We start from the raw sequence: 270919 nt of genomic DNA on the forward strand, positions 1-270919 counted from the left end.
TTTGGGGCAGGTCTGGGAAGTGTTTCTACAGTGCTAAGGAACTAGTTGATAATTTTGTTTAAAAGAAAAGAAAAACTGGGGGGGGAGGGGGGAGATTGCTTTAAAAAAGTCATAGGAACACTGGCAAAACACGAATCTGGAGTGTCCTCTTTTCAGAGCATGTCATGTGAGGTCCTTGGGACCAGACATATCACAATGCTGACTCACAATTATGCCACCTTTTCAGAGAAAAAAAATAATAATGTAGCAATGTATGTAAATATATCTGCAAATTCGAGAGGATGCGTGACTGGCATCTATTCCTTCAGTATAAACAGCATTTGCCCACATTACAGTTCAAGCTGCCTCCTTGTTGAAATAATTTATAAGAAACCTGAAACACAAGATGACTTGGGGAACGGAGGTTAACCCGAGTTTAAAGCAAGATACAATTCTTTAATGCTGGATAGTAGAGAAGTGGAGTACTTATGCCCAAATGCATATCAGCTCACAGGGGCACAGCTACAGACACCCAGTTCAGTATCACCAAGCAAGTTCTGCACTGGGCAGTACATGTCTACAGGGGCCGCAGGATTATACTGTAGAAAGCAGCTACTGCCCTTCTTCCTCCTGCTCTTTTTCTGTGTTCAGCTGGACACAGCTGCGGAGAAGACGACTACATACACCCCAGGGAAGCATCTCTGAAACTGCACAGCCTGGAGCCTGCACCCACCAGGTCACGATGACTGGCACTCTCACCCTGCTCTGAGTACACACCCATTCTTCACACGCTTACACCAGTGTGAATCAGAAATGCAACCTACTTGAAGCCTAAGGCATTGTGCTAGCATGAACATGGTGTGGCAGGAGAGCACGCAGTGCAGGAGGGGAAGAAGAGGCTGTGCCTCTGCCCCACAGGCAACCCCCATGGTGCCTGCAGCTGCGCTGCCTGGGGGGGCAAGCCCAAGGGCTCCCACGCAGCTGGGCAAGGCAGACCCCACTTCAGATACTGGTGTCAGAGAGCCCCAACAGTGGCATCAGCCATTCGTTTCCATGATCACTGTTTTTTTGTTTGAGAAACACTTTTTCTTCAAAGCACTATACAGCAAGATTTTATAAACCGCAGCTCTGGGACTAGGGGATCTCTTTGGTCATAGTAGCAGTGACAGAATACAAATGTGTCAACTTCCCTGAGAGCAATTCAGGTACCAGCAAAGGAAAATTTCTGCCGGTGTGCCGGCTTATTTATTCCCCTTCCCCCCTCTTTTTTTTGTTAGCACAACAGAACAGACTGTTGTTGAACAGAATGATATTATATGATATAACATGCTACAATAAGCAGTCTGCAAAGAAAAGCATCTTTGCTTTAGAAGACCACTTCCAAATTGTGTAAGATGTAGCAGTGGATGTGCAGGAGCAGATTAGCCACTGGGAGAGAAAACCAGCCCACTTCACTTATAAACTCAAATTACAAATATACCTTTCATCATTTTATCTGATGTTTGTATATACACACACAAAAGCCTCACAGTAAACTGGCATGCAAAACCTACTATTAAATATACCAGCACTCAGAAAATAATATTTCAGGCCATGGAACAAAGAAGAAAAAAATCAGCAACTAGAATGAGGAGAAACAAGCCCAGTTTCCTAAAGCCTGTCTCATTTCAGCCTTCCCCGAGAGCAGCAGGGACAGACGCCATCTCCTGCTCCTGGAACCTGCTGAGCTCAGCAAGGCTGTTCAGAGAACACCACTGCCCTGATTTGGGTGATATCAGTCACAGAGAAAATAGTTAAGTGCTGTTATGGGCACTACAATCAGGTTGGTCTGCAAAAGCAAAGGGAAAATGTCCCATTACCAGCTGTCCCAATTAAAGCGGGGCTCGCCAGAAGCAAGCAACCAGTTCCCAGTTGTACAAGACACCAAAAAAGAAGGGGGTGAAGTTCAGTGAAGCTGAACTGCAAACACAGAGGAGACCCTGCAGAGTTTGTGGGTCTGCTCATGGGCAGCACCAGGGATTTGTTGCTCATTCTCACCCCACCCCAAGAGAGTCTGCTCCTACATTATGTATTAGGGATATGTCAAAACTCTGTGTGTGCCGAAGGCAACTAGGCCTCCAGATAATCGACAGCAGTGGACTGGCACTCCTTGGAATTAATGCAGCTGAACAAGGGCTTTGTTGAAATGAGAAAGCCTAAAAGAGATTTACTCAGATCAAGATTTAAGCTTTGTCAGACATGTTCACCATGGCTCAGAGCTGCCCAGACAAATTGCAGTCAGCAGGTAGCTGTGGTGATTAGAGAGAGGGAAGAGCGGGAAAACAAACCCAAAGAACAAGCAAACAAAAAACAAACAGGAGTTTGAAAGTGACAGCCTCACACTGATGGTGTATTCACACCGAGCAGCTGGGTCAGGCAGCGCAGGACGCCTGTCCCCACTTTGCCCAGCCAGACCCACTGAGGACCCCTTTTGCCAGGCCTTGGTGACAGAGCCTCCAAGATGCTGTCAAAGCAAGAGGAGGACGTATGGATTTCACTCACAGCCATCTCTGGTTTCAGGTCTCACCTTTCTGCCAGCCAGAAAAGCGGCTCAGTGACCCAGCTTTGCAAGGTTATCTGCATTTCCAGGGCCTATCTTCTGTCTCAAGTGAGGATGGGTTGCAGGACACAGCCTTCATTTTAGCTTCACATCAAAAATACTACTACTGACAGTTTCCCATAGGTAAGCAAGAACACCCTTGAACACAGGAGAACCTCACCACCGACCCCATGACTCTGCCCAAGTAATTTTTAGGAAATTGCTTTCCTTTAGTCTACGCCCAACAGCATTCAATTTAAAACGCTGATGGATCTGATAGTGAGGTCCACAGCCCAGCTCCTGCTGAAGCCATTGCAGAGTATCTAGCCTGGAGTTCCCACCAAATTTCTCCATTCTGAGGTTCATTTCAGCTGCTTCCCAGTCTGCTTCCCCCATCCTCCTGGTCTGAGCAGGCAACAGAAATTCCCAGCAGGGCAGGGAAGTGACACATGGAGACGTGCAGCAGTCGCTCTGCTACCCAGAGGTAGGCTGAGGCATCCCTTGCAGGACAACAAGCAGAACAGGAGGGGATGCCTCACTTGCCTCTGCAATATTTCAACTCTCTCATTGTGATCAACCACTCTCCCGTCAGCCTTCCAAGCCCCCTGCTTGGGAGCCCAGTCGCTGCCTCACACAACGAGGCACCCTGCCTGCCAGCTTGAAGAGGACCTCTCCTAATTAGCAACACTGCACATGGAGCACACTGTACCTGTAATGGCTTAAACCTCACAAGACTACATTTTAATTATGACTGTATTAGCACAGAATCAGTTGCCTAATCAAACTTAAATTAAATGCACATTTAGCAATTTTCATGCTAGCATTCCCAGAAACGTGATACTTGCGCAATGAATTATTTATTTTGTATAGATCTCCAGTATTTTTTAAGAACAAAACCAGCAAACCAACACTCCAGGAAGGTAGGTAAATAAATTAACACCACTTTTCTGAGTGACAATCTTCCCTACTGTCTGGGCTGCCATACACTTAGAGCTCTCACAGCAAAATGAATAAAAAGCATTCAAAACCTGTCAACCAAATTACAGTGTGCATTTCCAGTGTAAACAGGGATGGAAGGATTCTTTTATTAACAACAGCCTACAGGTAATATTTACTTTGTTTGCAAGGTTGGAGCTCCAGAGGCAGACTTGCTGCTGCAGCAGCTGCACTAGATATTTCCCTAGTTATCCAAAGATAGGATAACCACTAGATATCCAAAAATAGGTATTTCCCTGTTAGTAGGTGAGTTTAAAGCTCATGAAAGCCACTGTCTAAAATGATAGAATGACAATGGTAGTAGCCAGGTATTCTGCTCAGTGCACCATAAGCTGCTTTCAAGGACATGCCCTCATCTGTGCACTGATCAGTGCCCCCACCCAGCAAAACAGCTAACCTAGAGCTGAACAATAAGCAGGTATGTAAATCCCATTGATTTCTAGTGAATTTTAGGAAAGATCATCTGAAAGTTTAATCAAGTTGACCAGGAAATTTGGTTACATAGGTCCAGATTTGGCAAAATATCTAAGTGACTGAACAGGGCTAGAATTAAGCATGTGCTTCAGGTTATGCATATAGACAGTGCTTTGCAAGGCTGAGTATTTTACACCTCTGTGCAAATCTCTGCTTGTCTTTATTCCAGCTTACCTAATAAGCCAGTATGATAGGACTTACTGGGCTGTTACGAAGCATGAATAATATTGTTTAACACATCAGATCCCACAATAAAACGTGATACGAGCACAAACTATTGCTGTAACAACATAGCATTACACTATAGAACAAGTGTCATTAGAGTTATACACAAGAATTTTATTTTAATGCTGTGTGGTTTTCTACTGAGTCCATTAATGATCAGCCATTATAGTAATAGTAAATTACCTTTTACAGTACTTAAGTTTTTCATGTTATAAGCAGTAGTCAAAATTTAACAGAAGCGACAGGTTGAATTCCCAGTAACAGCTAAATTTTGTACATTGGCTGCTTTTGACAAACAGCAGCACAGAAAAAAAGAAATCAATGTAGTAAAGCTTCCACTGGAAATAAAATGATCTTATTTCAGTTATCCATCACAATTCCCACTGAAATCATTAAGAATGAGGGGACCAGAGAAATATGTAACAGGATCTTGGCAAAAGCACAAGGGGATACTTTCTCCAAGCCCTTAAAGCTGTATAGCCCTTTCTGAAGCTTCATAAGGTATGTTTTAATACTTAATGTTGATGCCAATCAAATTCCATTGTCTGTGATTGAAAGTCTGGGTCCAAAGCTATAATTTCCCCTAATGTACCAAATCATTAGTCAAAGTCCACTGTTGAAATTTTTTTTAACGTTTGGAGTTAGTTTCAGATAAGAATGATTCAGATTTTGAAGATCTTCCCTTAAACAAAACCCACACACGTATATGACAGATGGTGTTAGACACATAACACATAGCCTATAGTAGCTTAGCTATATATATCTTATATTTGCATAATTTTATAGATAAGAATAGGTTGCATCACTTGTACAGTTAGTCACAAGTCTGGCAGGGGACCTGAAAGCTACAGAAAACTTGGACAAACAGCTCACAAGTGCCTGGTGTCAGGAGATTCCCAGGCACCAGAGGTTTGCATCTGGCTTCCTCTCTTTATATCCCAAGTTTTTGGAAGCCGGTTTCCAGCAAGTCACAATGATAATTCATAGTTATAACGCAACTGCCAGCTGACAGTCTCCAAGCAAAACGGTGCAATCTGGGTTACTGCTAGAGAGGAGCTGGGATAGTGGCCTGGTTTCAGTGCCTCATTTAGATCATCCTAAAGCCCTAAACATGCAATCTCCTGATCAACACTTATCCTTAGTTTTTCCTTGAAAGCCTCTGGGTCACATACAGACTAAGCCCAGTACCTGAGTCCAAAGGGAGGGGTGAGGCAGAGTAAATAGGACATGAATTTGGTTAACGGAGCAAAGATCCCACGCTCCCTGTAAGTGGAAGCAGCTGAAATCACATCTTGACTCATTGTCACTGTCAATAATTAAATAACGCACATTTTTGAAGACTGACATGCATATTTGACTTTCAGCTTTGTCATTTGTTTGAAAAAAAATCAGTAATACTAAAAGACATTGTTCCACAGAGCAGAAAGTTAGGCTATACCACTTCCCATGTGAATTTGGTTCTTCGTAATTGGATAAGCTTGGCCTGCTTTTAAAAATCTGCTTAAAGGTTTGCAGATTCCTTAAAGGTTGTTCAAAAAAACAGAAGAATATGCTAGTCCTCGGTAAGTGCAGCACTGGGAACAGGGGGTACAAGAGGATTGATTCCATTATTCACAAACTAAGAGAGGTAGAAGACGACTCATGAAAAAGGGACGTTCACTAATTTAGTGCACCTAATCTTCTGGACGGTTGGTAAACACCTAAAGGAAATTTAGAATTCAATATTAAATAAGACCGCTATTCCCAGAGTAAATAATAGATAAGTCTCTTAATGCATCGGAAAACCCATTCCAATCTTTTGCAGCTGTGTCCTTTGATATGGGCAAACAACAAATACAGTGGGACAAATCTCTCCTAGTGCACCTCTACTGGTATCAGAGATCAGTGTGACCTATAGTATTTAAGTGGGGGTTACCCTAACACGAACTCACTCATAAGCCTGATTCCAATCCATTTTTAAGGAACGCAGAGGCTGAAGCAGATGTCACTGACATTAGCGTCAGGCTCGGTAACTGAGTCATTACATTTGATACAGGATCTACTTATATCCCAGCTAAGGTTAACTGGAACATGTGGTTACCTGTCAGATGGATTTTGTTACACAAATAACAGTCATGCCTTCCAAACCATAGCAGTGAGATATGCCACCTCCATCATCTGTAGAAGTCAGATGGACAGCTACAGCATTAAAACTAGCATTAAAATCAACGTTCAATGAAAGCAAAGTTTAAAATGCACTCCTCTACTTGTTCTCTAACCAAAGTCTGTGCACAGAAGTATTTGAGAAATACCTGCCATTTCCCTGTCCAAAGGGGATTCATTTTAGTGCTAGTGGTACACTGCTATATTGCTGTACACTAGAGGTGCTTCATACTAGTAGAACAAAGATTTCTCTTGATTTATTAGTTAAAATTGAAGTTACTCCCCTAATCAGCATGTTTTCCCCTGCAAATACTGAGTGCAGGCTACTCTATTACTTTGTTTCTTGTGGTTTTCCTTTTTTTGAATCATCTCAACTCCTGCAGCTTGTACAGGTTGAGTCAGTAAGCAAGGTCCAAAATCCCCGACCAGCACAGCTGCACCAGCTAAAGCCAGTGCACCAAAAATTATTTGTGCATTGTCTTCAAGTGAATTCAATGTGCAGTTTTGCCGGTATAGAGCTATTCCTGGGATCACGGTTGGAATAGTAGAGAAGCATTCCCATTTTTGTAAAGTACTCCTACCTACACATGGCCTTGCAATATAAAAATGCTTAGAAGGAAAACCATTGCTGGATATAATGAAGCTTCAGGGGATTGAATTTAAATATGTAAAAAAGCAGTCTGAATGTCAGACTAAAATATCTAGTAGGAAGTAGGGTAGCTTCACTATCGAGACTTTCTTTAGTAAACCTGCATGTGTCTGTCAGACACACACATTATTGAGCAACCATGCATAGAAATTGCCATGAATATTTACCAATATTTGTCTGGACTAAAGGATCAGATCTTGTCCATACAATACAATCACACTCTTCAAATACTGGAAAAGTAGAAAAGTTTCTAGAGGTATTAAAACAAGGCTGGATAGGATGTTGGTAAATACATGGAGCTATTCTACAATCAACTCAACCTAGACCACAGCTTCCATTCCTATGCAGTATTTTGGCGGACAGATTAGCTGTCAGTGGCCTGAGCTAGAGCTTTGCTCTACCCTGCATGTCCAAACATCTTAGCAAGATCCTTATGAAAGGCTCTTTCATCTTTACCTACGCAAGGCTGTTCATTATGTACTTGCATCCCCATGAAACCACACTGTGCTGGTGAATCATTTTGTTGGACTGCTAAGACCCAGGCAGTCGCATCCCATGATAGAGGGCGATGCAAGTCACTTGGCCATGAACGTAATCTCCTTACTGCTGAAGGGATGGAGGGAGTAAAGCACTGAAGCTTTTGAAATGCAATTAAAAACGTGTTGTCTTCCAAATGACTGCATGATCTTAGAATGGTTCTGGGAGCATTTAAAAGAAGCTGTGCCCCATAAAAACAAGACCACGAACTACAACAAACTTGAAAAATATTAATGAGGAATTGTCTAATTAAAGTTAATTTGTCTGGCTTAATTAGTGGACTGTTAGATATTTGTTTGTAAAGCTTTGTAGATATGAGACGTCTTCAGTACTGAGTACGGTTCATACAGTTACTACCGAGACTAATCCCAAAATGCTTAACCAGGACTCAAGCTCAACAGGCACATGTGGTTATATAAAAATCTCCTTTAAAAAAAATTAGTTTCTAGCTGGGAAGAGGCCTCAGGTAATGGCCAAATGCTGAAAAATCTGAAGGAAGAAACCCTGTAAAATCGCTATATATATAATGTGCATATTTGTATTTTAAACCAAATTTGTGATTTCCTTAGAGTACCTAATGCTGAGAACAAAAAAATTGTATATGATCCAAAAGCATTCAACAATTTTGAATGGCTTTCTTAACATGTACTAAAAGACATTGCTGAAGGATGCATGCCAGCACCACAGACTGCTGGACACAGATTTCTTTGTTGCACGTATGGCTTCTCTCATATAGCACTTTGGATTGGATATTAGTATAGGGAGCATAGAAAGAGACTGTCATATGTTAGATCCTGTGCAAAAAGTAATATCATATCCCTCTGTAAATCTAATTATCTGACTGGGCTTCCCAAAGAGGACTCCAACTTTTATTGCGTTACAGAAAAGGCACGATTGCCACCACTGCCACTATTGCAATGCTACTTTTGAGCAGACAGGCACAACATGGAGATCACCCCCTGAATGCTATCATTCTCATTGCTTTAGTCCAGGCTGTTTTAACAACACCAGAAAATGTTTTATTCATATTCATAATAAAGCTTTAGAAGAATGCACATTTCACTTGTGTTACTGGCTAAGTGACTGTATTATGCATCCTAGTTTTCAATGACAGCCAATTGGTAGAGCCTGAATTTGAGCAAACAAGCTCAGAAGGGTTTCCAATCAAAGGACTCAGTTCTACAGGGGAACGACCTCCATCAATATACTCTTAACTTGGGTTCTTTTATCACTAAGACAACAGAGGGGCTGAATTTGACCCTGGTGAAGCAACTTAACAACACAAGAGGCAAAAAAGCAACTGTAATTCTCTGCCTTGAAACTCCCTAAGCCCATGCGTACTCTGACAGCACAGAGGAAGAAGAATATGCTTTAGGTGCTACTGTGCTTCAGAAGTCCCAGAGCTGCTACAACAGCCTCTCTGGAATTCTTTCCACGGGAAAGAGAGATCAACACTTCATTGTTCTTCTGGATTACATTGACACTTGGCAGGCTAAAAACTTACAAAGGTTAGTCCAAACTGTTCTGTGCAGGATGCAAAAAAAAGTAATCAAAGGCTTGATTGTCTAATTGAATGAGTAAGTGTGAGTGGATGGTTGCACCCTACCCTACGGGCAATAATTCAGACTAGCCAACATGCTTTTCAGATTTTGGGGTTGTGAAATACATACAAAAACACTTGGAAACTGATGCTATCATGGTCCCCAGTACATTTGTAAAAGGCACCATAAGGTATTCACAACAACAGAGATTGGTCACAAAGAACTTTTTTCCCTCATCATATAGTCCTGTGGAACAGTGCTTAATTTCACCTGTAAGTTAGATGAACCTGCATGGGAGCCCAGCTCCCAGAGATATGTCCAGTGGGACAAGGAAGAATTAAGTTCAAAAGATCTGCTCTACATAGCTCATCAACAGAACATGATCAGTCTAGGAGGAAAACCCAGATGTAATTGTAGGTTAGGTACCTCTGATCTGGTTCAACATGTGCAATTAAAATATGCACCACAATATCTTTCATTTTGCTAATCTTACAGATACTATCTCCATTCTGATCACCATTCTGAGGATCAAATTTGGTCTTCCAAGGAAATAAGTGTGCCTACTGGACACGAATATGGACCATGCTGGAAAGATCACTCCCACCTCCCTCACCCGTAGGCACTGAAGGAATAAATCCAGAACTTTCTGTTTCCTGGCGATCTGTTGTTTTTCATCCCAAGAAAGGCACTAGCATAGCAATTGTTCAATGTGCTTACAGACTGGTAGCTTTCCTTTCCATTGCATTTAATGCTAAATGCTTCAAAGGTTTCTAGGAAAAGAAGCTGTCAACGTTCTATCAAATGTTCAGAACTATGCACTCTTTACCCCAAATATTCATCTTTTGCTCATTCAGGTTTTCTTTATTAGTCCCAAATGAAGTCTTACTGACTTTGAAAATACTGCTCCTTTAGCCCAGAAACACTTGTCAGACTCCTGTCCATCCCTTGAGAGATATTTCCAAAAAGAAGCATCTTAGGCACAAAGGAAGACACCATCTAGCTACGCTTAGATCCTCCACCCAGCTCCTAAGAAATTCCTGTACACCATTCCCTGCCTTCCAGTCATTTCAACAAGCCTTTTTATTTGATTTTCAGAGAGAAGTTGGGACATGAGCTAATCAATGTTATGCTCAAGGTAAAAGCATCAGAGACCTAATCTATATAACCTACTGAAAACAGCACGGACACTTCCCAACATTGATGGCAGTGAGCTGTCTGGATGTCACATGAGAGTAGTTGAGGAAAAAAAACCAACCCACAAATGAACAAACCTTAACATTAAGGCTCTCTCCCATGACAAGGCAACCATCTCTGAATATGAAGCCTGGCCATCACCCAAAGAAAAGGTTTGTGTCACCAGTGTGACAGAAGGTGCTATAGGGTGTCCTGCAATGGACAACTTTTCCAAGAAAGTTCAAGCACCCTTGAGGTAGAAACATCTTCTCCACACATTTCCTCCATTAGTCTTAAACCAACAATAGCCAGAAATCCCATGATGGCATCTTATGGTATAAGGCTGATAACCTACTGTAACCTCTGTCTTGCCCTTAAAGCAGTGTTCACAACTTCCCAAAATAGAGCATGTGAGCAGATGTTTGGGAGAAAAGAAAGCAAACATCTGTCCTGCTAGAAATGTAAATCCTCCATACCCACCGCCTGCCACTCTGCAGCTTGGCACCCATCCACTCTCAACTCCTGCAGCACGTGGGCGGACACAGGGAACAGCCCGATCCCCATGTGACAGCAATCAGCTCCACACTGGATTTTGGGTAATGCATAGCATTAGGCACAGCCCAATATCACTAGTGCAAACCCAGGCTGGCATCCACGTTATCGGATCTAAGCAAACAGGCTTGAGGTTAGCTGGATGTCCTAGCTATGTTTACCAAAAGGACTTTTTAATTAAAAGGAGATAAACTGCTTGATCGTATGATGCCACGTCCACATGTGAACCATGCGTGTACGTGTGATTCTGCTCAGTTGCTTGTGACATGAAATAAAGCTGAACAAGTGCAAGAAGTCATGGGAGTACCAGAAGGAAAATCCTAGCTGTTACTTTAATTGAAAGTGTGCTTGTTTGCCATGTTCTCTGCTGGCAGCGCGAGCATTTTAAATAAAACATGACCAGTAATTTATTTAGCAAGCAAGTCTTTGAAAAGTTCTTTTGCACAGCTCTTACTAATTTATGCTACACAAAATTAACTCTCCTTTCGCCCCACGTATCCATATGCTTGAAGTGACTGGGGGCAAGATCCACATTAAATATTGCTCTAAAATACAACATTTGGACACCTTTCCAATTCTGTTCCAGCCATTTGCCTGCCTCAAAGAGCTTCAGAAAAAATACAACCCAGTCAAGATTCACTCCCTTGCTCCCAAGATTCAGTTTGATTCTTATCCCAGGCAGTGCTTTTTCTTCAGGAATATACATTATTCATTCTACATATTATGGTGCTGATCAAGTGACTGCAGTGCATAGACAGCTCTATGCAATCAGTACAGCTCCAGGTGTACATCTGAAATAAGGTGAAAGATTTTATGCTGTATACACAAAGTATTTACACATGCACAGACACAAAGTACATGCCAGTATCAGATAACCCACCACACTAAAGGACAGAGTTCCTGTGACTACTCGGAAACATTGCTGTGAAGTTTAGCCACAGTTCGGGGGGGGGGTTGCACTGCCAGAGTGGTTTAAAGTAGATATTGAATCTCAGTTTCAGTCGCTCCCTCTTCCCACACATGTGGGGAAGCACACATATATTTGTGTGTACACAATTTCATATATGTGTGTCCACATACATGTATATATGTATAAAATGCGTTCATACAAGACAAGTATACACACACACAATGTTTGTATACACATAATTTTCCCTGAAAAAAAAGTAATAATTGTGAGGAGGAAAAAAAAAAAAAAAACCTACAAAAATCAACCCACAATATTTTGTAAGTCCAAAGTAGTCAGTTTATCCTTCCTCAAAATGGCACCAACTTCCAAGATAATTACCACAATTGACCAGCAATTTCTTTGGCATTTACAGCCTGGCTCATCTTCCATTTTTATTTTCTATCCTGCCTACATTATTATCGAAATATATCCAGCCCCTCTTGTGCTGAGGAGGAACCTTCATATTTTGAAAAATTTATGATAATTTTATGCAATAATAGGGTTAAGTCATTACAACTTAACCTTACTGAAACTTAAAAGACGCACAATTTATTTGTGTACCCTGAAGCCTTGGTATAACAGCAATAGCTGTTTACAGCTTCAGAAAGTTAATTTTAATCATGGCAGTTTTTCAACTATTTAGTAGAACTTCAGGAACTTCATGCTTTCTTTCACCAAAGTGTCTCAAGTTTGGTCAGCTACAAGTGTCAAAGTGATGATAAAAATATGTGTGAGTATATATACACACACACACGATATATTTATATATTTTATATACTATAAAATACTATATTTGTTTATATAGTTATTATACAGTAATATTTATAAACTGTGTCTCACTTTTTGTAGCATTCCTTTTCAGATCGCATTTTAGGAATGGGTAAGAGCCGATTATTTGGATTTGTGTTTGTTCTAGCATATTTAATAGAAATCTTAGGAGCAGGTTGTAAGTAAACTGAAAACAGCAATTTATAAAATTATAAACAATAATATGGTTTAAAGTCAGAACTGCCACCAAGAAGAGCTCTTCAAGATTTGGACTCACCTCCCACCTCTCATGTCAGTGCAGACCATGGTATTCATGTCAAGAAAAGCAACTTTCTAAATACTTAAATTTTAGGCAGAGTTCAAATTGGGTAGAGAACTGTAAAGACCTGAGAAAAAAGAAACCCATTGAGCCCTAAGTCTTATTGCAAGTAAACCATCTCTCTCATACAACTTCCTATTTTGTTGGGAAAAGTCAATTTGTTTAAGCCAATTTCAAAGGAGTATGTATCTCATTGAAATGCTTTTTCTTCTATAAACACTCTAAAATTTTCAAGTTTCATGTAAAAGATGCATAGTTGTGAACACTGCATTTATTCTTAACCATGCTCTTTCTGATACTTCTCTTATGTGAAGAGGAGGCAGTTAGTGTACCAATACAGCACAGCTGATTGCCGCTACAAGTCATTTCAGTATAAGGTAGTTTAACTGGAGGAAAATCAGGTCTGGGGATGTTCAAGCAAACCATCAAATCCAGAAAGACCAGCTGGTGAGAACAGCACGTGAATGCCTTCTTGAACATTACTGAAATTTAAAATTATCATTAATTATATTTAGAAAACAATTTGATAGGCAAAGACAGTATGGGTTTTCAGAATCATGTAAATGAAGATCTCACTCAAATAGAGTCTTGATGAAACCAAGAGGCAATTTTAGGACCTAAATCAACTAAAAGGAAGCTTCATTCTCACTGCAGGGATGTCTTTGAGTTTCCCACTGCACAAATAAAGGCTGTACAGCCACCTAGCTGAGAATGCTTAACACAGGTCAGCTCTTCATGAACAGGAGCTGCTAACAAGCCAGCTCAGACAGGTGCTTAACTACCAAAAGCACGACAACAGCTCCATCTGAATTAAGCCTGCTCTTGGAAAGATTTGCTCATCTTCTTCCATACGAGGATGCATTAAGCCCCTCTCACTCTGCAGCACTCAGTGGACAACATCTACATGTGTTCCATAGCTCACTGGCTCTGACCACGCTACCAGTTCTCACAATTTGAGTCTGTGCTACAGCTACATCATTTCCAAACGGGATAGGCAGCACTGAGCCATGGTGAAATAGATTTTGAGCCAGCTGCACTTGATTATTAGCCTGGGTGTCAACATGAAACATTATTTCTCCTAAAAATCTTTATTAGCAAACACAAGCATACTAAATATTTAAGGCACAGTTACATGATCTATTGCTTAAAGTGCAAAAAGAAAGCAGTACACTAGTCTGTTGAACATACAGCTTGGTTCAGCTTAAAGGATCATTGAGTAACAATCAAGATACAGCAGTGCTGGGCACTGGTTATTCCACAGCACAGCAGAGATCATGTTTAACAATAATGAAACAAGGAGGCCCATCATTTTTGTGGCTTCAATTTTATTGTCTTCAATAGCTATTTATGGGGTAGTGGTTGTGGAGAACAGGGTTCAGCTGTACTTGAAAGAAGCTGTGCAAAGCCTGGTTTAGGAAAGATTAAATCTCATTGCAATCTCCCCAGCCTAGCCAGGTGCAACTCCACTGAAATCTTTATAGCTGTGTAGCATAAAACTAGCACAGAGATCAGCAGTAAGGACCACATTTAGAAATTATGATGGAAAGAGGAGGTAAGAAAAACATCATCCGTCTCTTCTGAAGAATCTGTTTGTAAAATCAGGTGGTTTTTACACTGTAAAACAAGTAGTTATCAACTCAAAATGCTATATTTAAAATGCAGTGTTATTTTAGACATATTTTATTTCTGAAGTTGGTGGAGATGGAATAAGAAGGGAGAAATTCTTGGATCTGTACCTCCCCCAGACATTCGAGTGCCCAAAATATGCACTACTTTGTTATTTGATTCCATGGCAGCAACCATTGCTTTTCCACAGCTACCGTGTTCATGGGCAGCAAAATCCCTTGGTTCCCTCCAAACATCCAGCTGTCACCCTTGTACCACTGATACTCAGAAAATAAACCTACTTCATTGTGCCCATATTGATTTTGTACAGCTAGAACATCTTTGGGATACAGAGTCTACAACTCAAATAAAGATGATCTGATTAACTCTGCAATTTTACTTATTGCTACTAGATCCCTTTTTTCTTCTTAACGGGATTATTGATTTAGGGTTTATAGCAACTCAAATGTAACAACAAGACATGCTGTGCACAGAGATAAAGCAAAGAAAGAAGCATTCACTTTTAACAAGGAGGACAAAACAATACTTCTGAGCATATAAATGAAGATAGCACAGCTGTTAAAATAATTGATTTGTCATGCATCTTCTTGTAAAACCCAGGGATGCATATACTTGGTGGTGGTCCAAGGGATAGACAGTAGCTTTCACCTGATACAGCAGGACCTCCCTCTCTGAACATGCTTCTGTCTTCCCCAAGACGGGTGGCTAGTCCTGGTTAGATGCAGCCATGGAGAGAGGCCTGGCAGGGAGGAAGGATGCAAGAACTGCCTGTGGACTAAGCGTGAGTGCCTTAGTTTGGACAGCAGAGTCCCCCCTGATTTACACCAGCACAGGGAGTACAGGCCAGTCACCTTCCCTATCCCATAAATCAGATTTGTAGAAAATCTGAGACTTAACAAATAAATGCATATGTAAGAAAAACATACCCATATTTAGCAGTCAACATTATTATTATTGACCCTTGAATTGTTATTTTTTAAATAAATACACACAGTAGCACTTTAACACAACTGCCTCTGGAGTAAGGGACAACAACCAGATAGTACACATTGTGGGGGTAGGAAATGCAGCAGAACACCACAAGTTGTCCTCCTCGGTGGAGATACTCTGCAGAATAGTTACTCTACGTAGAACTTGCACTGTTTTGCAGAGAAAAAATCCGGGCTGGTCCTTCAAGGGGGGGGGAGAAAAAAAAAAAAACCAAAACCCTATACTGGACTTGATTCACTTTCTTCTCCCCCTCATACTGCTGTGATTCATAGAGAAAGGGGGGGGGGGGGGGGGCGATAAAAACTTGAAAATCATGCATTTACCCTAACAAAATACCAGTATCCAGTCCAATTCTACAGTTAAGGACATGCTGAAGTGTTTCCCTGAATTAAGCTGGGGCTATTTACTGGAGATGTAAAGTAATCCTTCTATTTCAACTCCCACGAAAGACAAAGTTAACATGTACATCACGAGAGTTTAAAAAAATGGATAGAAAAGTTCAGAGATATTAAAGAGGAATTCATTGCTAAAACCTGAGCTTGCTGCAGAAGTCTCAACAGAATGTTAATGTCAAGAACTACCTATTTGTAGGGAAACAGTATATGCTCTATTGAACAGTCTAAGAGATCTAACCCTGAAATAAAGGCGGGGGGGAGAGTGGGGAAGAGGGAAAGTGAAAGTGAACACGTATTGATCAGCTCCAGGGGAAGTGCTGGGAGGAAAGACCACACACACAAATTAGGCAGCTGAAGACTACGGGGATTTCAATTTTAAGATATTTATTGTACCACTTTGTAGTTTCAATTAAAGTCCATGTTAAATGAATTAAGAGCGGGGGAAGCAACAGATCTCCAAAAGTAGATGTCTACAGGGAACTATCAGCAAACGACTGTATGTTCCACATGGATTCATACCAAGCCTGGCATACTCACCACTGTCATTTATGATATTGAAATAAACATATATTCTACTAGCAGTGAACTTACAGACTACACAAAGGACAACACAGTAGTAAATAAGGATGGAAAGAGGCCAATAGAGTGGCCTGGATGGCTTAATAGATTGGGCTCTTTCTGACAAAATAGGCTTTAATAGAGCCAAGTCACAAAGCTATATGTCTAGGAACAACAAGCATTCAGCATGAGAAATTGCATCCTAGAAAGCAGACTGAATAAAGGATTTGGACAACATAAAGAACAAGCAATTTGTTAGGCATTCCCAGTGGCAAAGCTATCTAATATCATCCTTGAATATATGAATCCAAAACCAGCGTCTGGGAGCAGAGATGATATTTGACTTCTCTACAGGGCATTGGCAATAACCAATATCTGCTTCAGACCTGATGTTGAAGAAAGACTCATGATAGCAGAAAAAAAAGCCACAAAAGTGTTAAGGGCTGCAAGAAATACCCCAAATTGCTCCTAGTTGTTTATGCAACAGGCAGAAGATGGCAAGCAAGAAAGGTACCTAAGAGATAAGCATAACAAGGACCAACAAGTGAAACCTGAAGCCAGACAAAAATCAAATCAGGAAAAAAAGGTCTACTGTCTTAACCTTGAGAGAATTGACTGGAATACACTGCAAAGGGAAAAGTGGATTCAGTGCCTGCTGACATCTTCAGACCACTTTCTAGGGAATCCATTTTATAGAACAGATTACAGGCTCAGTAGAGAAATAACTGGGACCTGTGAGGGTCTACAGAGCTTGTTACTTGGAAGATGTTTCAAGCTGAGAATTGCAATTTACTTTTCTTTGGTAACTGTTGAGAATAAGGAGTTTTTATATTCCTGTGCTACAGTTTTCAGGAGTACACAACGTGCAGTAAGGAATGTAGCCCTTCAGACTGCTTCCTCTGCCTATAATGGCTCAAATCCACTCCACCTCATGTTAGGCACCTTCCGTATCGCCGAAGTTAAGAACATACTCAGAATTGCCAGTCTCGGGAAAAGAAAGTAGTTTCCAAATAACAGCTCAAATCTTAAAGGCATCTTCAGCACATCTCTCTTCCACCCGTTAAGGAGAGTTTCTATGACGACTACATTATTAACTTAGATCCCTTAAGAAGAACTGGTTCTAATGCTAACTACCTGCAGGGGACTAAAAGGATGCTTCACTGTGCCCCAGGCCACTGGGCCATGCTTGGGCCAGGCTGATGACCTCACTAAGATTTTTGTAGCTGCAACTTTCTTCTAAGCCTTTTTTTAACTGAAGTCAAATACTTCTGTTTCATTTTTAACCCTTGTGCAATGACATCTTTTCCTCCACAGTGCACCCCTCTGCATTATTAATTTGAACACAAGACAGTGTCTGCTATTAAAAATTTCATAATAAATATTATTGCCAAGTGCTGATGAGCAGATGTTAAGCAGCATTTAAAGATTACAGGACCAAGGTAGGTCAAGTTATTTTAGTTCTCTCTGGACTCTAGAAAGCTCTTTTAAGCTGATTTTATGATGAACCCGATTGCCTGCTTTCATTACTAGAAATTCACCATATCTAATCCCCTTGTTTCACGTAGCAGAGCATGCTGAGTGACACGAGTGTTTCTCTTCATTCAGTTTAATCAACCAGCTGCAGTTGCATTCAATCACCTTTACTGGAAAATGAGCCTTCACTCACTATCGCTTCATCTAGAGAATAAATTGGTATGCACAAGGAGACCAGGACTACCAATGACTGTACTGCAATGTTGATTCAGACCTATAATAATAATCTGTTTGCATCAGGGACCCAGGATACACGTAAACAGTTTGTGTAAGCCCAAAAATAATGGGCAATAATGCAAACTAATTCAGCTTGAAGCTGAACGGAGCAGTACACTATCTGAATGCCAGTTTTTTAGGTGGAGCATCTGATTAAAGCTAGTAAGAACTCACTTTAGCTTTATGAGGCTGTTTGTCCTGTCAATAGTCAGAGGGCAGAGAGGGGGCACCCTCCAAAGGACAACTGAGCAAAGCAGGCAGCAAACTCACTGGATATAGCTCTCTGGAGGATCCCCAAAACACACATCCTTTCCGTTTGGAAGTTAACTTCTGTGACCTGCACCAAAAAATCTGTTTCAGGGTGGACTGCATGTGCAGTCCTTGAACATGTCCTGCTCAAGGACTGTTACTGACTTCCTCCTTCCTACTGTTAGTCTGTGTGTAGCTTTCTCCTAGGTCAAGTTCTTACCACCTGCTGTGGTTAAAGACTATAATGACACAACTAGCTTAAATGAGGAGGGAAAGAAAAAGCAGAAACAGATACCACTATCGTGACTTTTGTACCAATAGGAAGTGTCAGGGTAACAAAGTTTTCCAGAAGTCACAAAACCTTTGGACAGATAAATCTGGTCTTTGAGGAGCTGTTACACTGAGATTTGGAAACCTCACCCACTTGCTCTAATGGAAGCAATCAACAGTCACAATGAAGTTTCCTTTCTCCCATCCTCTATGTGTTTGAGAGGAAGACAGACATCAAACCCAAATTGCGCGCATTAAAGTATGACCTCTGCAACAATTATGACAGCAAAATATAGAGCAGACCGGAGCTTAATGGCTCTATTAAGTATTTTTTATCTCCTAAGGGACTGTTTCAGAAACACAGCTGAACTCAGAGGCACGGGCTTTGATTTCTTTCCCCCACCCTTCCAATTCAGAAAATAATTTAAATTCCAGGAGTGCTAAATTGACCTTGCACTCTCCTCTGCTTGCTTGCTAATTAGAGTTTAACAAGTGGTGCTTCCAGCCCTTCATAGCACATCCAGAACAGAAAGTGATGCAAATGTGAACTGATAGGATCAGAGAGCTTTACCCTACCATCAATTTCTACATAAATCCAGATGAGACATCAACAGGAATTTTGCAGACAGGGAATGGCCCAAAGCCAAGATGAAAGCGGCACTAATAAATCTTACTGCAGTCATGTTGTTCTGTTACACTTCCATCCTTTTTGAGGTTTAAAATATTACAGCAATTCCCATCTGGGGCAAGGCCCAGAATGTAATTTCATTCTCTTCTAACACTTTCAGCTGACAAGACTGTCAACAGGCAAGTTTCAGTCAGTGAAACCAACATAGCTTCAGTGACCCAGGAACATTTACATCTTCAGAGATAAACTATGCATTAGCAAATACAATATACCTTAGCATAGCTCTTAATTAAATTGAATTGCAGTTGTCACTTCGGCATTGATAATGCAACATATTACAGCGATTTTTCTAGGAAGAAAGCGAGGCTCTCTAAAAATCCCCCACCAGTCTTGATTTTCTGCTCCAGCTGGATTTTCAAAGTCCTACTTGGAATTCACTCACCTTGTTATACGATATCCTTGTAGACTGTTCTTAGAGGTATAATTTGATTAAACAAACATTTATGGGGTTTTGTTTTGAATTTGTATTTTTCAAAGCCAAAAAGCATACAGACATATTTTAATAATGTCTGAAATGCTGCTCAGAATACAGTCAAATAACAAAGAGCTCATGTAACTAGATTTGTGCCATGCACAGCATTGCTAATCCAAGAAGATGCAGAGGTATCAAAGGGATGCTGAGGAATCGCCACAGGAATGTTTCAGAATCCAGTAGTGTCTGTCAGCTGTTCAAGACACGCAGTTTATATACAGTTGTCACCAACAGCCTTTGCTGCTTAGGAGGGCAAGGAGAAGATAGTGCTGTAGAACAGTTTTCTGGGAGTTTTTCCCCCGTAACAACAAGACCTTATTGGAAGTTTAAAAAAAAATAGGATGCAGTATGTTGCATATTGCATAGACTCCAGTGCACAGGGGCACTATATCCAAAGTCCACTAAAGCTGATGGATGGTTCCCAAAGCTTTAGCAGATTCCTGATCAGCCTGTCATACAGTCAATTCCCTGCCTTTCTGAACTGTAGCATACACCGTCTGCTAGTTCCAGATGGTTTTTAGTAGTGAAGAATCATTTCTCCATACCACTAAAAAAATAAAAATAGCTGAAGAGTCTTTATTGCTAACAGCCCCAGAAGTGCACAAGAACCATTTGCAAGTCTGACATGGGTTTCTACAGCAACCCATGTTCACCTTGGCATTTAATTCAGACTGCTCTAGAGCACTCCTGTCAGCATCTGGAAAAAGAAATTATTGTATTTCCAGTAATGAAAAGGGATTTGATACACACACACACCCCCCACAGGACAGCAGGATGAAAATAAGCATATCTGAAGCCAGTTCATGCAGTCCAGCCTCCCAAAATACAAACTTGACTTTTAGGCAAGGGGAAGATGGTTCTTTCTGTATCTACAATGACCACAACAAAGAGACATTATTTCCAACTTCTACTGCTGAATTCAGAGACAACTTTCCCCTTACCACACATACTGCAATGGTCACAGTCTCCTTCCACTTCTCCCCTCAAGTGGTTTATGCTGTTTCACCCTCTTCCCTGTCCTCCTTCAAGTGCAAGAAGTCTGCTACAATGAACAGGGAAAAATAACTAAAGAGAACTGCTACTTCTTAGCTCAATGAATGCCATTGAAGTTTGCATCCTTCAACTGAAAAACAAGTATATGAATGACCAGCCTTTGAATTCAAGCACTGAATGGAAAACCAGGACCCAATCCAAGAGATGTTAGTAAGATTCTGCTATTACTTATTACAATGAAGGTAGATTATTTTTATTTTTAGTCCCCACCCTCAGCTGCAGGGAACTTCCCCCCAAGGGCTGGTGCAGGGGGGAGAGAATGAGGAGACAAAGAAAACCCCAATGCAACCCACCCACCAAAGAGGTTACCCCAAGATTTACTAAGCAAATGCCAAGCTTCATCCAGTTTCCCACAGAAACAATCAAGGAAGGAAACAAAGTTAATATTTTAATTAAAACAATAAATCAACCACCTTCTCTTGTTTTCTGAAATGGCTTGATATAAATTGTCATCTACAATATTTTTGCCATATCATAAAAGAGACTTGCTCATTTGGCAGTGATATTTATTGTGCCTAGCAAATGCTAGCACGTTCTCCCCTTTAACACATATAACCCATCTCTAAAGACTAGTCTTCTCACTATCCTCAAAATTACTGAGTGGAAATAAAAAAAAAAAAAAGGGACATAATAGACTCCAGTGATTCAGAGTAACCCACTCCAGCTTGTGTTTTTAAAAATAGCTTTAAAGTCACACCAGATTTTTTTGTTTCATTTTTACCAGCATGCTCAGACTTGTCTCAAAGAGTTTCTTGTTCTTCTCCCATTCAAGTCTATGGAAATTTTGCCTTCAGTATAATCAGAAAAGGAAATTCAGTCATATTCATTTCTCCAGGGTAAAGTAACCAGAAAGACATTAAGGGCATAGCCTAGTGCGGGCACCACTATACATGTCTGCAAAGTCACTTTACAGTGATCCTTTTTCAAACTCTGCCCATGGTGCCGTACAGAACAGATCTCACTAAATTTCTGGGACCTAAACGACACCACATGCCAATTCAGCTCGCAGATTTGCTCAGGATCAGAAGATTAAAACCATGGCTACAGGCCTCAACAGGTCAGCCTTGCAGCACCCTGTATCTTCATCTCTCTGAAAATCCCAGCCCCAGTCTCCAGAAGTGAGCTCCTAACATCTTACCTCTGAACCATTAGATGGCAACCTGAGGTCTAAGAATCATATACCTGCCCCTTCCACTCCCCAAAGGTTGTAAAATTTGGCCCTTGAATGTTTGCACGGGTGTCATGCTGTAGTGATCTGCAGTCAGCCCACTCACATCAACAGAGCTATGTTTGATTTGCACTGAGGCAGCTGAGGAAGCCTGTACTCTTCAATAGGTTGCTCTGTTTTGTACATCCTACTTCCACTTGTGCGCACAAAGCCCTGCCAGCCTTCAGGCAATTCCCAGAACAAATAGGCTGGTTTCTATTTTCAGCAGGAGCCACTGTCATTGCTTGGACTCATGTCAAGGCAATATTTTTCTCATGCTTTTTCCAAATCCCAAGCGTAGGAAAAAAAAGAAAGACATTATCCTCTATGTAACCTGTTCAAACTGATGTGCCAGGTCTTAAATTAACAAGCGAGAGCTGCATTCTGTCCCAAATACTTTGTTTAAAGCTCTTCCAAGCTGACCTGTGCAGTCAGTGGTGCCTGAGTAACCATAGCAGCATATTTGAACAATGCCAAATACTTGTGAACAGACACAAAAATTCAAGAGGTGGAACACACTAAGCGTGGATCTTGGTAAAAAGCAGAACAGCCACTAGAAAAAGCACCGGAGCTGCTGATGAACATGAGAGTGGAGTTAGATCTGCTGTTTACCGAGACCAAAACGAGAGTCACGATGGGTGAGCAAAAGTGCTAGTACAGCCTCAGAATTAAGATGACAGCACAGATACATACAAGTAAAATTGGCAACCAAACCAGCTCTGGAAGCCTCCTGAATTGTCTAGATATCTGTGACCACCACAGCTACCCAACTAGCAAGTTCTGATCGCTTCCTTGCAAAAGCCTTGTCGGTGCTAGTTTTCCACTTGACAAGAGCCCCCAACAGGCCAGAAGTCCGAAGCACATATTGACAGTTGTTTTCCAGTTACATTAAATTATACTCAATGCAGAGAGGTATTTACCTACTGCAACTATCCCTGGAGCTGGAAGTAGCTCCAAGACCTTAGAAGCTTTAAAAAAGCTAATTAATGCACTGCCATAAATAATTTGATCTCTTAGGAGGATATGTAGTCTCTACACAGTAAGTAACAGCTTTCTTTAATGGAACAAAAACGACGATTTGCCAATGCATATCTGTATTTTATTATAGGTGTTTAGCAACCATTTATAATTTGCCATAAAGGAGAAAAGGGAAAAAGAGAAACCCTAGCCTAAAACACAGCACATTCCTGCAAGATACACCATCCCTGGAAAGCAAATCTAGGTCTGTCCTGTTTTGTCAGACACAAACACCTCCCGCAGGGAAATCTCACACAAAATTAAGAGTCAGTGCAGATCATTTCTCCCAGACCCTTTTGCAGTTGCAGAGGCAGAAGAAGGCTGCACAGGACAATCTCTTCCCAGCTCTGCACCAGACAGGAGGCAACTGCCTGCTCTGTGCCCTCTGAAATTGGAGGAAAACCAACTGCCTCCTGTTGCAGAAAAAACAGCTATGTCTGGGACCACAGCACGATGGCATGGCAGGCTTCCCACTGCAAATCAGCAGCAAACACCAAGTATAATAATAAAAAAAAAAGTTATAAATCACCTGCTTAGCTAGTGTTGTTACCCAGAAGGTTTTAGCATACTCTTTTTAACACGTGAGGTTGCCCTTTAAATAGGTTTCTTTTTGTCTGGTGAGGTCAGGAGAGCAATATTTTGTTGTGGAGATAAGCCTAGGTGAACAACCCTGTTGCAGTAGCATAAGGATTTTAAGTTACTCATAAGCTGGTTCAAGTGTTTTGAAAGATACAAAGTAAAAGAGCATCTAGTACCTTAAAAACCACCTAAACCCTCCTAAGAAACAGTCATTCAGTTACCTTTCTGAATACTTATTCTTAATAAGCACTCCAGAGCTGCTGGTGAGAACAGCTTAGTGATCTAAAAACCAGGGCAAACCTCTTGCAAATGTCTTTTAGTACAGAAGAAAAGCACACACCGTGCCACAGACGCTCAAGACCGCCCTTTGCAAAGTAAGTTCTGCTCCCTGTGATTCAGTACAAGCTGACCGGTAGCAAGAGAACAAGTGGGTACCACAGAGAAGACTGCTCAGCATCCCTCACGTGGCAGGAGCACCTGGGAACAGCACGGCGAGGAGCTAAACTGCTTGGACAAATGTGTGCTGGGAGCCACCTCAGGTGAAACGCCAAAGCATCTTTGATAAATAAAACAATTTCTCTCAGTGGCATCAAGCCATCAGGGAGCTTCTGTATTTGAAGCTTTGCCAAAACATCAGCTCAGCCCTCCTGTGGAGAAAGAAACAGACCTTTGAACTCCTTGTGCTAATTTATACTTTTCTAAATGCAGCCTTTTAGAAATGGCTATAGCCAGGGGTGCAATTAATTCAATTCTTTCCAGAAGATTTTTAGCTCTGTGAAACTCATGTATTATTTATGCCTCACAACTAAACCATGAATATTATCAAGGTCCAGCTTTTTCTTTGTAGGGGGAAGAAAAAAAAAAAAAAAAAAAAGATGTTTTGGTGAATAACTCTGGAAAAATCCCACACCACCTTCAAAACCCCCAGATTCCCTGGCTACCAATAGAGACCTTTTATTTCTGCAGTAAGTTTGATGGTACCTGACTCTCTCCATCAGCAGGTCTCTATTTCACTGGGGTCCTTGCTGTGCCTAGCCTCAGATTCCTACAGCGGCATCAAGGGAACATCATCTGTAGTAAAAGCCTCAGCCAGGCCATTTTCTTCTGTATCTACACTCCTAGCAAGATTCAGGTCCCCCCAAGAATGATGCAATAGAAGAAGGCTGATCTTCCCTCCCAACCTGGATAACTGAAATCAGCTGGAGGAAGAACCCTTATACACAGAGATAAGTGCCATCAGCAAACAAGAAATAAGTCTACTCTGTAGTTATATAAACAATTTTTTAGAACAACAGTTATCCTGATTGAGAAAGTGCCAGCTTTAAACACCTAATACAAAGCATCAGCTTTGCAACTGCCCTGCATTTCGCCTTTAGGAAAGGCCTGAGGGAAACCAGCTCTCTGGAGCAAAACAGAATCAGCTTCTCCCTGGCAGTCTCACATATTCGAACACTGTAGAGCTTTACTGGCAAGAATTTCTGTGGTCTTCCTTGCATTTGAGACCTAAACTAACAGTTTAATGAGCAGACACCACCCAGCAGCAAGTCACCTGCAGGAGGGAGTTGGTCTCCCGTTCACAATGGGATCCCAGAGGTGGTCCTTCTCCCCTCAGCAACATTTGGCTCTAGTTAGACAGCAAGCATGTAGCTGAAGCCTTCAAGCAAATACCAAACATATGCTACATTTTCTAATGGCCAGCCAGTTAGTCAAAAAAACTTGTCTTTGAAGAAACATAACCTGGATTTAAACACATCAAATGCTAGATCCTTTGTTGCTCAACAGCCATTAAATGCATCAAGTATACATAAACAGAACAATGCAATACAGAAGGTGACTGAACAGCATTCACACCCAAGAAATCATCTGGAGACCTAGCCAGCTCACAGCTCCCAACAGGTTGACTTGTTAGGATCACTGATACTGCTTTTAGGAGTCCTAGCTCCGTCTGTTTTTAAACAGAAACAGATTTTCTAGAAATCTGCATTACTGCACGTTCCAAGTGCTGCAGCTGTCAGTCAGCTTTCCGTAAGTTATTACTTCTGTGTATTCAGAGCAGTTTGGGAACTGAAGGTTGTCTTGTCAGTTCCACACTCCATAAACAGTATAGATGCTGGAATACGGTAATATTTACTCCTGTTTTGCCATCTGCTTATATATGCATATAAAACATGTGACTCCCAGAATGTGGAGCAGCAGAATAACAGCCGTAGCTTTTCATCGCAAGATAAAGCTACAAAAATCAATACACATCTTTTCTTTTTAATGAAAAAGGTACTATTGCACAAAAGAAAGAAGAACATATATAGTAAAAAACCCCTTTGCAACAGAATATATACTCCTTAGCTTTGGCTTTTACTAAAGAGTCAGTGTCTAAAAAAAAAAAAAAAAAACCCAACCCCCCCCTCCAAGTCCCTATCATCTTGGTTACGTAATCAGTAATAGCACAAACAAACCCAAAACCAGACACTAAGTTGTTTATATCTAGAAGAAAAGATCCATCCTAGCTCTAGGTCAGGTTGCAACATGATGAATGTCCCCAAACACCCTCTCACCTGAGCACCTTGACATACCTTAGAAATAAAACAACTTTTAGTATTGATTTCCACACTGAAGAGAAGTTCTGTTACACTCCTCCCTCACACAGCCTAAGCAGAACCAGAGGAAGAAAGCAGCCAGCCGCTCAGGAACAACAGCCCCCAGACCAGGTGGTCTCACTGTGCACAAAACAAAGCAATTAGAGCCCCCACCCACAAACACCTCCCCTGTGCAGGTAGGGCTTCTTACTCAGGTGTTTATTGTTAAAGTCAGTGCTAAAGACAGACCTCAGATTGGGAGTGTGTTTAAATCACTCTCTAAATAAAGATCAACATGGCCAATTGAAGTGTAAAGACCCTCTGCTTCCCTCAACCAACAAATCAATCCAAACACTGACTTAGTGTTTAAAACAATAGACCACGTCCACACACAGGCTCCTAGCAATACAGGAAAGTGTCCAAGACAATTTCACCATTGCACCTTGTAAGAACAGAGTGAAATATGCAAAAGCTATTTCCTGAAAGGGCAGACCTCAGCACAGATAACTAGACACTTCAGTTTATTTTGAAAAAAGCTGATACAGAAAGGTGGATTGACTGGAGGGCTGATGCCTCTGCTGGTCTCCAGCCCATGTGAGATGAGAATTTTGCACTCTCCCTGATCTTAGGACACAGATTCTTTGGATATTGAGGGGTTTTGGTTGGTTTGGGTTTTGTTTTTTCTTAGGGCAGGGGAAGTACTGTTGTGGATGGGGGGCTGGGGGTGCCTGTGTTAAGGCCAATCAGAATGAGAATATTTGAAATTGAGTTGTGTTATGTTTCATAGAAACCTCAAACTCTCCATGGCCAGAGAAGGATGTCAGAGCTGGATAAACATTTCCACCCCAGCTGGCTGTTCTCTTACAGAGTGCTATCAACTCGTTTACCGAGCAGAGCATTCGGTTAACTGTCAGGCACCATGGACAGCGCACTGTACAACTCGCACTGGTGTAGTGCTGCTGCTGTTGCATTTCAACAAGTCACCTCACTGTTGAGCAGTTCTTTTCACACTGGTTTCAGACACTTAAGTTGCCTACCACCAGTACTTTCAACCCAGAAGAGGTCATACTTTCAGTTTCTCACAACTGCAAAAATAAATATGAACATACGTTCTGTGTCTCATCCTGCTCCAGTGAAACAGCTGTATCCCAGGCAGGAGGCAGGTCTCAACCTGAGCTTCAGACACCCCACCGCATCCAAATGTGGAAACCTCTCCCCAGTTAAGGTTACACACACACCTAAGCCCCTTTTGGTTGAAGATTGTGATTTAAGACATTTAGGGAATAAAGATAACTTCTTACAGGACTGTACTTCTACCAGTCTAGAGAGACAGTGGCTGAACTCATAGCAGCTACGAAAGAGAACATTCAGTGTCTTGTGTGACTATAAAGGAATTAAAAGACTCATTTTACAGTCCATTTTAATTAAAAGTTCATTATAAGAATTTTCTTTTAAGAACAGCATACTACATATTAATGGAAATATGTAACTTTATCCTACAAATGGGACTGTCACCATATTATCGTTACAATTCAAACATATGAAAAATAAAATGATATTTAGCTTTATAAATTCCCCCTTCCCCCCTCTCCCCCTTTAAATCCTTTTTCTTTTAAATAACAAAAGTATTAACTCTTTCCTGGTACAGTGCATTTTCTATCTGCGAGCCACAAACCAAGTAGTCACATCAATGCCAAGGAAATAGCAACATTGTTTGCAAAATATTGAGAGAAAATGATAAAAAAATATAGTAGTCAGCCCAGTGCTTACAGAAGAGACAGTCAACAAGAATTGAAAAAACAGCACATTTTCATATTACATAGGACCATTATAATGACATAGAAAACAGCGCAGAAGAATTATGCTGGAAAAATATATAGTGATTCTCAGCAAGCAGAACCTGAACTTTGGCACTTGCTCATAAAAAGGCCTTTCAAAGCAAAACAAAATGGAAATTCACTTAATCACAGCTTATATATTTAAAAAAATAAAGACATTGACTAAAGCAAGAGAAACAGTAGAGAAAAGTTTACAAGCCAGGTCACTACAAGTTCAGTACATTCAGCCTACAGAAAATACAAATACAATCTTTCATCCATCCATCTACGCTGGGATCCTGGCTAGTGAAAGACAGGCTTTGGGACAGAACCTTACCTGAAGCATCTCTATTTCAATGCTGATTACACAGCCCTTTCTTCAAATCGAACTAGAATAGCATGTCTCAAATACATTGCCTCCTTATCATAAAATAAGGATTTCTAATCTGCAAATTAAAAAGCAAGACCCTTGCACTCAGACAGTGGCTGTTCTGCTCTACTCATAGTTGCACCATAACCACTGTAGTGTAAGGATTAAGTGATTTCTTTAAAAAGGGCTAAAAAAGAATGGCTTCAATTCAAAGGGGAGACGATAGACTGGAAGGAAGGATTCACATTTAGCCTTAAGTTAATCTTAGCGCTTTGTCAGCGCTGCACATTATCAAAAGGACTACTATAGTTAACAAGTGCACAGCTGTTCCCCCTCCCTGACAGAAGAACTGACGTACTAAACTTGGGCCTAACGGAAAGGCTGCTGCAGGCCAAAGCATATTTTTGGATCAGGCCATAAGAAAGCCAGGGCTGCTCTAGCCAAGAAGTGCTTCTTCCATTGTCAGGCTCAATGCCCCAAACTAGCAGCTATCTTTGCACTGAGGCAGTTGACTCAATTTTTTTATTCTTTTGAAGAGTTAAGATTGGGCAAGGGAAGAGAGGAAAACAAGTGGTTTAGATTGCACAGAAGATTGTCCTACTAAAGGGGGCACTTGAATGGGAAACAATTGCAGCTATAAATCTAGCAGACGCTCTTCACATGTCTCCACAGGCCATTTAGTAGCACCTCCAAACACATCAACGTTGTTATCAACCCAGGGTATGATGTTGCCAGGCATGTTGGTAGAGCAGTTAGCAATATTCATGATGTCTTCAGCTTTTAAGACCCTGTCCCATATATTGAACTGGCTCATCTCCCCAACGAAGGCTTGAGTTGCATCAAATCTTCCTCCTACTGTGTCCTTTAGGCACACAAGAGTTAGGATTAGATGAGAAGGTTATTTCAGCATTTTCTTCTTCAAACTTGAAGACCCTCCCCCCCAGCCACACTGCTAGAAGGAGGTGCAGAGTTAGGTCAGAGACACAAACAACTTCAAGTTTCTAGAAGGGCTACTCTGAACAAGATGTTCTATGGAGCAGTTAAAAGCTCCAATCTGAAATGTGTCAAAACTATTCAAAGCAAACAGTAGTTACTGTATACTATCACACAAAGGCTATATGTAACTAACCCCGCCCCCAAGCAGTAAAGCAGGAAGGCAGCTTTAAATATCGAGGCTAATTTAAGAGCCATTTTGCAAGCTTGGCACAGGACAACTTCAGCAAGAACTGCAAAGATGTGTAAGATTACTCCAAAAGCTTTACGGCTATAGATTAAACTGTAACTGCAGCCCTTGACCAATTGTCTGCAGGGCCTATAAGATGCGATCTTTGGATCGAAATACACAGCCTTCTTCTGGTTGTACCAAATGACTAACTCAAACTGCTACAGCATAAGCCTAAAAGTGTTTTGCTTGCTCCATCCACTACTCAAGGACAGAAATCACACATTTTGTGCAATCACATTAAACATGAAACTGATAGCATAGGATAGAACCAAGCATAGTACAGGCAAATAGCATGAGAGAGTTACAGAAAACCTGCCAGCCACTTAATAGTGAGCTGGAGCATCTGCTATGCAGAGTGTATTAGGATTCTGAATTTACCATTCTGTCATTTATATCATGGGTAAGTATCTACTAAAATCAGTATCAGGAGAAAACTAATTTTTCATTGCCCCATTGTGAACCTGGGAATCCTGGAGAAAGGCTATTTCCTGCTACTCATTACAATTTTTTTTTTTTTTAGTATAATCATAAAAAGAACAGGTAGAGAAAAAAAAATGTGAAGAGCCACACAATTCATAGGCAATAGCTTAAGGAGATGTTAACTAGAAGAGTGAGATTCAAAATCTTTTGGGGTTTTTTTTTCAATATTCAAAAAGGACTTAACCTCATGAATGCTTTCTGTTGGCAGTACTAATATTCAAACTTTATTAGCATTTGCATTAGGAGAGTTATTTACCTACAGCTTTAATTAGAAACCAAATGTCTGATTTAGAGTTCGTCCCTTTGACTTCACACTCATCTTCAAAGTAGACATCAAATTCTGAATGAGTAACAGACTCCACTATTCTAAAAATGTGTTACATACCAGAAAAGCTGCAGAATTCAGTCTGGAGGGAGTTCTCCATAGCAGGCCAAATTATAAAAGATCCTGATATACCCACAAGCACTCCAGTGCCCATAGTTGTTGGTCCCCTCGCCCCCATACACACACTTTTCTTGGTCTATTCCAGGGCTCGAGGACTAACATTCTTACCATTCTTGGGATAAAGAGGAAAGGAAGGGGGGGAACCAGTAAACTGCTAAGGGGGACAGTCAATTTGGCTTCAATTAAAAAAATTAAAACAAATCAAAGCAATTATACTTGGTCCACTTTCAGCAAGCTCCTTTTTGACTACTCATACAACAGCGCTAGCCAATTCTGTCCTTTTCTATAACTTCAGTGGCCACATTGCTAGTTACCCACAATCTAGCTCAAAGGATTTAATTTAAGGCATTATTCAGATTACTGACAAAGTTGCATGCTGTAGCATTAAGAGCAGGAATAGGAATAGCTGCAACATGAATATTCAGAATATTTAATAAATTATACAAAATATACCAATGTGTGATTGCATTAAGTATTTGTTGCTTTGTTTTAATCTTTCTGACACTGTGTACACAACAGGACCAAGTGTTTAACAAAGAAATTTTCTCAGAGCTGCTGCTTGTTTGGGGAGTTTTGACTTTTTTATTTTTTTTAAACCCTGGAGCACACTGTCATTCACTCACCTGTTCCTGACCCAGAATCAAGACACCTCCAGGTTTAATTGGGTGCCACGGAGCAAGATTCTCACCAGTGCCAAGCTTCTCTCCATCCTGAAAAGCCTCCCACATTCCATCTCTGGTTGTCCATGTTATACAGATATGATGCCATTTTCCATCGCTAATGAAGAGAGGGAGCTGGGCAACCTACAAAAAACAGAGAGTAACGCATGTTGCAAACCAAGTCTACCAGTTCAAGCACAACATTTAAAAAGGGACAGTATTTACTCTGTCCTCAGAAGCAGAAACTTCAGAGGCAGAAGTTAGTCCACATCTTTCTACTTTGTCCCAGCTCTCCTGTATACAGGAATACAGCCATGCTTTTCATTCTAGATGTGAGCCTTTGTTTCATCTAGAATCAAGTGACACAAGTACCAGAGTCTAAGCTGCTATCAATCCACTGATCCTGCATATTAATCTGTGGCATTTGTTGTTTAAATCTCAGCGCTTAGTCCTAACTTTCCATCCAGTGCTCATGTTAAGTTTCTCTTAAAATCTGGGGTTTGCCTGCACCATTTGCAGTAACAACTCTGACAAATGGATCCGCCTGCTTCCAGTAAAACTTGTGGAACTGTTATGTAGGGCTCCAAATAAAGACGAATTATGCTCCTTTAGGTATTTGATCTGAAAACTTACTCAACTCAACATAAAGACACAAATGCAGTGGGCTGTGGAGCAGCTGTGATGTGGGAGAAAGAAAAGCCTCACAGAACATTAATGGTACTGACATAACACTGAAGAAAAAAGTTATTGCTAAAGATAAGCAGACTCGAGTTTCCTTCTCTTCCACAAACCATTAAAAATAATCGGCTTTTCACTTTTATTGATTTGGGAGGATGATAGAACTGTTAAAAGTCCTTAACTAGCCACATGATTGAACCACCTGAGTTCTGCTGTAGATCTGTAAACACCTGATCCCTCAGAGAGCAGCGAGTTACTAGGAGACCTAACTGAAGGTGGGGAGAAAGGAAGTATTTATAATCTGTTTTAATGCCAAGTTGCAACAGGTTTTCCTCAAGCATCATTCTGAAGCTTGTCAGAAACCATCAGTGGTATGAAGTAGTGTGAGACAGTTGTTTCTTTTTGTATTTAAAGTCTGAAAAAATTGTATTTAAACTGATGTTCAGTCACTAAGCATAACAAAACCAGTCACAATTACATGCCTTTTGCTCAGTCTTCTGCAGAATTCATTTTAACATATCCGAACTTCTAGGATTAGAAAGACAGAAATACTGCAGCTGGCTTAGATCTCACAGGTTTTGCAATAGTGTGGCTTCAAATATTGCTTCTGTTTCATAAAAAAACCAAGAAGCCAAGATCTGCTTGTAAATTCCAAGGACATGCATAAGTGTGTGCACATCTACATGTCATGCTTCGTCTCAACACACAAATATATGTACCATTTGACTTTGTTTTGAGTACTCTTATGAACTTGCAACAAAAAGATGGACAACAACAGACAAGTAGATACCACCATCTCGAATGCCCAGAGCTGGCTTCTCTCAGAGAGAATGAAAGAGTTACTAGAGAGGTACCAAGGGTTCGGGCCTTATTCCGATTATGTAGACAATAAAGAAGAGTTAGTCAATTCTCACCTTGTCATTAATTAGCAGTTCAATTGGATTATTCCCCCATTCTATGAGGACAATTTCATTAGCCTGCCCAGGAACAGCATATGAGAATGGAGTGCCAATTCCAGGAGAAGCACTTGATCTCAACCACAAGCATACAGTAAAAGCATACAGCTCTGGCAGAGTCTTCTTGATCTTCCCATATAAGTAGTTTGTGCGAAGAGGAAGGGAGACTTTGAATTCATCAGGTGACTTAAATGCACTGTTACCTAGAATTACATTGAAGAAAAACCTTTAACATTAAGCAAAACAATGTACTTGTAATTCAGTTTAAGAAACAATACAATTGATATTGAGAATCTTTGGAATTTTAATCACTTTAGAGAGGTACACAAAAAAATATATTGAAGTCGTATTACTGAATGTTGATTTTGCAGCACAGAAAAATACAACCAGATTTTATACACATCATGCTAATTACTTAGTGTATTTTTCCCGCTCATTTAGAGCAAAAGTATAGATGGCAGACAACTAACGAGAGGCTGTTAAATATTTTCTTTCTTCATTGCTTAGCTCATGGCTGGAGACCTGCCTATTTCAAACAATTCAAACCGTTTTAAAAGATATTTACTGTTACTAAACATGGATTCTCTGGTATGCTCATTATTAAAGCATCACAGTGCTTCAAAAACAGTATTTCTTTTCCTACTAGTGCTACACAGGGAGCTAGCAGCAGCATCCCCATTTTACAGATAGCAGGCTGAGAAACAGGTTGATGCTCTCATTTTGGCTGGCCAATCTGAAATAAGAAAAAGCTGGCATATTCCAGAAAGCAGAGTTAAATTCAGTAGAACTGGTTTCTGTCCCATAGAAAAATCAGGAGGAGATCTGAACAAAAACATAAAGCTGAAGTTCAAAGTGACCTGAAGAAAAATGCAATATAAAGTTATGAACTATGAAAACATTAGACATTTGTTTTCATATAAAAGCAGAAATTATTATTTAGCTTTTTCTAAAAGATGTGATAAAAACCAGTGAGATATTCCACAGAGATGTTTATGAAATTGAGAACTCGGGACCAAAAACTTTCTAAAGTTGCAATACTCTGTATTATACAGTTTGTGTATACTTTTGATGTAGTTGCTTACAAGTAATTTTCTAGAATTAAATACTAAGAAGAGAGAAATCCCACACTGTGCCACAAAATAACACCCCACAGTTCTGTAGTAGAGTGTCACCCTCAACCTTTTAGCAACCTGTTCTTCTGAGTCGCACTCATTTCCTTTACTCACATTCCTGAAACAAATTCAATCCCCTTGCCAAACTTCACATTCCAATCCAAATGAAGAGCTGTTGTCACAAAAGGTTGCCACAATTCTCATATATAATTTTTAAATCATTGGCATTCTCTCAGTTCCCATTCTCAGAAGCAACTGAAGTGTTTTGACTGCATTTTTCACAGAACGAGGGGGTGGAAGAAGAAAAAGCTTGTCTGATGCTTGCATCTGTCTTGATGAACTTACAGACCAAAAACTGAAATATCCTAAATTCTAAGCAAAAAAAACCCCAGGGTCTTAGGGCTAATGTTGAGCAACCTCCACTAGGCTGGTACAGCCAATCTCACATATAAAAAAGAAACATACTCCATTAAGAGCATTAGTCACTCTGTGAAAGAACTTAAGGAAGCAATAATGGGTTGGAAAAGAACAAACAATATTCATCTTTTTTATATTTTTCAGTTTGTTCTCGTGACTTGAAAACATTCACAACTCCAAATAACAAGATCCTCCTGTTCTGGGCAATGGGCACATGCACAGGATAAGACAATCCGTCTCCTAAAAAATCTGAATTATTTTTGGACTAGATGGGCAAGAAATAGTTATTCCCTTTCAGAGATGGACAAAATAGATTTAGACATAGCAAATGACCTGTTCATGTCTCCAGCAAAGCTAGGAATCACATTTAAGTCCAGGGACTATTAGTTGCAAGATCATTCTTTCACCCAGTCCTGCTTTTTAATGCATCATCTACTGCTGTTCATGGAGACAACCAGTGAAGGAATTACCAGAACTTTGGGAATCACAACAGTTGTACAAACTTCAAGCTCTTCTGCCCCACTGGTAACTAAAGACAGCTGTCACAACTACAGATAAAGAAATCCAAAGTTCATAGTGTCACCTTATAAGGTTAGTTTTTTTACTCCATTTATTTAGTCTCAGGACAAGGAGCTTATGACACTCTAGTTAGTTGTCAGGAAGAGATGCTAAACAATACGGCATTTAAAATAAAAGCACAATAGAAATACTATTTTCAAAAGAGGTCAGATCACTTCAAATATTGTCTGCATTTAATCTACAAAATCATTAAGTTCTTAGATCATTATTACCCTCACTTTGATTTGACAGAGGAACCAAAGGCACAGAACAGCTAAGCTGCACTGTAATGAAGAGAGCAAATTACACAACTAAAAGAAAGCCTGTGCCTTGGTTCCTGGCCCAAATTCTTCACCTCCCTGAAGACTTAAGACAGCCCTCTCTCCCCACACGAAAAATAAAGGTGGGGACAGGCTATTTTTAACCTAACTAAATTACACATTGTTGTTCTCCCACCACTCCCCTTCTCTTTCTGATGACTTGCTGATACGAGTTACATCTTTCACGGACAAGGACTAGCAATACTTGCCACATAGGACATTAACAGGCCACTAATTCTCCAGAACTTTAGTTGCAGTTTAGGTTTTATCTTGGCTCTCAGGAAATACTAAATGACAGAGCCAGTAGAAGATCTCTTCTTCCTCCTTCCCTTTTCCCCCCCTTCACACTTTTTAAATGAAAAAAATAGATACAATATTACACAAATGGATCCATTAGGCTGCATTTTAAAATTCATGAGATATGTATGTTTGCACCATTGTGAAAGCATGTCCATTAAGCTGCTTTTAAGCAGAGAGCCTATTCACCTTGGAAAATCATTTAAAGATTGGGCAGTGATATTTACTTGTACTCTAGTCCTACACAGTCCGCTCCGTAGGTGTATATAGTCAATACAGAAAGGTAGTTCTGTTCTTTAGCTCACTTCCATGGGCATTTGTAATTCAAATAAACAGACTCTACTCAAGCATGGAGATCTCAGTAATAATTAATCTAAGTATCTGAATAAATGACTAGGATTAAAAGAGTGTCCCCCAGTGGCACCATGTGTAATCTGCTGTAAACTCTGACGGCTATACGCTTGGGATAGAACACAATTCAATTATTTGCAGTTACCCAAAGTCATAACCAGTAACAAAAGGAAAGACCACCAGCAATACTTGCAAAGCAGCAGGAAATGGTTCTGGTATAAAATGCCATTCACTACATCAAAGACAGTTGTGCTAATTAAATTTAGCCCATATGATTTTCAGTCCAAATAAAAGAAAAGCAGCTCTACTTAGATGTGTATTTGACATTATCTAAGTATTTACCTGACATCAATGTCATACTTCTTCCTATTTCCACTTGCCTCCTTATAGATCTTTCCATCCCAGAAACACTAAGAGTTTCATCCTAACCACCCACATACGCCAAATTAAGAGACAGGAAGCCAAAGCCATGCAGAGGCCTGTCATGCAGGAAGCCTGTGACAAAAGGAAAAAGGGAATACAAGTATTTGCACTGTCACCTACTATTTAGTCCAGCACCTTAACTGTCTTTCCCTCAAGGCCCACATTTAGACTACTGCACTAGAAGGATGGAGTACACAAAATTAATCAGCATGGGGAAGCATTTAGATTTTGTGCAGATTACCTTTTTCTAATTCAGACACTCTTTCTAGCAATGCATTCAAGGCTGTCTCTGTCTTCTGCCGATGGGCTGACGTCTCATTATGAAGCAAAGACTTTTCATCCTCAAGCTCAGCCACTTTGCTCAGAAGTTGGCGTTCCAGGTCTCCAAGCCTCCGTTGAAGCATCTCTCGAAGGTCATTAGGCAGTGCTGCATATGACACATTGCCTCGGAGTTGGTGCTTTAGGGGAAACAAGAAGAAAAAGAGATTGTCATTTCTAAATCACAAACTGTGAAATACAGATATGCTCCTGATTCAAAGGGAAGAAAGCAAGATCACCGAGTTCTCCAGCAAGTACAAAAGAGGCATTGCTTTTTAGCACTTGTCATGTTCAGTGCTTTTATCAGCACTGTAGCTAAACAGACCCTGAAACAAAAGGGCACTTTTGTCAGAGGCTTCCAGCGTTTCATATGAAGGAGTCTTCATACATTTAAGTTCAATAAAATCAATGTAGGGAGCCAGGTCTGATGCACTTCCATTAGTATGGGTACATGTGGCACATAAGCCAATTTTTGCTTTACTTACTGCAAGTGACATTGCCAACGTAAGTAAACAGAAAAACTATTATTTCTTTTTAAATAAAAGATTAAGCTACTTGGAAAGCAAATTTACCAAATGAAAGTTTCCTCAGTTTTGATTTGCAGAGTAAGGAAGTCAGATGCTCTTTAGATCAACTGTTAAGTATTAGCCAGTGAAAGTATTTTTATTTAAACTACAAAAAAGAAAAAAGCCCCACGCTCCTTCTCAAATAACACTGGTATCTTTAAGGATACTAAGAAACCAACGGTTCCACCTACCATATTATTCTAGTGGAGTTTCTCTTCTACAACTCTAAGAAAATGCCTCAAAAAGACAGCAACACTAATAAAAGGATGTCACACTACCAGATCATTCAAAACTGCACTTGAAAAGCAGTCCAGAGTGTTTAGACCTCACAGAATAACCTTTAGGAAGTTACTCGCCATCCTCACATTACCACTGACTGTTTGGAGGACATGCATGTAGCTCTCAGGGTGTGGAAAGCAAAACAACATCCAGCATGATTCCTGTGGGAATACTCTCTATAAAATATTTCCATGAGGGCCACTCAACCATGGGCACTGTCCTAAGGCTCATGGAAATCACTTATCGGTGGGCTTGGACCAAATCCCCTTCTATTCACAGGCATACAGAATCAGGTTCTTTTTATTCTATGTCAGCTCTAAATACATCATCTTATCTTCACAATCTGCCCAACGCAATCTCCTCATTACCACTGGTCTGTTCAGCACCATATGCCAAGGTCTTACTGTCCAAGACGTCAGCTTTATACCTCAAACCCCATGAGGTCACATTCCCAGAAAGAGAGATTTAGACATATTAATACAGAAACTAAGCTGGTGACAAGCAGGAAAACCGTAATCTCCCCCCACGCAGTGGAAGAACACATTCACAGAGGAGCCCTTCAGGTTTTTTCACCATTAAAGCGAGCAGATAAATCATCAAAAAAACAAGACAAGCCAACCAAGCAACTCACTCCCAGGGCTTGGCCAGTTTGGATTTATCTCCACAAAGATTAAGCGCACTAGTTGTGTCCACCCAGCGGTCCAAAGCCACTGTTATACATTAAGTCGTTCCAAGTTTCTACACGGGTGGGCAGGGAGGCTGGCCCACCCCGCGCCCTGGCCCTACCTCCAGGCTCTCCAGCCGGTCCTTCAGGGTCTGCATGGTGCGGCTCAGCTGGTCGATGACCTGCGCCGGGTCCCGCGGCAGGTCGCCCATAGTGTCCTTGCCCTTGCCCAGCTCGTTCTTCCACGTCCCCGTGGCGGACTTGCCGTCGGCGCTCTCGCAGCGGCTCAGCTTGCCGGTGAGCTCCCGGATGGCCTCCCGCTGGCTCCCGATGGTCTCTTTCTGCTGCAGGACGGTCTCCCGCAGCTGCAGCACCGTGGCTTTCAGCTCCTCCTCGGGGGGCAGCGCGCCGCCCTGCATGGGCACCGGGGGCAGCGGGCAGCCCGCGCCGGCGGCGTCCAGCGGCAGCGAGGTGCACACGAAGCGGCTCCCCGGCGGGCTCTCCCGGTCCCCCGCCGCCGACCCCCGGCAGCCCGCGGCTACGGCGAGCAGGAGCCCGGCGACCACAGGCAACATCCCGGCTGGTGAGCGGGGCGACGGCTCGGAGGGGACGCCGGGGCGGGGGCGGAGCCGCCCGCCGCGCTGACAGGAGGCCGGTGCCGGTGGTGCCGCCGCCCCGTCCCGCCACGCTCCTCACGCCGCTCCCGCGTTCGCCGCCGGCCCGCGGCTTTTATAGGCAGGGCGGGCGCGTGGCGGGGGGGGGCGCCGGGCTCGCGCCGCGCGCGCTGGTTGGCTGCAGCCGGCGCTGACGCCGCGCGGTCCCGGGGGCCGAGGCTGTGCGGGGGGGGACCCGGCCGGACGGGACCGGCTGGCAGCGGGGCGGCGCGGCGCGGCGCGGGCAGCGCGTGGGGCGGCGCGGGGGGCAGCGGCGGGCGATGGCGGCGAGGTGGTGGCCGGGGCGCAGCGCTCGGCCCCGCGGCGGTGACGCCCCGTCTTGCCGGGTGACCCAGGCTGGAGGGCAGCCTCGGAGGTCTCCACACCAGCCTGCTGCTCACAGCAGCGTCAGCCGCAGTCGGACCGGGTGGCTCAGGGCTTTGCCCAGTCGGGTCCTGGAAACCGCCAGGGATGGGAGCTGCACAGCCTCCCTGCGCAGCCCGTGTCTCTGGTCCAGTGTCCCCACGGGGAAAAAGCTTCTCCCTGTGTCCAGCCTGAACCTCTCTTGCTTCAACTTACACCCGTTGTCCCTTGTCCTCCCACCACGCACCACGGTGAAGAGCCTGGCTCCATCTCAATTATCTCCTCCGCTGAATTCGCTCCAGCTGGTCAGCTGTCAATGTCTTTCTTGTATTGGGGGGGGGGGGGGTGTCAAAACTGGACATAGTATCTCGATGTGATCGAACCAGTGCCGAGCAAAGGGGATCACCACTTCCCCTCGACCGACTGGCTACGCTCCTGCTAATGCAGCCTGGGATACCGTTGGCCTGGGCCAGCTAGCTCTTTGAGCTAAAAGATAATGCCGTCACAAAAACGAGATACGGTTCAAGTTATAGATCAGCATTCAAATTTATGATGGAGGGGAAAGGGACAGGGACATTTCAAGAAGCAGCCTCAGAAATTTTTGTAGACTACCGTAAGACTATTGTTGGACCGTAAGACCATTGTGGTTTTAGCTATATTGTTCATGGTATTCAATATTTTTAATGCTGATCACAGTTACTTTAAATTTATAATTCGTGAAGGCTTGTATATTTTTCCAAGTGCCATACAAACATCAACTGAACAGTTCTTGCAAATTTCTTACAGATATGCAATGAAAACTGTTACCTCTACTGGAAAAATAGAGAAACAATTTCCTTATGCATCAGCAGAGGCTGCTCTTAGGACTCTCAAACCTTTGAGTAGAATTTCAGATTTTTAGAAAGTTTATATATGGAAATTAAAGACATTTCACCATAGGGTGAGTAGCTTTTACTATGAAATACATAACTTTTTTAATAATAATGAATAAATATAAGGAATAAAGAACACGTAATTGAAAAGATTTTTAGCTTTTTTCCGGTCAACATGTGAATTGCTTTGTTACAGAATGAGTTAGCAAGTTTCAAGGAGTGTGTATCACAGTGACAGTTAAATCTGATTGTTTCGTGAAGTCCAGTTTATTTGTTCAACTCCTCCAGCAATGTCCTGTTTGAAAGTCCTGTTAGTCAAAGCCGACTGCAGACGCTGTTAAGCCACGCAAGTGAAAGATGCAGCTCATATTGCTTATTCAATTCTCTTATTGAGAGAACACAGAGGACAGACGGAGTTCAATAAGCGACCAGAAGCTCCGATTTCTGTCTGATCTCCTTTTGTCTGGAAACCCGGCCTCAAGAGACTGTACTACTTCCTGGTTGCATGGAAAAGAAGTACCCACTCAAGTACAGAGGCTCTGACTAATTCCTGGTTAGACATTTAACTCCCATTGAAATCAACAGGACATCATGGCTTAATCATTTTGCTGATTAAAATTCTGGATGCTGCAATGAGGAGGACCACGCAAGTACACTAGGAACATCTCATCTGTCAACACAGTGTCTTTCCAGTCCACATCATAAGTCCAAGAAATATTAGAGCCTACATGCAATAATGTACCAAAATTTTTGCTCTACATGTAAGATTATTCAGTCACATCTGTATCACATTATAGCTCATTTCTCCTGAATGTTATGTGAAGCAGTATGAAAAAACTTAATAAAATAATTGTAAAATGCTGGGTTTGCCTGTCCTTAAGGCCTGTCACCCTACTGCAGGACAACGCTAGTCTATTGCTTTTATACAGCTTGATTCCATCCTCTATAATATGAATTGTGATGGTACCCTATGAAAATAACCTCACGTTACTTAAAAATAAACTTCAAAATTCTGATCCCAATTTTAAAACCCACTTTACAATTCCGAGCTGTTCCCAAACAGATTTTGACTCAATGCATGACAGTGATAAAGGCATTGCTTCTTTTTAAATTCAAGCAACGTATAGCTTGAAGGCTTTGCTTAATTATAGATAGATTTTTGTCATAATCTCTTATTCAGCCAAGCTGAGAAGTAATACAAGCAGCAGCAAGCAATAAACATCTGACTTCCAAAGTTCTGTAAGGTATATGGTGGTAGATTGCTCATGACAACGGAAGTATTGTCCTTTATTACTATACTGTTTCTTTTTGACAGGGGAGGTCAGTAAAACAGGAAAGAATCCCAACAAAGACACTCAGAAATGTCAGTTACTGCACAATGGAGGCATAAATGCGGAGGAAGGGTGGACGGACATGGAGAAAGGCAGGTACTATCCATCATCCTTCTTAACATCCTTAATATTTTTCTATGGTACTTCAGTGCTTTAAAAAAAAAAAAAACAAACAACATGAATTACCCCACTTTACCCCACTTCCAGATTCTGAGACTTAAATTAATGCATGTAATAATTTATTGAAACACTGTTTGTGACTGTAGCCAGTGTTTTTTCATGTTGAAGGCCATATCAATCTTCATTTTGAGTGACTAGCACGCAGCAGTACATTATCATAAATAATAAATCATAAATCATTAAAAAATTGAGAAAGTCTATCATTTTTACACCAATATATTACATGTTAAGGCATAAGCAAGCTGAATACTTGATAATTTGAGATGTTTAAAAAAGGAGGGTTTTTTTTCCTTATGACTAAGATGAACACTTCATAGGCACAGTGATTATATTTCACTGTAGCATAAAAGTTGATTGGGGTAGAGGGGGAAGCACAGCGAGTACAGATAACTTACTATTGCATTTGAGAGGTTTTTAAAACTTCCTGGCTCTGTGGCTGTCAGGCAGCCTAGCATGTCTGCAGCCCCAAGAATGGATTTTTAATTTTTAATTTAACTTTGACAGCTTCTACTGCCTTCAAAAGGGCTTTATTCTCTTTGGAAACAGCATTTGCATGCTAGCTGCTCTCTGTCTTTATCTTTGATGCGCAACTGTAATATCTAATACTGGAACTTCAATATGTATGTAAAATGCATTGGGATTCTCAATAATACAAAGTTTTTGTGTTTAGGATGAAGGTCTGGAATTCAGGAGATCTGAGATAAAACTTTGCTAACACGCTTCTGTCTGGCCACTATCACTAACACAATCTTGCAAAAACTTCTAAATAAATTAGGAAACTATGCCTCATTTTTAAAGCCTAGCTTAAGCATATGAAAGGCAGTGTGCAAGTGACTTTAGATGAAAGATAGGCTTCTTATTTTTTTTTATACTTTGAATTTGTTCCACTCATTATTGTCCAGATGTTCAGTGAAATATTGGCCTAATTATCTGAAAGGCTCAACTTAGCCTAGACCTACAGATCCAGGTTTAGATCCTTTTTATAGGTGACTTAGAAATTCAGGTCTTATTGTAATGGAAGTTAAGCATTTAACTGCCTAGTGAAATTTTCAAAAGTGCTAACTGTCCAGCTTTGTCAGTAAGTATGTAAATTTTACAGCCTGGCCCTAGGGACATTTGAAAAAATTATCTTTAATTTCTCTGCACCTCATTTCTCTGTTTATAAAATGAACACATTATTCCCTTTCCTCTCTAGCCTTTCTCAGATTATAAACTCTCACCAGGTAGAAATTGTCTATTCCTGTATGTCTGCGCATCACAATGGGACATAGTCTCACCTGATGCTTACTATTTATATCAGAGTAGTGTTTATATGAGCTAGGTTATACTAGTTTATCCATTTGCTTCTAAGAAAATGCTACTTGGGCTGCCATTTACAACTCCCAGAAGTTAAAAAAAAAATAATAATAATTTGAGTAGTTCCTTAAGCATGTATCACTTTGTCAAGAAAGACCAATTTCACTTGCATTATAACAAGTCTAGCAAAACTATAGAACTATTCACCAGCAATGAAGCCTGAAATTATGAACTTCGTTCAGTATCCTTCTTAACATGTTTGCTCAAGTAATCAGATATGAACAGACTCTTTACTTAATCTTTAATATCTACTTCTGACTGCATAAAAGTCTCCTGGCTACTGATTAGAGATGTGCCCCAAAACTGAACTCCAAAGTTTTCACGCATGTTTCAAGAAACTTGGTATCGGGCAAGTGTTAGTATCAGGAAATTTAGGGGGGAAGAGAGGCAATTAACCAGTTACAGGAAAAGACGTATGAAACTCGGGTTTGCCTATAGAAGTTAAAAGTCACAGCATCCAGCGACATTGCAGCATGAGGATTTTGTTCAACATACTTTAGATGTTCTTAATATTCCCATCTTATATAGCTTTTATGGATAAAATACAGATAGAATATTAGAAGAAACCAATCGTTAAGAGATATACTCCCTTTTTCTTTCCATATCCTAGTGTTCTATGAAAATCATAAATGAAAAATACATTCCCTTTTAAGTCAACAGGATTTTTGCCATTGATCTGAATAAATTCAGGCTTTCTCTAGATCATCTAAATGATAGATTACTTTTCTGAGAATTGTTAATTAGGATGATCTTCCTTCTAGCAGAAGGAAAACGGAACTTACTGTAGAGGTATTCACTGTAAAAACTAACTTTGCCAGAGAGATTCACTGCCGGAACTTTCAAAGAACATCAGATACTTAAAAGAGAACTTACTGCCTCCAGCATTCCCATATGCTGCTGGTGACTAAAGGACAGGAATAGGAAGCTTTTCCAGGAATACACACAAGCTGCCTCTCACCCTGATACTAATCACCAAGCAGCAAAACAGCGGGTCAGCCACTGCAGGACCTATTATCTTCCTGGTACTCTACAGACATTTAGCCCAAACTGCCAGGCTTAGAAATACATTTGAGAAGTGAAATAGGTTACTAGCATGGAGAACCAACGCTGAGACCTTCACCTTTATTACTCAATCCTTATTAATGATATCTCCCTGAAGTTGGAAGAATTTTGCCCAATTCTGAGTGCAATACAAAACACAGAATTTGGCTAGAGATATGCAAAATACATGTCAATATATTTTAAAGTCTGCATATATATAAAATGTATTGCAATGCATCCAATGCTTTTACATGTTCAGAACTAGATATTTATTACCTAAGTTTCTTTTCAAAACTCTTAGTCCACTTAGATTTGATGTTTTTGCAAAATAAGATGCTACTGTGAAAAGACCTAATATTGCACTTCTTTCTGTAGCAAGTGAGATGCATTTCCTCTCTACGAACTCCATTAGCACCACTTCCCGCATGCACTATAGCTTGCAGTGCAGTAGCTGTGATACACAGTTACTAAACTCCATTGCAGGTGTCTCAGTGCTTTGCACAGGAGCAGGACAAATTACCTCCCGTTACATCTCCAAATACTGCAGTATGGATAATTATTACATCCACACTTGCACCTGCCTTTGGTGGGCTTCTGGAGTCAATAAGCTTATGGGAGTCCCTTGAAATCCTTTTAGTCCTACAAACTTTAAAGTCCAGTAGCAGGTGAATAGGTTCCCTGTTGCTGGCTGGGAAATTGTGTCCTTTGACCAGATGGCCGACTGTCATTATGGTATTGGAGAGTTCTGTTTTCTTTCTGTGGTACAGTTACATAAACCACAAATACATGTTTGTATCAGTCATTTATATTACTGCATGTGTGTACTAGATGCACGCACACATTCACATATATATGTTAAATTAAATATATTTTTGAAGTCACCACACCAGAAATACTTGGATTTAGAGCTAGAATTCACAGAATAGAATGTAATGTACCCGCCTTGTGACAAAGCAAGAAAGAAAAGAATACATGAGAAATTAGAAATCCAGGACAAAAGGCAGAACAACTTTCAGTGCCTTTCCATTAGAGAACATTACTACAGAAGAAGCTCAGTCTTTCATGTAGGTGAGTTAGTTTTTCAATTCTGTCAGAAGTGGAGTGATAACCTTGAGTTCTCCCTACAGGGATTTCCCTCCTCCTTTCACTATTTTTGTGTCTCATTCTGTGGCTGACAATTAGAAATGCTATTATGTCTTGACCCATACGACATGTGAAATGCCAAAGCACCTCGTGTTCTGAAATGATGTTAAGTCACCTCAATAGCTTTCATCTCAAGTTCTAATGAGCGTGACAAAGTAACAATCCATGGAGAGGCTCCGTAGAGTTCTGGTTGGCCAAGAAAAAAAAAGTAATTATCTGTGGAGATAGTTTTTCCAAGAAACTAGAATGCGCACAGATGGAAGAAGATTGACACAAGAAAATTACAAAATAAAGGGTTATGTAATTTCAGCTAAGGATTCTGCACCAAGTATGTTTCAGACAAAACACCTGGAGCCAGGCTGTAGATTTGATAGTCAACCTGGAGATTAGTTTGTTTACACTGGCAGTTAGATTGCGAAGTATTTTGGCTTTACGGTAATCAATAGCAGCTCCACTATTGACCTGTGTAGGGTATTTCATCCCCTGGCTCTGGTAAGGTTATTTGCACTAAGAGGTACTTGTGTGTGAGAAGAGTTAACCAGCCCAAATCTTTTCAGATTATAATTGTCAAAAATGCATTTACTTGTCATTGTACTAACTCTATTTGGCCAGGCTGCAATCATATTTCCAGAGGGGTAGATCTAAATAAACTTATTTGATTTTAATGCTCATAACAGATTTACCTTAGCCTTCCTGCCACTTGCCAAGTTCCATTTTGATTTAACCTGTTATCTTTTCATCATTTAAGATGACAAGATCTTTGGGGAAGTGATTGTCCATTTTCTATGTGTTTTGTAGTACTCAGCTAACTCCCCACTAACATCAATTACAAATATTCAATATTGTAATGGTATTACCCTCATCTATATTTTCATTATCTAAGATCTGAATTCACTGGTAATTTTATATTTAATTGCTTTCTTCAGTGTCTTTCACACATACTGCCATCACGCAATGATGTCACAGACTAAATTTCTTTCTTTGCAGACCAATGGATGTTCATTAGAAAACATATACCAAAATAGCAGTAATGCAATGAAAAAATTTTCAATACTTTGCATTTAAGTGGTTAGCAATATTTTAAGTATTATGAAATGAACGGCATTAAGGTAATTCATTTGTGAAACAGATCCTGCTTCAATGTTTTCATTCTATAATGCATGTAAAAAATTTGCAGTTGCAAATCACATAGATTTCATTTTCAAATAAAATGGAAAATATTTTGCCCATAAATTCTTAATCTTCAGCCTGTGAAAAATATCCTGGACTATGAAAGAGCATGTTCTACAGCTGCTGTGCCTCAGCCAGTCTGAACAAAGGCCTAATGAGTTTGTGAATAGTGTGAAAAAATCACTGATTGTCTGACTAGCTGACTGTAGGGCAGGAAAAAATCCTATTTGTCTAGGTTTGATTGAAACTTGAGTTAACTGTCAGTGCCCACACAAACCGGAAAAATAGGATTAGAGGCCAAAGAGATATTAACAGTAGACATGTTGTACATCTGCTTTGACAGATGATTTTCACACTTCACAGGTTTAACTAAAGATCACTTTCGCAGCAGTTCTTATGAAGCTAAACCCCTTCTAAATGAAATGATTAAAAAACAACTGAAGATTAAAGTATCAAAATCTAAGCTCTCATAAAACTATCTAAAATGTTAACAGTAATTGTAAACAAAGATAAAGTAGAGCACTTACATACAAATTTTCAAAATAATTAGATGTCTATACATCAAAATCCAGTCAATCTGTTTGTACAATGCTAAGAGCCTTAGTCATCTATTTATTTCACTAACTCCATGAATCATTAAGCATACACCAAACTAATTTCTATCTGTGATTATGGAAGTACAATATGATTTCATAGGCTGTTAAAATTGTAAGGATGATACTGAAAGAATCACCTTAGCTTCTTTGTGCTTGTAAAATGACTGCAACCAGATACCTTCCAAAAATTATGACTTGAAGTTATCCAGCACATGCGAGCTTATGTATGATGCTGTTTTAGTCTGGATCAGTGGCAAATAATTCAATACAGAGCCATTGAGTTACCACAGTCAAATAAATCAAGGAATTTATTTTCTGTTGTTTGATCTGATAAAGGCTTAGTGTCGGAGCTGTTCAAATCCAAAGGTGTAAGTTCAAATCCTGATCCTGGGTTGTGTGCCAAAGACCACACTCAGTCAGAGCAGTGGTAAAAGAGTACTTAGCCGTTTGAGCTGGGAAGTCAAAGGCACCAGGCACAGTAGTGTGCCACAAGTTACAGATGTGCCTAGCTTGATGTGCCATCACTATGCTGTGAAGAGATGAGTGAAATTCTTAAAACCAGTGGAGACTTTGGAATCTCTTCCCTAATATATGAAGAAATGGCAAATATTTATTTTTCTGCAAGAATATTCTTAATGTTTTTATAAGTGCCACAAACATTAAGCTGCAATAATATTTACTGATTTGCATCCACATTTAATTTTTAGTGTCATCCTGTCATACTTACATAAAACATTGTTTGTGAATGAAAGCCTCTAAAGGGAATATTCTAAAAATAAAGGGAAAAGTAAAGGGAATATTCTTAAAATCTTGTCTGACTTACTTGCCACTGGGCTACAACTCAGAGTTGCGCTTTATGACATACTGCATTGGGTTCAATCACCAAGCCTGTTCCTCCATTTTCCAAGCTAGAAGATAGAGTTAATGCAACAGTGATGAAACTAATTGCTGGGAAAACTAAACATCTTCTCTTCTAATGATTAAGTAACTCTTGTTAGAGGTTGTAATATTTCTGCTTAGTCAGAAAGATAGTTCAAGTGTGGAATTAGTTATTGGTAACTGTTTTTTTCTTTTTCTCCTAGATAGATTTGATACAAGCTCTTGATGCGTAGGATCTACAAAGATAAAGTAAACCAGAATGAGAACAAGTGTAAGCGCTGCTCCAGAGCAAGGCAGAGGGAGGGAGCTCTTATGAATGAGGTTCATTACCAAATCAGATTTGCTCCACAGTTTCCCTCCAATTGCAGTAAAGGCAAGATTGTATATCATTGCTGACTGCAGCACTGGGACTCTTGAATAACTAGCTTGATCTTTATAGTAAGTGTAACTTTGATACAGAAAGGATTGCTGAGCAGCAACCAGAGGGCTCCAGATTATGACAAGTAGATTATTCCAGTAAGAACCACTTAAAAAGCAACTGCCATCAAGACTTTTATCTACAGCACAGTTCTTTGTGCCTGCTAAGAAGGTTGGGCTAAATTTATGAGATATTTAGTAACATACCACAGAAATACCACAGCTCAAAATCCAGAGTCTTAACAGGTGTACGCTCTCACTTCAACATTATTCTCCCGCGCCACAGTTTTCATTATTGCAGACGTTTATTTTCAATTTGATTGAAAATCATGAGTACTGCCAAATGGGATACTAATGTCTAGAGGAACTATGTAAAAACGGGAGGTGTATTTATCTCTCAACTGTACTCATTCAAACTCAGTGAATACTCACATGAGTATGAGTCCCTGAGTTAGCATACCATAAGTCACAATGCCGTAGGATAGAGCTGCCTAGTCTAAGGCCAACTCAGCAATCCGTGTACTTAAGCTGAAATCATAGGTTAGATCTTTTAGTAAGATACATTGTTTTATAATATGGTTTATTTACCTAGTGCTATTCATTCAGAAGCACTCCAGTCTTCTAAAAATAACTCAATATATTGTATATATTTCTCAACAGACATTGAATGAACTTAAACACACATCATAAGAAAAGCAGGGTAGCTCCAAGCTCAATTGGGCAAAAGAAAGAGTCCCTAATTTGTCTGAAGATAGCCTGGAGTATCTGGAAGCATTTGTTGAGAGAGGTTTAAAAATTCAAGTACTATTTAAAAATCACACCTGAGAAAATTATTTTGGAATAATCTGTTTCACAGGATACAAGCTGATGTATACTAGGTGCATTACTGAACTGTCAGAAAGTACTGAACATACTGCAGTGGCAGCCTCTAATTAATCCATTGAGTACCATTAATCCAACTGCTGATGTGTATGTTTTGCTTGCATAACAAATACTTTGGAAACAGCACCTTGCATTTGAGCATAATGATGTGTCCTGGTTTTGGCCAGGACAGAATTAATTTTCTTCCTAGTAGCTGGTATAGTGTTGTGTTTTGGATTTAGTATGAGAATAATGTTGATAACACACTGATGTTTTTAGTTGTTGCTAAGTAGTGTTTATACTAACTCAAGGACTTTGCAGCTTCTCATGCCCAGCCAGCAAGAAGGCTGGAGGGGCACAAGAAGCTGGGAGGGGACACAGCCAGGACAGCTGACCCAAACTGGCCAAAGGGATATTCCATACTATATGATGTCATGCCTAGTATATAAACTGGGGGGAAGGCTGGCCGGAGGCCGCTGCTTGGGAACAGACTGGGCATCAGTCAGCAAGTGGTGAGCAATTGCATTGTGCATCACTTGTTTTGTATATTCTAATTCTTTTATTATTATTATTGTCATTTTATTATTTTCTTATTTTTCTGTCCTATTAAACTGTCTTTATCTCAACCCATGAGTTTTACTTTTTTCCTATTCTCTTCCCATCCCACTGGGTGGGGGGAGTGAGCGAGCGGCTGCGTGGTGCTTAGTTGCCAGCTGGGGTTAAACCACGACATGATGTGACTGCATGAGATACCTGGTATAATTTTAATAGGGCATGTTTATATTTGAAAGCCAATATATACGATCTTAAGGGGGCATATATTTTGCACATTAGCTTTCTGGAGAACAATTTTCCACATTTAATTGAAACCCCTTTATACTTCTGTTAATTTGTTAACTCTTCTATGCACAAGTCTTATCTGGAATTCACGTTCTACTCGTGATTTCTTTCTTCCTGACTATTCACTGGTCTCATGCAGTATCATTTATCTGTCAGCTCTCCTCATCCCCACTGACTTATTCGTGGGTCATTTTTAGAATTTTCTTGCAAGTTTTTAACATTGTAAATTTGACTCATCTGACTTAAATCTTCAAAGATAGGTTTTCTTTTTCTTGTTGACAGGATGCAATTTATAACATCGAATCTTCCGTGTGGATTCTGTATCTTATCGAGACTATTGTTGTGCTTACAAAGGTTATGCTGTAATTTTTTTGGTGAACATTCCCACTCATAAATCCTGTTGTCTAGAATATTTATATAAAGCAAATGCAAGAGGCACCAACATGGCTAAAATAAATTCAACTCAACATTCAAACAAACAGTCGCAAAACACATTTGTTTAAAATTTACTCAGCTGCATGTGAGATTTCTGAAGCATGTTAAATTTCTTTATAGTGAAGTCACTACACCTCATTGTTTAAATAACTTACAAATTTTAATTATTTCCCTTACTAAAGCTGTATTTCAGTAACCTAACCAGTCCAAGTATGTCCCTGGTTAAAGTTGTATCAATAACACCTCTGTGTGCTATGTTTGAATAAGCTGTAAGCATATTAAGACATTATTTTATGTGGCATTTGTAATATATTATGGACATAGATCAAAGCAGCAAAGGTTTTAGCCTCATCAATGAAGCCTCAAAGGAACAGTTATGGTATAACTACATGGTCTCAACCAGATGTAATTATTTGGGCTAAAAGACAAAAAAGCCCACAATGTATTCCACGTATTAATTCTCAAGTCCATTGCTGTAGGGTTTGAGTGCATTCAGGAAATCATTTCCTGAACCAGAAGTAAAGGGCCACAAATAAAATCTATCAAGGAGTCCTTGTTTTGATGCAAAAATACATTTTATCCTTCAATTTCAATTAAAATTATTCCCTTGAGAACCCCACCTTAAGAGGGAGATTCAGGATGTCAGATACTTGTTGCTTCCAAAAATTAGTTTTACAAGTGAAGAAAATTAAATGTTTGAAAAGTAAGCTAGAACAAGAAGGAATGTATGTCATTTACGGGAGACCAGATCCTTTTATCATTTACACTTGTGTCAGGATGAGAAATTCTACTTTGTCACCAGCTTTATATCAGTTCTGAAGAAGCCCAAAGTGAAACTAAATATAACACACTAAATTTCAGTATAAAAATATAACCCTCTTTGCCTAGAACACTATTGTGATTCCACATCATTTGCAGGATTTTATAGTTGGATGAATTTAACTGTACATAACTTTTGACATAAGAAAGCATTCTGACTTACTGCTTTGGTCTTCAGTAAGCATAGCTCCATTGACTTCATTTTCAGCAATCAGTTCGCTAACTTTCCTCCGTAAAATGAACGGATGGTTTTATTTGGGTTGGTTTGGTCTGCAGAACTAAATAATCAGTTTCTTATACCCCTGTGGATAAAATCAAAGTCCTCTCTAGTCAATGAGAGGGTGATTAGGGCTTTGAGCGTACAGATAAGCTTATTACAGCAGACATGGAATCTGGTCCCAGTAACAGTTGTAGAATCTACTCATGCACTTATAACACTTGATAGGTGTTCATCTAATCTGCTGCCAGGGACTGAAGCCAAATGTAGATCAGACGTTTTCCTATTATTTAAAACTTTAAGTACATATTAGTAATCTAATTACTATCTACTTAATGGCAGTGGGACAGCCTATTAGTCTATGCAAAAGGTGTCTGTATAGAAGAAAATCTAGCAGTTTTCCTTTAAAAATATTTAAAGAAATTAAATTGTTCAATTGCCAAACATGGCTGATCTCCAAAGGTCAGTAAGGATCCTGGTTCTGCCTCTGGCTCTGTACTACCTTAATAATGTGTTCTTGCGGCTCTGTCCTAGGTCCTAGGAAGGTTGCTCAATAGTTATCCTTCCACAGACTTGCTTTGATAGCTTTCAAAAACATTTACATTTTTATGTATTTAATAAAAGTATTTTTCAAAATATCTGAGTGGAGACAGACAAAAGAAAATGTGCATAAAACTCTCCTTGATGGTGCCTTTCTTTCAAAGATTGAAGAATGTGTACAATTATAATTCCACGTGGAGCTACAGAAAGCTAATGACTGAGACCTATCAGACTGTATTTTAAAAGTACCCAGAGTGTGAAGAAAATCCAAAAAGGGAAAGGACAAAAAATTTGGGAATGAACTATCTAGCATACAAGCACATCTCAGAAAGCAGTCAAGTAACATCTGCTTTTGAATGGTCAAATGGTAGGAATTCACAGAGAGCCAGCAAGTAATTCAGTTACTTGGAGAAGTAGTCTTAATGTAGAGAGGTACGTGCTATCCTGGAGGAGAACTGGGAGGTGACTCAACTACACTTCTCTGCTTCTAGTTTTTCATTCTCTAACTGCAGGAAATATTATAAAAACTATGATGTCCAGATTACTGACCTCACAAAAAAAGAACATCCATGTAGTAGCAGCAAAAAAGCTGCCAAGGTCTATTAAGTGGGTTGAACAGAGTAGTATATTCCCTCATCCCCACCAATTTTCTAGCTGTTTGGGCTGCGCACGATAGCCTGTTATACATGCCCTGTACAGTCACTGTATGACTAAACAATATCTGTCTTAACACCCCCATTTTTAAGCTAAATTCCCACAACTAGAAGCACTCAGTCACTTGTATACTGCACTGATATAAATCAAGATTTACAGGTCTTACTTTCCATTTCCAAATATGCCTCTGAGATATCCTCGTAGCATTTAAAAGGTGTTTTTTCACTGTACACTTATTAGCATATTATGAAGGAAATAATTAGCATATCAAATGCTGGAGATCAATTAGCTGCCAACGCACCAGTCCAGACACAAGCGCCTGACACTTGTAATAAAATCAAAGCCAAGCTGGCCAAATGCTGCTGCTAATTCAGTATGGCTTCTCAGAACAGAAGCAGTAAATGTTCATTCATTACCCTCTGCACCAACAGTGCAGAAGCTGATTATCATCTGCTTCCATTTACTGCTACTGCTGAGCCAAATCCTAAATGAGTTCACAGATTCAGTGACTATTCTTTTATTGTCCATGTCTATTGACTGTGTGTTTTTATTCCACAATTGCCACTTGGTTCCAGTAACTCCTGCACTTACTCTTGAGCTCTCTTCAGATATGGCTCAGGAGCTGTCTACTTCTCCAGACCTCCCCATGCTGGAAAACAGAAAGCTCCCGTAGAGAGAGAGGGATGCGCTCCTGGTGCACAATACAGTTCAGCTGCAAAAGTTCTGCTGTGTCAAGACTCTTTGAGGTTTTGAAGGAGTCTGAAGAGGATTTAACTCATGATGATGAAACAGGGCCAGGACACTGCACTGCACAAAGTAGAGATCAAATACATTTGCCCTAAAAAGAAGCACAAGAAATTGTGAGAGCTGCAATGCCTTGGTGAGCTGAGAATGAACAGCCTGAGGCAATACATGTCCAGAGAGCAGCAAATACAGCAAAACAGCAGCTAAGCACCTCATTCTGCAGTCTAAGTATGACCAATTTCTCATGAGATTTTCCTATACCTAAAAAAGAGAGAAGGAAGCCTTTTCTTTTACAGGAAATTTAATCAAATCAGAGATCAAATCTCTGCTCTGAATTCACCATACTGTTGTATATCAAATGCCTTCTGACAGCTAAGATTCTTCATTCATCACTGAAGCTTTGCCTTCTTTGAAAAACTTCTTGCACTTTTGCCTTAAGCACACTTCCAGTGATACAGATGGCTCAAATACCCATTTACTTCTGTAGGACAATAATCTTTAATGTGCCATTATCAAATTTCTATCTGCAGATACTATTTAATACGGAGTCATATTATATGACCATGCATTCAGGAAATGAAGGTGACTGACTGGAATTTCATCCATGTGTTAAAGCAGACACAATTCAGGAAAGAAACTGCAGACAGTGGTTTAGCAATATATTTAGTCACATTAAAAAGGGAAAACCATGCAAAAGCTAAAGCTTGGTATGACTTGATTACTTTATGACTTCCACAAAATATTCTCCAACACACAGCATTTTTCTCCTACCTCTCTTCACTTCATCCAAAGAATAAACAGCAGTTCAGCACAAAAACTTATCCTTGGTTTTATATGCTTTGTTTTGAACTATATCTCAACAGGATGCTGACAGACAATAAATACTAGCTTCTAGTCCTCAACTGGAACTTCTTTCTGAAAAGACTGGTTATACAAATTGACTACTTTGGGAAAATAATTCTGTTTTCACTCTTTATTAACATGTGCAATGCCCATGTTTTTATTTTTATATGCTGCAGACCCACCATACCATCTTATGTATATTCAGTATTATGTACTGATACGACTACTATGAAATATAAAGATGAGTTACTTCCGCCGTTGACCAACTCTCAGATCTACGGAAAGAAAGTATACTACAATAGTTGCCAAGAAAATCCAAGGTTAACTCCATCTTTGCTCCTAAGATTTCACTTTGTGGTTTTCTGATAGGCATTACCTTTTTCACTGTTAGAAAAGTCAGTGTTTGTCTCCTAAGTGATAGCTGGAACCTTATAAAGACTCATACTGTGATTTTCAAAGGAATTTATGAAGGATAGCTAATTTATACTTTTGTCTTGTGCCTAAGATATACTAACATGAACCTTATACATTAAGGAAGCCAAACTGGAGGAGATAAAGGACTCCTAAAGGAACAGAAGTCAGTGCCACAACACGTCTTCAATTATTTGTATGGTTAGAAATGTTGGGGGCGGGGGGGGAGGGAAGGGATGCATTTTGATTTCACTTACTATTGTCATTAGTGTGGATTTAATGTAATAATTATAACTCAGGTAAGATAAATTCACAAACATTACCCTAGTAAGAAAACACATAAATATATTGATAATTTAGACATTTTGAACAAAATCATCTATTATTTCTCAAGAACTGAAAAACTCCTAAACATCTGCACTGAGCTCATACAAAATACTACAAATTGCTAAGAATTCCCTGAATATTCATTTCATTTGTTTGTGTTTAATTTGCAGCATATGATGTTTTATGCTAGTAATGATATAAAATCAACAGTTATGAACACAGATAAAGACCTTCACGAAATCTAGCAGAAAGTGTAGTACTATGTAACAATGTAATCCATTTAAAAGCAAAAAAAAACCCAACAAACTGGCATCATTTCAAAAACGTAAAGTGCTCTGTACAGCTGGAAGAAGCATTTATTATTTATACTCTGGAGGCTTTCCATTCACATCTACCAACATGTTTACCATTTGGAATGAAGATGAATTAGCAAGGCAACAGCCAAAGATGATTTTTTTTTTTTCTCCAATAAACTTCAAATCCAGTAATATTCAGGCTAGCCATTCACATTCTTCCTCTCTAGTGACTGACAGAGATATGAGGGGCTTATTAAGATACGCTTGGATCAAAGTGGTAGATGCTATGTCACACTATAATTTCTGGATTTGGATTGATATATATCTGAGGTTAAATGCTAGAAATACATTTAAGCTTGCCAAGGCAGGCTGGTGTCATGAATAATGTATGGCATTCTACAACAGAGAAGCCACCATAAAGCCTTTTACTTCTTTCCATTTAACTGCTGGTCCAACATACAGAGCATGGACTTTTCACACAAAAACCTGTCTGGGGTTTTTGGCTGTGGACACATGGCAAGTGACTGTTCAGAGCACCATTCTGTCTAAGTCAACAGTATAAAAAGTTATCAAACTTGCAGAAAACTACACAGTTGATTTTAAAAGCTGCCTGCATAATTTGTATTATGTTATACTTTTATCAGACGCAGCAATAAAATACATGCACTGCAACTATGGATGTACTCAGATGCACAGAAAATAAAGTTTCAACAAATTGTTGAGAACCATTCAACTATCTCTCAGTGGAGATAATGGCTGCTGAAAAGCACTTGTCATCTAAACTAGTTAATCTTCACCTTATCTCACACTGTAAAAACGCAAATTCTCCTGTGACCCTTAAGACAGTACTGGAATACCCCAACTTCTATAAAAGAAGTTTATAGTATTTGGAACAATTTCTGCATATACATCTCAAACTGCAATCAAAACAGCCTTGCCACAGTTGCTTCCCAACCAGTGATGAGCCTCTGCTTCCCAGGCACTTTACTTTTGACCTTAAAGCTCCCTGAACACTTAGAGCTTCTCCTCTGTGCCTGGCTCGAATTACCCACTCTGAGCAGTTCTAAACACTCGTTTGCTGAGAGGTCTAATCTCAGGGTATGTTCAAGACATCCTGTGGCCAGGATAATACAGAGTTGGTAAGTTTTTCTTCTAAGATACAGGTGCTTATGTTGATATGTGTATTTTAATAATAGCCTGGAGATCAGAAAACTCTTCCAAGTAGTGGGAGACCTAGATTCAATTTCGTCATTAGCCTGAAAGGCTGCAAACCACATCTCCCACCATCCCAGGAAAAGCTTCCACGCCGTGACTGTTCTGGAGAGCAGGCAGCCTCCTCCTTTCCTGTACAGCAATTGCTCTGCTACGCAGAAAGGATGCAGGATTCACAGATGAAAGTGAAAAAGCAAACGTAATGCTATTATTCACATAAATTATTGAATAGAAATCTAAAACTATTTTACCATTGGCTATTTATCGTGCACAGCCAAACTATGTGCCAGTTAGTATCAGCTGGAGGAACAAAGCAACTATCTCACAACTAATAACATGCCAGAGCCAGTACCCAGTCCCAGCTTCAGCCAACACTATATGATCAAATTATTGTCAATAGATACCAACGAAGAGATCCTACTAATGGTGTTGAAGCTTCTAACTTGACAGCAATCTGCCTCCACAAAATCAAAATGCATATACAAAACATGCTGAGTGGGTATGAGAAAGTATCTGTTTACTGATTACTACTGAATAAATTAAAAAAAAAAGTAATTGCCCTGTCATGTTCTAGTTTTGATGTACTTCGGAAAAAAATTTTCAGCCTTCAGGGAGGGGGAAAAAATTCACTTAATAAGGTATGGTTTCCCCGAATCTGATAAACACAATCCCAAAGCATCTCTTAAAAAAGTCAGAGCCTGTACTTTAGAGATATCTATGCTCCTGGCAAAATACCAAATTATACTTAGCTGGAAAGCAAAATCTACACTGGGCATCAGAGACTAACTTAAAGATGTAACTGAAATCCTTCCTTAGGAAAAAAAAAAAGGAAAGATGTGTTATAAAGAGAGAACACTCTGTGTTTGGCTTCATTAGTGCTCCGAAACAATTACCCCTCCATCGCATGAACAGTGGATGAAAAAGACTGCCTCCAAATATAATATGCTATCAGAAAGTGTCTGTAGCTCACATTGTCTATCTAAAAGGGCTCAGGGTGCAGGAAAAGGGAGCTCTTTCCAAAGTCATTACTCCCTCACTGCTGCAGACAAGGAGAAATAGCCCAGAGGAAGAGAGTCGGTGGACCTTGATCCCATCAGCAGCACACCATTACCAGCAGACAAGCTACAATGAAGGAGTAACCTGTAACACTGAATAAGCCCAGTGCAGATGATTGGTTTGCTCTGCAGAAAACAGTGAGCTAGCAAAGAACTGCAACTGTGAGAGACAAGTTTGCATCTTCAGCCTGCTTCTGGAATAGCAAATCTGTGTGTAGCACCATGCCTCAGAGCTGAGCAGGCCAGCTGGTACGTGGAATGGTCTCACTTGGTGCACCCATCATCTCCCCTCCATGCACATGGACTTCCTTCCTCACACACTACTTCTATGTATATCCACACACAGATTTTCATTCACTAGAACAGAACAGCTACCCTAACCAGATGTGATGCACTTCAGATAAAAACAGCTCAGTCCAGTTAATTGAAAAAAGAGGCTCGTCATGGTTCTGTTCATAGTTCACACCATAAGAAGGTAAGGTAGTTCACAACATTAAGATCAGGCCTTTACGTACTTAATCCAAGCTAACAGTGAACTGTCACTGAAAAGGTGGTCCTGTGCTGCCCTTGCCACATGCACAATCATCCCCCAGATGTTGTACAGTCACCTCCTGTAAGGGATGCAAGAGCAATGCACAGATAAAGACAGAAAATGGGGGAGAATGTTTGGGAGCAGCTTGCAGTTACATCACTTTAAATGTAACACTGAGCTGCGCTCCTAAAACCCTGGTGAACCCTTGGATATACTTTACAGACTTTTTAGCATTTGCTTTATTAGTACATAATAATAAAAAAACCAAACCATTTTAAAACAAACCAATTGTAATAGATGTGACTTCCTTCCAAATTGCTTATAAACACTGGCCTTAAAAGCAGAAGGACCAACTCAGTAAAAATCACACAGAGCATGACTTACGATCTCACAAACTAAGCAGGATCATCCTTGAAAAGTTCATAGATGTGTAGAAGACCACAGAAGAAAAAAATCACAGGGCTGTAAGAACTGGCTGTGTCAATGAAGTATGGCTCTTCCCTCTGTCAGATCCACACCAATCGCTGGCTGGAACAGTTATCTTTCAAACGGCACATCGAGTTCAAGTCATTACAAATACCACAGGACCTTTTACTGAACCAGAAACTAGCAAACTGTGTTATGCTCATGATCTCGATGCAGTTCTTAGGTGAGTTGTTAGGGGAAAGCACATGGACATACATTTGTGTGTATGTGTGAAGACAGGCTTCTTTTACTGATAAATAAACTGGGGAGAAAAAAAAAAAAATCAACTTTGGCACTGAACTGGGTTCCCTAGTCTCTAGTCCAGCAAGCATAAAGACAAAGCATTGAATATTCTGGACATCCTCGAGTATAAAAGAAAGATATATATTCACATTAGGATGGATGTAAGCATTTTGACAGATGCTGAATGATTAATACACATCAATATATAGCTGGGTCCCAAGGGTGGAGGTAAGGAGACAGCATCTGGTTGGCTACCTGCGGGGACTGTGGGGCTGTTAGGAGTTAACTTCTAACCTGGGGAATAAGTTATGAGCCAAAGTTTTCTAAAATATAGACAATGGAGGGAAGTACCCAGGTTAGAAGACTAAAGACAAGTTAAAGTAAGAATGCTTGAAATTGGAAATAACTATATAAAAACAGGACAACGACAAGTCAGAACATGGACAGCACCTTCTTTAAATAATCTTAAAAAAGAGATTAGAGCTTAATAAAGCTGAAATAGTAAACAACAAATAAGAATCAATTTAAACTCCTCTATCTGATTTAAGTAATACTACTGCAAGTTCTTTATACTGCATTATGCAAACTTCTTTCCATTGATCCGATAAATCAGATTAAATGTTTCTAAGCACTTCCCAAGCTGAAACTGAGGTCACGCACAAGATTATTCTCTACAACTCAAATGACTATTGCATTACAATAAGTCAAAGCAATGCAGTGGGGGTATGAACAAGGATATGTATTCACTAATGTTGGATCAAAATATTAATGTTAGGATGGATGTTGATTACAGGTTTCCAACAATCCAGTTTTATTATACCTTTGTGAAAAACACTGTGCCTCAAAACTTAGTAAAACCTTCTATGGTACCAAACCAAAAGCTGTCCCAAGGAGGACTTTGCAGTGGAAGATTTCTTCAATATTAGATGTCTCCTGCATTGTGCTGTGCAGGAAGTGAACATGGAATAGACAGCTGGGAAAAGTATTCCTAAAACCTGTAATCCCTATATGGGACTTCTGACAATAGTACAAGTTACAACAGTCTTCTTGTCAGAGGACAAAAGGTTCAACACTAGAATAGCTTCAGGATCACGGGCTGGACTGTAATTTAAAGCTTCCTTGTGTAACCTCTCAGGAGTGCTGAGCAGAGTTCACAGATCAATCCATTGAGGGTCCCACTACAGCTATGCTCACGTCTGGCACAATAATAGATGCCGAGGTTTTAGCAGCTCTATGTACAATATTTCTCACTAGTGAAGAAAGGTAATTGATTTTCCAGCTCAAGGATTTTTTACTCATCTATAGGAAAGAATACAGTACGTAAGGAACTTTTGCATGTTTCAAACGTTCATTTCAACCACTGTTGACAATCCAGAAGCACAAGTATATAATGCCAGGTTTCTTCCTCTTCTTCTCTAGATTTTGTTTTCATTGCCTATAAAAAGGCACCCTAACAATTAAGATTATGGCAACATAAACCTCCAACATTACTATTAAAAATCTATTAATCCATTAATATTCAAATCTATTCAAAAGGGAAAGAAACAGCTCACATTGCTCTGAGAGCCCAGTTGAATAGGTATGCTTTGCTGCTTTTAAAAAAGTCACAAGATTGTTATGGCACCTCCAAAGAAGCAACAAGTTCCAAGGACTAGAGCACTATCGGCGAACCCCCACCAATAATCCTTTCCTAGTCAAACTTACTAATGCCGAATCCAATTCAATTCTCTCCACTGTTGCAGAATGTCATCAGGAGACAGATAGCATCTTAGACATGTCTCAAGATATTTTTTTTTCCTGTTTATTCAATTTCAGAAAACAGATATACTTCCCTTAGAATAAATCTATCCTGGAAAAATCCATAGGACTAAAAGAATTTCATTGTTTTGTCAATATTTCAAAAGAGTAAATAGTGTGACTGCTATGAGTCATCCACCTCAATATTGATTTCAAAGAAAATCATGCAATATCTGATTAAAAATTATTACTTACTCTTAAAGGATTAATTATATTTTATAGTACTCAACAGGTTTTGGGGGAAGATAAGTCTTGTCAGATCAAATACTCCCACTAACAAATGACAGAAAGTGTTAACAACATATTTCTGAACATGTTTTAAGCTTTGAACTCAATACCACACAAGTTTCTGATTCTGAGAGACAAGAATACTTGGAAGTTATATAGCAGTATCAAATTGGAAAATACTTTCTTGATACTACATTTCTTAATAAGTAGTTATCAATTATTTAAGGTGAAAAGCTACCTAGAGGACTGATTCTCAGCCCATGACATAATGTATTCTTTGACTACAAATATAAAATTAAAGCTGATAATGTTTGCAAAAGAAATAAGAACGGATAGAATGGAAAAGAGTGAACAATAACACAACAATACAGTTTGCTTGGTAAACTGGACTCAAAAGGTTCTTCTAAACAGCCAAATACAAGGCTTGCAATGTCAAAATTAAACTCTGTAATTCCTGACTCTTAAAAGGGCCTAAAGAATTGTCAACAGTAACTATATGAATACGAGCTACCAATTCGCAAGTTGAACCAATAGCTGAAATTTATGATCTGTGGTTTTGTAGAGAAGCATATTTGATGGTCATTATTCTAATGTTACTACTTGCAAAATCTGTAAGTAACAAGTGCTACAGAAATCATTTGTGCTGAGTTTCCCCCATGAAATCTTATAATATATTACATCAGTCATAATGCTGCTGCTGCCGTTATTGACAGATTTGTAAATTGGAGTTCGTTCTTTAATGTTTTTGCAATTCTAACTTTGATACCTGGAGCATATCAGGAAAAAATCTATAGTAGACAGCTATGGGCTTGTCAAATTTCTCACATTTGATTTAAAACAAAGCTGCAGTGGGTTCGATCAACGATGTGCTATGCTGATCCTGGACACAATTATTAACAACTTCACTAGCATTTATATAAATAAACTTTCACAATTTTTCAAGTAAAATTACAAACCTGTAATAACAGAAACTTATAGGAGCCAAGTCAATGTCAGCTTACTTCACTGTATTTCATGGCTACACAGAACTCATACATCACTTCTTTGTAAACACTCTGTTGGCCTTGATGCAGTATGGCTTCTCACAGTACAAAAATAAAAACCTTTTTAATTATCACAATGAGAGGCAGAAGTAAGGAAAAACAACGCTATTCATTAAACCTTCCCTAATTAATTTTTTCCAGGTTTTTTTTTACCCATTAAAGTACAACATAAAAGCTCAGTATAACTATTACTATTATTCAATTTTAAGATTACCAAAGAAGAAAATGTTGCAGAATTTGTATCAGATTGAAGAAAGGATGCACAGCTATTTTTTGACACATTTATGGCATAAATAGAAAGAAACACAGATTAAAAGACAAAGCTCTGCAATTTGCGATTGTAAAACAGAGATGGATTGAAGAATTACGAAAAAAAAGTGCTTTCAAACCCTGAAGATTGTGGTTTGGAAGCATCTTTCTGGTAATACTTCATATTATAGCAGGTACTTGTAAAAATGATACAAAGCAAGTCTGTTCTTTTTCCTGGACACAGGATACAATGTACAGCAGTAATGTTTAAAAAGCAGATCAGAGTATTCTCATCTTCCATTTTAGGAAAAGGCTAAAGGGATTTGTTTGCCTCCGATGGCATCTCCACTTTTTCTAATTCTATTAACTGAGCTCTGCCAGAAATGATATATAACATAAGCTCACTTACGAGGGGTAAACACTTGTCTTTGTAATAATGCAGCATACACAATGTGCCAGGTATTTTCAAAGCATTTTCTCAGGCACATCACTTCTACCAAATTCCACCTCACCCTTTTTTCTGATTCTGTATGTTTCTCAGGATCAAAGGCAAACCATGACTATTTTCTGCACAGTACACAAAACTGTTCACTCAGGAGCATTGCCGAAGGTTATGAAAGAGTGTCTTCATTAAGTGGAAAAACAAACACACTGTTCAGCTCCTTTCTTTTCTCTGTAACCAGATTATAATGGTTAATTTTGTTAAGAACTGATTTCTAAAATAGTGGTGTTATCGCTGTCACATGATAAACAAAGACGGTGCAAGGTAGAGTGGATGGGAGAGGATACTGTCAGTAAGGCTCAGTATACTCTGTAGAGCTTGGAAACATGAGTAATAATTGAGTAATGCTTTCTCGGACAGAGCAAAATATACTTCCCAACAGCTGGAATCACTGAAGTTTTGCAGCATGTTTCACACACCCACTTCTGCTGAAGGATATTTAAGAAATACTTCTACTAAGTTCTAAAAATAAATAGCTTAAATTCTGAGTTTACAGCAAAAGATTTTAAGAAAAGAGTACCAGAGCACACTTCACACTGATATCAATAACAAACATTTAAATCCCATCGAATTCCAGAAAATACTGAAGCATTTCTTTCATTTGAGTAGTTTAAATGAACATATAAAACGCATGTAAAAAAGCATACAGGAGGAGATTCTTAAATGGTTTCCTGACAAAGGAAATGATCTTCAACTCAGAAATAAAAACTAAATTCCAGAATAGGTATAATTATACATTGAATGTGAAAGTTTAACCTCAAAGAGAAACCATTTTCAATCTGTAAAAAAGAAAATTGATCCAATCCAATTGCAAGGTATTAAAAAAAATTAGACAATAAGCAATCCAAAGTTTAAAAAGACAAAATGATCACAAGAACCATTTGTCTGAAGGTATTCTCATGCAACGAGAAGCAATATTTCAAAGTAGATAAATAAGAACAGGATGAGGTTTTATTAGAACAAGTATGTTGAACACTAACTCCTAGCAAGAAAATTATAGAACAGCATCCTGTAACACTTATATTTTTGCCAGGATCAATTGGGATCTTCAAGCAGCTTTGTACAGCTACCCTTACTTTCACTTAGTAAACTAAAACACAGAAAATGAGGTGAAATGCCAAACCACTCAGGAGAGCCAGGACTCGTGACCTCTGGTTTAGTTTAGTAACCAAACCCTCAATTACGCTGCCTTCCAACATTTCTTACAAAGCAGTAACAAAGGGCTTTAAGAGGCTTCTGATGTTCAGTCTCTCTGAAGAGAGTTCATCAAGAGAATAGCTTTTATTTTTAGAAGTATGAACATCTGTAACAGGCTTAATAATACAAAGTATCTCACAAAATTACTGTATTTTTATTGCATGTTGGTATCCAGTGCTAACATTGATACTAGAAAACATTCCTTCTTTACATATTACTTTTTCTTCTTGTATTTCCACTTCTTCATTATCACAATGTACCATATTTCTAGAAAGCATCAATTCCTAAACTAAAAACAGTATCGTAAAATATACCTAATAAAAAGTCCCTGGCAACTGAATAAAAATTGAGTTTTAAGAGTCTACACTAAAATTATTATGGAACAATTTTATTCCTAAAAACAATAACACCAAGAATTTTTTTTTTTAATTCCAAAATCCTGTAGTTAGATTATGTTCAGTTGATTATTTTGATTGATAAGGAAACTGTAACCCATGAAAATATTAATCTCATGAACTAAAAAAAAAAAAAAAAGAAAAAACTGTATGGCATTAATCTCATAAAGAGATTCTAAATTATACATTTTATTATCCTACAGAGATTTATACTCCCATTATCTCTTACACCCACATAAGATAAAGCAAGTGTAAATCTGTCTTTCTCCATGCAGGGAATTTCTTAATGCTGTAATAGAGAAATGATTATTCTATCTGCACATTTCATAACACTGTTTTCTTAACAACCAGAAGCACTCTCATTTAATATTAAGACAGATGTTTTGACTGATAGCAACTATGGATATGTGCTGAAAATAAAAATGAAAAACCCATATGAATAAATACTGAAATGTACATTAATCCTTATTCTAAGGGTGATCTTCCACCACCAAGTAAGATGCTTGGCCAAGATTTCCTCTAAGTTTTTGCAACAGCTGAAGGGATTACTTTTTTATGCAACTTTTATAAATTACATTTACTCAAATTGCAAAACATCCAATTCTTTCTTCTTCTGTTAATTGTACATAGGGTAGGGCCATCACATCTATGCCAATTTACACTCAAACAACAGAAGTACAGGCTGATTGCATCTAAACTTAGGCACAATTTTTAACAATGCGAATGGTATGAGAAGAAATTTTTGTAAATATGTCAAATTTGTGTTTGATATATTTTCCTGTATCATCCCACAATATGACATACATCATCAATTCAGCTGCGATGGGCTTCTGACTGAAAAGTTAGCTGCCATCCATTTGCCTGTGGTAACTACTTGCTCAAACTATTAAAAAATTTCAGCTGTCACGATATTCCCTGGAGAACAAGGTGGTGTCTTGGGTAGACACAGTCAAGACTTCTGGGTCATTATAGATTAAATTCATACTGTGACAGAGATTTAATGGGTAAGCCAGTTTAACCATTAGAAAATAATACGAAGAACTCCTAAAAAATTCTTCATTGGTATTGGAAATAGTTGTAGGAATATTATAATAAAACAGCAATATTCATAATTTGAAACATCCTAGGTTTCTTTCAATAGCACTAAAAGGACATTCTTTGTTCTGTAACACTTGTTAAATTCGCAAATTGCATAGTAACTGAAATGTAATTAATGGAGATGTACCGCAACATGGTTATACATGCCATTTTACAAATGTACGTTACAGGTTTTTATATCAACTAACGTTTTCATGCAAGAGAGCAGAGTTTAATGAATTGCAAAACCGTGTACTTGAAGATGCAGTAACACACCTCAGAGAATACTCTCATCTTGATGCTTGAGAAGGTTTGCATACAAAACAGTACTCCTCAAAATGAAAATATAAAACTCTGGCTTCTCAAGTAAAAATTATAATTCACAGACTGAATTTTTCATTGAAGCTGAGATGCACCCCATATAGCTAGGAGAAGAGGGGGCACATTCCCTCCTCTATCCACTAATCCCACAGCCATCTCAGACCCAGTGCAATAAAGGAGAGCTTTAGGGATGCTCTACATTATGCCAGCCCCCCAGGTCATTCTGGCAGGTTACAATCACCTGTGCCCAACAATACTCTAGCCAAATGCTTTTCAGTACCTCTCCAATGAAGTAATCCCCTGTTCTAGTTCTATGTCTCCCCAGGATAGTCTTCCACAGGGAAATCCCCAACCATCTGGTTAGCTCAGCTTTCAACTAGCTTTGATCCAACAAAGCGGTTCAAAGCAGTAAGGAAAAAAAAAAGATAGATATGCCTCTCAGTATTTTGCATATATTGAACCAGATTCTGATCCTAGTTTGATTAATGTAAATCCAGAAGAACTTCACCGAAGACAGGGATACAGGTCAGGGAACATTATTTTGCTCTTCTGTCCAATATTAAGCACAGCTGTTTTTTAAGTAAACAAAGAAAATACCACCTCTGTGCAAAAAATATTCAGGTCCTATAAATCAGCTAAGCTTCACTGAAGTCAATTGAGTTATGAAAATCTACATCAACTACAGATTTTCTCCAGTATGTAATGAATAGTGTTCTGTTTGCTCCCCTGGGTCTCAGCTCAGGCTCTCTATGAATACAACTGGATTTTTTTTCCAAAATGAGCATCAACACATTTTCTCCTGAGTCACATATTCTTAGCTTCTATACACTGCACATTGCCAAGATGACTAAAAAAGCTTTAAAAAGTAATTAAATATTTTTTCAATAAAAAACATCAATGACACGATTTTCTTATACAACTTAGAAAACTCACCTCGTTTTATTGCTGTTTATTGTACCAGAATGCTAAAAAAGCAACTTGCTGTAGAAAATAGATCTCAGGATAATATACAGTACTAAATAATATGACAAAGGAAACTTTGAGACAGAACAAACAGCACCTCTGAAAAGGCCACATGAAATGATGTGGTATGACAGATTTCAGTCAGGAATTATAAGGAACATGATACCAATAAAGTTATGATGAAAAAATTAAGAGTCTGAACACATGTAACTAACTGTGGTCTTGGAACCAAAGTTGTTCTTACATTAATTTTACGGACTGAAATTTATGTACAAATATTTGGATTTCAGAAGGAAAATAGATTAAGATCTCCTCCATTAATATGGAGGATGTACTACATAACAGAGTCCTGAAGTTGGAAGCTTGTTTTTCAAAGAAAGTAAAGGTCATATCTGGATGTCAAAAAACATCACATTATTATGTTTTCATAGAAAAATTTAGCATTAATATTTTCAAAGCATACACAATACATAATTTGAAATTTCAGGAAAAAGTATACATTTTAACAAGTCCAGACACTTCTGTGTATATTATTACATTGTCTCATGAAAAACAACTTCTAAGCAAAGAAAGGCACCTATTCAATTTCAGATAACGTATACATAGTCTGTCTTAAAAAGTATTATTGACTTGTAAAGTCAAGTATGCACAAGTTAGAAAGCATTAGATAGGTTTGTGTTTATTCAATTTAGCAAATCCTTGTGTATATGCTGAAACACTGGGTTGTTACCTTGCTTTTCACATGATCTCTTCTTTTAGTGCACAAAACAGCCATTCCTCATTGTTAGGCTTGCTACAGTAATATGAAGGGTATCCTTTTAATACAGAAAATGTTTGATTCTTAAAGCCTTATTTCTGCTGCACTGAAGCCATTACCAAAACGTCAGTCAAATCCAGTGGGATCATGATTAGTGACATTAAATCCTGCTTGAAAGTCTACAGATCTTTGTGGCTTACTAACACTGCTTACAACAGCCAAGTGTTCAGTGCAGAGGGACAATCTTACCTTATTCCTAGTAAAGTCATCTGCAAGCCCATTAATACATACTGCTCATGAGTCACAGAGTGACGTAGCTAAATAGTCTCAGTAGACCTGGAGACTGAGAGACTAGCTAAAAGAAAAGAAGTTACCAGCTCCACTAGATAGGTGGAAATGATTTGTTAAAAGATTTTCAACCAACTCTAACCAGCAATGTTTCCATCAGAAAGTTTAAAATATAAATGCAGTTTTTGTTAATGTCATAGCAAGAACAACATTGTCTTGAGGAAACAGACCTTGTGAAGTAAAGATTTATAATGGCAGTTCTAGGAATTCACCAAGGAGCAGGATACCATTCTCAGAAATAATCTGAACAGTTTCATGTATAGTCAAGAATTATACAAAAAATAATTCCATTTTTCCTTTTTTTCCTTTTTTTCCCTTTTTTAATAACTTAAATCTGAATAAGAACTTTACTTAATGTAAAGGTAAGGCCTTTCCTCTAATTTTGCTTTTGGTACAATTCCTATTTATATAAACAGATCATCTTTAAAGACAGAACTTTAGGAATTCTAATGTAGAAATTTGGGCTAAACTACCTTCATTTGTATTGGTAAAAATATACAATAACTCAATTAATTTCCAAAAACAACATTGGAATTACAGCGGTATTAACTAGTAAAAAAAATCAGGCTCGATGCGGTTAACATTATAATGCTGCTAGAAGCAAACAATAAAACTAGAAATTCATAGCAGAAGTTTTCTCAGAATACTTACCACATTCTGGTTGGAAACTATAGTGGAGATGTTTGTCTTCTTCAGGAAACTAGGAACAGTTGGAAGCAAAGGAGGCAGAACAACACTTGAATAGAGAACTGGACCAGACCTCTGAATTCACTGGTTTTCCTTCCAGCCATATCATTAGCTTTCCAGGTGACCTTGGACAAATTGCTTCTTTTCTCTCTGTCTCAACCTTTTCATCTGCAAATAGGTACAACAATCCTTTGTAAAGCCCTTTTTTAAATCCACAGACAGAAGGCACTGTAAGAATTATCCTTTCCCACCAAAAATAGTGAGTGTTCACAATGGAATGGAGTCTGCAAGACCTTCTAAGCAATGTTTTCATGCACTTAATTTATGTTTAAGCTTTTTAATGCATTTCTGACCTATAATCATGTGTTATTTTAAAAGATATATGACCACAATTTATGATACTTAATGATTAAGGAACACTAATACGGTTCTGTGAAACCATATGCAACATACCTCAGTGCCCCCTGGTACACCTCGGTCTCCGTATTTGATTGCAAAATAGGCAATAAAAACCCATTAAATAGCTAAAGCAGAATGGCAGCTATCAGATAAAACACCTACATAAATACTTAGCATATATACCACAACTACAAGGGCATTTATTTTACCTCATCCACCATGCAATGATCAAATATACATTTTAACTAGTAAGCAATAAATTTTGCTACAATTACCAGAATATACTCATAGATTTGAAAATCTACATTAAAATGGCAAACTGCAGGAAAAAAAAAACCAAACCAGAAAGCACAAAGTGCAGAGCCTAATTTACAAATATGGATGTTTAAATAGAATATACAAATATTGGAGACTGAGAGCAGTGCACTGCCAAGTTTTTCATGCAGTCTCTAAGTAGGCTAGATTCAGAGAGGGGAATGATCAATAAGAACTGGCTGTGGGATGGCTGCATAGCAGTGCTGCTCACACATGTGTAACCTGCGGCCAGGAAGCCAAGCTGGGGTTCCCCTGAAGCTTCCATACTAGTAGAGCTGAGCATGTGCGGGTCATCCCATGTAATACCCACTGCCATCTCCACAGTGCAGAGACAAACAAATGAATTTTTCCTTTTCCAAACCACCCTCATTGTTCAGTCTGGTCTATGATGTTCTACTTTCAGTGTTTCTGATGATAAAAATCAAATTTTGGTCATTTATGCCTAAGTAATAATTTGTTTAGCCACATCCTTTGAAAATTAAGTCTACAATACCATTTAAAAGGCATTTATTCTTAATACTAGTATTTCTCCCCTCTTTTAGTTATTCTGAGAAAAAAATGGATGCAGGAAGGAATACTCTCTAAAATACTCAAAGTTGTAAAACGATTCTGTAAGGTGTCTTACACTGCACTGAAAACAAACTGAAACAAGAGACATTACCCCAAAAAAACCCAACACATGAAGAAGATAGAAACGTAATTTTAAGCTGCTCAAGTTTTTTAAGCACCCAGTAGGCTGTAGCAACAGAACTTTTTAAAGCAGTTATATATCTGCTCAGATGCTTAAAATCTGAAAATAAAAAGATTTCCCCTTTTATCAGCATAGACAGGTAAAAATATTCCACTCCTTAATGATTTGGCAGTTGTTACGAAGTGATTATCAACCTGTGAGATTAGGAGATAGATAGAATGAAAAAGCAGATTACTGTCCGATACTCAATTTTCAGTGGTTTGTTTCAAAAAATATAATGTAACGCTATTTTCTATTTTAAAACTAAAAATGTACTCTCATCACACCTGAAGTAAACAAGACCTTACCAATACACCCATTCTGAACTTTGGGGAAGCCTTGATTCTGCTTTGAGCCACTCTAGTTACTTCGTTTGTTCTACATTTCTTCAGAACTCGAGTTTACATCATTAATTTCAGTTCCATGATTATCTTCATGGAAAGACAGACCTTCTAAAAAATGTCAAGCTTGCTGCAGTTGCTTAAGACCTAGGAAATCAGGTTTGTAACTTATAATCAGAACTGAAAAGAATACTAGTTTTTGTAGAAATAGGGAGGAGATAAGGTCAGAAACATCCCATTAGGATTTGGAAGAGATTATGGGATCATTTGCTTAGGTGAACTGACATTATTGAGCATCTTATACCAGGACTATTTATGCTGTGCTCTTTTTTGCTTGGAAGTCCAATTATAGATGTTGCTGTTGATTTGTAAAGTCTAGGCAAAAAGTTACAGACTGTTTTTGGCACAGAACCACCAAGCTTGGAACACTCACTGACCCAAATTTCTTAATTTTCTCTTCCCAGCATGAAGCCCATCTCCTCCCCAGAATTTTGCATGAAATGGATTTGGACTGGAGGCCAAAGTCGTGATAGCTGATGGCAGTTAAGTCATCTTATTGCACTTGTTAAAAATAGGGTTGAAGGATATCTATTCTCACAACTAACAGTTGTCATTTTGACATAACACTTTTCATGATGAAACTGCTCACAGAATTGGGCAACACTTCATTTTTTAATATGTACAGAATCAAGAGATACTTCAATTTCTTCTTTAAAAGGATGAAAAATGTAAAGTATTTATGAAAAGCACTAAGTAATTTTATTCTCTTTTAAAAGTGCTTTCAAAGAGGGTGTTAACAGCTGATTTATTTTATTCCTCCTACATTCGTCTGTTTGTCTTCATCATTACACTTTAAGGAAAAGCTGTTCCACTGTTTTAACTTGTGGGCTGTTATTTTTTTTTAGACTGACTAGCGTTGTCACATCCAGTTTCTCCGTAAATCACTCCATAAGGCTCTGCACCTTTCATGAGTTTTACTTGTTTTGCTACTGTTATCTGTAAAGTCTGGATCAGAACAATGATTCTGCTTGTCTCATTTAAACTGTTGTACCTTATGTTACTGATATGGTTCCAAAATACTTTTTAAGCTTTGCATTCTAGATAAATACTCTCACATGTGTTTATTCACAGCAGCAGCTGCTCCAAGAATTACTGCTGTGTTGGACACCTAGAACTATTCAGCCTTAAACAGAAGTGCCAGTGATACATATGTATTTCCTACTTATTTGATGTGAAATTTGCTGTCACTTCTACCACCCATCAGCAGGTAAGCCAAGCAGTTTTAAAACATCCATTTCCACGTGCCCTCCTACCTTCTGCTATACAGGACTGCCTCCATGAGGAAGCATTATTAGCTTTCCGTTAGGCAAAAGGAAACAATGCAGAATTCAGGAGAGCCACTTTGCCTGGAAATGGAAGCAGTTAAGTTGAATGGCAAAGCCCACAGCAGCCATTCATTTATGAGGATATCTTTTCAGCGATACACTATCTGAATCAAGTTAAAGAAAAAAATCTGATTTTAGTAAGTTTTACAAGTACGCTGGTATTGCTGTGAAGAGCATTCTACTTAAAATGCAGTTTTTATTGTGTTATTTCATTTGATTCAGTTCTGCTTTTGAAATAAGACAATGTTGTCTACACGGACTTTTATCACAAATATGCCAATGATTATACCGCCTCTAAGCATTAAAAAAAAGCTGGTTTCTAAGTGGGATGGAAGACATTGTCGAGAATTAATAATTTGGATTCACTTCCTTGCTCTAACACAAAAACTATGCTATATTCAAGTCGTATGACTTCTCTTTGCCTTAGTTTTCAAGCTGTGAAAGACACAAGAAGTTTCTGCACTTACTACATAGTACTACTGTAAGGTTTTATTAATTCAGACCTTGTTTTTTCATTCCTTACAGTAAGTATCATTTCTACAACTAGTCCTATTAATTCTAGTGAAAATTCTCAGGTGGACTTCCATTGCTCTTTGTGCAGGACAGAAAAATTTTTATTAAGAAACAGCAGTTGCTTTCCCCCCTTCAATGCTTTTTCTAATTAAAAGTACATTAGCTACTTAAGAGCACCAGAAATAAACTTACGTTCTCCTCAAGTTGTATATCTTACCTGTCCTTCTTAAAGGGGAAAAAAACCACCTTACAACTAAGTTAGTTGAAGCCCTGGCAGCAGAAACAGAAATTTTCCTTTCTGCACTATACTTACAGACAGGTACAAGTTCCCTTTTCTTTTTGCTTTAGCCTGAGGCTTCCAGTATGTAGGAACCTGCTGCCTAAAATGAAACTTATACATTTAATAAGAATTCAAGGCTGTCTGAAGAGAATTGGCTCTTTTATTAACTACATAAGTTTGAAACTCAGACGCTGTTTAGAGTTCTGTAAATATAAGTCTATATTTCACCATGGGCACGTTCAGTGACTTAATAGCAATATAAACAGGCTAATTCCCAAATGAACATGACATCTTTTTCTCAGTGCAGTCATATCCATCCCAGTTACTGGGTACTTTACTATATCTCTTACAATGTTCTAGCGAGGTTTTTTGGGTGGTTTTTTTTTTACGGGAAAAGAAACTTGCAAAGAACAAGCAGCATGTGAATAGCAAAGTTATTGCTCATGTTTTTATACAACATCCAAAATTACAATTACTATATAGACAACGTTGGTACAACATATTGTTTTGGTTATGAATAGAGCTACATTTCTGCGCTACCTAAAAAAACCAAACTGAAAGAGACTGCAAAGGGAAAGAAATTCCTTCCCTGCCTACACTGTAGTGCCATAATGGCTCCATAGCAGGAGATCATGCACGTGCCATATCTTATTACAGCAGCCCTATCTTCATTTAAAAAAAACCAAATACAAAAGAGAAACTTCTTAAGCCTAATGCTTCAGACAACTGTTGCCATGAGCAAAAACTTTTTGGGTACAAATGCTGAACAATTCTTAAATCCAAAAAACCCCTCACAAGGTTCTCCTCAGAAACTCAGGGATAAACATGTATTTTTTCTAGACACATTGAACTGGCAATACTTCCCTACAGAAAAGCTCTGAATCTGTCTGAATCTGCAAAAGATGCGACGCCTTGACCCACAGGCAGAGACTGTGTATGTGGAGGACCAACAGTGTGGAAGCAGTGCTTTGCAAAGATGAATGTGCAACCAGTGGCACAAGCACTCTACCAGGCGCTGGCTACTTCTGCAGCCACCATGGAGAACATCTCCTTCTCGCTGGCCAGCCTTACAAATCCATTGACCATTTCAAACTGCAATGTTGATGGAAAGAGGCAGCACCTCCCAGTTCCAAGTAGTCATTTCCATCCCTGTGCCTCTAATCTCCCTTCGAGCTGACACAAATATCTGTAGCAGTAAAACACAGCCACACGACAGATTATGACTAATGAGCTGAGTCTGCTCCCTGATCCAATTTACCACCTGAACATTGTACCCTACCACCAGGGAGGGAGAGGTGTGAAGCTGGGATTGCACAGCCAGAACAGAAGTTAACGCAGGGCTACAGCCTTTGTAGTAATGCTGGTTTAATTTGCATAGAGCTAGAACTAGACACTAGAGTTAGCAAGGAGAGGAACCAAGTGCAAGACTGATTTGACCCTCATGATTTGAACAGGCACAAAAATTATTTCCATAAAGATAAAAAGGATGCAACATAAGCTCTATGCAGCAAATAAAAAGGGCATAAACAGGGACCAGACAACACGGAAAATATTTGTGGGCCATAAGATTCACAATGTTGAAGGACAAAGAAACTACAAGAACATATGTTTCCTACTGAATATGTGCAAATAACTGCAAAACGCAGACTGCCCTAAAGAGCGATATCAAAGGATTTCAATTAAAGATAGAAAGGATTTACTGCTTCCATAATTTTACAACAGAGTTATTGAAGACAATGTATAAGGACTGAAATTGTAAAACATTTTAATGCTTCTGAAAACAGATAGAGAGGAAACCTTTTTCTCCCAGATAGTATTAAAACACGTAACAGTAAGCAGTCTATATTAATCCTCTGTGTTGCAAAGGAGGCTGGTCATGTATTATTTGGGAGTGAATGACAGATTTAGCTGTACTGGTGAAACAGTACAAAAGCAAAGAATTCCATCAAAATTATGTGAAAAGGCAACCAATGTCATTTAAAATGGCATCAAAACCTTACTTTAAAAACTGTTCCAAATTTTTTCAAACATCCAGGGACAACCAAAAATAGAGACTGAACTTATTCATTATAAGGCTCTGGAACTATAGCCAAAATTAACTGAGTGACTAAGCATACTTCTCCTGCCAGCAACAAAAAAAAAAAAAGGGACATCCTTTATCCATGATGATTTGAGAATAGTTATTATTAACACAGAACTCAAGTGATCAATGTTCTCTCTCTAAAATACATAATTTTTCATATTAACAGGTGATTTTTCATATTAACAGCATTTGACAAGGTGAGCATCTCACTGGAGCCCAAGTATAAATGGATACTGAAAGGGAATATTTCACACTGAATTCGAACTGCAAGGACGACACGAAGACTGCTGAAGAGTTGCAGAGAGCAGAAGTCCTCTCCAAGACTTTTACACAGTAGGCAGGGATTGATAAAGCAATGGAGAAAATGTCAATGTCAGAATCATCAACAAACACAATAAGCAGACGATTACTTCTTCAGTAGGCAGCAAATCAACATATATACAAGGCTGCATGATTTAAGGGTCACATTATCAAAGGTGCTATTATCCTTGCTTAAAGGATTGGGAGTTTTGGAATACATTGTGGCAACAGAATTACATGAACATATAAGGAACTTCCCAATATTTGTTCACAACTGTATGTTTTGGCCTTCCTTTTTAAACCCATCATCATCTAACTGGGATTGTTTCCCTCTTCAGTTTAATTACTTTCTTACATACAGATGAAATACATTCTGTTGCTTAAAATGTATAAAATCACCTGTATTAAATAAAATATCAACAGATAAAATCCATTAAAAGTTTCTACAAAAATTGTGACATATTCCATATTACATTTATCATTTCAACTATATATACCCGCCACAGCATACATGCTCTTAAGACTTCAAAAAATGTAATGTCATGTCTACAGATTAGCCTGAACCTGATACTGATTCTGAAAAACCTTTTCCCTGGATTTAAATTCAAACTCTGCAACTTCTGAAGTAAACTAGGCCAAAATGCTTAGCCTTTATGTAAGATTCCAAAAATTAAACTCAACATGCAGTCCCATCTTAGCATTGTTACTAATCTCTCTTGTGAAATTCAGTTTTAAAAACTAAAATAAGAATAACCATTAACAATTTTTAAATATTTTATTTTAAGCCAATCCTATGATTTTGGGAGGTCTGTCTTGCTTCAGAATGCCTGAGACTGGCAGTACTATACTTGGATCTTGCATTAGTGTTTTGATGATTAGCACTACCAGCATAAGCACTATGCATTATCCAACAATATCGCATCAGATGGAAAAACATAGCTGGCAGTTAAATACTTTGCTTAATGCCAGAAAAGAGTTATAGCTCCCGTCCTAGATTTCGCAGGCATAAGACAGTAATTTTCCCTCAGCCAAATTTCTATAAATGTTTAGAAATTTCTTTCTGAATGTATGATTTTGCATGAGTATTTTTTTAAACTGTCATTATTTCTTTCATTGTAGAAACATCAAAATCTGTTCCTCCCTTTTGGAGCTGTTGCTTTTGCAAGATAATTTTTAAAAGTACAGTTGTTATTTCTATTAATTATGTCTTCTCCCTTATGTTATCTATTGATGAACCAGGTCAGCAGCATAGCTTCTTCCCACTCTACTTACAAATTGGAAGGCTCTTCTTTCCCTGGTGTTTTGGATTTGAAGGTTCTACCAAAGGAAACAACTTTTTGAACTTACTTCATTTTTCATTGGCAGTACAATATACACAGTTTTTTTGCATAGAAATATCTTCAAAGACCTGAAGACAACCAAAACTTTATTTTTCTACTGTGTAAATCACTGTAGGTTTAATAACATTAATTGCCAACGTAATGAACTTTTAACTTCCTTTATCGTGGCTTTTTTTCCCCCTGTTGTCACTGTGGTATCAGCTCTGCTTTGTTTCTATAGACTGTTTGATATTAGTAGATTAAATATATTAAATATGAAAGACTATAACAAAACATGGGCAGTAATATAAAATTTCCATACTTTGCACTTTTTAGGTTTACCATAAATTATTTTCATATAAATAAGCAATAGGTAGGGAAAAACCTAGAAGAGATCTATATCTTACAAATGAAAACAAGAAATCAAAGGGAATACATAAGCAACTGTCTGATTTTTTGTTTTGTTTTTGTTTTTTAAACAACAAGATTATATAATTTAATTATTTATGTTTGGCTGTGGTAATTTTCCAATTCTACAACTTTTGCCCCTTTTTAAGGATATTATAAAAAGCTGAAAAGAGCCAAATGGCAAATAACCATGTATATAATGCCTATGGATATGTATATATAATACCAAAATTTCCTTGTGAAATCTGAAGGGACATTGTAGTCCAGTCAAATTCGTGTTTTGGTTCACTTAAAAACACTTTCCTCATTATATAAATATCTAATGTAGCAAGCAGCAACAGGCATCATAAATGAGTAAGCACAAGGCTAAATACTATCTAAATCTCTTCACATTGTTTTTTTAAGAAAAGATCATTCCACAGACAAGATTTTAAATTGGATTTGCCTTTGCCCTCCAGAGGAGCTACACTGTATACTAGTAGAGAACTTAGAAAAGACTTAGCGTCAAATCTACAACTATTTAGTTGTAAGCACTCTTACTGGAGACACTTGATAGATTACATCAGAATTTTCATTATAACACACAGGTCTCTGAACCTAGCAGGTGATACCCTGTACTTACCATCTGCAGCAGAGTTTCCAGTGGTTTCAGGAAAGCAGCAGAATTAAACAAGGCTGAAAAATACTGATTTTCATCAGGTAGGCTGAAATTTCCCAGTCTTGGTTTCAGTTTATAGCTGTTATTTTTAAGCATTCAGAGATATGAATTCAGCCATCTTTTCATTATGGAAAGTGAAGAATGATGCTTACAGTATTACCAGGTACTTGTAACGCTGCTCATGCAGCTTGACATTTTGGAACTTGCACATCTTTACGGAAATAGCCTCCCCAAGCTTGGTTAAATCCAATACAACTCAGAAAGCTGTTCTCCAGCAATACTTAAAAAATATAAGCACCTAAATTCAATCAACACCCATGTTTTGAACACCAAAACTCAGATAGGTTCAGAAGCATTTCAGTGTTCAACTAGCTGTTCCTAGCTAATTACAATTCAGAAACGATACATAAAGATGCTGCCACTCTCTGTAGAAGCCAAATACAGCAAGAGTCCCCTTCATACTGAAACTCAGCTAGGAAGGGAAATATGTTGGTTGCACTCCCAGATCCCTGGATTATTTGTGCTTCCTGACCAGTGAATTCCCTGCCCACATAACTTCCAAATAAACAGATTGTGAAATCAAGTGTTTCTGTTCATGCTTTCCTTCTGGGCCCATTTTGCATTGTGGCCCAGCTTCAGTAGACTGAGGATAACTCTCTGGCTGCTCACCACACTGCCCACAGCCTGTGATTGCAGCATCCTTCATCTGGATCTAAATTTTGCTGATTTGCAGAGCTGTGAAACAGCCTATTATCGTAACTAGTTAGCATAATTGAAAACCATAAATATAATTTTCAGAACAGATCTATTTTTCTGGTTCAAAGATTATGACAATCTGTGCATTTAAAGCTTTTACCAGTGAGGTGATATATTTTCTGTTTAGCTTTCAAAGTCTACAGACTGAAAGGTGTAATGTCCCTCTGTCCACCCAGGAGCCAAGAACTGAGTCCATGTCTGAAAGGAGAGACCTCCCCTACTTGCACAGGTCTGGTGTCAGAACAATGAGCTTTGGAAAATCCATGACCTCAATATAGTTGGGATATTTAATTTTTTTCCTTTTGGGGAAAAAAGACCAAAAATTTACATTAACATCTGAACCTTCACTTTTAAATCTATAAGCCAGATACCAGCTTGCCAAGCTGTCCATTGTGAATGGTACTTCTGGGTTTATACAAAACCACTCGAATCTGGCATGGCCTCATGCACCTGGAATGCTTTATAGAATCACTATAATCAATGATCAATAATCAAGAGGTGCAAGAATACAGCCCATACAATTTTAAAATATCTATGCCTTTATTGTACTTTTTACTATAATATTTACTTACATAATCAAAACATTGTTTCTCAAAAAATCCAATATAATATCATGCACTTTTCTTAAGGACTAATTTAGAACTGCGCACACTGAAGTGATTTGTATTTTAATTCCCATGCACTCATCTAAATTGAATTTAATCTGACATCTTATTACCAAGCTCTATTACATTTTCCTGGAGCTCTTACTAATCTTTTCTAATAGTGCCTAATATAAATAAATTTATCACATTACCATGTATTGACATTCTGCTTTTCACCATTACTCTAGGCAGATAACATAGTAATATATCAGTTGGTGAACAAAGCCTCAAATAACCCCCATGTTTGACTTCTTTCTAGTCCTTCCTAGTCAGAGATCTTGCTCTTTATGTTTCCTACCTCTTCATGCATTTTGCATGACTGGCAAAACTTTCCCCCTGCCTTAGTTGCTCCAATTTTCCTTAATAATTTTGTATGAGTTACTTTAGCAAAAACCTTTCAAATGTCTAAATATATTATAGCTCTCAGTTTTCTTTTATTCTATATTTCATTGAATCCTTCAAGAATTTGTAGCAGTTGAAAAGACGTCATTTAACTTTATAGAAGCTATGCGGATTTGTCCTTTGAATTACTTTATATAATATTACTCATAAATACATATATAACAGATTTTTGTTATCTTTTATGATCTTCTCAGCTGCTTTCCTGCCTCTGAACAACAATTCTTCATATTCTTCTAAGACGAATTGCTATCTTTTAAAAGGATGACTACAAACCTGAGTATCCGTCAATCTCCGGCACAGATGCAACTGGTAATAGGAAGTTATGGTCTTGCTATAACTGTTACTCTGAAAAGTCCTCTAAGATTTCCACCAAAAGTTCCACTAGAAATTTATCACAATATAGATTTGAAGCCTAATTTCTTCACTTTTTCCTTCCTTTCTCTTCTCTCAGTTTCACTCCCAGCAGAGTAAGTACTATCCTCCTGGGTCAAACCAAATGAATGAAATGTCAGCTAACATTTCTAGGTCTTGAAGAACATCTTTATTCTCTTTAACATGCTTCTTTCATACTTGCTATGACTTGATGAGCAAACAGTCTTCATATCATGACTGAGCTCAGCCTTGACTGACTACTCTTGAAACAGACACAAAATTAAATAAGCCTATTAGGCCCATTTTTGAAACAAGTGAAACCTGTGGAGTTACTCTAAAATTGCACTGTTAAAGTGAGAACAAACTGCCTTCTACTACCATTTTTAATTAACATATCTTAAAGTTATCTTATAAATGACAAATTTTCCTTAGCTAGAATGCAACTTATGTCAACATTATATAAAAAAGCCTCTAAAAGCATATCACTGGTATAGTTACTACTGTGGTTATTGAGTAACACTTTAATGAACAGAATAATGCTGCTACAGAGCTTTAAAGATGGAAAAATAACTTCATTTGCAGAATACTGAGGCAATAAATATTTTATACATATCTGGAAAAAATCTTATTTAAAGATTACCTGCTTGAGAAGGATAAAAATACTAGCAATTCAGAGAGAAACTGTAGGTAATACCATATGCACAATGCTATTTTATTCTGCTAGACATTAGATGGCTTGATGAAAGCCAAAGGTATTGCAGGTTAATAAAGGAAAAAATCATGTTAGTACAGAAGGATAGCAATCCAAAACATATGCAGCTTCTTCTAATCTATACATTACAAAAGAATTTTCTTTTGAATTACATAACTGTGAAGGTTTTAACCATTACTAAACACGAGAGATGATCCCACATAAATAGAATAAATTATAAAAGATCAAGAACTTACAAGTTCCTTTTCTTGTTCTTGACTTCGCAGTAAACTTTCTATGAGTTGTGTAAGTTGCTTAAAATAAACTTTAAATTTCCTATCTTCACAAAGGCCTTGAGAGGCCTAAAAAAGGTTTTGATTGAAAACATCTGCATTTGTAGTTAAGAGATACTACAGGAGTGTAAAGAATCACTTTACTGTTGCCATCGGTGATAACGGAGTGTTTCTGAATTACTACAAATAAGTGGATTGGGAACAAAGCCATGCTACAAATTCCAATAAGAGAAGACAACAATTTCTTACCTAAAATATAGACTTTTAATGAATTACAGTATACTCTCACCAGCAGTTATATCAGTTTTAGCCCAAAGAACAACTATATTACCTGCCTCAAAAAGTCTCTGTTGACGTGGCAACACATTGTCATTAACTGAAACACAAAACTATTGTCAAATAAATCCAATGCTACCATAACGGATCATGCTGGTTTTTAAAAACTTTTAAATGAAACTGCAAATAAATATGGAAAGGCAAAACACTATCTTCCTAGAAAACAGTGTGCCTGCAGTACAGATAAGATTCTTCCATAACACAGGACAGATGCCTACACATGCTGGTCAGCACTGAAAAACACATTTACTTGACTTTAAACACTATAAAAGCCTGTTAGAGGAATCATTCCTCAGAAAAACAAATACGACAGATGGTCTACTCATTATTCTAAGATTGAGTAAGCAGAAAATAGAAGAGAGTGCCGTTCTACAAAATAGGCTACAATAAAGGAGAAAGGATGCAATGAAGGGCTCAGGAACACAAAACCTAAGCACAGCTAGCTTTTAGGCGTGACCTATGTCCTATACAAAAAAAGCGGGAAAGTTAGACCCCCCAAAATAGCATGCAGAACAGCAATATGCTAAGCACAGAGATGCCGAAGCAGTTGTCTAGAACAAAACATTGGGATCCATAAGCATAGGTGCAATCCCTGTCTAAATAAGGGGGCTGCAAAACACTACAGCTGCAACCATATCTATAATAGGAACACAACATTACATGGTTTCAATGAAAAACGGGTATAGAGGTTACAGATACTCAGGTCCTTCTCTCATACCTTCAAAGAACTGCCATCACCTAAATCCTGCTGGTTTTCTTTCAAAAAAATTAGAAAAAAGGGCTACATACATTCTTCCAAAAAAAGTTGGAAACACTGTGCTCATTCCACTTTCAGTTTTACAGCTCTTGCCCAACATACAACAGAGCCAGGTTCAAGTCCTGCCTTAAGGTGAAATAACTCAAAGCTATAGTTGACACGTCTCATGAGAAAATTATTATGCTCAATTAGAGTATCAACTGTTTCTGTATTTCATGAAAAATAGTTACTGGATAAGCATTAACTAGACAAAATATAGAAATAGCTCTAGTAATACGGTCTAGATTCGAAGGCTCTCTACTCGCAGCTGACTTTATGAATCACTAGAATATTACGATCTAGTTCATCCCATCCTTATGTTCAGTAATAATGAATCTCAAATATTTTTCATGGATAGTGGCACACTTCTGACCACAAGAACTGCAACTTCAGGTGTCCTAAAGTTGAGGCCTCAGAAAGCTTTAAGATCACGATTTTAGACAGGAGAGCCTACACTATAGCTAAATTTACTCAGCTTAGAATCTTTTTTGGCTCTGACATTATATTACTGAATAACTGAAATGCATTAACTGTCATTTTATAACACATTCAAAATAAATGTCATATCTAGACTTCATATCATTTGAAGACTAGTGTTCCTCCAAGTTAGTGGAAGTTGTGACATTTGGCACACTAAAAGACGGCTGGTAAATGGGGGCTGAAATTGCACTTATCTGCCTTCCCTGCTCTCCTCTCTTGAAAATACTCAAGGTCAATGGCAATGCTTGGGCTTATTGTAAAGAAGACAGATATCTGTAGAGAAATGTTCCCCTTGGAGTTCTTAAAAATCCGTAATAAAGAAAATAACAATGAACATTATTTGAATATAAATTGAAAAATGCATTTCAGTTCTGTAAGTTAATCAGACTTAAATCTCCATGGGAAACTTGCAACACTGTTCTCAGTTTAAATGCTTCCCAACAATTTACAGCTTCATTTTGCAAACTTTTCCCCAAACCAGACTCTCCTGAATTTACACCACCTAGAAGGCTATTCATACTACAGCTGCACAAAGCATGTGAAGAAGAGGCTTAACACGTTGATGAGAAATAGTGCAGGAAAAAGCAGCAGCAGTTCCTGAAGAAATAAAAGATAATATATTATTACAGTAAGTATATTCAGGTAGATTAAGTGGCACCTAAGTTCCAGTGTCTAGTCACTTCCAAAAAGCAATTCAGAGCCCAGGTAAAGCTCTGAGCAGGAAGCCACGTTGAGCAAACCCGTGGGAAAGAGCATGGCACTGAGACTCAGGTGGGATCAGACCATCTCAATACACTATCTTCTAGAAATAAACCACACAGCAGATATTTACTATGTTATTTTCCTGCACTCTAGAAGATGCTATCTCACCCTCAAATGCCACCTACATGTTTTAATCTACATCATGCCAATACATACGCATGTGTTTATACTTACACAAATATTTATACTTAACTTTATAATAAAGAGACTGAAAAACAAGAACAAGAGATGTAAGCAGGTTACAGTGAATGTGATCATCTAACCAGGTGTAGGCCTGGGTCCCTTCCTTCTGCTTTCCGGTCACAACACTGGGAATGCATGAATCAGGGCTACTGATTGTGAGTGTACAGCAGACAAATTCCATATCCTGGACAAAACTGCAAGACAAAACAGCATCCTGAAGAAAGGCTCCACATGACCATGACTAGGAGCTATATCTTACACCTATCTTTGCCAAATCAGAACAGTTTGCCTCTGACTTTAGACTTGATTCCATGCAAAGTGGACTTCACTACATGTACAGACAACCACAGAAGTAAGCACTGCAAAAAAGTAAGTGGGTTCAGATATTAAGGACCTCCTAGTTAAACAAACAATGAATTGTCAGCTTTGGCAAACAACAGGAAATAATGTATATACATTATCACAATGGTTTTTGTTATACTGCAATATTTTTCAACGTTTTCAATTTATAGTCCAAAAATATTAGCACATTTCTTATCTTACACAAATAATATTCATATTTTACACAAATATCTAAGTTGCATACTAGTTTTAAACTGCAATTCCAGGTGCCAGAAGGTCTATCCATTTCATTTCCAGATAACATCAAAGGTCCTCCTTTTTATTCAGATGAAAGATACCTTAGTAACACTTCACTACTTTCTACATTTTAGATCAACATTGGCATATCAATTTTCTTCTTACATTTGCACATCTCTCTATGACCAGAAATGTTAATTAACATTAGGTTTCTCTGACCTAAAGCCCATCATTTGCATCAAGGTGAGAAAAGTATTAGGGAGGGGGACAGACGGAATGACGCAAAAGCTATTTAAAAGATGAACAAAACTTATTAGTTTCTCACACTTTGTGTAGATCTGCTAAATTGATTCAAGCTGTGAAACTGTCGTAGCACAGAATCTGTTCAAAATCTCTGTTATATGGAGACTAGGTAAAGAGGAAGTGTGAATCAACAATATACTATAGCTTAATCTATTTTTCATTTTCCTCTCTAAGCCAAAGCATAAAAATGTATGATGTTAGAGTAAATGCCAACACTGTCAGCTTCAACACATTTTATTTATAAAGTACATAGGGCTTTGTGATCACCATAGGAAGGCAATGCTGCCAATAGATCAGCAAGTTTTGATGATCTTTGTTCCTTTGCACAAGCAATACAGAGAAGCAGAGCCAGTATATGTTGAATTTTGTTACCGGGCCTCAAAGGAAAGTTAATTCCAAAAGATGAGTTTTGCATTTAGATACTGTTTCAATTCATGGAATTAGCAAAAACTGAATCAAACTCTTAGTGCTGAATGAATGTGGTGAAGGAAGTGGGCACCTGCACCATGAAACCTACACGTACACTACTCTGCTGGAAAAATTCCTTCTCCTCCTCTTCATGTCCCTCTCTCATACACAGTCAGTGTTCAATTTCCAGTACCATACAGTTGTTACATAAATGTCTAAGTATAGAAGGAAAGGGATATAGCAGGAATCATGAAGACAAATGAATATTAGGATGTGGTCCTTGAAGTGAATTTTGTGTTCAGTGATGGCTTATTTGAATATAATCAGAATACACAAACACACACATATATGTTTTGCAATAAAAAGGAGAATTTCACTGTATTTTCACTACAGATTTTGGGGGTTAAAATGCCTGTTTCCATAGTGAAACAAGACAAAAAGGCAAAAATTAAGGGGGCGGGGGGGGGGGGGGGGGGGGGGGGGGGGGGGGGGAATCAGGAACTGCTAGTTCTGTTTCCAGCCAAACAGAACTGTATCCAGCAAAAACTTTTGATGTAGGTAACATAAAATGTTTCAAAATATTTATTTCAGATTTTTATCTCCTTTTAAACACTATGGAGAAATCCAAGCATAAAAAGATTTTGTTTCACTGTAATAAGTGACATCTAAGTAATTTCAGGACTAAAAAAATGAATTTTTTTTTTTCCAAAACTTAAATCATCTCTCATGTAAAAGTTTGATTTCAATTAATTAGCCTTTCTAACAACAAAAAAAAGAAGCAATCAGAAAAAGAATTAATTGTTCCAGCTATCAGTAGCTTATACACAATTGACAGTTATTTGATGGCTTTCTTGGCCAAGGTACTGGGAACTTCATGTGCATCCACTAGTTGCTTAGCGTTACAGGCAGCTCTTCTGGAATTGCATTTTCATGCTAGTTCCTTCAACGAAAGACTGCATTCTATTACCTGCTTCATCACTGGTTGTATTTGGTTATTATTCTCACTTTCTTTGCAATAACTGTACTTAAGCTGAACTAACGTGCCTTCCCCAGGAGCAACTTCTGCTACAAGTCAGTCAATAGATTAAGTTCCTGTCTCATTTTAGAAACCCTGTGTGACAGCACAGTATTTATAACTGCAACCCAAAAGTCTGCATTTATATACAGTAATAACACTATTGCACTGACCTCTGATGATTACTTTTAATGTATATACAGATCAGTCCTTTTTCACCTTATGGTCGTGTTTAAGAATATAACAACACAGCAACCTTGACAAAATTGGAATCAACTGTTAATTAGTATTCCATTTAATGGAGATGAAAGCCAAAGCATTCTGACTAAGAGGATACCGCACAAGGCATTCTGACTAAGAGGATACTGCACTTATTACATTACATTAAGCTATATATAACTGCATCAAATGGAATATTTAAGCATTTTAACTTGAGCATTTTATGCGTTAGTAATTCACTTAATTATTTTCTCTAGAGAACAAGTGGTATAATATCATGCTGATGCATGGGGAGTTATATGAATAAATCTTCAGGCGTCAGAATAGGATGAGATACCCAAGAGCCTCACTTAAATCAATAAAAGCAGGAGGAAGTAGTGGGAAGGATGCCGCTTCCGGCTTATTTCACATCACTGTATGTACAGCAGGTACACAAATCATGCTGGAGATCTAGTTGCCTCAACTTAATAAAAATGTAACTCAAATTTTCACACTTTCATAAAAATAAAGAGCTACCTATCTATGTTATATTCTCATTTTAAATGTATCTGCTAGCCCTCTTGCTTCATGATAATCATGTTCTAATGAATTTGAGCTATTTAGGTCACCTTATATTCCTACATGGTCACTACAATCTCAGAAAACAGGTGAGAATGAATGAGTAGAACGGGTGAGAGGACATAAACAAGAAACTTCACTAATGATTCCCTGCAGATAAATAAATTAATGTGTCACTATTCTCCAACACATAACCTCACTACCTCAACTAAACCAGCCCCTCTCTAAAATATTTTCTGCACTGTGGCCTATTTTTATAGCTCTGAATTTGATATGGGAAATATTACATCCGTAATCAATGACTGCAGAGAGAAATTGAGACGGCAAAGAGTCATAAAATGAGCAAGAAAGGCAAGGAGAAAGGGAACATAATATTAGAGATCTGAAAAGGGGGAACAGGACTTCTGTTAGTTTGTGTGTATGTGGTTTATTTTATATGATATTTTCATTTTATTATATTGGTAAACAGTACCCATAGGTGGGGCACGAAAAATTGAAAAATAAAGAAATGGAATAAGAGACTGACTCAAAATTGGCAAAGAAAAAGGAGCTCAGAATTTGAAGTGTACCTGATCCCAGCTGCATCTGATACTACAGGCTGGGTGGCAGCCAGGGAGCTCCATCTTCAGACCTCAAACTCCACGGCAGCTGTGGTAAAATCTAGATCACACTCTGAGTCAGAACAGCATTAACATCAAACAGAATCCAAGCTACAGTGTTGCCCTAATTCACATGCTGCTACTCACTTCCTTGGTGGACTGTGCTGATAGCTGAGACTAACTCAGAAGCAGAAACAAATTTTCAACTCTTGTTTTGCTCAGGAATTTCAACAGATTGGACACCGGAGAAAAGCTTACATTAAGCCGCTATGGTAGTTGTCCATTACCGAGGTATTCCTCCTATGTAAGTGGAATTCCTACCTAGCCACTTTGAATGCCTTTTCAATGACTTTGTGCTGCTGCTGAAGAAGAGATGTGATTTTGGCCCACATTATCTAGAAAGTAAGAGCTAACAAAATATTACACATTTTTGCATTAACCCATTAACATTACCCGAACAGCACAAACTGTTGGCTGCACTTAGCAAGCTGAATATTTCTGAATATTTTGGGAAAAATATCCAGCTGCCAGCTGGTGAATCACCATAACAAAATGTTCATTTCTCTAAAAAGTTATCCATCAATATAAGCAATGCGTGGTTTTAAATTCCCAATTACACAGCCCATTTGACTTGGTCATTTTGACGTCATTCCTGACGTGATGCTAGGTAGTTGCCATAGTTCTCTTGAAGTCTTGGAAAATTCCCCACAATGAAAGAAAATCAAAAGATATTAACTATCCTTTTTTCCCTCCTTGCCTGCAGTTATTCCAGTAATTAGTTTCATTGTTGCTACTAATGAAGGTGTTCAAGACCCCCTTGTCCATTTGCTACAATGCTGCCTATCTTTCACCTTTTGTTTTCTGTGAGTACAGATTTTGGTCCTTGACTGTCAAGGATGCTTTTATTCTTTTTATAAGCATTATTCCATTATGAATACATAGCCAACCATAATAAACCCAGATTTTAGCCCTCCCCTTAGCAGTCCTTGTAATGCTGTCATTGTTGCACTGTTACAGCTCTTATCTTACCTTTACAATTTGCAATATCCTTTTTTGTCTGAAGAGCTCATCCATGGGATATAGACAGACCTAAACTGGTCACACTCCCCAGAACGCAGCTCTCACAGTAAAGTAGTTCTGCTGCTGAAAGGCTACAGGCTTATACAATAAAGTTTGGGGAAAAGAGGTTGTAGATAACTCTCCCTATACCTTTCCCCTGCAGTGCTGAAGAAGTACTACTTGTATTGTTATTTTCATCACCGGTATTAATTCTACACACCATCTCATCCTTTAGAAATTTCCAGAAAAATCAACAAAACAGGTTAATTCTTGAAGTGTTACTTGAAGCGTTAGCCATGAAGTTGTGAATTAAAATGGACTAGAGGTATAGGACTTCTTGAAAGAAAGACCTATCCTCAGCTCCTCACGGTGTGGATTTTGAACGATTCAGACATTGTAGGAGACAGATGAACCATCTGTTCTGTCAACTGGGGGAGGAAGGGGACTTAGTATACTGATCTGGAATAAGCTCCCAGTAAATATTACATCTTCTCTGGGTATTCCAAAAAAGGGGACAATCATAATTGTCTTTTTTTAATTCATTACTATGTATGGTAATACTGTTGTTTCATCCTTATGTCTTGGTCTGTAAATGCTATATACAGAACATCCAAAAGCAGAACCAGGTCACTCTGACAACTTTTCATACTTAGAAGTATAAAACCAATGTCAGATCCTTGAATTTCTGGAAATTTCAGATCCAAACTGAAATCTGAATTTTGCAGTTAGGCCCTTCTCTCTATTATGAAGAGGGGGTTTGAGTGTTTTTTCACTGTTGTTCTTTTGACTTACTTTTAGTTGCTAAGCAATATTACAATACTAACAATGTGGGCAGAGAAGACTTTATATAAGGCTTTAGCTGCAAAGTATGTATATTTCTTGATACTAATGAAAAACAGCTTTACAAAGAAATTCCATCTCCATACACAGCACAACCAACTGACTAATGAAGAGCAGGCAATAAAAATGTGGCATGTACAACAGCTATCTCCTGATATTGTAAGTGTCAAAGAAGGAGGAAATAGTATCAAATTATGTTTCACAAATTCTATCAGCGTAAGAGTTTCTGAGGAACTGTTTTCTCTCTTAAAAGTTCACGTTACTCGAAGTTTAACACAAATCAAGAGAACAAAAATGAAAGCTGGGCTTCACTGAAATAAATTGAAAACTCCCATTGATTCTAGTTCAACCAAAATTTTGTCCTAAATTTAACAGAGACACACGAATCTCATAAACAAGATTGGTCAAAAGAAGATCTACTACATGTCTTGTTTCCTAGTTTGGACAAGCAGTATTGCACAGGTTTTCTCTATGAAAAAAGAGCTTCAAAATTTAACATATCACCCATTCAGAAACCCACGAAGTTAATGAGAATCTCGATATTCAATTCAGTGAATTCTAGGGTGGAGCAGCAGTAACAAGCAGCATAGAAGCAACTCCATTTATCTCCTGCACCCAGACGCAAGGTTCTCTGCTTCCAGGACAGTTAGTTTTAAAAGATCCCCAGGAGTCCCTGAAACTGAAACTAGTTCTTATGTGAAAAGGACAAAAGAAATAGTAAAATGCTTCTTCCTCAGAAGCCATACAACTGAGCAGCTGCAATGTCTATATGGTATCACAACACAAATAATTCTTACCTAATAAGTTATCTGTAACTCTAATAATTCACTGGCTTAATATTATGGAAGAATTATACCTTAGAACCCTACTGAAAGTCAGTGGCCCACTGTGCAGTTATCAGAAGCCACGTGCTTTCTTCTCCTCACATGTCAGGTGAGGATGACAAATAAGCTCCTTAGTTCACTCCTAGATCCCAGTCCCCTGATCATCTACATAACATGTCACTTTACATGCAGGATCTCTTTTGCTGCTAACTTACCTTTAAAATGAAATTTGAGCTTCACCCCGAGAAAAACTCATTGCAAGGAGTTAAAGGCCAAACATGTACAATCACATGGGATTTAGCTGCCTCCACTTAGCATGCTGCTGTACTGCGGTGGAGCTCAATCCGCCCTCAGACTCTCACAAAGCCCCAGGGACTGCACCATGTACCTGCAGTACGATTCCATGCAAATGCTACTCAGGCAAGCTACAACACAGCCCTCAGATTCGTTCAGACACTTTGAACTGAAAAATACAAAACAAAGTAATGGTTAAGGGTTTACAGCCCTATGGGTGGAGCCCAGCAGTGACCCAAACCAAGTGTTAGCCAGCATGGATGCAGTCAGTATGCCCAAGAGCAAACCCACCAAGAACCAGGTGGATTTGAGCCATCCCACACCACTTTACCTTGAGGCTAGGAATCACTCCTTGTGATATAGCCCACACTTTTTATTTTCAAATGAGAAAGCTGAGCAGAAATTATTAACGACAAGCCAAACTCTTTCAGCAAATCCATAGGAACTGTACTGACTTCAATGAAGACAGTTAATCAGGAGCTGAAAAGCCACCTGTAGTCACTCTAACTTCCCTAAACATGCTATTTTCCCAATCATAATGTGACTGGCAGTAAGGTAGTTTGACCCTGGAGCTACCACCTTTCAGACAACCAGATTAATCAACCTCTCCATCAAAATCTCCAAGACTGCCTTTGCCAGTCGAATCTAATCATCATCTTCCCATCCTTGCAGAACAGCCAATTGCCTCCAACCATGTCCCTTCTCAGGCAGTTTGCAAGCCAGATGCAAGACCTCAAGTGGAGATAGTAACAGTCAGCACCTGCTTTGGAGTCTGCTATGGAGAAACACTCAGTGCACACCATCAGGCTGCACACATGCTTGTGACAGGCATGATTATAAATATCCATCATAGGCTGCATGGATTGCTCTCAAGATTTGTGTTGTTGTGCATCAACCATCACTGCCCATACATTTGCTAGAAAGCATTGCTAGTATTGCCACTAGCCAGTGGCTGTCTAGAAACAAGGAGTGGGCAGGCACAGCAGTTATATTCTACTTCAGCAGCTTCCTGGAACAGCAACTGAACATAAGAGGAGAAGGCAGGCTCATAAGGAGTCCATATAAAAAAACTTCAGTATGGTTCAATCCAAAAATATCCATGTATGGTTTTGGAATCATCATATTTTTATTACCAAAAAATAAAAATGTATTACTTCTTTGGTATCCGTACAGCTTTTAAAAAATGTTCACAGTTACATGGTAAGTTACAGGAAGAATGTAATGGTATTTTCTTTGAAGTGTTTATTATTAATACAATCTTCCCTGAACATTTTCCTAGTAATTCCCCGTTACAGTAAGGCTGCATAATAGAAAGGGGTTAATGAGCTACAAGTTTCTTTTCAATATGGAAATTAAGTTCTAGGATTGTTGCCGTTTTTAAAGTACAACCAAATTACCAGTATTATGTACTTGTTCTATCTTTTTCTAGCTGTGAAAAGGAAGAGGTAAGGACAGCATCAAAATTTATGTTTGAGTTCTTTGAAAATACTCACAGAAATGCTACTTTACACCTGGTGCATGTTTAGTTCCCAGCCCAGCAATAGTATCACATTCCAGTTGAGGTCTTTATGTTCTACCCCATAACAAACATTAATAATTCTTACTCTGGTTATAATACGCAACCTACTGATATTACTAAGATCAGCAATGTGCAGATGCTATGTTTAGCTGCAGTAATCTACACTCAGCCTCAGGCAAAACCAGTTTATCCATTTGGAACAGAGTACACCTGTTGTTAGTTAATCCCCAGTTGACAAATTACAACAGGGAGAATAACAAATATGTAGTTATTTAAAATACTGTGGTTTTGGCATGAGTCACCTCATAAAACCCTGGAACCTAAATGGATTAGAAGTTTATAACAAGAGTTTCACCAGCATGTTGGCTTGCTACTAGTGCTGACTTCCAAAATAAAGTTACAGATCCCAAGGCATATTTAGATTTCAATAACATGAACATCCTAACAGCACTTGCACCCTTCAGAAAAAATTCCAAGGCTGTGTATGAGCAATATAAAGGCTGTTCCATTTGCTTACCACTAATATCTATCTTGTTACATTATAAAGCACTTCGAGAAAGCCTTGAGCACAAAGATTATGCAAAATTTTTTTGTTCCATCATGCATAGCTTGCTTGCCATCTAGTGGACACAGCATATGAATTAAAGTAAGCATATCTACTTTCAGCAAGACATGAGCAGTCACAAAACGTGTGGGTATAACAGTTTTGAATTAAATATTTCAATTAGCAGCAGAAAAAGATTAGCATTGCTAACAGTACTGCCTATTAGATTCCCTTGAATGCTAAATTTTGTCTAAATCCTAGGCAATCTCAAAAAAAAAATCTTTTAAAAAATACATTCTTCTACACCATACATTCTTTCCAGTCTCAAAAAATAAACCACAATGAAGAAATTAGATTGTAATTCATCTTATAATATTGCCAAAATAATTTGCAACATGAGACAATTGAGACACAAAATACAAGCATCCAAAGCATTCATCTCCAAGACAAAACCATCATCCCATTTTTAGTCTGGAGAAAGAAGAGTTCATAAAAAGTATTTTGCACTTCCTTGATTTCCCCCTCCATAAAGTACAGTGAATTAATTACATGTTTAAATTAAGCATTTGATTAAGTGTCTTCCTTGATCAGAGAGCTCAGTATCTTATTGAATTGACCTGTGGGTCTGAGTTACAGCTCATTTGCTTTGAAACCAGCTCAGGACAATGAACAGCAGGGAACAAAATGATTTTGTGCTTGCTTGCATCAGTTTAAAAATGGAGTAAATCCATTTAACTGATCAGAGCTGAATCAGACCAAAAGGTTCAGTAAGCCTTCCAAAGTTTTATATACTTCTTTCAAATGACACTTAGTGTGAGTTGTAGTGTGCTTTTGTATTGTCAGCTTGAAGGGGATTAAAATACTTGAAAAATTCCTTATAAGTGTCAACAGAGGACAAAAAATACATATCAATCAGAAAAACAAGCTGGTAGAGTCACTTTAATGTCCTGTTCAGAAAATTTTATTCTCACTCTGACCATTGTTTGATATCACTAAATAACACACTGTGTACATTTTTTTTTTTTCTTAATCAAGTTAAACATCTGCTAATGACCACACGGAATGGAAACAGGCCACAGCTGGCTATATCATGCATATGCGATTGCTGCTTAGCCACGATTTATGTAATTAGTTACAGTCATATTAAGCTATTTAAAACACATGTTAAAGATCTAATGATGAGCTGACATTAATGGGTCATTACAGCATGCTTAAATCATTTCCAAAGAATATTTGAATATGCCGCTGACATGCAAATAGGACACTTACAGAAAACAATCATACATCGAAATATTACTGATTTTAGAGAAATACATACATTTACTCAAAGGAATATTTCTGAGTATGTACTTTTTCAGAAGATATATCAACGATACCATTTTCCCATTACAACTTCAATTCTAGAAAGCTGACAATGCATGGGGAAATTTTTATTGTTGCTATTCATGTTCCAAAGCTTAAACGCTACAAAGGAGAACTGGCCTTGTGTATGGAATAAATACAAACACTTATTTTGAGTTAGTCCCTCAACAGCAGTTTTGCTAGCAAATCTATGCAATTCTGCCTTTGGCCAACATGGAATCAACTGCTGGATTCAGGCCCAGAGCATGCACTTCACAGAAATACATACAGGATGATAGGTTCAGATTCAGACAGCCTCAACTCCAGGCCAGTCCCTGTGCCTGGCTGCTCCTGTTAGCTATGTACCTGTGAAGGCCAGAAGCATCTTAACCATTGCAAGGACTAGATCAGGAGATGCTGAAGCCCAAGTCATCTCTTTTAAACTGCCAGTATCAAGGGGGTCTGTTGGAGATTATGCACAATTACAGGCCTACAAATATTTCTGTTTGACATCAGGAAAGTGTAATGTGAGGCAGAATGACAGGCAGTAAGGAAGGAGAGGAGTTTTGTTTTCTCAATAGGCAACGTGTTACAGTTCCCTCTAACCTGAATTATTCTTGAGATGCAGTTATTGCTTGAGATGCAGTACAAATAGAGTCAACAGACATAATTATACCACAGGATGGGTTCACCAAGTAAGAATATTTCCTCCTTCATCTTTTCTGGCCAACAAAAGAATATATGTTAAAAATAAGCGTCAAAAAAAGTAATGTGATTAATTTTAGTTCCAATCAGTTCAGAGAGCATATATGATTAGTGATCACAGCTAGACTCCTGCTCTGAACTTGTCCCCAGAGCAAAGTTAGCAAGTACTCTTTAAAGTCTCTAAGAAACAATTCCAAAATGCACAACCCTGAGTACTCAAACACTGCTGCACCCAAAATTCAGTGCTATTGATGAATACAATAAAACAGAAACTTCTAAATAAAAATAATATCTCTCATATTAGTATGCTTATTATAAATGCTTACAGTAGTATGTCGGCAACAGAGCATAAAGATGTATTCATTAATGTTTCAGTTTTGCAAGCTATTAAATATTCTGTCTTGATCAGACAAAACACTTTGGTATGTTACTAGAGGACTACTCCATGCACATTTAAATGTAAGAGCATCCTTAAGTAACCTGCAAAAATGAGATCTCATTCAGCCGTTCTAACTTCATGTTGTTTGCACACATCAGGATTAATTCCAGCTAAATCAGTAACATAACACTAATCTTAACACAATGTAAGATCAAAAATCCCCTATTAAAAGAACAAAATATTTGCATTTGTATTACAAGCTGAAGCAGACTTTTTTTCTGAGTGAATTTGAAAATTTATGATTTATAGCAAAGGTCTGGATACTTGTAAATTAAGAATTGGATTTGCCTGTCAAGTTTCAAGTTTTTCAGTCACACAGTAAAACACAACACTAAACTAGAACAGAGCAATACCATTAATTATTATGATTGATACATAAAATATTTCTAACACCACAAGAGAAAGAAAATATAGAAAATGCTTCCAAATGCTGTATATACCTGTAACATTCTCAAGAGTTGGGAAAAACAATACAAAACTATGCTGACAAAGGAAAACATGAATAAAGATATAAAAATTATTTTCCGCACTATTGTTTTCATACTAGCATCTAATTTCAACAATAAAACAGGTTGTTGGTTTTTTCCTCAATAAACGCACAACCTAATCTCATAATGGTTCTGTAAATTATTACTTCTAATGCTCATTTCAGAAATTTGAAGAAAGCATTGTTAATTCTTTTACTTTAAAAGAGAGGTCAGTCCTGCTATTTTCCATCTGTTAACATTTTTTCCTATGTTAATTGTCTCAACTATTTATGGTCATTTTTATTTTAATCTGTACATAGATGAATTAACAGAAGCAATCGTTACCCCAAATTAAGGATTCTTCCTTGCTAGCTTCATTTCCCACTTAGGTGGTATTTAAAAACTGCTTTTTCTTGTTTTCTTTTTTTTTCTCCACTACTTCACAACTGTATTATTAATTTCAATCTTTATTTTCCTTTTTTTTAAGTCTACAGCACTAAAAACTTAGAAAAGATTATGTAAAAACTCTAAAAATATATACATGAAGACTGCAGAAACTAATACCAAAGGTCAAGAACACAAGAGAATATGAAGTTCAGTAGACCTTTAAAACATTTACATCTGCTTACAAAGTAAAAAGACCTTTAGAAATGTATATTTTGAAATGCTGAGCATCCCCACAATATGTTAAGTATCATAATATTTTTAAACAATTCTGCCTACATTAATTATCCATATAGTTTCTTTCTGATATGCATATTCCATTAATACTTACACTGCCATTTACTATGACTGAACTTAGCATGCCAACTGGACACAAACACACTGAATCCTAGGTGAGCTCCCAGAGCTCCATCACGTTCAAAGGAAATAAGACAAATGCTTTGCCCCTAACGGGAATAATACACTCCCTGCTATACAATATACTCCCAGCTCCTTTAGCAGGAGTCAGGAAAGGAAAAGTTCTTTACATCGCCCTTTGGGTACCTGCTCCCTCAAATTTGAATGCCAGCCTGTTAGGGAGGAACATCCTTTTCACACATTGGCATATGGTAACACAAAAGCAGTAGTACCCAGGCACAGTCTGTTTCCAGAGTTGTAAAAAACTCTTCAGACAAAAAACTTGGAATAAATAGTGCGATTCTTCATCCCATGCTCAGGCAAGCAGCCACATCACATTCAAGAGGACTGTTTGTATGAGCACTGCATAAACACTGCTTAGTGGGGACATAAATTGTAGACTTGGGCCCAAAATAATTCACTATATCTATAGGATAACATTATAAATTGGATTATTACAGAAAGGCAATTAATACCATAAATATCAGAAGTCTGCAAAGACTTTACCTGGGAGTACGAAGTCTCATAAAACTCCTTCTCTGCCCAGCATTTTAGCTGTATTTGAGATAACGCTCTAAGTGCCCACTTTTTTCCCAGAAGGCAAGTTGTAGTTCTAAAGGTATAAACACCTCCACGTGCTTGAATGAAAACATTTTTACAGCTCTTGAAACCTGCTAACAACCTCCTTCCACACCAGAGTCCAACATCTAGGGTTCTGTTCCAAGTCCAGTTTTTGTTGCATGCCTGCCATGATTTTATTGCTGCAATAAAGTGGGGGAAACAGAGGGAGAGACAGCAACCAAGAGAAGGATGTCCAATGGGTAAGGATGTTGATTACACCTCATGCACTCAATACCTAGCACTGCGTCTGTGTTTTAAATACCCAGGATTATGAAATTCCCACAAAGTCCTTCAAGATAGTACTGGTATTACATTATCAGAAAGATATTCCAACTAGCATACTTTAAATTAATCTCACAATCTCTAGACGATTTATGGCCTACAAAAATTTATACCTTACCCCAGCCTTCCTCATCGCCCCCCCCATAAAGGCCTCATGAGTCATTTCACAGAGGAAAGATGACTGGGGGCACTGTTTTATTGGTGTATATTTAAAAGAAATAGAAAACTTAAGCGTGTAGCACGAAGCTCAGGTGGTGCACTGGACCAAGATTCAGGAGAAAGACACTTTTGTCCTTGCCCAAGAGGCCCTGACAAGACCCCCATACCTCTCCTTCATGTGGGGCTGCTGTGGAAGGGAGAAAGGGGACCATCCCCAGCCTCACTAGCACCGCTAGGGCTACGCTAATTCAGTCTGATAAGAATAATTAATTAATTCTTACCGAACCCTCACTTAATTGCTGGGAGGAAGAGTTTACCTCCCACTTCGCTGGGCACCCACAGCAGAACTACCTCCTGAAAAGGCCTCCGCAGGGCCCGGGTTGCGCTTCGACACTGGGATACTCCGCGGGGCCACGACCACCACAGCCCCGAGGCCGCGGAGCAGAGGCTCGGCAGGGGTTCCCGGAGAGGGAGGCGGGGAGGAGGAGGAGGAGGAGGAAGCGCCGCGGACGAAGCAGGCGGCGGCAACTCAGGTAGAGGCGGCGCGAGCCGCCCGCCCTCCCCGCCGAGGTGAGGCCATCCGATCCCCGCCGCCCACAGCCCGCCGAGCCAGTCCTGCCGCGTCAGGCAGCCGCGGCCCCGCAGGTCCCGCCCGGCTGGTTCCACAAGTTTTTGACAGTTTCTTAGCGGCGGAGGGAGAAGCCGAGTCTGCCGTGGCGGCGCTGGGCTGAGGCCGAGGCCGAGGCGCTCTGCGGAGGACGAAGCTCTTCCCACCGGCCGCCTCCCCGCCGGCACCATGTCTCGGGACCCCGACGAGGTGAACAAGCTGACGGAGAGCACTTACAAAGTGAGTACGGGCCGGGGAGGGGGCTGCCCGCCGCCGCCTCGCTTGAGGAGACGGCCGCCACCTTTGCCCTCGCTGGCCGGCACCGGAGGCGGCTGAGGCGGGGGCCGTTGGCCGCCTCTCCACAGGCGAAGCCCGCGGGAGGGCTCAGGGCAGCCTCGGCTCCTCACGCAGAAAGGGAGCAAACTTTTTTTTTTAAACTTTTTTTTTTCTTTTTATTTCTCTTTCCCTCCCTTGTGAGTGATCTCGCCCATCCCAGTGTGTCAAAGACTGCTCGGTGCTCGCCTGTAAATAACCCGAAAGGGCTCGGGTAGAGGCACCGGGGAGGCTCGGTTCCCCTCGCTGCTCGGCGTGGTACGCCTGAGGCGGTTTGCGCCCCGGCTGCCTCCTTCCCGCGACCGGAGCGCTCCGCCGGGAGGCGGCGGGGCTTCGCCGCAGCCCCCCGGGCGGCCACCACCGTGGCCCCGACCGCACGGGTTGGGCCGCTTTACAGCTGGGAGCGACAGCTCCGGGACAAGGCAGGCTTTAAGACTGGTTTCTCCCTCTCTAGCAGGCTCAGTTCTCCAGCAAGCCATAATTCCCTCAGTGCGTTTTGATGATAAGGTGGTTTGGAGATCTTGGTGCTTGTGGTCCTCTGCTTGAACCGTTTCTTTGTCCAGGCCAGAGCCTAAAAATGGCTTAACACTGAATTAAGTTGCTTGCCTGCGTCCTGAGCTGATAATCAGATTTATGATGGTACACCCTAGCACTGCCTCAAAGCACCAACTGGTGAGGGTAGTCCAATTTATGTCGGTAGACTTTTAAATTTTCCAAAATGCCTTGTTATTTGTAGAATTAAAAATATTTTGCATATGGGCACTAGACACTTGTTTTGAACTTTTTCTCTCTATAAACTCAGCCCTTCCAAAACACACCAATTCTAATTGGGCAAAGTTCCCTTAAGAATCATACTTTTGGTTGAGTAGCGATGGCAGGATTGCATCCATAATATTCATTCTGTACGGTGTGTTGTACTAGAGGGAGCACTTAAATTTGCAAATGCATTTAATCATGCAAATGAACTTACAGCTGCAATGCATTTCCAGCTTTGAGCCCAAAGGAAAGCTTTCTGGGGGACTGTTCTATTTTATTATTTACTAAATCTTACTGGTTTACTATCGAATGTTTTCATATTTCTGAAGGTGATGTTGTTATCATTTAAAGGTCTCTAAAAAGATTTACTGGAGTATTTTGCTGTTAGTTTTGTTGTTCTCCAACATACTTAAGTCAACTTTACTTCTTCAAGTAGTCCAGTTATATTGATGTCATGTTGTGTTCGCTGTTCACTTTCTTTGGACTTAGATATCAAATTCATGCAAAACTACTGAAAAAATGAGATTACTTGGCTATAAATTTTGTCCTCTAGAATCGGTGCAGGTCGTCTTAAATGGTCTGCTGCTTTTTGATATCAGTTACGTTCATGGCAAGGCCATAAGCAAACATAAATTCCTCTTTCTCAGAAGAGCAGCCTGTAAACACAGGCTCGCGGAAGAGAAACCTGGGAAGTTGACTGTTCAGGGCTGTGCCGACAAAGGAATGTCCTACCTTGCCTATTGACTTCCAGAATGTAGCTAAAACAGTTTTACAGAGGAGAGGGAAGAAAATCTCATGTGTGTTTTAATGGATATAATATAAAATAGGCTTTAAAGGAATGACAGACCTCTAAATAAACAAAACCTTCCCTGTTATTCAGTACTTATTTCCTGGGAAAGTTTATCCTTTTGTTTTGTTTTTTAAACTAATTCAAAGGGATAATTAAGACTGAAACAACCAGTAAAAACACAGTAATACAAAGTTAATGTTGACAGTGTGATGAAATGTCTTCTATGTGGCTATTTTGAGAGGTCTGGTATGTTGCATCACATAACTAGTACTCACAGGCCTGGAAACCCTCCTGCCCTGCCCTCATTAAAAATTGAAACTTTATCCAGATAAGGTATAAAGGCTGCTTCAGATGAAGAATGGATTCTGGGTCTACTTTAAAGCAGTTATTTCTATATCAAAGTTAAAATCTTGAAAATGGTTCTTCTTAAGGGCGGAGAGCACTAGCCTGTGTATTCAGCATTTGCTGTGACTGTAATCACAGCTCCCTCATCTAAAACAAATGAACACCTCTTTGTGCTGTGCTTTAGTCTGCATGGTGAGCCTGCTCTCCTTTGTTTAATAATGCTCATGTAACTTCTACTCTTGCTGCGTGCCATCCTAGCGATACAGCGCTTAAAACACCATGCTGGTATTGATAAAATCAGGAGCAGTGTTTGTGTTTCTCCTACCAATAAGAAGAAAGGCTTGGTCTGGGGAAACCAATTCAGTGTAGTGTGGTGATGGCATCTGTGTGCTGCAGGACCAAACACAGGCTTTCATCTTCTCAAAAAAAATCAAATTTTGGGTGACCTGGAAAAATAATAGAAAATGAAATTGAATGCCTTGCTAGTCTGTTTTTTTTTTTTTCTTTCTTACAGTGCTAATCCATTGGATTTATTAAATACATAGTAACCTGTGTTATACAAAGCTTCAAAATATACTTACAGAAGTCATCAGGTGGCTAAGTAATGCCCTTGTATTTTTATCTTGTTCATCCTTTTTGTTGGCAACATCAGAAAGTGAATACCTCAACATTTTTTAGCTAACCTGACTAAATAAACAACATAATCCACAAATACGTGTGTGTGTGCACACAAGAATCAAGGCTGACATTTACTCTTTATGTAATACCTGAAGAATCACTTTAATGCATGGTAATAGGAATGGCACGTGCAAAATGAAGCCTAAGGGTGTGGGAGCCTATGACTAAAGAGGGCTACAGCCTCCCTTTTGCCAAGGAACTGCTGAGAGGTTCACTGGTATGACATTGCCCTGCCCTTGTAACTCACTGCAGTGATGTGGCATGCTGTGAGGGGACATTGTGTGACCCCCTCACACACAGACTATGTCAATCGGTAACCCCAGGAAAGTTGTTACACGTTGGTGTGTCACCGCAGCTCACACAGTTTCATTTTATCTGCTGTATATGGGGGAAAACTATTTGGCATCCAGCTATGATACACGCAATCCAGGGGAAAGGGGACAAAACAGGAAAGTACTGAGTTACAGACCTGTCATTCTGTCTGTATGGTCTAAGGGCTGGGCAGGCAGCTCGCGTAGTGCTCCTGTGGTTTGAGGTTTCCGGAGTTCTTGATAATAGCATGATAGCTGTAATTCATTGGTGTTTGTAATCTTGGATTTTAAAGATATATTTCTCTGTATTCAAGTAAATCTTACCCAGAAATTTTGATTATCAACCAAAGTGTAATTAAAAAAAAAAAAAAAAACAAAACAGAAAACCCCCCTTTGTTTGTTCAATGGCGTGCTCTGTTCTCCTGAGGGGCATGTGTTCTCTACAGGGGCATGTAGAATTATTTTGGTAGGCTATATTGTTTTATCATGGAAATATATCTGATAAATTTAGTTTAAAGCCCTAAAGTCCATGTTTCCATATTTTAAAAAGACTTGCGATTGGATTAAACTGCCAGACTTATTTACCAAAATTAAAATTCACCTATGGTCCTAGCACATGCTGCAGTAAGGCTGTTGTTTTGCATCATGGAAATATAAATCTAACTTGGGGGAAGAGGAGCCTTTGGGAGTTTGTGTGTGTATAAAGTCCAGTTCTATCTTAGTGCAAATTATCTCTTTTGACCTTACTTAGTGTTATGCCTACTTAGAGTCTATCCTGGGTCATGTGTTCATAACCTGAAAAAGTTTGTATTTGAAACACAGTGATGGATGATGTATTAATGTGTCTCTTAAACAAGAAATGTTCCATCAAGCTGACTAATAATTAGTCATAAGAAACAGTCTTTTTGCATAAACGCTAGCATTCCGATTTATTTTTTTCCATTCTGTTAAACCTGTTTTAAAACAATATTAAGCTAACTTACAAATGAGATAGCTTAACGTGAGATGTGTTGGGGGCTTAATCGTGCCCTTCTGAAAACTGTATTGTGGATTTCAAAAGTTAAAGGAGAAGATGAGATGCAATAATGTACAAAATGCTTCAAGTACAGTACAGTATGATTTACTTTCTATATGGCTTTTTGAATCTTCTCAAGTGGGTTCTCAGACATAGTATAGCAACACTAAAGACTTTTTTACAAAAACTTAATTTTACTGTTTTCCAAATTGAGGAATAACAATTTAAACTAAATTATTAGTAGCTATAGAAAGGTTAGCTATGAATAGCTATAGTGATGGTAATATGAGTAATGTTAGGCATCAAGATCTACTTTTCTGTGCTAGTTCTATAATTTCAGGTTTCTACCTAAATACATTGTGATCCACTCTTGCAAAAGTACCTGCAGGATGTAAACTTGAAACTACAGGGAGTCTATGCATTGTTTAGTTGTATTCATACCTGCTGAGCTATTGTTCTGCGAGGTGTGTCCTTAAGTAAAAAGCAAAGCTGAGCATTTACAGGAAGGCACTTTTACAATGGCTGTCATTTGTTTTGAAGATTAACGTTGTTTATATGACTATCGGGAACTGCAGAAGATTTAATACCTGTATATAACAAGTGGAAATACAAGGCTTGTTCCTCTTGAGTCAGCTCCTTGCTACCAGGCTGGTTAACTCACATTGGTTTCATGTGGTGAAAGGCACATAGCAACTCTTATACCGAATTATATGAGGATTTAATGACTTGAATGACCAGAATAGGTTTCTCTTATGCTTTTTCTTGGAAGGTCACTTTTGCCAACTCTAAAATTCTCTGCATAAAAAGATGTTTCCAGTTGCCTGTTTTGAAAGTGTTTCCCTTTATTTCCATTCATCCTAAATAATAGAAAACTGTAGGATCTGATCATGTGCCTCCTCTTCCCTTCTAGTTAATTATTCTGTTCATGAGAGGTAGTGTGTCACTGGAATATAGGACACTAGATTGACAATTAGGAGGCCAAGTTTGTGTCCCTTGCTGTACAGGCAAATGATGTGCTGTGAACCAGGTTGTCTCTCCCAGGTTTTTTCTTACTTTGTGATGTCTATTTGGATTAAGACAAAAGTTTTATTGCCATGTCTTTGTACAGCATGGCAGATAACAAGATTGTGATATTTTTCTGAGGCTTTTGACAATTTTAAATTAGTGGTTCTCTTGATCAGAAATTCTTCTTTGTTCCTCTGTCTCTGCTTTTTTAGAAGTTTTGAGATCTGGCTTTAATGTATGACTTGCAATTTTGCACTGCTGTTCAGTCCCACTCATTTTCATGACCTTTTCCTTAGACTGCAAGTAAGAGAAGCTATAAAACTGTAAGACATCATAAGAAAAAATAGCTATACAAATTGATTTCTGAGTGGCTCTTTTCTGCTATAACTTATGAAGCTGAACAAAATATTACAATCATTTTAACTGATCTGAAATGTCTTGGCAATATCAAATTTATACCTGATCCTGAAGAGGGAGTTGCCAGTGACAGCTTCCCTTTTTGAAAAAGTGCTCTAGATATTTCTTCCTGGACAGTACTTCAAAGACAGCAACAGTGGTTAACTTTTATAAAAAGAGCACTAGAGGCACGACCAGGTTTTTGTTTGCTTTGAGAATCTAGTCTTCAGTAGAAAGAAAAAAATACATATTATGCTTCTTTCTAATGTTGAAGAGAGGAAAATCATCTAAGAATTATTTCATTACATCATCTTGGAGACCCAGCGGGGGGGTGGGAAAGGAAGCCAAGTCTTTCTATCAAACACAAACCCTTAGCAGGAAAGTAGATGAGCCTTGCGCAGTGCTGTGAGGATCAGCTAACCATACCCTGTGTTAAACCAAGCAAATTCCAAAGGGGAATTTCCATTGCAAAGGTTTTTGCTGCTTCTCAGGCGTTCACGTCTAGAGACTGGTGCAGACACTTCTGCTAACAATCAACCACTGTGGCAGCGCAAAGACTGAAAAACTTCCAGACTGCTTGGTCTAATGGAGAAAAGATCCATTAGTTGTATGCCTTCCAACTACTGAAGGCACTGAGCTATAAATTGTTTCTTCATCTTTCCCAGCAGTTTTACGTATACATTGAGCAGATGTGATGTACTGGAGCTCTTCCTCAGAGTTCTCTGTGTTTCAGTGGACCTGTTGTGTTTCCACAGTGTGGTCTATACCTGCTATACATGAATACCCGACACATATCAAGTTGGCTAGTGAAAATAAAGAGCTATGGGGTCTGGCTTCAGAGAGGGGAGGTGTTGAGGGCATTTTTGTTGGCTTTTGTTCACTTCCTCCTAAATGAAAACAACTAATGACACAGGTGCAATCACTGGTTTTGTTTGAAATCTGAATTGGATGACATAAAGAAAACTGGGATCTTAACCCCTGAATCCTTAAGACAGTCATTCCAAAAATCAGTATTTCAAGACCAATAATTATCACGTTACTGTTAGAATTTTTGGGTAGGTGGCAGTAAGGGTTTTACTCTGTAAGTTCTTGTTGCGAGAAGCAGGGTAAGCAGGGACAGGATCTGTCTTTCAAGAAAATTATTTTCAGTATAGGGTGGCAATTCAAGGTGGCATTGGGATTCTTACCTGCCATGGATAAACACGGTTTCTATGTCATGTACACCTCTCTTCTCCCCCATATCCTTGGAATACAGGACTCTATATCCTAACACAATCCCCTAATTCACCCTTTTTTTTTCTTGTGGTTCACTGACTCCATATATGCCAACAGACATCATCTTTAGTACGCTGCTGGGAAGAAATGGCAAAAAGTTGGAATAGGAAGAGACAACTTACCCCTTGGAACACAAGCCTCACAGTCGCACTGCCTCAGCTACGAGGAGGGCAACAGAGGCACAGCAGCAACGTTTACAGTAGTAAATTAAAGAGTTGGGGCGGGAGGAGGGATGTTCCCAGACGCTAGAGCTTGAAAATCCATACTGTTAAGTTGTTAGAATAGCCCTTGGCAGTGCTGGCCCAATCTGAAACACACTTTCCCAAATGATTTCTGGATGTGGTTTGTGAGTTAACACAAATCAAGGGCCTGGGGACAATAGGTAGTTTGCTTGCAGTGACCATGTTTGGGTGGGTAAGAGTTTAATGGTATAGACCAGAAAACAATCCCAGTTGCATTTAATTTGTAAAAATAAGTGCAGTAGGGCTAGGTATTGTTCTTCTGTGTCTGCTTTTGATGTCATATATACTATACCAATATCAGAACCTAACAGTTTTATGTCTTTTTTTTTTTTTTTTTTTTTTTTAAATCTGTATTTTTTACTTAACATGACTGTTAAAGTATTAGTGGTGAAATCTGGAGTTAATTCTTTTCTTCACTTTTTAAATTGACTGGAGTTCAGGTATAGCACTATATTGGAAAAATAATAAAGTTCTGTCTGAATGACCTTGCATGAAAATAAGACAAATGTGATGGTATTCCTGTTCTTTCTGGGTCCGTGTATGTACTACATATAAATATTTTCATTCTGTTAGCAGTATAACAGACAAAAGCTTGATACTATTTAACTTGTCTTGTGTCTTGTAGTTCTTGTAAACAGAAAGCATCTGTTTTGAATTCCTTGAACTTGAAAGTTCTGCTGTGTGAACAGTATCTAGAAAGATGTGAGTTGTGTCATAAAAATATTGTCATAAAAATAGTAAGAATAACAGAATGGTGTCTTCAGGTATCTCATGATCTTCCTTTCATGACAATAAAATTTTGCAGAGTAATGTCACAGCTATAGTTTTGTTAGGAAGATCCTGGGAAAAGAAGGTCTAGAATCTGCAAAAACTTTTGAGATTCTCCCCTATGAAATATAGAGCTTGAATTAAATTTATTTTTAAAAGAAAATATTCATTACCAAATTGTTCCTGAGGCTTAGCAGCTGGTGTTATATGAAATTGTATTTTGTATGGAAGAGAGAAAAGAAAGGATTAGAACATTGTGGTTACTTGACTATTAAATGACCAGGCACATACGGCAAATTCTAGAATACTTGTTCAGAGGTAGTTATTTACATACGTACAAAGGGTTTTTTGTTAAACAAACATGCTGTGTCTTTAATTCAGATAGCGATTCCACCTGAAGAAACCAAGAAGCCATCAAATAAGTGAAGCTCAGAGGGCTCTCTTTCAAACTTATTTAGCGTTGTTCAAGAGTTAATTGCAACATGCAGTATTTTGGAACACCGCTATTTACGCTACATATGTTCGAGACATCTTAAAGGGCATGATTCTGAGGAGTGAACAACTGCTGCATTTATATCAGCATGTCAGCTTTTTTCAGTGCTCATAAGAAGATAAAAGTGATTTTGGAATATTGATTTGGGGGGGGGAGGGGGAAGAGTTATTGACTTTGACCAGAAAGAGGGAAACTGAAGCTTTCCTGTGAGTAGGGACAACTCAAACTTTGTGGGTGATTTTCCTTTTTGGAGTGGGTAGAAGCTTCTCCTCTCTTCTTCACCCCCCAACTTTGGGCAAATTCAAATTTGGATTCATACTTCATGGCTTAACTTATTTTCTACTTTTGCAAATACTTGAAACTTTTCTATTTAATGGTGTAGCTATTTTCTTGCACTATGAAACTGCCAGTCACAATTTCTACCACTTCATCAGTTTATAGAATTTGCTAGGTATGAGAGTAGTCATGCTTGGAGCTGCTGGATTTCAGATTCTGGTTGTTTCAGCCAATAATGGTGTTTAACAGCCAAAGCAGCTGCAGTGGAGATTTTTTTTTTCCCTCCTTCTATTTAAATAAGCTCAGCATTTTCACTTTCTTCCTGAAAGAACTATGGCTTTGCACAATAACATGCAGCATCTTCAAACAAAAAAAACCCACAAAACAACCCCACAACAGAAAAAACCCAAGTAATTTCCCTAAATGCTATCCGTAACTTAGAAAAGATGAATAAAGTGCTTAGTCTTCCCCTAATCAGATATCTGGTGAATTTCTTTTCTTTTTTTCCTTTTCCCAGCATTATTTTTTTTTCAGCATGGGGGGGAGGGGGAAGAACTCAAATCTTGAGCCATTGTCAGAAAGTTCTTGTTATTGTCTGACTTTATAAAATAATTAGTGGATAAAGGTTTTTCTCTCATTCTTATTTCACCTTCACCTGCCATAAAAGAAGGATCTGTGCAAATTTTGATCACATACTTGACATCCTTTTGTATTATAAACAGCCAGATTCCTTTTTACCCCTATTGAAATAGTTTATCTTTTTTCCTGTTTGTTGATCTTAAATGCTCAGTTTCTTCTCCCTTCCATCCTTTGCTCTCCTCTTCCTCCCAAGTCTTCTATTTTTCATCCATCTACAGACTTTTCAGATGTATGCTGTACGTATGAAACATAAAACTAGACCTAGGTGACACTGAGATAAATACTTTCATCCACTGTTGAATTGTCTTGGTTATAACACAAATTCTGTTTTCCATTCACTAGAATGTTATGGAACAGTTCAATCCAGGACTGAGGAATTTAATAAATCTGGGGAAGAATTATGAAAAAGCTGTTAATGGTAAGTCTTCTAGGTGCTAACTTTAGAAAGAATGTTTAATTTTCATTTAAATATACGTATTGGATATGAGGGTTGTGTATAAGCTTCATTTCCAAGTTGAACTTTGGATGTGTTTAATTAGGAAAAAAAAAAACCTAACAAAAAAGCACAAACACCCAAACATATGTACCTTCTCCCCTTTTTTTTACTGTCCTGCAGAAGTTGCAGCCCAAACACTTAGGCACAGAGCTACTGCAAAATAAACCGAACATAAAGTGTAAATAACCCACATTAGAATAATAATATAAATGGAAAAAAACAGTTATGTAAATCAGATGTTCTCTGTCCCCCACCTCCCCCCACCCCACCCCCCCAAAATATCTTCCAAAGATATTTTGCATTCTTAGATCTGTTCCTGCTCACCTATACACATCACTACCTAAGTAACCCTGTGAACAGAACAACTTGAATGAATAAGAGTTGCAGGAGTAGATTAATTTTTTTCTCTTGTCCATATTAAACCTGATGATACCTTTTTAATGGAGTCAAAATCGGAATGAATAAATTTGAATCTAAGGACCCAGCCTCTCAAACTTTTTATAATGTGGTTGTTTACTTCTATTATTGACTTCACAGAAACTATCTAAGAACGGGTTTCCAAGGCTGGGCTCTAGATTCCCAAAGCTTATATTGTAGGACCTGTTAGAGCTTGCTCCATTTCACCTATGCAGACCTGTTGAGCTGCTTGATACCATATTAAAGCCATGTAAAATCTCTCTAATTTTGCCTCATTCAAGTCTGTGGCACATCTTTTCCATACACGTAATCTAGCACTCTGAGAAATGTGATAGTGCAGAAGTAGTGCATAGCCAAATAGACATTGAAATCTCTCTTCATGCAAATTTTAGACCAGGCTGGAGAAAAAGATAAAACTAAAGCCTGCTGGAGATTAAAATAGGGAAATGTTGACTTATTTGCAGTAATGCCTAACCTGATGGATTAACACTGTGGTTACCTAGTACCTAACTTTAGGGATTATAGGTAGTACCAGAAGTAATAACAAGTGTTTTCATGTTTGGCTGAAAGATTTTTATACCAGTTTCTGAGGGTTCTGCTTTTCACATACTTTACTGTTGATGCATTACGTTGTCCCTCTTCTCTTTTAATTCAATTTGTCATCAGTAATTCACAATATACCTGTGCACAGCAACACTGGAGAGACTGATAGGTATTGTGTTCTAGCAAGCTTGCCTTTTAAGACTGGCTGATGAAGTGTATCTAGCATGAATGCTTAATTTCAAATGAATAAATGTTTACAATGTTGCAACAACTGTTGAGAAACTGCATTAAAGTCATTTTTGGACTCTCATAAATTGTTAATCTGCTCTCCATAATTTCTGAGTGGTATAAATAGATCTGTAACAAGGAGTAAATACTCTGTTGCTAAACAAATACTTTGCAGCTTTCCAAACAAGTCAGAGTAGGCTGACAACATAAAACTTACAAGAACTTCTGATGGGTTTATAATGTATTTTTATACATTTTGAGGATAAAAGGTCAAAACTCATTTTCTGCAGTTTTCTATCCATAGCACTGGTGAAGAGACTATACAAGTAGAGTTCTTGATTTAGCTTGATTAGCACAGGAGAAATCACACATTTTCTTCCTTTTTTAGTGACTGTATTAGGATAAAAGATTGACTTGGGGCTATCTTGAGAAAACATTAGATAGGAAGAGTTGGAATGGCATAAAATCTTGTCGTATGGGTGGCATGCTGCTCCATCAGTAGCACCAGTATAATTCTTCTGTTCAGAAAGTTTGAATATAGAGCACCTATGAGATGCAGCTTAGACAGAAATTACTCTTGTCTAATACAACAGAGCCCCAAAAAGAATCTTTGTTTCATTTGGAAGAGTTTCAGGCTTCTCAGTGAATATACTGTTAGGTAACCAAAGACGTCACCTTTTCTAGTAAAAACTATACAATACAGACCTAAAATACTGTAACTGGCAATTGCCAATTATATTCCTCTCAGAAAAAAAGTATTCTAAAGTCAGCAGTGAGAGTCTACTTGGCTTCCACTTTAGGTTAAAAATGTACTGCTACAAAAAAATTATGAAGACTTCAATAAGTATTTTTCACTGCCTTTTACAATAAAAGCTTGCCAGTTTGTCATTGTTATTTCTTTTCTTTGTGGTGTGCAGCTCAGTTATAGATACTGTGAAGATGCAAGGCATCCATTGTAGATCTACTACATATGTAAAATGTTTCTCACTACTGGCCTCCCTGCAGTTTGAATCTTGATGTTTCCATGTGCATTCTAGCAAAACTGGCTTTGCTGTTTAAATCAGCTATAACCAGGAAATCATTAACTGAGAATAACTGAAACCTCAGTGATACATATTAAGAGCTTATTGGTTCCTGTAAAACTGGAATTGAACTATAAACAATAAAAGGGGGTAACTGTCCTGGGGGAAAAAAAAGATGAGCATCCAAGTGTTAACTAGGGTCTGTCTTTTTGGTTGGGAATGTTAAACCTTCAGGTTTCTTCTTAAACTGTACATGCACCTGTTGCCTGAGGTTTTTATTGCTTAACGTACTTGGAATACAGATTTCTGCCATCCTGAGTGCAGTGATGAAGATAAAAGTAGGCACTTTCCTGGAGTGTCAAAATAATTCTGTGCAGAAATTGTGTGTATCAATGCTAATTTTCCATGTTTGTCCAAGAAACCAGAGATCTTCCAACATTTAAGCTCACTAAGTTGCTGAACAATGTAATTTATAATAATCTCAGGAACATTGATGGTCTGTTGAAAATTGAGAAAAGAATGCCAAATGGGTTATCTCCATAACCGAAACATCATCTTTCAGAGACTGAATTTTTGAAGTTTTAGCATTTAAGGCCTAAAATTTCCTTAAAGTGGAAAAGTTGGTGTTTATATGTAGGATCCTCAGATTTCAATGTATTGTTTTGACAAGAAATCATATTTGTCGTTGCAGTATATGATGACTGTACAATGTTATCCATAATGGTAATTTTTAGGAGTGGTTGTATCAGATGTATCGAACCTTTCACATTTCACTTTTCTTTTAAATATATCACACCTGGCGAACTGTATTTCATCATAGCTTTTTTTGAAGCGAGTTACTCTTTCAGCTAACTTAAACAGTAAATGATGATTTGCTTTTGAAGGGTTCCATGTCTCCTTGTTGCAACTATAGGTCCGTTGTCTCATGGCCAGTAGCCATTTCTCAGATCAGTGGTCTGGCTGGCCAATACAGGGCAGAGACCTTGGCATTTCTAGTAAGTTTGGGATTCCATTTTGCTTTTTTCCAACAGTTTTATCTGTACCAAGGAATTTTGTTATGTCCTGACCAATGGCTTATGGCTAAACCTACTCACTGGACGCTGATTGCTCCTGGATATGCATGAAAGTTGGAACTAAATAACAGGCTGAAACTTCATTAATATATGCTGGTGTTCTGTCTTTGTCACCTGGCTTCACAAATGAGCAGGTAGCACAGGGACTTGTGTAACTTTCTCTGATAGCAGGATTTCCTTATTGCCATATACCCATCTCTTACTATGTGCCCTGGATTACAAGATTTCATAGGATCATAGATTAGTGAAAATGGAAAATACTTCGATTTGGTTTTTTAACACTTCTTCTTTTTCCCCCCACCTCCCCCCAGCTATGGTAGTGGCTGGAAGAGCATATTATGATAGCCTTGCAAAGATTGGGGATATATCAGCTGATTCTCCAGTTTCTAAAGAATTAGGTAAGTGAAATCTCTTTTTTTTAAAAATTACTTCAAAATATAAACTTTATTTTTGTTTTCCTGCTGGCAGTTCACAGAACTAATGTGAAGTAGAGGAGGATCGGAAAAAGTGTGTTTTAAATAACGCATAGATGGAAGGGATTAGATTCCTTTAAGGTATATTATTTCTCAAGACACTTACAATATTTTGACAAAATCACTTTTTTTTTTTTTTTACTTTTGTGAATATATTTCTGCCTATGCATTCAAAAGCATGTATTTTTTTAAGTTCACATAATTCTACAATAAATAAATATGGAAAAATGTGTAGCTTGATTTTTAGTACAGAGATGAATGTTGAGATATTTCTGCAACAGAATATTGGTATGAGGAGTCCTAGTGTATGACAGCAGTTCTAAACTAAAACAGTTTTCTGGATGAGTTCCGTTGTGAAGAGTTTAGTTCTACTTCACTGTTTTTCATCGAGTGTATCACTAAAAGTTCTCAGATGCATTATATTTATTTTCTAGCTGAGCTTTTTTGAAAGAGAAACTGTAGAGTCAAAGATGTAGTACATTTACATTAATGTAAAATTAATCCAAGTTCTGTACCTTCCTGAAAATAATTTCTGAATTTTTGAAAGATCAGCAGCAGCACTTCATTTTGTACTCCTTTGGCTAGCATTGAAATGATACTGCTCAAGCTACAAAAGTGAAGTTGTCATCAAAGTATTTGTAATATTTCTGACAAAAGATTCTGACATCACTACAAAACAAAGAAGCGGGAACTATACTGTAAAAAGGAAACATTTGTTTAAAGCCTTCATTTGCTTTTTGACAAAAATAACTTGATACAGTGGTTTGTCTCTGAACTTTTGATTATGGGCAATGTAGGACTCTTTCCATGATGTAACATGCATCTGCTCCTGTAACTCACAATAGTATGTTACTTCAGCTGAGTAAAAAGGATGTTTTTAGTAAAAATTTTTGTTTTATGATTCTGCTGAAGCAGAATTGAGGGGAAAGACTCTTTTTGAATGGTGGCCACTGGTTTCTATGTGCCTGCATACGTTTTTATGATTTGTTCTGAAACCACTTTTGTGTGAGTGTTAACATTCTGTGTTGAAAGTTGGGAGCGGCAGAACAGCAAACAGTACAAAGCAAACAGTCCTAATGTAGTTGCTTTCTGTATTTGCTTTGCAGGTTGTTTACAGCAAGCAGAGTTGCTGGTTTCAAACTATAGAACAAAAGTATGAGAAAGTTAAAAGGAATAACCATGCAGAGTCTTATAAAAATACCAAGAAATGCATAATTACAATTTTTGCAATCAAGCAGTTGGTCAAATGCATGGAAGTAATCTATTTACTGAACTTTGTATGACTCTGGGATATTCTCCTTGTTTGAAAATATTATTGTTGGGTAGTCTCAAGATGAAGTCTGAAAATAACTGTTTCTCCCTATTATTGGGGACAATACAGAATTGTGATTGAAAATGTATTTTTGTTTAACTATGAATTCTTCCCTACCTTTTTTTAGATATACTGTATTGAGAAAACATGGCCTTCTTCAGGGTCAGGCCTCTAACACTGCTTTCTCTTCATCTTCTACTTCAACTGTTACTGCAGAAAAATCTTTTCTTCTTAAGGAAAACAGCAACTCTGGATTTCTTCCAGCATATTCTCTGATAGAGTACCTAATTTAAAGATAAGGAAAGTCAATGAACATTGGAAAAGGCAGGATAATGTGGTTAGGAGTCTGTGAGAGATCATTTGCATTTTCTTGAAAAAGTCTTAACAGTTCTGAAGCTGGGCTACAATACTGAACTATTTAGCAAAGAAATATGATATACCCCAGATGTATCTAAAAGTATCTTTGCTTAAAAAGAAAAAAAAATTACTGCACCTTTTAGTATTTTAAAAGTATTAAGATGCATGCGGAGCAGTATCAGATGTGTAAAGACTAGATCAAACCTTGCTGTGATTTGCTTGTTTGTGGACCATATTAACCTGAGTGGAGTTACCGTAGGCCCAGCCCACTGTGGAATTGTCTCTTCTGTGAGTTCCTTTAGACTTGCCAAAAGACATGTTATTGACCGCTAACAGCTCTATCACGCATAATACTTCTGTTATCTTTGCCAAAAAAGAGGTCAGTAGTGAGCAGTTAAGTTTTGTGATATGCCTGTGAACTGCTTTTCTGGAATGTATTCTCTTGAGCATCAAGCGAGCTGACACAATACCTTGTTTTATAAGAGTAACAGTCTAAGGGTGACTGGCAAAGAAGCAGAGAGGAGCAATTTCCATAATTTTATGTGTGTGTTATCTGGAATATTTCTGTAACTTTTTACTTTTCCCTTGTTTAAAACTATATTATAAGGCCTCTTCCTGTATCCTGTATTAACTGAAATCAATAGCAGCATTCCCACAGATGTCAGTAGGAGATCATTATATTTTTTAATACTTAAGACATTACCCTGGCTCTTCACAATAAATTAGATAAACCAATAATGACCAAGTTCTAAAGCATTTTGGAATGCTTTAATATTTGAGCACAAATCGAGGTACTGTGGTCTGGATTTCCAGTGTTTAGGTCTTTGGACAACCAGAAAATGTAAATGTTTTCATTTGAATAATAAAAAATTGAAACATCCAAAGTAAATATTTAAACTAATGCTTGAAACTAATCTGTTTAAAAACAAACAAGCCCCTCCCCCCCATGGCTTACCAATTTAACCACTGTCAGGACAACTGGCTTATGGATGGCAAGACTTCATAGTAGTCAGAACTCCACGGTGCTGGTTTTTTACCTCATTGTATCATCTACAGCAGAAAGGAAGGGAAAGCATATCTGCCAATTAATTATCTTTGACTCATCTTAAATGTTCATGCCTCCTCCATTAGCTCTGTGTTTCACCCGTCAGCCACTAGGTACTTTTGGCTGTAAAAGAAGGTATTAGAACAAGATTCTCCCCTTTTTCCCTTTCTCTGATAGCATATCAAGCTGTAACTTTTTCACATACAGTTCATATTAAAATCAGTTTTCTGAATGATGAACAGGGGAATGAGGCAGGAACCAAGGTTTCAGGTCTTTCTGGTAGCAACTTCACCTTTAATAGTGGCACATGAAAAATAACATATTATTCTAAATTCAGTTGTGTTGCATTAAACTTCTTACACTTAATTACAAAAGGACTACAAGGCTTAGATGGCTAAAACACAATATTCTTTAGAATTTATGGAGAATCTTTACTGGAATATTGCACTGAGTCATTTTACAGTTCAAACCCAAACCTGCTGGGTGACCTAGAGCATATTTACTGCCAAGTGTGATGTAAAGATTTGTATCAAAAACACAGTCAATCCTTCCTTCTCATAAGGAAACGCAGAACATGGTCTTCCTGTAATGAGACAGTAAAATGGATACCAACCCCACAGCAGGGTAGAAACAGAAGTGGAAAAGAAATAGGGAAGAAAATTTTTGAAGTAGAGGGTAAAATGCATAGAGGGCAGAGAAGTAGTGGGGCAAAAAATCAAGTAAAAATGCCAGAAAGTGCTTTCTTCTGTCATATGAGGTTGGAGCAGAAGAGGGAAACAAGAGAATGAAATGGAAATCTGGATATTCCAGCTGATTCAGGGCTTTTGTACTAACTGTCTGTATCTTTCAAGTCTGGTTGAAGCTCTCTGAATTATTTTAATACAGAATAACTTAATATGAGTAAGTTGAGGAAGTAGAAGAATATACTGCATTCATAATACAATCCTTATGAATAAGGGATAAGTTGATTTAGGTCAACATTCTTTCTAATTTTTTATTTCCCTCAATTTCTAAGCTTGTTGTCCCTCAGACTTGGCTATGAGCATTTAGGAACATAACCTGAATTCATGTAGTTCAAGTTATTCTGCAATATGGAATTTGCATATCTTTCTTTTCTAGGCACCTTTTGGAAATCCCATTAGGAAGAAAAGATAGGAAACAAGAAACTGCACGTTTAAAAATGTTAAGATTTCATACTATTCAAATTTCAGCATACCACATCAGCACAATAAAATTTTGGGTTTCAGTAATGCACTAAAAATAATTTCACGTAGATACTGTACCACTGATACAGTGTTAAAATAGTAACTTTCATGATGTGTTGCTGATCTTTTTTGTCTTGCCCAAAATACAGGTTTATGAGGCTTTGTCTTATCGATTTTTAGTGCTTATAATTTTAATAAACTCTCTCTTGTAGTAACATAGGCTGTCTTTGTAGCCTTCACTTGCTTGAGGAATGAGGAAGTTATTTCCTGCTCACTCATTGAATACTACTTCTCATATTTTCCCAACTATCCTCTTTAGCACCTGCCAGTTATTGTAGCTACAACTCATTTATTATATTGTGGGTGTAAAGTCCCAATTTGTTTGTTGTGTGGCAACGGTATCTATAGCAGTCACCCACAATTATATTATGGGCCTGTACCTAGAGCTTATTGCTCAAGAACTAATAAGTGTAAACTATTCATTGCTTGTCAAAATACAAAAAGCCAAATTGTAGGAGAAATGTTACATTGCATGGTCTTGACCAATGGAACTAAATTTCAGAAGTTCAGTATGTTAAAAGCAAAATCAGAGGAGACAAAATCTCTTCCCTAATCTAACCAAGACTGATAATTTATTTAAAGATTACTCTGTATTATAGGCTTATTTTTTTTCATAGTCTCATTCTGTTAAAACTTATCTGTAAACAGGTATGCAAAAGCTTATGCTCATCTACAGTCTGAAATGTAAGAATTTGGAAAAAATTGGATTCTTTTCAGGAGAAATTGTCTGGTTAAAAACCACTACAGGTAATCTAGAGAAGCAAGTATTGGACTAAAAGATTGCGCTGTGTTGTGGTAGTCACAAGATAGGGAGAGGTGGGGAGAAAAAAACCCCAAAACCTCCTAATGGTGTACATCGTAAGTGGAATTCTTGCCTGATAGAGGATGAGCCCTGAACTTGATATTCCTCTCATGCACAATAGAAAGGACTGTTCTTTGGGTCTAAAAGACAGTGTTTGAATATATTCACGAAATGCAGGTTTGCTCATAAAGTGGTGTAATTCCAAAGGTCTCCACAACTTTGTCATGCTTTGTCAAATACAAAATCTCAATTGTGAAGTGAGACAGTAATTACTCAGTAATACTACAATATGGATAACTAGGGGCAGGGGTTCTCTATATGCATGTTTCCTTTTTTTGAGAGCCCTTATACTTCTCTGCAGTTAGCCAAATGTCTATAGCTATTGGGGTAACTGCATATTAGCTTGAGAGTCAAGGCTGATAAACCATCAGTCAGTTAAGAGAATAAGTGAATGATTACTGAATAGGCCTGCAATTTATCCAATAGTTAGCATTTCTTATGAATCTGCATGAGTAAGCTAGTAAGTTAGAGCTCTTGAGTAACAGCTAACAGATGTAGAGATCCTTCGGTAACTGTTTTCTAGCTTTTTTTAAAGCAAACTAACAATTAACAATTGATAGTGATGTAAATTTAATACTGATGTAATTAGTGTGAAGTTCAATCTACAAAGAGTTCTCTCTGATTTATTTTTTTTTCAGTGATAACCACTTCATTTTACATTTGCAACTAAGAGAAATCCTGTGGACTTTTCTCCCTCTCCTCATTTCTATTTGCAGAAATGAGAGATTTTCTATATCAGAAACTGGGAGCTTTAAGTGGCCAACTCGTATAGAAAAATTTTTGGAACTGAATTGGAAAATTCTTATTTTGCTAAAAAGAACGTAGCTCCTTGCAGAAAAATTTCTAATCAGACTGTAATGTAAGGCAATACCATCTTTCTAAAACACTATCTTGCAAGTATTTGTCATTCAAAACTGTCTATTTCCTTCCTTATTAATAAGCAAAATTGCCACTTGAGCGGGTACTTGTCAAAGCTATAGCTGTCTTGCTACTTCTGTGATATAGCACTTAAGTATCACTCTCACTGTTGAGAATGCCAAGCAGAAAAAGAGAAAATTCCATCCTTTAGGATGAATGTAGCTAGTTGCACTTCAATTTGAAAAAAAAAAAAGGGGGGGGGGCGGGGAGGGCAGGCAGAGTTGTTGGCTTACTTTAGCATATAAATTGACCCTTTCAGCTGGAATCCTATTTCACTTGTCTTAGAAAGATGACACCTAGCACCCTTCCCTTCACCGGCTCATTTAAACTAAAGAAGAGAGATCTGTCATCTTGTCCCATCTGACTTACTGCATCAGTGTCCTCTCTTCTATAGTATAAATGTTCTGCTTTTGGAACAGATGATGTTGGAGAGAAAGGCAAGTGAAGTGTGCCAGCAACTACAGAACCCCTTTAGCACCTCATCTGGTGGAAACTTCTGGGAAACTAGCTTAAAGGCTGCAGTTTAAGTAGTTAGTATATCAGGCCAGCTTTTCCTATGGAGCATTAATAAAACACTCTTTACTGTATTTATAATGAAATTGCATTGGAAGAAGCCACTCCATTCTTTTATTATAAAAGGAAAGTACATAGAGAGCTATCTTATAAAGGAAATACAAAGTAGTCGTGTGTTTTTTCAGGAATGAGGTTTTGTATCTTCTAATTTTACAATAACATTCTGGGCTTGTGCTATATAGACCTCCAATCTGCTGTAAGAAAGATGGAAGGAGATGAGCCAGCCTTTCTAGATAACTTCTACTGATGAAAACAGTAACTGGATTAGTGGAAACTTCCTGCTATTTATAGTTCTACTTTTCAAGGTCATTTATAAGGTTAAAGTGAGCCAAACAATCATATTGACAATTTTTTTTTCTCTAGAATCAGTACTGTGGCTTTTGATGTTCAGTATTCTGCATGTAAACTTTTATAAAAGTCTACTGGAAGAAAGAAAAACTTCAGTCTTCTTAAATATGAACAACTTAACTCCACATATAATAATTTGCCTGACCATCTATTGCAGAGCTATTGGAAGCTGTATATATACACTGATTTGTAAATCAATTTAACTATTCAGACATTTGTAAGCGTGTGCCCTGCCAATGGCCTGGCAAAAGCTCCTGCAAGTCAATGTTCATGAACAGTGGCGAATACTTGGCACTGCGCTATTAATAAACCAAGAAGAAAGGCAAGAGAAACCTGTTACCATGTTGATATCCAGAACCATAATTAACAAACAAACAAAAATCACAAAGCAATAAATAATCAGTGAAGAAGGTTGCTGCAAAACGTGTCCTCGACAATGAGTGATCAGGTGGCATCATACAATGAAGCTGAACAAACAGTCGTTAGCTTAAGATCTTTTGGTTGTTGTTTTTAAGTTCTATAATTTTTCCCTGCTAAAATATAAACCAGAAATGATCCTACCAAGAAATGGAGTGAACAAGAGGTGGGTTTGTTATTAAGCATTTACATTCTTTATGTTTAAAAATTGATACTGCAGCTTGTTCTTATACGACTACCCAAAAAAAAGTTTGTTCTGTATACAATCATGTTGTTGTAACTTCTGTTATGAAGACTTCCAGATAAGGTGCAAATTTTCTGGTTCTAGGAATGGCTGAAGGGAGGAATAGAATATGAAAATACACAAGGCTCTTTGGGAACAATTGCAGGGCACTGATGTTGCAGAGTACTAGCACCAGGGGAAGAAAAGAAGACAGATATCCATAGGACTTTAGTGATATTTTTCCAGTTATTTTTTCAGATTAAATTCTAGATAATTGGTCATATTTCTCAGTCAATTTCAGTATTTTGTTCCTTTTTTTCTTCCCCCCCCCCCCCCCCCAGCAACCTGTCAACTGAAGCTGATTCTCCTGATTTTAGTCAGTGATAAGATATGGGTATAACACTCTTACAGTATATAGACCTGAATTTCTTAGGGTGCTTAATTTAACAGTTCATAGATAGCACTGGCAGTACTGTTCCTTATGATGCATCATTATAGTGTTACAGTTACAGTGTTATAGCTATGACACCAATGCATGTGTCTTTGGACCTGCTACTGTAAGCACACCTACCTGTGCACAATGACTCTGGAGTTTAGCACAGAACATCCATGATGATACATGTGACCACACCCCCTCGAGGGAAAAATGAGATATTCAGAGTGCCTACAGTGAGTGTGTACTTACTTGATCTCTTCACGCTATGCCTCAAAGGCCTGAGAAAATAGTGAAAATACCATGAAGGGCATCCTTAAAGATTTTCTGACTATATTGGAACAGTTAAATTTCACATGAGTCTCATAGGTAGCAAAGACATCTTTCATCTTGCAGTGGAAACCCTGGAAAGGATTCCCTGAACTTCACCTGTGTGTACGTGCAATGTTTTCTAGATTGTGGCTAGTGTCTGTCTAGTGAAGAGTAACTTGGAAGTGTGAGAACTGGCATTCTGTATGCATGGCGGGTGTGTGTTCCCCGGCAGCTCTTTGAACTTACCCAAACATAGTACAATCACAAGGTGTTGGGGCTAGTACAGCAGGCAGGAGGCCGTTCTCTCTCAGCTGATGCTTAGCAATCATAGTTTTTCTTCACTGCCACCCCCAGGTATGTCTGTTGGCAAAGAAGTAAGCCTGAGAGCCTATGTAGAGAAAATATACTTAGTTGTCTTCTCAGTGAGAGAAATAGATGGAAAATTGAAAGTACATTACAACATTGCCAAGAAAACAACATCATATATGTAACTAGCTTGTAAATCCTTTAACCGAAGGTCTGACTATATTTTGTACATACAGTCAGCTCTTCCTGATGAATTATTTCTAAACAAAAAAAAAATTCAGTATCAGTTGTAGATGTCATTAACATTCCTGGGGGGGGACAACACCAAAACCAGTTGTGTTGAACTTCTGAGAAAAAGACTTTTATCAAAACTTTTGGCTCAATTTGGGTGTGGATTTTTTTTTTTTTTTTTTTTTTTGGACACTGCTAAGACTGTGAAACTCAGTGGCAGTTCCAAAGTGCTGTAATAAAAACTGCAGTGATTCCTTGCATTTTATTGAATTTCATGTAACATTTATAATGATAACTTAAATATTCATCCTCTCTAGTACTGGAAACCCATAAAGAACTTCAGGTTTTGCTGTTTAGCATGATTTGTTTGTTCCAGTCCTGCTGAAAAACAGAGATTAGCTCTGTTGTATGATCTTCCCTAACTAATCTGCCTAAAAGCAGCAGGGCTTCACACAGGCAAGTTCAGGCTTGTGGTTGTATTGTAACTTACTTTCTTTGCACCTGACTTGTGTAAGGACTACAAGTCACTTGTTTAACACGACCGCAGCTCAAGTATGAAAAGCTATTGTATATAAGGCTTTCAAGGCCCTATGGAAGATCAGTCTCTGACATACGTACCTTAATATATTGTGTCTTTGTATGTTTGGGTAAAAAAAATAAATGCCTGCAGCAGTCTTCATATATATTAGTAATGGAGTAACAGGTGGAAAAACAAGTTTGCCATTTTTCATGCATTATTTATGTGGCATATGCTTTTCCTTTTTTTAACATTAAAATTTAGTTACTATGCTTACCAATCATCTGAAACTAGATGAATATTACATGTTAATTAACATCTGTTCAATGATATAGTAGGTTTAAAAAAATTCTAATCTCTGAATTTTTTTGACTAAGAGGTCAAAACAGCTTGGGAGAAAACGGGGAATTAGACTAGCAGACTGAACTTTGCTAAAACTCATACAGTCACATTCCTCTTTAAAATATAATGTAAGCTAATATTTCTGTTCTGTTTAAAATTGTAAAATAGGAGCATCACACCAAGAAACTCAGAGTAACTGGAAATTGTAATGGTCTTGATAATCTCTTAAGTATTCACTCTTGTAAAGCCTTATGTGGGAATAGCTATGTAGTGCATGGTATGAATTTTGTAGTACTTTTTAAAATCACTTGTGTCAAGCTGAAAGAATTTGGCATTAATTTTAGTCTAAGTAAAGTATATTTAAAAAGCAAGTTGCTCCTTGGGTTTAACTGAATATGGCTTTTTTTATAAACAGTCATAGACTTTCTGAGGTATGAAGAGCTGAGGAGTTCTTTGTATCTTTTAATACTTAAATAATCCAAAGTTTTAAAGAAAAATCAAAATTTTAATTCAAGTAATTTTAATTGTCTGATGTATTGGGAAAGTACTTCATTATGCAGTCTTACACTAGTTTCTTTCACATGATCATCAACAAAGTTTTAGGACAAGGAAAAGATTACTACATAATTTTGATCCTGAACAAAAGAAAATGCTATCATAAATAAGAGGTGCTAGGCTACTACAGTAGAAGTGAACTGTGATCTATCCCTTTACTGTTTGTCTAATTATGAAATGGGAAAAGGATTTTTGAATAGCAGGATTCTTTGATTATATTCCTCACGCTGAGAGCAATGTGTAATCTAACGACAGGGGAAGTGTTAGAGAGTATTGCCAAGTATGTGTTGTAGAAAATTTTATTCCAAATAATATATAGCTAAGCTGCTGAGAATTGGTGGTTAGGCTTTTTGTTTTTCCCTTTAGAAATATAAATTCATTTTTGATAAAATCCCAGCCATCATCTTGTCACTGGTCCTGAATGCATTCTTCCAGCCAGTTCCACAACCTAATAAGCCTGTGACTAGAAGACGGAGGTCCTTGAGAAGATGGTGGCCACGGTTGAGCTGTCACCACCAGTGCAATTTATCCAATCGGGTGTATGCTCCTGGCTGGGACCAAGAAGCTTGCTAGGAGAGAGCATGACCAAGAGAAAATAGCAGTGGTGGCCTGCTACTGGCCACCTTTATTTTCTGTTTTTTCCCCTGATGCTATTTGGTTCTGGTGCAGAAGGAACAGGCTGTCAGTGAGATGTAGATAGGTATTTGTATGTATATGCTATATATGTATACACGAATATGTACATATCACAATAAAGCAAATATTTTGGGAAGCATAGACCTTAGTGTACAGCATTTGCTGTAAAAGTAAAATGGTAAAAGGTCCTTTTCTTCCAATAGAAGAAAGTATGTTGTACCGAGAAAGTAGTCTCTGCTGATTAAAACAGCTGTGGACTCCTGTTGAAGTACGTTGGCTATGATGTAGCTGGAAAGAAATTATTTGACTGGGTAAAAACAGAGGCCATAGTACTTCCCTTCCCCCCTCCCCCCCCGCTTGATTTTTAACTTCAAGCAGATGAAATTTTGACTGTGTTCAAACATACATAAAAACTCTGTACATGGGCTAGAATACATTTTTTCACGAGGGAGCCATATGAGGAACACAGGCAGTGAAGCGCTGTGAGAAGGAGAAAGAGCACGATGAGTTCATCACCACCTAACACCATAGGTGCCCAACTCACAAATTAGCAACAGCGTCTTGTACAATCCTATTTATTGCTTACTGGTTTTGTCTGGACATGGAGACGAGATACTTAGACTTAGGCATCCTCCAGGGTCTTACGAACTTTGGAAGATTGTTTATCTCTTCTGTATCAATAAGACTTAAAATCTTTTTAGATATTTTACAATATTTAGAAGTAATAGAACTTCTGAAAAAATAGTGATAAAACTGAGCTATGGAGAAATTGAAACTTCGTAACTCAAAGCATTAAATCAGTTTCAGATAATTACTTGAAATATTGTGAGCTAACTTTAGATGAGAAATGATGCTTTGAAAGCAACTTCATATAAATGCTTACGTAGTTAAAGGGGAGCCGAAAGCATGAGACTATTTGTATGTTAAATGAATAATTGCTGCAGTTTGTGTAGAAGCCTAATGTAAACAACTTTGACAACACATGCTGTTAACAGGACTACATTTTTGTATCTTTATATATCTTTAACTGTATAGTACTTTAAATTTTATTTTTATGTGTCCAATAATATCATAATGTTCAGTTTCATTCCTCATGGTTCATAATCAATATCACTTTTGAATTTTGTTTTACTGGACTAGTACATGAATACACAGATTTCAGCCATTGTGCCGTGGAGGTTTTTTCCATTTCCTTTAACCCATGTTTAATCTGTTTTAAATTAATTATTTGCTTGTTATATCGCAGAAACATATCTGTTGTTCACAGCCTTAGTGAGAACTCTGCATATTTTAAAATAAAAATTGGTCTAAGAATGCCATTTAGAATGTGAAGTTCTCTTTGTTTTTATTTTTGTTTCATTTACAGATTTTATTTATTTATTTGCTGTTCTAGCAAGACATAACAATCTACTTGGAGGTGCTGCTTCAGGGCACTACATCTAGCATGTATAGTGGACTTAAAATACTTTACTCTCAAATCTCTTCCCCTTTTCTCTATTGTAGGTTTTATTCTTTTTCTTATTCTTCCCCTTCACCTTCTGCAGTCACCTTCATAAAATGGCATGGAATGGTCAGGTGTCAATGCCATTTTATAAAATGAACTACAGAGAGATTTACTCCTTGCTTCCTATTTCATGTTTGCTCATGCAGTAAGGAAAGGCAGACTTGACCTAGTCCTAGTGATTTATGTGCGTATTAGTATTAATTCTACAGATTGTGGGGGTTTTTAAAACGTTCTGGACAAATTGTATTAGAAGCAAAGTACAGTTAGAGCTTGGGAAGTTCTACATTACTTTGTCCTTCTTTATGATTTTATTCTTTCATATTAAATTCCACTAAGGCTTTTTGCCTTCTTTAAAGCATCTGTTGCACAATTAAATCCTTCCTATGACAGAATGATAAATTTAATGCATTTGAGGCTTAACAGATGTTTTGTTCAGTCATATTTATTTGTTATATTGTATTCCTTTGAAACTTTCTATTTTATTATCTTTCGGGGGCTACTGGCTTCAAAGGACTTTGTTTCTAACTTTCTCTTGTCGTAAATGCTTTTCTTCTGGGCAAAGGGCAACTTGGAAGAACGAGCATCTTGACAGAAATGGCATCTAATAATACACTTGAACTATATTGTCTCCACGTGTAGCTTTGACTCAGCCTTTCATTCTCTTGTTTAATGTAAATAATTATGTGGCTTCATCTCTAAGACATGAAGTTACTAGACCTGCCCTGAATGCAAAATAGGAGAACAGGAGATAAATGAGTGGTATAATTAAGCACTTTGTCCGTTCCCAGACATCTAAGAAAGTCTCCCTATTAAGAGACTTGAAATTTTTCAGGAACGTTCTCCTCTAAATAAAACAAAATTGAAGTATATTTCAAGTAAGGTGAGGCAATTAATACTTTTATTGATTCTGATATAGCTATTTAGTATTTTAAAAGTTTAAGTGATTTTGTTGGTAGCTGTTATTATTTGTTTCTATGACAGAACTCTATTGATTGAGTTCCATTTTTGTTTCTAACTTGAACTAATTCTTCTAATCTTCTGTTCATAAGAACAGTCAACATAAGCTGAAAAGGTAAATAACCAGTACAATCACCCAGTGTGAACAGTGAGGTGGAAGTGTAGCTGCTGCAGAAGTTCTGTATTCTTACAATGAGTATTTCTGTTAGAAATTGCTTTCCTTGTTTTTCATCTACTGTGAAGACAGTCTTTTGAGGATGTCTTCTTGCTCATGGGATGCTGTGTATGGAGAAATAACTTACACATTTTGGGTTAGTGATTTTTTTTTTTCTCTTTTTTTTTGGTAACAAAACCAAGGGCATTAATGGAATTCTCGTCTGTCTTATTTTCTCAATAGAAAATATAGATGCAACCAACAGCCCTGGTTAAGCCTAAAAATATTCCACAAACTCCTGAAGTTTCAGCTTAAAAGATCTTTCTACCTATGCACTGAACCTATTTGAAACTCAAATAAATTTACCATGGAACTTGGCATTACTGTTCATGGTCATATTTCAGATTATAGCTGTATTATGCAGCATGGTTTCAAGAACCATCCATGAGAAATGTTTGTTTTATTTTTAAGTTATTTAAGGTATTTGAGATGTTCCCCCAAAATCCTATCAGAAAGAGATTGTTTCTGCTCTTCCCTGTAGTGCACTTATAAGGTAATAGCAAAATAACAGAACAAGTATCTGTAAACATTTACAACTACGTTTTTGTTTTCTAAAACAAATGTGGGAATATTTAATGTACCTCTACTTTTAGTCACAAAGATTTCACGTTCAGGGTGTGGGGGAATGGAAAGCAGAAAAAAGTATCTTTGAAAGGCAAATATGTTAATTGTTATGTCTATCATCAAGATCAGTGGGTTCGGTTTATTAATTCATTGCATAATACGATGCCTAAAACTGGTTCAAGTTTACAGTATGTCTGCCACAAATTGGACATAAGTGGTCTGTTATCATGCACTCCAGTCACGTCATGATGTTTGATAGGTTTGAGGTTTGCCAATAAATGATGACAAGGTTACTATTTGGTTATGGTGTATTATGAGCTCTCATATATAAAACCTGATCATGGGCAGCTTTAATACATAGCAAAATATTTTTAGTTGATGTGAGAAATAGATGTTTGTCTTCACCTTAAGTAGTTTTCTGTACCTTTTTACAAGATGAATAATTACTGAACATTAGAGCCTGGCCTTAGCTTATGCTGTTATTAATCCAGCGTAACCCATTGTCTTTACTAGAGCTATTCTATAATTCACCCTTGTAATTAAAATCAAAATATTATATTGAAGTTGTTCAATTTCCATTCCACTTGGACACTGCTACATGTAGGCTAGGGGTTGTTTTGCCTTTCCTGAATTAGTCTTCTACAAAAACTTGTCTCCTTGTATAAGTCTTATTTGGGAGGGACATCAAAATTTAGCTAATCCATTATCTTAAACTGGCAATAAAAGACCATGGTATATGTTCACTTTAAAAATGTTTTCTATTCAAAGTGCAGAATCTGACCTATAATTTAAACTGTAATTTAAATCTTAATAGGTCAGAGTGTGCTTACTACGGGTTCTTTTCAAAATGTTGATCCAAAACATGAAAGAGGAAATTAAATGGGTGAGCCAGTTCATACAGTGCCTGTGGATTACCAGTGGCAGTAAGGAGATTCCAGCATAAAATGGCTTTTCCCTGATGCACAGCATACAGGGAGTCTTTGGTTGAGAGAAGAAGAAAATGCAATTAGAGATCCAGTCACTGATATCCAAGAATACTATTTAAAAGCGTTCTAGAACACTCTAAAACAAACTCATAAAATAATCCAGCACAAACCATTTAGAAGGAAGTGTAGTTTTTAACGTTCTCTTCATTTGAGGACATGTTTTGGCAGTATTCTTTGTAATGAAGGTGGAAAAAACCCTGTTTCTAACCAAGCATTCAAAGCCTAAAGACTTGAAGGCTGCAGTCAGTTCAAGTGCTGTGTGAGACAAAAATAACAACCTCCGAGCGTCAGGTTTTCCATTCTTGACGCACCAGGTGAATGGGTTGTTTTATTGAGCGTTTACACTGTGGTGGCAGGGCAGGCCGGAGGAAGGGAGTGTGAAAGAGCAATGCGAGAGCTGAGTCAATACCCGACGTTGTTGGATGTCTGTCAGTACTTGGAACGCTAGGGTTGGCTGCGTCAGCGTTGCCAAGTATTAGCTAAGTGTGCTGCTTTGGCAGCAGATGCTCAGAACGTACATTTTACCAAGAGTGAGAATAAGTTCATTTTTAAAAGAGCGAAAATCTATAAGGGCAGTTATTTTGAGGGCCATTTCAACACTCACTCTGAATTTCTGTAACTTCCCAAATAGCTTTCTAGTCTGCATATTTAAAACCAAACAAACTTTGTAGTTTTATTTGTATCTCTTGATTATTTTTTCCTGATTTCTTTTAACACTTATTTTCCTTTTTAAGTTGCAGATAAGTGTTTACAGAATTCTTCTAATTTTGAAAGCCCATTACAGTCTAAAATGTATCTTTTCATCTTTTCATCTTGAGCTTGGTGAAACAGAAACACTATGGACTAAAGTGCATTCACTTCTACAGCCTTAAAATAACAACAAGTGGCTTACTCACGTCCATTACTTCAAGTGTTTATGTAACTACATTGTATTTACTTTTCTATTGCATATGAGCAACTAATTACTATAGCACCTCTCACTTCTCATAGTATTTATATTTCTGTAGTCACCAGCAACTTTAAATACGAACAAAAAAAGCATAGCATTCTGTAGGCTGTACAGAAAGACTCAAAAAAACCCAAAAAACAAAAACCCAGCACCCCTCTGTCTCTCCCATCTACCATCTACCATCCTGAGTGCGAATTCTTTTTTCTTGCTAACCAAGGGGTTGACTGTTCTCACTGTATTCTGATTCCTTCCTCCAAGTCTCCTGTAGCCTGTCGTGCAAAGAGACGTAGAGGTGGGGATTGGGGCCTGAAGAGGGATTCCTGAAAAGTCAGGAGACATGCATGTTTTTCTTCCTGAACCGCCTCATGTTTCTGCATAAACTGTAATGCAGACCCATATCTTACATTACTGAGTTAAAGATCTGCTGTGTCATACTGCTTCACAGGGCAGGAGATATGGTTCTCATTTCAAAGAACCTAAAATTTTGAGATGTCGTAACTTGAGAATGACAGATAAGAAGAGAGAAAGGTGATAATACATACCCAGGCACTATGGGAATGCATCTATGTTATATGGGAAAGTTACCAAGTCACTAGCATGCACTATAGGGAGACAGGTTTTGATGTCTGGGGAAGATGTTGAGAAAGGAGAAGATGAGAAGGTTCTCATGAAAAGTTCTGTCATTCATTCTATTTAGCCAAATTTTTTAATGATCTGCACCTTTTGGGAGCTTTTGTGTGCACCTGAAGGATCTGAAGCATTATAGGGTGGTACGTCTTTGCTGACTAACTGGGGGGGGGCGGGTCTCAAAGAATATGGATGGTAGAAAACAAGATTTGTAAAGCAGCGTGTTGAACAGTTAATGCGTCTTTTTTTTTTCCTTTGAAAAAAAGGAAACTGAGAATCATGTAAGGTAACAAATAGGAGGGGACACACAGAGCAGTCCCACACAGGGACTCTGCCAGTGATACGTAGTCAGAATGACAGAATTGTGTGTAGCTTTGTAAGGCCTGCCTGTATATTAGGACAGCACTCTTGCAGGTTTAATACTGCAAGCACCTGTATGGCAATACTTCACGATGGGATAACTGCAAGGTTGATTGAGGAATAGATAGATTACTGGAGGAGGCATGCCAGTGAACCAGCTGTGGAACTGAACTTGCCGTTCTTGCCATGGAAATGGAATGACAGTAAAACACATCTCTAGTCGAGGCTTTCAGATGCAACACAGTTTGGGAGTCTGATCGCGGCTCCGGCACTTCCAGTTTTTTGTCAAGGCTCCTGTTTGAGACCTGGTAACTAACTACAGGTCTAACTTGGGTGAAGTCAAACTGGGCACTTCAGGACACTTCCAACTGCTCTTCTCAGCAGTATGTTGCAATCTCCCAGACAAGACTGGCACGCAGTCAGTGTGTCAGTGCCAGCGCAAAGAAGGGAGCGGGAATAATGTGGCCATCTGTATCCAGAGCAGGATGATGTGGCTGTCTGCATGCAGGGCGGGACCGCAGCAGGCACAGTTTACATTGGTTTGCGCATAGAACCACACCCAAAGGATTGAGGTATTTTTCCTCTATATCCTCGTAAAGCATAATGAAACAGTTCAGCTTTTAACTGCTCGCAGTTAAAAGTAAGCTGTGTAACTTTGTGCTGGAAGACAGCAGAGCGTAACAGGCATATTTAGGATCTGTTGGGAGGATGCTGAGAAATCTGCTTCTTCTTGGCTGTTAGTCAATGCTGTACAGTCAGGCTGTAATCGCTGATAAAGCAGCATGGGAAACTAATCAGCATATGTATCCGATCTGTTTTAGCAGGTGTGCTGTGAATGAATGTGAAAGGTTACTTTGTTAATTCTGAAGGTGCGTTGAAGTTTAATTTTCAGACTAAAAAATGGATAGCAGCTATCTGGATAGTAACAACTATCTCTAGTTCTTGTGTGCTATTCTCTGACTTGGCAAGAAGAGAGGCTGTTACTAAATCAATATGAGCTATTCTGGAAAGAAGGAAGTATTTATTTTGTCTGGCACTCCATGTCCCTTTTGCATAATAATGTATGATTAATTATTCTTCTATCACTGATGAGCTGCTTGGTTTGTCTGTGGCCAGATCTAGTTATTTATTTAAACTGCTGTGATGAGCAACAGCAAGAAATTTCCCATCCCTCTTAAATATATTCTAGTTAATAAATATATTAGTTAAATATATTTTATTACTGCTCTTTGTTAACTAACTTCAGAACTCTATGAAAGAAACAAACATAGTTGTATGTTTATCAACAGGCCAAGTTCTCGTAGAAATTTCAAGAACACACAAGAAACTTAATGATAGTCTAGAGGAGAGTGTAAGTTAAACAATTTCTTTTTTTAATTTATTTTCCTTTTGAAATTATAAATTGCTTTTGCCAATTTTTAATAACCCTTCATTCATTTGCTTTTAAAGTTCAAAAAATTTCATAAAGAAATTATATCTGAACTGGAGAAGAAAACAGACCTGGATGTAAAATACATGAATGTAAGTACATTCAATTCTAAAAGTCATATTTTATTTATCTATTGCTAGTCAAAGAATTTTTCAGAAATTTTTCCCTAACAGTTAGTTGATCAATACGTTAGAATTGAGCTTTAGATACACAAACATGGCAAAAATTTTCATGCTTATTTTGAGTTGAAAAAGGGAACCAGTGTATGACTTAATGGCATTTTTAACCTAAAGTTGAGAAAGGCAATTGCCTAACTCATTTGATGTGTATTAGTGATATCTCATAGGCTAGAGTAATGCTTTTTAGTCACTTACCCAGTTACATTACTGAGTGCATTATGAGATGTTTTAAATGCTTTGATTGCAGGCAACTTTAAAGAGGTACCAAACTGAACACAGAAGCAAATTAGATTCTTTAGAGAAGTCTCAGGCTGAGCTGAAAAAAATCAGAAGGAAAAGCCAAGGAGCACGAAATGTAATGAAATATGAGCATAAAGAAATGGAGGTCAGTGTATTTTCTCTTAAGTTATTTCTTTCTTTGTATGAGAACTGGTCAACAGAAAATGTTAAGCTATTACAGGTCACATCTGAGTCTGTTTTAAAACTTGATTTCTGAAGCTTACCACAATTTTTGTATATGCAATGTTATTAGTTAATACACATAACTCCTCTGTAAGTTGTTTGGCAACAGTTAAACTCTACAATTTCAAAGAACATGCATTTTTGGTTCCTCAAAGTTGGTTTATATTAAAGGCACTCCTAGAGTATGTATTCCAGTTGAAATTAAGCTCTGGACTGCTCTGCTGTACATATTCAGAGACTTCTGCTTCGGTTTCTAGGTTTCGTCCCTTGACCACTACTTGATTTTTTTTTTTTTTTTTTTTTTTAAGTACCTCTGTAACTACACCTTTACGCAGAGGTTTACACAGGGAGTCAGCTATGCTATGCAAATTCAGTAGTAATTGCTACAAATTAATTTCCGAAAGTAGACAAATGCCAACTTCTGTTATCACTTATTATTACCTTTCCTACTGATCTTAAAACAGCATTGCCATCTTGAGGCGAAATAAGAAATGGCAAGGCAATGAAAAGAAACTTTATTTTAAATAGTCATATTCTGGCTGTCACGTATCTCTCAGAAAACACTTGCCATTGATATCTTTATTTGCACAATACTTTTATTTTGTGCTAGTTTATATGGTTTTTCCCTCCATATTTTTCTATTTTAATTTTCAAAGAAAGCTTTGTTTATAACACGGTACAGTAAACATAAATAGTACTAGCTCCTGTTTCTTACTACCTGTCTTTTAACCTGCACGCATAACAGTTCTTAAGGTATTGGACTGAGAATTCGAGGATTAGCATTTAACCACAGTTTAGCCATGAATCCTCATAACCTCAGACAAATACAGTTTAGTCTTTTTAGTAACTCATTTTCCCCTCTCTAAAATGAAGTAGAGATTCATCATAGCTCTGTGAGGGTAAATGTAACTGCTATGGAGCAGATGAAGGTAATTAGTCTAATTAGAACACCTGTGACCTTAATTGCTCAGCACAGTTGCTGCTTTGATGTCATATTCTTATTTACTGCAGCATTTTATTTAGAGACTAAAAGACTGTTTCTTGTTTTGCTTCACTTTCCCCCTCCTCACCCCCTAAATAGATTATTGATTGCCTGTCATAAGAATATACATTTACCTGATGAGATTAGGGAAGTTAGGGGTGTGCATGAAAAGAGAAAGGCTTGGAATTAGAGCCACCCTACCCCACCCTGCCTTTCCAAAAACTTTTTCTAAGGCTTCTGGAGTTTGCTTCAGTAATTGGATGTAGTATCAAACAAAACTCGGAGACTGTATGTGATTTTTTTTTTTTCTTTTTTTTTCCTTAGTACGTGGAAACCGTGAGCTCTCGACAGAGTGATATTCAGAGATTTATTGCAGAAGGCTGCAGAGAAGCTCTCCTTGAAGAAAAAAGAAGATTCTGTTTTCTGGTTGACAAGCACTGCAGCTTTACCCAGCACATGCACTTCTATCACATTCAGGTCAGTGGCATGAGTGTAAACAGAAATGAAACTCCTGAAATGTAATCATACAGGAGATCAGACTGCCATAAATAGCTAAGATAGCACTTAGGAACACTGAAGTGCCAGAAAAGTGTTGTGATCCACTCACAGAAAATGTTTACGATGCAATATTCTCTTAAATGTATTGTAGCAACAACAAAGGGTCACTGTGACTTTCTAAAAATCATATATTAAGAAAAATGTACAGACTGATCAGGTGTTTCCAGTATCTGACCCTGAAAAAGGACAGTCTCTTTCTTACAACATATTTGTTTCAAAGAGGTATTACTTAAAAAAATCTTTGCAAAGACTTCCGTTTTGCTGGTGTTATCATTTTGGTATAATAAAAATCAACAAGTAAGTCTGTGCAATTTTATGAAAAAGCGTATCCTTGACAAGTACCTTTTAAACTTGGATGCAGTGTGCGGACTTCCTAAAATCCAAGCTGCCTGGGTGGCAGGAAATCTGCAGTGATGCCACCAAAGTGCCTGAAAAAGTCAGAATGATGATAGATGAAATAAGGACACCTGGTTCCACTCCAGTATCGGGAACTCCACAGCCTTCACCAATGATAGAGAGAAATACCATGGTATGTTGTTCTTTGATGGTTAAAGGTTCTCTCTCTTAAATGGGAGCAGAGTGACTTCACTAGCTTCTTTTATACCTAAGCATTTGGGATCGAGCCTATGATGTACCTCAGTTGGAATATACTGGGGTTGGGTATGAAAGCAAAATCATTAAGCTGAAGCTCTGCTACCAGAAAAATACACAGTATAGTAGGCAGAAGCACATATCCAAACAAGGCTCACCTTTCGCTTGGGTGCCTAGGACTTCTTCTGCAGACCCCAGCCTCAGGACTACTTTTGTTCTAACCATTCCATTTCCTACGTCCTTATCTGTAAGTAATAGTAATTACAGACTCAATAGTTCAATATAAACTTAAACAAAATGTTATTTTCTGTTTTCTTCCTTCCTTCTTCCCTCCATGATTCTTATTAGGGTACTAGTTAAATTCTAAATTCTACCTATTTGTATGTTGTGTCACCATTAGTTGTTGAATTTCTAAATTATATTAGTAAACTTCTAAAAAAAATTTTGGAGATTATCTAGGTGTAACTGTGCTATTTGTGGAAAAAAAGGCTATCATAGCATTCCCACTAACAAATGTTCATCAAGGGACAGAAGCCTCTTACAAACTGTTCTATCAGCAATTTCATAGGAACGTGAGGACTTTCTGATGGGTCTAAAAATGTATCATTTGGGAATGTTTAAACATTGCTTTCTAGAAGTTAATGTTGCAAATAAGTTGTCACTGTCTCCTCAGTATTGTGATACTGTTGTTTTTGTGACTCTAGATTGGAAATGATTTTTATCATCATCACGAAAATGCATCAAAGGTGCCCCCTGCTCCTACAGGTAGGGCGTACACCAGTCCACTCGTTGATATGTTTAACAATCCGGCAACAGTTCCAAAGACATCTTCTGAAAAACTAAATAATTCAGCAGGTGAGTGCCACTTTGTTGCAAACTATGTAAGTGTAAATGACATACTATAGTGTTCGAAATTATCTTAGGACTCCTTGACTACTACGATGATGTGACTTCCAGGACGTAGGGAGAAGTAGAAAATGGTCTTTACAAAGTATTTATGTAAGTAAGTTACCTAACAGGAGAAATATGTGGTATAAGAAGAGAAGAACTGTTTGCAGTAAAACACAGGTCAGGATAGGTAGATTCTATTTTAATCACTTTCTGTGTGTCCCTGGTTAACCCAGCTTAACTGCTCTTATGACTTCCAATCTTATCAGAAGACTACATGCTATAATTTTGAACAAGATACATCTGACTCATTATTTCAGTGCACACAAATAAACATTAAACTACTATTACAGTCTCACTCTGGTTTCCTTTAAGGGCACGTAGCAGTTAGGGAAGAGTGCATATGGGACAAAATGAGCAGAGTCTTGTATTTCTTTCCTGAAATGTAAAATCCTGTTAAGATTTGTTTTCTAAGTTTCTAATATATTGATTTTTTTTCACTTTCTCTGCTGTAGGGAAGGAAGGGAAAGAACTAAGCCTAGATCACAACATAAGAAATGCAGAACTCTTCAATGTGATAATAGCAATTCCAGCATTTCTTCCTTAAAAATGCATTTACAATATATTGTACTGGTCAAATAACATACAATTTTGAGACGTCCTTTAAGTTGTCTTCTGGTAAACATCTGCTGTCTGCAAAGTGCCAAGCATCTGCAACTCTCATCAATTCAGTTGAAGCTGAGTGCTAGGCGCATTTGAAAATGAAATCTTGGACTTTATACACAGTTACATTTTTTTAGAATGGAAAATTTTCAAAGATCTTTTACGGCTATGAACGTTTAGCATTTTTCAAGCCAAAAGAGGAAAGAAGTAGCAAGTTAAAACTTACATAACTTTTTATGTCTGTTGGTTCAACTTTATTGTGATGGGGGCATGTATATAAATGCACATGCTATTAAGAACTTCATGGTGATAAGAAACATTGGCAGATAACTGAGAGGTATCTAAGTGGAAACCACAGCAGTACAAAGTCTCAGAACTTGACTTGCACTTAGGTATTCCTTTATCTACGTTTTTTTTTCCTGTCAGACTGCTAATTGTATTTAATTTTGTTAGTGTGCGGCTAATTTTGCTCTTTTTTTTTTTGCTTTGTTTTTCTTTTTTTGACAGAGAATTCAGATGATGCCAGTTTATCACGTTCAACTTCCGTTGCCACGGGACTAAATATAATGAAAAGGCAAAAAGTAAAGACAATCTTCCCACATACTGCTGGAAGTAACAAGACATTGCTTAGCTTTGCACAGGGGGATATCATCACGCTTCTTGTAGCTGAAGAAAAGGATGGCTGGCTTTACGGGGAACATGACTCGACTAAAGTGTAAGATAATCAATATATTACCCAATTTGAACATGAAGGAAAAACGTGTCTCATCAGATTTTGTTAGCAGATATTAGTAAATGGTTTTCCACCTTTTTTGCTGGCCATCATTGACTGGGGACTTGGAGTCTTTCTGTAAGGTAAATCACGGCACTTATTTCAGGGAGATTTTGTACACTAATTTGGCATCATCAGAACTCAGGTCTTTAAAAGTTAAATCTCAGTTCATTGAGTCTACTGTTTTGTCCACTATTGTCTTTTGACAGATCTTTCCAATTTTATATAATATGAAATTGAAAAACTTTTCCATTACAGAAAAGGATGGTTTCCATCGTCGTATACTAGACCACTAGAAGAACCAGCAGAAGAAAAAGCATTTGTACCAGTGCCAAGGTAACATTTTGGGTGGGACATGCAGAAATGCCCAAATCTTCTCTAACATTTATTAAAAATGTTATTTTTCTGCTCATGTTCTTTGTTATTCAGTAACGTATAAACACTTTCTAACAGTCTGTAGTATGATGCCTTGATTACATTAACATGTTTTAACGGTTACACAAAGACCCAAGAACTAGCTTCACCCCAACTTCGAGTCCCACTGACTTCAGTGGGGTTGTACGCCTTTATTAACTTTCAGCTCATGCACTGTTGTGCTTTCCTGGGGCTAAAGATAAGTGAGAGAGATGTATTATAGGAACTGAGAATGGTATTTGTTGCGTTCTGTCTTGCAGCCCTGCACCAATCCGAAGTATTAGTTCTGTAAATCTTGTGGAAAAAGGTGATGTTGTCCTCCCACCGCCAGACTATCTGGGGTCTCTGCAAACAGATAAAAGAATGGAGTCTTCCAAAGGTACTACTGTTAAAACACCAACCGACAGACCAGACAATGCAGGCCCGGTAAGTAAGCAATACCATGAATCCAAACGTTCTGCCCTGCTTACTTTTCTTGACCTACTTAACTGAGCTCTTAAATAAGGCCCTGGAATATTCTACCTTAGCTACTTGTACCTGACTTCAGCGGCCCTTCGATGCAGCTGTCTTCAGGAGTATTGGGGGGTTTTGGCATTTCAATCCATCTGTAGCAATAGGAACGGAGATTTGTTCAGGGATATAACTGAGAGTACTAAGAGACTTAATCTACGTAGCAAACTTCTCAGGAATGGAATTGTGAATCATAAAAAAATTCTCACAGAAAGTAGTACAAAGCCATCATCTTAAGTGATTTCAGAGCTATAGGGGGACAGGGGATTTAAAGCAGCTTAAACTCTGTATTCAGGAATGCTTTACGCAACCCCATGGAAGTTAGTGTTGGTTTTGTGGATGTTGCTGAGGGATATATGTACTAGCTAATGTCTATAGTCAGCAAAACCACAGCTGAGTGGAAATACATTTTTATGAATAGATAATGCTATATAAAGCTAGTATTTCTGCTATTAAGTCAGCATTCAAACTGATTCAAAATGAAGACTAATCTAATTAAGCAATTGCTAGTCTTTTTCTTGCTGCTTGTTTAAACGAATATTTTGCTGATGTGTATCTAATGGTGATAAATGTTTCTGAGACTTTCTTCAAAAAGCCTCTTGAAGCAGAGATCACATTTTGATGGCAAAAAACTTTTATATATATATATATATATATATAAAAAAAATAAGGTTGTCACTGCTAAAATTGAGACTGTACCAGAGCAAGATGCAAAGTTCCATCAGTAGGCACCATAGCAAACTTCTCAGAAGTCAGGAATCCTACAGTTGGCTGCCCGTAGCTAAAAAACCTATATTTTATTATTTATTGGTACGACTAAAATATTTTGTATATCAGTATAACATCTAAACAAATTTTGGGTTGTCCTTCTGACAGATGTTTTTGCTAAGTAATCTATTGAATCATACAGTAGAAATTGAAGTGGCCTTTGTAAATTTGTACTTTATGGAAGTAAAATTAACTAAAGAAACTTAAAAAGCAGAAACTGAAAGTTTGTTGCATCACATTTTGATTAATGGTGAAAGAGTCCCTTTAAGGTCAAAGGATGACTGAATATTTATAACAGTACTCCTGTAAAATGGAAAGGCATCAGGAAACAATGGTCGTCTTTAAAGAAGCCTCTTCTCCTTCTCTTTCATTTAAGTCTACTATTAGGATGGCAGGTATATCTACAGCATTTTTTACTTAGAGGTATTAGGCATTGGAGGGGGTTAACAGGTCTTTGTTATATTGACAAGCAAAGAGAATGAACTGTGTTTTAAAGTAAGTAAAACTAGAAACATTCACTTAATAATAACAAAAGTATAATGAACTTCCAATACATCACTCTAGAACTCTAGAAAAAACTACCATTGGGAAGACACAAGCATGACACAAATTACATAAATTGTCAGTAACATCTGAATTTTAAACTCTTATCTGCATTTCAGAAGCATGGAGAAAGACAGAATTTTAACAAATGGGAGGAAAGGAAATTAACTTTCTTTCTTGAGTAAATAGTGTGTCTTCAAAGAAATCACTTTTGTGATCACATCATAGACTTGTATCTAGTTCTTAAAAGAAGAACAGGTCACCTCAACTTTACAAATATAAAAAACGTGAAAAATTGCTGGAGGTTCAGCTATACAGGCCTTTGAGAAATGTTCCTTCCAGTTGTACTTGGCTTTGTAAAGCCGCTCTACAGCTATTTCAGAAAAGCAGCTAAAGATACAACACAGAGACACGCTTCTACCAATTCCTGCCAAAATATCTCTTGCAGATGCAGGAATTGAAACAAAAAAGTATCTTTTCTCTGGCAGGGAGGGGAAAAAAGGCTAGTGCTTCCCATTACAGAAACATCTGTGTTCCTTAAAATCCATGAAGATCTAGAAGCAGAGCTAGGAGCCTTTCATAACGAAAAGGATGAAAGTTGCTTGACAGGGGCTTGTGATGCTCTCCTCTCAGTTAGAGATCTTACCCCATTTAGACTAGACTAGTAATGTTTGGGGATTTTTTTTTTAATCTAAATATTCCTATTAAAAGATTAGCTCTTTTTTTTGTCCGAACAGTCTAATATTAGCATATATATATTTGAATATAGCATACTTGAATCCACATTCAAGTGGTTTTATTTATCAGTAATGAACCTTGTGTAGGAAGTATATAATTTGTGCAGTGATGTCATGTTTCTAGGACAATGTTTTTCTATGAGGAATAAAGCTTTTCCAATGCATGAAATGAATATCAAGAAACAAGATCTAAATTTTAGTGTTCAGTCACTTTGAAATCAAATATGTGGGAACTTCTAAAATGATTATGAAGACAAGCATCTGTATTTTGACACATTTGTGGTTTTCATTTTTGGACAAAGAAGCAATGAGCCTTAACAATTATGTAACGTCAGATTTATACATTGGTTCACTTATTCTATGGCTAGCTGTTGAGACCTATGGATCAACATGTCCTTCAAATGTAATTATGTTTGCAATAGTTAAAAGATGTGTCGGCCTGTGGAAGTTGTCGAGCAAGTAGTACAGCGAGTTCTTTGCCCTGTGACAAGTAAAAGGTGACTGACTTACTACAGAGCTAACGAATTATTGAGTCCATTAAATTGTCTCAGTATCCCTGTACTGTGCTGCTGTCTTCAGTAGGGCTAACTGTCCTCAGTCGTTCTCGAGAGTAGTCACCTTAAGGGTTGTTTTGTTTGTTCTGTGGCATTAGTTCAGGGGTTTTAGGAACAAACTTAAGGCTTGTGGACTAACACTCTTGTTGAACTGAAAAACCAAGAGGAATGGCAGATCATTCAGTTGACAGACTAGGACAAAATTCTAATTAGAACAGTATATTCTCTTTGGAGGCCAGAATGGAAGCTTGTAGCCTCTTAGGAGTGGAAAACAAATACATCTTTTGAGATTCTACAGGGAAAGCAAGATTAAAAAAAAAAAAATTAGGAATTCTGGAGTATAAAATAATGACTACTTTTGTTGAGGTACCCCATAACTCATAGCAGCTACCTTTTTACTGTAACCCCATGATTCCTCTTACCTGTTACCATACAAAATAAAGAAGAGAACTGTAGAGGAGAGTCGCTGCACTTGCACCCAAGTGTTTTGCTCCGAAGTCACTGTTTACTTTCATTCTTTTGCATAGCTGCAGAGCTTCCTTGTCTTTCCCGCTTCCGTGCAAGCCACCAACCCCCACACCGCCATAAGGCTCTGGAAATAAGCTCAACATAATACCAAGCTGGTTTGTAGACTCGTACAGAATTAACGTACACGTAAAACAGTATGCTTGCAGTGCCTTTTATGCAGAAGCAGGAAATGATTCATTGAGGCATCTTATTTTTGTTTCAGAACACACAGGAAAAATAGCTCAGGATTTCAAGAAGGAAAGATGAGGAATGGTTCTTGCAAGCTAAATTGTTCATGCTGTGTTATGTAGGACAGCACTGTGCAGAACAATATCAACTAAAAAAAAGACTTAGTAGTTGACAGAGCTTTGATGAGGGTTGGTGTTCAGTAAGAAGTAGCATGTAATTCAGGCATTTGTTCATTCTAATTAATTTTAAGGGCTAATTAGGCCTAATTCTAAGGTCTGAGTCTATTTACGACTGATGTACATGAGCAATTTCATTGGAATCATGAGTCAAGCACATGCTTAAGAATCCTGCTGAATTAGGTCCTGAATAAAAAAAATTTCTTCACCTGCGTCATGGTACTGTGAACATGTAGCTAGGAACTACTGGTACAATAGACGGTGTACCTGCAAAGGAAAGGCTTACAGGCCTTTGTTCAGCAGTGAAATTTTAAGTACTAAAACCAAAATGGCCATATAGACTGAATGATTAGTACGAGTCAAGCTGCTACGTAAAAGGTGACTGCATATTCCTGCTTCCACATGCAAGAATGTATATTCAGATTTTCACTTTGAACCTTATCTGACACCTATTAGAAGCAATGCAAATAGTTTGCAGTTTGAAATATGTCATTTTTAAGTATGATGATTACTAAAAGTTAGAGGGGAAAAAAGTAGAAATTAACTGTTTGCCAGACTTCTTTTTGGCAAACTTGTGCTACGTTTGCCAAATATAGCACAACGGGCTTGCAAAGGGTAATACTTTGCAACAGTTTTCCGTTTTATCACACCTGAAACACTGCGTCCTATAGCAGCACCGTGACAGCGGCACTGCCACCTTTTGGGTTAGCTTCACGTCACAAGAACGACGTACACTTCCTCACAGAAGTACAGTGCAAACTGTATCTATAAAAACAAGTCTTTTCAGATTGTACGCTTAGCCATGACAGTTTCATTACAATGAAATATTAGCAGTAGCTATGCAAAACGATGCCTCCTTTTGTATTGCTCCCATACAAACAATGCAAATTACATATGTACATGCCATCAGCTGTTTTCTTGCCTTTTTTACTTACCACCACTACTCACAAAAGTCACAGGAGATACCTGAACTTGTACCTTGTAAATCAACAATAGCAAAACACAGTAGGCTGTATTAAAAAAAAAAAAAAAAGCCTCTACATAATACTGATCAGAAATCTGCCCTCACTTCAGGTTTTTAATATTTAAATATGTCATTATGCTGGCTGCTGCCTTTTTTAACTTCATGACTTTACAGTTATATGAAGATACACTGACTGTTCACTCTGTAAGATCTGTTCCACGCCTAGTTTTGCCATTTTGCTGTGACAACTAGCAGTTTATAAATTATAGAAACAATACAGTATGATATTTGTGCTGCAAGTAGTTCTGTCCTTTTTCTTTTGGTTGATGGCTGCTGGAGTGACTTTTCATTTGCTATTTTAACCAAAATGCCCAGCTAGACAGGAGGTGATCACCGATCTTAAACTCGGGGGGGGGGGGGGGGGGGAGATACCACACAAAAAAACCCCAAACCAACTAATGCTAACCCCATTTTTTAACTTTCTAATTTTGATGTTCTGAGATAATTCTCTCCTCCACAACTACCTCTCCACGGTTTAACTGAACTACACAATAATTATTCTAAATAGCTAAGTATTTTAGCCTGCGTGAATGATAGGGTCTCTTTCTTAGCGGGACAGCGAGATCACCTGTAGCATGTTTTTGTACATCTATGTAAATATCTTCTTTTTCTTTTACAGAAACCTGATATGAATGGCATTATAAAACCACCTTTTCTAAGGTATGTTTTTTAAAGCTCTTTTACACTAATTTATTTGTGTTGATTTTTATATTGGCTTACATTATTGTATTGATTGTGAGGGGAAATAAGGATGTTTTTCCTGAGTTACTCTGTGACCTTTCCTAGGCATTGGTAAAACATTATGGCTAAAATTGGTTGTGCTTTTCTCAAGAGTGGCATCAGGTAAAATACATTGCACAGGCCCTTCTCAGAAAAGTAAGTGTTTCTCCAGTAGTTTGACAGGGAGCAGGACTTAAACTATGTCTTTGAGGGTTAAAAACAAAAATCTTTGAAGACTGGGGTCTGTTTAAAAAAATGTCCGGATCTAACTGGGCATTAACTTCCCAAATTTTGGATCACTGCACAGCGAGTCTTCATATGTAAGCTTGTTTTAAAAATTCAAGTTAAACTAAGAGTGGCACAGAATTACAAACCATAACTTAGTCTTCAGACAACTTGGATGAAGAAACTGCGTGGCTTAAATTTGGTTTAGTATTGCAGCAAGCCTTCTAGTAACTTTGTGCGTTTCTTTTCAGTGGAGAAAATCCTTTTGCAACTGTGAAACTCAGACCAACAGTAACAAATGACAGATCAGCACCAATTATTCGATGAATATACAGTCCATACACATGTACTTCCTCCTTATAAACACCATTTTCAGTAATGACAATTACTATCTAAACTTGTTCTAAAAATTTATGTAAATGTAATTACTGTACAATAGAATCATACTGGAATGGAGTTGATTTTTTTTAAAACCTACACTTCCTAATGAGGTAATTGCTTTGGGCTAATGTTTGAGCACTTTGGCTTATTTTACAGTATGCCTTTTTTTGTAGTAGGAATTGTGAAAATACTGGAGATAGTTTGGATACTCTAGTAAACCAGTGTAACTAATAGCTCACAAATCTGAATCTTTGGCATTATTTGGAAACTGCAATAGTAAGTTCTAGACTATAAGCCTGCATAAGCCACTTACTAAATAAGAAAAAGATGATTTTTTTTTCCCAAACAGAACAATGTAACAACTGCCTTATTCCAGAATAGAGAATTGCCTGTATAAAGTGATTATATATTATTTTGTTTAAGAAAGACACTCTCGGTTATAAATAAATATTTATCCTTTAAGAATAGACCATTTGTAATGCTTTGCTTAATGTTCAGATACAAATTTTCAAGTGTTAACATAAACCTATTTTAAGTCTAATGTTGTACTGTCAACACATTCTTCAATGATAACTTTCTTTCAAACATGTTGTCAAACTTTAGTCTTATAAAAAGTCATAATAAAACAGTGCCATGATTTTTTTCTCAAATTCTAATATAAAAAGCTGCCTTTGAAGTTATTCCATTACTGCAGCCTTCCACAAAATAAAAACAGATTGCATTTGAAAATGTTTGGTTAAGGAGCCTAGCAATGGCATAAATACTGGCATAGTATAGTACCTGAGTTAAGTGACATACAGCGTTTAACTTCAGTCACAAGAGTGTTGTACAGTTTGTTACCTCAGGCCCAGATTTTCTAAATCCAATGGAGCTAGCTTGTCTGAAAGACTTCTCCTACAGTAATAACCATCTCAGAAGTTAGCCTAGAATGTCAGAAACTGACTCTTCACTCTGCATCAGCATTGGGTGCTTTATCGCCTATATTCAGGTGATATTTCCCACCTGCTGTATGACATCTGTATCATGACTGCTGCCAGTGATTAATCCTTACTCAAAAGTAGAATGATTTACATACATACATGCTTCCTACAGCATCCCATGGATATTCATTTTGTTGTGCCTGCTTCTACTACTACAAACAGTGAATTCAAGTCATGTGAAATGCCTTTCAGTTACTTGATATCAAAAAATAGTATATGAGCATGTGATGGCTACAGGGGTAGTCCACGCATTGCACCTCCTCCTCTCACACTGCCTTTCAAGTTCAAGGCTGAGGACACTTCATTTGCTATGGAACCTTGCATAAATATCCATTATCCCATTTTGAAACACCAACTTTTCAGAAGTGTAACTAACTTACACCTAAGCCAATTTTCTAAAGCATATTAGAGGCAAGTCAACCTAGATTGTGTAAGCTTTCCATAATTCAGTATCGATTAAATAATCTGAAATGCAAAAATCTTTACTCAGGGCAGCTCATACTTGGCAGCGCCACAGCCTCTCTTTCTAGAGAAAAGCGCCCTGCTGCAGTCAGAAGTTACTGTTGCCTGTGAACTAATACCAGTTCCACAGTGTTAGGAAGCTCCTGCTATAGCAGACAGGACACTGCCGCAGCAGCCCTTGGAGGCCATGTGTGTCCCTATAAGCAAAACCTTCACTAATTAAAATAGAGCTCTTACTGTTTGTTATTACTAGACAGAGAGGGACCATTAGCATACTGGTAGCACACACAGCACTTGCAACACTTTCCTCAAAAACATCTGATGTGCTTCAACAAGTACAGCCCTAACCCATGTCTTTTTTTTTTTTTATGATAAGGATTCTGGCAAATATTTATCCTTCTTTGTAGCTAGGATTACTAACTCCACTTTCAGACTACATGTTATCAGACACATTAGTCACATACTTAATAATCCAGCCACAAGTTGAGGATTGCAAAAGGAAAAGCAGTTTTATTTAGTTTTCAACAGGTGCCACTCAACATGGAAAACAAGTTGGGTTTTCATGTTTTGCAATGCACATGCTCATAAAAGATTAAGTTTAAATTACATGCAAGAGACTAAATTTCTTCACACTTTACAAAACAGGTCTGAAGCAAATAAAATGATTGTACATGACATTTACATTAGAAAGAGTATGCTAACAGTTGTAGCTTCCATAAGCACATCCACGTTCATCCCCTTAGCCAAAAGCTGCCCCACAATTAGGGCATCTTCTCTGCCTCAGTGCAAGACAGAACAGAATCCCGATTGGAAAGAATACAATGGCACACAAAACACCAAGACAGGTGAAGGTGTCCTCCAACACGCCAACCCTGTAAAAATGGAAAACAGACTCAGTCAAGGACACCCACCAAGTTTGCCCCCAAAGTTACCACTTTGCAATCTGGCAGTCACTAAAAACCACACCATTTTATATAGCAAGATAAACTACAAAGGGGTTTTGTGGGTTGTTTTTTTTTTTTTCCTTTAAAAGGCGCTTTTTTTTTTTCATAGCTTGCAGCAGAAGGTTTTGAATTATACCACTTAAAGAAAAACAGGAAATTTGCAGGTGATCAGACTGTAGATAAGAAGTCTAAAAGGTTTAATTCAAACTAGCTCTTTAGTTCCAGACAGCAACCATTTCTCTATCACTGCAATCCAGGACTGGTACTTGGAACAAAACATAGCCACTGCACCTCTGAGCACTTGTATCAGCTCCAAATATTGGTCAATGCAAGTACACCAAAGAACACACACAGGTGTAGCACCTGCTATACAGTGGGAACAAGTCACATACACTCTCAATTCAGAAAGCTTTAACATGAAAGCATGTGCCTCTGTAGCCATCTCTGGTCCCTAAAGAAGCTGAAAGTCATGGTTCTTCTCCTGTATTCTTGCATCCTAGCTCAACTAACCTTGCCAAGTAACTACACAGGAATAAAATATCACACATTCAGGACAGAGACTGTAAGCAAGTATCAAACTTTATTCCTTGCTAGCCCTTCTTGGGGTCAAGTTTTTCTGTATAGGCGAGGTACAGTTTTCTAGAACTAAATTTTAGTGTCACTAAAGTTTACTCTCATAAAAATTAAAAGAAGCCTGCTTTTAAAATAATTTGCTGACTCTTCTGGAATGATACAGTGCTAAAGATTTAACTGTACCAGTGTTGTTATACTGGTTATTGCACACCAAACAACTCAATTTCTCAGCTTTTTAGGTCTTTTACAACAGGCAGCAGTCACACTTGTGTCATATGCTTTGCCTACCCAGTTTCCACAGTTATCCTGGAGTGAACCCTCTCAGTTCATTCAACCTCAAGTCTCCCACAGTATGTGCACTAGCGCTTTTTCAGAAAAAATAATCCTTGTTTTCTGAATGTTTTGATCTGATGATTCGGTGCTTTTTTTCAGCTTCTTCTTAAGAGAAAGGTTTGAATGGGCAGTGTGTTGTGTAACACTGGTTAAGGGCTTCTGGTGAAACATCCAGCTCATGCTTTCACTAAGCAAGTTAAAACCACTGCAGACAGCGAGATGCAAACAGCTTTGTTTCAGTCTGTTACTTCAAATTAACACACAACTTGGCAATGTCTGGTTCCTGCAGTTGCCAGCACATTCGCTCAGATGTGCTGGCATATCTTTCTTCAGAGAGCACAAGTCAATATAATTAACACGCAAAGGGCTAGGTGCACTGGGCGTTTAGGGCTCTGACCAATTTAGCAGGATAAGAAGGACTTCAAAAAAATTCTAACTGTAGATTTACAGTGAAAGAGTACTTCACCTGTCAGCACTTCGTTGTGGAAGCTGCCAATTAAGTAAGTGTGTAGAGGACTATGCTAACTACTCACATTCAGGCTTCCTACGTCCCCAGAACAGCTCAGAGGTTAAACAGCTTATGACAGTAGTGCTGCACAAGTTTATTTCTGGTAGCTAGAAAAGTCCAAAGGCCAAACACGCATCACTATTAAAATAACCCTCAGTAGGTGTTCCTGGTTTCTACTTCCAAAAACTGATGTCCCTTTAGAACTGTAGAAGAGCCTACTATTGATGTCATCTGGCTCTGGCTGAGTCCTGACTGAATGACCACCCCTACATGAGAAATTCTGTTTCAGCACAGTTCTGTGACAACAGAAATTTACCTGAATTTCAGTCCCTGACTTCTTTCCGAAGTGCTGTATCTAAACATCCCCCAAAATGAAGACAGACAGTAAAGCCTGAGTATTCAGACTTCAGAAATTTGAGAAGCTATACTAAATAATCAAAATTTGGAGTTTAGCAAAACACTTGAAGAAGTGTCCTCTTAGATTCCCTAGTACAGTGAAAGTCAACAGAAACAGAACTAAGTGACCTTGAAATACATGCTACAAGCAAGGTGCCAAGGCCAACAAGTTGTTTCCCTACCGAGCAGTCACAGGCAACCTATCGTACACATAAATAGAGCGAAGGAAGATGCAGACTCAGAGACCATTTCCTTACTGCAGTTGGCTAAAACATTGCAACTTGATTAAACTTAAGAACCATTCCCCTTCCCCTCAACCATCACAAGAAGCCAAGGGCTTTCAAAGTGTTCTTGATATTCTGCTGCTTATGCAACTTCATGTTCAGCTTAAGCTTTCAACACCAGTCCCCTCCTTTTGATGAACTTACTTTATTTCTGTTTACAGAGTTCTTGTGATAGAAGTCGACTTTACATTTGGTATAAAGGTATTGTCAGGGTACAGTTGATCCCAGCAGTAGTTTTATGATTTCATATCCTCAAATAACACTCCTTTAAGGCAACAAGTTAAAAGATGTAGACTAATGCTCAAATCACCATACAGATTCTAGTCTCAGCACACAAGTGTCCCAAAGCTCAGACTTTTGTAGCCTGTGCTGTTCATTGTGGCTACTCCCACAAACTCAGCGTAACATCACCCCTCTGTTCCTTGTAAGTCAGGCGTGTGCGCTACCAGAGCTCCATCTATCAGTGCAAGGACTTTATTTTGCCACAACAAGGTAAGATTACTCTCGAGCACTGACATCTGTGTGTCCAGAGAGATAAGAACAATGAGAGATCACCTCTGCCCAAGTGTTCTGCTTTTATGACAAACTCTCCAGGACTTTAGATCCTACCATTTTTCCCAGAGCTGGAACACATTTTGTGGAGTTAGTTTCAGTGCTGTAAGTCCCACCTTTTTTTCCCCACAGCTCCAAAGCACTTCAGGAAAGGCCCCTCAAACATGGAAGAAGTTTCATGTCTCTCTCCAGTACCTTTTAGCTCCTATTTCCATACCTCTATCACCAAATCACAAATCCAGAAATCAACATTGGCCTAAAATAAAACTTTGAAAAGTATCCATGGTACTGCCCAAATTCATAAAACCACCTTCCTCCAGGATGGAACTGCCATATTCAGCACACTGATACAGTCAGCACATGTTGTAAAGGACAATGGTTCTGGCCTGTCACCTACAGATACTATTGTTAATACCAGAAGTACTAAAAACCCTAACATTTACAGAGTACTTCGTACAATAGTTGTGGTATCAGTAGTATCTTACTCTCCAACTGCAGCAAAAGTGATGTTTAAGGAATCAGGCATAAGGTAACAGTGGAACTTTCTTCTTTATAAATAGATTTCTTTACATCTCCAAAAGGCTATGACAGTCTCCACCAATGAGACCTAAACAAACAGACTGCATACCAGACAGTTGGTCCACCTTACCTACCAGGGGTTTGTATTTGATGCCAATGACTGATTCTTGCCGCAATGACTTGCTGACTTGCAGAATGTATGGACTTAACACACAGAATCCCACTTTCATTTCTGATATTTCTACTACAAGTTTTAATACTGCCTATTGACTACAGACACACTCAGCATCCACAAGAGCAAGTTTCTTGGAAATAGCACTACTGATTCTCTTTGTGATGCAGTTTACCAGAGCTCTCTTCTGTAGGTCAGGCTTGGCAACGCTGACACTGCACGTGTTTCTTGTGGGAATGATGAACAGAGTTTTGTGTGCCATTAACTAGCCTTTACACTTCTGCTGGCTTGATGACAAGTATGTCCAGTGGGTTTATGAGGGTCAGAGAGAAAGGCGTCACGTCACGTACCCCCCACCTGGCATGCAACGCATTTCTACCTCTACAGCGAAAGTGCTGACAAATTACACTATATGCCAGCAGACAAGAAGGAGCCAGGCCATTTCTGCTGCAAAGCAGAAACTCACCCTTGTCTTGGCGCATTAGTCACTGACTCACAGCACTTGCCCTGCATCACCTCAGCAAACAGCACTCAGAGAAACTACAGGCGCTAGATTTGCTCAGCTTGGTTAGTATTTCTTTTTAGTCTGCGCCTAGTGTTCTGCTACAGAGAACTTTAGCCCAGGATTCCCATCAGCCCATGGGAGTGGTGCCTGCTTCCCTTCCCCTCTCACCACAGAGCGTTCTCCAGCAAAGCGAAATACCAATGGGAAAACAGAGGGGATGGTACTGCCAGGGAAAGAAATATGGAAGGAGTTACTGAAAAATTAGGAACAGAACAGCAGTCACTGTCACTACTAGAAAAAAGGCAAATATCATACAGGGGCATATCATGCAGTCAACTTTTCCCATATACTCTGGATTATTAATGCTTCATCCAGATCACTGTATACAGCTTTGGTCCTCACTTTAAAAAACAAAAAAAAAGAAGAAAAGAAAAGAAAAAAGATGTGGATTAATGAGAGAGAGTCAAAAGGAAAGTAAAATAGTAAAGAAAGCGTAGCTCCCATCAACTTATCCTTGCTACCCAACTTTCAAGTCCTAATCCCAAGCCAGTTGTTAGACCATTAGCCTGTGCCAGGAAACATCAAAACCTGCTTGCTAGGTCAAGTTCAGAGCATACTAACCCAAGCAGAGATGCTTTTATTACCAACTTTTAAAGCAGAGTTGAAGAGCCTCATATTAACCCTTGCTTCCAGAGATTTCCAACTAGCTGTCCTACCTGAGCATATGGGGCTAGGGGGTATGTAGCATGGCTTAAGACTAACAGGAGAGCTTTAGCATAATTTCTTTGCTGTACAACCTCTTTGCCTAGAGCATATCTGGACACTACAACTCTAAAATTACATTGCAAATGACCCTCAAAATTAGACTGCAATTAAAGAATGGAGTCAGTAAACAAGGCTCTCACACCATCGACTTCATTCGCCAGGGAAAAGATGTGCTACTAGAAGTGCCATCTCCTGGGAAGAATCTGCTAATAGGACTGAAACGCAAAATGATTCAAAACTGTTTAGATAGCCAGACTGGTTACAGATACAGTGATAGAGAGGACGCTAGCGTTCAACCAAAATTGGCAAGCCTGGATGCAGAAGTTGAATATGGCAATTTGTACTTGTGGAAATGCTGAGCACCCTCAGACCAAATAAAAATCAGCAGTAGAAGCTCAAGAGGTGAGACCTCTCCTTTTCCTCCCTCCACAGGTTAACCCAGTAACATACTACATGTACCGAGAGGCTCAGACACAATCTAGGTGTTTCTGAGTAATTAAAGATTTAGGCAGTTTTCAGTACTGCAGATCCATCCAAGAAAGGCAAAGTCCCTTTTCCAGGCATTTCAATGACACCAAAAATAACATTACTTTGGAAAATGCATACCAAGTGCAGTACACAGCATGTTAAGGCTATTGTATTTCCTGCCTTGCTTTGCTATTACACTAATGCCATCTTTTTCATTCACACACATTGAGTATTCCCCTCCTGCAGGCATTCAACTCTTGCTTTGTTAGTGTTTTTAAATCTTCTCCTTGTCTCTTAACAATGCCATATTCAGTTCCTGCTCTGAAGTCTACCTTTGTGACAAGTAAGCCACTGCGTGAAGAGTATAAGCAGCCTAATTTTGATCTGACCTTAAAGAATAAACACACTAATTAAACATTAGAGAGGGATCAACCAGGGTACTTCTGGTCAGCCCCAAGTAGCTGCAAACCCAAGCACAGATGACTGCTGTCTAACCCATTACAATCAACCCTCTTAATCAGCTTGCAAGGCCCAAGTCTACTGGTCAGCAGATGTTCCTGACACTTCAAGCAGAATTTATTTTAAACTCCCTTGCCCCTAAACAGGGTTATTCAGGAAGTGTTTTGTGGTAACGCAAAATGCCAATTAAAAAAAGAAAAGGGGGGAAAAAAAAAAGAAATCACCATCCATATTCAACACCAGGCCCAGGGAAAAGGGAGGGACCAATCAAGCCACAGGAAGCACTGCTGGGTCAGCGACAGAGGAAGACCAGGGACAGTACAGCCAAGCAGCAGACCAAGTCAGCTACAAGTGACGCTCATTTGGAAAGCTTACCAGAACTGTCTCTGCGTGACCGCCACCACAACATACCTGTTATTTCAGAGCCAGTTCCTATCACATCTATAGCAGTGCGATTACTACTACAGCATTAGCTACACAAACACTTTTTGGCTTCTGTTGATTTGTGTCACCACCTAATTTTAGATAAACACTTATCCAATCACTGCTTAGCCAGTTACTAAATTTAGAAGGAGAAAAAAAATACTTTTTATAAGGAAGACTATGAATATTTTAGTTTTTGCTTGTATATCTTGCCTGAGCTGCAGCGTAGAGAGTCCATATTCAAACTGTATATTCACTAATGTAACCAAACATAAATTTTGTTCTACAGCATAAACCACATAAAAGCTGATTATAACTGCACCACTCCCAATCTAAAAATAAAGTGGAAAGATTTATTTATACTGCAAGCAGCATCTTGGATTTAAGCTATAACTGCAGCTGCCAACTCCATAAAGTAAGGTCAATTATTCCCACTGACAAGTATTTAAAACCAAATTACTTTTCAGACAACCCCTTTCTTCAAAATAAGTCCTAAAACATTAGTATCTTAAGTCAAATGCTCAGAATCAGAGGGCCAATAGTGAGATCTGTGAACACAGCATCAGTACAATTTAACACGTGCATTTTTAGACTTAACACTACATCACAGTATTTAAATGTGTACTTATCAGCATTTTTCATCCCTTACAAATAAAGTCAAAGGGTCATCCCAGGTAATCAGAGACAGGTTGGTTGTATGACAAGCTCTGCAAGACCTGAAAAGAAACTGCACTTAAGACGGCTGCTGTCTTCTACACAGATACTCCCTCACTGATCGAGCAAGTGGAATTTTCAAATCAGCATCCCATCTCTCCTGCCACTGAGGTTCGTCAAGTCTCTAACTTTAGATTTCAATGGAAACATCAGACCAGTGACAAAAGCATGGACTTTGGAAGCTGCACACTAAATCTTTAATTTTGAACATGAAAACATAGATAGCTTTTCTTTATGTCTGTCCTAGCTAATGCAACAAGAGCAGCCAGGTTAAGCATGTTTAAATTTCACCTACAAGCGGGAGAAGAAAAAGAATTGACAATTGTATATGCAACTACTGAGTAAGCATGGGATGTTTACGGTTTTAATTTCCATGAAGAGAGGTGCCAGCTCCTCCAGCCTCAGCTTGAAGGCATATTGAATGGTTGTTGATCTGTATTCATAGAAAGAAGCCCAAATACATACATAGCCACTGGCTTGCCCTCCTCAACACAAGCTGTACATACATGTAAACGCAATTCTCCTTAAAAGTCACCTTCAAGTAAGAGACACCACAGTATTTGCAGATTTATCTGAACTTCCTTATGCTTTAGGCCCCACTTCCTATACAGAGGGCTGGCTGCAGAGCCAGAGAAATTCTGCCAATGGGAACAGCCTGTATCTAGCTGTTGTCTTTCCTGAAATGCCTACAAGTCACCAGCCTTTAATGCAGCAGCACCACTGCTTTAATTCCAGTTCTGAGAACACGCTAATCAAGAGACAAGCTTCATGGCTTCACACCAACAGCCTAGCCTCACAAATGAGGCTAAGCATGCCAGTTAAAATTCTCTGTAGATGTGGACATTGATCTATGATGAACTAGACTGAGATCTGGTGTGTTTTTTCCTCACTCGTCTGCATACACAGCCAAATCAGTATCACCTCTGGTTACCAACAAACAAGGCCAGTTTCCTCCTCTCACCCAGAACAACTCATTGCTACAAAGAAATCCTAATTACCAGAATACAGACAACAAGACAAATGGTGACACTAATAAAAAAAAAAATGCTATCAACTCAGGCCCAGTGACAGACTGGGCATTAGGGACCAGATTATCATTTTTATACAGTCCCATTAGGGAATACATTCCTGCTGCTTCTTATTAATTGCATAAAGTCTCATTTATTAGAAAAATGTTTTGATTCTTGTCCACAAATCAGTTCAGACCAGTAGAACGGAAGTCCTCAGAAACAGCAAGAGCTATGCTGTTCTCACTTGGGACCCTGTTAACAGGCTTACCACCTCCTCTCTTCTGGGCTGAGGTAACAGACTTCCTGCTAAGCAGCTGCATGCCCCTGCTGTTCGGCTGGGGCGGGCAGGGGAAGTTATAGCTATCCTAGTCAGTAATTCCAAATGGCAGACTCACAGCATCTGCTCAAGTCTGCTGCATCAAGGCTTTCTCCTTTGCAATCACGTGCATAAGTCATTGCTGAATTTCATGCCCTAACTGCTCCAGCCACCAAATTACAGCACAGCAGGGATGAATGCCCCAGTCTGCCTGAAGAGCATACATTTACAAAAAGCTGCATACTGTAGTGTAAGGGAGCTACAGCAATTCCCAACACAGGCTGATCATCTTTGTGACAAAAACCAGTGTCAGGAGCTGCTGCACTATTATAGCTATTCCTCTTTACAGCACTCTTGAAAAGGTATTTCAAAGTTGGCTTCACTCACAAGATTCAAAAGGATCTCTAGCATGTCAGCCTGCTGTTAGAAACAAAAAATCTGCAGGTTTTCCTCAGAATATCAGGCATGTTCTCTAAATAGCTTTTTTTTTTTTAATTCCTTGCATATTTAACCAGTACATATTATGAAATTATATTAAGAATATTTACATAAAGTTTAAATATAGTTGTTGTGAATAACTAGAAAACCTCTATCCTGAACGGCCTTCTATCAAACCACACAGAGCATTTGTGATTGAAATAACTGAAGTAGAACCAGAAGACTGAAATTTTAAAGGACTTGATCACCTAAGTGCAATTTTCCCAGAGTCTATTCTCTCAGGAGACAAGCACTTAATTGAAGAAAACAAAATTTCAAGCAAAAACTGAGAACTTACTACTTTGTCAAGTCAAAAAAAAAAAACCAACAAAACAAAACACCACCACCCAAAACAAAACGAACAAACAAACAAAAAAGCTGTGGCAGGGAGAAGGCTGTAAGAGATCTGAGAATAAATACAGTTTTAATCAAACTTGTCTCATCTTCCAGTCCTGGAAGAAGCTTCAGTGTTATTGTAATTTGGGACCCACTACAAAACTTCTCAAGCAGATGTTTTGTAATTGTCAGAAGAGGAAGCCGCCACAATGTAGCGGCATTATGTCCTTTCCCTCACCCTTTCTTCCAAGCAGCTGAATACTTGTTAAAACAGGAAAATAAAAATCCACCAGGGTTCATCACAGGCTCTGTCCCAGATTTTGAGTACCAGCTTTTGCAAACTTCAGATCAAGAGAATGTTTTCAGAATTTTTAAAGTGATCTTTCTTCTGTTAAGTAATAGAAAAGCAAACATTCCTTTGCAGTTTGTTCTGCCCAACAACGCAAGATGGAGAAAAAGAAAATGAAAGTGACCACAAGAGAAGCAGCCAGACTGCATTCTCCAAGCTAAAAAGATAATTACATGGCTGGATCTCTAAAGTTAGTGGCTGTAATGACTCAATCTGTACTTGGGAACATAAAATAGTTTAAAAGCAGGACTTGGCCAATCGTTAGATGTCAATTACAAGCAATAAAGCTGACAATATTCTGCAACTCAGTTTAATTCTCTGTACATCAGGGCTGGGAGAAGAACTCACGCTAAGACAACAGGACTACAACCACCCAAGACATTTTAATAATGCAAGGAAGGATGGAACATACATTCATACTGAAGTCTGTAATTAGAAAGCAACACTGACCAACGATGAATGAGGATGATCCAACTAATGAATAACTCTAAGCAAGAGGTACAGCTTGCAAGACAGGAGAGTCATCCCTCAGATGCAACAATGCTTCAGAGGTAGAAGAAAAAAAATGCAATTACATAGTGACCACAGGCATACTACCTACTTGTAGAGAGGCTACAGTACAAAGTATCTGGACATACTTTGTACTTTTTATGACTTCGTACCATAAATCAAGCCTAAAGATCAACTGTACTGTAGCTAGCTTATTAATCCCAGGATCATTCATGACTGCAATAAAATAGACTCCTACCCAAATAACGGACCAATACTGCATATTTCTCCTCAACACCATATAGTTTAAGTTGGAAATGGTTTTGATTTCAATTAGCAACATTCATACATGCCATAGCGCAAAAGACTGGTTTGTATTTCTTATGGTAGAAATCTTCTCGATGGGCTTTAGCCTACTCCATCAGTTACGTTATTCCACAGCCACAAACAAGGCTTTTTCCTCACGATCTAAAGCAGATGGACTTCTCTTCTGATTTGATGCTGTGCATGATTGTTAGAGCAACAGGACGACAGTTTAATAACAAAGTTTTTTATGTGCCATTAACAGCCCTTTATGTTTATCAATGCCCTTTCAACAACTCTTCTGTTCAGTGTTGTATTCAGAGTGTAGCTGCATGTTGCATTCTTTATAAAATAGGTTTCCAGGCCAAGGAAGTAAACTAGAACTATGTTTAAGGTCTTGAGAAGTCAAAGAGGATTATGAGCTCTTTCTCTAAGAGAAGCAGCCAGTGTAACCTTCCAGAACATGAACATTGACCCTTCAGGTTCCTGTGAATGTTTCCAATATTATACCTCCCACCCAGCCTCCCTGTCCTTTCTCTTGAAGTACCAGATTATCAATTCCTTAACTAGTCAAAAGACAAGCAATCTGAGATTCTTCCCTCCTACCCTGACACTTTGACTCTTCCTCTAAAGACAATTAGGAAAAAACATAGCGACACGACAAAGACGACTATGGCACACCATTACTAGATACAGTTATTTGTCCTTGGGATACCCTGATCAAAAGTATTTCAGAAGTGCTGAGAAGAGTCCTACAGTTTAAGCAGTGCAGTGTAATCAACAAGCCATAGTTCTCCTCACAACTTTTTTTTTTTCCACAGCCTAAAACAAAACCTGAGGATCCCAGAGTAAACAAGGTTTTTTTGAAGGGCATTTTGCTTTAGGAAAGAGTCTACAATGTACAGAGCACTGGGTACCTCCAGCAGAGCAAGTCTGATGACTTAGAAAACTATTCAACTGAGGTCACTTAAAAACACCTTACAAAAGATAGCTCATGTTCCCAAATTTGGCTAAACTTGCAAATGATTGTTTCAAAGGTGTCTCCTAGAACATCCCAGGATAACTTCCAGAAAAAAGAAAAAAAAAATTCCTAAGAATAGCAGCAAGAGTCTACCAATCTTAAGTTATTGCAAAGACCACTTCCATAGCAAAACATTTTGAGATTTATTGGGTTTAGGGCCAGAAAGCCTGTATAAACACACTGCCTGCCCTTTACCAAGCAACGCGTAACATCTTTGTGTCTTCTGGCTGAGCTAAAGCATAAGCATTTTAATGTAATTACTCTACCACATCCTCTGAACAGCTCAGTGCTTACACTCCCTCACTGTTTAAAACATACAACTTCTAGATCAATAGCTCTAGCTGGTACAGGTTTTTCAGCCTTAACTAGTGGCATTTCAGCAGGCACCTGTTTTTACATAGCACGAGATACTTCTTATTTGAATCCACCTTTGAAGGCAGGTACTGACTCTCAGACAAACACCAATTCTAACAAAACCAAAAGGTGTCTGGGGGACAGCCTCTGCCACTATGACAATCTCCATCACATTGATCACACTGAAGCCTGGTATCATTTCAGTTATTCTAGCACGTCTGTTTCCTACACGTTTTGAAATTGATAAGCAAGGGCTCAGACTTGCAGAATATTAAGTGCCTCCTCGCAAGACGCCACAAGGGTAACTCCCATACAGTTTAACAGAAGGGGAATGATTCTGCATTTGAGTCAGAGCTGGCCAGGCACACCAGCGTCCAAACTGCACCAGCAGCAATCTGGCTGCCCTCACCCATTAGTTAATATCCTGGGATGAGAAGAACTGAGAAGTGCAAAGGGACTACAGCTGACTTACAGCACTAATGTGGAAACAGACTGCCTCCTTCCCTTTTTTTATGGCTGTTGATCTCTGAGGGGGAAGTTGTTCTTCTGTTGCAACTCCAGCTAACAGCTGACCACTTTTTCTGGTTTTCACCACTTCATCAGATTAACACTTTGAATCACATCTACTAATCTCCCTGTTCTTCTGCAGTCAAAGGACTTTTAAAGTAAGAGATCTTTTAAAGCCTTGAGATACTGATGTTTTCAACCAACGCTGACAATCATCCTGCCTGGTTTTGCACAGTCTGGATGTTGGGAATGGGGACACGCACCACAGCAGCGGAAGCCCTTCCACAGGACTGTCAGATAACCAGAAGTGAATATGGTCAAAGATTACAGAAAGTTTCACAATAAAATCATGCTACTCACTATCACCAGGCATAAACACATCAGAAAGGACTTCCTGTCATCCTCTTCCCCAAGAACTGACCCTTTACATCTGTTACTGTGGTGCCTTTTCATTAAAAATACACTTACAGATCTTCCTCCGTCATAAAGAACAGATTCATTTTTATATATAAAGTCTATTGTATTAATTATAGCAGTTGTCACAAGCCCATTAGGACAAGCTCATACTACATAAATTAAAGCACTCCACTGCTAAATTTTAATGCTTTTTTAATTCATTCAATTCTAATACACACACACACAGAGAAACTATTGAAAACCAAGGCACTACATGGATACCTGTAATTTAAAAAATAAAACCCAAGACTGAGTTTATTTCTCAACTAGAGAGCTATTTTACCTGCAGGCAGGACAGCCACCAACTACTACTACAGAAGTGGTGGTAGCAGGCTGTTGAATAATGGTGTACGTGCTCGAATAGTTTGGCTGTGATGTTGGTGGAGGAACAGCATACCCTAAAATAAGAAAAAAAAAAACCTCAGTCACCACACATAAAGCACAAAGAACAATGATAATAATTTAAAAGTATGGAAACAGAACATGGAAAAAAATAAATAGAAATGTAGTCTTGATTGAGCACTTTAAGAAGCTCTATCAAAATCAGAGTTGGAACACACTACTCAGCACACCTAATGGCAAAGTCACTTCATAAACCCAAGTATCTACTACAATTTAACCATCTAAAAAGGACACTGAGCTAATAATTAACTTTGAGAATTTGTTTCAACGCTGTTTGAGCACCAGGGAAAAACAGTTTAAACAAACAATGACCGCAGCTTTCACTTCTGGATGTTATATATCAGGTATGTCCCACTCCAGCAGACAGACTAGTTGAAACAGAATAAATCTTCCTCTGGTTTCCAGCTTAACTTCCACATATTAAGTTTGTAACTGGAGAGAGAGGTAGGAGTGATAGGATGCAAGTGGAAAGGAAGCAGGTTACATAGCACAGGGGAAAAAAAAAAAAAACCAAACCTTTCAGAAAACCCATGTTGTTAGCTAGCGAATGTGTCATTTTAACAGCTGTAGTTAGAAAGCACAAGCCTTTACTGCATTAACATTAAAAATTAGGAAAAAAAATGCTTTTTAAAGGGATGGTTAGATGTATGCAGTGTAATCATACAGTCAAGGTACACTTTGCCCAGGTGTAATCCATCTTGAGCTTCTCTCCGAGGGCACAGTTCTTAGACTTTCTTGAATCAAGTTATGCACCTGTAAAGTCCACCAACCTCACTACTTAAAATTAAAATGAAAATAATCAGTAATATTTGTATTGTAGGAAAATAAGCTCCAAGTTATTAGCAGGAAATCAATCTATGGCCTCAAGATTCAATCCAATGCTTGATGACTGGGGTCTGCCTCAGCTGTGTATTTTTTTGTAACTTTTGAAGCATTCCCTTAACTCTACAGAGTCTTTCCTGAGAGGCTACTTCTTTCTTTGACGGAGGTTAGTATGAATTCAGTTAACAGAAGTACTGTATCTACTCACCTGCTTAAGTCTCTCCAAGACTACTGAAGTGTATCAGAAAAAACAAACATTAACCAGAGTACAGTGAAGTGCATGCAAAGAAAAGTGCGAGTTCAGGGTCTGTTTTACTGCTAGCACAGCTGTGCCTCTTTGCCATTGTTCTGAGGTGGAAAACCCACACATCTGAGGGATGCGTGCAAACTCAGTATTCTGGGGAGGGCAAAACACAAACACGACGTTACACCTCAGAGGCACCGAGGGAAGGAGGGGAGAGGGAGGTGGCGCTTTTCGACACCTGGAGCCCCTGCGCGCCCTCCTCCCTGCGCGGGTTTTAAGCGTGAGAACTGAGACGATCCAACCGCCTCGCTCCTGACAGGGAAGCCCCACGCGAGAGAAGCTCAAGAGTTTCCCCCGCTCTCCCCGCTTCTGCCGGGCAGCCCCTCCGCGGCGCAGGCCACGGCCCTCATCCACAGCTCGCGGCCGGCCTTGCGGCCCCGGGGGCACCGCCAGCGCCGCCCTCGCTCCCGTCCCCGGGGAGCGGGGGGGGGGGGGGGCAGAGCCTCCCCAGAGCCGCTCCCCGTCCCAGGGATGCGGGGAGCGGGGCTCAAGCTCTCCTCTACACGCCGGGGACCCCTCGCCCCCCGAGCCGGCGGCCAGCCCTCCCCCGCCGCCTCAGACCCACCTGCGGCAGCCGCGGCGCCCGGGTAGGGGTAGGGCGGGGGCGGCTGGAAGCCGGGCTGCGGGGCGGGGATGGCGCCGTAGTTGCTCTGCCCGTAGTCGTAGCCCGCGCCCTGGGCGGCGGGGCTGTAGGCGGGGGGCCGCTCCTGCAGCAGGGGCTTGTTGTCCATGCCGGGGCGGGAGGGGGCGGCGGCGGCGCTGCCTGCCCGCGGAGCCGCGCGGAGCGAAGAGGAAGCGGCGCCCTCGCCTCAGCGCCCAACTTGGCGGGCGCCGCCCCTCCGCCCCGCCCGGGGGCGCCGGAGCTCAGCGGCGGCGCGAGCGCCCCGGCGGCGGCGCCCCGCGCATTCGGGGCCGGGCGCGAGGGACCGCGGAGGGGAGAGCGGGGGGAGCGGCCCCTGGCGCGCGGGCGGCCCCGCCCCGAGCGCCCCTCACCGCGCGGGCGGCCCCGGCTGCTGCGCTCGCGGCCGGTCACAAGACTGCGCCCCACGTGACGCCGCTCCCCAGCGGCGCGGGGTGACTCGCCGAGAGGCGCAGGAAACCCTCGGCCTTAAAGGGGCCGCGCCGCCGCCTGCCCGGGGTGTCGTCGTGTGTCCCCCCCCCCGGCACGGAGCCGCCGGCGGCACCCCCACAGCCGCCTCCCCTTCCCCCTTCTCCTCCCGATCTTCCGGCTGCAGCAGGGCTGTGAACGCGCTGCCCTCGCGGGGAGGGTGCTCCGCGCCTCGTGCCGCCCGTGTACTGAGGCGAGAGCAGCCGCCAGTGGGACAGGCTGCTGCACGCTACCTCGAGTCACCGGGCCGGCAGATTATTTTTTAATTAAGCCGATGACGGATTTTTAACGTGCTCGCTGAGACTCCTTTTAGCATCGTTTTCCTTCAAGTGCGCCTCTCCCGAAGTGCAATCCCTGCTGGAAACTGGTGGCCTGAGCAGCACGAGGATGAGACTCGGCATTGGCTCGGTCCCAGCTCACATTTCGGCCGGTTGCAGCCGGAGGGTCTGCTCAACCCGGGAAGACCCCGAGAACCTTAACAGAGAGAGGGATGCGGAAGGTTATCAGTTCTGCACCTGTGATAACGCCAAGAGCCACTTTGAATCATATAGTAGCCAAATGACTTCGGCTGAGCTCTGGGAAGATGGAAAGGTTGAGGGGGTGTCACTGTGTGTCCGTGTGTCTCTGTGTGTGTACGCGTGTATATATATACTCTGTGTGCGCATTTGCATTTACACAGAACCCCCAGTCTGAGGAAGAAGCAAAAATCAGCAGGCAATAGTGCTATGTTCTGCAGTGACTTCTGCCAGCTCTTACTTCCCCACTGGGAAGAGCTGCACTTGAGTGTTAAAGGAAAAAAACGAGGGGTGGTGGCACAGAATGGGAATGCTGTAAAAAGAGGGAAAGTTTTTGAAAGGAGATTGAGGAAAAAGCAGAAGAAACCTCACATGGTTCGAAGAAACAGTAAAGTTAAAAAAAAACCTAAAGGAAGGAAGAGGAGAGCAAGGGGGATGCTGCTTTCTCCTGTACAGCAAGCTAAAGGAATGAGTTCAACGCCGCTTTCACCAGGCTCAGCTGCTTCTGAAATCCAAGTTCTCGATGGCTGGACAGCTCAGGTCAGATGCTAAAAGGATCTTAAATGTCTTTTATCACAGTTAAAACTCTGGCCTCTTCCCTCCACACCTTCATCCCTTGACCTGTCTGATTCACCAAATCTTTTGGTTTTAAAATATGCCCAGGTTTGTCCTTCACTACAGGTACCAAGACGGCCCCTGTCGCCACAGCGAACACTGAGCGACTCCCATGATAGCGCTGCTGTGCAGTAGGGAAAAGTTTAGTCCCATTTCATAGGAAGAGAGGAAAAAAAAAACATAGGAAAGAGATTAAACAATGTGCCTCAAGATTAAATTCTTGAAACAGAGAGGGACGCAGACTACACGACCCAAAATCCAAGCCCGTGCCAGCATCACACGAGGGTGAGAAGATTCCTGCCCTCTTGCTTTTCGTCTCCTCCCTCTGGTTTGCAGTGCCTGACTCATCTAGAAGGGGCACCGCTCACGATTTGCAGTGACATTTAAAGACCACTCCTACTCTGAGGAAAGCTTTTGTTTACTGTAACTGTAGCAGTATAAATATTACATGAGGTTTTTGAAAGAAAAATCTTAAAGCACAAATGCAACACAGTACTTCCTCATTAAGGGAAAGATACTTCCCTAAAATGAATGTCAAGTGACAAGGAAAAATCCCCCTTTTAAAGAAGTGAGATTTGGGAAAGCGCGGAAGAGCCGACAGTAGGGAAGCTACCTGTACAAACCATCTCCAACTGCGTTAGGACAATGGCTGCAAATCAGTGAAACAAGATTTAAAATATCTTGACTATACTTTGGACAGAACAAAGTCTTTCATAGTAACAAGAGATTTAAAAACTCACAAAGTTAATTTCGGGGCACTCTAGCCTTGCCTAGGTCAGGGATGTGTCCCAGTCACAGGGGCAGACCTCCCCTAACTGCGTTTTCAATACAAACCATGGCTTTGCCATGGTACGCTGCAGGTTGCATTTAGACAGCTACGATTATGGGCAAAACTGAGGGAAATCTCCACAGCCGACAAGGGCTAGCAACCGTAACCGAGTAAGACCTGGTTCACTGAAGAGAACTCCTTCCTCCTGAGTCACGCAGTAACCACAAGACTGAAGGACAGAAGTAGGAAAGGGTTTCTGGATGTTTTCTCTCTCTTTTGCAAGGTCTCAGAGCCGCATTCAGGGAGGACTCGGGGTGCACCCTTCACAGGCCACAGACTGGAAGTGAGGTTCACATTAACTCAGTGCCCCGGGATTATACAGCAAATCCACTGTTCAAACAGATGGCAAAATGAAAATCTGTTTACATTTAGCGGTTTGTTTTTGCAAAACCTTTCTCTTGTTAGCTCCTTACAGAATGGAAGTCTCTATTGCAAGAACAGCAACTGAATAAAGCAGGGCTTAGCATCAGACACCCAAAGCAAGCAAGCGTGTTCTTAAGGCATCAATTCATTCCTAACTTTTACATCCAATTACAGACGTAGCAGAGTCACCGACCACAAAAAAGTTACATGCTGCCAGTGTTATGGAGAGCGTTCATTTGGTTTCACATGTAAGGTCCTCCTTAAAATAAGCATGAGAAAACTGTACTAGTTGTAAATGACTTATCATGCGAACTCCTTCCATAATCAATCATTCATGCTGCCATCCTGTAGGATTGCAGGACTGTGGTTCAAAATCCAATGTGTGAGAAAATCCCAGAAAATGCTTCTTAAATTCTTCTGCAATCCAGTTCCCATGGAAAACAACAAAAGTCTTGTTTCCACCTGCTTAAAATGGCAACTGGATTGAATACATGTCAAATGTATCAGAGTCACAACCACTATAAATCCTGCAAAATGAATTTCCTAGGATCTAAACAGTACTTGGTCTTTATAAAAATGTTTTGCTACAATGATCAAATCATCAAAACACTACTAGGGAGCAAAAATTCTGTGCTAAGGTAGGCACCGATCTGTGCAAGGGACCAGACCACAGCAGTGTGAATCAAGTGTCCCTGGGGCTCAGAAGGAAATGACCCAGACGGGATGGCTTTGCCTCACACAGGCATCATTCTAGAGAATTTAACGTGTACATCAACCCTCCAAACCACAACCCTCTGCACATCAAAACCATCTGAACCTACAGGCCACAGAACCAGAGCAAGGCAGACGTATTCTCTTCAACCAGCAACTAGAAACTCCTCAGGCTGGATTCACAATGGATCTGCCATTTCCCTTTGAAAAAGGCCTGAAATGAGAGACGGCTGCTTTTCCACCCTCCTTTGCTGCGCCTTTGAGATACACAAAGATCTGAGATACTTTTTGTTTGCAGATCTCTTTCGTGTTTGGTTATTGGAATAGACAGGCATGGAAGTTCTTGCCTATCTTGTTAGATTTTCTGACTCACTTCAGAATGGACTGGAATGCGATGGCAAAACCTGAGATTTATAAGCAAGCACTTTCAAAGGGAGGTTATCATTTTGTAGCAGGGCAGGTCACAGTGGCGACCCGCAATAAATGCTAAGCAGCACCTTTGGTGTCCTTCTGGGAAGGACTGCTACTGTGCTACGACTCCACTGCTACCAGTTGTGACAGTAAAGGCCGTCTCCCTCCTCACACCCCAGGCAAGACATTTACTGACGCATCAAGAGTAAACGTAGTTTCAGGCAAATGCTGTTTTTCCTAACTCTGACTGTAATCGCTGCCCCCTCTGTGCAGCAGGCTGGCCGGAGGGGCGGCCCCTGCCTGCAGGAGCCCCTCTCCCTGGAGTTCACCGCAGAGGCCGGCCCCGCCGCCTCCCCACGGCCCGCGGCCCAGGCGGCGCCGCCCACGCGGAGCCCGCGCCAGCCCCACGCGCGCCAGCCGCGCTGCTCCCGCAGCCGCTCCCCGCCCGGCGACAGCGCCCCCGCGCGGCGCGGCGCGGCCCCCCCCCCCCCCCGCCTCCGCGCGGCCCCCCCCCGCCTCAGCGCGCCGTGACGCGCCCGCCGCGGCGCCTCCCCGCCCAATGACGGCGGCTCTTGGAGCCTCGGCGCGGCGGCGCAGCCAGCGGGAGCGCGGCGCTCTCCGCCGGCCGCTGCGGGGCCGCCCTGGCGGGGCGCGGCGCGGCGCGCGGCTCCTGCCAGCGGGAGCGGCGCCGGGCGGGCAGGAGGGGCGTGGCCGGCGGGAGGCAGGTGAGGGACGAGCCCCGGGGGGCCGGGCTCGGGCAGATCCGCTCGCTGTCAGCCGTCTTGCCGCTGGGAGCGGGGCGAGCAGGGCAGCGCAGCGCGGCGCGGCGGGAGATCGGGCCGCCGCCGGGCCCTGCGCAGCCCCCGCCGTGTCCCTGCTCTCCCCCCTCCCGCCGCCCTTCCCGGCGGCTCCGGTGCTGGCGGGAGCAGTGAGCGGGGCCGTGGGGAGGTGCCGGCGCCTCTGCGCAGGCTCCCCGGGGAAGGCGTGCGGGGGGGGGGGGGGGTGCGGCGGGGCGTTTTCGGGCAGCGGGTTTGCACCGCCGCCACCGGAGACCCGCTCCCGTCTTCTGCCCGCAGCTGTCCGCCCCCTTTCTGCGGGGGAGCGGGCCCCTGACCGGCCGCCGTGTCGGCCGAGGGCCGGCCCTGCCGGCCAGCAGCCCCCCGGCCCCCGCCCCGCAGGGCTGTTAAGCCGCTCTGGCCTTAATGCCCGCGCGAAAAAGCAGCGTGCGCCCTCCGCTCTCTGCACGTCGGATTGTTCCCAGGTATCATTTACGCTTTGTTAAGTTTGTAAAGCGCTTTGAGATCCCCGCGGATATAAAGCAGTGCATGCATGGCTTTATACGAGTATTGGATAAGCTTGCCAAGCGTGTTCGTTTGAAATGGAGGTAAAGCTCGTCTGTGCGCATTTTATCTTGGAGCACGTTACGTCCTGTGGTGGTTCACCCCCGCGGGCGCCTACGTGAGATCCTGCCACCGCCAAGGTCTGAAGACAGGGGCACGTCCCCTCTCTCCTGAGGAACTTCATTACTTTTATAATATGCAATGACTTGGATATTTTTCTTGAATTCTAGAGCAATCAGTGTTATGCCAGGCAGCTGGAAATTTTAATTAACAACATATCATCTTAATTTAAGTAGTTTTAGTTCTATCAGGAATTACCTGGCTGAACTAAGGGATGAGGAAGAATTTAGCAGGTGTGGATCTGATTTCTACCAGTCCCCTGAGAATACTAAGCAACTTCTGCATTCACTGAAATGCGTGTGAGCCACAAGTGCTGAGCATCCTTCAAAATCAAGCAACATGTCGTCTTCTTCTGCAGCACAACCAGTGCAAAGGGGCCTAAATTGAAATCTTAAAAGTAGTTTATAATCCCAAATGCATTTGGGATTTTCCCATGATTCTCTAAACATTCCGTCTCAAAAGTTCAGAAGAAAGAATATGCAGAAACTCTCACTTATCTTGGCTGCCTTGAGTATTTTAATCCAGTTGCATCTGCCTGGCTTATTTTAATTCTGTCCCATCTATATTTTTCCTAACTTCCTAATCTTTGGAACTTTCACTACCTTTTTCTGAACTGTTCCAGGTACTTTTCTGCCTGCCTGGACTGTCATTCCAGGTGCAGGCCTTCATTTGTGTATTTGCCCACCTTTAACACGCCCAAGCATCGCTTTTCTTTATTATCTGGCTAGGTAGATATCTTCATTGCATTATCCATAATGCTTCCTTTACTCCAGACTCCCTGGCATTCTTGTTGCTTAAGATTAAATGCGTAATGTTTTCCTCTGTTATAAAGACTGTTTTGCAGAATTTTAAGTGCTAATACCGAAAGGCTTATTTTCATGGCCTTTATTTTCCCAGTATTAGACACATTATAATTTTCACCTCATCTTCACTTTGTTCCTTTCCATTTTTTCCATATTACGTCCTTCTGTACTATCCTACTTTTACTAACATAGAAAGGCAGGTTATAAAGAAGAGAAATGGCTGGTCCAAAAGCGGACAAAGGCAGTAATACATGCCTTCATACTCCCAGCAATGACGAAAAAAAAAGTCAAAACTAGAGGATTCATCATAGTTATGCTGCCACAACTACTAGGAGAATTTTGCTCGTGACCTTCCCCTGCCCTTGCTCGTTCTCTGCTGCTATAAATTTTCTTCTCACTGTTACCTGCTAGTCACCTGGTGGATCCAGGTTTTTAGGTACTTAGCAGCAGCAGTTCTAGGAATCAAAGAATTCTGAAACCTCCTCCCTGGGATCCCATGTGAATTTACTGTGCTGTTCTTCGACACTGGCCTAGCTGTTTCCAGGTTCTCTACCGTTTCGCCTCCACCATTCAAATACACCGTACAGGTTAGTCCCTCTGTACCACTGCTTATTATCAGTCAGAAAGCAGGCAGGCAAGTCTCCTTAGGCTCTTGTGTTGAGAGCACAATTGCCGTTTGGCAATGAAGAAGCAGTGTTCCACGCTGACTCCAAGCAAGGATTCCTCTTTTCTTTCATTGTGTTGGATCTGAGTCCTCTTTTCTACCTTTCCCCTCCTGGTCTTCCACTGCATAGTTAATAGAACTGGAGGCAAAGTTCAAAATACTCATCAGTAGTTCTGACTGTCAGACATACAGACCAACTGAAATTTGTTCAGTTTAATGACACCCAGAAGGCCAAGTGACAGAAATACGCTGGCCTTTCTTGACATCTAAAAGGACTGGCGTACCGCTACCTCACATAAAATGCTGACCCCTCCATGAAGGGTAGGGCTGCAGTGCCCAGAAAATGGCAGGTTATTAAGTGATAAAACTGGAATGGAACTCAACCGGGTCTCTGCTGTCAAACCATGCTCTATGTATACTTAAATAAATATCGCACCTATGTATATTAAATAAAGATCAGATCCCAAAGTGGTCACCAGAATGCTTTGGAACAGGTTTCCTGGCAGCAGTAGGTAATATGTCCATGGATTAAAACTAGATGTGTGCTTATGGAGACGCTCCCTTTCACATCTTTTCCTTTGTGTAGCTATGTTGGCATACTCCAAGAGGAGGCTGAGAAGGAGATACCGTAAGATATCATGGCTTTGTGGAACTGAGATGAGCAGTGCGTGTAGCACCACCAGCATTACCAGCTCTTGAGAGCAAAGCCGCCTGCTATAAAATGGTCCGTGCTACTTCATCTCACTTCAGTGCTGACTTCTGTCCTCAGCCTGCCCAAGCTGTCCTATTAATGTTGTGAGCTCTTGTAGGATGGACAGTAGTGTGCGGGTAGCAAAGTCTTTCACATGGCTTTTCAGAGCCATCTAAGAGGTGTAACTGCACAGCTCTGACTGAAAGAGATCCGGCTGCCAGCTTTGCATGGGCTCTTTTTAAAAGATCGTTCTTTACATCTTTATTTAATTTGACTGATGATGGCTCAGAGCAGGACAGATCTACAGTAGGTTCAAGATCCATTTTTTAAAACTGTCATTTCCATTAATACCTCCTTTTTGCCTTTCAGACATGGCCATGCCCAGTTCCCTTCTGTGGGCCGTTGACATTTTTGGGAGGGTTTACACTCTGTCTACTGTTGGCCAGTACTGGGAGCTCTGTAAGGACACACAGCTGGAATTCAAACGGGTCTCTGCTGTCAAACAGTGCTGCTGGGGAATAGCCTGTGATCATCAAGTATACACCTATGTGTTATCAGGTGACGTTCCTATTAGATACCAGGAAGAAACCTATGAGAATCAGGTATGACGTGTTACGGGTACCTCTATCACACTGCCATGTGTTTGTCAGAAAGGAATGATAGCAAATCCATACATCAGCTGTCTCTGCATGTTTTTCTCACAGGAAGATTGGTTTTATTTGTTTTCATTTTTTACCTGATGTTTCTGAAGAATATATATGTACCAAGTAGCAGGTTTTTCTTTTAATATTTTAATTCCCAAAGGAAGCTTATACTTCCCTGCTCTTACCAAAAGCAACACCAGTGTGTACTATGGCCTGTTTTACGCAAGCCATTTCAGACTGGAACATTCACCCTTTTCACCTGATGTTTTTCTTTCCTTAGTGACAAATACACAATCCTCTTAAGAAAATGTCCAGTGTAACTTCCAGGCAGCAAAGATACATTATCAGAAATATATTATTCTTAAGAAAATGCTATTTTGTAGTGTTTCAAAGACTTCCCTAATAAAGGCATAACTCTCCATTAAAGTTCAGTGTTTCCAGCTTTTTTGCATAGAAGTGTTAAGATGATCCTTCCTATGTGATGTACTTCAAAAGAATGTCTTTAAAATAGTATATTAAAGGAAATTTATCTATTTTGTTTTTAAGTTAACCAAAAGTTATTTGAGAGAGAAAACAGAAGGATTTTCTTGAGCACATTTCTCTGAATTCTAATGGGCAATGGGATAAATATAAGTTGGGAAAAGACATTAACTTATCTGCATGGGTAAAAATACAACAAATTAATTTTATACATTATTTAACATTGATACAACTTTCCAGCCATTTAAGAATGTTCCTTCTGTTATGTAAACGTGTTCTTTTAAAATGCAAAACTTCAAATTTTATTTTGTTTTTAAAAAACTTTTGTTTTGTTTGTTCTAGGCTATGAAAAATGGAAAACAAAATACTAGAAAGCACAAAAGGAAATATTCTTCAAGAGCTAACAAAGATAAAATTAAACTCAAATAGTTTACAGATAATGCGCAAAGCAATTTAGCCAGATTCCTAGTAAAAGTAAATAGTATTTTGCATAAAAATTACAGAAGGATTTTGAACCATTCATTTTCCACGTGCCCTAAAATGTAAGACAGTCTTACATGACAAATTTTGCCAGTATTTCTATAGTAGGTAAGCGTGTGGGGAAAAAAAGAAAAATCACAGCTGCATTGGTGAGAACCTTAGCAAGTTATTTGTTCTGTAACTGATTAAAGCCAGATTTGGAAAAAACCTCCCTTGGTATAACATAAGATACAGGGAAGATTTACTAAGATAGTTATCTTGACATAGTTTGTGGCACAGAAGCTATGCTATTTTTCTCGTGCAGGCAAAATACTAATCATCTTTCTCGTGGGGAGTAGATTAGAGATCCTAAGGCCATCTATACAGCATTATCCTAATGCTGCAGTATCATGGTGCCATACATCACCAAAGAAAAAAGCACTGTTAGTAGTAAAATATGTCATCAGGTGTTCCTGTTTATGTAGCTGAAAATGACTTGGTTGGGACTAGCTCTGCAGTCAGCCCTTCTCTGATACTTAAAAAAGCTTCCTCCAAAGACCATGTTAGGTAGGGGCTTACAGTGTGATCACTTTCTCATTCACCCCAGGAATTTATTCCTCTTCTACTGCAGAAAATAAGAAATATGTCATTTATGACTCCCTGTAGATGTCCAATGAGATGATGTGATCTCAAATAAAATATTTATTATTTCTGGCAGCGCTGGAATCCAGTTGGTGGCTTTTGTGAGAAATTACTGCCCAGTGATCGCTGGCAGTGGAGTGATGTGAGCGGGCTAAAACATCAGCAGCTTGATAGTTTCACACTGCCTTCACCACACTGGGAGTGGGAGTCTGACTGGTATGTGGATGAAAATATTGGAGGGGAACCAACAGAGAAAGGGGTAGGTGAACAATACCAAAAAAGAGATCTATTCTGGGAATCCTTAGTCTGTAAAATAAAAGGCACCTTTATAGAAGTGTAAAAGGTCTGTAAAAATAAAAGGCACTTCCCATAGCAACTTCTTTCTGGGAAATAGCTCAACTATAATACAACACAAGGAAGGATCTTGTTTGAAGGCTTTTGAAGTCTATAGGAGCTTCCGTAGAAGCTTTTTTCTTTTGATCAGGCCACGAAATGCTGGCAACTGGATGCCATTGTTATTTAAGATCTTTACTATGAAGAAAGTAAAATGCTTTACTGTGTCTTGTTTGTTCTGTGTATGTCATGCAGAGGAATTTGGACATGAGTCATGAATCATTCATGGAATTAGCTGATCAGTTAATCAGGGCTGTTGAGACATGCACAGTAACTTCTGCTGTATTTGTAGGAGTGACTCTTGTGCAGAATTGCTCCGAGTTATGATTTCGAGCTTTCCCTTGGTCCTGATTTTCATACAAGAAAACCTCTGTTTGCAGGGCTGGACTTATGCCATAGACTTCCCCAGCACCTACACAAAGGATAAGAAATGGAATTCTTGTGTCAGACGCAGGAGGTGGATCAGATACAGGAGATACAAATCACGGGACGTTTGGGCAAAGGTTCTGGATATCTTTTAAATATTAAATAAACTGATTTTCTGAAATAATCAATTATAAGTGCAGGGAAATTCATTTTTTATCACTGCTCTGTAGGCTGAACCTGGATTCCTTGACTTCCAGTTTGTAATTCTTGGAAGCATAAATGGAAGGCTGGGATTTTTCATAGAAACCTGTGGTAATAAGGTGCCAAATCTTGTGGTAATGCAGTTGGAGATAGATGCTCAGCTCCTTTGCAAATTTCACACCAACTTTTTAACTTCCTTTGGTTGTTTGACAAAGTACTCTCTCTCGAGGCGGCACCTGTCTAGCATCATTCATCAGCTGTGTCCTTTATCTGTATGAATAAGTGTTCTTTAATAATTGTTGTTCCATTCTAAGAATGTACAAAAATTGTAATTTGTGATGTTCCAGCTTTCCAGTTCAAAGAACGTCTGTCTGTATGCACTGTTCTGTGAGTAAAAATCTCCTTTAGTTAGGGGATGAAACACAGACTTCGTGCTGCTTCAGCAGCGTTTCCCCTCTCTCTGCGTATAGCAGCCTTGAATAAGAGGAAGAATCTCCATGCCTAGGCACTTTAGTAAGCGATACATAAACCAATCTGCAAGAAACAAGTTAGGCCACCAGCCAAATCACCTGTTTGCAGTGTCTCCTCTTCTCAGTCTTCCTTCTCTTTGTTTCAGATTGTATCACATGATGATCCAGATCAGTTGCCAGATCCTTTCAATGACATCTCCATTGGAGGATGGGAGATCACCGATGAGCCTCTGGGCCGTTTATCAGTATGGGCCGTTTCTTTACAAGGAAGGGTATGTGCATGTTCCGTAAGTTTTCTAATATAAATCACTACTGAAAAGGAGTTAAACAGTTTTAAAGCAAGGCAGGTTTGTTATTGTCTTATGTTGGTACGGAAATACGCTGTTTGTGCATCTGGCAGAGGATGTAGAAGCTGCTTTGGGACTACATTATGTGACAACTTGTGCTGTAAATTGAAAGTCTTAATATCTCATAGGGTTGCTGTTTTATGGAAGCCTTAAACGTCTATGAACAGGTGAATCTTAAAAACTTGGGCTGAGTAATGTCTTATATCCTGAAAAATGCCCAGAATGCAGACTATGGCACTGGTAACAAAGAGAAGGAGCCTTAAAACCGGAAAGATTCTTGCAGAGCATTGTGTCATGTCTCTGTGATGGAGAGTCAGGAATGATTCAAGAGTTTACAAAATGGTTTTCTAAGACTTATTGATCAGAAAATGGTAACCTCCTTGGCAGTGTGGAATCCAGCTCTGGAATGTTTTCTATTTATTTTCTATTGAAAACTATACATCTTTCTTTTTTTTGTTTGTTTTTAGGCCTACCATAAGGTGTCTCCTCTTTTGCTCAGTGCTGTAAAGATTTGATTCTTGGTTTCCTTCCTTCATCCTTACAGCATGTATCTGACATTCCTTTGTCTCTAGACAATTTCTAACTTGTGGTCTCACAGGGAAGAATGTGATACTTTTAACAGATAGCCTGAGATTTCAGTCACACTTGGCACTGTCTGGATAGGCAAGCAATCTTGGTTAAATGGTTTAAAATAAAATTCCCTATGCCTCATACTTCCCAGTAATAAGTGGCAAGCATCCCACTCTACAGGCTTACTTGACTGACATTGTAAAATGCTTTCATTTCCCAAGTAAAAGTCCCCAGAGAAATAAAGTATTTCTAAAAATGAGGCTTTAGCTCTCAGCAGTCATGTTTTGGAGCACTCATACGACTACCACAGAATGCTTTCTATATTTGACCTTCCTATTTTGACTGTGATCTATAGAAAAGCACACAGACAGTAGGACCAAGACTAGCAAATGGACTGGATATCACTGAAAGCTGCACAGAGAACGGAATTTTTTACTCATATTGGGGCAAGCTCTGCTCAGTGAAAGTGAGGTCGGGCTATCATCTAACAATAACATTTTTGTGTTATATATTTGTTTATTCTTGGTTTATATAACATGCCCTGAAATGCACTGAAATGTTTTTTAAATGTTGAAATATACACAGAACTTGTAGCAATAGGTTACTGTACCCAATCCAGATTTGCTTCCATGATAAAAGCTAGTCTGTAGAAAAGCCTCCTCCCTTAGTACATAAGGAAATAGTCTTCAACTGCATAATCAGCATCAAAAAATACCTTTAAAGGTCAGAGTGCATACACTGCATAAAAAAATCGTGTTGTTAAAGGAGGACTGTTCTTTCCAGTTTGTCTTCATGCTTGTCTCAATGGTTTCATTGTTGTAGTGATATTTTTCTAAGTTTTATTTGCTTTTTTTTAAACTTGTCTAGGTATGGTACAGAGAAAACGTCTGCCATCACAATCCAGAAGGTTCCATGTGGTCCTTAATCACCACGCCTGGTGAAGTCGTACAGATCAGCTGTGGACCGTATGACCTCCTTTGGGCAACTCTTTGGGAAGGGCAAGCTATTGTGAGAGAAGGAATTGATAGGAATAACCCTCAAGGTAAAGTTTGTTAAATTTAGCTGGAAACCCCTTTGATTTGTGTAGTGTTGAATAAGAAACTAACCTACAATGCCTTCTGGGTTTCGTTTCTTGCAGGAATTTCCTGGAGTATTGTGGAGTCTCCAAGCTCTGAAAATGGGATTATGCATGTCTCTGTGGGTGTTGATGTGGTGTGGTGTGTTACAAAGGATAGAAAAGTAAGAGGTGTCATGCTCTGGTTCTGGTTTTTTTTCCTTCCCTTTTTCTATCTGCTTTTCTCTAACAGGCATGTAACTTTCATAGGAAACATTGGTGATTTGGACTCACTGTCCCCATGGTTTGGGGAATTCTAGTTCCCCTTGCTGTTACGGGAATGCTCTGTGGTTTGTGATATACATAGTTGCATTTAATTTAAGGAGGACTTTGCTTTTCTCTTGGAATTTTCTAAAGCCAAGTCAGACAGATGTGGTAGGTGGGTGGGGATGTTGGTGGGGATGTAATAAGGGGCCTACTTTCTAGGGGATATTAAGCATCGAAATTGAAGGGACTCCTAGCTGCTCAGTCTCGTTTCCACGTGGTCTGAAGGTTACATCAAAAGCGGCATGGGGAATATTTTCATCTACACTTTTCTATATGATCCGATCTTATCTTCCTACTGTAACTGTTCCCTCTTCTTCATCAGCCTTTTAATGTAGTTTTTTTATATTTATTAAGTGACATATCTGTTATGTGTATGTGTGATTACTTTCTTACTGGGGTTTTAACTTAGAGTCATAGAATCATAGAATATCTCAAGCTGGAAAGGACCCATAAGGATCATCGAGTCCAGCTCCCTGCTCCTCACAGGAAGTCTTGAAAGTCTTGAAGTCTTGAAGAATGTACTAGAGTGCTCTTGTGCTGGTTGCAATCAAATCCCTTCATATTGAATTCAAAAACATAGATTAATTCTGTGCATGTATAGCAGTTTTAAGTAAATGAGTTACTACTTGTCAACTGAGCCACGGTAACAGATTGTGTCCAGCCCGGTCCCTCTGCCAAATAAAACCACTATAATAAATGTAGATAAGCTAGCATGTTTTTCTTCAGATCTGCCACAGGGTAGTCAAGTACACTGTCTGTTATGTGATTGAACCAACAACTTCTAAAGTAGCTGCTTGCCACTATATGACTATATGCTAAATAGAGATGGAAATTTTTCCAGGTACCCAGCCCACAGACACTTTCAGATTGGTAAAAAGTAATCTAAGGGGAGACAATTTAAAGAGATGTACCACTGAAAAGATCCTTCTGACAGTTCCCTCCGTCAGCCCTGCTTCTAGGGTCTGAACACGAGAACACTATTTAGAAGCCCATTCAGAGTGACCAAAAATAGCCTACAGTTGACATGTAATAGAAAGTATTTTTCCAATGGCAGAGAAACTAACTCTCACAGAAAGTCATCACAAGAAGTCTCCTTGTGGGCTGTTCTGGCTGTAGATGGTCAGAAGGACAGGCAGTCTGGGTACTATTAAGAGAATTATTTTATCTTTACCTGATAAAGAAAAAGAATCAAGGAGGTAAGTGACTTCTTAAGGCAATGTGGCAAGTCAGTATTAGAGATTAAGACTAATCCACTAAAGAACTAAATTCCAGCTGTCTGCCTGCTAATGCAGAAGGAGCAAAATTTAGACTTTTTGCTGTTGCTGTTGTAGGTGTGGTTTAGAAGAGGAGTGAACTCACATAATCCTTGTGGAACAAGCTGGATTGAAATGGTTGGAGAAATGATGATGGTAACTGTAGGCTTAAATAACCAGGTAAGACAGCTGTATACCAATTATGAGGATATTTATGTTCCCCTTTGTACAGGCAGTATTCGCATGTGGTGGGGACTGTCAGCAGTGCCAATATGGACAGATGAACAAGAGGTCCATGTGCTTGAACTGCTAGGAAGGAATGCGTGGCTGAATTCTTCACCAGAAGATGAACAGTCAGCATATCTCTTGTGTGGCACATTCAGGTGCAAACAGTTTTCTCTTGACAGTACAGAATTTTATACTGCATCTACAGTATCAGCATTAAGGAAGAACACAAAAGGGAAACTCTGTGTCCAGCAGATTTTTGTGCTGTATTTTCCACCACCGCATGTTTTTTGTAGCTCATACCTACCTGCGTTCCATGCCATTTCCTTCACCAAGCCCTTTCCTTCCCTAGGTCTGGGGAATTGGCTGCGATGACAGAGCAATTTATTTTCGTCAAGGTGTCACACCAAGCGAGCTTAGTGGGAAGACATGGAAGGCAATTGTATCTGGCCGAGAGAGTGACAGATCTCAGACCGGGAGCTCAACAAGTCTGCTCAGGTACTTAGTAAAATACCTGCTCGAGAGTTTGTACGCCAAGAGTTTCAATGCTAGGAGATATTTCTTTACATTCACACGGTACAGACAGGGAGGAGCGGGGAAAGCATCTCTAATCATTATGTATGCCAAAAAGCATTTGCCTTTTTTGCCATTAAAATTAACAATAAGCAGCAGTTGTTGCACTCGGAGTAGAAACTGAAGCTCCCACTTTGGAATTCACTGCATGCTTGCAGTAAAGCGTGTTTCTCTGGGCTTTACTATCACCATGTGGAACTAGTCTCTAATAAGAGAAAACGTTACCTGTGAAATATCATGAAGGAGTGTCAACTCTACTTAGGAATTAACCTTCTCCTGAGTGTCACTGTACGTTTCCTTTCCTAGAGAGATTAAATCAGTAACTCCCTGCTGACTGCTGGCCTCTTGGCTGTGCAAGACATGCCAGTGAAGCTGGGAGTGCTGCAGAAGCTACCTGTTTGAGTCGGAGTGTGCTCTGAGTAGAAGCCCCCTCTAGCTAAGACAAAAATCATAAAGTTAATAATGGGCTTTAAAAAATGCTATTCATTATTTCATATCCAGAAAATGTGATGTTGTATCAGTGTTTTCCTGAAAGTTGCAGGCAGCCAACACCACCAATTGTTTGAAAAGATCGATGAAATATCTTCCTATGTTTCAGATTTACTAGAATGGTCTGCCAGATTTGTGTTAGACTCTTTTCCCTTGATGATAGAGTTTGACCTTCAGAAAAGAAGTCTGCTGTTTCTCTCCTAAAGCTGAAATACTAGGTTGATTTCTGTTTGTCTGTGGTCTCAGGCCTGTGCTAATTTATAATGCTTTGAATGATAATTAATTATCTATTTGTCCTTCAGTGCTGGCTGTTTCTTTACTGATGATATTCAGAACCAAACAAACACGATCATTCAGGGTGATGCAGATACCTCCTCCGATACAGAGCTTCCAAGTGTACCCATGAACCTTGCCAACACCCCCCCAACGGGAGCTGCAGCCAGCAGCAGTGGTAATGGCACAGGCAACCAGACAGCAGAAATACGTGCAAATTTGACTGTGGATCCTCTGGACTCTGATGAAGGAGAAGCCACTGTTGCTTTGACTAATAATGAGAAAGCTAATCTTGACATGCATAAATCTTCTGCAAACCCAAATCCTTCTGCAGAACTGCAGTGGACAAACATTGACTTGAAGGAGGTCCAAAAGCATCCAGTCCTCTCGGTCAGCACCTTTGCAGAAACATCCAGCCTGTCTTCCCTTGGCATGTTCTCAGTGGGAGCTGAAGAACAGTACGGCGCCGATGAGCACCCACTGTGGGCCTGGGTGTCTGGGGGAGGCTGTCTTGTAGATTTGCACAGCCCATTGAAATGGTTCACTGTTCTGTCAGGTACTATCCAGTCACCACAACAGACCCTAATTCCCAATGCTCTTTAAGAAAAATGTTGGTTTGTTTTTTTTCTGAACAAAACCATGGTGCAAAACTTCTGATAACGCATTTACTCTTATTGCAGTTTGTTAATATGCTCCGTGTCTGAGGATAGTGCTGCATGTATTTAGCTGTACAGCACTTTGGGATTGAGATATATGAATGTAAAGGTGATATTTTCTCTGAGTTTCTGTAAGAATTTTGTAAAATAATCTGTGCTGGATCTGCATGTCATTTTTAATTGCACTGAAACTGCAACTTCAGGCAAAACCCATAATATCACTGAATAGTAACTGAAAGCAGTGAAAAGGGCTCTCTTGAGAGATGCAGATGCCACAAATAACTGCCTCGCTCCTACTATTCCGACAGACAAGGATAAGATAGAGAAATTACTTAGAGGCATTGTGAATGTGAGCCCAGCTGACAACTGGATGGCGTTAGAATTTAGGTTCTTGAAAGACAGTGGAATATAATCATATTTTCAAAATAAACCATGAACTGTGGCATCCCAGTATCTAATAAAGTGTAACTCTTAATGCATTGTATTACCTAATTATCTTGCAGTTCAGTGACGAAACTCCCATTTTTACAAGGTTATGGCTTTGAAAGATTCTATATAATCATCTAGGGATCCCATTTCTATGCATCATTTACAAAGTTTGGCTGTAATATGTTGATTCCAAAGTATAATAATTAGAAAAATTGTGTTAGACTGGGTTGATTCAGTCCAGTGTTCAAAGCAGCATTGTGTTTTACCTTTCACAGAACTGTATTCAAAGCTCACTGGAGTTTGTTGGGTTTGGTTCTGTTCTAGGTTTGTCATCCTCTGTGCAATCTCTATCTCTGTCTATCACTCCAGCACAGACAGCAGCGTGGCGAAAGCAGATTTTTCAGCAGCTCAGTGAAAGGACAAAGCGGGAACTGGAGAATTTTAGGCACTACGAACAGGCTATTGAGCAGGTAAGCAGTGAGGACACTTATTTCTTGTCTACTAAACACTTACATCTATTGGTACTGGGCATCAGTAATACATTTCTGATGTACTGATGTGAACTTACTGTCACTTTATATTCTTGTCCTTATTTCTGTCTATGACAACTTTCCTGGATTATCACTGTCTGAGGTCCCTGTGGGAAACTAGCAGCTTATCAAACATGGAGCAGCAATCTTTATCTAAAAACGTTAGCTGATAGTTTTGTATAGGAGCAAACAAGGCATTGGTCAGCATTATTAAAGTACACTGAAACCTCAACTCCACAGAGAAATGTTTGCAACAGTGGAACATTGTTTGAATTATTCCACCACAAGATGAGGCTTTTTAATTGAAACAGTGACTCAAGTAGGTGAACTTTCCCTCTCTGTGACCGTGAAGGGATTCATGTAACTTGCATAAATAAAACAATGATGCAAATGTCAACAGCAGCACTTTTGTTTGATGTTCCCTTTGTTATGACTCCTTGGCTCTTTTCAGATTCATTCACATTTTTGGTCCCTTCATTGCTAATTGCCAAATGACATCTGGAATTCATTTGATTAAAAACACTTGGAGTCCAGGGGTTTAATCAAGTTTAAAAAGATTATTTCAAAAGCCTTTGAAGTCCAAACAGAAGTTGTGTTATAACAGGAGCACACTAGAGTTAATTAGTATCTGTGTGCTACTGCATTCTTGCAGAGGTAAAATGTTAATACTGTTGTACACATGCCATTTCAGTGCCTTTCTACCCAGTTTTGTCAGTTTTCATTTTGTCTTCAGCTTCCTGAACACTCTGGTATACTCTGTGTCAGAATTAACTGATAAGATACAGACTAACCTGCAGCAGAGATTTCTTGTGGTCACAAAAAATAGTATTTGGGAGAAAGAAAGAGTCATGCAGTTTCCTTACTCCTGTAAATTTGTGTTTGCATTGCAGTCAGTTTGGGTTAAAACTGGGACCTTGCAATGGTGGAGGAATTGGAAGCCTCATAAATGGATGGATGTTCGAGTCGCACTTGAGCAGTTCACTGGGAGCGATGGAATGCGCGACAGCATCCTGTTCATCTATTACATGTATCATGAGGAGAAAAAGGTGTGTTCAGCTTGAGACCCTTGAGAGAGTTGCATCTGGCAAAGGAAAACCTTTGAAGGGAAAACAGTTTTCTTAAGGGAGGCAAATTATGGTATGCTATTGTTCTAAGTTTTGGGAACCAATTCAAATGTAGCCCAGGGTACTAGCAAATTGCAAGCTTTTCTAAGCTGTAGCTACGTCAATGCTATGTCAGAAATACCCAGTCAGCAACCATCCACATTGCTTAAACCATCAGCTTTGCACTAATTAGGAAGTCTTTTGGAAGTTCAAAATGTTCTTCACTGTGAAGAAAGAGCCAAGCTTGGCTGGCCAGGGTCTTCATAAATAGGGTTAATGCATATGGGCAGTAGGAGTCAGAGGTAGTGCAGGACTGGCAATTGAGTCCCATTCCTTCTGCACCAAGAATTGATTCTTTGCTATCCTTGGCAGGAATGCCTCGTTCATTGTCCTGAAGTGCAAAAATGCCAGCTCCGAGGAAGGTATATCTGAGTTTGCCTTAGTCGCAATTTTTTTTCTCTTCTCTTAGTATATCCACGTGTTCCTGAATGAAGTCACTATTATAGTTGAAGTTCTGAATGAAGCCAAACACTCCTTTGCACTGTATACATCTGAAAGGACAAAGCAGCGATGGCCAATCCGCCTGGCAGCCACAACAGAGCAAGAAATGCATGACTGGGTAATTCTGTGAATTTCTCATTTCAAGCTGGCAATATCTGAAATAAAACATAAAAGCTAGTCTCTGAAATCTCGGCATTAAATTTACAGTATCTAGGCTACTTACCTGTTTTCACAATTTAGGTATTTAAAAAGTCTGTTCAAACTTATTTAGAGGCACCTGAGGCTTCCTGTCTCCTCTGGAGTTTGCACGCTTTCTGATGCTGCAGTTATCCACAGTAAAACCAATACTGTTTTTCCTTCCCTTCCTATCTCTGGATATAGATTAGGCTACAAATGAGTTAGGAGTTTAATTCAGTCTATTCTTCTGCACTGGTAGAAGAACTGTTATCTGTTGTCACTGTTGTAGAGAGTCTTATGTATAGGCAGGCAGGCATACATACACTGAAGCAGTGGAAAACCTGAAAGATACTTCATAATGATCAGATACTGCAAACCACATTAGTTCCAGTGATTGTGTTAATAATTTCTAAAATGCTGAATTCTGGTGCCTTTGAGAAAAAGCTGCTAATTCACTTTGCTGATTTGCAAGAACCTGCAAAGGTAAAACTTCATTTTGTAATACTGAAGCATCTATGGAAATTTTTATTCTCACTGTAAATGGAAGCTTTTGGTTCTCTGCTTCTTGTTTTGTAGCTGTCTTTGCTGAACATGTCGTGTTGTGAAAGCAGACGGATTCAAGGCCCTCCTTCTCACCATGCCATTTGGTCAGTTACTTGTAAGGGAGACATCTTTGTTAGTGAGCCAAGTCCTGAACTGGAGGCTGGACCACACCTGATGCCATGTGATCAAATGTAAGAGGTTTCAGAAGCTGTTCTTTCTGCATGGCATGCCATCCAGCAAAGACTGTCTTTCACGTCAAGTCAGTGGCTTTGATGGGCTGTTGGAGTGTATAGTACACTGCAGATGTCTGTCAATGACAAAGTTAATGGCTGCCTTCATATTCATAAGTACATCTGAAGAAATTCAACAAATCGTATTTTAATTCTTAGATGCTGGAGCTATTCATGCGATTTCAAAAGCCTTTCTCATTGAGATCCCGTGTTTTTGTGATTGCATCTTTAATGCCATAATTATTTAAATTAAGAGATAGCCTAGACTAAAAGTAAACCTAATCACTGTAATTGTAATGTAATTTGAGCTTTCAGTTTTATCTGAGTCAGGAAATCTAAAATTCTCAGTCCTCCATAGTCACTACAGTCCAGGAGCAGCTCCTTTACAGTTTCTATTACAACTATGAAAATACAGTACTGCAAACTCATCAAGCAAAAAAATACCAGCCTCAGAACTGGTGGGTTAAAGGCCAATCTTCAATTTAAAAAAAAACCCTAGTTTCAAGTTAGTTGCACAAAGTGTCTTTGAATAATACCTGAGAAATCCTTTAGTCCTTTTCCTTCGGGGTAGAGCACCTTCAACATCTGGCAAATCACAAAGCTGATGCGCTCCTGCATCTTAGTTTGGGGGATCTGTGACCTAGATGATCTCCTGCCATTCTGATAACTAAAATACCCTTCTGCAATCTCTTTATTTTCCCCGTTCTTCCCCAGAAAAGTACCATGGCCAGCTGGCTGTGTAAAGCCCCAGAAAAGGATTAACCTGCAAAGATTAGGAGAATAGGAAGAATTAAAGCCCTTGTTTTCACCAAGCTCCGTAGCAAATATATAAATCATTTGTTTTCTTGTTAGATAAAGGCAATTCCTGGATTTAAAAAAAATGAGGATGAAGTTAAAGATGAGGTAGTTGATGGCCACTAAGATGTAAAGATTCTAGCAAGATCATCCTAACTAGTGTTTAAAAATACATATATATAAAAAACACAAGCCATAAAATAAAAGGAAAGTAAAATACTTCAAAGCCTGAAAATTCCAAGTGCAGGCAGATGGGTTCCTTCCAGCTAACTTTTCAGTAGTTGTTCAGAGGGAAATGCTTTCAACTGGCAACTGCCTTCATTTACAGATTGCACACAGGCTGAACAAGTGAGCATATAAAGGTGCCTGTCCTTAAGAGTCTTGAGTTGTAGGAGGGGAAAGCATACGTTCCTGATGGATGTGGTGTAGCGTAAATGTAAAACGTTGTCCTTTTTCTGGCAGGTTTTGGCGTCAAGTTGGAGGTCATCTTCGACTGATAGAGTGCAATAACCGAGGCATAGTGTGGGGCATAGGATATGATCACACAGCTTGGGTTTATACTGGTGGATATGGAGGTGGCTTCATTCAAGGTATGGACGATTGGTCTACTGTGGTGTGCACATTTCCTACTTATCCTCCTGACTGGGTCAGCTATTCCAGCTATTTCAGCTGTCCTTCCTTTAGCCTAACTAACAGGTAGGGTTATACAGTGAACAGGCCACACATTAGGAAGGAATTGGTATTGCAGTTTTATATTTATATTTTCAGCTTAAGAGTGAGAAGTAGGGTAATCAGCAATATTACTGTGGCTATTGGAATTTAAAATGTAGCGTCTTTAAGGTTTAGCTTTACTATAATCCAAATTATTTATTTCTCACAGGACTGGCCAGTAGTGCTGATAACATTTATACGCAGTCAGATGTGAAATGTGTTTACATCTATGAGAACCAACGTTGGAACCCAGTCACTGGATATAGCAGCAGGTTATTTACTCAATTTATTGTATTTATTTACTGTTAATTTTTTACTACTGTCAAATGAAACAAGGGGTTTGTTCTAGCTTTTCAGAATAGTTATTACAATTATACTATCTTCAGTCTCCTCCAACATTTATTGTTAATCATCTCAGATGGAAGGAGCAGTGTTTCTCAATTTTCTAGATTTGTAATTACCCATTCAAAATGCATTTGTAGCAAAACATTACAGATTCGTGCTTTGTGACTGCACAAAGTGTGCCTACTTGCAACATCTTTCATTATTAAGGCCATAAAGCAAAGTTCTTATTAGGATCTATATATTCATATACGTATTGTGCTAAATACATTGGGTCCTTGAATAGTATATTTGAACAGAAGTATTGAAAAAGCATTCACATATATGGGTGTCTATGTCAGAGAAACTTGGGATTCACCTTCCGATTTTAAATAGTAGTGAGGAGTATCACTCTACAGAGGAAAGTTTACATGGTCCTCAAGTTTGGTGTAACTGGAGGCAGTTGTACAGATTCTTTCCCACTATCCTCATCACTCACATGGTATTTCTAAATACAGAGATTAATGACAGAAGACTGATTCGTGTATGAAAGTAGGAAGTGCTACAAATAGGCTTGTCTTCTCTCTCCTTTTGAATTCGCTGTTGTAAATGATCTTGCATTCCTTGTACACTGTTTTACCACAGAGGTCTGCCCACAGACAGATACATGTGGAGCGATGCATCTGGCCTGCAGGAATGTACAAAAATCAATACCAAGCCGCCTTCTCCGCAGTGGTCTTGGGTAAATTTTGTCTTAAAAGTCTTTTTACTAAGAAGGCAAGACTTAGCAAGTAGGATACAAGACTTGGGCTCATGTGACCCAGATTTTCTTCCTGGATTTATCATAGTATTTAACCTTAGTGTCCCCATTTATACAATAGCAATAATCTTCCATAGTCAAAAGAATGTTAAGCATTGAGTGGGATTTTTTGTTTAGTGGGACTTAGACTTCTGTTCCAATCCTTTTCTCTTCAACTGAATTCAAAAGACTTGGGAACCTCTGTATGAATTTATATTGCAAGTATTAGAAGGTTTCTACCAAGTCATTGCACTCCAAAAGGTGGAAGGGAAATAGCGGAAGAGGTCTTTTTTATTATACCTTAGGTGTTGATTGTGCTTGTTATTCTTATTGTCTCCTTTTGACAACAGGTATCCGATTGGTATATTGATTTTAATACTTCAGGTGGAACTGATCGGGAAGGCTGGCAGTATGCAGCAGACTTTCCAGCGTAAGGAGATACCACCTTCTACCTAAAATCCTAGCAGGCAAATGCCATACTTAAGTCCTTATTTCTTCTTGTTTGCTATTTTGCACATTAACTGTGCTTTAACAGGGACAAGCGTGCCTTGATTTCTCCCTTTGTATGGGGATACTAATCCTGAAATTTGCCAGGGAGGTAGGGCAGCAAGGTGAGCTTAGCAAACTATAGTTTCAAGCATTTTAAAGTCAGCAGGCATGTCTGGTGGGCAGATACATAGACAGTGTTCTCAGGCTGGCACTGACATTGGAGATACTCTGAAATCCTCATGAACACCTATTTAAATCTGTTTTGGTAGGTCCTACCATGGTCACAAGACAATGAAAGACTTTGTCCGACGGAGGCGCTGGGCAAGGTGAGGAACTAAGATATAAATAAATGTTTTTAACTTGAATGCTAACTGTTTCCCTTAAAGTCTCCTTTAGTTATGAGGGGAAGAGTCTCATCACCCAATCAACAAAAGCAATAGTGAAGAAACCTGCAATAAATAACCCATCTCCAATAGAGAAACTGATGATCTTTAGCATTATGGCTTTAATTTTAAGCCTTTACAGGTAGATACCCTATTTGATTTTGTGGGATCCGTAGATAAAAGTCAGCTAGTTATTCTCTGTATCTGATTTGCCTTATGGTAAATGATTAAGGAACAGTAGCGTCTAGGTATATTAGTACCTACTGGGTCACTTGTAACAACTGGTAATATGGCTTTTATATTAATAGTTTTAACATACAAGTTCCACATACTGCATAGTAGGCAACAAATAATCCCAACCCCATTTAAGTCACAGTACACTATATTCAGGTGGAACCTGGAGAAGAGCAGACTGCCACTATATTCTAGTCTATTCTGTTAACCAGGGAAAGTCTGTGCATTCACTTTTTCCAGCTTTTCTGTGCTTTCTGTACTAGAGTATCTAACAGCTATGCTAATAAATTGCTGTGAACTTACAGTTATGCATTGTTCTGTTTTATTATTGAGACTACAAGGCTAGTATTTTGTAGTCTAGTATTTCCCAGAATGATCTACCTCCAACTCTTTAATTTAGAGCTGCCTTATCTCTGCCTACCTCAGGATGCTACGTAACTTTCTAACAGGCTCCACCAAAAAATTACTTGTAAAATGATTCCCTTAACCAAGACAGAGGAAGGAATGAACCAGGTGTGGAGTTCTGTCTGGCATGGAATTCTCAGCTTGGGGTCAAATATTCATTATTCAGCTGTTGCCCAGTGAGTTTGAGAGAGCTAGGGAGCAGTGTAGCACAAGCTGCAGACTTCTTGGGTGGCCTTGGTTTTATAAAGTAACTTTTTTTTAAAAAACGGAAGCTTTGAGAAATCAGTAATACGTCAAAATTCAAAACCTGATACAAAACACGATTGATTGTTGTAAACCTCTTCCAAATTAAAAATACTAACACTTATTGTACCTACTTAATGAAAAAGCTTCAAGATTGTTTGCACTGAAGTCAACAACAGACCAGGAAACAAATTCAGTTATAGAAAGTATGTACTTCTGACAGGTTTGGGGTTTTTTTGCTTCAGAAAATGCAAGATAGTCACCAACGGGCCATGGCTGGAAGTGCCTCCTGTTACCCTGTGGGACATCTCCATAATTCCCAGTTCAGATGCAGATGATGAAGAAGCAGTAGCACTGTGGGCAATCAGTGACAAAGGAGATGTGCTCTGCAGGCTTGGAGTGACACAGCAAAATCCAGCTGTAAGGCTCCCTGTTTATTTTTGCTGCTTTATTGATGTATTTAATGTAATTATGCAAGTACATACACACAATCATGCAGTGCCCTCTCTCAAAGCACCTTGTTATTTTTTTCCCTTTTATGTCCCAGATTTGAAAGTCCTTGTCCATCAACTGTAACAGGTTGCTGCCCACATTTCTTATAATAGCGCTTCTCTTGCATAATCTACCTTGGCTTGTGCCGTGTCACTTGCAGGAGCCTCTCTCAGCCCCCGTATATCTTCTTGTGAAGCACTTTACTTCCACTTTCTGCACTAATAGCTTAGTTCCTCTTTTTTTTTTTTTTTTTTAAATTGTTGATAATGTGTATATCCCATTTAAATGAACTGCTGAGGGACAGAATTTCTCTAAAGTATGGTGCCAGTCTAATGCCCGTTGATATCAGTAGAAGTTTGTCCATTGACTTTTCTGGGCCTGGAACTGGCTCTGCTCATTTAAGACAGGTGGGCCTGGACTAAATAACATTTGACTTTTTTTTTATGGACTGGGACAGAAATAATGAGCGAATGTCCAGTAGAGTATGCAGAAAGGAACAAATAGTCCCAGTAACTTCAATAAGAATACTTATTTCTTACTAATAGACACATGCTGAAACACCAAATTAGGGTTGATATGCACTGATTTTAAGCCATATTTACAAGAGGGAAAAAATCTAACAATATACTTTAGTGAAATTTGGAGAAAAACTGCAAGAAGTTGAAAATTTACAGGAATGATTCTTTTTTTCTTCCTCTTCAATCAGTTACAATAGCACAGATCTCTAAGGCACTGCAACAGCAAGAACTGGAATACTGTGTCTGGAATCTGAAGCCCCATATCAGTTGATTTTTGTGAGACTATTGTTCTGTGTAATCAAAACCAAGGGACTATTTAAAAAAAAAAAAAAAAAGGCTCTAGCCCAGCTATTGAGAGACATGTAAGTGCCTAAATTCCAGTGATTTCACCAGAAAAGGCCCTGTTATAGTCCAACATAGCTATTTTCAAAGAGTTATATATCCAAATATCTTTAAGGATCAGGGACCTTGTTTCTGTTCAGTTGTAAAGTTATATAAGAATTATTCTTCAGAATCTTTTTCACTATCTATCTAGGGTTTTTCCCATTTGCCAATAATCAATGATATATTGTTGTGGAATTTTTAACCATTGCTTCACAATTCATCTTCTGGCATTTGTTAGGGAACATCCTGGCTGCACGTGGGAACAGATCAGCCCTTCATTTCCATCTCAATTGGAGCATTTTACCAGGTGTGGGCTATTGCTAGAGATGGTTCTGCCTTCTATCGGGGTTCAGTGTCTCCAAAAAAACCTGCAGGTAACTACTTGTACTTTGTTAGTGCAGTCTTCATCTTATACATTGCGTAAGCTCGAGTACGCTGCCATGTCTGAAAAAGACAAATCTGTTCAGCAGAGTCCTTTCCAATAGCTGTGCAAAACAGTGCATATGAATAATATCCATGTTAATTACAGCAGTTAATTTGCTCTTCACTTGCATGATTTAAAAGTGTGTGTTTCTAAAAACAAGCTAGTAAAAATATATTAAGTGTAATGTCATTCACAGCTTTGTTGCACAGCTATGTATTTCAACTGCAGACATTTCCAAGACTTCTCATACATAATTCTGTTTTCTCAATGTTTTACTCAAGTATTCTGACTTTTAGGTGACTGTTGGTACCATATTCCTTCACCTCAAAAACAAAAGCTAAAACATGTCTCAGTAGGACGAACGTCCGTGTTTGTGTTGGATAAAAATGGTAAGGATTTTTAAAAATTATTTATCAGCGTTACAAAAAATAAATTGGTATACATCAGATTGATTTAAAAAGGAGAGGCTAAGTCAGAGCTTCTGCGGAGAGATTACTGTTGCTCCAAGAGGAGTAATATTTCGTATTCAAAGAGACGGAGTAGGCAGCCCGCTTAATTACTGGTTTTGAAGACTTGTTTTTTGTTGTATCTGATAGTGCCCCAGATAGCAACAATCCAGCATCTATGCTATTACTTTGGGGTGGGGGGAAGAGATAGATGAATCTCAAAGAAGGGAAGTGCATGGAAGGATTTGTCTGAAACCCTAGAACGTGCAAAAGTGAAGAATACCTTCGTGTTGCAAATCATTGCAAGTTAAATAATGAAGCATCCTTTTGTAAAAGAAACACGCCTTTAACACCAGTCTCCTTCAGAGATCTTAATCTCATTTGTTTTACTTCTCTAGCGCATAGTTCTTTATACGAACATTTTTCCCCAAGAAATTTTACAAAACAAAGTAGTTGCTGGTTTCCAGAAAAGTTATAAAGAATAACTATAGAAATAGAAATTCCAGAGTAGGAACTTCATTGTCCTTCACTGTAACACATCAGTTAAAACCATAATGCCACAGAACAAACCCACAGAACACAGAAAGTATTAGCTACTGATTTGTTATGTTGTTTACTAGCACTTTATACAAAGCAGACACCCTGAGCTGTAACCGGGACTATTTATTTTATAGGCAATCTTTGGTACCGGCAAGGTATCACACCAAGCTACCCTCAAGGCTCTACTTGGGATCATGTTTCAAATAATATCCGTAAAATGTCTGTTGGGCCCCTGGACCAGGTGTGTATTAAGCTTGTATCTCATTAGTTCATTAAAAATTATGCTTAACATACTTCTGTAATTGAATTAAATGTTCTTCAGAATTATTTTTGTTTAACTTTATTTATTCCACAAGGTGATGGTCTAAATGCTGGAATCCTGATAGCAAGACAAAAATCATGCCAGTGAAATAGTCATACAGCCAGCCCTTTGCTGTAAAAAGCCTCGTTAATTTTTTTCTTTTTTTTAACAAGACTATTTTATATATTTAATCTCTTTCCTGCCAAGTCTTACTATCTGGCAATGTTTTAATTATAACACTGGTATCTAGTTGTTTGTTTGGGTGTCTCTCTGACTAAATTAGAGCAGTTTTGGCCTACTCAAGATCAAGACTAATTTCTGAAAGTAGTCAGACTTACAATTTTCATGTCTGGGAAGAGCAGCATGAAGAGCACACTTTATTGCCTCTCTTTGCTTTTTTGAGGTCTGGGTGATAGCTGACAAAGTGCAAGGAAGCCATAGTTTGAGCTGTGGGACCGTCTGCCATCGGACTGGTGTTCAGCCAATGGAACCTAAAGGCCTCTCATGGGATTATGGTATTGGGGTAAGTGCTGGAGGTATAATACTGCCTAAAAGTTGTACATCCAAATATCCATGGGCACGCTTAGAAAGGAAAGTGCCATCCTGCTCCAGCTGGCAAGCTTTCTAAAGCTTGCATGTACCTGCAGGAAACTGACCTTTGTTCTTCAGTTTTAGGTTCCTTTTTAAAGTTAATATAATGGGTTATGCAATTATAGCTGGGAAATAATTTATTTGCATTTGGTAAGTATTCATTTTAAATACGTAATTTAAAATTTATAATGGAAAAATTAGTAAAGTAAGTACCATTTTTAAAAAATGGATTCCTTCCGAGTCTGCACATGATTGTTCCTCGTATTACCCTCAGTGTTTTGAGAAACACTATTTCAAGGTTTTGGCCCCTTTTAAGTTGGTGGAAAACCTGCAGTGGCTCTGTTATGAATGCCTGACCCTACTAATCTCAATTCCCTGAAATAAAAATAATCCTCAAGCTTACTACCTATATAGCTCCCTGTCAAGGAGGTATGTTGTGTTGTGTTTTGTTTTGTTTTGTTTTACAAGGAGCCTTTTTTCTGATTCAGCCCAGAGCAGGATTACTTTCCTCATGAAAAAATAGTATAAAACTAGTAGTGTACATAAAGCATCACATCAGATGATACTGTAATTGCAGGGTGATGTTTCTCCTTTTATATTTCTTTATCAATCTTTTACAGGGTGGATGGGAGCACATTACAGTCAGAGGAAATGCAACTGAAGCGTCTAAGGTTGCTATGCATGACACTTCTGAGGAAAACCCTGCAGTATCAAAGGATTTAGAAGATAAGGAGAGTAAAGGGAAAACGGAACACTCTCAAACCCCTCTGATGGTCAGTGAAAGTCAGGAATTGGACAGAAATGCTGTTAATTGTTAAGTTGCTGCCATCTACACGTTGCAAACAAGCAGTAGTCAGTATAATTTAAAAAGAAACTAAATGTCTATTGCCTGGAGAGAAAAACATGACCTTTTTGTGCTACTAATATGTTTTACTGAACTGGAATTTGCAATGGGGTATTTTAAATACTGGTTTCTTCTACTACATCACGTGTAAAATGTGACTTGATAGAGCTAATAGTTTTGTCAAAGCAGGCAAGCTTTTTAGCCACAATGTATTTCTGACCCTTTACCATAGCTGCTACACAACCATACGAATGTGAATATCTTTGCAGGTGATCACTGTATTTACTTTTTTTTTAAATGAATATTACAGTTCCCTTCCCTACTTTTCTCATATTTACATACCTTGCACACTATTCTTTAGATTCATATTTGAGCAGAGATGAAGATGTCATATCAATTTAAATGAATTACAGGCAGTTCCAGTGATTTGCACCACAAACATAACTGGTCCTGATAGTACAAACATGCACCTAACTTTGCTCATGTGAGTCCTGCTTATATAAGCATGTATTTCGGTCATGCTATTCTTGCTCCCATCAGTAAAATTAAATTCTATACAACTCAGCTTAGGGTGCAGTTACCAGTAAGGGCCAATTTTTGCTATCTTTGCTCACAGGGAGCAATACCTTAATCAACAAGTGGAACCACTGCTTTCAGCAAGACTGTGCAGAGAGCACGGTCCTATTCAGTCTGACTAAGAGTGACAAAGTTCATTCTAAATTGTCAGTCCAAATGGTGGCTGATCACGTTTTGTCTCCATCTTAACTGGAACCATGATAATTGAGGTATACAGATGCATACCTAATGAGGTTGGAAGGCACCAGACACTTGAGGAGTTAGGCTGTGTTCCAGATCATTGCAAATTATGCTTTCATAGTATAAAAGACAAGAGGAGGTCTTAAATAAGATTCTGACTTCACAGTGGTAGAAATGCAAAACAACTTCACTGGTAACAGTGGAGTTTGCCAACGTATACTAACATGGGTTCAGAATGAAGCTCTGCTCTTTGTTTTTGGTAAGTGATTGATTCATCCCTTCTTCCAACACGAAACCACTTTTATTGTCAAAAAAAGTTTTTTTCCCTGTCTTACTTGTCATAATTTGACTGTGATGTGAAATTACTATTTGAAATCCAGTCCTTGGGAAGTGCTGAAAAAGCCGCCTCTCCCAATAGCTTCAGGAAGGCACCACGTTTTTCCCTTGGCAGCAGTTTACAATCATTTTTCCTCTCTGCGTGTGACTGTATATGAAGTTATTTTTATATGATGAGCGGTGTGGTGTGGTCTCAGTCCTGTATTTGTAGAAGTAAAATTTATGTTTGCACGTATTTAAAGAATATATTTGGTATTTTAATGCCAAGGAAAGCACTGTTTCCAAGTCCAAATGTGAATGAAGATTCAAGATGCTTTACTGTTTAAAAAAACCTGTTGATCTTTCCAGTATGTGATTATAGATTTCTGGTTTATACATACATTGTGGAAGTACTATAAATAACATGTTTGCATTAATTACCATAATAGGTTTTGCATAACTTGCACAGTATCTTGTCCAAATAAATAATTTTATCAATCATCACATGTATTTTTAGAGAATTATTAGGATTGTATTACTTTCTCTGCACCGTATCAAAAATATTTTTTCTTTTAATAGTGTTTACATATCCAACAATCAAACTGATTTCATATAATAAGCTTTATAATGTACCTTTGCATTTTTCCCTGCATTGCCAAGTTTTACTTACTTTACTGTAAAATGCTGGGTTTAAGTGAACAAAAGATAAATTTTAGGTTGAGTACTAAATATTTGCCTTCTGAAACTATTATTTAGAAAATTATTTAATTTAAAAATATGTCATTGTTACGGCTAGTTAAAATAAGGAAAAGTGACTTTCAGTTGAAACAATTTTGAAAAATAAAAGTAATTTATCAGAAAAAAACTGCTTCTTATGAAATCCCTTTTGGCACGTTCAAGAAAGCAGCACTTTGTAGCAAAGTACCCTTGTGGAACTAGCAGTTGTCATTCCATTAAAACGCTATGTCCTGTGCCTGACTGTTCATCAGGGATGGCTGTGTTCAGAGAAGGGGTAACCTTCACGTGTCTCCACTGCTACTGTACTTATAGCTAGATAATACATGCCATTTTGGGCTTAATATTTGAAATAATGCTTGTTTGCAGGAAGTCCTGTCAGAAATACACTGCCACAGGCATTTAAACTCCGTATTTATAACAGTAATATCAGTATAATTGGTTCTTAAAGTGATGTGCAATTCTTCATCAATGGCACTGTTAAAATACTGTTTTTCCAACTCATTGGTTTCCTTCCTCTGCTAAAGTAACCCAATAATAGCAACTCAAACATGGCTATCCCACAAAAACATTTCAGGGATGACATTTAGTATCTGGAAGCTCTCAGATCTCCCTTACAATGCACTGGTCTAGCAGACTAATGACCCTTAAAGAATCCTACAAAAAATGACCATAATCTACAAGTGCTTAGTCATCATTTACTGTATGACACACAGAACCACAGAATTCAGGCTGGAAGGGACCTCAGGAAGTCATCTAGTCCAACCCCCCCGCAGGGCTAATACAATCAGCTTGCTCCAAGCCATATCCAGTCAATCTCTGAACACCTCCAACGATGGAGGTTCCACAACAACTGGCTGACACTTGTATTTGAGGCCACCACTGCTGCAGCCCAGGGCAGAGGCCCGCAGCCCACACCTGGGCAGCAGCGTCCTTCCCCTGGGGCAGAGGGCCCTACTGCGACACGGTGCCAGGTATCCCGCCCTGCAGCGCCTTCACACAGGCTTCAAGCTGTCCTCAGCAGAGCTGGCGGGCCTCTTCGGGGCCTGTCGCTATCTCCCGGCCCGAGCGCCCCGTGGGTCTGTCCCTCCCGCCTCCTCAGCCCCCGGCCTGTCCCAGCAGCAAGCGCAGCCTAAGCTGCCACAAGTAGCGCCCGCAGCTGCTGTGGGAGCCCCGCCCGGCCCGCCGCTCAGCCCGGCCTCCCCGCGCTCCCTCAGGAGCAGCACCGCGCCCCCCCCCCCCCCCCCGCCCCGTTCCTCTCGCGAGAGGACGAGCCCGCCAGAACGCCTCCCGGCCGCCGCCACTCAGCCTCGCCGCTCGCTCCCCGCTCCCTCGTAGTAAAGCGACGTCGCCCCAAAGCGCCCACCGCTGCGGGCGACGCTCCCCTCCGCCGCGCCCTTTCCCGGGTACCTCCTCGCCACCGCGGCTCGCTCGCTGCGCGGGCGAGCGCCGCCGCCGCAGCCGGGGCGACCACCCGCCGCTCCCGGGCCAGGCCTCTGGCCACCCCCCTTCTGGCAGGACGCTGGCGGCGCGAGGCTCCGAGGGCCCGCCCGCCCGCCCGATCCTGCAGCGGGGTGCGGATCATCTCTCCGACCTCCGGGGATTCCCAGCAGGGCACGGACGCTGCACAGAGCAGAAACTGCTACCCTAGCCTGCCCGGCTTCTCCCCGGGACCACCGGAGCAGGGGCGCAGTGTAATTTGTAAAATTGCGTGTACCCGATCAATGCATTTTGATACCCAAATCCATTTAGTCCACGCACAGTCATTGACGTGACAGCCTCCAACCAGCCTCGGTGCTGAGCTCCGGGCACCGACACCGTGGGTGCTGGGGGTGGGTGTGCACCGCAGCGTTCTCCCCTGAGCCTTGCGGCTGGCAGGGGTTAGGGCCACACCACCAGAGGCACAGTCCGACACACCTGACACGCTACAATACACCTCATTTCCATTCCACGTACAGGTCGGTCTGTTGTTACCCATGGCCTGCGAGGTCCTGTTTGCATTGACCCATATGGTGAGAAATGACCAAATAACATCCAACATAGTCTCTTACCTGAAGAGATGCTAAGTAGATACAACTGAAAGAAAATGCCATGGTGTTACTGATTTCTCCCATTATAATCAGACAACATACATATAAATACATTAAGGGCTTTACCAATATGGAGCAGCTGTTGAGTGAAGTAAGATACAGCACCGTTATGACAAGGCAAATCTAGAAGAGACTATGTAATACTTTAATTAACACTTGAGTACTAGAAGGGCTAATCACAACTATTTTAGCGTGAAAACAGTTCGGAAACTAAGAAAATCCCAAGTCGAGGCAGGATCCAAATAATTTCTATCTCCAGTAAAGCAACCACACATACAAAACATTACGTTGTTCTACATCATACCTGTAGATCACTGTAGTGGAGAAAAATAATTCACATCCCTTGCCAGCCTGTCTGGGAAACCTTACCTTTTAGTCCGAATGAAATTGTCATGCTATCAGCCCTGCTGGAGCAAAACAGACAGCATGTTACAAACTATGCAGTGCATAGACCCTTCTGTGATGGATCCGATAAACCCTTCCTCAGCCACCATTCCTCCTTGGATAGCAGGGAGAAGGACCACACCACATACTATTATCAATCCTACCCCTGCATGAGATGCCACATTCTACCTTTGCTATCCACGCCACAAAGAAGCAGCAGCCATCCTGCCAGCATAGGACTTTGGCGATGTGGGTAGGAAGAGCTGTAACACACAGCCTCTATAGGCAGCACAGTTCCAACTGAGGGCACCACAGCTTGTTCTTCAGATATGAGAATACAAGGGGAAATGAGAGCTCCTCAGTGACATAAAACTTTTTACAATAAGATGGGAAATGGGGGGAAAAAAAAAAAAAAAGCAGCTCATTTTCCTTTTTGAAGAGTTCCTGCTTCATTTATTGTGTTTTATAATACCAGAATCTAGCACTAACCAAGAAAGGATCCTGATCACATTACAGGCTTCATTAGCAAATAATTTTTAATTGGATAGATCATTGTCTAACTTATGACTATACTAAAGTATTATCATAGTTTTGGCAAAAATAAGTCATTTGTCCCTTATTTATTATTTGTATTACAATGGCACCCAGAGACCCACTAAAGAAAAACTCCATGAGGCTGGATGCTCTGGAAACATAGACCAGAAAATGTCCTCACTCTAGAGAGCTTACAATCTAAGAAAGCTTTGTAGATGTTTACATTAACAAGTACTTTAAAAGTTTTTATGCTTTGCAAGGTTCAAAATTATCAGAGCAGATCCAAAACACAAGATAAATATTCAGATTTGGTGGCCAATTTCCCATACGGGCCACTTCACTCATCAAGTTAGTCAAATGTTGTCATCAATTTTAATTTCCTCCATAGCATGATAGATAAGAACAGAGTCACTGAAAGGCTGGTGAACAGCGCTACAACCAAGATTCTCAACAAGCTCTACTGAGCTCAGGTGACGTGGGCCTTAAACACTCAACTCACAACCCTTCCAGGGAAGTTTAATTTTCAGAAGTTACAAAATCTTTACTTTCAGGTCAACTGCAGTGTTACAGGATAGGTTTCCAGACCCTGATGCACCACACAAATATATCCATTAAGCTCTGAAAAATTCTTATAATTTAAGGTAATTTTTTAATGTGCCATATAAGCTATAGCCATGAGTGTTACCTGTTTGTCTTTTTAAGAAAAAATAGGAGATAGCTGGAGGCAAAAAGAATCTCTTAAAACCTCTATGTACCGACATGTATTATCATGCAAGAAGGAAAAAGAATTATGGTAGTAGCTAACTGTAGGTGTTTTGGCTGAAGCTATGAATTTACATGGAATATTTTTGTAGATGTTCCTCATGATCATCATCCCCATGTTGCTGTTGGTAATGCTGGTACAATTTGGACCCCCAGGCTCCCCCCATCCCTTCTGCTGCTGGATAGTGTCCGTTGGACATATTGAGTATAATGGAGGTCAAGGATTTAATGTAATTTTTGGCCAGTGTGAGAGTCTCTATTTTGGAAAGTTTATTCTCAGCTCTCACGTGAGGGATCACCTCCCGCAAAGCCTGGAACGCGTTGTTGAGCTTGTGCATTCTCTGCCTCTCCCGCTTGTTGCTTTCCAGTCTCCTCAAATGCCTGTCCTTATTGCTCCAAGGATGCTTGGCTCTGGCTGTAGTGATCTTGCTGCTCTCCTTGTTTCCCCCATTCCTCCTTTCTTTGTGTCGAAAACATTTCACCAGTTCTTTTTTTCTCATTGCTGACTCCTCAGAAAATGCTTCTTTGTCCACAGCATGCCTTTGCTTCTTTCCTTTGGTTTTAGTCTTCATGTTTTGGTAGATGTATTGGTATTAAGCAACAATGTGCTGTAAAAACATGACACCAATATCTTTAACTATTGCACAGTTCCATGCTGAACAAATGATCTGATGCAGGCTTGATATGTTTGTTTACTTGTTCACCACTGGAAAACCATCATTGGCTCTCAATTTAGTGATGTTTGTTTTAGAAGTTGTGAATGTTATTAGTCAAGATGACCTGTGCAGATGAACAGAGGAGAAAATTCTTTTTTGGATAACAACAGATCCTCCTTCAGCTGGAAGGAAGAGGTTACAGAGGGAGCAGAGGCCAAGTGAATGGAACCATTGAAACAAAGATGCAGTGAATGACCTACTGGTGTCCTCATGTATGGGAAGCCAAGTGAAAAACAGACACCTTTCTTATAAGTAGGCCTCAAACTAGAGAGATTTCTCTTCTCTCACTGCACATAAGCGAAAATGGTCTCCAAGCTGATCCAGTCTTGCCGTGGGAAAAGCAAACCACAACTCAAAAAAATATCAGGAGTACAATGGTCAATTAGGTTTGATAATACATTGCCTCTGTTTTATGATCTCACATGCTTCTGTTTTCTCCCAGCTCTAGTTACCACAAGTTACAATAAAACCATACACCGCCTCATTGTACATATGCAGGCTTATGTGTGGGGTATTAGACAGAACCCTCGGCTCTTACTCAGGAAGTAGTTTCTCCTTGAACTCCTGGCAATTGCTTTTTGTAGGAATAGGTTTCCACTGTGTTTATGAGCAGTCCACTAGAGGGAAACATGACACACTAACTCATATAGAAGCTCAGAAACTCCTAGCCAGCAACATGTTTTCACCCACAGCATTTCTGCATTCTGGGCTAGTCCCCACCACACACACAAGCACTTCCCTCTTCCAACAACAATCGAATAATGGTGAGGCTTAATTGCAGTTCCTGCCCCAGTTCAACAGCAGCAGAGCAGTATTTATTCTCCAGGTTATTCAAAAAGACACAGCAATGTTCCTTCCTCACACGTTAGCAAGGCAGATGACAGCATTGAAATTTTACCCTCTCTCAGCCCAGATTCTATGCCAACACTACATCTGAAGACAGCAGCCTCACAGCAACCCTGCCTCTAGCACCAACGATCAATGTTACTGAGAGTATTTCCAAAATGCTTCCTTCCACTTTCTTCCAGTTCATGTAGTCATAGAAAGGTTCGGTATTAAAAAAAAAATATATTTTTATGCTGATGCTATTATATAGGAGCAGTTAGAGAGTTGGTGAGCCAATTAAAAAAACAAACAAACAAACAAACAAACAACAAACTAGCCACAGGTGCTTGACCATCCCAGTATAGGACATCAACCTTAGCTGGAGCAGGTGGTGAGCAGTTCCCGGGTGTGCTGTGCTGAGTATCACTTCCTCTCTCATTTCTTTAGACACCTGCAGCTGCTCAGCATTCACAGTGACTCAGTTCTCTGCCTGTGAGAGCATCCTGGCCACCCCCGGGTTCCTTACTACCAGGGAGGCAACTTTGCCAGAAAGGACAGGAATTCACAAAGCAGTTTGGTTAGGGTAGCACGCAAGCGATGAATGCTGAAAGACAGCACCAAATAGCTTCTGTTGTGGGAACCTACAAGAAATGCTAGAGACACACAAGTATCTTAAGCAAAAAAATAGGACTAAAGCCAAGCACTGGGTTTGTTCTGGACTCTTAGTCTAACTCACTTGGCAGAAAAGGCATAACTGCAGGACAGAAAAGTAAAGGTGGGCACAAAGGAGACCAGTCAACTTCCCCCCTCCAGTGCAAAAAGCACTGTTGGGGAGAGCAGAGAAATGAGCAGCTGCTGTTTGAAAGGCAAACAGCGTGCAGGACTTGGTGAAGAGGAGGTTCGTGGAGGCAGCCAGCAGAGAAAGCTGGAGGAAAATCCAAGAGAAAGGAAGCTTCAGCAAACTGTGGGAGCAAAGTAGTCTTTAAAAACTGCAGGCTGGGGGAAAGCAAATGGGATGACATGGGATAAGAGGGTGCTTAGCTAGCCGAGGTTTGCTTTCAGACTGCTGCACTCTGCTGTAACCCTGAGAAACTACCTCATGGAGCCACAGCTAGGCTGCCAGGACCCCCAGGGAGATAGCATGGGTGTGCAAGGAGGAAACGTAGATGGAGAGGGGATCAGGAGCAACAAACTGGGGTGGTCAAGAGAAACCAAAGAGAGAGAACAGCTGAATACCAACAAATTTTCCACCCTCTGCACCCGTCCATCAGGGCTGGCATCCCTCCTCTGTGACTTACCGCTGCCACCAGCTGCGGAGAAGGTGCCTAGGGCCCGAGGGGTGACACAGCAGAGACCTGTGGGAAGCCAGGAGCAGCAGGAGGGTCTGTGGGGCAGCAGCAGCAGCACTGCCTGTCCTCTGGGCTGAGCCAGGGTCTGTCAGCAGGAGCCTGTGAGGGAAGCAGGACCAGCCGCACGCTGAGAGGAGAGCCCCAGGGACGAAGCGGGGAAGCGCTGACAGGAGGCCCCCAGGCAGGCGCTGCTGCCGTGTCCGCGGCCCGGAGCTCCACCTGGGGCGGCGGCCAGGCCCCGAGCCCCGCCAGGCGGACGGCGGCCCCGCTGCCCGCCGCGCCGGCAGGTGGCTGCGCTGCCGCGCGCCCGCCGCGACACGTCGCTTTAGCGGCGGGGGCGGGCCCGGCGCAGGCGGGCGTTCCACGCCTCAGCGGCCGGCCCGCGAAGTAACGGTCCTCACGGGGAAGGGGCCCCCGTAACGCGGCACGCGTGTATCGAGGCGAAGCACCAGGTCCAGGCAAAGAGGTGATGCCGGGGCACATGAGCCCCTGCTATTGCCATTGCCCTTTTTACCCCCACGGAGGGGGACCGGCTGGAGACAGCAGCCAGCACAAGGCTCCTGGGTTTTGGATGGTCACAGGGCTCTCGGCAACAACAAGATGGCAGGGGGAAGGCAGTGCTCTCAGCCAGCCCTGCAGTGGTGTGGGTATCGAGGCGCTGCCCCCAGACTGATGTACGCTAAGGCAGGCAGATCAATGTCACTACAGGAGGTGTCAGTCTAGTACTTACTTCAGCAAGTGGAGTGTCCTCGGGTGGAGGAGGAAAAAGTCTGTCTCAACTCCGTTCTGCCAAGGGCTGTGCAAGTTATCATACCACCTGTGTGAAAAAGGCCCACAGACAAAGCACTTCCATCCCTTGCAAGAGGGCTGCTGATGATAAAGATTGCAAGTGCTCAAGTTCTTTGATAATAGGTTCTATATAAGATGACCAAGTTAGTGCCATGGGATCTTTTACATCTGTTCTCAGTAATGACCAGTCTTGGTCAAATTTCAGCCCAGTAGTTACATTTTACCTAATGAAGTTAAGTCATCTTGATATCAGTTTCTCATTCCCAGGTCTCAACAGTTGCCAGGACTCAGAACAGCTGCGATACAATGTGGGGGCTTCCACAACAGCCTCCATTTACACTGATGGAGGTTAGCCTCCATTCCATTAGCCTTCCGCTAACATTGCTGTGATGTGTCATCACAACCTTAACTGTTAACAGGTTAAGAGGAAAACACAGCACTCTCCTCCTGCCTCAGAGTGGCCAGGCTGAAACAGTCTCCATCTCACATGAAAGCAGCTACCAATACACACAAGTACTACATTTACCTGGCAATCTTAGGTCCATTCAGCACATGTACTTAGATTAAAAAAAAAAAAAAAAAAACAAAAAACAAAAAACAAGTAAATCATCTTCTAGAAATAAATTCAATGAATACTGAGAAAACGTATCATTAACCTGTTTTCTGAAGGGTACTTACAAATTTTGAAATCTCCACTCTTCCTACAAATGCTTAATTCTAGGATTAAAAGCAATATTCAGTTTTTAGAATTACACTGTATTTCAAGTATTGCTTCTCTACTGACTGCATATACACATTACCTGAAGTTCACACAAGGGTGATACTAGAAGAAATTAAAGGCGACTACACTATTTAGTGTAGACTCATCTGCTGGGACTGTAACTTTGAGCTTTTGGTACTTTCTCAACCTCTGGACACTAACAAATATATCTTACAGTAGAACTATGCTGTGGACCTGATCCATTGCTGGCATCTGTTTAAGAATGAACAAACAGACAAAGAGATTATAAATATATAACTGTATTTTATTTTTAATATTAAATATTTTTAAATTACAAGCAGTTTCTTGAATCACACTATGCATGATAATCAATATACAGTAGAAATTACAATTTAAAAATGTACACAATTTAAAGACATTTTGACCTGAAATTTCATTAACTATGATATATTGCCATAAACCTCATACCTGTATTAAATTACAATAGGAAAACCTCATACCTATGATTTTGTTACATAGTTTCTCATTTACAAATAGAATTAAACATTATATATACACACATCAGTACCATTTATCATTTAAGTTACACCTACATCTGTGCAAGTTCAAACAATTTCATAAACAAAACTAAGTCATATTCAAGTTTCTGAAAAACAGGCTGCTGGTATTACAAATACTTATTTTCAATAAGTTTATATGATGTTTGACTCTCCTCTAGATTTTTTCCAGTTTTGTACCAAACCCATTACCATACAAGGATATTTCTGTATGACTTAAAGCTGAAGTAATTTTGTACACTCCACTCTTATTTAAGGCTATTTCTTATAAGGCTAATATACTTGGATTCCACCTTTCACCAACTCCAATAAAAATAGCCATGTCACTAACACCTGACAATGCTGACATTTTAGCATAGTGCTTAATCATAAAAAAAAGTCTTTCTACCAACCAGCCTCCTCATGAAAAAGATTGAGTACTACATAAAAATCTGCTAAAAATACTGATAAAAAGAATGAGGCTTAAATGGCTTTCATTAGTGCATCAACAAGGATATGAAAAAATGTTTAATCTGCTCATTTCCATGAAAATGGCGGTTTCCATAAATGCAGTTATACATGCAACACATCTGCAGCCTGGGGATTTGGGAGAGTACAGGTGTTCCCATTAGAACTGGACACTCTTCTCGTTCTGTTGGCTTCTCACTACAGATCCTCATTTTTAAACAAGCTTCCTTAGGTGGGAAAAATCAGATCTTTTAAATAACTTTAGTAGCCAAATTGAGACAATGCCTTCGTTATTCAAATAATCAAGATATTCTACTAGAGAAGGAATTAAAATGTAACCAGACCTCATAATAAACCATTGAAAATAGATACATGTACTTTAGAACAGAAACCATGCTTAAGTAGCTAGTGCAAGAAATTACATATAGTTTAATGAATGATTTGTAACAAATCCCCTTATTATAATGCAACATTTTGGAATTACTGATTCGTCTTCATTGTGCCACTGACTGCTAGGCAGATATTTAGATATTGCTAGTAGTTGATCAGATTTTTAACTATAAATTTTTCCAAAAAAGGCCTTTTATATTATTGCAATCCAGCCTACTGGATTACTGAAATTAAAATTCATGTTTAAGTGAGGTGAGTCAACTTTAAATATTTCTTTCTCTTCATTGTACAGCTAAAAAGGACATTACCTTGCTTAATATCATACACATCCCAGCTCGTTTTGGAAAAAATGCTCCTTTGGCAATTCATTAGCAATGAGTCCATTTGGACAAAGGAGTAAACTTTCACTTCCTATGTAAGATTTTCTTTAAACCCGGGTAAAGAATGAAAATCTTAGATTTCCATCAAGCAAAGGAAATTCCTGATGCGCAACATGAACACCTGATTTTCCAGAATTATAAGAAACAAAATGCACAACCAAATTGTAACATTCTGGAGTATAAGCTTTTATTTAACCTTGGACTATACTTTAAATCCAATGATTCAAAATTAAGGCTGAACTCCAGGTCTGATAGATTTTTCACCATGCAAGGCAGATAAGCCTACACATTCTTTGCAGACCATTATGGAGGTTCATTCTTACTATGGTGAGAATTATAGAAGACAGATGAGATTCCTTGATACAGCTAGATTAAGGTGTTTAATGTTGGAATTATGGAATTTCTAAGCAAGAATTTGTGCACAAAGTCTGTTACTTATATTTTAAAATACTGAGAGTAGCGCACAGCTTCCTTAAACCCTCTACAGTATATACTGTAAGCCTGTATTAAGAACTACTTGGCTTTGCCTCTTAAATCATGTTTTGGGAAGTCCATGAAAAATTCAGTTCCTCACTTCAGACTGAAGAACGGTTCTGACTAACTCTGAACCTGAGTGCCTCATCAGAAAAAATTATCTCAACAATACATTGGCAACTTTAAATAACATTTTAACTAAATTATTCCCTTTTGATTGGTATGGAAACCATTCTGGTTAAGGGCTAAACAATGCTGGGAAAAAAGCAATTAACATATTCCTGTCATTTTAAACCATACTTAAAAAATCAAAATGCATATAGAGGTATACAAAAACAAACTTTACACATCTGAAAATATCTAGTCCTCCCGTATTTCATGTGATGAAAATTCTCTGGTGACTGGATCTGAACACAGGGCACTTGGACCACCATTATACTGAAGCCCTGCCAAAATAGCCACTAAAATACGAAGTACTTAGTATTTTAGTACATTCGTATTTTAGGACACTAAAACACAAAGCCAGGTAAACTGTTCCTATCAGTGTTTCCTACAGATCTGCAGCTGCATAAGGCATTCCGAGAGGTCAGGGATTTGTTTCGCAACTGAACTCACTGTGGAGTAATAATTAAGGATTCCCCCCCCGCAAGCAGTTTAAAGGATTAAACTAGCTAAATGCATGGTAGAGTATGAAGGTTAAAAAACCCCACGTTGTATTCCCTTCCCTACAGAGAGCTTCAGAGCAAACTTTTACTATACTGCATCTTTTGGTCAGAGCAAACTTTTACTATACTGCATCTTTTGGTCAGTATGCATTTCGAGATGTACCATGGAGCCTCGCAGACACCTTAAAACAGGTCTGGCCTTATAAAGGGTGCAAAATTGGGCATTAACCACTAATCTAATTCTTAATTGTCGTAACATCACTGAGAGGTAGATTTACCACAGGCCTCTGAATGGCAGCCCTGATCTGCAGTCAGCAGAAGAGTGAGCTTCAAAATTCACAGAATGTACAACCGAAGGGCCAAGTGTGCCCAAATCCAGTCTATTGAAATTAGTCTCTTTATAAGATTCATAAATTCCACAGTTTTGTACAGCCAATTTTTCCTCTTCTCTCTCCAAGGCAGAAATTGCAGTAAAAACTGGAAGGCCCTTAATTATGATATAGTCAGATGCTATTACAGTTTAAGCAGTCAGTAGGATCATATTCAGGAATTAAGAGACATTATCTCTTTCATCTAAAAATTCCAGAGCATATCATATATTCTTTTCCAGTTTCCTATAAAACATGAACACTAACAATCAATCTATAATCATTATCATTTAGAAATGGTACTGAATATAAGATTTCAGCAAGTCTAACGTAACACTCAGAAGTTATGTACGTTTTACAAGTACCGTGCATAGCAAAGGCTACAAAAAGGACAAATTAAACTGGATAACTGGGCCAATTCAACTTGTCTTATTTTCCTTGAAAGATTTAAGATTTTGATTCTGTACATCATCAGGAAATAAAGGAAGAATAATCCATAGTGCAATTGTAATAAGCAAAGTAATATGTAGTGATATCTTTTTGAATAAATATGGCTCACTACTGATCAACTATCATTCATACAGTTTCAGCAACACAGCCACCTGTTGCACAGGACAGTTATACACAATTCTACAACAGGTGTATGTTCAAATAGATAATGAACTACATGGAAAAATATAAAAAGAATATTATACAATCTCATACATAAACCAGACTGTAGTGTAATTGCTTTACTTGTTTCTTAAGTTATCTGAAAAATACTTCAAGTACTTGAAAACAGCGGCAGAATCATCTTTCAATGAAGAGCAAAATTGCACTGATTTAAAAATACATTACAAAGTTAAATACACATTCAAATTAATGTCCTGATTTAACATTGCTTTCCGTGTTTACTTTCATTTCTTAGTACTTCTTGATTACCTGTGTTACTCCAGGAGGATCCAGAGTTTAGATAAGGAAGTTTCAGACAGAAAGTCTGTGTGTTTTATGTATGTAGTCCGAGGAAGTTTTAACTCATTTAATCTTTTTCTCCATCTTCACTGCTTCCTATTAGTAGAGGAAAGGTCATAAGGTACAGTGAGATTCTTCTGCACAACCCTCACTTCTTTGTAAGACTCCTCCTAGAACTTGGCATTCTGCTGTTTCGCACTTCCAAGTTTTGGTTAATCTTTCCCTACAGCTTTCAACTACTGTAAACATTTGGTACATTTATACCTAGACATCTGCTTAAATCGCACAGTTCAATGTCACTTCTTAGGACACGTAACACAATCTAGGATCTCCAAAATAATCTCTCTTATCTGTAAGTTACTAAGCAGCAAACATTATCTAATCAATAAGCACAATACAAGAACAATACAACTCTATATAACACCGATTACATATTTATAGACATTGACCATTAGCAAGGCTCAGCAATCAGTAATATTTATTTTTAATAATGCAACATTTTATCAAGATTAATAATATGCTGAACTGATTCAAGTCTGCTTATTTTTGCTTCTCTTAACCCTCAAAAATGTATCAAAGCTTAAAAAAAGCTTTGTTAGAGACAAGAAAGCTTCTGTTAATAAATACTGCTACTACTTAATATTGCTATGAACAGATTGTTTGGCTCTCCTAACAGAAACTGTCCTACTCACAGCTCTAGAAAACATGCTGCAATTCTTGAGAGAATGTCAAGAATGCACTTTCTAAAAAGCAATATGAAAAGAAAAACTGAACTGTAAAATAAGCTTAGACAACAATAGCAGAAACATTATGTTCCTAGCATCCTCACCCCGTGCAATGAAAATAAAATTGTGACTTATGACAGTGCAATAATGAGAATTATTCAACGGCCGTAGTGTGGCAGCTATACAGAAGTGCTTAAGGACTGCATAGATTTCATTTATATAAATATAGCACTAGTTTTTTGAACACAAAAATTGTGAGCTTGTCCTGTAAATGTTCCATAGAATATTCAACCACAAGTTTGTAGCAACTTGGATGCAAAGAATCTCAATCTAAATGGAAAGCTATGTCTTAACTAAAATACAAGACCAGACATAACTTTTATAGTGTTAAAAATGCATTTCTAAATTAAGTATTTAAAATAGAACAAGATTTGTCATATCTATGACTTATATCTTTGCATAACGTTTTTAATTTGTAGTTTTAAAATAATTATTATAACTAAATCACTTACCTCCTTGTTCTATATCTGAATCTGTAAGATGCGTAAGAGAAAAGCTTGCCATGTTTGCTGGAGAGATAGAGAATCTGGAATAAGGGGATGAATGTGACCAATTCTGATCGAGAGTCCGGGAAGGTGGAGGTGGAGAGAAGTACTTTGATGACTGAAGAGGTGGTTTAGAACTAAGAAGACTATTAGCTGCCTTTGATATAAAGGATGGCTCTGGAGAAGAGAAGTCATCATCCCATTCAAAACTCCCACCTTGGGGGGTGGAAAAAAAGAAAAAAGAGGCAATTTACAGTAATGTAAAGTCATATGCGGTTTTAAAAACAAGCCCCTGGAAGATTGCATTAACCCAAAACAAAACTTGTAGCTTTTCTGTTCTAGCCCTGGGGGTCACAAAGATTTGTAGCCCATAGTTTGGTTGTCTCTCAAGATACCCTAGACACATCTATGTATAAACAACCAGTATTACATCACAAGCTTTGATAATCAGTAACACTAGTATCTGAGCCTAGCTGAAGCGTATGCTTAGGATGCAAAACTGAAGCCAATATGGTACAGTGAATTTACAAATCACATATAATTTAAATGACATTTCACTAAAGACTATGCATAAAACAGTCTCAGACCCTGCTGTGTATAAATATATTCAAGTACCTTCTTCATCTGTTGAGCTTTCTGAATTTGCAAATCTGTTTAAGTAACTAAAACTCGAAGAGGGAACAGGAGTGCTGCGAGAGCCTTCCGCGTTCAAGTCTGCTGCATGGTTTCCCAGCTCCTTAGTTGGCGTTTCCTAAGGCAAACAAAATAACTTATTTAACTTTCTTGTACACACAATGTATCCATGCCTATAGATGCAAGCATTCCAAAAATACACTCCCCCCCACCCCCACCATCAAATCTACTGTGGAATTAAATAGTCTGTGAACTCTTAAGTTACTACCACACAACAAAACTTTGATTTATAGACTAAGCATATGCATGTACTTCTATTTCTAAAGAAAGTTGTATCAAATCTACACCAAAACGCACACAGGAAAAGACTATTTAAATATTATTTATGATATAAAAAAGTTTCATATTTCTAGGAACAAAGCTAAAACATCTTTCAATTGAAAACAGTTCCCTTATCAGCCTGACACAGGTAGGGTTTTTTCCTCTTTAATAAAGCCTTATCCCATCTCCCAACAAATTTTTTTTTTTTTACCCCTTAATCATGCTTCAGGATAAAGAGACTTTGTATGACTGGTATTTGAAGCAGCCAATATTTTATCAGTTACTGTAATAAGTAAAGAGTTCAACAACTAAGAGCAGTTTAAACACAGCTAATTTTTTTCCTTCCCCTCTGACAAAAGGATTACTATTCTACAGACTGCCTAAACACAAATGTATCACCTATGTTTTCTATTCCAAAACACAATTATCTCTAATATTTATGTGCGTCATCATAAGCAACATTCCAAAGCTTGACAATGTGACTGTTCTTTTAAACTCACTGTACTAGTTTAGTTGCCATAACATTAAAATATAATCCCCTCTGTATCAAGTTACAGAAGTTAAAAATTGATAAAGCAGATAGGGAAACAAAGGTAACCTTGAATTTTATAAGCAGATCAGTATTTCACTGAACTTGAATCACATTGGATTAATAAAAAGTAGCATTACCATCTAAATACTGTTCTCATCTTTGATTATGGTTTAAGGTAAATTTACCTTAATGCTAACTAACGCAAGATTCAGAGTTAGGTTGCAGTTTGGGTTTTGGGGGTTTTTTTGTTTGGTCAGGTTTTTTTTTTTTTTTCTTTTTTCCTTTCTTTTATAAAGGCATTTGAACTTAAAGTCCTCAAACTCATTAAACAGATAAGCTGCTTCTATAAAGTTACAACAATATTTTGGTAAAATAAATTAATCTAATCTGGTCCAAAATGATGCTGTCTCACATATTCAAATTAAATACAGTTTATATACATCAGAAAGACATCACTAAAAACCATGTTTCATTCAGCGCATGCTGTCAACGGTCCAAAAGCAATGGAGATTCAGGATTTGGCAGCCAACCCTGCCCAAAGCAAAACCCTCCTTCACTTCAAATTTGTGCTGCTATTCTACCAGCAGCACACAACTGCACCTAGCCAAGAAAAAAAAGGGTTTTTTCTTTATATACAGAGAAAAAAATAACCCACGTCACAAACAAGATCTAACCCTGCCAAAACAAGAAAGGTGATCTTGTAACAATGTGTCCACAAATATTATTATGCTACTCTACCACATCTTGTTTAAAAAAACCCAAACCAACAAAAACTTTACTTAGTAATTAAAAAAAAAAAAGATACCTGATCAAACAAATAGACCGTCACATCATCAAAGAACGTTACAGCCTTTTTTTGATTTTGCCAATGCTCACGTTGCCTTTCATTAAGGGGTTTTGGAAGTTTCAACAAGCTTCTCAGATGTTTTCCCTCATCCTTGTCAGTAAGTATCTCAGGTACTTGATGAACAGTTTCATCTTCACTGTCAGAACTCAGACTATGCATACGAAAAGTCCTCATGTCATCCTCAGAATCACTGTTTTCATCTTCCTCATCCGCATCATCACCATCTTCTAAATCAAGCATTCCAGAAACATCGAGTTTGCCGAGGTATTTTCCTTCAATATCTGGCTCTTTCAGTTTTTGTCCTTCAATGTGATAGAAGGGCTTCTCGCTGTTACTCAAATCTAAAGGACTGTGTATATTATGCACAGACTTTAAGTCTCTGTGTGAAAGAAGTTCTGAAGTATTAGTGCCAACACAAGAGACTGTTTTATGGGAAGTTTCAGATACTTTTATTTTATCCCTTATGTTACTTTCCATGGATATTTCCAGGAAATTCAGAGTTGCCTCAGCCCACTCATCAGGACACTCCTGCATCCTTACATCCATCTCTTGGATCTCTAAGTTGTGATTTAGTTGTAGTTTTGCATTTTGATTATTGGTATCCTGGTAATTCCTTACATCACACTTTTGCTGTCTCTCTTCAAAACTGTAATCTTCTTCGTTATTACTCTCTCCTCTATTTGAAGAAACAACACACATAGTCTCTTTTGACAGATTTACAGTCTCTTCTGGTTTTTTATCTGGCTCAGAATCATTATCAGAGAAATAGGCAGAGTCTCTATACGAGTTTTGATTTCCACCCAGAAAAACCTTTGGGGTTATTTCAAAATTGCTGTTCGCTGCATCCAAACAAGCTGCTGCTTCTGAAACAATTATGACTGGATTAGAAGGTAAAGCACTGACACTGCTCTCACTGACACCACAGACAGCAGTATCTACACTAGAAGCATCCTCAACAGTGATATGGGAAGTCCATTCTGGAGATTCCAGGTTCTCTGTTTCATAGCCACTGTCAGCAGGTTTATCAGGTGGCAAAAGTTTCTGAGGACTTTGAGCCTGTAAAGATTCTAAAACCTCATTTACATCTAAAGAATCCAAAGAATCAGGTGTCTCCAAGGCTTGTTCTACAGTTTGTATAGGAGATGGGCTGTCTTCCAAAAGACTATCCTGACTTGTACAATCTGAAGTAGCAACAGAAATTAAGGTCACCTCTTCTGGAACATCCTTACAGTTCTCAAAATGATTTGATGTTTCTTCTCTTTCCTCCAATAAACACTCATCTTTTTTTAATATGGGAGACTTATCTTGCAAGTTTCTTTTCATATCTTCCCGATCACTACATTTTTCTCTATTAAAAGCTATTTCATCAGACTTGAAAAGGATTCCCTGTTTTATTTGTGCATCACACTCATCTGTTTCAACAGCAACACTGTAATATGGATTGTTTCCAACATTATTATTTTTGGCATTATTGGATAGCTCTTCCTGACAGAGAATATCAGTGTTACAGGACACAACTTCGTTGACTTCCACATTTAAGAGTTTTCCCTCATCCTTCAAATAAGGAAGATTTGCATATTTATCACATGACTTATGTGTTGTAGATGGACTAGAGGATGCCTGCATCTCTACAGTAGTCTGAGACTGAGAATTCAGATCTTTATTCATTGTCACTGGGTTAAAATTTTCATCTTTCACTGTTCTAAGACTTTCATGTATTAAAGAAAAGACTTGTGCATTTTCAGCCAGCACAGGCTCAGGCTCTACAGAGTTTCTATTTGAGGTTTCTAATATACTTTCTAGAACATCTTCTGGTTTTTGCCCAAAATCACTGCTGGTTTTGTTAGACAATAACCCTGTTAATAAGCTTTTCTCTTGAAGAAATAAGAAGTTATCAGAAAGTTCTTCTAAAGTTACCAAGTCAGACTGGTTAGAGATATTTTCACATAAGGAAACTGTTTCATTTTCAGAAGCATGACTAGAATGCTCCTTCTCAGAAAGGCCTACTGCCTTTCTAACATCTGTGTTTGAATTTAAAAAAGCTGGTTTAAAGTCTTTAGGAATATCATTTGTTTCAGCAAAACCAAGTATTTTTCTGTTTGTCAATTCTTCTGATCTGTCAATGTCATTAAATATATTCTGGAAAGGACTTTCTGGACTACTAGTAGCAGGCAAAAATTCCTCTTTAGGATCTGTATTGTAGCGGAAGAAGTCCCCGTCAGTGCTAGATTCTTCAACATCAAGATCCCTGAGAACTGTGAAATGAGCATTTTTTTCTTGTACAGCTTCTTGATGATCAACTTCTGTAGTTAGTACAACTGATTGGTTATCAAAATTCATGCTGCAGCCACTTCCTTTTTCCTCTAACTGGATATAGTAGTCATTTCCAACAGAAAGCTTGTGTGCATCAAACACAGGTAACACCCCAGGGACAGCAAGTGATGCTTCTTGACCACTTCCATCCTGTGCTCCTGACCTTTGCTCTGAAAGTGACCTCTCAAAGACCTCCACTGGAAAGAAAATACTTGTGTACGTCATTGCTTCATCAGGATTCACATGACCACATTCATCAAAATGATCATGTTTAGCTGCCTCCCAGATATATTCAAAGCTGAGACCCTGGCTTGTTTCAGTTACAGTAAGAACTTCCTCCATCTCATGGCCAAGTCTATCTCCTGTGAAGCGATCTAAGATTGGAAATGCAGAATTATTTGTTTCTCTATTTGAGGTGTTTGGCTTAAGAGCATTCCACTGCTGTTCAAAATCAATCTCTGAGTCCCTTTGGCTTTGCATGCGAAGGTAAGTTAAAAGTCTATGCACTTCTTCTGCTGTTGGTCTCTTTTCTGGAGGTAGCCAACAGAACTGCAGAACTTCATACCTATACAAATAAGAAACATGTTTCAATAGGTTTCACACTGAAAAGGAATTTATAAAATTTAGATATCTAACAAGCTAAGGAGTAACAATTAATATCACTGGCAGGAATTTCCATCTATAGCAACTCCTTTTACTCCCTTTATCTAGGGTTTCTTTGTCAGGAGCATGATTCCATGTAGCACTTTCAACATATTTAGGAGAACTGAGTAATTCGAGAAACTACTTCAGCAGCTTTAAGCATAAATAAAAACATTTAGAGTTTACCATCTATCAGAGTACGGCTGCTCCAGACGTGGCTTGAAGAGTTTAACCTGCTTCTCCTTAATGACATGGGTTAGGACTTCCCTGTCAGAAAAGTCTGAGTAAGGCTGAGCAGCATTCTCAAACAGCTCCCATAACGTTACACCCAGGGACCTGAAAAAGAGCAGCAAATGACTGTGCATTCTAAGAACTATTTTAAAGTTGCTTTTCTAAGAAAGTAAGGATTATGCAAAGCATAACTGGCAAGAAGAAACAAATACCACTCTCCCGTTGGCTCTATAACAACTTCAGACCCTATTAACTCATTTTATTTGACAGAATGCTAGAAGCCTCAAGAATTAAAGTTGCTTGAAGGCAATGACAACGAAGGCAACACCAATGAAGGCAACAAAATATAAGAGGCCTCAAATGATTCAACCATGGAAGAAATCTCCACATATTAAAAAAATAGAAAATGCGTATTGTCGTGGTTTAACCCCAGCCAGCAGCTAAGCACCACGCAGCTGCGCCCTCACTCCTCCCCCCTCCCAATGGGATGGGGAGGAGAATCGGGAAAGAAGGTAAAACTCATGGGTTGAGATAACAACGGTTTAATAACTAAAGTAAAATATAATACTAACAATAATAATGAAATATAATAATAATAATAGTAATGAAAAGGAATATAACAGAAAAAGAGGAAAAAAGAAAAAAAAGGAAAAAAAGAAATAAAACTCAAGGGAAAAAAAAAAGTAGTGATGCACAATGCAATTGCTCACCACCTGCTGACCAATGCCCCAGCAGCGATCCACCCCTCCCGGCCAACTCCCCCCTTCCCCATTTATATTCTGAGCATGACGTTCCATGGTATGGAATACCCCTTTGGCTAGTTCAGGTCAGCTGCCCCGGCTATGCTCCCTCCCAGCTTCTTGCACACCTGCTTGCTGGCAGAGCATGGGAAACTGAAAAGTCCTCGACTTAAGATAAGCGCTACTTAGCAACAACTAAAACATCAGCGTGTTATCAACATCATTCTCACACTAAATCCAAAACACAGCACTGTACCAGCTACTAAGAAGAAAATTATCCCAGCCAAAACCAGGACACCTATTTAGAGAAGCAAGATGAAAAAAACCTCATGGTTAGTCCAACAGTACGAAAAGCTTTCATCAGAAATTGCAGTTATGGGTCAAACTGCTAGAAAACTAACCTTTGTTTCAGTTTTCATAGAATTACTTATTTTTAAGCTGCAGTGGTCAGAAGCTGCCTCTTTGCTCAGTGCTGTATACATACTGTATACAACACTAATCACATTTTCAGTGATTAGAGTTGATGCTGATCTTTGGGCAACGTTTCCTTGCTCCAAATGCAAAGTAACTGACTCTGCATGTATTATGGTAGAATAATTTAGATTGGAAGGAGTCTCTGGAAGTCATTAGTTCAAACCCGTTCAAAGCAGCTCTGTATAAGAGGCACTAAAATTCAAGTTGGAAACCTGAAGACCCTGGCTGTTTGTACTTTAGATGAACAGTATGATCTGAGGAAGCCTGCTTGAAGGATGCAAGGAAATCAGTATTTAGATAATTTCTATCTATCCCACTTGCTTTCTGCAACCCTACCTTTAAATGAGCAAATAAAACCTAGTGTACTATTTAATATCCTTAGAATATAAAAGCAGGAATTTAACTACAATGTTTTTAGAAATGTTAGCCTAAGCCCCAATTTCCATTACCCAAATTTCTTAGGACTTGAGAATTGAAGTGGAACTTGGCGATTTCAAAAAAGTTCGAGATTTTCACCAGCCATTGTCTAAGCGCTCTTTGGTAGCGGAGACAAACGGTTAATTGCAGCTCTCAAATGCTGCAGCAAGAAATTAAGATGCTACTGTTCTATCAATGGAACTTAATCAGGCTCTAGTGGGATCAACTTTTTGTCATCCACAGCTATTATATCACTGGAAAAATCATTTACCATTTCCTTCCTTTATAAACATTTCAAGGCATTTGGCAAATATGCAGTAATGACTTATTAGTATAAACACCTATTCTTCCGCTAAACATTTTTTCTTAATCTAACTGTTCTCAACAGATTTCTAAGCATCTTTCCAAAGCAAGATATAGTTTCAGGTTTGTAGAGATCAACCTACTGTACAACTGATGAAATAAAAAAAAGCAGTGCATCAGGCCAAAATTCAATTTAACTATAATTATTATTTACTCCTTTGTGTAACATTTGAAAATATGTTCACAGATCTCATTGAAAATATTTTAAAGCCTACTACATACCATATGTTACTGTATTTATTTTGCTCTGCTGATAACAGTCTGTCTTGAAAACTTGTTACTAACTCAGGTGCAGTCCATCGGAGAGGAACAAGTTTCTTCTCATCTGTCTCAATATAATCCTCCTAAATAATTGATAAAAACAGAAAAAGACTGAAGAAACATTGGACCAACTTCCAGAAGTTGACAGTCCTTTCCTTAATATGGTTTTATGTGATCGCTATGCAAAAAATCAGAATTAAAAAAATTAATCCCATTTTCCCCAAGTAGCAGATAATAAGGCTATAGAGGAAAGGCATTCACTGTTCACTGCATAGTAGGAAAACTGAATGCCAACTTCTTGTTTAAGGTTTGGTACTCAGAAAACATTTTTAATTAATGCCCTGAATTTTTCACTTTCTTGATATATTTATTTTTAAACATTTTCATTAAGAAATTTGATTGAATTTTTCCTTTCTTAAAACATTAAAATGAATTTGTGCATATTTTAGGACTACTGTAAATAGGACCTAAAAAAGATAAGATTTAAGCAGACGCTTCCTTCTACAAGCATAAATTCCACTCATCTCTAGAAAGATCATCTATTCTGTTACATGAGCTTACTACAGTTACTTGCAGTTACACTTTGAAAGTCCATTATTCAAATAAAGGACAATCTAGTATCAGTTTGTAACTTTGAAGTATGCTTGTTGTAACCTTAGGCCCCAAATCCTTTAAAAAAAAGTGGTACATGACTAGATTAACTTACCTTGTACCTACTGAAGCCTATACCATAATCTCCTACTTTGACATTTAAATCGGATGTAAGAAAGCAATTCCGTAAGGCCAAGTCACTGAAAAAGCAAACAAATAAATAATGAGACCAAATCAAGAAGTCTTCAATGCAAATTAAGACAAGTAGGTTAACAGAAGTGACACCACTTAGAACAGTCAGGCCACAGCTTAAAGTATCAAACAAAAAGCCAACAAAATTCTAAAATAAATAAATCAAAGAGTTACGCAGTTATAGGTTACAGTAGCAGGCCATAATAGGAGCAGATCAGTAATATGAAACAACAGTGCTAAGGATTCAATACCCACACTATATACACATCAACGATTTTATTTGCATGAGCTGTAGTTTGATCCCATAGACCTAAATCCTACTAAAGGCTGAAGCAAGCTAGATGCAAGAAAGGCACGCTCCTGGAGCTACCTTTCTGATTCTCTTTGGACGAAATTAAACCAGTCCATGCACTCCAAAAGATCAACTCATAATGCAAACCCAGGCACAGTAAGTGGGGAGATAAATTCAAAAAATACAATTTTGATCCAAACTAAATGTTAAGATAGTTCTCCTGTTGCTTACATTTCCATTAAGTTTTAGAACCTATACAAGCCAACAATTGATCCCACATCTCACTGGAATACTGTAGACACCATGGTTCTATATAAACACTCATCACTTTCAGAAACACCACACACTGACAGGGTCTCTCCTTACAATACACTTATTGGAGAAGATTTGTTTCGTGGCCACAAGCATATGATTGCTCTTAGGCCCTCCCACATTTTCAAAAGAGAATCAATTTAAAGCCACACAATTGAGCAGAACCTGTGTTCTGGAATCCAAAGAAAACTAAACATAGTGACAAGGCAATCGCATTTAAAGATTTTATACAAAAACCCCTGGACTATTATGCTGTCCTTTATAAAAAAGTTAAAAATGTAGTCACTTCTCTCAAGTAGTGAAGTATACTCTTAAGCATTCAAACTACACACAGAGTTTATATACAATTATTTCATTCTACCAATAATCCTATGATGTAGATTACTTGGGCTGTTCACATGCTAGAGTGATGTAGGTCCCTCTTCACCTAACACCTATCATTGCATGTCTTGCATTAATTGTCATAAGCAAAATCTATCAACAATTCAGATCAGGTTTAAATACTTAATAATTGACAATATGATACTAAGCAACTAATAATTTCTTACACCTACAGTTAACTTCCTCTAAATAACAAAACCATACATTACACATGAACTAGAACTACAGATAGTCTTTGAAAAAGACCATCAGAAAAAGTAATGTATTTTATAAAAGTCCTTTAATAAATCAAAAAGCTCTTGAATACACACAGAAGTTGTTTCCAGTTTCCACCATAAATCAGACCACAAGTACTTCTAGCCAGCAGTGCTGCCATAATAATACCAAGAAGCTGTTTTAGAAAACACATCGTGCAAACTCAGAAATTTATGCAAGTTTAATGAAGCTGCATGCTTACTATGGAACTGTAGCTGTGACAGCAAAGAGCTCAGCAGACTAATTGCTCAAATATTTTGCTTCTCAGTTTCACAGAAGGGTACCAGGCAATTAAGTGCACTGGAAGAACTCTGTTATTGCTTCTGTGTGGCTTAAAAAAAAGTCTCTGAAGTACAAACAGTCCGAAAGCCACACAGTTTCCCTACTTCAAAGAAAGAAGAAAATGTTTTCCTTTCCAGTTCCATTGAACTACACAGGTCAGAAACACATTTGTAACCCTCAAGTATGCCCCAAAGCTTTCCAACTTGTTTTATACTATTTAAATAAATATCCTGGAAGAGAAAATAAAATTTTGGCTGCTTGAATTTACCACTAACAACAAAATCACTGATGCTGGAGCTTTACCACTTACTCTGACAGCATCAGGATAGTGTTGCTAGAAGTAAACATTTGCAATGAGAATTTTGCAGATCCACAGAGTAATTATTCATCAAGTTTAACTGTATTTCACTGAAAATGTACTGTTAAATTTAATACCTACAGAGCCATGCTGCTGCAATACAAGAAACAGTGATCACTCAGTTTGACAGGTACAATTGGTACTACCTTCAAATGACTTCAAATGACTATTTGAAATTGTTAAACAGGTTAAAAGAATAGCTCTGCCCACCAGCCGAGTCCAGGCTTTGGGGTCTTCTCAGGGTTTTGCTGTTGTTCTACACCTGCACCTTTTAAGACTTCGGTTTGATAGTTCAGCTTCCCCCTGAACACAAGGTCCCTGCTTTCTCTAAGTAGCAAGATGTGCACAAGTTCCTAACTCGCTGAAAGGGATGACGCAAGTGCTCTTTCTACAGCAGAGAACAGACTGACCCAACATAAAACCACAGTAAAGTAAACTACCTGATGAAACCTTGGGTATCACAAGATAAGCCATGTTTGGGGAGCAAGTACTCTTTAATATTTCAGTCGTTACAAGTCTAAGGTTGATGTCTTCCAGTTCCTTAACACTTTTTCATTTTGTGCTGGTTTTGGCACACGACACATTTAAAGCTAAAAAAATTAATTTTGGCATATTTCTGAGCCATTAGTTTCATGAATACATTTTCTGCCAGCCTTTTACAACTACTGCCATTCTTTCAGTATTGACTGCATGAACTTTAATTAAAAAGAAATGTAGCATTTTTCCCTCCTGATTAAAACAAAATTTTTCTCCCATTATGATTTCTTCTAAATCTGACTACCTCCATTACTGAAGATTAAAAGGTTACATGAACAACAATTCAGTGAGAGAACTCCTGCTTCAGTCAGGTTTTTCATCTGAAGTCAGCTTCTCCCTTACTGCATTAGAAAGGCAGCGGGTTTTTTTTTTTTTTCCATTTTTAGTAACAAAGGCAACAGATTACCAAACGGAAGTTCTAAATTGCTATAATCTATTAAAAATAGACAGCAGGTAAGATTCATTCTAACAAAATTCTAACATCCTCCGCCCACAATAAACAAAACAAATTTAACTTGGCCAAGAATTAATCAAACAACTACATCTTCTGGATTGGCTTAGCAGTAGGTTGTGTTCTATGGGCTGCAAACCTAAAAAGTAGGTGATCAGCTTTCAGCCAGGTGGGAGCTGTAACACCACACCACTGCAGCTGAATTAGCATCTTCATAAGCATCACACCTTCATGACTTAGGATATGTAAGTTAGACGGAAGTTTGTTAAAACACTATCTTCAATACCCACAGATTTTAGTGAAAATATCTACATAAATTTTAGAGTGCATCATAACTAAAAGCAATTTATCTGGAAAGCATACCTATGCACGAAATTATGTTTATGCATTACAGCAAGTCCAGCAGCAATCTCGCACGCCATTCTCTGTAGCAGCATTATTTGTGAATCTCCTTTAATGTGTTCCTGCTCATTGCAGATATAAGTTTTTAGGTCACCCTGTAAAAGAAGTTGAAAATACTTATCAGCCTTGTATGTTGGTTGAATCTGAAAAATATTTAATGAAGAACCAACTAACCACATTACTTATTAAGCACAAACGTGGTTAATAAAAAAACGTCCTCAAGTTTCCAGTCTCCATAAGGATTCTTACAGAAGTCATCTAAGGCATACGGTATTGTCCTTTTAAGGGTTTTTAATCAAATAATTTAGTAATTAACATCCTAGATCAGACTGCCACATAAAACCTAACTGTCATACAATAATACTTTCCATTAAAAAACAGAGTTTGATGAGCTTCTGTTTTTAAATGAGATGAGTTTTCAAGTGCTCCAAATCAGCAAAGCTGACTGTCTGGAATTTGCAAGGGGATGGGAGGGAAAGACCAGAGAAAAGGGTTTCAGACACTGCCAGCTCACCAGAGCTTTAGATCTAAAAAGCACGGTAATACATCCCACTCCAGCCAAAGAATTCAGAGGATGGCAGCAGTTTTACTGAACCTAGGCAATGCTGAGCAACAGCCACATAATTAATGAGCCCATAGAAGCACTCCACAAATTACTAAAAAAGGAACAGCTTTGAAATAGAGGGGAAAAAAATGAAAGTTGTCCAACATTCAGGAAAAGGAAGACTATAGTAAGTGAATCCAAGCAAGAGAAGAGAACAAGTTTCTCATGCCATTATTGTTCCTGCTTTCACAGTTGGACTTCTAACCTAGCACTCCTATATTTTTGTTATTTAAAATATAGACTTTCTGTAAGTTTAGCAAATTATTTCAGAATGTATTTTTGTATTGAGACTGCACAACATACTACATCACAACTTGTTTCACCAGCGTAACATTCTGGGCTCTAACTGTCCATGTCCACTGTCTGCCTAAATCTTGGGCCAGGAAGGAGACTGAAGGGAAGTCTTGAGATTGACCAGACAAGAAGGCAGTCTTTGCACTGGCTAAAAAGCGCTCTGATGTTCAGAAAAGACTGAAGATCACTAAACTTTCTGATCCTCTGGTGCTCATGTACATTATGGAGCTATAACTGAAGCATCTCATTCCTCCTTAACATGGTTAATTGAGGATGACAATTTACAATTCTATTAGTTCAAGCAGCAGATGTCTGTGTGGTGCATTAAAATCTAACAGTGCGGTGATAGTGAGACAACTGGCTGGACAGTCAGAAACCTGGGTTATATTTAATAAAATAAGAAGCAATGGGACAGTCTACTTAAAAGCAGACACTACTGCTATGCAAAACAACTTCACTTTAATTTTTTAAAACATGAATAGATTCTACAGTACACACAAGCAGCTATTCTATCTTAATCTGCTTTATATGTACTACTTATGCTGCAAGTGGCTATACCACCTTGTAAGAAAGCACGCGTAACTTCTAATACTGTTTAATGTTGTAGAAGCCTTCATTACATTCTCTTTATCCTGTTTTTAGCTACTAATTAGGTAACATTTACATATTTGCATCCTACAGAATTATGTTTTTAAAAATGTTTCCCAAAAGATTCTTCTGACTTACAATTAGAGCTTTAATATCATACTGGCTCATGTATATATGTATAAACATTATATATGAACACACACACACACACCCCCACCTTGCCAGAGCAGATTTACCAGAGCAGAGTTCCAAAAGAACTACGAAACAAAGTGTCCGTAACACACCCAGGTTCCCAACTGCACAGCCTAACGAATATAAGCAAGTACAAACCACCGAGCTTAACTGACTCTAGGTGGCAGCAAGCACATGAAGAAAGTCGAACTCTCCAAAATTGTTGTCATTCATTAAAACAGCAACTGGTTACTTAGGGTTTGTCCCAGGTGGATTAAGTTCCTAGGATGCCTGAAACACACCAAGGAATTACTTTTTAATTCTTAAATTAGTAACAGCAGTGCTGTGTGGCATCCCTTATTTGCTAAATAATTCATGTAGGCACACATTTTTGTAGGAAATACAACTTTTATTAAATCCAGCACCTTGAAACATACTGGTTCTATCTTCCCACTCTATTTTAATTAAGGCTATAATCAAGGTTAAAAATATAAAACAGGTTTTTCTGGTATTGCTTTAAAAGGATGTTGCTTATACCAAACTGGGGGGAACCAATGAATACACTCAAGTGCTGGACTGCCATTCAGAGGGACCTGGACAGGCTGAAAGAAGAGTCCAACAGGAACCTTATGAAACTCCAGAAGGACAAATGCAAAGTCTTGCACCTGGGAAGGAAAAACCCCTTGCACCAATACAAACTGAGGACTGACCAGCTGGGCAGCAACTCTGCAGGAAAGCACCTGGCGATCTTGGTAGACAGCAAGCTGAACATCAACCACCTGTGGCCCTGGCAGCAAAGACTGCAAGCAGCCCCCTGGGCTGCATAAACAGGACCATAGCCAGTAGACCAAGGGAACATGTTATCCCCTTCTACTCAGCACTTGTTAGACCCCATTTAGATCCTGCATTCAGTATTGGCTGCCCCAAAACAAGACAGACAACAAACTGGAACAAGTTCAGTAGAGGGCCATCAAGACAGTCAGGGAGTCAGAGCATTTCACCACGAGGAGAGGCTGAGCGAACTGGGCTCATTCAGCCTGGAGAAAGGAAGACTTTGGGAGCACCTGATAGCAGCTGTCCAGTATGCATGAAGTTATTAAAGACTGAGCCAGGCTCTTCACTGTGGAGCATGGAGGGAGGATGAAAGACAACAAGCATGAGTTGAAACACAAGAAGTTCAGACTGAGTATAAGGAAAACTGTTTTCCACGTGAGGGTCCTGGAGCAGAAGCACAGGTTGCTCAGAGAGACCGAGCAGTTTCCGTCCTTGGATGTTTTCAGGATGCAACTGGACAAAGCCCTGAGAAATCTGGTCTGACCTCAGGTTGACACTACTTTGAGCAGGAGGTTGGCGTGGAGACCTCCTAAGCTCCTTGCTAGCCTGAGTTATCCTATGATGCTTCCCTGCCAACAAGCAGACAGTAGCAATACATCAATACTATTCTCATACTATTTTATCAGCCACAAAATGGCCCTTTATCAGACAGCCTTTTTAACACAGTAAATATCAAAGGAGGTTACACATATCTGAATAAACACAGTTCTGTAAAATTCACTGCAGACACCTAAATATAAAAAGCTCAATAATCTTGCTTGAGGAAGGCTCCACTTTCTCTCCAACCTCCTCTACCACTCTGCCTCTTCCCTCCTCTCCTGGGACTCCATGAAGAACTAAATTATGCCTTTCCTCCCATCCTTCTCAGTTCCAGTAAGGATCAGTTCAGCCGTCTTTGTCAGTAAGTCTTAATATGCTTTTTCTCTGTAACAGCCAGAAGTCAGGGGCATATTTACATGCAGTACTCTTCAGCAGTTTTCTTGTTTGTGCAAATTCTGCATTTGGTTCATATGAACACCCAAATACCTGACATGACTTTTTAAACTTTACACTTTTTAAAACCCTACTGATGATAGCGTTTTAGAAGTGTAAAGAGGTTACCATATTATGTCTATTGAACACTTTCTACCAAGTTGGAAAGCTACCTGCCATGTCACACAATACCACATAATTGCCCCTTTTGAAGTTTTTAGACAACTAAAAGTAACACCCCTGCCTCCCCCCTCCAACGTTGCTTCGCAGTGTAAGTATCTGCGGTCATTATCATTAAAACACCTGAAACTGGTGTATGGTATAGAGCACCTATACCATCAGAAAGTTGTTTAGGCATACGTAAGTTTAAGAAATATTAAACAGTTCTGAGAGCACAAAGAGTCTTTGAACCCAACAGACGGGATTTCTGAAGTTGTCATGAATTATCAAATCCCCACCCCTTTTTTTTAAACCACACACCACTGATACATCTACTATTTGCCTCATATCGATATTGACTATGATTATTAAGCAGATTTGTTGAACTCTTTGGTTAAGAAGTTTTCATTGCAAAGATTCTTTTTTGATTTGAGGATAATGTTTGCAACTGGCAGTAATTAGAAAAAGCCCAAACAAAAGAAAGAACCAACCACTGGAGGCAGGCACCTTCCACTAACAGCAACATCCCTAAAGCAAGCTACAGGGCATTCCAGGCAAATACTGCATCCTGCTGATCTCATCTGCTCAGGGAATTGCAAGAATTGAAGAATTTCTGTAAGAATTTGATAGGCAAATCAGCCTCACAATACATACGCTACTTTCACATTTGAATAACTTTCCTTTACTCATGAATTATGTCAATCCGTTAGAGGATTTGCTGTGCTGACAAAATGCTGGCCACACACAACTGAGTAATATATTAAAGTTAATAAGCCAGCTACCACTATTTTTAAGCTGGCATCATTCTACAATGTTTAACAGTGAACAGTTAACTATTCATAGAAGACTGCACCAACATACTAAGCAAACTAATGGGCTGGAGAGGGTGTAAGGACTTGTTGAGCATTTCTTTTTATATTTACAATTTTTTTAAACAATTTTAACACAGGCAAAGGAAAATTAGGATTTAAAATCTTAAATCACTTATGTGCAACTGACCTCTCCTGCTTCTTGCCCAGCTCTGCAAAGCAAGGGACATAGAGCAACTTGGATTACATTATAAAATAGGCTAAATGTTAGCAAATACAGTTACTGCATACACAACCAAGCAATCTCGAGTAACAGAAATGTACAAGTAGTTTATACCACCAAGAAAATAAGTAAGCTAGCCTGCATGACATTCAGCATTGCTACCGTGACAGTTAGCTCTGGTATCTCTGCACTACAGTTTCCAGTGCCTCTGATCAAGACCTTTCAGTGCCAAGGAGCCTGGGAACTGATAATCCAACAGGGCTGCCTAAGCAGCCAAGACAAGGTCAAGTGCCCCTAAAAAGGCCACGAATCCCAGTAAGAGAAGTTGCAAAAGGGGGACATGCTGCGATAGGCTATGAATTTGAATGAGTGCGACGACAATAACTGCTGTACCCTCTAGACTGTGTTGGTCAGTAGAATAGCCACATTTTTCATTACTTAATATGCCAAACTTGCAAAATGAGGCCTGCATTGCCATAAGAGCCTCAAAAGAATTTGTCATCTGAAGACATTTAAATTTCCTATCCAACACAGTTGACACATCTGCCACCTTTTTTCTTAACTATCAAACTCTTAATCACATAAGTACAAGGGATTAAAGCAAGTTTATTCTTTGTTGTATATACATATACAACACCAGTAACACAAGGTAAAGAGCTTTAGCATAGCATTATATTACTGCTAGCAAAACAGGAACATGTTTCTCATCCTCCCCATTTGAACAATATGTAGTCACCACAGACACTAGAACCTTTAGTCAACCACTTCAACTGCGTCTGTCCCTGTGGTCTTTCTGCTGAAGAATCAGACACTTGTGTGGTTTGGAAGCACCTCCATACCCTCCGATTTACCCAATTTCAGAAAAAAAAAGTACAAAAGAAGCTACCAGCTTTTGAGATCACTTAGTAACAGCCTGAAATAATCAAAGTAACTGCCATCCCATCCACAGTGATAAAAAGCAGCTTCTAGAACATCAGCCTACTGACACTCCACTAAAAACCTGTCTACTAAAAAAAGCTATCTAGCCATACCTTCTATTCCAAATGGTGCCGTCTGGCTTCCTTCACATTTCTCCCTTCTTCATGTCTCTCTCCCCTCCCTGCAATATTGCTACCTCCCACACTAGGCCCTGGGACTACAAGAATTAGTGACATACAGCAATACTGAGCTAACTTACTGCACTCGTCTCAATCTCTGCATAAAACTATTCGAGTGAACACTATTTTGTCTGCCTTATCCCTGTGTATCTGTGTGCACAGTGAATAAAATACTATGATGTCTAGGAGATACTCAGCTCTACCAAGTAAGAGCTCTTTAAGTGAGCCAGACTTTCAGTATGAAAGTAATGTTTAACTCACTATAATATATAATTTTCCAAAAACAAGTTTTAGTTCACCTGGAATAGAAGTCAGCACAGACATTTATTTCCATTCCAAAGAAATTACTTAACTATATTCCAATTTATAAAACTACCACTTTGGCTGTCAAGCTTACTGCCCCTAGTTAAAGTAAAAATCTATTTTATCCCCTTAAGTAAAATCCTTTCCAGATTACTCTGCAGGATCATGACAATTTCTGCATTAATCATCAGGTATCAAACAAGGATATTATTTTTTCCCCCCGTATATTTAAAGTAGGGCAATCTTTAAAAGTTACTCCATCTTCAAATTCAAAGGTGGATTAAATAGCATAACTATTTAAAAACATGGCAGGAACTGAATCTGATTTGGATGTGTATCTGTTAGACTCTACAAAATGCAATTCTCTTGCAAGGGTCCTTTTAAAGAACCTCCAGTCTGAGTAGCAGATAAAAAAATTGGTAAGAAGTATTCTATTTCTACATACTGAAAAACTATAAAAACCATTATATGGTTAACATCAGGCACCTACTTTTTAATTCTTAGCAAAACCGGAACATTTCACTTTGATTAGTCACTTAAAAAGTTCAGGCGTTTCTTCCATTTAGAAAAGAATTATTTTATCAGTACTTCTGCCTCATTAATTTACCACAGTTAATAAATTTGAGCAAAAGAGCAGTAATGAAAAATATAGTTATTTAAGGTCACAGATTAACTGATGTTTCTCAAGAAAACTCAGAAGTTCATGTTAACTCATTTAAATTGCTTCAGGCAACTGATGCAACTAGAACCATATTTGTGCACCTGAGTTTAAAGGAAAATTCTGTAGTAGTGAAGCTGGTAAAAAAGGATCTTGCTGAACTTCATAAATGCAAACTATCTTACTTCTGAAAGACTTATTTCTTAATAACATACGCACACTTCTGAGTTCATTTCTGTCTTGACACTTGTCATGGGTTAAGCCCAGCCAGCAGCTAGGTACCACACAGCTGCGCCCTCACTCCTCCCCCCTCCCAATGGGATGGGGAGGAGAATTGGGGAAAAAAAGGTAAAACTCGTGGGTTGAGGTAAGAACGGTTTAATAACTAAAGTAAAATATAATACTAACAATAATAATAATGAAATATAATAATAATAGTAATGAAAAGGAATATAACAAAAAAAGGAAAAAAAAGAAATAAAACTCAAGGGAAAAAAAAAAGCAGCAATGCACAATGCAATTGCTCACCACCCGCTGACCGATGCCCCAGCAGCGATCCACCCCTCCCGGCCAACTCCCCCCTCCCCCATTTATATACTGAGCATGACGTTCCATGGTATGGAATACCCCTTTGGCTAGTTCAGGTCAGCTGCCCCGCCGTGCTCCCTCCCAGCTTCTTGCACACCTGCTTGCTGGCAGAGCATGGGAAACTGAAAATCCTTAACTTAGGATAAGCGCTACTGAGCGACAACTAAAACATCAACATGTTATCAACAGTATTCTCACACTAAATCCAAAGCACAGCACTGTACCAGCTACTAAGAAGAAAATTAACTCTATCCCAGCCGAAACCAGGACAATATTTTCCAAGGAACTCTGCTTTAAATGATATCTAGAGCACAAACTTTAAAAGCGACTATTGAGCCAACGTTTAGATAGCTACCTGGAGTTCTGGGTTTGTTTGGTTTTTAATAATGTGTTATGCTACAATAAAGCAATTCAAGTCTTTCCAGACCATGGATCCATGGCCATATCCAAATTCTAGTCTCTGAAGACTCTGTGTATACTGGGCACAGTTCAAAGTTTTATACATGCATACCACCTGCTTCCTCACAACATTCATGTAAATTCCAACACATGCCCAGGAATGCAGTGGCTGAGTAAGGTTTTTGTGTGACTATCCTTCCCATCTTCAATGGCCTTTGTGGCGCTAATAGCAGAGCAGAAAGCAGGGAGAACACCCTTCACTGTGCTCTTAGCATTTCTTTTGGTGTTCAGGAAGCATAAGGCAGTTGCTTGGGGCCAGGGCAGGGAGGGGCGATGAAGGGAAAGAAAAGAAGTATAAGTAGGGAAAAGAAGAATACAGTAACAGAAAGTATCAGGAAGAGAATAAGATGATACTGAAAATTCTAGCTATTAGAATACACATTACTGATTCTGCAAGTGAGCCCACCATTGCATTTCAGCCCAAAGCTGCACAGCATGGGTAAAATTTGGGCACTCTGGAGGGGGGGAGGCAGAAGGGAGGAAATTCTCTTTCCTCAGTTAACATTCTCATAGAAATGGCAATAAAAGCACATTAAGGTTGCACAGACAGCAAATTGATTTTAGGATGTGATGTGAGCATGTGCATGTGATACTAGACTGCAATAAAAAACTTCCTTCTATGACCTCCTTTCCCTTCCAAGCTCCCTGTTACATGATGTAGGCAGACTGAAAGAGACTAGTAATTCCGTTATCAAAGAAAGAACAGCTATTTTCCTCTTCAGAACATTCCACAAGCACCTACAATTTACATGATGAATTGAAAAGAATATAAACAAAAAGTTACACTTGTGGTCTGTCTCTAAACCAAAAAAAGTCTGTCTTCTGAAATTCTGGTTATTCAAAAATCTTCCCAGAAAGAAAAAGAATCATTTCATGAGTGAAGGGCAGTAAATACACTACATACAATTTACACCAATGGAAAAACAACTGCAGCCTTCTGTATAAGTGCACTTACCAAGTCACAGAACTCAAAAACTAGGAGATAAGGAATGGCTTCCACACACTGCCCAATACACTGGAGAACATTTGGATGCTGAAGAATGCTGGAGTGAAAAAGATACAGTTAAAGCCAGAAAGATCACAGTATACATTATTTGCAGTATAACACAACACACTGAAATCCCTACCAGAAGTTTCAACACATAACATTGGCGGCGGGGCGGCACGAACAGAAGGTGCAAGTATCCAAATCCACAGATTCCGTTTGCACCTTTGTATCTCCTTTGTATTGCTGCAGCATATCATTGAGAGCAGCTGAAACTCAGAGGATCTCAAAACCACAAAAGCCAGCACTGCCACAAGAAAGTCACACCCATCCTCCCACCATCCCTTATACCAAAAATAAGTGCATGCAACCGGTTTGTGAACTACACCAAGGAACCGATCTGGCTAAAAGCTAAATCTTTTTTTAGCCAGGTTAGTTCCCAGCCAGATCAGTTACTTTTTCGAAATTCCTTCAAAAACACTTGTGCCAATGCAGCAGAAGGCATGAGATTTCTGCTTCTGACAACTGCCAACAATTTAAGCCTAAATGCAAATATAACTAGGACATTAGAAAGCATTAAGAATAGAAAACTCTCTATGACCACTCACTTGTAGCATATTCAAGCAAGGTAAACCACATTATGAGGTATGTCTAGTGAACTACAATATGCCTCTTTTCCAGTCACCTACAAAAGCCATTAACTTGTGGCAGTTAGCTCTTCAGAGAATTCTCACTATTCCCAAAACACAGGAAGAGAAATTACACTCCCTTTAATATACCAAATTCCTTTCTAGTATACAAAGACTCAACTCCTAGAAGCGAGTATCCTCCAAGCACAACACAAGAGGAAGAGAACACCAAACAATCCTGTTTTATTGGCACTTCCAGTCAGATCAATGATTTCTTGATTGTAGAGTACTACTGGACTGAAGTTAGCGTAATTTGGGGGTGGGGTGGGGGGGGTGGTGCACAAGCCTCCTTGCAAGCTACCTGAACAAAATTAGTTTTTATCACTATGTTGCATTTAATTTTTTTTAAAAAGGGAACTTTAAAGAAGTTAATGTCTATCTGATAACAGACAAAATGTTGCCAGTTCCCCTGCTTCTAACAGGAAAGCCAAGTACAGGAGTTAAACCTCAGTTCTCTGAGGCAAGTAATTAGGCATAAGGTTAGTTTGCAACATCAGGAGTTTGTTCCAAACAGCTGTAGAAGAAAATCTGATAAACCAAACCAAGTGTGTTTTCCAGTCATGAACAATAACTACCAAACACATTTAAGCAAAAAGCTTATTTTTATTTCTAAGCAAACTCAACTTTTGCTCACTTTGGATTGACCGCATTTCACTTTTTGAAGACAAGCATTTCAGTTATAAGGGACAGCAAGTAGAGACAATAACACTGAACAAAAGAAATGTCCGTAATTCATATGCAGTAGTATGAAGTGTATAAGTTGACCAAGCTGTGAAACGTTACTTACTAATATGGTTCTCCATTTCTTAAGAACTGTTCTTGCTCCTTGGGACCTGCACTTGCCTTCAACTCCTTCACTATTACCCTTGCTACACTGGTGCCTGTGTAGATCTCTCCAAGCAGAACCTGAAAAAAAGATAACCATTGTGTCTTAATCAGAGGGAAAAAAGTTTTGGAGTTTCCCTGCAAAGAAAAACAAGAGCTAAAAACATGCTGTAAGAAAGATTTTCTGGCCTTTTTTGTCAACGCATGCAGAACTTTGACAATTAAACACCCATACTTAATAAATCTTGACAACTGATCTACACATCAACTTTCAGAAAACATGTTTTCTAGTGAAGACCACTTATTTACTTAAGATTTTTTCCCAGAAAGAATTGGTAATAACAGGAATGTATTAATTCAAATCCACAGAAGTGAAATGTCTACCTAGTAAGTAACTCTGGTAAGAAACTACGTGTAAATTAAAGAAGCACTGATTAATGCTGTGATTACAGCTAAAAAGTACATGCAACGAAACATCTAATTTCAACTTCAGTTTTCCTTATGCTATTGCTTTTTTTTTTTTTTAAGAGTACCATTTTAAAGGAAATACAGTAGCCTAGTCAGTTAAGAATAAGACTGAAACTGCAGTACAATATTAAAAGATAACTTCTCACCTTTCCAAACCAGCCATTTCCAATTTCCTGGATGTAGTTTAGACTCTGACGTGCAACTTGAGACTTTGATCCATCTGTCACACACAACGAAACAAATGTAACACGTATCAAGCCACTCAGATGGCCAAAGTTATCAACTGTTGAGGAAATAATGCAAGCTCCTACAATATTTATTCCCAATTAGGTGCATACATTCAGACCAAGCAACAAAACCTAGTTAGACATACATAAAGCATGAAGGTAATGTTGTGACAATAACACTCGTGAAATTTTTCTCAACTCCAGCTTCTAAACCATACTAGCACACACCCCTACAAAAACACAGTGATTCTCCTTATGAAATGTAAACTTTTAATTTTTTAACACATTCAGTAAGAAAGCAAAAACGCTGAGTTCTAATTCCAATATAAAAGTGTATCATACCCTGTAGCTGGGTAGAGCAAATAACATACTTACAAAAGTTTCCTATGTAAATAAAATTAGAAAACGCAAGACAACACTCATTGCTTGTACATTTATAGTTAGAGAGAGAGTTACCATTTTAAGAGAAAGGGTTTGACTGCTTTATTCTTCAGCCCAACTGCCCTACTTATAGCTACCATCTGGAAGGAGGACATTTTCTGACTAAAAATACTTCACGTAAAGAGCCCAGAGAGGGAAAGGATAGAAAACAAGACCCAGATCTTGGCAGAGGATGGACAGTAACAATGGCAGACTCTATACTATAGAAGAAGTTCAGCAGTGTTTATCCCTCTGCTGCCTAATTGGTTAGGAACACTAATAAATACATGTACACAAAAACTTTCCATCATCGCTACTTGTCTGACTGAGACTTCTAGCCCATATTTTTATTTCCATAAACCACATTTACACCAGTATTATTTTACTGGAACAGCCATAGCTGTATAATATATTGTCGATGTGCTCCTAAGCACAGAGAAGGCTGTATCAGGACAACTACATTTTTACCAGTGTACCTTACTCAAGTATACTGCCTTACTTCTGGAAAAGTAACTTCTAGTGACAGAAAGTAGTTTTAACTATTATGGCAACGTAGAAGAGCTGACAGAAAATAATTTTTCACAGATAATTTTCCCTCACTCATTAAAACATTGAGGAGTAACATTTCTTTTGTATTAAAGGCACACTGACAGTTTCTTGAAATTTGTAGGTATGAAAATATTACTAGAAGCTTCCCTGAACATCTAATGATTAAGCAACACAAGCAATATATGTAAAAATTATGTGAAGTATATGAGAACAACTACTTTATGCTAAACTATGCTTGTAATATTTAAGACGCTTAAGTTTCCCTTCACAAAAATTGTATTTTAAAGAATACATTCCAAAAAACCTTTCACACAGGGTAAAGAAATCTAATGCTTTGTCTTACCAATATCACATTTACAGCATGAAAAGTCTACAGTGACATTACAAAAGTGATGCAGCTGAAACAGTAGCACTGCTGTCAAGTAAGAGATTCACTCTTGCTTCCATTTAAGACTAATGGCTAAAATCCAATGACAGCTTAGCCATGAAGAAAACCACTAAACAGCAGAAGTCACTAACATCCTAGAGTACTTCAAACCCTTTATGTATATAGGGGCATAATGAAAGTACTCTAGAGAGGTCTATTTAAGCTAGTTTCATTCTCTTAAGCTACCTTATGTGGCACCCTGCCATAAGTTAACATTTTTGAAGTAATATTTCACATTTTATCCTATACTCTACAAAATATATTTACTCAGTTTATGTAAGTTTGTAACAATTAATTTGTTACAGTAAAGTCAAACATAATCAACTACACTCCATTTTTGACACTGAAATTGCCTACTCTTGTTTTTTGATTAAAACCCAGTATTTTACCTGTACGAGATGGAAACTGGGATGGAGATGGTAAAGCAATATTGGGAACTGAAAGAGTAAACACTTCTGCTGGAGACTGAACAGATGGAGTATCTTCTGCTGGAGGTGTAAAATCTATTTCATCATCAAAGTTATCTTCAAATTCCTGCAAAAAAAGAATCTTAGTAAACAAGCTGATCTTTGTCTTAAAGCTAGCACTAATACATTTCTTTTAGTTTGAACGAGCAATGTTAAGGAGGCTTAGCTTTTTTCCAAGGACAGTGACAGATTTTTAGTTTTCTATTCCTTATTTTCAATTTATTACTGAGTTAAAGATATTAAAGTATCAAGTATTGCTTTTAACAAAAAGTGGGGTTTTGTTTTGTTTGGGGTTTTGGGGTTTTTTTACTTTAAATGCTATCCCCGGCTTTGAATGAATTACCATGAACTGCCGAGGCCAAATATTCTCCATTTAGAAATGAGAGCAAAACTCAATTTTAGGAACACCGATAACTGATGTTCGAAAGTAACTGTTCTCTGATGATAACAATTCCTCCTCAAGAGTTTTGCTACAGTTGATATGAATCTTCAGTATTCTTATTTGACAGGAGTGTCTTAAACCCTGTCAGCAGACTAAGAAAAACAAATCAAAAGAATACACAGAAAAACAACAGAAAGATTCTTTACAGAAAAATTGTCTCAAGGATATACTTTTACTACTGATCCTGATAGCTAGTAATGATTTTGAAAAGACATTAAAGATCTCTACTGCAGCATGGACCCAGTACTTAAAATAAATGGTTGCAACAAGACTTCACAGTATGTAGAAATACGGTTGCTGGCTATTTCAGGAGAGAATGTACAGTGACACTGAAGTGTCAATAACTGCAGAGTATTAGCACAAATAATCAAGTAAGTATTCTGGATACCAGAATGCAGCTAAGAATACCACCTGTATATACATTTGTAACTTCAGATTCTTACCTTGAAATCTATCTCAGGGTCTTTACAGCAGGAGACACAGTTTGCAAGCAGTATTACCAGTACTACTAGAGTACATATAGACAGAATCACAAAAGGTGAGGAAATTTCAGCTGTAGCTCCTTCTCCTAGAAATAAACATGTATGTAGTATTATATAAACATGTTTAGCATTTTAAGAAGTTCCTTCAAAACATATTATTCATCTGCATTTATTTAAAAGATGAAGTTTGAACATTTAACTCTGTGGATATGATCAAAAATAAGAGGAAACTGAACAGAAAGGACATACTGGCAAAATATATCTATGCTCTACCACCTGCCTGCACCATTCTGGACTCACTTGATTCAAGCTAAGAGGCCACAGCCAACATAATTTACCGAAGTAGGTGATGAACAGTGATAGTCCCAAGCCTCAGGATTCTGTTTAAATCGACAAATTTATAGACATATTTAAACACAGATATTAGATATCTGGTCTTTTTGAAGACATTTCCCATGAGCTAAAACACCTGTCCTAAGAGAAAAGGCAGCTAGAAGAAATCCTCACTTAAACTGTGTAAAATTTAAAATATTTTACTATAAGGCAGTACTGTCTCTTTCAATAAATGCATTCATGACAGTCTGCCAAACATACAAGTTGCTTTCACAAGTGCAATGGATCTAATCAGTTCTACCCCAATTTCTATTTCTTGTAATTCATTAAGTGATTTGTCTCCATTTCAAGAATTTTAGACATGATCCCTAACCATTTAGCAAGCACACGTCCAAATAATTTTCCAAAATTTTATATATAAACATTCTACAACACATTTTCTCTGATTAAGTCAAGTTATTATTACTTACAGAGGATCAAAAGCCTCAAATGGCATTTTATAAAAATCTTAAGTCTTTGCCAGGGGAATTAAACCTATTTTCATCTTACATCAAGAACAAAGATATGTAGTTCCCTAGGAGACCACAGCACACATCTTGAGGGTTTTTGTTGTTTCTTTTTACACAGGTACCACCACAGGGACTGGAAGAGTAGTTGGACCATATCCAATTAAAATAATTTTAGATACTACATCAGTGTTAAAGTTTAACAATGTCAGGTGACTTGGACTGACTGGATTTTATGGGAACATCTCAGTATCAATGGGAACGTCTGGCAACAGAATGCAGTATAAATGAAGCCTCAAAAATAAAGAAAATCAGAAATTGATCACTAGTTAAGGGACATACAAACTTGTCCACCTACCTCTTAAGTACTTGGTGGTTTTGGAGGTTTAAGAGTTTTCCAGAAAAAGCTAGAGCTTTTCATCACATTCCACAGAACATTTACAGAATATTTACTTATTTTAATTACATGTAAAGAGTAAATTGACATAATCAAAATACCGCTTTAAAGAGTGTTAGTGTACTTTTGGAAGATCACATATTTTCTGTACAATTACAAATATTATCTATACAACAATAAAGTTAACCAAAAAAGGAAGGTTTTCAAAAAAGTGGTACTGTTTCTAGTTTCCACAATAGCTCTGGCATTCTAACTTCATTAGAGAACATAAATACTCCATTTGTAGATATTATGTATTGTCCAAACGCAGATCAACCATGATGTGAGGCTACTCACAACCTTTTAGTCAAAATTCTGAAGAGAAAAAAATCTCTGAAGAGGGCTCTCAATAGAACAATTTATATTCATTTAAATCAAGTCTTCTACCTAACACCCATATATTTTTCCATTTGTAAGCATCAACAAGAAAAAAGGGGAAGGTAACAGCTGATTTATGTTTACTTCCTTCAGATGTTCAGTAACCTTACTAAGTAGACTGAAAATTACCTAAACCACAAATATAAGCATTTTGTGAAGTCATTAGCTAAATTACTGTAACAAACACACATACAGGTAATATAGCTTTAGATAAAATGTAAGAGATTCCTTTGAACTTCTAACCGAAACCAAATAATAAAAGGTAGCTTTACTACAAAAAACCTAAACATTTATGTTACCAGGTATTAAGCATTAAAATTATTAAAGGCATTTTTCCAAAACCATCCCACCTAATTCCCAAACAACTTCCTCGTCTTCACCAACTTCACTGAAATGAGAAGTCAATTGACCACAGACTATCTACTGAACAGATGCAGATTTTCCCTGACTAATAAAGACCCGGGAACACATCACCACAATTACAATATATATTCCTCCCAGTACAAGATCAAGACCCCTGAAGCCCCTAGAATGTTTCATCCAGTGTACCGGATGCATTTGGGAAAGTTAGCCAAGCAAAAGTAAATCACTACATGAACCTGGACACCAAGAGCATGTTTTATTATTCACAGAATGCATTACTAGCATGTCTTAAGAGACTGCTATTCAAAGACTAACTTCAGACCAGATCCTTAAGAGGGAGGTATAAAGCACCTCAGCTGTCAAGTGTATAAAACACTAAAAAAAGCTATCAAACTTTTATTTTGGGTTTATGGTACACTGTAATGTCTCCTTTTTGATGCCCACATGGCTAACATGAATTTTACAGTGTCTTCCTGTTCCCCAGAGGAGCTGAGCATTATCACTTCTCATTAGCATCCTCCCCTGCTCCAAATACCGTATCTTCTTCTAGATGGTCTTTTTGACCAGCCTCTACTGAAACTTGGAGCAATTCTTCAAAATTTGCTTTACTGCTTTCAATCGTACTGCTTCTTTTCAAGACCTGACAAGGGGCTTGTGCACCCAAAAGTACATCTATTATAACTATATTAGCTGGTCTAGTACAAGATGTTATCTCTACCTACAAACTTCTCACCCGTGCCCTTGGACTACCACAACTACAGCAGCATGACCACAACATGTATTTACATAACCATTATCACGCTCACTCCAACTTAGGATCCCACTTTTGACCCCCCAGAAGTTACAAGTTATCACAGCAAATCCAACTGGGAGGATTCAAGCTCCTGGTGGTCTTATGCCAGTTTTCTGGTTTATTTAACTCAAAATGAGACATAATGAGCATTAACAATCATAAGCTGCATTTATTGTACGTTAGATACACTGCACACGTATTCAGCTATTTTAAATGAAAGAGACAACATATCTTGGTTGGAATTTCTTCTGTAATGAAAAGTGCACATTTATCAGGCCTAAAATCTAAGTGTTTTATGCAAGTTGCACTCTTCCCCATAATGTAACCATCTCCTTTAAGTGTCCTGGAATGAGTACAGAAAAAAACCCATTGCTGCTGTTCATTATGTTACTTCCTAACCTTCCAGACTTTTTATAATTCCCAAGAAAAGAAAGTGTGTGGACTAACAGTAATTAATTGGAGAAAGTAATAAAGTTTAAAAAAAAAAAAAGGGAAGCAAAGATCATCTTTGAAAAGGCTGCTAACCATTAACAGTTCATTAAGAAGATGGAAGTCATCTAAACTTCCAAAAGCACAAGGCAAATTTCACAAAGTTATAAAACGACGCTTTAATACAAGAAAAAACACCAATTATCATGGGCAAGTTTCTGCAACAAGTAGAGAATAGCACTTCAGATGACTCACACAAGAGCTACTTACTAAGAATTACAGAATCCATCTCTATTTGGATAAACTTTGAAGTCTCTCACATAGTCATTATTAAGTGATATTTTTTAATTTGCACTTCTTAAAAAAATGAATGTAAAATTAAGTATAAAATGCTGGCAACCTGTAACTGGGCTAAAATTTATTATAAGTGAAGTTATTTTAATAGCTTGCATAAATACATATTCAGTGACGGAAGTCACTGATTAAGTATTGGAACTGCTGTTTGACAAAGTCCTGAAAAACCTGCTGCAGTATAACCTCTTTTGCATTTTTCAACTATTTCCATCCAATGACTAATTCACTGGAGCTTAGTAAAATAACTCGGAACTGAAAAGGTAGGAGATGTTTAATACCTCCTTTTGTTTGTAAATTGTGAAAGTATGAAGGAATGACAGCTATTTATTGCAAGATCCTGACCGAAAAAGCAACTAGAAAGAAATCTGTTCAATTAAACACAGAAGACCCTTTTATATAGTCATTACAGAAAACAGTTTTCTTTAATTAAATTTACAATGTATTTTAACAGGGTTTTTTATTAATTTTAATCTAAACCTAGATAAAATCCAATAAATATCACTCACAATTTCATAATGAATGCAGAAGTTAAGATAACCTTAACATAATAGATTCTAAAAGTAGAGAACTTAATAAATTTACTCAGCATATCATCTCTGTTTAAAAACCTACCATATTTAATGTAACCCTACGCAGTAACAATCTACTACATTTTAATATCTATCCAGAAGTCCAAATCTGTTCTTTAGGAAAGGAACTGCAAAACAGATCCAAAAAATACTATATATAAAATGCCAACAGTATAAGGCTTCCTGTCAGTTAATACAAACAGTCTAGACTACTTTGGTCTGGTATATCCAAACTACTTAAGCAGGAGGAAGAGGCCTGGATTATATCAGTACTATATTAAAATAAGCAGGAGACACAGCGTGTCTGTGTTACTATATGTGTTACTGCAAGGTTAACACAACATAATGCTTTACAAAGAACTCTGTGCTAGTAAATGTTCCATCTCAAAATGGCATCTAGATGGTCCTAAATTATCAACACAGAAAATGAGGTCTTTTTTCAAAGGCTCACAGTATTAAATACTGATTCTATGCTGTTATTTACCCACTTTTAAAAAGTATAGGGTATCGTAAACAATTCAAAGCCCTGGCTGAGCTAGGTATTTAGTTAACAGCTATTGAAGCAGATTCTTCAGCACCTCTGAAGACTGACATTTCATAAGCAAGTTTTACAGTAAAGTCTACATTTGAGCACAGCACATCTGAAGTCAAACCCTGTACATAGGCAAGTACGTAAACATGCTCACTGAAAAAACAATGATGATAAATTATGCTGGCATTCTCAGGGTCAAGTATAGAAATGAGAACATACGCTTCAGTATGTATTAGCATGTTTCAAGGGGTGGAAAAATGTTATTTTTCATACAAAGTATATTTCAAAGCAATTTATATAGGTCAGGATTCTCTGTACCTTCCTCAGTTTCTTTCACGTCTACTTTCTTCATAAGATAGTTCACTGACTACCAAATGCAACAACTAAGCAAACAAAAGTTTGTTTCTCACTAGAGCTGGTTTCCTTCTCTGTCCAATTTCCTGGCCTGCCCACAAGACTCTTAAATACCCACGTACGTCATCCACCTGTGGCTTCCTCTGCCACCATTAATTAGGAGCAACAGGCATGCCAGCCAGCCAAATGGTCCATCCGTGTTCACTTGCCAACGAACAGCCACCACTCAGACGTAACTGCCTGTCCATATGAGGGATGGCAGGCCTGCCTTTCTTCTACTATCAGATTACGAAAGGCCATGATGGTTGAACCAAATTTGAGAGAGTCAGAGTTCAATGTGATTAATCATGTTATTAAGGTCTCAACCTTCAGGAAATTGGGCTAAAAAAATGCATGACACCACACAGTTCTAAGCTTGGGGAAAAAAGAAAAGTAAATGTACATGACAGACATTACTGAGTATACTAATAAAAGACATTCACTACTGTGATAAAGGCAGTGCAAGGCCCGGATAAATTAAGCATTATTAGGGCATAGTGAACTTCAAGGGAGCATCTGATTTTAAGCTTTCAGCACAGTAGTTGCTATGCGACAACAGTCCGACTGCATAAGCAAGAGCCTCTTTTCTTTCAAGAGCAGCTACATAAATGGCAGTTCTGCACTAATAGCTATAACTACTTCCAGCACAAATCTAGCATGACAGCAGTCACTTAAACTGTCTCTTGGACACCCTCAAATTATATGATCATGAACCAAGATGTTACTTTATGACGCCAAGTCGAAACAGAGCAGCCTTTAAAATACTAATGAATGACCAAATCTAACTTTGCTCCCTAGCTACTTCCATGGTATCTTTCATAAACTTGATCAGTTTACTTACTCTGCATTTAACAGATATTAATGTAACCAGATTAAAAAGTGTAATATCACCCTAATTTATAGTGGTTTTGATAAATATGATTTTAAAAGCTATCCCAACTTTCCTAAATAATGCTGTCATTCTCTTCTATGCTAGCAATTAAGTGGGAAAGTGTTCTCGACTCCTACCTAGTTCTTCACAAGTCAGATTCAGATCATTATCTTTTCCTCACAAAGGGTTTCTCCTGCATTTATTTACTCCTTGAAATCATCAGAGGTTTGCTACTAATAGGCACAAAACCAATACAGATACAACCAGGCCTATAAATTCTGAAGGCCTACAGGTAACAGGTAGAATACTAAAACAAAAGCCTATTCCAAGCAATTTTAGACACAGCTATTGTGTAATGTCTGATTTGTATGACAAGGTAAAGCACAACATGCATTGCAACTCCTGTATTTCACAAAAAAAACCACCGTAAGAGCACATTCCATTAGTTACTGCATTCCTGTAATAACAATTTTTTCCTGCTATGCTCCATTTAACAACTGAGCCAAAAAACAGCATCATTTTTGAGAATAAGTTTCAGCAGAAATGTGTGCAGTACCATCATTTAGTTGTGTGATGCTATATTACAATAGGCTTTGAAATACTATATTAGAACTGCATTCAAATCACCATCAACCTTCAACTAAGATACAACACAAGCAAACAAAAACTTAACACAAGTTTTGAAGGTGTGTTATTTGCACTTCAGACATTCTTGGGGGGGGGGGGGAGAAGAGAATTTTAGGATGAGAGAGGCAGTCCAAATTCCAATCAGCTCTTTGATTTGAATGACCATTACCAGTACAACAGGAAGAAACACTCCCAAGATCTCAGATGACTGTCATTGACTTGATGTCCTCAACACAATGCCAGCACCTTAATGAAATCTAAAACTGTTTCCACGTGCCCAAAGTATTTCAAGCAGAGACTGGAAATGTTCCTTCATTGAGCAAATCCCTAAGAACAGACATATATAATACTCTTGAAGGGACTTTAATGAGGTTCTCAGTTTATACCTGAACTTTTCAGCTTTCAGATTTTTAGTACTTATTGCCATTCAAAGAACACACAAATGTTTAAAATTTTAAAACAATAAAAATAATCTGGAATAAACTATTGAAAATTTTATTAATTGAAGAGAGTTATTTCAAAAGCCTATCCTCTCATGACATTACTACTACCCTTATATTGGATAATGCAAAGTTTCCATAACTAACAGAAGTAACCTTCCGTATGGATATTACAAATGTATCTTTATGCAAAAGCACTTTATCACCTGATTTTATTTTCCCTTCTTCCTTACAACTACGGAAAATCCTAATTCCTAGATATAGCCTCAAGAAAAAAACCTCTTAAGGACTTAAAGCTGTCCAAGTTACTCGTGCACACTTGTATTTAATCTTTCTGAATACAAGAAGCAGTAATTAAGAGTTTGTCAATAAAACTATTTCCTGCCTAAATCCGAATTGCATTACATGGCCTAAATAAAATTCTTACACTTAGAAAGACGCGAGTAAGATGACAAGACTTTCGGGGAGGGGGGGAATCAAAGGTCACATAGAAGTTACTCTGTTACTATATTCTTCTAGATAGAAATTGAAACATTTCACCCCTCTACTCAACTTGTCCATTACAATCTCTATCTTATCCTAGAACTCTATTACTTAGGTCCCTCATGGTGAAGGTAGGTGGGATGAAAGGCCAACACATGTGCACAGACAATTCTTTCGAAAAACCACTAGCTTTTCTTCTTTACAACAGTTAATCATCAGAATTGTAATGGAGACAGCAAGTGGCTATTTCCTACAGAGTTTTTCCCCATGAAGCAATAAAAAACAACCCTGACACACTCCTCCAACCTACCCTGTGTTCTGAATATAGTTCTACAGTGACAAAAGCCAGTTTCATAGTTAAATGCATTTTGTGGACACGTGACCCTGAAATCATTACAGGGTCAAACACATGCAACAAGTTACAATACTTTCAAGAAGAAACCTTAGTCTTGAAATCTTTCAATCTTAGAAATCTTAGAAGAAATACTTCATATCACAACTGGATGTGTAACTCTGTATGTCAACAATTCTTGGCAAATTATCTCAGTCCTCCCATTTGTCCTTAAAAAAGAAGTAGTCTATCCTGCAATCTAAGCCAACACTTTTTCAAACTATTTTATCCCATGCTCCCCCTAAATACTTTTACAGCGTGCTTCAAATGAGTTTCTACAACTGCTTAAGTCCACTTTGTATGTAAGGATGGCACAGGTTACATATCCTAAGGCGAGAATATCTGGGGCAATGCTGGATTCTCATGTAGTACAGCACCCTCAGAACACAGCTCCGATTCTCATTTTTTCTGAACACTTGTCCTGGCCTGAGTATTGGCTAAACAGTAACTAGTAAAACTGCGAGCTGGGGTTAGTTTTACATTTCTGTCCTTATGCTATTACCCTACAAGTCTTCCCAGTAATGTCAAAGAATTACTCACACAACAGCATACTGCTCAATTTTAATAAGGACTAAATATAGGCTAGTACTTCAAGTGTTTACAGAGCGAGATCTGTTTGAAGTTTCAGTGTTAGAATCTCATGTTTGCACAAAGGCGTCTTAAGACAAGGTAAAAAATACACATGCTAAATAATTATGTACCCTATGCCTTCATGGTAGTGTTTCTGGAACATCTGGGTAGCATTATTATCTTGCAAAGGTACTATCTGATTCTTAAGAGAGTGTGTGTGTGTATATATATATACACATATATATAAAAAATTCTGCTGAGCACACTTTATTCTATACTGCTAGATGTTGGTTTTGACAATTAGTTCCTGCTCAAGTACAGTATGTTTTCATCTGCTATACCATTTCTCCAACAGTGAGGCACAGGAGTTGTGGATTTTTTTTAAACAGGGTAGACCACAATCATTTAAAGCAGCATGAGAAGATTACATCATGGTATCTCAAACCACCAGAAGCACCTGCAGTACAGAAACCAAAACAACAGTATCTCTTTCTCCCATCATTTGACAGGAATACAACCTATTAAGATGTACTGGTTTTGAAGAGACTGATTTCTTTTGGTTCATGTGAAAGGAATCCATACACACAACCTTCATGTGATGGGATTTTCTAGAATGTTGATTTTACAGTAGATGCATTTCCAGCTCCGATGTACGACTGGGTTAAGAAATGTGGGAAAGAAAGAAAGAAGCAGCATCTTGCCAAAAGAGCTTATTCAGCTCTTTCTCATCCCTATTCATAGCTGAAGGATCCCTAGGAAGAACAGGCCATAGAATGAATGACTGATTTTGGAGAACTAGATCTGGTCTACAGGCTGAAAGCTTAAAAGCCAGCACTCAAATGTTTACTGTTAAAATTTTCTACACCTCTTTCATACCAAAGAAGTCTCAGAGTGCAATGGTAGTCCCTAAGTCATGTCACTGTTAAGTTACTGCAGTGATGTTTCCTTACCACTAAGGAAACTTTTCTAAGTGTAGTAATGTTGGACAAGGTGTTACTTTGTACCAGCATTTCATACTGAAAATCCCTCGGAAGACAATTCACTGACATAACTCGCTTCACACCATCACCTTGCCTAAGCTGTATGCAGCACAACACCTTGCTACAGGTTGTGCTCAAACTATGCATGTAGAGTGAAACAGCTATCCTGACACACTTTGTACATTTCTGATTATAAAAGCATCTACAAAATGTTTCTGGTATCACTGATGTTGCTCAAGACCTTTCATAACAGCAGCACAGTGATAACAAAGAGCTTATACAGAGCAATAAAAGCATGGAAGCTATTGCAAATTGTATCCAGAACCATATCAAGCTCCAGATACTAGATGCACACACCAAATAGAAAGGCACACCCAAAATAAAATCTAAGGAAGACTCCAGTACTCCATGTGCTGCTGTTCTGCTGCAGAATCTGAGCATTAGGACTGAAACAGAGAACTATGATTTTTGCAGCCTCTGGCATTATACCGACTGAGGGTCCCTTTATTTTGCGCAGGTAAACCACGCGTGGATAGTGACTGAAACCAGACTACAGCAAATGTCCAGAAAATCACTTCTATTCAAATTTGCCTGACAGTTGTTCAGTAGCCTCCCAAAATATAACTTTGTCTTCTGTGCTTTTCAAAGAGAATGTTGGATCTCACTATGGAACACAAACTCCTTTTTTTATACAAGATCTGGGGCAAAACCAGCACTAACTAATGGGCCCTTTCAAACCAATGACTTGCGCCTGATGCTACAACAACATACCTTTAGACTGTCTCTGACCAGTGCTATCTTAACATGCTGCAATGATACCTGAGGAATTATTAAATACACCCAAGCATTCAAGATGTAAGAAACACCCTCAGAAGGTGATTTCCTCCTATAAGGACTGCGTTAGTTGTCCAGACACTTTACAGCCAGAGGCAGAGAAAGTAGACCAAGCCTGTGAACAAAGCCTTGCATGGAACATCCCTGCAGGCCGAAGAGTCAGGGTTGGCTTCTTACCTCAGAGTCACAAACTCACAGATAGAAACAAAAGATAAAAGACAACTTAGTAGCTCTAGCTCTACAATTATTAGGCGTCTGGGACAGAAGCTAGAAAAAGAAATATAGGGAGAAGTAAACAAGTTTAGTGCTTGAAAGAGGGAGGAAAGATAGACCACTCCCAAGAAAAGTATATACCACTAATTAAAATCCCCACTTTACAAGCAAGATTTTTCTTAACTTTCAGTGATCCGAGTTGCTAACTTGCATACGCTTAGAAAATTGTTTTTCTTATTATGTGCAACTGTCACATACACTTCACACTGTACCAAACCACAGGCCACAACCACAATTGGGCCCCAGTCTGACAAGAACTCCAAGTGAAACATCAAGCCAAAGCAACTCAAAAGCAACATTTTTCCCAAGAGTATACACATATGCTACAGAACTCATTTTAACAAATAAAAAAGTGACTTAATCACAAAGTTTTAACTTGTCATCTATGACCAGCTGACTATACTAGATATAGCTGCATGAACATCTAGGATCTCTAGATGGATGTCTCTGGATGCTATACACCATTTCTAAGCGTCTTTTCCTGGATTGTACATGACATCATCAGCAAGGACTCACTGCCATGACATTCAACTGGTCCATTCAGTCCCAAGACTGAGGTTCTCAGCACAAACCAAGAAAGCATGTAGGCACCAGTCCAGCTGCCTCAGTTCAACTGAACAGACCATGTAATTCATCACAAATGTAAAACTGAAGACACTTGTCAAAAATGCTACCACCTATTCAAGTTTTACAGGAAAATAAGAATATTTTTGAGTCCCTGTTACTTTGTATTTGCAAAGACTTCACAGAGCACAGAGATGATAGAAATACTTCATCTGACATTACACACACACCCTTGATTCAGATTCTCAGCTTTCTCGGAGAGGCAGCTCAATTAAGGTCAAGCATGGAAATCCAAGTCAGAAGAACAGAAAGAGAGCCTGAATGTAAATGTAAAGCTTTAGCACAGTAAAGCAGACGTGTCAGATTATAATGCACTATGTTTGGCTGCAAAATACTGCTGCTAAAGAATAGTTCCCAAATGCCCTTACTTCAGCCATGCAGCACTAGAAATGGAAGTCATCTTAGCCTGATGCATTCAGGTAAAATCACCAATACTCCACAGGCTCAAAACAACTACAGCACTTCATGCTATGAACTCCCTTCCAGTAGACGTATCCCCAGCTCTCACCTCCAGTATAAAGTGAAACCTTAAATTCAGAACTATCACAGTACATATCAGTATCCTCCTTTTCCATTCACAGAATAAATTAAATCTAAGTTGGTCAAAGTATTCTTAGCTAGTAGCATCTTCAACATCTTGTTTTTCCTATTTCCTACAATAATTGCTATGAAACCTACCAGGGGAACAGTTAAAGCCTTATTTCCTTTACCTCCTCTCCTTATTGTTGAAAACAAAAATTAAATACGTTTAGAAATATAACCTCAAAAATGCAAGACTAATATAGAACACATCATCAATGCACACCTTCATCTGCAAACACTACGAAGCCATACTTAAAAAAGAAAGAGTGGCATATTCATCTCGATCAAGGCCCTGGGAACTTGACAGTTCCCCAGCCATACAGTCTGGCATACTTCCACAGCAGTTCCACAAAATGGAGCATTTTTTAACAAGGTATCCTATCTAGTCTTGCTAGAACCTGCCCATCACCACTTCCTGCTTTCCAGCTTCCTCCCCAAAAGAGAAGTTTATTATGGATATATTCTGTGAACTATTCCGCAAAGTTCACTACAACAACTACACACACCTTCCTCCTTTTTCTGTGGATTCCCACCTTTCCTGTAACAAGCTCAGGGCAACACACATCAAAATGTTTCTCCATTGTCAAAGAAGCAACCCTTCTTGCTAGGTGAATAATTGTGGGATCCTGAAATAATTCTGAAACCAGTTACTAATTATTTTATGAAAAGCCCATTAAATTCTTCACAAGTTTACAACTCGTATGCTGTAAACTGAGTGTTTACGGTGAACTGCAAAAACTGCCAACACGCAAAATGGAGACCATCAGCAACTGCCAGTCCCAATACAGGAAATCAAAGCAACCTGTCATGGGATATATGAGAGAGAAATTCACAATATGGCTGAAGTTGTTTTTAAACACAACTCATGATTCTTAACCCAGCAAAATGAAGTCACAGTTTTGTCTTCTTGACAGGTTATAAAATTTGCCTAGTACGACAGAAAAAGTTCAAGACAAAACAGTTTCATTGTCATCCACTGGTAAACTATTCAAAGGAAGGAAAAAAAAAAAGAGTCCTTGTAGCTTTCTAACTGGTTACTGCTGTAGTGATGGTACGGGACATGTTGCAGACTAAGAATCTGTTGCACACAAACCCATTTGCGCACATTATTTCATTCAATAGGAAGTCTTCCCAGCAAAAGTGATGCCAGTGAAACTGGAAAAGCTTCCCCTTGAGGCCTTAAAGGTTTAAATACTAAATATCTGTCAATAAAATAATCCAAATACATTGCTTCTTACTATATGGGCAAAGATACAGTAGAAAGCAGCAGTTTCATTTCCTGGAGTTCATTGGGTTTTCCATGACAGGATTTGGCACAGTTTGCTAAAGTTCAGATAACATCCCATGTATGCATACTTTGGCCTAAATTATAACCAAAACCAACATATAAAATTATGATCTCTCATTAATTTTGTACAAGTCCAATATTACAATATCATAAGTACTTCTCTTAGCAGCACTGCACTTAGCATACCTGATTTGGCCTTTTAAAAAAACAAAATTAAAAAAGAAAAAACAAAACACTTTAATACTATCTCCTGCTTTTTGTCCAATCAGCTTTTCATTCTGAGAATGAAGTTTTTTACCAGTGTCATGGAAGTTATGTTTTGATCTCCCAGCTTTGTAAATTACATACCATAGTCCTGATAGCAAAGAGGAATTTTTATTTAAAAAAAAAAAAAAAGAAGAGAAAACTGGATGCAGACACCCTGACATCTACCTTTAAATAGAAAAACTAACCGCATTTCAGGAAAAGTAAGACACAGAAAAGGTAGAAAAGACCTCCACACAGAACTGATTCTGCTGTCTTACCTTACGGCTTGATGACAAGTTAATATTATTTGGACAAACTTCAAGTATTTCATAAATGAGAAACTATCATTTAGTCTCAAAGGAAATATAGATTTGACTGACAGTTTTCTCTTTTTCAGAAGTTTACTTTTATAGAAAGTAAGAAAGACCTCAGAGAAGGCTGATGGAGGGAGTAACTTATGAACAATTCAGAAATGGTCTTGGGAAGAAAAAAAAAATTGGGAGAGAGGAATAGGCCCAAAAAAAAAGGAAGTATGAGTTCCACTCCCAGTTTTGATACTTTCTGTGGAACAGCAGCCAAATTACCTAATCTCTGTGCTTCAGATCTCTCCCTCCCCACTGCTCCTCCTCCTCCTCCTCTCTGAACATATTGTCTATTTCAGCTGTTCAGCTCTTCATGGTTAGAAATGAATACCAGTACACGTTCAAACCAAACCTAACAAAATTCAGTCTCAATACAATGTTACATTTGCAAGCCCCAATGAAATACCAAAAAAAAAAAAAACCCAAAACCCCGAATCAAAGAGATGGTTGTTACCTATCAGTACTAATAAACCTCTGATCAGTAACTCATACAATTGAGAGCACATATTTTTTAGTTTGTGCTTTTAAGACAAACAGGAAAATAAGCAAGAAAATCGAAGGAAGTTAGCGTTACCTAACATAAGATACAAACAAATGTGAACTACATGACTATTTAGAGAGACTGGGCCGGGGGGGCCGAGGGGGAATCCGACTAATCTGACCGGAAAGGAGGGAAGCGCCGTCTGCCCTGAAGAGCCTCCACCCAGGAACGGCAGTCCCGGTGATTCACAGTCAAAATAAGAAAAAGAAAAATCAGGCTAAGGTCTGTACAGGCTAGAACGGCAGCCACTATAGAAAGAACGTATGTGGGTAAACACACAGAGAGAACAAGCAGGTAGTTCAATCTAAAGAGACCGAGATACCTACAGCGGGATATCGCTCAATGCCCCAAGCACAAGACGTGACCTACAGGATGGGAGCCGCAGCCCGCCGTGTCGGGGAACCCCATCCACCCGCCGTGCCCTTCCCGACGCTTCGGTGAGGGGAGAGCGCCGAGCGCGGCGCGGAGCCCTGCCCGCAGCACGGGGGAGGGACGGGGGTTCGGAAACCCGCAGTCTGCTCGCTCCGCCACCACCGCGCCTCCAGAGCCCCGGGCCCCAAGCAGAGGCACCTCGCGCCGAGGCCCCCGGCGCTGCCCCGCTCCCCCTCGCAGGCCCCACCGCGGAGCCGCCCCCCCAACCCCGCTTCACTCCGCCGCCTCCCGCGCCTCACCTGCACCTGCTCGCGGAAGCGGAGCCGCCTCGCCGCTCCCCAAGAGAAGCGACAGCAGGAGGACGAGCCCGAGCGGGCGCCGGGGTCCGAGGAGCAGCGGGCCGCCCCCCGCCGCCCGGCACCCCCGCCGAGCCCCCCGCGCAGCTGCATGCCCTCCGCTCCCAGCCCGAGGCTCGGCGCCGAATGAGGGGCTCGAGGTTCTCAGCGTCTCCGGCGAGCCCCCGCGGCAGCCCCTGCGCCCCGCTTCCGCGGCGCGGCTGCCCGCGGCATCGGACCCCGCCGCCCCGCTCCCCTCACAGAACCCCACCAGCCCCTGCGGACGCCGCCGCCGCCGCCATCTTCCGGGCTACCTGACCGGGAGGGGGTGGAGCGCCTTGCTGATCGATAGCCCAATGCGCCAATCAACCCGCGCCTCACGCTCAGGAGGCGGGATCACTGTCCGGGACGGGGCTAATCCGTGATTGACAGCCAGATCAGCCAGTCGCTCCGCACAGGGCGAGCTAGGGCGAGCGAAGGCTGCGGCGCGAGAACGGCGGAGCGCGTTTGCCAGTCAAGCCGCACTCCGGCAGACGGGAGGAGGGCGGACTTTCCCTCGGATTGAAGGCGCGCTCCGCCAACCGGCTGGCGGCGCGGTTCCCGAGGGCGGGAGCAGGAGGAGGGGCTTGGCTGAGCCCGTGCGCAGGACACGCGGGAGTAGCGCGAACAGCGCCGCCTGGAGGCGCGGCGCCCGTCCGCAGTGTCCGCCGGGGCCTCGCTGCGGCCGCGCTTAACGCGCCCTGGGCCCCCTGCGCGGCCGAGTCACGGCGGGCCCTTCCGTAGACACAGGCCCCTCGGCAGGGATGCCCCCGCACAGAGGAGCACAGGCCCAAACCTGTGCCCTCGTGTCTCCGAGACCACGGCAGCGTCCTGCTTTCCAGCAGCCTGGGCCTGGAGTCTCCCCCGGGGGCTGAGCCGGCGTGGGGTCGTGGCCGAGCTCTCTGCCAGGGCAATCGGTGTTCAGCGGTCCCTCTGCGCACCCGCAGCTCGACTCTGCGCCAGAGGCCGCAGGAGGAAACCCGAGAGAAACAGTAAAAGGCTGACCCCGGCTCCCTCAGAAGCCCCGGGGCCCCCCGGCAGAGCCTCCCCTGAGGAGTCGCAGCCCGTCCGCTGCGCCGCCCACCACCCGTGCGGGAGCGGGAGCCGGAGCGGGAGCGGGAGCGGGCACGCGGCTCCTCCGTGCTACTTCTTACACCTCCCCTGGACTGCGCGCCTGGGTTGTTCACGCTCCTCTGCAGAAGAGGAGTACGATGGGTCTGAAGTTAGACACAGAGATGGCCATAAACTACCCTCTGCAGCCTGTGCATTTCCAAGGCTGGAAGTGACCTTGTTAAACTAATGATACTAGCAGGACTCAGAAATAAAGATTATTCTGGTTTACGTTTGTAATTCTGCTGAATTTAGAGTACATGAAAATGAGGTGACAGTTTTAAGTAGCGTAAATGGAAGTGTTAATCCTAAGGAATCAGGGGCTCTATATAGTGAGGAAATAGGGAAATACCATACGACTAACAAACTAGATTTCCATTTTCCAAATAATGTAGCAAAAAGGCTAATTATGTCAAGATTATATAATGAGTTTGGGAGCACAGATTGTCCAAAGAAATGTACAATGAGTGCACCCCTGGGACTTCATGAAAGCAAAGTTTTGTGCTCAAAGTAGTACTTGGGACATGATGTCCAGGAATACACAACAGAAACCTAAATCCCTCTCTGTTGCTAAGAATTTTTTCTAGGGTAATTTTTCTCCTACCACAGGGATGTACTTAAAATCAAACTACTTTCCTCTTACCAAGTCTGTGTCTACCCCCAGATATCCTCTCTCTGGCTTGAAGACACTAATTGTACTACCACATGACCCATATTTTTTGAAATGTTCTAATTAGTTTTTCTTTCAAGGGAAATATTTTACTTGAATAATGATATGGAAGACAATGTCCTCTTTTGTTGTTTTAGTAAACTATTATTAATGCATTATGCTGCTTATTGTGAATTATTTTTAAAAGCAATATAAAACGATAAACAGTCCCAAAGTATTCCTTGTCTGGCTGTCTGTAGATTTTATGGACTCGGAAGGCAAAATGTGGTCCTTTCCTTTTAAAGTCAGTGATACGTAATATGCAATATGTAACACATTAATTTTTTTTCATGTACAGACAGCCACCATCTCAATTTAAATAGCTCTGTACTGATGTAAAACTGATGTTGGTGACAAGCATGCAGCCAGGTCTTTCTCTATGTATACTACAAATATCCAGTGGAAACTTCACGGTTAGTCCTGTATTCTTCACTGTATCAAATCTCCCTCCACTGAGTATGGACATCAGGGCTGGGGCCTCTGGATGTGGATGTGTCTCCTAGTTGACATCAAAGCCACATTTTTTAATGATGGTTATTCAAACTACACTGTACTTCTGTGGTGTAACTACATGGGCAAATCTAGTGTACCTATCACTACAGTGTCTAGGGTCTGAGGTACTTCTGAGATCTGTCACTGACTTCATGCAAATTCCATACGTAAATAATTTTGAGGTTTATAGCAGCTACAGACATAAAGTTTAAAACCTCATTTGTAGCCTATCAGCAGGTTTACAATGCAAGGGTGTTCTCATTTCAATAGCGAAAACAATTCATTGCATTTTAAACACAGCAGACTGCTTTATTTCCCAACCTACCCTATCATAATTCAGTGTTAGGCCTTTGATGTAATTTGCTGATAAAACATCACGTTGTAATATCATCTGGGAAGTTATGGCAGCATATCATTAAAAGGACTTGTCAGAGCACTGTTCTATAATGATGGTACTCCTAAGGTTAGCTGTGAATTAGTCACTGGTAGAAGCTAAATAACCAAACCTTTCAATCCTTTGTTCTACATGTTAGTTACTCCCTATCTTCAAATACATCATGAACATCACAAAAAACCAAAGATGCAAAGCCTAATCTCCTATCTGCCGTCATCAGGAATGTTACGATTCACCCATTTATGATTTCTGCAGTTAAACATTTGTAGTAACTATATGAGACTAATGGGATGAGCAACCTAATAGCAAGTAATCCAAAAGGTACTTAAAAAGAAATTATATTTACTTAAACAAAACTCTTCCTGTACACACAATGGGATGTATTACCACATATCACAGCCTCAAGTTTCTTGATTATGCGCTGTTATCATTGCCAAATTACTGAAGCTGCTGTTCCGTGTGGGAGGTGTTAAAACCTTTTTTTAGAGACAGATAATTGGATCAACTAAAGGATGTTGATGGTTTTATTTTCAGTTGGTTTTCTTCAATATTTTTTATAACATTATTGGTGCAGAAGATATATTGTCTAGCGGACTGAGCAAGTTGCCAGAGGGGTGTCAAAGGTCTTCAATGTAACTGTGAATAAAGCCCCAAAAGATTCACGATTTGCTTACTACAAAACAGAGTGTCACTGAGCATCAGGAACAGAGGTGATTACAGAACCAAGGTCTTTATTCCAGGTCACTGTTTTAAGCATAAAGATTAGTTTCTGTATATATGAATGCTGAGACACACACCCTGCTCTCCCTCCCCCCAAAAGAAAAATGTCTCATCCTTTCATATATAACCTTTTCTTTCCCTGTCAGTGTTGTCTTTTTATATTTAACAAAGTGATTTGCTTCTCCACCTGATAGAGACAAAATAAGTATCACTGATTTTAACCTCCATTTTCAGTCATAAGGCACCTAATAGTGTTTTTATGTAACTGGAGGCATCTTTCTCAGTTCCAATACTACAGCATCCAAAATGATTTTACAGAGCTCCCAAGGAAAATTGGCTAAAGAAAACTGAGTTTAAAACAATGAGTAAAGGAAACTTGCTTATTTGAGTCAAATGTTTTCCCCTTAGTATCCATCTGTCACTCTAAAATGGGCTTACAACAGAACTCTCTAATTTCTTCCCACAAATCCTTAAGCTTGCACATGGAGAAACAAACTTCTGAAAAATATGGCAGGGCATATTTTGAATCACTGGTAGAAAATTCAGTTTGTATTAATTTTAAAATGTGTTAAATAAAGATCCAGCAGCTCTTGTTAATCCATTCCTTGTAAATCCATTAAGGAATTACATTCTTCTTGGGAAATATTTCATATTTGGATTTGCATCTGCCACTAATGTCCTGGAAAATTTAGTACAAATTTCATTTCTGTTGACTCAGGAATACCTACTGTATTTTGATGGGCCTGATCTGGAAGGGCGCTGCCTACTTTGGCTTCAAACAGGCATACTTTGAAGAGGTTTTAACATTAAGATATGAAGATGGATCATAATTGTAAATGTATCTTATTCAATTCATTTAAATTTACTTTATTTAGTTTATTAAATCAAATTCATTTCACTTTAGTCCAGTGAACCATCCTATGGAATCAATGGAGTTAATCAAAAGAATGAATTTTTGTGAGAGCATTTAAGTACTTGGTCAAAAAGGCATAAAAAGTGCCAACATCAGTATAAATTTCTTCTCAACAGGATTCCGTCCTGGCTCACAAGAAATACAGTCATGAGTGGGCAAATTTCTTTCCCCACGTATTACTCTCTGATGATGTTGCCAGTCAAAATGCTAATTCATGCCAATTTTGAAACTGGTTTTTATGCCACTGACAACTGTCTAATGCTGGACTAAAAGATACATCTGTAGTGATAGATCTGTATCTTAAAGCTTCCTATAGAACCTTTCACCAAAATTTTAAGAGAGAAATTATGTGTGTCTATTCTCTCCAAATGTATAGGAGATTTAACTAAGTAATTTCCATTAACACAAAAGGAAATGCAAAATGATGACTTCTCTGTAAAGAAGCTGTTGTAAAACTTTCATAGCTACATTAGAAATTCCTTGCCACCCTCTCCTATTTATTTTTAGCAAATGCTAAACTGTGTGCTCTATTAAATAATTTTGCTCCAGATGCAGCAAAGCAGTACTGAATATAGTGAGAAACCATTAAACTAAATGAATGTCTAATGCAATACTGGTCTAAATATACATTATATGTGTGTCAAGGAAAAAAAAAAGCAAACCAGAAAGAATATTCTCACAAACAGACCAAGTAAGACGCAATAGATCAAACAACAAGGTTTCAATTCAGCCTTTCCTCATGCAATACTTGCGTTAAGGCAATACTTGTGGAAGCTGCTCAGCAACTCTCAAAAACCTGTCCTATCTGAGACTACTCAAATAAGCAAGTGTTACTGCTTAAGGCTTCATGTGTTTTTACACTGTAGGTGTAATATGACAAGAACAGCACTCCTGCAAAGGAATAGTTCAGCAACATTTCAGCCTAAGTGCAAGGGTTTAGTAAAACTACCTACAAGTTATAGAACCAGTGCCTCTTTGAAAACAATCTACAGGCTGCAGTGAATGGTCCTTAACTAGCCATGTTTAAATAAGTATCTTGCCGGTGTAAACTCTGTTCACGCAAGCTTGCCAAAAAAGCACTATCTGTTTCTGGACCTCTAGATCAGCAGGAACCTCTTCATCACAAATCCCTTCAATAAAGGAAGGCAAACATTTGAGGAGAAGATAAAATATGATTTGCATGTCTCTCTAAAAAGTAATTCTAATACTGAATTTTGATAAATATTATACATCACCACTTGAATGTCACCTGTTGAAAAATTGTTTTGAGTCCTATCAAACACAGTATTCTTGATCAACCTGTCTATTAGTGTAATACTTTCCATTTCCATACCACTCTATACCTAACTTTATTGGAATGGAAACAGGTATAAAATACCTCAGTGAAAATTTGTTACAGAGAAAGCAATGAAAACAATGAGCAAAGCTTATGCCACAGACAAGGAACAACTCACTAGAAACAAATTGCAGATGCATTTTAAAAACCCTTGGCACTGTTAAGGACAGTATCTTATTTTAAAAGTTTACTTATTAATTTTAACTGGTTACTTACAAAAACCAAACAGACCCGACATGTAGCTTATTTTCCTTATCCTTGCAGTCTGAGAGTCTAAAGATCATCCAAGAATCAAAGACCTCCTATCTTCCACAATCCCTTCCTCATCTTTTTAATAAAACTAATCCAACAGAAACAGGTTTACAAAATTATTTAAAAGTTTGGAGTCTTACAGATGAAGTTGCTTTGCTAGTAGGATTATAAAATACAGACAGATAAAAAGATAGTGAAAATTTAAGCAAGGATCGTACTTACTGCAGTGTTTTTTCACCTCCAATACTAACAACTTCATGAGCTCAACTCGCCGTGCAGGATATTCTTTTTCCACCCTTGTTACAGCATCATAGGAGTATTGCATGTCTTTTAATTCCGCACTATATTGTTTTGGCCATATCCTACAAGGGAGTAGGGCTGCTTATGTGATTGATGTTACTCATGTGTGCCAGTATATGCAGAAATATGTCTCGTATTTTTACTGATGAACTCTAGGAAAATCCATGGAATGATCCCATCTTGTATGAGCAATAGCTACCTGAGCACAAAAGACATTTTTCAAAATGCTCACCTCTTTGCTACTTTTCAAAGCTTTGACTAAATTGAAAAGGTCTAATTTCATTCAATAAATGCCAGTAGTTATAATTTTCCTCTCCAATCCAGGAAAGGAAAAATTTGTCCAAATAAAAAATGCATTTATCTTTACGGAGAACTGGTGTTTGCTTTTGCTATCAAAGTAATGTAGAAACCAATAAATATACCTCAGTAGGATGTTTATGGTATATCAGACAACACAGAATCTAAATTACTTCTGAACAGTACCAAGGGGTTTGATGATAAATTACTGACTATGAATCTCGTGAATCAACCTCTACATACACTGAGTAATTAGGAAGAAGTGCTGGCTGACAAGATGCATTTTTTCTTCATAATTTCCAAATGTAAATTATTTGAACATGAAGGAAAGTCAATCTAAAGATCCAAAGCTAATCAAAATCCAAGGGCTGCAGAATGTTCAGCAAGAGGATCTTTTACTCAGATCTGTACACAATACCAAAAGGATGTGCTGTTTCAGTGCTGTAAACTCCATGGGGCACAGTGACTATCACTGTAAATTGAGAAAGAACATAATAAGAGATTAAACTAGATGACAACACCGTTAACAGCAACCTTTGCCAAATTTTTAATTCCTCTACAAGCGCATGCTACCAGTGCTAAGTAATTTTGACCATCCAAATGTTTTTAGAACACAGCAGGTGACATACCTACTCCAAGACATTAGAAAATGTTAAAATCACATCTACTTGAAACTTCCTTTTAATACAGAAGCAGACTAGGAATTTTAAAGATAAGGAAAAAAAAAAAACCAACTATATCATAATGTACCATATAAATATAAAGCATGATTTCCACTTGTGTTATGAGCATGTGCCATCAGCAAATGGCTGGAAAGCTGCCTAACAAGCTGACAACTTCTGAATTAACCTTGTGTGAACACAGCTCAGGTTATCTATTTATAAAGTCATACCACAGGTGTTGCCTACAGTGGGATATTACAATAAGCAGCAGTTAACAGAGCTATTCTCGTTTTGATGCGACCCAGGTGCTCAGTTGTGCCTTATCAGTCTTTCTAGCTAGTGCTCTCAATTAGAAATTCAGAAAGCCTGGCATCTGGCACAGGAAGACAACAGAAATTAACATTACCACTTCCCAGGGGTCATGGATTAAACATGGCTTGCACCTGCTCTGTTTACTGCTGAGCTGGTAAAAGCAAGATTATCACTTTTGCCCTTTCATTGGTTAAATTTTACAGCTTAACCATCCAACACAGTGTGGACTACTTTTTAATTTGACCCAAATATAATCTGCATCCCACACAAACCTCTAGACGCGTTTATTTTTGTCAAAGATGTGTCTCAAAAATGCTGAATCACTGAATGTAGGTAACAGAAAATGTTATTTTTAGCAAGCAAATTAACATAACTTGTATTACATTCCTACACGTTAAATACTCCTGTCTTATATGAAAATCTTCCACTGCTCTTTGTGCATAAGCAGCAACATCAGTGTATCATGTCTGATTTTTCCTCTGCCTAGTATTTGATTACAGTTGTTGGAGATCAGAATCATTACAAGAGCTTTCCTCTTCACTGGCAGTGTTGAACAATTAGCTGGTCCCACCACTGGGAATGGGCTTGTACACACGGCCGTGCTGCAATGTGCTTTGCTCCAGCTGGCAAACACAAGCCTGGCAACGATCTATTAGCATTCTCCATGCTGATCTAGATTCCCTGCCTGGGCAGACCCCCTGGAAAGGCAATATGCATGCTGAGGATTCCTGGTCTCATCTATTGGGAGCCTCATCGTGTAGAGGAGGTGCTAATAGGAGAGAAAGTGGAGAAGGAAGGTCTCTAGAACATCAAGATGATCACATGAAAGGAGATCCTGTCTGTGCCCCACCTTCACCTGCCAATGACTCCCACAGAAATCTGAGCAGCACCAGTTAAAGCCTGAACCCAGGCTAACCTTCTCGCTAGGCTCTGGTGCTGTGGCACTTATGCAGGTGGCTCAATTAATGTACACAGTTCTCCTTATAGTTAAACTCTGAGTGAGAAACACACAGGAGCTCTGCCATGGATTGATTTAGTGTCCAAAGAGCTCGCCAGTGGAGATTTCTTCCCATATGTGCTCTAACTGCTTTTGTGCTCTGTCATTCCTGTCCTTGTCTGAAATACAGTTTTGTCCACCACTGAGAAATTAAGTACATCTCCAGATGGCTCTGGATATTTGCTTCCTTTAAGCAGAGTTTCGTACTGCTGTATAGAATTGCAAGACATTACAGAATATCAGAGAAAGTATGCTTAGTGCTGTACAATGAAAACACAATGCTCAGTTCACTGGTTAAAGAGGCTAAAAACTAAGTAAGACATAGACATGAAGGTCACCATTTGGAACACAGGAGGTACATAATAACTTATGGATTTGCTGACCCCGTGTTGAAGGAATCTTGCATTTAATGATTTATAGATATATATAGATCATTCACACAGAAAGAATATTCATTACATTCAGAGGACCAATAAATTAGTTGTTGTACACTGCAAATGTATGGACAACAAAAACTGAAACAGTTTTTTTTATTTTACTGCTACTGCATAATAAGCAATTAGCATATGCACTTGTGATAATGACAAATTAAAATATGCAATTGGTCATGCATTTTGTGTATGTAATTTTGAGTCCAATTTATCATCTGGCCCAGGAAATACTGGGAACAGCTATCATTTATAGTCATGTTTATTACACCACTGGAAAAGAAAGAGACTCTTACACTGGGTCTGATTGTTTTCTGCATGATCAGTATATAGTGATCTTAGCATAAATGAGACATAGTCAAATGGATTTGAAGTAGAACAGGCATTCATGTGTTCTCTGCCTACTGCATTATTATTGATATGCTTTTGCTTTTTGCTTCATGTTACTACATTTGGCAAAAGAACTCAGGCTCCTTGCCCAGTCTTAAAAAAAAAGAATTATTGAGGAAGGACGGAAAAGGAATTCCACAGATAGATTTGCGTGTGATAGACATACATCAGAATGCATATAAAATCCCAAAGAAACAATGTCTACATTAGTGCTATAAATTCTGTAAGCCTTTAAGCTGCCAGCAGAATACCTCTTTGATTCTGCACTTTTTTTAACTGCCACAGACTTCAATAGCAGTTCCGGCTATTCACAGAATGAAGGATCAGCCCCTAAGAGACTGATAAGATATTGTAGAGATTACTAGAAAGGAAGAAATACACCCACTTAGGGTTTACTGTCCTAACAAAGGACACGCTAGGAAGAAAACAGCGTCTTTCAAAATGGAACTACAAGAAGCAGAAATTAGGGATCTGCCTTGTGTTGTGACTATGTTTAGAAGCACAATATGACCTTATTTATACAAGGGCCTCAACTCAAATTAGTTGAGGAAACCCCATTCCCAAAACTAGGAAAAGAAGATGTAACTTGCATTCACTTAAGACTCCTTTGAGACTTACTTATCATTCATTATATAATTTTGTAGATGCTGAAAAATTAGTTCCTAACTGCGAAATTAAAGAGGAAGCACACTAAGAGTGAAATAAACACAGTATGGGAATGAGATGAGAACCTAAGGAAAATTTCATATTGCATTTCCCGAAAGTGAGCTTCTGTCAGAAAGATGATCATGACTGCATTAACAAGCCCCCTAGTTATTCCCAGCAACGTGACTTTCAACAGCCTTTGGTACACATAATGACAACTTTGCAGTATTAAAGCTTAATTTATTGTGAGTAGAATTCTTCCTTGATTTTTCTCTCCACTGACTCTGATGCAATTAATTCCCCTGACAATGCTGCTTATAAAACCAGGTAAGTCAAGTTAAAGCAGTTAATAAGAAATATATATGGACCACACTTTTTTCCCACTGCCTGCAATATCCTGTGCATATCTTTATGTAGAAACAATTACTCTTCTTGAAAATATTATATAGTTCATGTGATAAAAGGCTGGAATTCTTGGTTTTACATACATATACATTAATGACCTTAAGAAGAAAATTGCTGCAAGTCAGAACTTTATGTAGCTTTCAGAAATAAGAACTGGATCTAGGTCAAAACTGAAGTTTTAAATAAATACCACAGACTTTGGGGAAATTGAGGTCTAGACTGTGCAGCTTTGGTTCTGTAAACAGGAAAGATTATTCTGTATTTTCACTGGCATGTAATTCACATTACCATACAGTTTTGAACAAACAAGTATGTGATCACTTATAAAACATTTTTCCTAACTGCTAATGAATCTATGGTGAAACAAAATAACAGGTTAGGATGTTGGGATCTTTCCTTCTGCTCAACCCTCAAGCAAACATCCCCTGGAAACTCACATTATGTATCTTCAGATTATAGAACAAGATGTGAGATATTGAATAAGGCTTCTCTATCCCACAAGTCAGTTGAATCTTTGCACTTTGATTCTGCAGTCAGAACTTCAACTATATGGGTCCCAATGTTGACTCATGTGCATCTTACAGGATCACAATGCTGATTTGGTAATACTGCCTGAAAGAGTTAAAATCAGAACGAAAGTTCCCATTGCAAAGTTTTTTGTCGAAAACATAATGTGAATATAATGCTTTGGAAAGACCTGGATTGATGCTGTAGACTATAAATAGCTGAACTGCTAACTGCCTTGACTGTGAAGGCACCAAAACTACTTGTTTTTCCAAACCATTCAGTCATCCCTAACTGGACCTGGGACATATATTGGGAGTTAGGTATTATTAAAATACAAATAGTATTAATGACAGTACCATTAAGACTATCATATATTTGCACTGGTATCTCTAAGAAACATGACGCATAGCATGTAGTTGCACCCACAGAATAATCAATGTTTCAGGTTTGTTTTGTCATCTCCATTAAGCTACCTCGCACTCACTGCTGCATGTACAAAACTCCACCTGAGTTGGAGCTGAAAGATCACATTCAGAAACAGAGCACACATTTGCCCAATTTTCTTCATCAGCATTTAATTATGGTAGTATTTGCAGTGACTTGCTGCCTAAGAGCTGAAGTCATGGACAAAATCATATCTACCCAATGGAGCTTACAACCCAAGTAGCACTATACAGACTGCATGGAATTACTCATAAGCATCAGACAAGCTGGATCTGCTCACCAACCTTAGGTAAGACTCATGTTCACTCTCCATCCTAAAATTGTAGGCAGAAGATCAAGTGTTTATTTCAGCTGTCACTTCCCACCTGTAATTCTTCCCCCATGTGAAACAACCCTCCTGTCTCACCTACCTATCAGTAGAGGCATGCAAAAAGAATTTGCAACAGACAGCATGCCAGCCTCTGCTCCAAGCTCTTGCATGCAAATCTGTTGACTTCAATGGAGTTGCAACAGGCAAAAGATGTTTCGGTTCCTAATGAAGTTAGGCAGAAGGCAAAACAAGGACTTCAGTTGTGCTGCAAATCTGTTAGCAGTCAAGCCACTCCTGAGGATAAGGAAGGATGCTGGCTTTGTCCTATTCTAGATGGATTCCATCACTTCCTCAAGTTAACCATTTCATATCTACATCACCTCCAATCTCATTCACTGGAAGTATAAATTCCCCTTTGGCTGTCCCTTCCAGCCAGAAGCAAACTTAGGACGACACTATGCAATGTAACAAAGATTAGTACTATCAAGTTAGCTCCATGTTCAGCTCACCTCAACTCATTCTATGCCCTTGTGCCTGTGTTTCCTGTTGTCTTCATTCTAGATGTTTCACTCTTAGAGTCTCATGCAGACTATCTGGTGCCTTGCCAAGAAGACAAGAAACTTCACATAGTTTCCTGCCACTCAGCTAGCAGGAGGAAGGCATATAAAATTTGTTACCAGCAGGCCAAAAGTTCTTTGCAAAGCATTCTGTCATTTTAGAAACACTATCGCACTGGTAGTACATCTTTAAGCCATATTGTCTTTTTGCAGTAGTCAATCCCCAAACTCCTCAAAAGACATGACTCTGACCAAACATCTGTTCAAAAAATATTCCGAACATCAAACAGAGCCCACAGAAATACCAGTGGGACATTCCAATACTAAACTTGCTGCTCCTATCCTTTCTATTGAGAAATGACCTCCTAATATGCTCTGAGAATTACTAACTAAGACGTACTAAAACCTTTTGCAGATACAATACGCCAGGTAAATGCCAATCCTTTCTGTAAATGCTAATCTACAATGGAAAGATGTGAGAACAGCAGTAGTGAAACATAGTCAAAAAGTGTTATCAGATAACAGGCAGGAGAGTTATTGTATCTGAATTTAAAAATTGCAGTTAAAGAAGGCTGTTCTTGCTACATGGAGAAATGCAGAAGTCCTGACCAGAGATGCTGAACTGTAAACATTCTGAAACTGCTCGGATGCTGTTGCTGGCACTTATCTTTGAAGAGGAGTTGAGCTGGTTTTGATCTGATGGAATGGTTTGAAGATGAGTCAGATACAGAATTATTACTCTTTCTCCAATTCACTGAACCTTTTGCTGCTCTCCCCCTTTCTAATTTAATTTTACATCTCTGAAAAATTAAGCATGATGCATTGCAGCCAGTAGTAATGGATGAAAGGGAAAGCATTACTTGAACCGCACAGCAGAAGTCTCATCCTGATTCAGGAGACAAGAATATCTCTTTCGACTCACTGCCATGCTTTCCTTTCAGGCTCCAGCTACAATGCATGCTGCCCTTAGCTATTATCTAACATAGAAATGCACAATATTTACTTTCTGAAAACAGTTGCTCCTGACCCTATCATGGCGATCCTTCATTGTGCAAACATTTGAAAAATGCTTTGCATCATCCAGCTCTGTCTGGAGGCACTCCCAACAACAGCAGCTGGGTGTGTGCAGCCACGAGTGACTGGGATGAAAAGAACTTCAGCAATGTCATTTCTCAACAAGTCCTTTATTTTTTGTTTGATGTTGCACTCCCTGCTGAGAAGCAAATCTCTGGTGGATTCAGGGGATCAGGTATGTGGGAGTGCATTTCTCCCCTCGCCCTGCTGAAATTTATAATCTCAGTGAATGCCGTCATGATGTGGCTAAAATGATTTATCTGAAGAAGTAAAGAACAAATAAGACATGGAGATGACTTGTTGGCTCAAATAGATCTCTCCATAGGAAGCACCCTGACTATTGTCATTGGCTCTGGATGCCAGAAAAATACTGAAAAAATGACATCCACAGGGGAACAAATCAATAAGCATGACAAACAGTGTTTCTGTACTCTAACTTCATATTAATACTTCTGTCTGATAATCCTGAGTGGGTAGTCAGGGCCTGAGGACCTATGGAGTCAGGGTGTTCAGGCAGGCAGCTACATTATCAAATGTCTATTTCAGACCATCTTTGACTGTGAAAAGTTCAGTTACCAGCTGACCACTGGCAGTACACAGCTTCTCTTCTGCAGGCCTCAGACAGGACGTGCCCCATCTCTTTTGAAAATTGTCTCGCCTGCATAGACAGAATGGCAATGCCAAAGGCAGTATTAGAAATCAGAAGCTCCAAGGCCTATATGCAACTCTGCTGGAGCATGGAGATGCCTCCTGCACTTCAGCTGGGGCCAGAATATTCCCACTAATGCGCTATGTAGGGAGCTGCTTAGGAAAGACAGAAATGAGAGCAGGGGAGGAAGGGCATCACTGAATGTTAAGGAAATGGCTGAGTGTAAAGAAATCTGTGATCACATTGATGAAATAGATTCTGTTTGGGTGGAAATTACTGGGACAAGAGATGACACAAACTACCCCAGAAGGATAGTGCTGAGGATCTCTTACAGCCTCCTTCCTCTATTCAGACTTGGATAGAAATTGTAAGGGATGTAAAATTACAGGAAAATAATAAATGCAATGCCTTGTTTATGGAAGACTTTAGCTTCCCAGACATAAAGCAGAAAATAAATGCCACCCATGACGGCAGAGCTCCATCAAAGACACAGGGATGGTAAAAGATGGTTTTCTTTAATAATGAATTAACTAACAAGAGATGGTGTTACTTCAGAGTGAGCAAAGAGGACCTTTGCTTTTATTTACATAAGGCTAATGACAGATGGGAATGATATATAAAGGAAACAGTAGGATAGCAGAAATTACAATATCTTAGGAGAAACAAACTGTATTTCTTAATGCAAAAAAAAATTGAGGGATACATACTATCTCTTCCCTAGCATATTGAAATAACTGGTATATGAAATTACAAGTAAAAGCAGCCAGTGTTTAATGAATTTGAATGAAAGCTTGCCTAGGACTTCAGTATAGCAAATATAATGTTTATATTCCAAAAAGTATTTTTAGAAAGTATATATATTCTAAAATGTATTTTTTAAATTCAGTATAATGCTAAGTCTTAGAACAAATTTTGAAAGAAAGAACAATTAATTGTAGGGAGGAAAACAGAATGTGAGGAAAAAATACATGGTTTGCCAAAGTAGAGGATGTCAGACTGAGCTAATATATTTTGAGTAAGATAATTGTCTTTTTAGAACTGAATAATGCAGTGAACTCAGTCTACTGAAGTTGAAACAGATCATTTGATACAGTGCTCCATAGGAAATCATTACTGAAAGTGGAGATGATAGGGATTAATACAAAAGCAATGTGAACAAGGAGCGACAGGTTATAATACAAAAGGAGTTATAAGAATGGAGCAAATTACCCGACGGTGTTCCTCAGGGATTGGTCTTCAGAGCAATACCATTTAATATATACTTCCATGAATTAGGAATAATGATAAGGCCCAGCCTCAAAAAGTTTGCATGTGATACAAAGCTGGAAGGTATTGCCAATACTGAGGAGGACCAGATCATCACACTGGAATTAGATGACCTTCTTGCCTGCAGTGATAGAAATTTAATAATGTGAACTGCAAAGTCATGTTTTGGGGATTCATCAGCAGGAAGCAACAGAGAAGCAAAAAGATCCGAGTGTTCTGATAGACTGTCAGTGTGCCAGAGCTGCCAGTATGACACAGCTGTGGAAACAGATAATGTAATGTTCAGATGGGTTAGGTGAGATTTTTAGTAGAGAAGGAAATATTGGGACTTTTAGACAAGGCACTGGTAAGATTTTGTGTGCAATATTTGTACAATTCCAGTCAACAGTGTTGAAAAAGATCAGCTTAAACTGGAATCAGTGCAGACTGGCTATTAGAATGATTACAGAAATATCAGTCTTAGGGAGAGAGAAAAAGAGCATGATTTGTTCACTGTGACAGTGGAGAAACAATATGCAAGTCCTTTATAAATACATTTTGAGATAAATAGCATGGAAAAAGAAATAAGTTTAAGGTTAACATGACTGTGAGATCAAATTTTTATAATCTGATCAGCAGTATGTTTAGACTGAAAACTAAAGAAAACATTTCTAACTATTCAAGGAGATCACACATTGGCATGATCTTTCATGCCAACCTAAATAGTCTTAAGATGGAACTTAATATGCCCATGGAAGAGTTGTATAACTAAGTAAGAAAACCAGTCTGTGGTCAATAAATGTTTTGGATATACCTGAACAGGTTTGAAACAAGACTAGATCTCCCTTGCTCTGTACTTCTTGTGTATGGATCTCATGCTTCACAGAGCTTTCTGATTGCCAAAGGTTCCACCAAGGAACCAGTGGGATCCTCCCAACACATCCCCATTGCTGCACAAGTTAGCTTCTGAGTTTTTTTCACATTTCTCTGAAACACTGGAGCTTTGCCAATTGTTCAGTTTCACTCCTGAAAGAAGACATCTGCCTGGGAATTGCATTGGATGAGACACAGCTAAATGATCTACTTCTCATCCCAGACAGCTGTGATTTGTACCTGGGCGTACTGATGTGTGGAAGGACACACACGATGGGACCTCACTGGGCCAGCTCCTCCTCTCCAGTTCCCTTCTGCTGCACTGGCTTCAGTGCAGTAGCATGTCACCTAATAGTGCAGTCTGGCTCTCCCTTTTCAGACGTAATGCACTCTCTTCCATTGCCTAGACTAATTATTGGTTGACATTTTATCCTCTACAATCTTACAGCTGAATTTTCATTCCTTAAGTGCTTGCTTTTTCTATTCTTACTTGTCTTGATATAAATCAGGAGTAACCCTCCTGTAGGCCCCCCCTTGGTAATTGAAATTGGACATGGGTTATTATAGAGGACTTGAGAAACTTGGATTGCTTATTATATTCTTTTCAAACACCCTTTGCCTCCTAAGAATTCTATTCAGCCTACATTCTCTCCTTTATTGATTCTTCTCTCTTTTATCAAAGTATGGTATGCAATAAAGAACTTTTTCTGTGACACTATGTAAGTTCAAGGACACCAATTCTGTAGCTGCCAAAGGTGATTCTCTGAACTACTGCAGGATGGCTGAATGTCTTTATATTATTCTTTTCTCTACAGCTGTCATCTTCCCCACCCTATTATACGAGGAAAGAAAGCCAGAATAGTTACATAACATGTCCTCAACAGGAAGCAAAGTAATTGCGAATGTTGTCTTTATTTTATTTGTTTCCATGTTAAACTGGAAAAAAGCTCATATCCCACTGTGAACTACCTGGCCAAATATAATCCTTTCTTGTATGTCTGAGAAATACCTATGACATCTCAAACATTTGTGGGAATAGTATTAACAACAGTAACAACAACACCACATTTACCATGGTTTGAACTCACTCTGTTATGTTCTTTTTAAGCTCTTTCCCAACGGTATCATAATCTGTCTCCAGAGCTCTCATATAGCCCACTCAGGTTGTCCATCACATGAAATCTTTTCTTATTTTTCTGGATTTTTGAACATGTGAAATTGGTATGAATAATTCTGATTTAATCGCAAAATCCTCTGTAACTTGTAGCCTGCCAGGATAAATTGGTTTATTCTCTTAGAATAAGCATAATTCCAACAGGCTCTGACTGTGCACTTAGATACTCCTGTATCCCAATGGATATGGCACTGCAGGATATTTCAAATCCCAAAGGACTCGTTTGTTTGAAATTGGGTCCTTTATTCATTTGAGGATCCACTTTCTGAGGTTTCTACATAATAGAAGGCATCTACATAAGGTTTAGCATGGGTGGATATGATTCAGGTAGCGATGCCAATGGGAGCTGTTCATAGCTTGATGAGAGAATCAAGACTATAGGGGAAAATCCTTCTGGAGAACTGAACCTCCACTGTGGAGAAATGCACTAGGAAAGATGGCAGCGGGATGGAGGCTCATGTACAAGATACCCTGGCAGGATGAAAGGGATTTGGGTTACGTGAAAGCTTACCTGCAGGAACCAGAGGAGTCACAGACAGAGGGGACACAAAACAACACAGCAGCTGGAAGGGGCAGCACTGGAAACTTCTTTGACTTTGCTGCTGACATTTTGTCTTGATTTTTGCACTGCAGGGCAGGATTTAGTGATCTACCGATAAATCCTCATATTCATCCTCCCAGCTAAATCAGCAGTGTAAGAGGGGTAGCTTTTTTCATAAAATATGATTACAAGTGCTTTTACAGGCTTGATTTTTTACATATTTACGGCTTCAGCTTGTCTGTGTAGCTTGATGTACGCACACTGTAGAGCCCAACAGCATGCCGACAGGACATTATGTTCTGTGGGAACATAGTTAACTCACAGCCTGATCCTGCTGCCTCCTAGCACTGAAGAACCAGTCATCATCCCTTCCCCAGCAACCCCAGGGACCTTGTCCGCAGCCAAGTAGCCACAAGGTGGTGCTCATTAACCTCTCTGCGTGCACTGAGCCCGGACAGTTCACACGGCGAGACGCTGAGCTGGGCTAGAGACAGTCTAGTGGCTGGGAGCCAAGCTGGCTGAGTACTTCACGCACTTGGTCCTTGAACAAGTGTTTTCTACATCAATGTTTGCAAATCCTCCATGTCTAAAGGCTTTACATTTTAAGAAGTCTTATGAAGTGTAACAAACATATTAAGGTAAGGTATGAAGGGAAAGAAAATTGGGGGAGCCAAGTAACATACTGATGTCAGTCCTACCAGAGCTTGTAACTTAGTATTTGCAGGCTTACCACACTTGTTCTATTCTTCCTGCCAAGCTCAGACAATGGAAGCAAAAAGGAGAAAGGCAAGATAGCCTAAGATGTGTAGTACAAGACAAGATCTTGTTCACATTTTCACTCTTGTTATTTTCCTGTCTCTTGGTCATTCCCTTCTCCCTCCCTGTTTCTCTTCAGTCTCCATTCTCTGCTTCTACTGTATAGTCTCTCAGAAAACATAAAGGAAGAGGACTCAGCAAGCCAGCCCCTGACTGACATGCACAAAGCGTTGATCTCCCCATCTTTGCCACCATGGCTGCAGCAGAGCCATACTGCAGAGTGCAATTCAGAAATGAATCACCTGCCTTTCACTGTCATCTGAAAATCATCTTCCATTTAAAGAATTTACATTTACATAAATATCACAGTGAAGGAAAGACAACTAGACATCACTGATCACAATTAAAAGCTCTCCCTAAACAGCTCTTGGTTATGATCACACCCTCTGTTACTTACATTTCTCCTGTAAAAGCAGGTCAGACCATGTATGCTTTATTCACATAATCATGTCAACGTGCATCACATGCAACGTGTGCTACCTGTGTTGATACTAGCTGGGCAAGATTAGGTATCTGTATTTATTTATATTGTACTTCATCTCAGAACAGGTGGTCTCCCTGATTTCTTGGCATCACCAGCATGTGCGAGGCCCATTCTTGCATGCGTTGACGTCTGTGGCTGCTATAGTTGTATGACTTATCCCTAGGTAATGCCAACTAAAACAAAATTATGTTTATGCATAAGAACTGCTTTATTTTTCAGGCATCCAGCTTTAGTGCTGGCAGCTCAAAAATACTTTCCCTTCTTTTCTCCTTAATACCTTGTCAGAATTTGATTAGTGCATTATCCCTTCTATTCTTCCAGGACCAGCGTTTAAGCAACAGAATTCACTCTTCTTTTCCATCCTATTCTTATGACATTTCCTCTTAGGCAAATCCTGCCTGCTCCATGATCACAGAGGACTCCAAAAATAATCTAATCTGCAAAGACTGACTACCAAGTGGATGTAGAATTTAATGAGTCCACACACAGTGACCACATCCTTTGCAAAGACTGGTTCCATGGTTGTTGACTGTTACATACATAGAAAGTGTAATGGAGTGCAAGGTGCATGTTTGGGATAAATAAAAATCCGCTGCCATTGCTCCGTATCACCCTCCAGGAGCATCACAGCAACATCAGAGCCATTAAAAAGCCTCCAGTGGCACTGTGCCCATTGGCCCTGGTGAGACAGCTTTGAGCCACTGCTGAATGCCTCAACTAAGCTAGAGGAGACAGTATTTATCCTTCCGCTTCGGTTTTAGTTAGACCAGTCAATTTGCCCAGCTTGATCCCTCTACTGCTCCAGCAATAATTATCCAACATACAGAATTCCTTTAACCATTGTAAGAGCAGAATACTCCACAGTTGACTGCTCGAACAGCATAGTTTAAGTTACACCTCATCCAAAAGCGAAGTACTGAGCATCTGCTACAAAAAGCTGGAAGACCTCAATTCCCACCCCGCTGCTTCAGTCACTTGGGAACAAGTCCTGAATCTTTAAATGCCATTCAGAGATCACAGAGATGCATTACCATATCCATGATGATTTACCATTTATTCCGTTGCCCCTTTGTCAATCAAAACAATCAAAGTGATTAATAAATCCCAGCAGTTTCAAAAAGGCCTGCTGTACATTCAAAGGACAGCAGTATCTATCACAGTAGAGAAAGATGTGCTCACTTTCCCATTGCTAGTTTCAGTTTTGGGAGGTCTATAAGCCAGCCATAAACAGCTACTTTTAATTACAATTAGGCTCCAGATCGTCACCTACCAAAGTAAGATAAATCTGCAATGTGTTTATATGTTTGTGCCTTATTTAAAGGAGACACACTGAGAAAAACATAAGTGCAGAAATGCTGACTGACTGATTGAGCAACAGTCAAAATCTGCATGATCTTTACCCACATTTTTACACTGGCTTAGTCTGTAACATTACTTAAAACATTCCCTACTCCTGAGACTAATCAGAGTTATTTACGTGTTTATTCTTGCACTGCTCCAAATCCCAGTACACCTACCTCCCAGAGAATGTGGATTTTGAAAAAAAAACCACAAAACCAGATCCAAATAGGAGCTTCATTCTAGAATTGAACCTTTCCCTCTTTCTTTCACACAAATAGTTATTCTATGCTTTATAAAAGTAGCTGCTGAGCAGCTGCCTAAAAATAGAAAGCTTTAACTTTTTTACTTTAAAAAAAAAGGCAAAACAGAAAAATTATTCTCTGATTACTCTCTATCTGATGCTGGAGGGTTGTTTTAGAAGTGAGTTATTTATTAAAAAATGTAGTTTCCTTTTAACACCAAAGGCTTTTTTTATACATGAGGGTTCCCTGGTACATAGTTGGCAGGAAGTCACATGTTAGGTTTTCAGGGTGAAAGATGCTTAAAGAACAAAATCATTACCATAAGCATTTAATTTTATGATAATTGTTGAGCCTGTAACGACTAATATATCTGATTACCAGTAGAAAAGCAATGACTGGCCCTTTCCTTAAAAAGGAAGCACCTTGCCCCATCTTCTGGACAAAAAGTGGCTGAACAGGATGGCGAGTTTTGCAACCAGGCCACTCCAAGCAATCATACACTAAAGTACCAGTGATGAGGAGCTTAGTGTACTGGGTTTGTGACAAGATGTTAGCAGATTTCAGATCTAACCCTGTCTCTAACCCTGGCTCCAATATGGATTTGCAAAGTACAGTATGGTGCTGTAATACCACACAATAACCGCTTTCGCCACAGCCTTGACCACAGCTTTGGTCACCACTTATGAGGGTCACAGTAGTACACAGAAGTTAGTGAAGAGGGAGGGTTAATGTAGCCCAGCGTCAGCATGTCACTTCTTAGCTTCAGTAAGCTAGGGATCTTGTGTCTGCACTGAAGAATGATTCATTTTAAAAGAATGTAGGTATCAAAATGCAGGCAGCTCTCCAACTACATACAAGTTAGACTATCTGTTTCTTGCTGATACAAATTTTCACACACTAGGAGGCAAAAGTGCTGGTTTCATGCATCACTTTGCACTGGATTGTGTCCAGTTGCTTTACTTATCATTATGCAACTTAACCCAGGGCAATTCAACACCCAAAGACAAAATTAGAAATACATAAATATATTTGCACTGTTTCTTTGCTCTCCATAACAATATTTGTTTCACTCCCCAACCCAAGATGAACTGTACAGCACAAAATGAAGCATAGAAAAAATACCAATAATTCTATTTTTCTGAATTGAGTATTTTGCCATTTATTATTGTCTTGCATAGCAGATCAGATGGGACTATTTCAGTTTAAAATAAAACTACCATCTTGATAACTGGGAAAATTCATACATGGACCAAATCTACCATAAAACAGCCCTAAATCAGGCAGAATTTCAATTGACTTCCAGTAGAAGCTTTGTCAATATAGGGATAAGCAAGGACTCAGGACTAATGTAAGCCAAACTCTGTTTTTACCAAAATGAAGAACTTACAGAAAAACTAAAAAAAAAAAAAAAGAACTGGCCGGTATTTAAGTACAATTTTTCATCTCCAGAATTAATTAATCGTAACCTGAAAGTTCATACAACACCTTTTTAAGTCATTAAAGAGATTAGCCGTGTTTTACTTATAGGGAAACAGCATCTTAAATAACATATAGGAACAACTTTGTGATACACTTACACTGAGTAGGATCTGATTCCTAGATTCACCTATCTTGTAATGAAGCACTTTGTAGCACAAGAATCTACTCAACATAGACTGAAGCAATATCACAATTTGCCCTTTCAGCTTTGACCCTCTTTTAGGGAGAAAGCCTATCACTTAAATGCATGTGTGGCAGACTGCACAGGGAGGTACTGACACAAAGCACGTAATAAATAATAGCTGTCCAGGGCCCCAGGGAGGTTCAACATCAACATCAGAATTAGAATTCAGATATCCCATCCTGGGGTTTGCGTATGTCTCTCTGATAAGCATAAATGATTTAAACAAAGACAGAAGTTACCTGGTGGCAAAACTACAGAATGTACAGTAGTGGGGTCCAGTCCTGTACTTGCTGTTGATCCCTAACAGAGTAGATCCTTACTCCTAAACTCAGCTCATGTGAACTGTTCAGCCAAATACCAACGTGCTGCCGTTCCTGGGGATACTGCAACCATTGCTGTCTCAAGAGTGTCTCTTTCCTCCTTATACTGAAAATTACCATCTTTCTTTGACCATATGTTGAAATGTTCCTCTTTTGACTGGAAAGTAAATTTAAGAATACAGCTAATATTCTGAAGAATATGACTGATAATAACCACATTGCCTTAACAGAAACTTCCATTTGTTTTGACAGAGTCCACAAAGTAGGTTTCACTAATAATAATACTATGATGGCTTTAACCATGATGAGGTACAGCATGAAAAATCTATAGAGCTTGCTAAAAACAAGGACACTATTTAATTTTACATTAAAGTAGTAGAGAAACAAAGAAAGATTCAATTCATACTAATGATCCACAGCTTCTGTAGCTACCAGATCCACCTCATTAAGCAGCTTCCCAATGCTAATTATATCATCATTTTAATGGGAAACATTTGTCTTATTGCAGTCCAGATTCTGTTGGCACTGAAGTCAATGGGAATTTTGCCATGGACTTCAATGGAAACAGGAAGTCTCTGTATAGTAGGCATTTATAAATATCATATGCTTGTCCCTACAATTTATAAATTATTGCTCTGCTTGGAAGACTGAATCTTACTCCAGTCCCTGTAAAAAGCCATGGAATTTCCTTGTCTTGGACCCAGGAACACTGTGTAGGCTGTGTATTGTATTTATTCCTGTAAGGGAAAGTTAATTTCATTCTGCAATCTCATCTGTACTCTAGCCAATACAGAAATGACAGCAGCAGCCTCTGAAAGAGCTATGTCCAGCTCTCATCAGCCAAAGTGACTGTCACTGTGCTATATGAACGGGCAAGACTAAAGAGGCAGGACACAGGGATATTGCTTGTCCCAGACAGACTACGGGGATACCCAGGGTGAGACACACTGAGATTTTGACTAGATTCATTCACCCAGAAAAACTATTTCTCATCAGAGGGATTCCTTAATGCAGGATAAAACCACCTGATTACTATCAGTTGCTATAAAGTGCAATTCTCTGAGCATCCTCTTCTTATAAAGCTATAAATACAAAAAATCATAAAGAAAAGTCTGACATAGCTACCATACACTTACAGAGCCTGTCTTTCCATGCACAGAGGAAAATCCTTTCCAAGTGCTACTGACTTCAAAAGATCATTTCTTTGTAAGTTGTTCAGCTGGGAGGATTAAAATACAAATACTAAGTTAAGAGGCCACAATCCCAATGCTGAGAAACTCAAAAGTTTTGTAAGAATGAAAAGCAAAGAAAAATAATATAAATAGGAGCACATAATAAATTTCAGTGTTGTTATACTTACTAATGCAATACAAAAAAACCCTATTATATAGGCACTTTACCCTAATCAAAACAAATTAAGAGATTGATTCCACAGTCTGCATTCATTAAATTCACACTCACTCCTTACCAGAGCTCTATTTAGAAATTTGCCAAGACTCCTGTTTCCTATAACTTCACAGCTGTAGAATTTACAATCCAATTCACCACTGAGCAAACATTGCCTGCAGAAATGTCAGATGATGCAAACTATCTCAGAAAGATCTGGAAAGTGCTCAGCATTCCTCAGAACAGAAATAGCCGTTACCACCAGGGAAAGATTCCTGTCACATATGATTCAAAGAAATGGACTTTAGAACATGAATTGCATATATTTAAAAGTCGACACAATATAGACGGTGCATTACATTTGTTTGGGGAGTGTGCCTAATTTTCAGTGGTAAGAAGAGTCACTTTGCCCAGGTTTTCCACTGTACCAGCAGCTTCTACTATGATATTTACAGACAGATTTTTAAAACTCAGCATTCAGTACACAGCTCTTTCAAAAACCTAACTCTAGTAGTCTAATGTTATCAACTATGAGATAAAGGCAAAAATAGGTGTTTTGTCCACATTGTGCAGGAGACACACTGTTAGCCCTGTTGCAAAGATGTGCTCTAGGTATCATCAGAAAATATGTCCCTTCTCCCTAGCTTGTCAAGACTGCACTTTTTCACCTGCATGAAAAGAAAGGAAATGCGATGCTGCATTTTCACCAACGCTATGGAGAAAAGAAACTAAGTCCTTGAGAGTTAAAAATTGGATGCATTTAAAGAAAATATCTTCCATGTATTTACCTCAAAACCATACCTCTTTCCCCAAATAAGCACAATCTGATAAAATTTGAAACCAGTATGTGAGATGTAATCAACAGGAGAAGCTAGAGAGAATTTGGACTCCAGTGACTCTTTTGGGTATGGAGGCAGAGTGTATTACCCAAACACAGAACTCAGTGTTTTTTGTTAAATATAGCCCTAAACTCTCGCTATGCTTGAAAGTATGTGTCAGCTTTATCTACATTGACCAGTCTGTAATTTTACACCCTGTCAGGGATCCGTAAAAACAGTCTTAACACGAACTAGGTCTGTTTAGCTCGCTGAGAGCCTGTCCTTTTAGAAAACCCTGGGGCTGGAGTAAAATTCATGGTCTTTTTCAATTTTGTACTGTTGCTTTTGCACCAAGACCAGACCATTAGTGTGCCGAGCAGCAGCACAAGCTAGGTAGTTTGTACTACAGTATTATTCAGCTTTGCTCAGTATTCAGCACAGTGGGAGTAAGATAATGATCCTTAGAGACTAGAGTTTTAAAAAAAACATTGAAGGGTCCTAGAAAGAGTTCTACTTTTCACTTACAATTTTGGTGGAGAGAATTTCCCACCAACAAGAGGGATCCATTAAGCTTCTTTTATTTTCTACTTAATTCATTGTTATTAATGAATTGCACTAAATAGCAGCAAAAAATAAGAATATTCAAGACACCATCCTTTAATGCTAAGGTTTCTAATATTGATGCCATTATCTTTTAAATTAAATCCTCTGCCATGATCAGGTAAACAAGTCTGTCTGTTAGTCACTAAGTCTGCATGGTTCTCTTAAGAATGGTGCTAAAGCCATCATGGCGATTTTGGGTCAGCTGAGACATAGGATATCTGATCCAGCAGATCCTAACTGGAATTTCCTTAGTAGCTGAAACAGTAGAGGACAAGCTGAATTATCAAATTCATCAGACAACTTAAAATGGTCCTAAATTAAATGGTGGAGTTAAACATACTGATTTGCTTTTGCTAGGCTGGAGTGCAGGGAAACAAAGATCATTTTGAAAAGCATTGTTTGAGTCAAATTAATTTGATTCTAAATGGAGTTAACAATAATTCTTGTATGTTAAGCCTTTTTCACCCTAACGCCCTTCAAAATAATCAGGAAAGAGACACACACAGAAATCTCATGTTTGTCACTTTAATTGTGAACATTTCTCATCTATAATTCTATGCTTTTTTAATCTCTTCCATCTGCTCTGCATGTGTTCAGCATTCCCTGGACACAGGCAGACAGTTTAGTAACTATATTAGCTCAGTTCTGAATTTCTTACATCAAGCCCATGTCATTACAAGCAGGTAGGTTAGGATATTTAGTCTTACTCCTACTGCTTATAGCAGAGCCGTAAAATTGTTGTAGCAACTGGCCTACAGTCCACTGCTTGCACTTTGAAGTACACACTGTAAGATCACTTTAGGGAAACAAATCGCTGCTCTATTTCAATGGGGCTTACCCAGATTACTTTATATAGACAAGAAAAAACTCAGACTCTCCTCAGTTATACGTAATGAGACAGTATCTCAAAAAAGATTTTGCTCTTTTGAGAAAGCTGAATTTCAGGCTATTTTTCTTCCTAGAGGCACAGTGCACAGCTGAGTTAGGCTGTGTAATGATGGCTTCTGCGCTGCCCAGAGCCAGCTGCAATCTCCGCAAGCTGCCATGGGCTCTAACTGGGCTTACTGGAGAAGCTGAGATAACAAGGGCCAAAGCGCCATGGCCTCATCCCAGAGTCAGTACTCTCAAATCCCACCTCCCAGGCAATATCCCTACACAGGGGATACTCCCGAGTGCAGTCTCCAGGAGGTTTATGGATGTTTCCCTCAATAGAATAGCATAAAAGCAATTGTGGAAAGGGAGTTACAGCATTTTAACCTCTAAAGATTGCACTTTTATTTTCCATTTTACTGATTGGTTTTGTTTCCTAATAGCTGTCTTGCTATTTTTGCCACTGTTGTGGTTTACACAGTTTTCCTTGGAAAACTCTAGGGGATTGCTGAAGAACTGGCAGAATTAGGACACCAAGATATAGTGAAAGTGATGCCTGATTATCAGATCGTGTTTTTCATACTTCTAGTTTTAAAACCGGGTGAAATCCAATTCTACTCACCCAAAGGAAATCCTCCTTTTGGAAGTCGACCTGCTGGCCATATCAGCAGAAAATGAGTTCCCATGTTTTTCTTTCTTTTCTTAATAACACTTAGCTAAATGCTGTCCATATACCCAGGGTCTAAATAAAAGTGTATTCTGCAAATAATGGTGATTATAGAAGATGTTCAGGCAAATGCCCCAGATCAGCAGGTCACCTCTATGTAGGAAGTCACTCTCCCTCAGGTCCATCAGAGTCACTGCTCATCAGAAAGCTCTGTAGACTAGCTCCATCAGAATGGAACAGATTGACAAAGATTAAGCTAATCATTTCAGCTGCCTGCATCCATAAAGGCACTGACATAACTGCTTATAGATATTTTAATTTAAGAGTGGTGGCCTTATATACCAACTTCAACAAGGCCTAGAACAACTTTCAAACATTATTCAATGGATGCTTCTCTATCTGTTTTGTAATACCTACATATTTAATAGAAAAATATTCATGAATGTTAAACCATGTCTAATTTTGTACTTTCATCCAAAGCATGACTTGAATTCTTCTACTAGTTCTAATAATGCATACACTTTAATTCCTATGCCAAAAAATTCCATCATTCATAACCAGAAGCATTCATAATTTAAATGACTGTCTCTGCTGTTGATGACACCATCAATTATAAGGTTATGTGATGGGGAAGATCTTCTGCACTGATTAGCATGCATTTTTCAACATCGCTGTTAAGTAAAGTTTTATATAGCTGTAACTTTCAGGAAATAGCTGGGATTTGGTAGTCTGAAATTACCTTACCGTGGTATTCTGAGATAACAGCTTTGGACCACTGCTTAGTAAAGGCTTCAGATTTCATACAATAATCAAATTTCAGTGCACATCACATTGTGCACAGAAGTAACTAACATTCCAGCAAAAATGGTAAGTGCCAAATTTTGCCCAGAACTACAGCTTGTACAGCCCAGCTCAGCATTGTGTAGGACATACAGTACATTTGCAAAATGGTCTTACTTTTTTAATTCAGCAAAGCACTTAAGCATATATTCTGCTTAACACCTGCTTCCATCCACCTCTACTCAGAAAAGGACAAGCCAATATGGAAAATTCAGGAATCGGCAAGATACCTTCTGCTCTCACCTTCTGGGTTTTCAAATCTGGAGGTTGCTATACAGTATATCCAA

At 39.0% G+C, this 270919-nt stretch overlaps 6 protein-coding genes across 10 annotated transcripts; 2 read left to right on the forward strand and 4 right to left on the reverse strand.

Annotated features, from left to right (window-relative positions):
* Positions 1 to 27906: 27906 nt before the first annotated feature.
* On the reverse strand, positions 27907 to 38875 carry NPTX2 (neuronal pentraxin 2). Its single transcript, XM_050905982.1, has 5 exons — positions 38366 to 38875; positions 36658 to 36874; positions 32897 to 33141; positions 31269 to 31448; positions 27907 to 29357 (listed from the first exon to the last, which is right to left on the reverse strand). Exons 1-5 carry the CDS (start codon positions 38816 to 38818, stop codon positions 29130 to 29132), a joined length of 1323 nt encoding a protein of 440 aa, XP_050761939.1. The 5' UTR covers positions 38819 to 38875; the 3' UTR covers positions 27907 to 29129.
* A 58043-nt stretch (positions 38876 to 96918) lies between these two features.
* BAIAP2L1 (BAR/IMD domain containing adaptor protein 2 like 1) lies at positions 96919 to 141279 on the forward strand. Its single transcript, XM_050905889.1, has 14 exons — positions 96919 to 97210; positions 106635 to 106710; positions 110383 to 110469; positions 128647 to 128708; positions 128807 to 128878; positions 129213 to 129350; positions 130734 to 130886; positions 131329 to 131496; positions 132263 to 132413; positions 133617 to 133824; positions 134140 to 134217; positions 134556 to 134721; positions 139923 to 139963; positions 140500 to 141279. The coding sequence occupies exons 1-14, from the start codon at positions 97160 to 97162 to the stop codon at positions 140573 to 140575; spliced, it is 1527 nt and encodes a 508-aa protein (XP_050761846.1). The 5' UTR covers positions 96919 to 97159; the 3' UTR covers positions 140576 to 141279.
* Positions 141280 to 142554: 1275 nt separating this feature from the next.
* On the reverse strand, positions 142555 to 157792 carry BRI3 (brain protein I3). Its single transcript, XM_050905886.1, has 3 exons — positions 157398 to 157792; positions 155588 to 155702; positions 142555 to 142943 (listed from the first exon to the last, which is right to left on the reverse strand). Exons 1-3 carry the CDS (start codon positions 157561 to 157563, stop codon positions 142811 to 142813), a joined length of 414 nt encoding a protein of 137 aa, XP_050761843.1. The 5' UTR covers positions 157564 to 157792; the 3' UTR covers positions 142555 to 142810.
* A 4795-nt stretch (positions 157793 to 162587) lies between these two features.
* On the forward strand, positions 162588 to 188780 carry TECPR1 (tectonin beta-propeller repeat containing 1). 4 transcript variants are annotated; one of them, XM_050906061.1, is made up of 25 exons: positions 162588 to 162645; positions 165372 to 165604; positions 167304 to 167486; positions 168001 to 168123; positions 168804 to 168929; positions 170442 to 170616; positions 170713 to 170813; positions 172287 to 172388; positions 172786 to 172931; positions 173798 to 174324; positions 175178 to 175323; positions 176274 to 176429; positions 176956 to 177105; positions 177741 to 177898; positions 179195 to 179322; positions 179613 to 179715; positions 180410 to 180506; positions 180914 to 180993; positions 181322 to 181378; positions 182563 to 182737; positions 183950 to 184085; positions 184432 to 184524; positions 185256 to 185362; positions 185826 to 185945; positions 186634 to 188780. In XM_050906061.1, the coding sequence occupies exons 2-25, from the start codon at positions 165374 to 165376 to the stop codon at positions 186829 to 186831; spliced, it is 3618 nt and encodes a 1205-aa protein (XP_050762018.1). In that variant the 5' UTR covers positions 162588 to 162645; positions 165372 to 165373; the 3' UTR covers positions 186832 to 188780. The 4 variants fall into 4 exon arrangements, with proteins under 4 accessions (XP_050762018.1, XP_050762021.1, XP_050762019.1 ...); XM_050906064.1 differs by lacking the exons at positions 182563 to 182737; positions 185826 to 185945; positions 186634 to 188780 and having other exon boundaries at positions 185256 to 185314; XM_050906062.1 differs by lacking the exons at positions 185256 to 185362; positions 185826 to 185945; positions 186634 to 188780 and having other exon boundaries at positions 184417 to 184457.
* Positions 188781 to 191576: 2796 nt separating this feature from the next.
* Positions 191577 to 195498, reverse strand: BHLHA15 (basic helix-loop-helix family member a15). Of its 2 annotated transcripts, none has more exons than XM_050906101.1 (2): positions 195273 to 195498; positions 191577 to 193041 (listed from the first exon to the last, which is right to left on the reverse strand). In XM_050906101.1, exon 2 carries the CDS (start codon positions 193003 to 193005, stop codon positions 192505 to 192507), a length of 501 nt encoding a protein of 166 aa, XP_050762058.1. In that variant the 5' UTR covers positions 193006 to 193041; positions 195273 to 195498; the 3' UTR covers positions 191577 to 192504. The 2 variants fall into 2 exon arrangements, with proteins under 2 accessions (XP_050762058.1, XP_050762059.1); XM_050906102.1 differs by having other exon boundaries at positions 191577 to 193213.
* Positions 195499 to 197122: 1624 nt separating this feature from the next.
* LMTK2 (lemur tyrosine kinase 2) lies at positions 197123 to 243109 on the reverse strand. Its single transcript, XM_050906190.1, has 15 exons — positions 243079 to 243109; positions 242772 to 242924; positions 227864 to 227988; positions 226901 to 227045; positions 225035 to 225108; positions 224383 to 224501; positions 222877 to 222964; positions 214124 to 214257; positions 210816 to 210900; positions 210071 to 210192; positions 207810 to 207959; positions 204627 to 207546; positions 202951 to 203086; positions 202303 to 202551; positions 197123 to 201161 (listed from the first exon to the last, which is right to left on the reverse strand). The coding sequence occupies exons 1-15, from the start codon at positions 243107 to 243109 to the stop codon at positions 201133 to 201135; spliced, it is 4560 nt and encodes a 1519-aa protein (XP_050762147.1). The 3' UTR covers positions 197123 to 201132.
* Positions 243110 to 270919: the final 27810 nt, after the last annotated feature.

Source organism: Gymnogyps californianus, chromosome 15 (genome assembly GCF_018139145.2).
Source record: "Gymnogyps californianus isolate 813 chromosome 15, ASM1813914v2, whole genome shotgun sequence".
In the NCBI taxonomy this organism is placed as follows: domain Eukaryota; kingdom Metazoa; phylum Chordata; class Aves; order Accipitriformes; family Cathartidae; genus Gymnogyps; species Gymnogyps californianus.

What these genes read in the sequence shown, in the direction of transcription:
- BRI3 (XM_050905886.1), bottom strand. Translation starts at nt 157,563, where the DNA reads ATGGACAACAAGCCCCTGCTGCAGGAGCGGCCCCCCGCCTACAGCCCC. An exon ending in GGGCGCCGCGGCTGCCGCAG is followed by an intron (nt 155,703 to 157,397) that starts GTGGGTCTGAGG and finishes TTCTTATTTTAG; the next exon opens with GGTATGCTGTTCCTCCACCA. An exon ending in GGTGGCTGTCCTGCCTGCAG is followed by an intron (nt 142,944 to 155,587) that starts GTAAAATAGCTC and finishes CCATTTTTACAG; the next exon opens with GGTTGGCGTGTTGGAGGACA.
- BAIAP2L1 (XM_050905889.1), top strand. Translation starts at nt 97,160, where the DNA reads ATGTCTCGGGACCCCGACGAGGTGAACAAGCTGACGGAGAGCACTTAC. An exon ending in TGACGGAGAGCACTTACAAA is followed by an intron (nt 97,211 to 106,634) that starts GTGAGTACGGGC and finishes TCCATTCACTAG; the next exon opens with AATGTTATGGAACAGTTCAA. An exon ending in ATGATAGTCTAGAGGAGAGT is followed by an intron (nt 128,709 to 128,806) that starts GTAAGTTAAACA and finishes TTGCTTTTAAAG; the next exon opens with TTCAAAAAATTTCATAAAGA.
- LMTK2 (XM_050906190.1), bottom strand. Translation starts at nt 243,109, where the DNA reads ATGGCGGCGGCGGCGGCGTCCGCAGGGGCTG. An exon ending in GGCGGCGTCCGCAGGGGCTG is followed by an intron (nt 242,925 to 243,078) that starts GTGGGGTTCTGT and finishes CTGGGAGCGGAG; the next exon opens with GGCATGCAGCTGCGCGGGGG. An exon ending in AAGCTCAACAGATGAAGAAG is followed by an intron (nt 202,552 to 202,950) that starts GTACTTGAATAT and finishes CCACCCCCCAAG; the next exon opens with GTGGGAGTTTTGAATGGGAT.
- NPTX2 (XM_050905982.1), bottom strand. Translation starts at nt 38,818, where the DNA reads ATGTTGCCTGTGGTCGCCGGGCTCCTGCTCGCCGTAGCCGCGGGCTGC. An exon ending in AGTGTCTGAATTAGAAAAAG is followed by an intron (nt 33,142 to 36,657) that starts GTAATCTGCACA and finishes ATGTAATTCTAG; the next exon opens with GTAACAGTGCATTTAAGTCA. An exon ending in TGATTCTGGGTCAGGAACAG is followed by an intron (nt 29,358 to 31,268) that starts GTGAGTGAATGA and finishes GTGTGCCTAAAG; the next exon opens with GACACAGTAGGAGGAAGATT.
- BHLHA15 (XM_050906101.1), bottom strand. Translation starts at nt 193,005, where the DNA reads ATGAAGACTAAAACCAAAGGAAAGAAGCAAAGGCATGCTGTGGACAAA.
- TECPR1 (XM_050906061.1), top strand. Translation starts at nt 165,374, where the DNA reads ATGGCCATGCCCAGTTCCCTTCTGTGGGCCGTTGACATTTTTGGGAGG. An exon ending in TGATAGGAATAACCCTCAAG is followed by an intron (nt 170,617 to 170,712) that starts GTAAAGTTTGTT and finishes CGTTTCTTGCAG; the next exon opens with GAATTTCCTGGAGTATTGTG. An exon ending in ACGAACAGGCTATTGAGCAG is followed by an intron (nt 175,324 to 176,273) that starts GTAAGCAGTGAG and finishes TTTGCATTGCAG; the next exon opens with TCAGTTTGGGTTAAAACTGG.